At 39.6% G+C, this 228,108-nt stretch overlaps 5 protein-coding genes across 7 annotated transcripts; 1 reads left to right on the top strand and 4 right to left on the bottom strand.

The window, feature by feature from the left end:
• The first annotated feature begins 17,596 nt into the window (after positions 1-17,596).
• On the top strand, positions 17,597-25,560 carry HSP90AA1 (heat shock protein 90 alpha family class A member 1). Its single transcript, XM_051622222.1, has 11 exons — positions 17,597-17,744; positions 19,288-19,446; positions 19,544-19,910; positions 20,360-20,493; positions 20,983-21,291; positions 22,095-22,260; positions 22,524-22,714; positions 22,823-22,970; positions 23,686-23,954; positions 24,295-24,628; positions 24,814-25,560. The coding sequence occupies exons 2-11, from the start codon at positions 19,288-19,290 to the stop codon at positions 24,921-24,923; spliced, it is 2,187 nt and encodes a 728-aa protein (XP_051478182.1). The 5' UTR covers positions 17,597-17,744; the 3' UTR covers positions 24,924-25,560.
• LOC127385858 (serine/arginine repetitive matrix protein 1-like) lies at positions 18,253-18,810 on the bottom strand. Its single transcript, XM_051622035.1, has one exon. It carries the CDS (start codon positions 18,808-18,810, stop codon positions 18,253-18,255), a length of 558 nt encoding a protein of 185 aa, XP_051477995.1.
• A 13,103-nt stretch (positions 25,561-38,663) lies between the features above and the next one.
• DYNC1H1 (dynein cytoplasmic 1 heavy chain 1) lies at positions 38,664-83,710 on the bottom strand. Its single transcript, XM_051622609.1, has 78 exons — positions 83,401-83,710; positions 80,783-80,870; positions 80,020-80,193; positions 79,542-79,797; positions 78,465-78,651; positions 78,007-78,278; positions 77,670-77,897; positions 76,092-77,168; positions 75,626-75,805; positions 75,093-75,242; positions 74,698-74,844; positions 74,403-74,543; positions 74,086-74,262; positions 73,862-73,972; positions 73,659-73,778; positions 73,211-73,450; positions 72,529-72,684; positions 72,049-72,162; positions 71,324-71,434; positions 71,034-71,243; positions 70,503-70,649; positions 70,122-70,288; positions 69,271-69,444; positions 68,380-68,545; positions 68,113-68,301; positions 67,835-68,029; positions 66,871-67,153; positions 66,511-66,611; positions 64,165-64,324; positions 63,624-63,867; positions 63,259-63,442; positions 62,564-62,776; positions 62,144-62,382; positions 61,891-62,047; positions 61,465-61,692; positions 60,988-61,218; positions 60,730-60,870; positions 60,237-60,470; positions 59,551-59,757; positions 59,332-59,453; positions 58,796-58,961; positions 58,414-58,577; positions 58,006-58,135; positions 57,095-57,228; positions 56,716-56,830; positions 56,439-56,600; positions 56,148-56,362; positions 55,858-56,062; positions 55,566-55,739; positions 55,350-55,469; positions 55,103-55,223; positions 54,349-54,544; positions 53,592-53,709; positions 52,408-52,623; positions 51,647-51,859; positions 51,328-51,455; positions 50,751-50,904; positions 49,829-49,975; positions 49,597-49,747; positions 49,140-49,393; positions 48,842-48,976; positions 48,656-48,750; positions 48,387-48,561; positions 46,909-46,984; positions 45,607-45,767; positions 45,233-45,344; positions 45,091-45,151; positions 44,586-44,709; positions 44,192-44,305; positions 43,761-43,931; positions 43,335-43,552; positions 42,970-43,073; positions 42,363-42,574; positions 41,360-41,513; positions 40,428-40,570; positions 39,888-40,056; positions 39,415-39,542; positions 38,664-39,052 (listed from the first exon to the last, which is right to left on the bottom strand). The coding sequence occupies exons 1-78, from the start codon at positions 83,672-83,674 to the stop codon at positions 38,924-38,926; spliced, it is 13,959 nt and encodes a 4,652-aa protein (XP_051478569.1). The 5' UTR covers positions 83,675-83,710; the 3' UTR covers positions 38,664-38,923.
• Positions 83,711-88,084: 4,374 nt separating this feature from the next.
• On the bottom strand, positions 88,085-165,577 carry PPP2R5C (protein phosphatase 2 regulatory subunit B'gamma). 3 transcript variants are annotated; one of them, XM_051622582.1, is made up of 16 exons: positions 165,446-165,577; positions 163,741-163,806; positions 148,693-148,852; positions 115,578-115,777; positions 107,021-107,131; positions 106,336-106,428; positions 106,109-106,239; positions 103,617-103,676; positions 102,025-102,133; positions 101,478-101,531; positions 100,462-100,632; positions 99,885-100,012; positions 98,291-98,392; positions 96,160-96,232; positions 93,764-93,880; positions 88,085-90,992 (listed from the first exon to the last, which is right to left on the bottom strand). In XM_051622582.1, exons 1-16 carry the CDS (start codon positions 165,470-165,472, stop codon positions 90,861-90,863), a joined length of 1,734 nt encoding a protein of 577 aa, XP_051478542.1. In that variant the 5' UTR covers positions 165,473-165,577; the 3' UTR covers positions 88,085-90,860. The 3 variants fall into 3 exon arrangements, with proteins under 3 accessions (XP_051478542.1, XP_051478545.1, XP_051478543.1); XM_051622585.1 differs by lacking the exons at positions 148,693-148,852; positions 165,446-165,577 and having other exon boundaries at positions 163,741-163,761; XM_051622583.1 differs by lacking the exons at positions 148,693-148,852; positions 163,741-163,806; positions 165,446-165,577 and adding an exon at positions 136,165-136,362.
• Positions 165,578-223,108: 57,531 nt separating this feature from the next.
• On the bottom strand, positions 223,109-223,933 carry DIO3 (iodothyronine deiodinase 3). Its single transcript, XM_051622587.1, has one exon. It carries the CDS (start codon positions 223,931-223,933, stop codon positions 223,109-223,111), a length of 825 nt encoding a protein of 274 aa, XP_051478547.1.
• Between the last annotated feature and the right edge of the window lie 4,175 nt (positions 223,934-228,108).

Here is a 228,108-nt window from a genome sequence, read left to right as displayed (position 1 = left end):
AGAACAGCAAGAGATGCAAGGATCTCTAAACAATATTTAGAATAGAAAAGGATTTAACCCCCCCAAAAAAATGTCGCTCACAGCAGGCAGACTCAGTCTTGTTCATTACACACTGACAACATTGTATAGATCACTATGGGCACTAAAGCAGGAAACTTTGGTGGAGGGACTCTGGAAAATGCAAATTGTACTGAAACCACAGCAGGCCATTTGTCACTGATGGAATCAGTGTGATCCATAGAATAAACAAAGTTAAGAAGTAACTGGTTATCAGCAGTACATGATGGTGCAAAAAGCTGAAGAATTGGTGTAGTGTTTTAACATCTACCAAGAAATATCAATAAAAGCCAGTGAGAGATTCCACAGAGAAGTCAAGACAAATATTCATTTGAAAAACACAGCTGCAAGTCACAAGAACATCATTGTACAGCCCCATCAACAATACTCATCAAATACTTGGTTAAAGAATGGAAAAAAAGAGATTCCAGAGATAAGTCTTATGAAAAAAATTCTCTGTACCATTTGTAAATGCGTATGTAACCCAAGATGATAGTTCTGAAATGATCCCCTGAGAACACTCCTAGATGTGTTGTTTTGTGTGCACTGCACGGCCAATAAATAGAAGTCAGTCAGAATCACTGCTCTCTTGTGCCTTTACTTCTCACCAATGTTTTGGCAAATTGGAAAACAGACATAAGCCAAATTCACTAACATTAATAAAATAATGTGGTCCTTTGATTTATACTGGGCATAAATTGGTCCTGCAACTTTTCAGGATGTATTAATAGTACTTTTGCTGGCTGTGAGTGAACTGCAGCCTTACAACCTGTGTAATGCAAGTACACTTATTAACATGAATGCCACTTGTTACTTCCCGAAAAATGTCAAGGACAGATATTAGTGATGATTTTACCAGCTCTTCTGAGGGGAAAAAAAAAAAAAAAAAATTAAAAAGATGATGACTATACCCAGATTCCATCATGCAAACAGTTATCTATTCTAGCCTGCAGATTCTCAGGAAGGAATCAGGAGACCAGCTCTGGAGTGTCTTGTCAACTATAGCGGGTCTGTCAAGACTTCCTTGCAATTCTGATGCCAAAACCAATTTAATAATTTAGTGTGTGACTGGCTTAAGAGGCAAAAGAGTCAAATTTTAACATGTGTGTATGAATTACTAATAGAGGCAAACAGAGATAGGTAAGTAACACATCTGAGCTAGTGAAAAGATTGCTGCTGGTGAGAAGAATGGCATGCAAGTTGCATTTAATATGGAGAGAAGAAAATTAATTACAGAGTTGGAAATATGTTTCCAATGACCTACATGGAATTTAAAGTATGTCTAACTTGCTTTCATAATGAGAAAACATTGTTTATGGTATAGTTTCATAGCTTCTTATTTGCATTAAGAATATCTTCTTAACCATTACGTCCATTTAACACTAAATACATGAGATGATGCACCATGGTATGTGTTATAAAGTGAAAGGGTGTTATCAAGTAAGTTTCTGCTATGCTAGAATACATTGCATGTTGTTTGTACTCTCATCCCTTCTTAAGAGCTAGAGCACATGGAAACACACTGTTTGCATAGTTGAGGGCTTTAAATGACTTGAAATAGATGGATCTTTTTAAAAACAAACATTTGGATTGAAGACGGCAAGGTAAAATCAATCTGCTTGGCAGTCAGGATTGGATGACAGTGAACTCTGTTGTGTCTTTGGAAGACTTCATTTTGCTTTTTGCAATCAACTCTCCCTAAGTTGTCTCCTGAACAGACCATCTTACCTCCATAGTGAAGAGTGCTGTTCTTGTCAACAACATTTCTTATCTTGAAACCATAGCTGTCCTGGAAATTACATTCTCTGAAGATAAGACTGAGATAATTAATTTAATTTAAACTCCATGGAAAGCCAGAGAGATTGGTTTGATATGCCTACAAATAGCTTGTGTTTCTAAGATGTGCTACAGCATTTTGTACTTCTCAAAACTCCCTAAATGGGAACACATTCATACATATGGTACTGCTGTAATCCAGCTGAGGAATGACAAACCTGTCAATAAGTAAGGTCTGTTTGTTGGCCAGCAGCAGCAACTGAGCTTCTCACAAAACAGAAATTTCTAGACAGTGATGCTTATCACTGCTGCAGTGTGAGAATGGAGTGCCATCAAGATGGCCAAGAATACTCCTGAACCACAGTTGGCAAAAGACTCGCATTTTTGTAATTTAGGCAAGAAAAGATTTAGTATGGAAATGCTTCAAAATTATTTTATTTTCCATCACAATCTGCTACTTCAGGTGGTTTTAACTGGGAAGCTCGTGGTCATGGCACTATGATAATACATGGTTATTGGTGAGAGCAACAGTTAATTAACAGTCATCCATGCAATAAAAGTGGGAGTCGTTGTGTGATGTAAGACTCCCTAAGCAGAACAGGAAATAGGGAAAGCTGAAAAAAGTGTCCTTGGAAAGAACAGACTTTAATAGCCAAGGGAAGGGGCCATTACCAGCAGTAATCAGAGTAAGTAAGTTCTAAAAGATGAGCAGAATCGAGAACCTATGAACATTTTGCACTTAAGAGAGGTATTTGGATGGGTGTCTTAAGTTTATTGTAAATTCCTCAGTCTCCCCCGGGTCATCTACCTAACTGATGCCGAGATCCTTCTCTGTTGTTTTGGTGTATTTCTCCAAGAGGGCCTGAAAACTTATTAGCACATTCTACATTCTCTTACACCTTTCTCACAAGAGGCAATATTATCTCAAACATGTTGCAGAGAGCCTCAGAATATGAACAGCTATCTGCTTTCTATCCAGTCATAGCAGGAGATTCTCCATCAGTGTCACAAGTATAATTTCAGTTCCATGGCTGGGATGGCTGTCTCCAAATTGCATTAGATGAAGCATTGAAATTTTTGATAGATGATATTCTGATGGGACTTCTTGTGAGTTTTCCTCTAAGCTCACTGAAGCACAAGAGCTTTGGATACTGCATAGCACAGGCTGTTCATTCAGCACTAGTTGAATCTTTGCACATTTAAAGAAAGGAGGCTTATTTCTCTGAATTATGTGTCAGCTTCGTTATGGTCACGCTCACTATTTTTCTTTGCAAGGGCATAAGATAAGTTCACAAGTCTTTGCCATCCATCTGGTGTCCAGAATGTACTCATCTCTAGGAACTGGAAGACTGGTGAGTGGAACTGTATAACTGTCTAGACAAAAAATTCCAATACAATTTTTCCATCCAAGTAGGATAACTTTTTTTATTATAGGGATTTTGTAATCTACAAGACAAAGATGTTGGCTGAGCAGAATGGGAATTTATTGATATGATGCATATATTCTTATGTCATTATCACTTGTACCTTATAACTTAATCACACACAAAAATTTCATTCATCATAAAAAATTATCAGCACTCAGGCTTTCAGCAGCCTAAGTGCCTGTCTAACTGGAAGTTTGACTTCCTCCATGCCTAATGAGACTTGTTCAGTTTCTCTCTACTCTCTTTCTCTTGCTGAATATATAAAGCAAGTGATGGGATTACTAAAGAAAAATGTGGTTTGAAGATTACCTATGTAGAGTGATGTCGCAAGCCGGTACTGGGGGGCAAGTAGGTTATTGGGTCCCTGCTTTTCTGGTTTACCTGAAACTATCATCCTTATCCAGCTCAGACAATATTATGTTCTTATGTAACACATACTTATCAGGAATAATTTAATCAAGTATGCACAGTAGTGTGTCTTTCACCTCCATCTTTCTATGACCACGTGCTAGGTATAACATGATTTGTGTCATTTCCCAATAGCTGTTCAGTTGGTAGAGTTAAATGCCATCTGATATCTATCGATTCACTGGTATTTTTATTTTCCTAAATAGGTAATCAAATACAAGGTGAATACATACTAAATCTTAATGTATTTTCACCCCCTTTGACAGTAATAATGATAGAATTGCTTATTAAGGACATGATAGAATATAGAGAAGATCAGTCTGACAGCTTTCACAAGCTATTACTTTCAATTTTCAAATGCTAACTTCTTGATTCAGTGATTTGACACAGACAAGGTCATTTGAGAGATGCACTGGCATGCAGGGCTTTAATTTTATTTTTTTTAAATCAGCCAACTAAAATGTTACTACGATGTCTAAACATGTTCTGAGTCTCTACATTAAATTAACTGTGGGAGATGGACTTAGGAGACAGGATTGGTCTCTGTATCAATGTACCAGATGGAAGAGGGAAGGCTGTACACATTTATAAGCTTAAAATATTTTTTGCAACTTTTATTTGTATTTTTAACATAGAAAAAAGCATAATCTCTAGGAATTACAGACAAATTACACTCTTCTGTTTTTATATATGTGATTTTATAGTTATTTAGGGATTAAAAAAAAAAATTAAAATAAGCAAGCCTGATCCAACCTACAGATTTCCTGAGACAGCTATTGGTTTGTGGAGTGGGTGGTGAACAGTTGAATAGTCAAACATATAATTAATAGAAAATTATTGAAACGAAGTATCTGTTATAAAGAATGTATTCACTGAAGGTATTAACTTAAAAAAAAATAATTTAGAAGGTTAAAAATCCCATGCCATATGTAGAAATATAGATTGCTCTCTCTACCTATCTATATGTATTTGTTGGATATGACTTCTACAGAGGATATTTATATTTGCTGTATTAGCCCCATCTGGTGAATTCTAACAGCATTGCAAACTAGACAGACTCCATGCTGAGGTCGTGTGTCCCAGCTCAGACAGGTAGTGCGGCATGCACAAAGACCCAAATTCCTCTCTTTGCCCACTGTAGCAATAGCACAAGCATCAAGGAGGAATCCTTATCTGTATATTATTAACATAGTTCCTAAGCTTCTCTTTTTCTTTAATGGATTAATCCTACAAGTTAGGATACTACTATCTTAATTTGCACTCAGAAACATGAACAGTCCAGGAGCGTGCTTTAGCCACCCCCCCAATCACAAATGGAGAGATCTTCCATTTTTGTTCTTCTGTGCTGTGTGAGCTGAGGCCATGTGTGATGGGGTGGCATCAGCTACTCCTGTAGAAGGTTTAGCTCTAAGCTTCTTTCAGAGAGGGCTTTGGTCTTCTTTGTAATTGCAAAGGGATGTCACCCATCAATGAGCTCATTTCGGAGTAGCAGTTAGTGGACATGGTCATGGTCAAGCTGCTGTAGGTGGCCCTGCTTGAGCAGAGGGGTTGGATGAGATGACCTCCAGAGGTTCCTTCCAACCACAAATGTTCTATGATTCTGCAAGGTTAGCCTTAATATTATCATTTACATTTGTGCAATGTCAATATTGCACAATATGCCTCTATTTTGAGTAGGTATTTTACTTTTGTTCTGGAATAATAAATTATTATAAAAGCTCTTTCAAAATGCAGGATCAGGAACATAGTTTCTAAGCAACAAATGAGGAGGCTGCTTGCCTCTAATGTATTGGTTAGGAAATCCAGGCAGCCTTTGACACATGGTATGTCAGAATAACACACTCTCAGTACCTGCCTTGACTTGCTCCATGACTAAGGAGTCTTGTTCAGTTTCTCTCTACTCTCCTTCCCTTGCTGCATGTCTAAATCAGGTGAGGGGCTGTTTTTTTTCTTTTTTTTCTTTGTGGTTTTTTTTTTGTGTTTTGTTTTGTTTTTGGTTTTTTTTGTTTTTTTTAATTGTGGTTTGAAGGTTACCTAGAGTAAATTCTGCAGAAAGATGAGTGATGACAGTGATTCTTTTAGTGCCAGATTTAGCTGACAAAGATTAGATGCTCTGCTAAGGTGAGCTGAAATGTGGCTACAGTATGTTTCTTTCCATCATTTCCCCTTGGAAAATTCAAACATAATCTTGTAATAATCTTTCTAGTCAGTGCAAATTATAATTTATTCTGTTTCTTGTCTTCTCCCCTTCCCACAGCTGTGACAGGAGAGAACTCTGGGCAAAATAAAACCAGCTAGTAACAAGACACAGTCATGGTCTTTATTCCAAACAGGTGAATAAAGGGGGCTGTTTGAACATAAATAAGAACATTAAAGAGAAGCATATCTATATCCCTTCATTAAAATGCATTTCCTTGCAGTATTATTCTGACTTGAATGGATTGTGAGAAGGTCCATAATAATCCCATCATTATACTAAATAAACCAGTATCTCCCATTCTCCCAGAGAAATTTCAAGGTTATTCTTAATTACCTCAGAGATTTCATATATAGGTAGCATTTCAGTTAAAGGCCAGCAAGAATTTCCAGTCTTTATTATTTTGTCATAACCATAAAATGTAGACTCTGGGATGTCCCAGAATGTACATGGGAAAATAATTAGTGATAATAAATCAAATTTTGCAATTACTTTTCTTGCTTTATAATACAATCTAACGTCACTACATAAAAAAGCCTAATAAGTTCCTCTTGACTAAACAATTATTCATCCTATGCTATCTTCATCTTAAGCAAGAAATTAGAAATCAGAAAGAAGTGAAAATCCAAAGTATACACTGGAGTATTAATGATGTACCTGAAACAAAAATTATATTTATCTGGCCTTTTCTCTCAAGGCATATATCCAAAATAATGTATATACTTTTTCACTCAGCGTAAAAAGCCACATGCCACAGTCATGTGTGTGTATAAAATATACATGCAGTAAGTTTTCAGCTCTATTTATCCATATTAACAGTGAATTCGTGCAAACTGAAGATCAGCCCATGGATAAAGAGGAGACTCTTCCCTTCCAGGCTGAAATAGTTGTTCATTGACACTTTCTATTCCAGCAAGAAAACCTTTCTGAAGGAGCTGGTTTGCAATTCCTTGGTTGCAAGTAATCTAGCTATTAATGTGACTAGCCAGTTAATACTGCCTACGCTCATAGGTATATCCTGAGAATGCTCAAGCCTTCTGTTGTGGTCTGTAGACAAAATCAGACACAAGGCATTGACTGATCCAAACCAGCTGAGTCCTGGGAATGACTGACCTGACAAGCACAACTGCACTCCAACCATCACGGATTCAGGCACAGGATGACCAAAGGTGACCTCATTACTACTGTGAGGCGCAGCAGCAGAGCTTTAATAGAACCATTGCTTGTGCTGGTGTCTCCAGGAGTAGTCAGTGCTCACAAAGCAAAAAGGCAGTATGTATATCACCTTCAATTCAAGGCTCTCTGGCTGTCACTAATAACAATAAATGTTTGTGAATGGAATTCATTGTTCTCATCTTGTAGCTGGCTAATATCAAGAGAACATACTGCAGAACAGCAGTGGGAGCACCAGTGCATAATCTGATACAGAAACAGCTCTAACTTTAGCAGCATATTTGCCCTGGCTGGGTAATAACCATTGACTGAACTTCATATAACAAGAGAATATAGATGGTCCCACAGTACAACACCATTGCTGCAATGTATAACATTTAAAGAAAAAGGTCAAACTTACTGAATTTCTGCATTATAAACTCCCTCTTGCAGGTCACTGCTGTGCACTGTCTTGCTTCATCAGGGTTTTGAAAGTTGGGGGAATATACATTGAAATGGTATAATTGCTGTAATTGTTGTATTTGGTGGCACACAGAATAGATATAAAGCACCAGTTCATCAGGCAGTCAGTGATGATTAAAGATTTCTTATTACAGTTACTTTAACTCCTAATTTCAGATAAAGCTTGTTAGTTGGCCATTTGTGCTGCCACTAAAACTCTCAGATTTCATCCAAGGGGAAGGCTGTGGCTGTAGAACAGAGATTATCCTAAATCCAAAGGGAGACCAAAGAGAATATTTGGAAGGCAAATAAAATAAATTGTGAAGAAGAAGCATTCTCAATTTATCAGCTATCCAATTACACTCTTTGTAAGTGCTTTGAGATGCTAATAGTACATGCTTTGAAACACTAGCTGCATACCTAATGTCCTTGCATCATTTCCAGATGCTACTAGTACTTTACTAAGCTCTTTGTACTGCCAGCATTAACAAGGACTCTGCATTACATTGCATGGCAATTTCTTGGTTTATTTTCTTACTGATATCTTATGTAGGATAGAATTATACCACATATCAATTGCATCTAGATGCTGAGGTTCTCATTCACCAACCCAGTGGATGTCTTACAAAGCTAACATTTATGTTAGTGAATATAGGAAGACAGCTCATGCTTTTGTTAATATATGGACTACTTAACAATTAAAATGTTTGTAGCTGAAGATCCTAATTGTGCAGGTGAAGCAATAAACTCTGAATGTGTATTTTATATTTATGTATCCTAAAGTTGCACATTTGGGGCCAAAGAAATCTCCTGACATATTTAGATATGCTTCTGAAATAGGCCTGATTGGCACTGACTAATTATTTCTGCCTTTTAAGCCAGAATTATTAGGGCTCTAGTTCCAAAACTGAGAACAGATGAGCAGAAAACAACTTAGAAATATACTATGAATGCCAGGTGTACCAGTATTATTTAATGAACAAATGCAACAAAAGCGCAAAGGAGAGTTGGAAACACTTCCCATATGCCTATAATGATGTTTATTCTTTAAAAAATAGTGACATGCAGGGAAATCAATCAAAAATAAGATTCAATATTATAATAGGAATGTGAATGCAGAGGTTTCTAGAGAAAAGAATGGCCCACAGTAATTTGCTGTCTCAGACAACCAAGGAGAAAGAAGACAAGGCTTTGTGGTTATATTTGGTATAAATTCAGAAGTGTATTTCTGTCAGATGAAACAAACTTGGAAGAGCTCTACAGAACTACAGGGAAGAGAGAGATTCCAGTTTGAACAAATATTCTGTGGAAATACAATTTTAGAGAAGTCATTAGAAAGAGCAGCTATGCCCTGAGGAAGGAAAGCTGAAAAATCCTTTATTTTACTATCCCAGTCCTGCAGCTTAGTTTTGTAGTTCTACTAGGAAGGACAGCAAGGATAAGACACAGAAAATGCATTCTGTCATCAGGTTTTATAGCTTTATTTTATAATAAAAAACTTCTAGTTAGAGTGAACTTGCTGCTATTATTTTAAATACTAGACACTTAAAAAGTAACTTGACCTTGACAAAATAATTTCCCCATTCCAGGCATAACTAATCAAAATAAATTGAAGATGCAGATATCCTGGGCTGTCAGCATTTGAAACAGTTTTGTCAATCATGGGAGTCAATGCAACTCCCACCCAGCTGAAAGAGCCATTCTGGAGGGTTTTTCCTCTCTCTTGTTTTGTTTTGTCAATGATGAGAGAAAAAAAGGCAGAAATATCTCCTGGCAAGTATTAACCACCACCTCTCCAATTAAGAAACAACCTGATGACTTCTAGTAACTCTAGTCTGTCCTACTTTTATAATGTAGAGCAGCTGCATGATAATGACATACATATTAACCAGCTAAGAATACTCTAAGCTCAGCTGACTGCAAAGTAGGATTTCAGTATAAATAGCCTAGTTACTTCAGGAGATTTGCCTCAGTAGGGCAAGAAGCATCTCTTTGAAGGAGATAAAACCAAACTAAAACACCTGACTTTCCCTCTAATTCATGATGTCTGGTTACTGTAGCCTACAGATAGATTTATAAAAGATTAATCAAGTACTTATACAGCTCTTCACAAAATTTCTCAAGGTACCTACTCATAGTCAGCTTTAATCAGAATTATCTTACTGCTACTGTCCTTCAGCATTCTTTTGTGGAGAGAAAGCTGGGATTCAGAGCTCTCCTGTTTTGTGTGGGGTTTTTTCCCACAAGAAATTAATCTTTTGATCTGTCTGACACAGCAGGAAAATAAAATTTAACTGTGACTAAGGAGAGGGTTCATCATGGATAGCTGTGAAGCCTTAATCTGTGATTATCTGAAAGTACTCCATAATTTTAGAATTTTGTTTTTTCCTTAATGCTATCTAATAAAATGAAAGAACTTTCTGAAAAAAAACCCAGCAAAACATAACACAAAAACAAAACAAACATAAAAAACAACAAAAAAACCCCCACAAAACAAACAAACAAAGACAAGCTATCAGCTGTAAAGGGTCCACCCAGAACATGCAGACAGACTTAAACTAATTTCTTGCCTTTTTCTTACAAGTATAGAGTGCTAAAAAAAGACTATGTCCTATATTTTAAATACTAGAAAGAATCACCTTCACGGACATCTCTTTTAAATGCTAATAATCTCTCTTCCTGAAAAATGTGGGACCTGAACTTGCAGGTTTTAAAAATTCCTATGACTTCTAAAACCTTTGTTGAAATATGCTTTGTGATGAAATTTGAAACCTCTAGGCATGCAGCAGATCATAGTATAGTCCAGTGTGCACTGAATTCTGAATAGCTGACTTCATTTCTTCACAGATACTGCAGCAGAGCAGAATTATGAAGGTGACAAGAAAAACTGTAATAATAAAATTCTTCAAAGGTTTCCTTGACAATCATAAGGAAAGAAGACTTACAAGTTTTGTAAGCAATTTTCCAGAACATGAGGTCTTCTACCTGGACACCTCTGCCAAGGGGAGACTAGACTGCCAGGGCTGAAAAAATAGGTTGCTCCACATGGGAGGGTGAGCTGCGAGCCAAGGGCAAAAGAAGGCAGGCAGGGGCAGGGAACATACTGACAAGGGTCATAATCCCATGGTACCTGCATAAAATGAGAACTGGCCCAGTGATGTTTCAGTCTGTAGCTCAGTAAGGGCCACACAAAACTGTAATAATGAGGTAGGTCCAAGGACAAGACAAGAAGTCAGGTCAGAGAGGCAAGGCTAGGATCAGTGTAGTACAAGGCTGAACCCAGACACAACTACAGCACAGCTCAGGCAAGGAAAAAAGCCACTGGCCTGGGCTTTTCTTTGTTTCCAGGAACACTGCTTATTAAGAAGCAGATGCTTCAGAAGTGTTCCTGAAGTATGAAGGCCTTTTCAACAATTTCTCTACTGCAGAAGACACTAGAACAATTTGATCCCAATTATGTCTTCTTTATATCAAATAATATTTTTTTAATATAAAAATCTTCCTTATCCAAAAATATGTGATCTTTCCAGTACAGGTGACTGCATGAACTACTCTCACCATCTGCTTATCTGCTTAAAATCTAGGACTAGGATTTATCTTATTTAAAACAAATCCAAATTTATTTCCTATCAATTTTTCTGTCATGACCTGATTATCTAACTCAACTCTAAAATGGCATCTATATTCAGGAATTTGAAAAATACTGTTGCATCAAGAGTAAGTTAGTGAAGTTCAGAATACATACTTAAATGACTTAATTTCCAATCATATACAGATTCCTAGCTTTAACTGATTAATATTTAATTTTCCATTTTAGTATTTAGTTCTACTGTTTTGAAGGTGGCTTGAAGGATAGTTTTGTCATCAAATCTACCACACACACAAAATAAGGTATGTAAGAGCTCCATACATACCCATACCTGCTAGTAAATATGCAACAGCATTGATCTGTTGTATGTACTAAACCCAGAACCTTTACTGTTACACTGAATCCAATTCTTAGAATTTGAATATATACAGGGAAAAAGTATCAGGTTTATTTCCACAGTTGTTGATGCTGAGGCTCTGTTAAGTTATTTTTCTAGTGATGTAACTTCATTATCACTGGAATTTTTTAATGTCTTTATGGGAAGTCTAAGATTTTTGTCAGGAGGCTATTTGGTCAAACATCTTGGACTCTAAACAGCTTTTTATCCAAGCTCCTTCTCCTTCTGAATTAGAATATTTAAACTTATGTCTATAAATGGAAAAAAGGTCTTAGCTATTGCTAACAGAAGTTACAGCTGTCACCATATCTATTGCACTTCCTTCAAAGTTAACATTTATAACTATTCATTATGTGAGAGGCTTCTGATTGGCATGATATTCTACTGTCACTCTCCAAACCAAATAACGGTATGTGCTCTTTTACTGGTCCCATGCTAGACAAAGACAACACTCATGACAGCACTCATTGCAGCAAACAGGTCTGCAGTCATCTTGCAATGCTCTTAAAACAAAGAGCAGAACCGAATCCTACAAAGTAACATTTGTAACCGTGGAAAACAACGTCCTGTGTTGCTACATTTACATAGGCATAATTTTTGCTTTGTACATATAATTTCAGCTAAGAAGTGTATAATTATGCATTTATTCTGAGAAAGTGCAAATCATGATATAAGGTGTAGAAGTATAAAGACAGTATCCCTTGTTCCAGTCACAAGAGAATATCCAGATGAGGACCAATTTAAAATATCACATTGCAGTGCTTATAAACTTAACCTAATCTATTAATTTTGTAACAACCAGCATATAAAGTATCCTATGATAAGATTAAACAATTATTCCGGAGTCTTGTTAACATTCCATGAGTTCAGGCCTTTCCAGGCTCATTCTCTCAGCTTTTCAATGCAGCTGAGCTTTTATTATAAAAGATATTTGACATTTGTTAGTAGTGGAATCCCTTACTTTTGCTATAACAAATGCATTCTTGCTCAACAGTTTAAGTTCCTTCCGAATTCTTTCTGAGAGCCATGTCTCTGACAGTTATCACAGTCCCTGACACATCCTTCAAGAACCATAAACTCTTAGAAAAAAAGATGCCTAAATCCTGCCCTTGATCCATGCAATTATTGCTGCCACCTACAGGTCCAAAGTACAACTACATTTTCTGAGATCAATTTTGTTCCAAAGTACCTTTTTTTTTCACCGCAAAAAAATACTCCTTTTAAGTGACTATCGATCCTTTTTCTAGTATGAGCCACTTTTTTGTGACCTACAGATCTTAGGATCACTTTGTCTTCCAGTAAGACAGAAGAAAGCAAGAAACAAAACAGCCTGAGGAACAGTTTTAAGCATGCATGAAGCCTTGCTCAGGCAGAGATCCCCAGCTGGTTTACATTTAATTATGGTAACACGGACTTTACATGCATAATTCCATATGTTAAAGAAAACGAGACACATATTACCACATCTGTGCCCTCATGTCAGTCCTCTGAAATCTACCATTTAGGTAATTTCTGTTGCTGATGGTTTTTTTTCAAGTAAACCCTGAAGCACTGAGATAACATGACAAATCTGTGTCAGAACTCAAATAGAATTATTTTAAAAGCAATGTTATAAAGGCTTTAAGACTACAACACCAAGCACTCAAAAGTTAGAAATGGTGGAATTAGAATTCTCTATGCAAATGTAATTTAATTTCTTTGTGGCTTATAATTTTTTTTTCTAAAGTCTTATTTAGCAACACAGAAACTGCCTTTGATGCTATGAAGAATAAAACCCAGTTTTCCTGTATGTTATTTCAATGCTTTCAACACTGAGTAACTTTCTTCCAGCCACCTTACTTTGTTCTTTTTTAATTTTATAATTTTCACATACCAAGGACTTCTATGAAATTGTGTAATTAAAGACTCTATTACAATAAAAATGTATATGGGGCACAACTATGGGACTAATCCTTAGGATATTAGTAAAAGCAAGATCGAGGCCCACGCAGTTAGCACAGCAATGGAACTGGCTTCCTAGCATGTGTTTTTGGTACGAAACAGTTTCTGGTTAAAGTAGACCTGCTTTTTCAGCTTTTGATTAAAATCTGAATGTTCTGAAAGCAAAAGTTGCTCAGATTCTGACGAGAAAATGGCAAATCAACTACTTCCCTGGGCTTTGCATTTTGAATTAGAATTGAAAATTGTCTTCACTGTTTTTATTTTTGCATTTACAGTTTTGTTTGAAGTAATACATCTTAATAAATAGCACTTGCCCCATGTTATTTATTTTAATACTGTAAGATCAGGAAAAATTAAATCCCACTTAACCATCCCTCAGACACTGGCTACAAGAGTAGTTTAAAAAAATGGAAACATGTTTTTAGTCTAATTTCCTAAGGAAATTAAGCACATGCAATAATGTGGTGGTTGTCCCTCAGTCCCTCTCTAATAATGTTGACTTTTTCAACCAATTCAACCAAAGTTTAAAAAGTAATAGAGATCACAGAGATATTAAGGTCAAATCAATAGGTGGGCATCAGTGATGTGTGCTCTCATTGCCTATTCTGAAGGAAAGGCAGGGAGAATTCAGCTCTGTCCTCCCTGTTTGGCTGGGCTAACAGCCAGGCGGCCACAGCTAGCCGTTCAGCAGCAGCATGTACTGCTCCTCGCCCAGGCAGAGCGTGAAAGGAAGGCAGATGAAGGAGAGAGAGGTTTGGGACAAGGAGGAGAGGGGCTTGGGGCATCTGGGGGATATGGGAGGTAAAAAGTGTGTGTGAACATAGGACTTTAGCACATTAGGCACAATGAAGCACATTAGGTTTCAGCATTTCCCCATTAATAGAATTACTTGATAAAATATGGAAGTATAGTAGCCTTTTCGCTTAAAAAAATTGAACTGTTTTACTCAGATTGTCTCACAAAATTAACTCAGACAGAAACCAAGTCTGGAACCAGTCTTTTTGGCCTAAAACTGAAGCAACACAAAACTGGGATCAGTTAAAAGAGGGTAGCTATGGGAACAAAGTGCTACCTGCATGAGGCCTCACTGCACAAGAGAACAAAAAGAATACAGATTATTCACAAGTCATGAAGAAAATATTTGTTTTACACAGGCACACAGGAACCTGGGTTAGGCAGAGCTGGGAAAACTTAGATGGTTTGCTATGAGATTACTTTCTCCTTGTGCACCCATTGAGCAATGTTGTCAAAAGAAATGTCTGCTTTTGAAGACTGCTTTTGAAAGCTCAGTAACACCATCATAAAAGAGAATGGTATGACTGGTACATAAGACAGCATGAAGGCGTGCGATCCTGGAGACATATGCAAAACCTTCCATAGGCCTTCACATGCTTAAAATTACATACATCCCTGAGTCTGAACGACTGAATCCACATTAATCAAGAGATTAGGAGGTAAAATATTTTCCTAAGAAAAACATCTTGAATATTTAGATAAAAATGACACTCTTAACATTTTGGATGTCTCAAAAGGAGAGCACACAATTTTAGTAGGGTATTACTGGAAAAAAATGCTTAGACAGATTTCCATAAATTTTAATAGTGGAGTAGTTCTCTAAAATACAGAAGTTTAATTTAATGCAAATAAAAGTTAGAAAATATTTCAGTTAATAGAGCCTGAATGTAAGAGAGTTTCTGCCTAATAGGCACGTCCTATATAATTTATACTATACCAGAACTATTTTTTATCTAAGAAAAACATGAAAGCTACATAGCTATGCTTGGCTATAACTGCCACACTTTTACGAGGCTAGTGGTAAAAAGCCACTCAGCTGCTTTATGGAAGGAGGCAACCAAAGCAGCTGTAGGACCACTGAAATTATAGCCACTAAGCAAGGAAAGGAACGCATCATACTCGAGAAAGGATTTTGGTGCACATTATTTTGTAGAAAAGCATATGTGTGAAAGGAAAAGAAATTTATTGAGAAGCACCACAAATTCAGACTTGAAAATGATAGAGAAAACAAGCAGCCAGCAGGAGCACCAAAAGGGTGACCCAGACATAAGCACAGAACTTTCTAGGCTGAGCATTGGCTGAAATCCAGATTTCCAGTGGCTTAGAACTGTGAGCAAATAACCTCACCCACATCACTTGATTTCTCCTGTTTGCTGAGCAGCAGCTCATCTACACACCCTCCTTTGTTATTGTGGACACCACAATTAATTTTTCCTTCTAATTAAAACAACCAGCAGGACCCTATATTCTAGCCAACTGCTTGGGTCAGAGCTGTAACACGAGTATTTAGAAGGGCAGACTCCTGTAAGACATTGCACCAATGCAGATACTGATCCAGATACCGCAGAAACTGCAATGAATCAAGCAGTAATTTTAACTCCTTGATGGGTCCTACACGATGTTATACACGCTTAATGTATCTTCTCGTCAGACACTGAGAAGTACAGAAAACTCCCTGAAAGACATAATACTGCAACAAAATTAAGCCTGCAGGCCCAAATTCAATCTGATTTGCTTGCCTAGGTCAAACTGCAGGATAATAGGTGCTAAGAATGTTAAATTCAGCATGAAATCTTTGGTTAAATGCATTAATGGACATGCGTACTGTAATATCTAGTTCATGGGGCACGCTGCCCAGTGTAATTCAGGATGCTCAAGGGGGAGAACGGCATATAAAAATGGGATTCCCACAAGTCAGTCAGGTGTTTAACTAGGTAGAGCCAACAGAAAATACCAAAGAGTTGCGCCTGGGATGACTTTTTGCTACAGAAACAACATCCTTTTTATTCCTCAAATAAAGAAATAGCTGTTCTTTATAAACCAGGGAGATTTTCTAGATCTATGCTTACATTGTGTACAGTTGGAACATATAACTTGGTTTGGTACTTGTATCCCAAAAAAGTGGATCAGCTCCAAGGAGAAAGTTATAGAAGCCTGGAACACATGTGATGCGGATCATTCTCCCAAGGCATGGAGGACCTACATTTAGATCCCTGCTCCCAATCAGGTCGTTCGGGACATAAAACTAACTCCCCCGCTAAATGCAGTAATCAGAGCTGCTGGGTCTAATGCAACGTGTCCTTATCATATCAAAGTCCTCTGGCAAGATGTATAAACGCATCTACAAAGACAACCGTAGCCATGCCCTTTGCACATCCAGCGAGATTTCCCCCAGATTAGAAGGCAGAAAGCCACGTACAGGCTGGGAATCCCAGCAGCTCTCAGGCTTTGGACCATGAGCAAACTGACCAGCATTGGCATCTGTGCCGTGTCTACTATTAGCACTTAAATCCTCAAGTAACAGCATAGCTATGTAGGTCTTCTGAGCTTCTCGGGATTTGATCCCTTGACTCTTTTCATCCTGAACAAATACGCAGACAAACAGGCACGGGTTTGTTCAACTCGCAGCCTGGTACTTGCCGTGTGAGGAGCGATTCTGTTCTCCCCGATTCGGCGAAACGCTTCCCCACAGCATCCTTGGGCTGTGATTCATGCAGCAGGGCCTGGCAGCCCGGGCGCGTCCCGCCCGCCGAGCAGGGCGCCCGGCCCTCCCGCGGCCCGGCCCGAGGGGGAGGCAGAACCGCAGACACCTGCACGACCGGCCGGGGGGAGCCGCCCGGCGCGACCGACCGCCCGGGGCCGGCACAGCGCGGCCCGGCCGCGCAGCTGCACAGCGGGGACGTGGGCTGAGGAGAGCGAGACCGGCTCCCGCCCACCCCGGCTCCTGGCAGCAGGGCGGGGAGAGCCGGCGCCTTCCAGGCCCTTCTCAGCAGCCCGGCGGGACGGGGGGCAGGGCAGGCAGGGGGGCTGGGGGGGTTGGGGGGCCGGGGGGGGCAGCGGCGCCGGCCCCGCCTCGTTCTAGGACGTTCTGGGGGCGCGGGGCAGGGAATGACGTCACCTGCCGCTCGAGCAACACCCCCCCGACCACCACCCCCGGGCGGCCAATGCGCATGCGCCGCCCCGCCCGCCGCCGCCCCGCCTCCGCGGCCTGGCCGGCCGTTGGGGATAACGGGCGGCGCGCGCCCGCCCAGCCGCCGGCCCGCGCGCAGAACCCCGCCCCCTCCCGGCGCGGGCCGCCGAGGGGAGGGAGAGGGCGGCCGCGGCCGGCTGCTATTGGCTGCTGGAGGCCCCGCCCCCTCCCCCCGGCGCCCCCTCCCCCGCTCCTGTCAGTGAAGGTTCCCGATGGTTCTGGAAGGAGGCGGCGCCGGGCCTATATAAAGCGGGCGGGCGGCGCGGAGCGCGCACTAGGGGTGACGCAGCGGTGCGGGCGGAGAGCGTTCCGAGCTTCAGGGAGCCGAGCAGCAGCCCTTGCCCTCTGCAAAGGTGAGCAGCGGGGCGGGGGAGGGGGGCTGTGTCGGCAGCCGGGTATGCGCAAGGGTTGGGGGTTCTTCAGGAGAGCTCCCGTTGCCCAGTGCGGTGGGTGGGGGATGTGTCCGCGTGTTGGTGAGGGGAGAGGGCGAGGGGGGTGGCCCGGGAGCCGCGTGCTGGGGGACCTGCGTGTTCCCCTTCCCCCTTCAGCCCTTGTGAGAAGGGAAGTGGGCTCCGAGCGGTGCTGGGCAGGGCCAGAGGGGTGAGGTGCCGGGGTGTCTAAAGTCTGCCCACTTATTTTTTCCATTTTGGGATGTTACGGAGAGGGAGAAGCCGGCGGGCAGTTCCTGGGGGGAGAGGGGGGCTGTTTTTTCCGCTAACAGAGCGGGGGAAGGGAGGCGTGGGTGTCGGGTGGAGAAGGCCGTTTCTTGCCGGGGGTGGTAGTTGCGGGTCTAGCCCCCCGTAGCAGGGGTGCTGGCGGGACTTGGCTGCCTTGCGGAGGGGCAGCGAGGGAAACTCGGTCTCAATGAATGGGCGCCCGGCCACGGGCGCAAGATGGAGGGGCTGGCGGGCGGTGCCGACGGGGAGCGCGGCCAAGGCGAGCGAGGGAAGGGGCTGCGAGGCAGCGCGGGCTGTGCTCGGGGAAGGGGGCGGGAGAGGAAGGAGGGGGGTGCGCGGGGCGGGGGGGCGGTCGGGGAAGGCTCTGGCAGTTTCTAGAAGCTTTCCCGCTGCCGCCGCCGGCCTGCAGGGGGCGCCGCGCCCGGCCCGCGCTGCCCCGCCTGGCGGGGCGATGGCGGCGCCTCTGGCGGCACCGGGGGCCGGTGTGTCCCGCCGGGCTGGGCTTGCGGGTCGTGGCGTGGCACCGGGGCCGCTCCGTCCTGCGGCGGCTGGAGGGGGGGGCGGTCGGAGAGGATTTCTTGTTCGGTTTGGATCTGTTGCTCCTGAGCCTTGGCTCCTGCGGAGGGTGTCCTAGAGAGCAGATCGAATGCGGATATCTATGTAGGACAGAGTAACGAGCCCGCTTGGGCCGTGGTGATGCAGAAGTTCCAGTTGCGGGGGGTGTTTGTATTTGAAGAGTCATGTGAGCGAATTACGGGATGGACGTGAGAAAAGGAGAGTACTTGAAACAGAGCCCTTACTGTGGGAATCGGCTGCAGAGCGATGCGGCTGACCGCTCGGATTCCGGGCCAAGTTCTCAGTTGTATTTTTTTTTTCCTGCAATGTGTATTTGGTCTGTTCCGAGGGGGAGTAGGGATCATACCTCCATCTGTAAATGAATGGAGAGGAAAACTTAAGTTATCCCGAGTGGTACGAACCAAAGTGAACGTAAAGCAATTTTGTTGTTAAGGTTTTGTATTTAGTTTCCATATTTCTCAACGTTCCTGAATTGTTACTGGTAGGAAGTAAGGTTTGGGTTTGCTATTTTTTTGTGTATGTTCTTGTGGTAGTGTATTAGAAAACACAGACGTGTTTTTCTTTCGGAATGTCATTGTCACTGCTTGCAAATGAGTGTGCAGCAAGCTGCTCAGGACAAGGTTTCAGCTCCCTCTCTTTACAGATGCCGGAAGCTGTGCAAACTCAAGACCAACCAATGGAGGAGGAGGTGGAGACCTTTGCCTTCCAGGCTGAGATTGCTCAGTTGATGTCTCTGATCATCAACACTTTCTACTCCAACAAGGAAATCTTCTTGAGGGAGCTGATTTCCAATTCATCAGATGTAAGTACCTTAATTTCTATCTTGATTCTTGTTAGTGGGACTATGGATCTTTTTAAGAATAGTTGGTGAATATTAAAGCCTGCTTTTTCCATTGCAGGCTCTGGACAAGATAAGATATGAGAGTTTGACTGACCCAAGCAAGCTGGATTCTGGAAAAGACCTGAAAATTAACCTGATCCCAAACAAGCACGATCGTACTCTGACCATTGTGGATACAGGCATTGGGATGACCAAAGCTGACCTGGTCAACAACCTTGGTACTATTGCCAAGTCTGGCACCAAGGCTTTCATGGAGGCACTGCAGGCAGGGGCTGATATATCCATGATTGGTCAGTTCGGTGTTGGTTTCTACTCTGCTTACCTGGTTGCTGAAAAAGTGACAGTGATCACTAAGCACAATGATGATGAGCAGTATGCTTGGGAGTCATCAGCTGGAGGATCTTTCACTGTCAGACTTGATAACGGTGAGTATTAAATGTCTTTGTTTCAAAGCATGCTTTTGCAGATGTGGGGTTTTTTAACTACCTGATCTGTGTGCTGGAAAGGACACAACACAGACAAAATGGGGAGTCTGGTCAGGTGTCAGATGAAGCACAGGCACATCTGTCAGAGAGTGCCTGAGGGAATTGGTGTCTTCTATTGAAGACTGAGATTTCAAAGCTTACACGTGGAAACCTATAACAAAGCTTACACGTGGAAACACCTATAACGCTCTAGTTAATGAAAATGGCTTAAATGATTATTAGAAATACATACCTGGGTACAGCAAGCCTGAGGAAATCTCCAAAAGTCTGTTTCTGTACACAGAAACTTGAGTTTTCCCATTGTAAAGACATCACTGAATGCGTATCATAGAGTTAGTGAAAAGCCTAGTCTGCTCCTGCTCTAGTAAAACCAGTGAATTCCATTCCAGGTGAACCTTTGGGCCGTGGAACAAAAGTCATCCTGCATCTGAAAGAAGATCAAACTGAATACCTGGAAGAAAGGCGAATCAAAGAAATTGTGAAGAAGCATTCTCAGTTCATCGGCTATCCCATTACACTCTTTGTACGTACCTTGCTTGAGATACTATGTAATTGAGTATGGCCACCTTAAATGACTTTTTTGAAGTCTTAAGAGCAGTCCATGTGTATTTTGTTAATTAAAATTGTTACAGATGTTACATGGATGTAGCTATACTGAAATGCAGTTCTGTTAATTACAATCTTATTTTACAAAATCAAAATGTTTGTTTTACCAAGCTAGTAGTTAATCACGGTTCCCAAACCATTGAGTAAACTATCTACATCTTGATGTGTTATTGATAAAACAACTTTGTAGTCAGTGGACTGAAACTAAAAGCATTAGTTACTACATAATAACATGGAAACAAAATAACCACTTGTATCTTAGCACTCAGAATTTAATTCCTTACTTGAATGTGAGAGGAAAATTGAACACTATGTTCATGTACTTTGTGAGACTACAAGGGACACCTTAGGGCTGTTGATGGTAAAACTTCTGGGTATCAATTAAAACAATAATCTTTTTTTGTAGGTGGAGAAGGAACGTGATAAGGAGGTGAGTGATGACGAGGCTGAGGAAAAGGAAGAGGAAAAAGAAGAGAAGGAAGAAAAGACTGAAGATAAACCAGAGATTGAGGATGTTGGTTCTGATGAAGAAGAAGAGAAGAAGGATGGAGACAAGAAGAAGAAAAAGAAGATTAAGGAGAAGTACATTGATCAGGAAGAGCTCAACAAGACCAAGCCCATCTGGACCAGGAATCCAGATGACATAACCAATGAGGAATATGGAGAATTCTACAAAAGTCTAACTAATGACTGGGAAGACCACCTGGCAGTCAAAGTAAGTTCCTGTCTTCAGGCACAGTTACACTTGCCACTAAGTTGCTAAACATGCTACTGAGCTCTGATACATTCCTTCAGATCTTGCTGTGATAAGTTGCTTAGTATTTTGGAGTGATACTGTTTCAAACACATGTGAGGGTGACAAGGCTACAAGTTACTCAGGCTACTGTTAGGGCTGTGGGGTCTTCCTAAAAGGAGTGCAGGTGCTTTCCCAGTAAGTAGCTTTGTTAGAAGCACAGAATGGTTTTGGTTGTGAGGGTCCTTGAAGATCATCTAGTTCAACCTCCCTGTATGGACAGGGACATCACCTATTAGCCCAGGTTGCTCCAAGCCCCATCCAGCCTGGCCTTTGAACACTTCCAGGGATGGGGCATCCACACCTTCCCTGGGCAACCTGTTCCAACCTGTTTGGTTGTTACTGAATCTAATTAAAATGTATAATTCGATTTCAGATAAACGTAAATTCAGTTGCTTGGGTTTGTACCTTAGTTTTGAGTAGAAGGGATGGGTGAGAGGTAATTGTCCTTTTGTGGGAAGTGCCATAAAAATTCATGTGCTTTCCAAAGCCTGTTATGTAATAATACAGGAAACGATGTTTTCTGAATTGGACTGGTTGCCCGGTAACAACTGTACAGGTCTGGGATTTGTCTGGAGAAAGTGTGTTCTTCCTGGCCAGTGTCTTGGTTGCTGTGCTCTGCCTGAAGTCTCAGGATGGTTGCTGTTTGCCTTCTGCATTTGAAGAGCTCTTCAAATGAGAGTTGCAGAAGTTGACTAAAATGATACCATCCTGCTTTTTTTCAGCACTTCTCTGTGGAAGGGCAGCTGGAATTCAGAGCTCTCCTGTTTGTCCCACGGCGTGCACCCTTTGATCTGTTTGAAAACAGGAGGAAGAAGAACAACATCAAGCTGTATGTACGCAGAGTTTTCATCATGGACAACTGTGAGGAACTGATCCCTGAATACCTGAGTGAGTATATTTTTGAGGAAAATGTTACAGAGACTGCCAAGCAATTTTGTAGTTTCGCTTTACATCAGAAGAAACCCAAGAAGGGGGAGGCAGAGCTGATCAAGATTCAGCTGAGCAGTTTAAATTACTGCTTGATTTGTGTGGTCTAGAACTCTGTAGAAATTGAGTCATAGTTTTAAATGGGCAAAGCCACTTAAGTGATGACTGGTAAAGCTGTTATCTTTAAGACTTTACAATGCTAATTCTTGCTGAATCTCTTACAGATTTCATGAGAGGTGTGGTGGACTCTGAGGACTTACCTCTGAATATTTCTCGTGAAATGCTGCAGCAAAGCAAGATCCTGAAAGTGATCCGGAAGAACCTGGTGAAAAAGTGCTTAGAACTGTTCACTGAGCTGGCTGAAGACAAAGAGAATTACAAAAAGTTCTATGAGCAGTTCTCCAAGAACATCAAGGTTTGTTACTTCTGTTACGGATTTCTGTTTTGTCTACAATAGTAAGCTACCACAATTTTTAGTATTTATGTAAAGGCATTATTAAGTAGTTTCTTTTTTCTTATGCAGCTTGGTATACATGAAGACTCTCAGAACCGCAAGAAGCTCTCAGAATTGCTGAGGTACTACACATCTGCCTCTGGTGATGAAATGGTTTCCCTGAAGGACTATTGCACTCGGATGAAGGAGAACCAGAAACATGTCTACTACATTACCGGTGAGTTGGTAACAGAAGCTGCAAATGCTAGTGTATCTGTGGGGTTATTGTGAGGGAGGGATTAGAAAATGTAAGAGAACCATGGTGGGTTCTCTTGGTGAAGCTGGAAAAAAGTTAAGAAGGAGGTGCCATGCAGGACATGCCTGACAGACTTGTTACGGTAGTTAACATGTCTTTGAACAGCCGAATAGCTAGAGATCTGAAAGTGGTCCTTGCATACTAGTTTGCTTACTTACTTTCAAATGCATCACATGCACCTGCCCCCGCCACTAAGCCCAGGAGTTCTGTGCTTTGATAGCTTTGTGTTCCAGCTTTTAGCTAATGAATTCAGCCAGGATTATACGGATTTTTAAGACCTTATGCTCCAGCCATCTTAACTACTTGGGCATCAGATACAAAGGCTTTTTTCAAAAGGTAAATGCTGTACAGGGCTTATCTGCTCTCTTCCTTGGCAGGAATGAGAAATCTTACCTGGCATTCCAATAAATTTTACTGTGAAACCAGTGAAGCATCAGAAGCTGAGATGTCAGTTTAATAGACTTGAATCTATTCAGGCTAGTCTAGTCTTTGTAGTAGCTTATCACACCTCCTCTGTCTCTCCCTGCTATGGACATGAAGCATCACTATAAATGTTGAGTAGCTTCTTCAGAAAATAAGCTGCCATGTGACAGTTACAGGGCTCAGCCACCAGCTGTGGTGTTCTTGCTTTTTGCAGGTGAAACAAAGGATCAGGTGGCTAACTCTGCTTTTGTGGAGCGCCTTCGCAAACATGGCCTGGAAGTGATCTACATGATTGAGCCTATTGATGAATACTGTGTGCAGCAGCTGAAAGAATTTGAAGGCAAGACCCTAGTTTCTGTAACAAAAGAGGGTCTGGAGCTTCCAGAAGATGAGGAAGAGAAAAAGAAGCAGGAGGAGAAGAAAGCCAAGTTTGAAAACCTGTGCAAAATAATGAAAGACATCCTTGAAAAGAAAGTAGAAAAGGTAATTAATAGGAAGTGTTCGGTTCATCTATCTATATGTAACAAGTTTAATGATCTGAAAATAAGTTGTTGGGTAGGAGGGTCAGAGAACTATGTTACAGTTGCCTTTTCTGAAAGAGAGATGGTAATTCTGTAAGATAGAGGAGAGGTGTCTTTAGGTTGGTTGGTTTTAGTAAAGCTAAGGGGTTCTTTTAAGTGGGTATTGCAAATTCTTTGGCTCTATCTCATGAGCCTTAGGCTGCAGCAGGAGTTGAACCTTGGTTAAATCAGTTGGGATAGTAAATCTAATGTAGATGTTGAAATGTTGAATAACAAACTTGTGTTTATATGGCCTTTTCTAGGTGGTTGTGTCCAATCGTTTAGTCACTTCACCATGCTGTATTGTAACAAGTACATACGGCTGGACTGCCAATATGGAGAGGATCATGAAAGCACAGGCATTAAGAGACAACTCCACAATGGGATACATGGCAGCAAAGAAACATCTGGAGATTAATCCTGATCATTCCATCATTGAAACACTGAGGCAGAAAGCCGAGGCTGATAAGAATGACAAGTCTGTGAAGGATCTTGTCATCCTGCTGTATGAGACAGCGCTTCTGTCTTCTGGCTTCAGCTTAGAAGATCCTCAGACACATGCCAACCGCATCTACAGAATGATCAAACTTGGCCTGGGTAAGTGAGAAATCTGTCTCTAGTAAACTCGGTGTGGTGACAGGCTCTTGCAGGCAGGGTGCTGTTCACCTTGGTGCTGCTTTGTCCCTGTGAGAAGCGGGGAGCCCTCAGATCGGTTAAGTGCTAAGGAGAGTAAAGTTTTGAGTCCTGATACAGCATTAATGGGCTGTGTTTTTCCTGGGCAGGCATTGATGAAGATGATACTGCTGCAGAAGAAGCTAGTCCAGCAGTTACTGAGGAGATGCCACCTCTTGAAGGAGATGATGATACATCACGCATGGAGGAGGTGGATTAAAACAGTTTACAGGAACTCATGAATGTTTCCTTGGCTAATTCGAATAAGTTATATTTTGTATATTATGAATGTTACCTGCCAAAAAAAAAAATATCTTTTGACACTTTGTCTGCATTCCCTCTTTATATTTATTTTCAAAGATGTTATACCTTTATTTTTGTTACATTGCTTTTTCAGCTGATGTGAGATACAAATGCCATTGAGGGAATATTTTCTTTAACACTGTACAACCCTAAACAGGCAAGTAAGGAGTAGTTATTTCTGTCTGTATTAGCTGGTTGCAGGTGGCAGGGTTTTTGACTTATTCTTAATTGCCAGAAATGTGGGAAAGGTAACAAAGAAAGTGACATCAGGAGGTTGCAGTTTGTTTAGTGTTCTACAGCTCTTCAACTCTAAATATACCTAACATACAGTACCTAGTAACTAGGTATCTAGAAGAGCTGAAATATTTGGGAAGCTTTAACCCTTTTGCTCCTAACAAGGTCTTGATGTTTAAAGTTGTTTTTTATACTGTTTAAGGATTCTGGATTGCACTCTACCATAGAATAGAATCCACTGTAAATCTCTATTGTGACTTATGCAACTCTGCATGTGCAGTTCAAACCTAGAACTGTAAGAATAAAAGTGTTAAGAATGAGTAGTGTCACTGACTTGTCTGTTAACAATCGAGACAAAACCTGCTGTTTGGTTATTGCTTTGGATCAAGAGGTACTGGCTACTGAATCATAGAATCATTCAGGTTGGAAAAGACCCTTGTGATCTGAGTCCAACCATCATCCCTACTCTACAAAAGTTCTCCCCTAAGCCATATCCACCAACACCACATCCAGATGACCCTTAAAGACATCCAGGAATGGTGACTCAGCCACCCCCTGGGCAGCCTGTTCCAGTGTATAACCACTCCTGTGAAAAAACTTCCTAATGTCCAGTCTAAACCTCCCCTGTTGCAGCTTGAAGCCATTCCCTGTTGTTCTCCTGCTAATTACCTGTGAGAAGAGACCAGCACCAAACGCTTCAATGACCCTTCAGGTAGTTGTAGAGTCTGATGAGGTCTCCCCTCAGCCTAAAGAGGCCTGGCAAGTAGAGCTGGGCTCCTAATGCTGAGTCTGATGGTGGACATCATGCTGTGCTGAGATGTTCAGTTCTGCAGGTGAAGTTCCGTAGTCAGCAGTGTGTCCTAGGCTTGAAGGAGATTGGAGAAAGGAAATGCTTGGCAGCCTGCTCCAGCAAGCCTCCCCTGCAGCCAACTGCTGCAGAGGGGGTGTCCGTGCTTGTCTTTGGACAGATAACACTGGGTACTTGAAACAAGCTTGAGCTGAATGAGCTCAATTGAGAGGAGGAGGTGGGGGCAAGTTCTGAGCATCTTGCCCTCTGGCGAGTCACATCTGTTGGAGCTGTTTCCCAATATGAAATAATTTCCATATGACAAGTGGGCTTTGGATTTTTTTTAATATGAAAGGACAATGAGTTATGATTGCAGCAACATCTTGCAGGAACCTAGAAAATCTGCCTTATGCAAGGTAATTCAAAGTAGTTGCCCAAGTTCTGGATTCCCAAGGAAGCTGTGTGGGAAAGTGCTCTTCTGATGTGGAAAAAGTCCAGTTAATGCCCTAGTGCAGAGGTGGTGGCTGCACAGGGCAGATGTGCTGGCTGAGCAGCAGGCTGCCTGGCAGTTGTGCCAACTGGCATTTTTGCATGTCTGCTTGTTAAACTGGTGTGCTCATGTGTTTGCAAATCACTGCATTTTTTTTCCAAAATGAAGATAGGATTTGGTATAAAAATGAGAAACTGCTTGTGCTATAAAGATTGCTGACAGCCTGGTGTGCTTGGAGGCTTCTGGTTTTTCTCCACCTGAACTGAGTGGTCACACTGGATCTTGCCCAAAGGACACAACAAAAGTGGGTTTTGCTGTGGCACAGAGTGTGGAACTCCCCTTTTTTGGCTAGTTTTATACATTTTAGGGAGTAAGGACACTTAACCAGGAGCTTTCTTGGTGAGCTGTCCTAGTTCAGGGTCTTTGTTTTCCATGCTTTGTACTGTTGTAATGAGGTAAGTGTTGCAGCAGAGTTCAGAAGAGGCAGGGTGCCCTAATAACCACCTTTTTTCAGGGATCCTTCACCCTATGGTGAGGCCCATGGTACAGAACATAACGCTTGCCTCCTCTGTTCTAATTATAGCACCCTAGTCTTGTACCTAAGGATGTGGCTGAGGGGAAAGAAGCAGCCAAAATGCCTCATTCTTAAAGCCTCAAAGAAGGGGATGAGGACACCCTAGAGATGTTGCTATAAAATACTTCAGGACAGCATGAGCCTATCAGATCCACGGGTGACTCAAGAGCTGTATTTCAAGGCAAAATATTCAGAGTGTTCACAAACAAAACTTGGAAGTAAGAGCAAGCGTCCAGACAGTCTTCAGTGAAATCCTCTCCAAAGGCCAGCAGGGCTGCCTGGGTTATTGATACTCTGCTGCAGTGAGAGGTTCTGTTTCATTGGTGTTTTGAGAAAATGCACTCCCTTTCATCTTCCTGGCTAACTGTGATGTCCCAAAGGCAGATCAAAGAACACCAACAATACACCCACCTCTTGCAAATGGAGAAACAAAGTTTAGAAAGGGCTGAAGGGATTTTTTTCCAAGGTCAATGATTCGATGCATCAATACAGGAAGAAAAGAACTGAAGCTGTTTTTTCTAACCTCCTGTTCAGGTCTCCCAGTGATGCTGCCCTCACATGCAAGAGAAAACTCAGAATCTTAAAAAGTCCGTATGGTTTCTGTGCCACGTACTGTCCTTTATTTTGGATATGGTTCCTTGAGAGTATCTGGAACAGCTGCCTTTGAATATAGCACTTCTGTACTCACTGACTGGAAACACCAAGGCCATTTCTTTGTCTCCCACACTCTTCTGTTGTGCATTCTAGGGAGGAGACCTAATGAAGATAACGGGGTGTTGTTATGTGGAAGCAGCTGTGAGTACAGGAATGTAAAGGCTGCCTTCATTCTCTCTTGTTATTTTTGCGAAGAAATAACTACCATCTATTAACAATAATGGGTGGTGTGGCACTTTTTGAGGTGAGTTGTGGGATGAGGAGGCTGCAGCAGCAGTTACAGTTGGCCATGCTTCCTGTTGTACTGCACCTTCTCTACAAGTACATATGAAGTAAAGGATAAAGCCAATTTTTGTCCTGCAAAACAGCTATAAACTGCACTTTACTGTCTTTACTCACAGCTTGATTTTAGTAGGATTCTAAAAGATTTCCTGTACTGCTCATAGGCAGAAACACACAGCAGGAGATGAGACCTTGCAGTTTCTGCAGCATCTTGTTTCCAGCTTCCCATAGCACATTCAGGCTTGGCTGAAATGTTCTTGATTAGCATTTGGCAGTGGGTTCAACCAAATGGCTGCAGATCTCCATTCTCTCATCTGCCCCTGCTTCATCTGATGAACTTCCTTTGGATGAGTATCTTGTTTTGATTCTTCCCTGTTGCAGATTAAGTAAAACCCCCTTCACCACAACACACTGCAATCTTGCATTTTTTAAAAAGTGTTTCACATGTGAAAAAAATTGTTCCTCATGTCTCAACAGCACAAGTGATCCTGGTGTTGGGCTTTATTGCCAGACAGCAATTCCAGCACTACCTATGGATTAAAACAGAGATAGGCATCTCTGCTTGTTCTGGTCCTGCCTGAAGGTGCCCTGTGAACAATCTGTCTTGTCTTTGGCAGCTGCAGGGCACCACCAGCAGAAGCAGATGAGCCCCTACAGCCACAGGGTCACTGGGGACAGGTGGTGGCTGTCAGGAGACAGGGTGACACTGGTCTAAGAGGAAAACGAGAAAAAAAGCAGTAGAAAGTGTTGCCTGGGATCTTTGGGCAGGGTGGAAACCTGCTCTTATGGAAGGGCCCAGGGCTTTAAGGACAAAGCCTGATCTTGTTTCAACTTGGCCTTCAGAGATCAGGGGCTCATTTAGGATTTTTTTTCTTAAGAGTTCACCTTCTCCTGGCCCCATGAAGAAAAAGTAGTATTTGCTTGATTGCTTTGGTTTCAGCTTGCTTATCAGATCCCAGGCCACAGCCGGAGCACCCAGATGGCTGCAGAGCTGCACGTGGAATGCCAAAAGCCCCAGTTCATCCTGTACTTATTGCATTTCTTAGAGTGGGAGGCTTGGCTGGAATAAGATATCCCTGAATCAAACACTGCCTGCTGTGAATCAGGTCCATGTTCACGGCTCACAGCTACAATCTGCAGTGGAACAAAAATAATTTCCATTGGCTAAAAAATGGATTCAAGATTATTAATTGCTAATTCAAGATTAACATAAACTGACTCCTAAATCTGCTTCCAAAGGCAGCAGCCCTGGCTGCTCTGCAGGCCAGAAAAGCCTTGTGGCCCTTCCCTGATGGACACGTAACCTCAGGCAGCCTCTGCTCCAGATGTAGTGTCTTCTCTGCAAGAGCTGCTCTCTGATGGTCCCAGTCCCAGAGCTGTGAGGATTTGTTTTCATCTTGGACAAATTAATTTTCTACAGATTTTTCCTCCAGCACGTATCACAGCAGACAATCTAGTATGTTTTGCCTCTTTATGTAGAAATCAGATATATTTCAAAGGGGGGAGAAGATTATTATTTAAAAGAACAAAAGAGATGCATGTGTGATTTATTAGATGGGAAGGTACAAGGTGGAGGCTGAACTGATCTGCTGAGAGCGCTTGCCTGCTGGGGGCAGCCGCGGCAAGAGAAGGAGCAATGACACCTTCCAAAACCAGAGAAGTGTTACCTGTGTTCTTGTCTGGCCATGGAGCCTGGATCTGGGAAACTGGAGGCACCTGGGGCTGGCACAAGGTCTGTGCAGGGGCTTTTGCTGAGGGTGACAAGGAGAGCCAAGACACCAAGTACAATAAATGATTGCAATAAATGGCTCAAGAACATTTCTGTACCTCTGTAAGCCTCTGGCCGCCCTCCTTGCTCCCACTGCACCAGCCAGGTATGGCTGGAAGCTGCCCTGCCTTGGCCATGGCATCGGGGGTGCACTTTGCAAGGTGGAAACCCAAAGTCTACCTTGGAAAGCTGTTGTCAGGCTGTACCTTCACTTCCCCACCCCTGCTTGATGGGTGCTGGCAGAGGGTCCATTGTGCAAGCTTTGGCCTGGTCTCAACCTTAGAGTCACCATTTCATCTGCAATGCCTTGCAGACCAACAGCTCTCTAAAACCCCAGACACCAGGGCCTTGTTGCAAACATGTTGCCTGCAAAGCATCAGTAGTTAATTTTGAGCAGGTTTTTGCAGCAGAAATTACTCCAAGCCAGGTGTTTGGATTAAGGATGGTGATTGTACGCACTCATTCAACTCAGCTGGCACTGCAGGCACTAACACAGGGCTTCTTAGCTCCCACCTTGGTTGTGGGAGGTGCTGGGGGATTTTGGATGAGTTTTGGCTGCTCTGCTTTGATTTTTTTTTTTTTTAAGTGGTTAGAGAATCCAAAGAGGAGGAATCACCATCAGAGTGTTCCTGCCTGGGTAAACAAAGTAAGGAGATGGAAAAGGAGGTATGTGTGGTAGGCTGTAGGTCAGCTGGCAGCAGAAGTGGGGTGGAAGGATTGTGTGAGTTGCACCTAGTGCAGCTGCTGTCACTGACACCTCCTCAGGGACTTGCTCCTCTGCCTTTTCAGAGCAACAACCCACTGCTGGCTCCAGAGTGAGATCCTTGTTTTACTGAGGCTTTTACAGTAATCTCAAAATTAATCTTAAAGTCTTCTCTGTTGTGCCAGAAGGTGCAAGTCAGACAGGAAGGAACTAAGAGGAAAAAGAGACATTCAGTTTGAAGTAGAAATACTTAGTTCCTCATTTCCCTATAAAAAGGAGAAGGGGAATGTGGCCTTCAAAGGGTCAAATCACATCTACTTTGTGAAAAATGGGCCTGAGTTACAGTTCTCTGCTAAATATGGAAAAATACTATTCCTTGTATTTAAAAATATCAAATGTGTTGCTCCTCTTAACAAGTGATGGTGAGTAAATGTGATGATATCTAAGTTTTCCAAATTAAATGTGGTGGATTGTAAACAATCAAGAGAGATGCTTGATGGGCATCATGTGTCCAACCACAACTGTCCATCTAACAGTGGGCAGATTGTCTGCTGCAGCAAACAGCAGGAGGAAACACCTTGACTACCCTGGCTTTCTCTGGAGGTTCCATTTTTGGCTGCTGATTGTTCTCTCAGCCTGCAGGTTGCAGTAAGTTGGTGAGAGTGGAGGGGGCCGCTGCATCTCTGGCCATCAGGCCTTGCAAACCCAATGGCAGATGCACGTGCATGTGTGTGTATACGTGTGCTTTATCTACCTATACACCTGGGGAAAGGTAATGACTAGAGGACTCCAACTGATGTGCTATTTTGTGCATGAAACATGCTGTAGAACTCCACACAGTTGGCTCTGGTGAACCCATCCATTGTGAAGAGCAGCCTGCATCCTCCAGTAGCAGCACAAAGTGCTGTCATGGGGGCACTTTACTCTCTCCTTGCTTCACTCCAATCTTTTTTTAAAAGAGTGAAGGCTCCAGGTCGAGGGAGCTGAGGGGGCCTGTGTGAGCGCTGGGCTGGGGGTGGGGCAGCCGAGGCTCCAGCCTATAAAGCTGGAGGAGGGTGAGGGTGCTGGGGGCAGGATGGCTTCAGCTGAGAAGAGGCAGAGGAGGAGGCGTGGGGCTGGGCAGCCCATGGATGGTAGGGGGAGAAGGGAGCACCCTGTGAGCCCTGTTGGAGGATGGAAGCGTGTGGGGACTAAATGCCAGGGTGGGAGGGCTGGGGCAGAGGGCTGACTCACAGCAGGGCTTGGTATTTGACTCTCTCTTGCCTGGTTTAATGTTTTGAGCACAAATCCACCTCTGAGGGTTCAGAAAACTTGTAGTTACTTAAAACAAAAAAGGAAAAAAAATCTCCTTTATAAGCTTCTCTAAAAACAAACATATATATAAAAAACATATATATAAAACAAAAACATTTTTCTGATGCTACATGAAGGACCATTGAATCAAGTAATTGTTTTGGTAGAAGACAGTAGCTTTTTCTTTCTTTTAAAATAGAAGCTGCCTTTGCTTGAGAACTTAACACAGACTTTGATAAGGAATGACCAGCCTCTCTAACACAAAGGAGTTGCTGTGTTTGGGCAATTTATGAGAAGATTTTTCTCTAATGTGCTTTCCTACCCTCTGCCTGTTTTAGTAGATGCTCAGAAAATGAAGGATTCTGTTAAAAGCTCAGACTGCACAGAAAGACTGGCACGTAAATACATGGTAACTGCTTCCCAATTGCTGCTTTCTATTTCCCTATTAAAACATAATTTAGAAAGTGTTAGTTGCCTTGTCTGACAGTGCAGGAGCTGTGCTGGAAAAGAGTGCATGAAAAACACGTGTGAATGAGTTATTTGAAATGGTGTCACCTGCAAAGAAACGGAAAGGGAGGGAGGAAGCTGTTCCACTTCTGTGCTACCACCTGGGAATAGGGGGGCTGTTTGTCAGGTGTCTGTATTAAGAGCATGAGGAAAAAATGAGGGTGTAATTTTAGTCATTTATCTGCAGCTGAGTTTCTGAAATGCAGGCCCACTAAAAGCAAAGAAACAAAAAAAACCCCTCAGTGCAAATCAAACAGCATTTTAAAAAGTTATTTAGGGACCTAGAGTAACTGTTCCTAGCAAATACATGTCCTGGATAGCTTCCCATGGTTTGCTTTTTGATTTATTTTTTTTTTTTGGCAGGTGGGAGAGGGCAAAAACTTATATTTTTCCCTTATGACTAACTTGCACAACCCAACCAGCACAACATATGTGGGATATTTGCAAGGGCAAGCTTGCTTCAGATGGGAAAGCTTTAGAGCTACGTAGCATTTACAGTTTGCACTAGAACTTCAACCCAAAGCTGGGGTAATTTCTGCTTTGAGTAGCATTTCTTTCCCTTCCTCCTCTGCAGCAGAAGTGCATAGTGGAGTCAAGTACAGAGTCTGAGTCTGAATCCAGTGCAGAGGTAAGAACTGACTCTGAAGTATTTTGATGAAATTGGTGAGATTCCCTGATAGGTATCCAACTCTTCGTCGGTCTAAGAAGGGTCTAGGCATGGCTGTTGGGGTTGTTGGTTTTGTGACCATAGAAGAAATGGAGAAAAAAACCCCACACCAACAGCCCCAAACTCAACACTGTTCTGTCCTTCAGGGTCTTCCTTAAAGCAGTTATTAATTTTGGCAAAAAGTGATTCTGCAGGGATGAGGCAGGAAACTGTCAGTGTTTTAGGTAGGCAAAAGTAGCATAAGCACTTCTAACAAGTGCTAAAGCTGAGCTTGGTTGTTTCTGGTGGTTGACTTCCAGCAGGTCTGGTCAAGAGGGGTCTCTAGCTTCTAACTGTTCATTTGGGATGAGATGAAGAGAGCACCTCTGTTGCTGTGGCAGTGACTTAGGAACACTGTTAACTTCCTGAACCAGCGTGTATAACATTGGGGAAAAACAACCTGATTTTGGAGTGGAGAACTAAGTACTTAAATTTTGGCTTAAAGTCTTCAGAATTTCTGCTTGCTGTTAGTCCATGCAAATTACTGTGCTCTGTGGCCTACAGAAGCTGTCTGCCAGGAGCCTGCTACCACTTTACCTTCCAGAAAGCACAGTGGGAGGCTGGAGGTTTCCACAGGCTCCTTCTGAGAGAAACAAGGCTGGGGGTCCAGCTGTCTGGTGGGGCTCTGATGGCTGGGCTGGGTAGTAGAGGGGCTTGCAAAGGTGCTCTCACAGGAGGGGGCTGAAGCAGGTGCCAGGTCAGGACTGGGGGATTTGGGGGCTCTTTGGAGAAACAGAAACTGGTTTTCTTCATCACCCAGTACTACCCAGTGGCTTTGGAGGGATGTCCCTGTGTTCCTGAATTAGCATGAAGAACATTCAGTGGCAAATAGGCTTAGACTTCAGCTTCTGCACTCAAGCCTTCAGGTTCCTGTTGTGAGGAGTCCAGACTGGCCAAGCCCTGCTTTGCAGCAGCTGTGCTCAGACCTTCTCCTTCCCTGCTGAGAGCAGGCACAGCAGACTGGCTGATTGCTCTCTGAGCATGCTTCTTCTAAAGGAGCATTTTGTGTGACTGCTTTGTACCTGTGGTTTGCTTTTAAAAGGCAGTCTCCCTACCTTTTTTGTGTCTCTGTTAGTGTTAACAGACCCAGAGCACAATCACCATTTCAGAAGGATGCAATTCTCAAGTAGAAATTAATGAAGAAAGTTTTTTGTTCAGGTCTGGACAAGGCCATGTTTAACCTGGTGGGGAAATGAAGCCTGAAACCCGTGTTACAGCAGAGATATTGAGACTGCTTGAAAGGACTTGGTTTGACTGTGTGAGTTACAGAACTCTCCAAAGGGCAGCAAATTCATAATCCATTTAATAAGGACGAATTTCAGATCATCCCTATGTAGAAGAACAAAAAGGATCCTGAATGCGAGGAGAGCTCTCTAAATTCTAAATTTTATTATGTTAACTATGAATTAAATGTTGATTTAGTTTACTTTTCTGGTGTTAAGGTGTACAATTACTCTCCTTATAGCAGTATTTTAAGTGCAGGGAAACTTAGCACAGCTCTCTCAGTCTCTGTTTTAGGTTAACTGTACCAGGCTTTTAAAAGTTGGACTGAGGTACATTTTTTAGTCTCTTTTAGCATGGGGACAATCTGGATTCCTCTTCTCTATGAATGTTACTTACTTTGTTTTTACTTTGATCAGTAATTCATAGTAAAGAGTTTTATAAATCTATGTTAAATTTCCCTTAACAGGTTGTGCTCAGCCCACTTGCTGGAGGACTCAAGAAAGCAAAGGACTCCAGAGGATTGCAAGTAGGTTTGGCTATTAGGCAGCAGCCTTGTTCTCAGTCTAGCATCCAAAAATAAAAAATCTAGATGGGAATGTGTGGATAAACAGATTTCCATAGTAAGTCTGTGACTAATGTTTAAAGTGGCTTATATGCCCACTGTATACAGCCTCTTGTATTTTTTTGTATGGCCAAATAAGCACCCACCATATTCAGAGAGACCTCTACTTCAGTTTTTAGATCCTTATGATGGTGACTCAGAAGATGCACCCATTTCCTCTGACTGTAGCTCAAATTCTTTAAACAGTGTAACCAGGGGTGCATCATGGGTGAACAGTGCCTCAAAAGCAATGGCTTTGGAGGATACTGATACTTCAGAAGATGGAGATTCCTTCCCTAAACCTCCAGACTCACCAGAAGCAGAAGCTGGTGAAATTCAGACAGCAAGAGACTGTAAAACACCCCTGGGACATCCCAGCCCAGAGAAGGGTTTGACGGGAAGCCTGCTGCAATTGTCTGAACTGCCTAGAGCCACAGAAGCATCTACTTTCATGTGGCTGACACCTGATCACTCCTTCCTGATGAGTATTAACCCTTCAGCCTCTGCAGAGCTCCTTGCAAGCCCAGGTGACAGTGCTCCACAGCCCACACTGGCAGCTGACTCTGATGGCACAATGGCTGAACAGCCCCTAACTAAAAGAAAACAAGGGACTCCCATTCCAGATGCTGCTACTGAAAAACTGAGAAAAAAATTCCGTGCAACTTAATCTGAAGTATGAATAAATTGTTGGACAAACTGTTCTGAGGAGATTTCTTTTGCAGATGGTACCTGAACTGAAAAAGCTTAGAACAAACCAGCTCAAGCCTATTACAAATGCAGCTACATTTTTGTGTACTGTAAACTTTGAGATCCATGTGAAAAGATAGAATTGAATAAAGAAGTTTGTGTGGCAATTTAGGTGAAGACTAGCTCAGCCCACACAATCACAGCTAAGCTTTGGTGCCTCCTGAAGCATCAGCCCACCTCCTGTATCCAGTACCTTGAGGCACCTGCTCAGTTTCAGTGTCGTTTCACAAAAGTATTACAAGGGTTTGTTGAAAGAAGGAAGAGTGAGTGTGTGGCTGCAGTGAGTTTTCAATAGCTGTATCTTACCTTGCAGTTGCTTCGTGTCAGTGTTTGGCTCTTCATACCTCTTGATCAACTGTTTGAGAGGGAGGAAGCAGCTGCATGGTGAATAAACTTACAGGTTTGACTACAAACAGCTGGATTGCATTAAGTTGAACTGACTGCAACTAGAAGCAATCTAGCTTTTTAAAAAATTCAAACAGGAATATGTTGACTTGTGCCATAAATGTATCTTTTTCTATCTGTTTTGAACAATGTTTTTAGGTATATAGTCTCAGAATACATGCCAGTTTAGAAGTTAAAATGTGAAGTTGAACACACCAGCTGAAAGCTCTCTCCTTCCTTAGAGAGAACAATCACAAGCTGCAGCAGTGGTGCACAAAGGTAGGAGGCCAGTTGTCAGCAAAAACTGATCTCCCCTACCTGTATGGTAATCTCTCTTACCACCTTTTCAGTCAGGCTATTCCATTTATGTGGAAGGGGAACTTACTGTCTACAAAAAATGATGGATTGAAGTATGTTGGTACCAACTACTTCTGAAAGCATTAATTCTGTATGACTGGCAGATTTTTAATTTGTAGGTTCTTTCATACTTCCATGGAATGCCTCTCAAAATCCTATTTAACTTCTAGCCTGGCACCCTCTCACTAACAGCTGCTTATTTTACTAAAGGAACTTTGCTTTCATCCTTATCCCTGATCTGGACGTGCTGAGCTGGTTTTTTAATTGGCTTGGAAACTAAGTGGTTAGAACAGTAAGACTGAGAGGCCTTTGCCCTAAGACACAAGCTACTGTACTTGCCCTCTGACTTGCCCCAGTGGCAAATAACACTGCAGTTAACACTGTAGTTACTTGCAAAAACCCATTTTGAAACTATAACTTTGTATGTACTGCAACTAGGCCACAGATTTCTCTAGAATTAAGATCTGTAAAAAGCTTTAAAAATACAACACTGATACAGCCAGGTCCTTCAGCCCCATGTCAGGAAAGTCATATGCTTTTGAGTCCTATTTGTCTGTTGAACAGTCTTCAACCACTTCATCTGAAGCTAAATAAAACTGAACTACTAACCTTCAAACTGCAGCCAAGAACACCTGAACTAATCTGTAGAGGATTTCCCTTGAACCAGTTGTTTAACACAGCATACTGAAATAACCCGCTAGGAAGAAATACAGAAATAATCAGGAGAGAAATAAGTTAAAAGGTTAAGCCACGTGGACAGAGTATACTCAAGACATTCAATGTCTGCTTATTCAGTGTGAGAAGGCAACTGTGGAGAATTGAAAATGTACTTTTTGTTAATTTAGGCCTGAAGCAGAAGGTAACATATAAAGAGCTGAATACTTTGGGAAGCTCCAGCTGCCTCAAGCACACTTGGTGACTCTCTTGATCTCCTTATTAATACTTGGTAATAGGTGGAGCTGCTTTAAGTGAGGCTTTTTTATAGCAGCTGTAAGCTGGTACCACAGCTCAGGAGCTGAGCTATGCAGAAGAAGCAGTTGCTGAAAGAAAGGTGCAGTTCAGCTGAGCTGCTAACAGCTATAACTTGTACATATTTGGGCTAATACTTCACACTAGTATCCAGAGCACACTGCAAGCAGGAAGAGGTCTGCTTCCTTACTGTACAATGAATTTGACATGATCTTGGAGGCACGGACAGTGATGAGGTTCAGATACCGACATCCTGGTGCTGCAACAGAAAGCAGCTCCTAGAAGCTGAGGCAGAACAAGGACATTATGCTATAGCTAAAACTGATCTTGGATGATGCATGTAGCTCCCAGCTCTGTTTCTCGTAATTGGATATGAGAACTGCAAGCAGCAAAGATTCCACAATGCACAGGTCTGGGATTAATTCTTGCTAGAGTAATAAAGGAGCTAGGACAGTTAAAACTACACTATACAAATCAGATGGAGAGGGTAGGCAGCAAGAATTCTCTATTTTATTAACTAGTTGGCATCAGCTGAGACAAGTATGTCAGGCAGGCTGAGGTAACAATTTTTCTTGCTCAGACAGGCCTGTGCTGTAAAACCACTTCTCACAGAAAAAATATTACAAGAAAGTCACTGCTTCAGTGGGAGAAATCACTGTGAGGAAGGAGCTCCAGAGATTTCTCTTTTGAGACTGAAAACTATGCACCTGTACTCTTCATGTGCACCTTTGAACACCTGATGTAAGACACTGTTAGGACAGTTGTTCTGACAGGATGGTTAGAAGGGCAGAAATGCTTGGGCAGTGAATTCAGGATCTGAGAAAGCAAGCAAATACCAAACCACTACAGCAACCAAAACAATTAGCAGGAACTCTCAGCTCCCTTAACTTGGTAACATGAGTTGCTGAAATAATATTGTAACTCCTTGTTTAAGCATTTAATACTATCCTCTAGGGCTTAAGATACGGAACTAAAGGCTTATTTCACCATAAAAGCAGCTTAAGAAAGAGGATGCCCTGTGGTCAATAGAAAAGGAAAGTCTTGTTTAGGATACTCTAGCTTCTGAAAGCATCTCGGCAGTTGTGTAAACACAGATTGCTCCAAGCAAGAGCCAGTCCACTGCAAATAATTCATGCAAGGGCATCAGATGTTGCAGCAGATAACATCAGGCTTTGTGTCTTACTGCACTCAAGACTTAAATTCCAAGGTTCTTGTTACCAAAGGTTAGCTGAATGAGTTGCAGTGTCAGCTGTGTGAAGGTCAACAATAGGCTTGAATACGAACTTATAACTTGTTACTCTCTGAAAAGATCATGTGTAGTTTTTCCAGACAAAAAAAAAAAATCACCATAATAATTTCCAGAAGTAGCCTCAAAGGTCTTGCTATAGACTTTATTTCATATAATAGGATCCATCAAATATCACATCTACCAATAACCATCCAAAAAAATCTCATCCAATTTTCCTTCAAAGAAACACACCCTACCAGCTTCCACAATTCACTCCCCCTGTCTCTTTCTAGTCAACTTGACAAAAATCCATCTGACTACCTAACCTAAGTGGGTTAACAGAAGTACAGGTGAACACTACATAGAAGACTGACAGTTACTACAGCATTACAGGTCAAAAGAAATCTTTTCACTCCGTGCAGAGAACTGCAACACCACGTTCATAGAAGCTACGGGGATCCTCCTTGGTAGCTATTTCAAAGTCAACAGTGAAAATCAGATCAGCACGAGTGAAATTCAGATAAACTGGTAAGGTGACCTGGGGGAAAACACAAACAGAGAACAAGGGTTGTGTAAGGCAGCTGAAGAGCATAAGGAGCTTCTGTGATACTACATGGTATTTATGAGAAGGGTATTTAGTCTCAGATAATTCAATACCTAAAATATGAGGGGAGAAAAAAAAGCCCTAATCAATTCATCTAACACACAGCCTTCTTTATAGGTATAAATTCAAGTTTTGGCCTGAAGAGCATTAGTGTTTTTGGATGCCTCTCCTTTTTATCCAACTACAAAGGAAAAACTCAGTCAACAAGCTTCAGGAAAAATCCCAACAACCTAGGTATATCTAACTGTGAGAGTTGTGTTGTTGGTTTTTTAAAAATTATTTTTATCAATACTTACAACATTTGCTTTTTTATCAGCATTTGTCTGTTTGATCCAGCGAAGCTGCGTAATGGGCAGTACAGTTGAAATGGCATTTGAAAGGGACAACTTGTTGTTACTGCATGTAGCTCCCTGAAGTTTCAGGCCTGTAAATTGAAATACACTTTAGAATCCCAAAAGCATTCTACATCCAGACATTGCCTCCCTATGTATCATTCAAGGGCTAAGTCCACTGAATGAGAGCTAAGTATTTCATACTGCAAAATACAGGTTTCAGCAGATACACTATCCAGTACCACTTAAATATATACTGACCTGAGCCTTGAGATTTATTAGCATTTCTAGTACTTCTCTACTAATACCAAACTAAACAGAAAGCGTGTATTAACTTTTGCAATGATAGGATCTTTTGAATTTGACATAGCCCATTTTAGACCAGAAGCTTCTAAAAATATTTTAGAGTAAGGAGCTCTTCTTTCTGCTAAGTTTACCTGTGACTCCAAAGCTGCATGCATCCAGTACTGCATTCTGTGTAGTTGTAACATTGACCTCAAGACAGAGTTCTTCCAGGGACCAACTGTTTGCTTGGGCAACATACTGTCTTGTAGCAGTAATGTATGCCTCTGGCACAAACAGGCCACCAAGGCACACATGGATGTTCTATTTGAGGGGGAAACATTTAAAAAAAAAAAAAAAGTTACCAGATGCAGTATTTATTATTATAATAAGTATTACTTCAGCAATCTGTTGACATTAACATTTTCCTGCTGCTACTGGAACACTCTAACTGCTAAACTGCTTTTTAGTCTAAGGCTGTGTCTTCTGTCATTGTAAAATACTAAATTTCCCTTAGCCTGCTAAGCCTCACCATTTTGAGATCAGGAGACACTCAATAGTATTTACAAGCACATTTCAGAGAACATCAACTGAAGCTGTTTTGCCTGACAAATGATTTAGAAGCATTCATGTGAAGACTCCATGAAACAGTTGCACGGCTGCCCCAGTAACCTCTAGAAGTCAGCACAAGATACCTTTAGTTCTTTTGCTCCACCAGAAGCAGCTGCCTGGGAAATGTTCTGCAGCTGTTTAATGCGCTCACTGAAGTCAGACACCCACTGAATAACAGTCATACCAGCTGGCACCGTGTAATGAGACCAGCTACGAGGCAAAATACCTACAAATAACATGATTAGAATTAAGTTCTGTTTGCATACAAGTTAGAATTACACAATTCAGATGCTTCACTTTTTGTCCCAATAGTTATTTAAGACTTGGACCAGGATACCAGCCTCTATCACAAAAGGTCCTCAGTAAGTGACAGCACTTTCACAGATTACAAAGCAAATGGTCTCCAGGTTTCCTATTTATTTAAAATGCCATCCAGTTACGGAAAACTTTCAACAGTAACTAGAGTTACACAGTAACTGCAGTATATACTGCAGTAACTGAGCTTCAAATTTTTGTGAAGATTTGAGTTCTTCAGAAAAAATGGAAGAGGTCAACTACCTATGTGTTTCGAGGAAATGCTTTTGTTCAAAGCAGACACCAGATCTTGATGTATTCCTAGAAGCAGGATGTCTATGAAATTCCACATTTATATACAATTTTGAAATAAAAGTTTAGAGAACTTGAATATTTTCTAGGAGATTTTAATGGAGCAATATTACTCACTTTGTGGTTTGAATAACTGTGTTCCATCACAACTCAGAGACTGAAAGAATTTAATAAGGTTTCAGCTTGGAAATTAAGCTGCCAATATAAACAGTACAAAAATCCTTATATTAGCTACCTCAACTTGAGATCCAAAACCAAACCAGTCTGAATTTTATGCTTGACTCATATGGTAAAGTCAATCCCAATTTTCCTGCAACTTTTTTTTTAAGCTGCTGAGTGTAAGGGACTTATTTTCCAGAGTAAAATAAGTAAGGAGAGCACTGGGAGATGCTAATTTGAATGACCATACCTTTCACCAGTTCGTTTATAAGTGTACGCAAATAGTTGGTTTGTTTCTTTTTTCCTTCACACACTTGAACCACATCTGCAAGGTCCTGACGAACATCCTGAAGCAGCTTAGCTCCCATTTTCACCTCTCTCTCAAAGAACCGGAACAAAGGATCCTGGTTGTCAAAATATTTAAAGTAAGTTCCAGGTCAAAGCTCTTGCTGGAAAGCTGCTACAAAAAGCAACCCCAAAATCCTGGATGGACTGACCAGTGACTACAAGCAGTCACATGAAGATGCAGTCTATGGGGCAGAAAGTGACTGCAGAGACTGGTGACAACCCACTATCTCCTATCCTTTGGAGAAGCAAAAAAGTAAAAGTCTTAGTTGAACAATGAATACAGACTGCCTGCTGCAGCTCCTTCCAATCATCTCAGGCTATTTTTTATTAGCAACAAAAAGTTCTCACCTACTATCACAGAGTTACTCTTTAGAAGCAGTTAAGCACTCACAGACATAACTCAGCTGGGGAGCTTATTCCTGAGTTGTAGTTTAGAGTACTACTGTCCAGATCTCAGAAGTTTCCTCCAACCCTTGCAATTTCTGTTCTCAGTTAGCAGAAGCTGCTGCCCTATCTCCCCTCACTGACCATCACTGTATTTTAGATGAGATTACTGTGCACTGTCTGTAAAGGCAATATCGTAAGTAGCAGTCAGTGTGCTACAACAGGAAGCACTTTTTTTGTGCTACCAGATCACAGAGAAGCTTCAGAAGTGGTAACCTTGATAAATAGTTTGCTATAGTATTTCTTCAAATAACATCCAGAATATATAAACCAACTTTTAAGAGCATTTCAAGAAACCTGGTGGGGCACTACACAACTATAGCAGTCAGAATCACCATCAATCCAGGTTCCACTGTCCCCCCAACAGTTTAATTGGTACTTGCAAATCACAATGCACTTGTTCCAATGTACCAGAAGTTGGGCACTTCCTATGCCCATGTCAGCCAACACTTAGTTCTTACCTTAATGTTTTCCACAGTTCGCTTCAGGTGGTTTAGAGTTTGTGGGATGAGGTGAAGCCAGTTAGAGGCTGTGGTGTGCAGTGTTCTCATCCAGGCTGGGCGGCCATCTGATGTAGAATCGGTTCTTGTCTTCTTCTCAGTTTCTGCATAAGCCAGATCATCCTCATCCTCTAGCATCTGCATTTTCAGCATTTTACTGATCATGTCTATGCCTAAAAGAGAAGATATGTTGTTAGCCAGAGAAGCAGGGGCATAAAGACAAAAACCTTCTACTAGATGCAAGAACTAGGGCTTCTATTTTACTCTGGTCTACAGACCTAAGATACAGAACTGCCTATCCTTAGGTGGCTCCAGAGCTCCAAATAAAGCTTTCCAGAATAAAGATGGGAGCTTGTAATCTGGAAGGCTGAATGGTTAATTCACAAGCTTCTGGTCAGTTTTTTGACTGTTTATGTTTTACCTTGCAACATATTTTAGTGACCAACTATGCTGAGGAATGAGGGGAAAGTAATACATTCTTCAGCAGGATTTCTATTTCTCTTCTGCCTTTTCTTTAAAATGGTGGTCTGGTAATATATGCAAGACATTGTTACAGTTCTGATTTTACCTTGTGTTGTGAGAAGAACTTTCTCTGCATTGTTTGGCAGGCCCAGCCATGATGGTGTTTGTGTATCTGGCAGCATCTCAACCCACTGGACAAATTCTTCACGCCTGCAAGTCAGAGTTTTAATATTCATTAGAAGGCTTCTCCTGTTAGAATGGCAAGGTAATTCTTTGCTTGAGAGAGATGTTTAAACAGCTAAATTCCAGCACAGAGATAGAGTTTAGGGGTTTTATTTTGTTGTGGGTTGCTTGTTTGTTTTGTTGTTGTTTTGATGTTGTTTTTTCTGCTGTGGGTTTTCGTGCTGTTTTATTTTAATTTTAAAAAAGCAAAGTTGTACAATAGAGGCTAGAATAAGGAAAAAATGATACCTGATTCCATCTGGCATCTGAATATCTTTGTGTCCATCAACTTTGCAAGCTAGCTTGAATTCACTATCAAAACTTAAAGTAGTGAACAGACGTTCCAAGAAAGTGTTTAACAGGCGCTGATCAAATTCATTATCGATGCGACCCCCATAGATAGACTGTGCCATCAGTGTCTTTAATGCAGACCAGGGGATTTTATCAGGAGAGATGTTTTGGCGGCCCTGTCAATAAAATGTGATGTAATTAGCAGAAAACAATCCCTTCCACTTCTCCTTTGATAGAGGAATTACATTCAAGAACTTAAGATCAATTGACACTAGGTTATTTCAGCCTACTCATCTAACTTAGTGTTTCCAGCACAGACTGCCTCACTGAAGATCCTAAGCAATCTAGAGTACTACTTATACCTAAGTACACAAAACTACTTGCCTTTGCTGTATCATCCAGCCATGTATCTACTGTGTCACAAGCAGATCTCAGATCAGATTCTCCAAATTCATACTTCTTGGACCAACCCAATGGAGCATAGCGCAGACGCTCTTGGATAATGGCATGGAACCAGGCAAGGAGGAAATATAAACGAGCCCGCTCATTTGGAGACTGGGAAGTGGAGAGAAAAAAAATACATTAGCAAGTGAACAGATAATCAAAGCTTGCTAAAAGGCTAGAAAAGACCAGATTTAAATCTAGATTGCTATAAAAACATTCTACCAACAGAAGGAACAACTACAACTTTACTTCTGTGAGAACAAAACATTCTATCTACATCTTAGAAGCTTAAGTTTTACCATCTGTTTAAGGAAAGGTTTTAACACACACATTCTGACGCTTCCTTTCATCCACACAAGCCACAGCCTTACCTTGCACATTCTAGAAACTGGAATGCTACTGAAAGTCCTCAGCATGTTTGCCTTTACACCAGGAGGAGGTTCAAACACGAAGATTCTGCCAGCACGTAACAAATTCACTGGTACCTAGAAAAGATCAATAAATCCAACTCCTTTAGCCTTCATCAAACTAAATCCCTCATCTAATGCACATCTGAATTTGATTCAAAACCTCACTGTGAGCACACCCAATGAAATCCTGCCTTTCTTTGGGAGGCCAGGGGAAACAGCAAAAGGAATGGTATGAAGTTTTCAGCTACAACTAAGTTACCAGACACCAAGGCTAGTAACTACCCAGACAAGCACGTATTCTTCTTCTTTAATGCAGAAAGGCAGTAGTGAGAAAACCTTCTTAGATCAATGTTACCTTTGGATTTATCTCCATGGTAAGGAAGAGTCTGAAGCAAGCATGGGGTTGTAGGGAATGTAATTTCTTTTCTAGTTGCATAAGCCAGCCTGGAGCCAGATGAACATTCTTCAGCATTACCCATCTGTGAAGTTTTGAAAAAGTGCTTTTTAGTGTACAGCCTGTGGATGCTGGCTGCAATCACCTCAAAGAGCAACAGGATATGATATTAATGTTACAGATTTTCCCCCTTTAAAACCTGTCTTCTACAGATAATCAGTCACTGACTACTGTTAATGGGCTAACTTTCTGTTCTGCAGATAGCACTGACTTCTCCTGAAAATACTTAAATCGAACATCAGTTATGAATAGCTGTGGTATTCCAAACTTCAGTTCAAAAGACAGTCCTGTTTGTTTTTTTTAAAACCAGTTTTACCAATTTAGCCTATAGATTATTTCCTGCCTCCTCCTGCCCATTTTAGCTAGAATACTGCTTAGTGGAAGGCTAAAAGGAGATAGAACTTACCTTCCAGATTTCACAGCTGTATTTATTGCTTTATCTGCTTGATTAAACCCTTCAGCAGAACCTAAAAGACAGAAGGTTGCTAAAGCTCTCACTGCTAACAATTTCATTTATTCTTAGATGATGAAATATGCTGTATTCTTACCAATAGCGATAGAAGTAATCTGTGTATTCTGCTCAGCTGCAAGGTCTTCAACATGACCACTGGCATCATAACCAGGCACTGAGCACATCAGCACAGGGGTATTAGGCTTCACCTATTGTCCAAGAAATTTAAAAGGATACAAATCAGTCGCTTGAATACAAGAATACAGTGAGCTCAGTTTTGCTTCCCTGTGGCCAGTTAAAGACATTATGCTACTCCTAGTTTTACATAAACCAATTAATCTTCATAGCTCGGGGAGAAGGGCAAGTTGAAGAAATGGGCCTGTGGACTGCTTAACTCACCATGGAGCTCATGCAAGGTGGCACTAAGCATTACCTCAGGATTTTAGCCTTTCAAAAAACCAAACAGGTTACCTCTGTATCTACGATGTGTGTCAGATCTAAAGGCTGCTCCATGATGGACATGAAAGACTCTCCAAGATTTGTTGAAACAAAGGCATGTGCCATTGCCAACAAACGATCTGGACGGAAGGCCTGGATCAGAAGCAAGCGATGAATGGCCTGTCCAATAGGAGCTGAAAAGGAGAGACAGGATTAGATGGACAGGTAGGAATCCTCAACATCTTCCTCTTTCCAATTCTCTATTCAGGTTTTCCCACCTTCTTCTGAAAAACAGGTGTTTAGAGAGCTAATTATCGCTTTGAAAGATCTGTTGCAACTCATTAATGGAATGCTTATGTTCTGTTTTTACTTTGACAGTCAAAATAAACCACCTTCATCCAACTTGTCTTCTGCAACATTTTAATTACCTGCTCAAATGCTCATATTGTGAGCCCTTCAAAAGCCTATCTTGACAAGAGTCTACTGGTAAGTTACTGGTTTACAAAACCTACAGTCTAGAAGTATTGCCATGACGTGATTTTTAACTTCCAGGGACAAAAGATCTCTTCAGAGCTTCTGACCCATTCAATAATCTGCAGTTCTGCTAGATTCTGAAGTATTGCATGATTGTGTAGCATGGATAGGATAGATAACATAGAGCTGCTCAGTTAACAGTCAAGCAGCTTTATGGTAGCCAGTAAACACAAGCTGAGAATCGTTAATTTAGAAAGCGATTTATAGGAATTAGCCCTGAATGATCACAAAGGGCAAACACTTCCTAACATTACCTTACAGACCAGGGAGGAGCTGAAAGCCAACACTTATCCTTAAGTTCTAACTCTTAACAGATAAGCACTAACTAATGTAGCAAGAATTAAGATTCCTGCTTAGACACAACTGCAGGAGGAAGTATTCTAGCAGAGCAGCCCCGTCCTCAGAAAATCTGTCTCTTGGAGCTTTTTAGAGTATTGAGCTGCCTCCAGATTTGCAATGACCAAGGTTAATCCAAACTGTTATGCAATCTGATGAGACTGTGGAAGTATGTTTCATCCTCAGCTGAAGCCTGGTTCACAGGTTAAGGTGCAGGAACCAAGCGTAGTGAGTACTGCTTTAAGAGTTGTGGATGGCTTGTTTTCTTTTTTTAAACAAACAAACCAACTCACCCATCAGACTTTAGGTTCTTCCACAATCCCAACTTTATGACAGGGCCCAGACATTGCATTTAAAGTCCATATTAAAATTCTACTTCAGGATTGCTTTAAAATCATAGTAATTCTACTTTGATTAAAATCAGTATTGTAGGGTTGGTGTGGACAATAGTGCAATGTAACTTACTTGCAGGTTTTTCTTCAGTCCAAAGGTATGGTACAGTCTGCTCTGGTGAACTGCTATCCAGCCAGATACAGAATTGCTATATTGAAAGAAAATGCAAAAAAATTAAAACAGAATTTCATGGCACCAAAAATCTGCTGCAAGGTGCAGGTCCTGTTTACAGCGCAACAGAGATGATCAACCACAGCCTTAAAATCTAGAATTAATGCAATGCAGAAGTGTTCAGCTACACACCAACTTTCAACAGGAAACAGATTGCTAGGATATGGCTGAACTTGGGACACTCCAAGCTCTACTAGTTTTGGATTTGCAAACAAATCTTTAAAAATTCTAGTAAGTAGCTAAATGTTTAAACAATGAGATGCACAAGTTTGTAAGATCTTCCCCAGTTTATGCTCACATCTTATAATCTGTCTTCAGAATAAAAATTTAGATTGAGTACCAGATAAAGTATATTAACTTCTATCTATGAGAAATAAGACAGGACTAACATTGTTCAAGAGAAGCACTATTGTATTAATGAAATTAAGTAAGTCAAAGATTACACTTAGCCCCAAATGTTGTCCAAAACTCAACATAGTTTGGTCTTTTCCAAGGCTTCTAGATATAAATGGTTAGTGCGTTTCATATGCATCTTCTCCTGAGCAAGACTGCAATCTGACCAGCACACTTAGTATGTTTCTGACTTATTTTTCTTCAATTAATTTGTCCAAGTTCTGTTGTTTTTTTAAACAAAAAACCAATGTATAACTCAAATTATGCCTTCTTCATATAGGTCAAGTCATTTCACTGATATCCCCAAATTCTGCATTGCCTCCAGCACCTGATTCTACAGATCTCTACCAAGTCCCAAGCCCAAGTTAGACATTATTTTACCCCAGGCTGAAGTGTTTGAGGACAATTAGATGCAGTAAAGAGAATTCAAGTTTTAATATAAAAACCAGGTAGGATAACCACACAAGTGCTACTTAAGATATGGACATATTTTTGAACATAAGGTTTCACAGTCAGGACACAGATGTGTTCTTAGAACACTTAGGTCATGAAAAGGAGCAATGTGTTCAGCAGCTGAGCATTATCCAAATTTATTCCAATTAGTAACGGTCAAGAGCCCACCGTAACAATGTTACATACGTCTAGGGCTGCTCCTCTCTGTTGCATAATTATCACATAATAGTTATGTAGTAAAAAACATCTAGTATCACATTTTCTGCTACCAGAAGAACCAAAACTGACTGCAAAGTCAGATGAATGGTGAAGCTGCTTCCAAGGCTGGAAGATGAACAATGTTGGTATTTACAATTCAAATTTCATAGCCTGATTACAGATAAAGTAAGAATATTCATTTCCATGTTCCAGCTACTAGTAGTTCATCTCTAAGGCCTCCCCTTCTCATTCTAGGAGAGCTTACTTGTAAGCATGACATTCCTTAAGTTTTATCAGGTAGTTTAGTGCAGAAACAAACCCTAGCCAACACCTACCTCATCAGCTTGAACTTTTGAAACAAGGTCCTTAAATGCAGGAAGGCAGCTCAACCTCATCATTGCTTCTGTTTGCTCTACAGTCAAACCATTGATTTTTGGGAGGGATGCGGTGTTCAGTACAATCTCCTTTCCTCTCAAGAAATGCTGGAATTCTGCATCATATGTAGGCTCCCTAATGTTAAGGGAAAAATGAGACTTTAGCTAGATGTCTTCAAGACATCCCTCCCCTTTTTCAACTGAGGTGAAGCAAAAGAACAGATGTTTACCCAATAGTTCCTTTGAGTTTAATCCGGGCCAGCAACATAGCAAATGTTATATGATCTTGATGCAGCATGCCACGAGCCACCCTATTGAAGGCCACCTACCAACAAAACAGCGAAGTTAGCATAAGAAGCCTTGAACTCTTCTTCAAAATTATTAAAAATTTACATTTACTAATTAAAAAATTGAACCTGAAAGAGATCCTTTGTGATGATTGAGAGACGATGAGTATGGTCTGTAATTCCCTTCAGATTTGGGTTCTCATACAAGACGTTGTGATAGATGTCCAAGAAGAACTGCAGAGAGTACTGGTACAGGAAATGTATCTGAAAGAAAAAAGTTTGTTTTTTCTTTCTAGAGTTGTGCTGTTCACTATTCCTTGGCTTATGCCTACCAAACTGCAACAGAGGAGCCAGGGCTGGAATTGAGTAGTGACTATTTAGCTTTGAACAGAAAATATATGAAGCTTCTGGTAGGAAGAAATCCTACCTGTTTCAGTGACTCCATGGTAAAGTAGATACTGCTGCACGCTGTAGAAAGAGGCAAGTACTGCTGAGAAACAGTCTCCACTTCCTGCATGACAATATCAGTCTCTTCTACTTTTCTGGTGACCTCTGCTGCTTCCCTCTTCAGGTTCTCAAGAGTAGTAATGATGGTGTCATCATCCAGGATACGTCCCTTCACTTCATTAAGCGCTTGTAGTAGGGATTTTTCTAACTGACGCAAGCGCAGCTGAAATTCACCTTCATCACAAGAAAAGTTCAGTTACATATTGTACAGATATTAGTTTTTTAGAATTATATGCATTGTGTATACTTTGCCACTGAACATCCTGAAAGCAGGAGTTTCAACTATAAAGATATTCCACTGTGCATTTCTACAGCTACATTAAACCACTATATTTTTTTAGAACAGGAGGAAGTGGCTTTATTTTAGGCAAGCATACCCTGAAGCTTGAGGAGGTCAGAGCGTTTTTCATCAACATCTGGTCTTTCAGCTTTCAGGACTTCATTCAGACACTGGCTCTGTAAGCTGCTGCGAGTTACTGTGAAGTTCACAAATGTAACACGAGAGCAGAGGTCTGGCGGGAATTCAACCTATCACAAGAAACATGAAAAGCTTTCTCAGATCTCTGACAGACCATTTCTACAAACCAGGCAGCCTTTTGTTTTACTTACTGTTGGATCTCTGGTGGAGAGGAAGATAACGAAGGATGGGGACAAATCAATATCTTGGTCTCCTAGAGTAATCAGAACTCTGCCTCCAGTTCTCCGGACTTCACGATTCAAAACAGGATTCAGGACTGGATCATAGCTCTCCACATCCTAGAAGCAGGGATGTGTTAAGAGATTCTGTTTCTTGCAAGTGTCTCAAGCTAAAAATCCAGATCCAGCTGGGTCTTAAGGCTCCGGAAGCAATCAATTTGCATTTAGTTTTGAATATGAATCACATTTAGAATGTATTTCGACTTCGGATTTATAGCTGAGCTACATACAAGCACAGAGTTTAGGCTACTGCCATACAAAATCTCAGTAGGGGAGCATTATTAGTGTGCTGGTTCTAATGCAAATAAACCCTATTCTAAGCAGCACAAGCAACAGTTACTGATCTCATCTGTGAGATAATCTTTTGTTCTCCTATGTCCATACAAGAAAACAAGAAATATAACCACCTCCAGTGAAAGTCAGCTGTTCCTATGGTTGCCTATTTCTCTGTATTACTGAAACTTCTTGCTGCTCAGAACAGATTTAATTCTAGTTAGCTAGCCATATTAGCTACTATTAACCACTACTTGAAATAGCGTATGGGAACAATGGAACAGACAAGTTGCTAGTCATTTTATAGAGCGGAAGTAAAGAAAGATCATTTGAAAATAAAAGCATTCGATCTTACAATGGTGGAAAAAGGAAATACTTTATTTTGACTGTGTATCTCACTAATACTTTCTGGGGACTAACACCTCACACATCACTCAGTACTAGTTTACTTGTTAAATTATGGTTTGAAAATAAGTTGTTTGCATCTTACTAACAGAACAGCAGCAAATTGTCTAGTACACAGTGCAGAATTCAGTAATTTCTCCAGGATACTGCAACTAACCTGTACCAGAAGTGGGTTACCAAATCTCAAGGCACTTTCCAAGTTCTTCCTGAAAGCATCATCCAAGAAACTCGTACGAGTTATCTTACGGTCTTTATATTCATTCATGATGAACTCTGTAGCTTGCCCGGAAGGATCAATGATCAATGGATACCTAAGTTAGTAATAAACCACTTTAATTATTTGTATTTTGACTGCAGACAACATCTAAGCAGTTTTATGACTTTAGGTTGCATTATTAGTATCAACTCTAAAAGCCTGTATATTGAAGGTATAAGTTGGCCAAGTTCAGTGACTTTGTTCAGTTCAGTTTTGAAAGGTAAGTCTGTATCAGGACTACAAAACCAGCTTAATTTCAAGCCAACTTATCTTAACAGCTAAGCATAACAAAAAAGGCAAGCAAAGACGAATGAGAGTTTTCATGTTTACACATGGTTGAGAAGCTTTTACAAACACTGGAAGCTCTCACAACAGTCAAGCAGTGCTTTGAAAGAGTTAGCACGACTCTCTGATAGGTGCAAAGCCTTGCCTGCTGCAAGAATGCTGCTTTGAAATTCTACATCTTAGAATGAAATACCTATTAAACCGCTTGAGCATGATGGCATTTTCAGTGCACAGGTCATCTGCAGGCAGAGAACTTGCTTGCCAGCGAAGCCGCTCATCCGCATTGGAAAGGTACTCTGTCCTGGCAATGTCTGTACGGAACTGCAAGAAGAACATACAGTTAGTCTTGGACTAGAGATTCCCCAACTAGCTGGTGAAGATGTTTTGAGTAAATGCAGCTCTGCAAAGTATTCCTTTCCAATAGCTCAGTTCTTTGTTTAGCAATCTTAAAACGTCTTTTAACTGTTGCAGTAAATTGATTGATGGTTAACGTATCAGGACCATAACTTTACCTGGATATTTGCTTGCTGCAAGTGGTGAGACCATGTAGTGAACAGATTCTGACGCATCTGCTGATCAAAGTAGCCAGCATAGGCAATGAAAGCTCCTGAAAGTAAGCAGTCTCCTGCAATAGTGGACATCTGGTTCTTGAATGTTTCGCTTGTCTTCTCCCACCTTTCACGTTCTGCAGAAAGACTCTTCAGAAGAGCTGTGCTACGGTTTACCTAGAAATAAGCGGTGAAGTTGTCTATTCAGATGACAAATTGCTGCAGGATTAAATGTCTCTGGGGACACTTACATTGACTCAAGGCCTGAGTTGAATTTAAAAGCTAAGAAGGAAATTAAGTTTGTATTTCTTCACTTCAGTGTTAATTTATTATGTTGGTATTCAACTGTTACTTGGAAGAATTTAAAAGTGTGAGTGCTGGAATAATAGTGATGTGCTAGTAATTAGATCAAGTACACTGAGAAATGCTTCCCCCCTGCCAGCATCGAAGTCATTACAATCACATCCATGCCTGTTTCCAAAGGCTTTCCACTCAATTAAGCCTATGTGAACTGTTTCATTAATCCACTGGCAACATGAGCTGGTACTTCTATAAATCCCACCAGGTTGCAGTAGCTTAAGAAGTTTATGAGATGCAGGGATGAACCAAACAGCTCAGATGCACTGCACAGGGAAAGTAACGAAGCCCACAAGTTTGAAGAATGGTTCAACTTCCGACTGTTAAAGATTAAAGATTGCAAAGTTATTGATATATAAATGTCTTACTTTTGCTTCTACAGCAGCCAAGTCTGCCTTAATGGCTTGAGCCTCTGAAATCAGTACTGCATATTCTTCTTTGTAACGGGCAATACTGGCCTCAAGATCACGAATCATCTGCTCTACTTCATTTGCTTTCTGCTGGTTGTCTTTGGCATCATCCTCCAGCTTCTGCAGTTCATTGCGTAGAGGTTCCACTCTTTTCAACATATCAGCATAGTTCAGCTGCAAACAGTAAACAGGCCCTTTATACTTTCTAAAATGACACGTGTTAACAAGAACCACAGCATTCACAGATATAGCATGAACTGCATCTTTTCAAGCTTAGGTACTTAGCAACTGTGTAGAAGTTTATAGCTACAGAAACTTAGGCTTCTTTATGAATCACTAGGACTCTAGCTTAAGCCAAGCCCAGACACAAATGTAATTGCTTTTTGCAAGGCCCTTTTACTGCCCTATAGACTTGCCAGAAGTAATCTGAAAGCCTGAGATCACACTAAGTAGTGTACAGCACTGTTTTGTATAAATACTTGATTGGGTGTTTATGACAGTACTGAGCTAATCTGCCTTTCTTAGTAAAGAATTTAGTATAGCCAAGCCACAGAACAATTAGGATAGGATGTATTGGTAAGATCCGAGCTGAGCAATCTCTACACATCATGCCACTCATAGCAGGCACTGTTAACAAGTCAAGCATACTGCTTGTACTGAACACCAAAATGGCAAGTGAAATCATCCCTGGATATCTCAGTTCAGGGTCATCTTCCCCAAAGCCTATTCCTTAAGGAAACCAGTCAAGGATTTAAAAGTCTGCCTAAAAGACCTTAACACAGCTGCCTGTGAGTTTGCCCCACTCTGATGTAAGACAGTGACAGCATAACTTTTGTTACAAGGATTGCATTTTCCAGCTGAGAACTGCATTGCCCTGTAGAATGACACTACACACAGACAGAATCAGCTGTTGTGTACTTAAAAGTTTCTTGGTGCAAAAAGCATTATCACAACCAGCCACTAATTCTCTGAACAGTACTACAGAGCCTGGAAGCATTCATCTGAACCTTCTACCTCTTTGAAGCAAAATAGCCTGTAAGGTTTAGCTGTATAGAGCCAAATTCAAAGCCTTGAGACACTGTCATATGGTGTCAGGTTGACTCTTTCATCTTGCATTTGCTTTCCCACAGTACTGACTTTACCTGTGCAATTGCCCACTTCACCATGGGCCCACAGGCCAATGATGCTCTGTTTACAATTTCATAGTTGTAACTTGGATTTGACAGGTAGTTTTTCTTCATCTTCTCCCGGATGGCATCACTGCAAGGGAAAGGTTTTTAGAGATAGCATGAGCACATTGTATGTCAGCACAGAGGTAGCTCTTTATCTTCCTGTCTTCCACAGTCGACATGAACACCTCCTAGCAGTTTTGCTGACTGATATCTGAGAGGCTGAAATTAGTTCAAGATGTTGTTTCAGAAATCACACATTATGGGTGATAAAAAGGCATTTACGAGTATTACAAAATACATCACTCACCCATTGCTTAACTCTGCTCAGAAAAATTTGGGGTTTGAGGGGAATTCAGGAGATCCCTACTCTGACCTCCTGCTTAGATTCAGAGCCAGCTAGGAGGTCAGCATGGATAAAGCCTTCAGCTGCCTGGTCCATTACTGCTGCATAACTACTTTCAACTAATAATGTGGCTTTTGACAGCCACACACTGCTTTACAACTACACCTTGGAAGTTACCCAACAGCAGCTGTTTTGTCCCTTTTTGCATGAGACATCCATGCTTCAGTAATCTGCTTCCTGTATCACCTACACATTCACTACATGCAGGATTAAATTAGTCTCAAAAGTCGTCAATAGCTACTGAAGGAATTACACAGAGAAAAGACCAATTAAGAACTTCCATATCTCTGTGAATAGCTTATTCACATAAATAATTCACACTACCTGATTTCCTCAGCAGAGAAGTTAACAATGGTTGGAATGAAGTTCTCTCTCATGATGATGGAGCGTATTTGTTTCCAGTCAGTTGTACTTTCACCCAGCAGCAGACAGATGGACTCCAGTGCCAGCTTCACTGCTGCAGGTGGATTAGCCATAGAACGGACCTCTACCAGATGCTGTTTCTTTATTGACTTCACAGCTAAGGAGTGCCAGACAGGTGACAAGTGTGATTGGGAAGAAAACAGTTAGTGAAGGCCATGGAAGTACCTTGGATTAGTAAAAATGCTTAATCTCAAAAGGAATTTGAGATTGTTAGGGAAGCAGATACTAGGGGATAACATTCAGACTACTGCCATCACAAGATAAACTTTTCTGAATGTCAACTTGCCAACTATCCACAAGCAACTTACTCTGCTGCCTAGAAATGAATCACTTAAAGTTCTATTATAAGCAATGACTCCTCTATCCAGCTTGATTTTATGCTGTCTGTGCAGTAATAAGCCATCAGTGGTCTGATTATGAGGTTTCTTTATGAATATATAAATTGAATAACTTAACAGTTATTCAATTCAGTACAACAAACAGCACAAAAATCAGAGCTCAAAGATTAGGAATTCTTCAACACTGCTCAGCTCCATGTTAAGAGCTTACACTTTCACTAGGCAGGACCAACTCAAGACCGCACACAAATGCATTCCCACAGACTTCAGTTTTTGGATCCAATTCCATAGTGTGCTCTCTTCAGGTGCTAACATACCATTCTGGGCTTCAATGACAGCAGGTTCCACCTTGTCAAGATCTTCTTTCACACTCATCTGCTTGTCTGCAATGACCTCCTGCTGCTTGTGCAGCTGTTCCTGAATCTCCTGGCTCATGACCTAGGACGAAGTTTCACACACAAATTTGCTTTTTAGAAGTTGAACAAATTCCAGTACTTGCTCTACAGGCTCTGTTTGGAAAATAAAAATACGTACTATGCACAGAGATTTAAGAAAAATTTTTACCTTTTTCTTCTCAGCTTCCTGCTGATCTTTCACCATCTTTTTCAACTTGTCATTGGCTGCTGCATTCTTCACTTCCAGTTCCTGACTCTTTATTCTTAGATCGCGCCGCAATTCTTCCACCTGAGACAGATGGTAGGATGGGAGAATTCAGATTAAGGACAGGGATCAATTTAATTACTCCACTCTTATAAAGAGCAAAGTGTTAGAAATACATACCTGATCAACTGTTTCCTTGATTTTTCTAAGGCCAACATTCAAATGCATTTGCTGCTCCTCCAGTTCACTTCGTTTCTCATTGAACAAGTTTGCATAATGGTTGATGAAATCTAAATAGTGGCGTGGTGTTATTGCCATGGTTCTGCCTCCTCGTTTTGCCAGACGAGCATTAGCCTTTAGGAAAGGAGTTGTATATTATACATTGTTTTAAAATGTATTCTGACCACATTTTTTTAGGAAATTGGTGCATGATGCTGTGGCCTAAAGGTTGAGCAATGTACTAAAAACATACCTGATGGAGAGTCTGATGAACAAACACACAACTGTTAACAATAGCTTCTCTGTGCGATGGTGGTTGTGGTAGCTTATCATACACAACTGGCATGTAATCAGGCACAATGTAATTTGGTTTCTCAAGATCCATTTTGCTTGTGAACTCTTTGCCAACTTGGTACAATGCCTCAGTTGACCAGTCTCCAAACCAGTTCAAGACACACCTGAAACAACAAAGCATTTGTGAAGATTTCTCAAAAAGTACTGTTCTAACTGCACTTCTAACACGTTGGAATATACAGCAGTTACCTGTTGAAGAGTGCAGGAGAGGTAGCTGCTCTGTCCTTCAGTCCCTCAGAAGATGGATTCATAGTGAACACGACATGGAGATTGCGGATAACTTGGCTGGTGAACCATTTGTAGAGTTCTTCGTGTGAATCTAACATTAAACCTTCTTTCTGTGCTCCTTCTTTACACTGAGTCATGAGGGTAGCATATTCGTCTCCTTCAAAGAGACCAGGAACCTAATTCAAAAGATAGCTTTGTTGTAGACCACAGTTGTAAGAAGATGGTTACAGTATCTACTTAAAATCTTCTTACCTCTCCATTGGCTAGGAGAGTGTTCATTCTCTCCAGGAATCCAGAATCCAGTACATTTGACTCATCCATTATAAAAGCTATTTTTTCATTTTTACAGCCAGAACGTCTCAATACTGTCCTAAGGTCTTCATCAAAATCTTCACCTGTATACTTTCTGTGAACCTAGTAAAATTTAACATTGGTTAATTAACATTTTAAGGGGATTTTTTAGCAGTCAATATTTAAGAAGTGCAAGTTTTGACTAACAGCTTTTATAAAGAGAAACTAGCATGTCAACCTTAATTTGGTAGACGCTCAAACCGTTCATCCAGGCAACAAATCTTGAGAGAGTTGTTTTCCCTGCTCCACTGACTCCAATAAGCAGCAAGTGGCCCTGTGGCTGACGGAAGATCCTGCAGAAGTACATAATCAAGTATGTTTTAATCAAGTGTTATCAACTTACTGAAGCTTTTCCTTCAGTTTTAAAACTTCATGTTAGTATCAAAACCGACACATCTTTCCAGCTAGGAACCTGCTACCCGGAGGCAGAAATAGATAATGCATGGAAAACAATGGCATCATGCTCCCTACTTACTTAGTCTGTAATCAGGCTACTCTGTTTTAGAACAAGTTTCTAAATGCTGTTTATATGAGCAGGCACTGACATCTCCACTTACCGGTCAATTCTTAACACATGATCCAAGACTTCATTGAACAGAACAAGTGGTACATCCAGTTCTTCTTCATAGAAGACTTTAAGCCTAGCTTTCACATAGTCCCTTAATTCTTCTTGATCCACTGGAATATAATCCTAAAAGAATCAGTCAATACAGTAAGGAATTTAGATTAAGGGAATTTTGCTTGGCGATCAATTTATGAGCAGATGAAAGCAGAACTAGTTGAATACTTAATGCAGCAATCCCATACAAAAGCTAAAGAATACTGTACTCATTTTAACATGTGCAGGAACATGTCCACAGCTTAGAGTGCCACAGATACCAGCATGGTGTTTACATACCATTATCTACAGAACCTAAAATAAGTTGAGCCTGTGCTGCCAGTCACCAAAAAGGCTAGGGAGCAGCACGACAGACTTACTCCCTCTTAACCCCCTCATCTTATTTTAAACAGCCTTTTCTAGACTTTTGCTATTGGTTACAGGGACAGGTAGCAGGCTGGAATGACTTTTGCCTTGACCTAGTGGGATTTCTACAGATTGCCCGGCTAAATCAGTTCAGATTGCAAGGAACAGTCCACCATAAAATTTACAGTATCAGCATTGTTTAGGGGACACTGTCTTACCCAGAAGATTCCATAAGCAGTAACTCAGCAACTTTCTGGGAATGTCGTAAAGCTCTTGAGAAGTATTATTTAATATTGCCTTTATCTACTCTGTTAGATGTCACAGTACTATTATTAACATAACAGCTATTAACTTTGTGGCAGAGTGAACTTCACATAATCATAGCAGGAGCTTCTCAGAGATCAGTTCAAGTAACTGATGGGCACCAACTATCATGTTGATATAGTCCTAAGAATAGCATCACTCACTCCCAAACTATTTTTTTTTCATTATTATTATTTTTACCTTCGACAGCCAGTTGCTGTATAGGATAGGTCTGCTCATAGCTTTTTCTTTGTCAATATTGGGGAAGTGCTTCAGAGCAACCATATCAATGTTCTCATCAGTCCAACGTCTCTCCTCATCTTCTACAAGTCTGTATTAAGAAAAAAGTCAGTGACTACAAATTCTCTGTAACAGGAGGATACAGTCACATCACATGACAGTGCCACCACTAAAATACGTTTCTAACTTGCATAGATACAATTCCCAATAGTGTTAGGTTAAAGCAAAGATAAATATTCTCATTTGTATTGCAGCTATTTAACATAAAACACACTTCAGCTTGGTCTTCTAATGAAAGCTGGCAAGGAGTGGGGAAAATTCATTTTTGCACCCTTTTTGTTTTTTTGCCACTCATCCCGTTTATTTTACCTGTCTTGGAAGAGACGTAAGGCTTCGTGGGCCCAAATCCTGATAAGGCCTTCAACTGGTAAGGTTTCTAGTGGTCTCAATGCTTCGAATATACCTCTCACCCATCGAGTCATTTCACGAGGTGAATAGATGTAGTGTGGCTGTGTGTCTTGAGTGAATCTCTCCTAAAAACAAACTTAATTAGTTACTTCATCCCAAAGTTGCACCATATTTTTTTAGGCCTTAGCAACGCAAGATATTACTTTGCTAGTGTCATGGAGTGGCTTTCAGCAGAACTCAAGTAATTAGTTGAGTTCTTGTACACATATTAATACGTGAAAGGCAAACAATGTTTAAAAGGAAGACTTCTAATCAGAGTTTGGGGTTGTATTTAACACATTACCTGAGACATAGTGTAGAATTCCACCATAGCAGCAGTGAGAGGTTCTGCATATGTGCGAAGTGACGGAATCAGCCTCAGCATTGCACGATTGAACGTTCCATATATCTGAGTAAGTGAAGCTGGTCCAGGATAATCCACATAAACCACAGGAACATGTCGTAAAAATCTGAAATATTAGCATATTATGTAGTCCAGAAGTTCAAATTACAGTCTGTACTATTTTCATTATCTTTTGCCAAAATTAAGTAACTGCTCAATTAAAAATTATCAGCAGCAACTGCAGTTGGCTTGATTGCTCCTTAGTGACCCGGAACCAAAAGCATTCTGAAGTACCCACAGCATTTCAGACAGATAATTCAAGAAGTGAGCCCACTGGATGGCTGTCAGGATAAGAATCAATTAGGCTTTAGTTCAAAAGCAAGGAACACAATTTCAGCACAGCTGGTGTTAAACAAGTGTATTAAGAACAGATTTCGTAGTCAATGCTTCAAATTTGACTGCTATTCCGTTGCTATACAGTTTACTGCATACATTACCTATGTGAGAGAGGTTTTCTTCCAGGATCAGTAGGTGGATTACATGCACCAACAAACTGAATTCTCTCCAGTTTCACCCATGTCTGGTCTGATGTACGATAGAATCCTCCATGTTCCACCATCTGGGAAAAATAAAAACAGTATAACAAAAATCAGTGGAATATGACATTTCCCTGCAAAGAATCGTTATGGTATAGCTGATTACAAAGAAAGCCAAACCTGTCTGATGAAGGATATAACTCTCTGTGTGCCATATTTGTCCATATCTGGCAAGTTGATTTCATCACAGAACAGCACCAGCCACTTTCCTAACTGCACAGGAGCTAGCACTACTCCATTAGGTGTACGCCTGTACTCACAGTAGTGATCAAAAGTTTTTAGGAGGAGTTCTGGAGTAGTAGCACTAGAAAAGTTGAGTCCAACCACCTTAAAAAGGGAACAGTGAAAAGAAATAGTTAACATACACTAAATATGTATACTTTATACCTCCCACTGCAGGTTCTCCATTTACTATGCAGCAACACCTCCTGCTCAACATTGTACTTCGAACATTACAGCTTCATATAACTGTTTCTCCACCTAACTACACTGAAGGGTGGCAACTGTTCTTAAACATTACCACAGATTTTGAAATACGAAATGGAGGAATACTCCCATACTACTGACAGCAAAGGAAGGGGGTAGCTTTTAGGTTAAGGATCTTGAGACACAAATTTAGATTCTGCTCAACATAATTTTTATTTTTTGCTATGTATACACATGACTGACTAAGGTGGAGGTATCACTGAATTCTAGCTAGCAAATACTTTCCATGCTAAATCCAGACTGTTTTAATCTTTAAGGAAGTTAGAGACTCGGTAGGTACTCTGCAATTCACACATGCGTGCACACACACTCTTGTGTACCTCCATGTCAGGCAGAGCTCTGAGAGCACTGAAGAGGGTCATGGTCTTTCCAGATCCTGGTGGTCCACACAGTACTAGAGGTTTGTGTTCTGCCAGCCAAGTGTACAGCAATGCTTCATGGCGAACTGTATCTAGGGTTGGTACTACAACATCAGGAGCTGCAACTTTGTGTGTCTCAACTTCAATTTGAGGAACCTTGGATTGCCATGGCACCCATTCACCTGTAATGGACACCTAGGACCACAAAAACATGATCAGACAATTAGAACAGGAATATAGTTCAACCTTAGCTAACAGATTTTTTTTTAAACCACAGAATAGCTTGTGGCATCAATTTTGATGTGATTATTTAAACTGGCAGCTTATTCACTGAACTGTGAAGCTGTAAAATTTAAGATACTCCAGTGTTTTGTTTTCCAGTTTCATCTCCGAAGTCTAAAGCAAGCTTCTAAAAACACTAAAGAGCAACACCTCTAGCATAAGAAAGGTTTACCTCATAGTCAATTATAGGTATGTTTGGTGCAGTTGGCAGTGGCACAGTGGTGATTCTCCTAATGTATTCTCCCAGCTCTGCTCTCATTTTCAAACGACTGTCTCCAGAAAGAGACCAGAGTATTGCATAGACCAGGTACCTCTGCAAGAAGCAGCAAAAGGAGCTATTGGATTGTAGAATAAGGGAACAAAACTTAATGATCAATAAATTGAATCTATCTGCTGTACTGACTCGTCGCACACAGCATGTGGTATTTACCTGGATGTAACGCTCGAGCTGATCTATCTGCATTGGGAAGTCTGGATGATTGGCATTGTACTGGGCCACGTTGCGGCAAGCTTGGTGCAACATGGAGAAGAGAGAACCAAGACAGCGCAAGCGGGTGAGATCCATAATGTGCTCCAGCTTGAAAGCATGTTCAAGAGCTTTTGTCACCAGGCCGTTAGATGTGAAATAAGGCTGCATTATCGTTGCAGCATCTCTCTGAATCTGTTGGGGGAGACAAAACACTGCTCAAAGCCCTCGCTTCTCATTTGATTACCAGGCAGCAGGAGATAATTTAATGTTTGAAATGCTTAATATTTTAAATATTCTTTAAAAAGAAAACAAAACAAAAAGATGCAAAGAGGAAGTCAGCTTTTCTATGACAGGCTGTCATAAATCTGAGGTAACACTGTCCTACTTGTGATACAAATGCTCTTACTGTGTTGTCCCATAACATAATCTAAGTTATACCTGCAACATTGGGGATGCTGCTTCTTCTCCTTCATCTTCTTTACCCTTTCGCCTTCGCTGAGCTTCCTCCTCACCTTCATCCAGAGGAATGCTTCTTAGTCTGGCCAGGAAGTTATTGAATATCATGTCTGTACTGAGAACATCCTCACTGAACCAGACCATGCCACACCTTGACACAGTAGCCAGTGTGGCATATTTCAGATCCTGCACCTCAAACATGATACGCACCTAAAAACCAGAAATTTAGAACAAGAGTTTGTACTAAAAATAAATAACCAAGCAAAAGCAAATCTAAGAAATCTGCTACCCAAGATTAGTGTTACTCTGCTGGTGATGCGAAAGAGGGACAGCACTAGTCCTGATCAACGGAAAAGCAGCAAGTTCATAGGACAGCATGTAAACATAATGTAAAAAAAGCAACATTACATTTGGTGGAAGGCTGAGACGTTCTCCATTTGGCAGAGTCAGTAGTTTGTTGTCATCCAAAACAGAGTTTAAGTTCTCAACCCATTCAGGGTCTACATCACCATCAAAGATAATCCACTGACGTTTTTGTAGTTCACCTCTCACATTGTCTATGATTCTACATTAAAGAACAAAGAACATAGACTCAGTAAGACCTGAATATCCAGGACACAAACATACTAGCCATTTTTCATTTGTGGTATTAGAGACCTACTTTCTCAGAACGTGTGTGAACAAGCCATCTGTCCATTCTCTGGTGTTGGGATCCAAAGTGCCATAGAGGTGATCTTTGCTGATTGCTTTTGGATCTATAATATGAGCAACACCTTCCACACCCTCCAGCCGCTCAAGGGCTTTCAGAAGCACTCTCCAGGCCATGCTCTTCCCACTCCCAGAGGGACCAACCATCATCAATCCGTGATTTATCTGTGTAATCTGATACAGCTGAAGAACCTGTGACAGAAGAAGTGATGTACCAATTAAGTCTTAACTTCAGTAATCAATTTAAGCTTCTATGTATTGCTTGCTTAAGACAAGAAAAAAGAAAAGGCTTTCCACCTTTAATAATAAAAACCAAAGTTTAGTCTTATACATACATTAACTTCAATTTCACATTTTCAGTTTTACATTTTACCTTTTCAACCCACATGCCACCAACTTCTTCTCCATCACCATAGGTAAGGTACATTTCCTGACACACTTTCTTAAGCTCCTCTCTCAAGGCTGTCATCTCCCCACGATGATACTGTACTCCAGGGAATACATCAGAAAGGAGACTGAACAGCAATGGAATGTCTTCTGCAACCAGTTTTGGTACCATAGTTTCACACACACTTTGGATCAGGATCTGCAGAGAGAGTCATGTTTTGGTTAATATTTTTTATTAAGTTCACTTCACCAAATGTGTTTGACAAAGAATATTTCACTAAAGGCATCACTAAATACTTTACTGATGAAGCACTGGACCAGGGCTGTCCTGGAAAAAACAACCATTGAACTCTGAAACTATGCAATTAATTCCTATAGATTTTTTACTTAATACAACTGTAGTTTCTTATACCTCTTCACTATGCTTTTGGTATTAACTGCTAAGGAACTCAGCAGCAAATAAGCACCATGAATGCACCACCTAAACTCAAGTCTTCCACTATGATTCAGGGACTCCTCAGTCACGTTTAACTTGGTGCTATCGAATTACCAAGTTTTGTAACTAGCATTACTTTGCTTGCATGGCTAAACACTAGATGGCAAACACTGCAGGGTTGTTTGCTTTGTTTAGTGTACACACTGTACTTTGTCACAGAAGCAAACAGTTCATACACACATTACCTCTTGTTCTGGTAAGTTCTCTGCAATTTCTCCCTCATCAACAACTTCACCACGCTCTTCTTTCTCCCGCTTTATCTTCTGAATCCTCTCCCTCTTCACATTACCTGCACTAACCAGCACACTCTTCAGTGCTCTCAAGCCAAAATCATAGTGACTTTGGGAGGACAGCTGTTCATCACAAAGCCTAAGAAGCAAAGGAGACAAAGTATATTTTGAATCTCAATAGGAACCAACACAACACTCAGTAAATGTCATTGTTTACCTGAAATGATTGCTGCACAACACTCCTAGTGAGTGACAAAGAACGTTATAGCTTTGAACAATAATCTCTATTTTTGCTGAACAGAGCCAAACTTGTTACTTACTTGAAGAAGGGTACTATCTTATTGGCAAGGACTTCAGCTGTACGGAAACCTTGGGAGTACAACATGACCTGGGCAATCAACTGACGGTCTGGTTTTGTCATTGCCAAGCTACGGAACAACTTCTTCAAATTGTCAGGCAGATTTGATCTGCCTGCATAGCCAGGATTCATGGTGATAAAGATAGCCATGTCAGGGCTCACTTTGACTTGTTTGTTCAGCAGCTCACAAGTAATAGGTGTTGCAGCTGGAAAGAAGAGAGCATTTAGTTACACCTGAGTCAGTGATCAATCACCTTGAGAACACGAGTCACACTTTATTCAATTTTCATTTCCTACAGTAATGGATAGCAGGCCCTCTTGTACTGCAACTCCAGTACTCAAACACAAATTTAATTCATCTGGAAGTTAATTCAAGTGTTTAAGTTTTGATATAAAGTGGCTTCATCCTTGGATTGTTTGGTAGAAACACAACTGAACAATGAAACAGCATGAATGACATCAGAGATGCTGTACAACAATATTAGGAATGAACAATTACATACTCTTGTCATAGTTGGGGTTGGAATGCTCTCGCAAGGCTTCCTGGATGCACTGAACTTGCTGTGAAACTGCAGAGAGCATACGCTCCTCCAGCCTGTTGAACTCATCAAAGCAGCCCCATGCGCCCACTTGGCAAAGTCCCACAAAGATGCGTCCCATTGCCTGCATGGAGAGGGGAAAAGTCACTGAAGTTGCATGACCATTCTTGCCCACACACAGGCAAAAGAAGTAGAAAATAGCACTTGATGCAATGAGTCCAATGCAGGAAGGAGCTGTATTTGTATGAAGGTTGCCATCTTGGTAGTACTACAAGAGCCATAAAAGGGTTCTGACATTCAGATGCTCAGTGCTTCCTATCACCACACACTGTACTGCAGTGTGTTCACAAAACAGTCAAGGTAAGCCCACTGCATCTTCTCCTTACTGATTCCATTAATGTCAGGTGCAGTTCTAGTCTTTTATCACAGGGAGGATACTAGAATTACAGAATATTTCAAGAGCAAATTGGATGGCCAAGAGTACAGGCTGTAGAATAACCCTTAGGGTGAGATTCTGCAAAAGGCAACATGAGAGAATAAGATGAAGGTCCAAAAGGCACTGGTTTAGGACAGGTAGAAATCAACTGTTCACTGCTTGTTCCAGCACAAGAACTAAGGAATTGTTAAAAGCGACAAAAGAAGGTGCTCCTTCCTAAGTGTATGGTAATGCAGTGGAACTCTTTCGTAAAGAATGCTATAGAAGCAACTGTGTACATAAACTCAAGGGGAGAAATGAGCACTGGGAGAAAGACTCACTGCGGCATGAACAGAGTAACTCTTCAACTTGGGACCTCCTGATCCTCACGACTGTCAGAGATAAGAAGGTGGCCCAGGGCAAGGAAGAAAAATCTTGCACTGTCCCTGATCTTACTCCTCCCTAGGTGTCCTGGTTTGAGCCAGGATGAAGCCAATTTTCTCTTTACTGATTTTTTTTCCCTTCAGTAAGCTTTTTTATAACTAGTAGCAGAGTGTTTCAACTAAGACTGATAACAGCTAGAATGTTTTTCTAACTGCTGGGTCTTCAAGGTCACATCTTTACTCTGCTGGCTCAGACAATATGGGGAGATCTATGACCCCCCCGTAGGAGGCTGAGTTAGACAGACAGCAAAATTTGCCAGATATATTCCATTCCATATATTTATGTAAGCTCAGAGGAAGGTCAGAGATCACAGAAGACAACATCCTTCCTGCTTCTTCTTCCTTTTTCTTCCCTCCATGGCAGGCGATGAGGGAGGACTCTGTCCATCCATCACCGTCGATCCCCAGGCTGGAGCTCTCCTGACCCTCATCACTCTGCTCTCTCTGGCAGCTCCAGGATTTTTTGGGACTGTTCACAGCTAAGGAGATGCTGTGGGAGTTGCTGGGGGTGGAGGGAGGCAATAGGGGTTCTGTACATTTCCTGAACACATTTGTATATAACTGCATATAATTGTATACATTTTCTTTTATCATTGGTGTTTAATTAAAGCTGTGTAGTTTAGTTTTCAATCCAGCAAAGTCTCTCTTCTAATTCTCTCTCTCCTTCCCCACCTGGGTGGGAGGGGATTGAGAGCATTGTCATCAAAATGAGTCAAAGGGTTACAGTAGGTATTTTCTTACTGCCACCACCACAGGCCAAATGATGATTAAATGAACCCCTGGACTTTGCTGAACACAGCTGTACAGTAAAAAAAGATCACAGAATCATCAAGGCTGGAAAAGACCTTTAAGATCATCAAAGATGGACACTCTGCCAGAGTCTAGGAAGAATTGTGATTCTTTGTGTTATGTTGTTGTTTAAATCTACATACACATCTAACAGACATTTTTATTTTGATACATTTGGTGTGTTGACAGAAACCTATAGTCTAGTCCTCAGTTTGAAGATATCACCGATTTTTAAGTACCTGGATGAATTTTCTTAATTTTGTGTAATCCTTCATGGGCTAAGACAAATTCTAGTTATGTCACAAAGGGTAATTTGGTAATCATGCAACTACACCAGCAGTCCCACACTCTGATCTGTTCTCCATTAAACCAGTACTATCAGTGCAAACTAAAAAGGTTCAGTTATTTTCCTAAATACAGCCTTAAACTCTAGCTGCTTTAGAAGTACCCATTCTAAAAAAACAGAACACCTGCCCCAGCAACGTTCTGACTTTTGCTTTAGGCACTTTTTGAAACAGATCATTTGTATGATCCACAGTTCCACTCAGTTAAGACTTTTAGATAAATATCTTGAAAGCAAACACTACTGGCTGTTCTAGAGTTCTGAGGAGATTTCTAATGCTTGTTAGGAAGGACTACATTTCTTTTCATCAAACACCTTACCTGGAAGTCAAATGTTTCATCGCAGTTGAAAACCAACACAAAGCGTCCAAGCTGATGTCCAAGAGCCTTAACAGATTCTGTTTTACCAGTACCAGCAGGACCTATTTGTGAAGTGGGACAGACATGTTTCAGTGTTTATCATCTGAGGTATGTAATCTACCAGCACCCTGATTTTGATGGTCCCTGACAAGGGGGTTCAGTGAAACCTAACACTGCTACAACTTCCCCTAAAAGACTGCTTCGTTCTTCAATATCTTAGTTATAAATGTTCTTCACGTTTATATTAAAAAACATATATTAGAGAGGATACAAGTTTATATACTTGTCTTAAGTTTATACTGTCCTTTAATACAAACTTACCAAATGGTGATCCTCCGAGTCTTGCCTCCAGGGCTTGTGTCATTGTCAGGTAACAGCGGTCAGTAAGAGGAGTCTGTACTAACTTATCCTGAACACCAAGATACTCAAAACCATAGTTGAATTTGGCATTTGCCATCTGAATGGAGAGCTGCTGCAACACATCTGTCTGCTTTGGGTCAAAGTAGAACCGCATTTGGCTGAGCCACTCAAAGGATTTGGAATTGTCAATCTTGCTTTTGATCAGTGATCTTGTAACATCTCTCTGGTGCACCAACTCAGTGATCTGGAGAAGGAAGTAACTTCTTAGACTAGAGCAATATAAGCCATTGCTAATAAAGCCAGGAATCCTACAGCTTCTCAGATTAGCACAGTAAATTGCCATCACTTATAAGTCATGACCTACCAACATTCTCTAGCTTAAAATCTGTGGCTACAAAGACAGAACAATGTTGACTGCTCTTGTTAAGGCCTTTCCTAGTATTCAGCAAAGCACTCCAGTCCAGTTAGCACTACTGAACTAGATATTCCACTTGCCAGAACTATGAAGACAATTACTCTTCAATCAGACCAGATATTTTGCTCTAAAAATCTACGTAAGTCACCCAGGATGCTTTTAACTCCTCCTTCTGGTCCCATCCTTCTCTACAAACAAAAGCATGTAATCATTATAATAAGCAGCTTAATGAGATATTTTACATTTGTATTGAAAAATCAGTAACGTCCATATTTGAAAGAATTAACCTGAAGATCAATTCAGTCAGCTAGTCTATAATATGGTATCATGCATTAAGATGACTCGAGGGATAAGCTACCACCACATACAAAATCAGGCCTTGATGCAGCTGCTTGAAGTACATGAAACCCTTTCCTAGAGGAAAAGTAAGTCTTAGACTAATCAACTTTTTAAACATTTTTTAAAATCCTCATTTAGGAACCCAGAAGAGGAAAGGAGGTTTTTACTTACCAAGTGCTCCAGTTTTCTTCTGCGAAGAGGTGGTTGCTCCATCAGCACAGAGTCTGCCAGGACGTTGAGTGTGACCTCAACATTTGCTAGCACAGATTGGAGAGGACTGTTGTCTCCAGCTCCACCCATACCATTGAGGGCTGACTCGACATTCTCGGACCATGCAATCTGGGCTGACAGGACAACAAGCTGGGCCTATGTAACAAAAATCCTCATCAGACAGTGTTCCTCACTGAAGTAACCAAGCTACAGTATGCTTAAGTGTTCCATATTGATACCTGGTATTTGTCAATCCAAGAGATGTAGACTGCTGGATCAATTGAAGTTGCTTTTCCAAAGATTTCCACTTCAGTAACAGATTCTGCAAGCAATTTAGCCAGGGTCACTCTCATTTCTTTCTCCACAAGAGTGAGCCACTCATTTATCTTGGGATGTTCTGTGATGGAGACAGGTGTTTTGAACAGCACCTGCAAGAATTAGGTTTAAGTCAATCCATGTTCACTTATTTTCAGAATTTTTAAAAAACAGAAACACTGCAGTCATACCTCCTCTCCTTCACGTGAGGATATCCCAAGAACCACAGAATTATCTTCATTGAGAATAATGCTAGAAACGCCAGCAAACATCTTCTTGAAGTGCTTCTGCAGCTTAGCAACATTTTTGCTGTTTCCAATGATTTCAAGCAAGTCTTCATCACCAACAAAATAAAACCTAATAATTACACAAAATCAGATCTGTTATCAAAACTCCAGCTATCACTTTTAAATTCTTTACACTTCATAGATGGCCACTATATGGCCCTTCATTTCCCCAAAAACACAAGAGAGCATGAACCATAAATTTGCTAGAAGTTATACTGCAATTCTAAGATTAAGTCTCAGTTCATGTGGTCTGTTCCACAGAAAAGTGTGTACATGCTCTGTACTGTGGATCATTTTCTTTACCTATCCATCCCTGAAATACCCACAGTGCAGCCTAGGATTGAATTAAGTCTATTAGACAGGGATAATGCCCACTTAGTACCTCCCTTGTCCTTACTCATGCCAAGTGACAAACTGGCTGAGGACTACAAGTCAGTCAGAACCAATGACCTAAATACTGGATTGTGACAGTTTGGACACTGTCCCTCAACTGAATGCCAGAACTAAGCAGGTCAAAATAGTTTATAGAAATCAGCTGCAATGGTTCCTTAAGCAATGTCTGAATCCTACAATCCACCACAGATGGGCAAGTAAGGGAAGTTTTAGCCCCAATTCCTGCAAAGTAGCTGTATCTGAATTGTGCATTTAAACAACACAGACTTTAGTGGTTGTAACATCTTCTATATATATACACAATACGTTAAAAAAAAAAAAAGACCAAGGCTTTACACAACAGTACACCAAATCCCGCACAGAAGCATGAAATTACTTTGTCATCTAAAGTCAACTTCTTACCGAGGGAAAGAAGACCTCTCCCTTTCCAGGTATTCTCCCAGCGCCTTCTGTATCTTCCCAAGCAAGTCTGCCAGTCTCTCTAATGACCTCTGCACACCCTGAATGTTAAGAACATCCATCACAAGTGGAGATTTGGACACTTTTTTCATGAGTGCCAAAAACTCAGTGCTGATGCTGCAAGTAAAATAACAGAGCATATTAGTGCAAACTCAGTAACCAAAGGCCTGCATTACACCAAAGCTATTTGTCTCTAAACGACCACTGCCTTTTCAATTGCTGCTGCTGCCAAAAGGGATGCAAGGCTAAATTCCCAAAACAGCTCTACATCTACTTATCTGAAGTCCACAACAACAAAATCTAACTTGTTGTGTTCAATCTATCAATTCCACTGCTAAGGTCTACTTCATTTCCTGAAGAGATGCATAAATCTGATTATTTGATCTGACTGCAAGTGTGTGGAATGAATAAGGATGAACAGAACAACTTAAAGCACAGGTAGAAAATGAAGTTAGTAGGTTGACACTAAAGGCTGTGGCAACAGAAATCAACACGCTTTTTGCAGCCACGGTGCCAGAAAAATCCTTGATGTAGCTGACTGAAGCTAGCAAGAGAAACCACCTAGATCCCAATCATCTTAAAACTGTACATCAGCCTGTCTACCTGCACCTCTTGCCATATTCATCTGCTTGATGAAATTATGTCTACAGCAGGACTGTCATCCAGCTGGACCAGGTAAAATTACAGTTAGTATTTCAACTTAAAGAGTGCTACACTGAAGTAATGAAGCTGCAGGCCTGTCAACAGGGTACTCCAAAGGAAGTAAGAAAATAACAGAGTAATTAAAAAATTACCTCTGGAACCGCTGGGTCTCCACAGGCAGCAAGTGCTTGATGTCTGCACTACCTGTAAAGATACCCTCCAGGTAGACCCATCGCCTTTGGACATCTATCCAAACATCAAAGAGTGCCATGATACGGTTCAGCTTATCTTCCCAGCTAAGGGCATCTTCCTCAAACACCTAAAGTTAAAATGTTGCATTCATATTAGCTTCAATTGGATCAGGAGTTTGATTGCTCATAATTATTAGTGCAAACTGTTGAGAGTTACAAAGTATGCGTATAGAATTAATTGTCTGCCAACTTAAACAGTGAATATAGTCTCTGCTAACAACTATATAAACGAGAGGAAGGCAGAATTGCATGAAGAGTCTTTAGCTTTGTTCTCCGCTTTACCTTGTAGTATGGTGATAGTTTCATAGCAGACACGCTGTTAATGTGCTCTTTTACTTTGTTGAAAAGGTCATCCCACCCACGAATCAGACGACATTTGTTCTGGTAATTTACCAAGTCCAGTTCATAAGTGTTCCACACTTCTCTTATCTGAAGGAAAAAAAATTAAAAATTCAAGATACAACATCAATAATTTCTGCTTCCAGACAACTACAAAGTACAAATGTATTAGAGTAATCAGATTTTACTGTTTTTACTCAAGGATTCAGAGTATTCTGAGGTTACGTTCAGGTTTTTGTTTAAAATATTGAGAATATGATGCAGCTAGGTAAGGACTGCTTTTCCCAAATAACACAGAAGTTTCATCAGAGGATGCTTATACAGCTTTAAGCTGTTTCCCACAACAGTGTCCCATGGAGTCTCAGCACTTGTATCAACAGCTTAGGCTGACAAATTTTGTACACGAGTATAAGCTACCCAACAGCAAGGTTTTGATTTGCTGTTATGTGCTTACCTACAAGAGCTGATACTAACCTGTTTCAAGAACTCTTCCAAAGCCATCTCTCCCTGAGCCACAAGCAGCACATCTTTGACGATTGCTTCATTTCTCTGTAAATCCACATCCCAGATCTGACCCAGGGTCAATTCTGAGACAACCCAGTTAACATGAAGCCTTTTCATCAGCTGCTTCCAGTGACGATCTTTAAGTGCCTCAGATTTCAGTTCAATAACTAACATGTTTATCTACAGAAGACAAAAAAGCAAGTTACATCCTTGAACTTGAACTACAGAACACATGCATTTTAGAAATGAGTATAACTTACTTTCATGTAGCCCTTCAGAAGTCTCTGAACATACTCATAGGAGGCATACTGTCGCAGGCGGGCAGGGAAGTTCTTCAGTTGGTTCAGCAGACCATCCAAGTTCTGTCGAAGCTGTCAGTAACATACAAGCAATGAAATCATTCTCTGTAAGTGCTGGGCACATAGTTGTATGACTTTACAGTTTTCTCTATATTTTTACATAAACCTCTCTCTAATGAGATGTTATCTACAGTACAGCTCTTTGTGTGTTATGTGTATTTACATAAGATGTAGTTACTCTATAGCTAGGAATGTAATTTCACTGTCTGTTTAAGACTGATGAAATAGTATTGTCACAGCCAGCTCATGGCTATTGCTCTCTACCTCCTGTGCACTGAACTAAAACTGATGCTGTTCATCCAACCATGTCATGAAGTTTCCCTGCTGAGGTCCAACAGCCTATTTAAAAATAGCACACTTTCTTCTCTGTAGATGCAGTCAGTCCAATCTAGTTCGAAACCACTGGAATTGCCTAAGTCCCCTACAAAATTATTTAAGTTACAACACACCCTATGATTTTTTCCAGTATTACATGAGCAGAACCATGCCCACAGGATACTGAAAAAAGTACCTACACGCTGAAAACAATCTGAAACACAGAGAGCACAACTGCCTGAAGAAGTCAAATTCTTAATCTGAATATACTTGTGGTAATGACATTGTTTATGTATACAGAAGTGAAGTACCTTGCGAGGCTGTACTGAAACCCAGGGCTGTTCTTTCATTTGATCAATCTGCTCCCAGACCTTAGAGAGTTCAGACCAGACGCCTTTGAGATCTTGCAACTCTTCAAGGGCTACCTACAGTAAAGAAAGCAGAAAATATCAGCAGTGATTTCCAATTTCTTGTCATTAACGGGAGGAAGTTAAACAGAATACTATTAAAGTGTAAAAAACGTTCAGATAGCTTGCAAATTCAACAGAACTGCAAAAGCAAGTGATCCAGATGAGATCTTTGCACCTCAGGTCACATAATAGCTTCACAAGAATAAGGTGGTCAAGAAAGAGATCACAAATAATCCCTTCAGACTGAAACTGAATGAGTGTGGAGACTGTGGCTTGACACTAGTACATTGCAGGCTACAAGTCACTTTCTTAAGGGACAGCAAGGTGGAACTGAAACATTTTTATCTGAAACTGACTAGAAGTTGTATGGGCTGGTTGTACCTGGACACGCTCTTCACTGCCACTGAGTAGTCCTGTATCTGTTAGTTCCAGAGCTTCCTTGGCTTTGGCACATTTCTCACGATCATCCTTCAGCCTACCAAATTTTCCTTCATAAATGGTAAGAGCTTGAAGAGCCTCTTCTGGACGCAGGTTTCCCTAAAGTTTGCATGGGATACATTAATCAAAAAACCCTACAATCAAGCTGAATTTAAGTTAAAAGTAAGGACTAAATACTACATGTAGGTCTGTTTAATTATTTTTCTATTTCCCGTTTCCTGACAATAAGGCCACACAATAACACAGAATATGTCTCATCCCACTTTTATGTGCAGTTTTTAGTTTTTTACTAAGTATCACTTTGGGGGGGGGGGAACAAGCAAAAAAGCAGGTTGTTTCTGAATCCTCCTACACACGCCTCTGACATATTCCTCATTTCAGCCAAAGCTTTGTTAGCAACTGAAATCATCTTGCTTTTTGCACCTAGCAGTGGCCCACATTTTAAGGGTAATCTTTGCTCTGCCACCTCCCCAAGAAGACTTTTACAATCATCTAAAAGGAAAAACTGAAACCCCTTGAAAAACTGAAACCCCTTAAAAATAAATTGTCTGCTTCTTGTTGAATTCTTGTTGAATGCAGAGCACCTACCATATTTGTTGAACAATTACTATTCACCACTACTTACTGTTACAGGCTTTGTTTTCTCCCAGTCTGTTAGCAAGTCAGTTGTTCGGCTCTCCACTGCACGATCCTCTTGAACTATCTTCATCTGCAAATTTGCTACTTGTTGCTGAATGGCAGAATCTTTTCTACGCATGATATCATTAAAGGCACCCCATTCTCCTTCTATATTGTCAATGTACAGCCAAGAGGATGGAAATTGGAACCTTTGTTTCTCAAGCAGGCGCTGACCGTTGCGGTAAAGCTACAAGAGACAGTGTGCAAAAAGACAAAACTAGCTCAAATTGCAAGGCTAAATGCTCACACCATAACAAGTGCTAATTATAGTTTACAGGATTTCTTGGGTTATGAAGTTCAAATCTGTTTTCAAGAGAGCTTGAGTATCATGAAGCTGCATCTTAAGAGTTAAGTCTGACATTCTAGGAGTAAGAATCATTAGCATGACAACATACCTCAACTTGCTTTTCAAACTGCTTGATTTTGCGTTTCAGGGACTGCACGTATGTGATGAAAGTCACTGCATCTGAAGTGCTGGCAGTGTCCACTGAATGTTGCTCCAGTTCTTGACGAGACTGTTTGGAGCACAAATCAGTGTTTTAGAAGTCTAGAACAGTTGATCTGAAAGCGGAAAAACTGGACTTTGAACTTGTCTTACCTTAGAAATTTGTGAATGGAACTCTGTCATATTCTGACCAAGCATTTGGCCAAATTTGCTGAGCACTTCTTTGTGCCAGGAGTCATACTTCAAGTTCACCTTTGATTGTACCTACAATTGAATGAAGTTACATAATAGTAATTTGTCAGCCTTGCAATATTTTCTATTATCCACCCGTTCTAGAATTCATGCTTTTTTCACAAGCAGTAATTACAATTTCTTACCTTGCCATAGTCTATGACAACAGGTCCGAATTCCTTTCTGGTTTCTGCATTGTCAAATGTTCCTCTTGCCTTTCTTATCTGAACTAAAAGGGCTTGCCACTTATTCAGGTCTTCTCCAAGACGGTTGTATATGTTTTCAGCCTGCATATCCCACAGACACTGGTACTGCAGCCAAACCTAATGGAGGTATTTCACCATGTTCAGAACTTCTCCAGTATATTTCCAAAGACATGTGTCCCCTCACCCTCTCTCCAAAAAACTGAGAGAAGAGTCCACATTCATTTTAGCTGTAGTATTATGTGGTATCAGCCTCCTACCTTAACATACTGCTCCACTTCAGTCACAATTCCCATGACAGCAGAGTATGACTCCTCCAGAGCTGCAGGACCATCAGGCATCCTTGTCAACGCATTACGATAGAACTTCTCTTCCTCAGACAGCTCGTAATGCACTCCGACCTAAGAGCCATAATTATACATGTGATAGACACAAATTTCAAAGGCCCTCAAATTCAGACCTAGAGTAATACATTAAGATATCATCCACAATTAACTGTAAAGTGAAAGTAAATCCTCAGTAAGTAAGACTCAAATGCAATTTCATTACACTTACCTGGTATCTCTGACTTTGAATTCTTGGTAGAGACAGGATTACCATCTTCCAAGAAAACATTTCTTGATAAAGTTTGTATCTACACTCTTCAATTGGTGGATTCAAGTATATCACCTGGTTGGTTATTCTTAGTTCATGTACAATGTTCTGCAGAAACAGTAAACACACTCAAGTTTTACTGGCAGATACTACTACATTTAATCTAGAATTCTTGTCTACAAAAGGTAGCACACACTTTTGAAACATCAACTTGCACTTAAATGGGAGAAGGCAGGTATTCCTCCAAAACCAGATGCAGGAGAAATACTTAAATCCCATATAAGCCTCAGGTAAAATTCTTGCATAAAGAATTGACAATGAGGAAAACCAAACAGAAGACCCACAACAAAACTTACTTTGATCTTGGGTTCTCCACCGGGCTTATGGCTCACTTGAGGAGCATCTGTATCCATGTCAACTTCTGCTTTGTCATCTGCTTGTCCAAGAAGAACCTGGGTCCAGGCCCTCAATCCAGCTTGCAAACGAACACCCAGGATTCTTTCAATCTGAAGAAAGACAAAGACATGCTGGAGGAAAAAGCTGCATATTCACTGCATAAAGATCCCCACTCAATATATTCTGACACCAGGCATGCTACGGTGCCTGAAAGAACCACATGAGCCTTTACTAAGTCATTGAGGGGGTTTACGAGTTTTGGTAGATTTTGACTGGATATCAAATCAAAGCTTCTCCTGTCCTCATGGATTTCAATGGAATTAAACAATTTTAACTGCGCTGAAGTTGGTCTAGTGTCCAATAACCTGAAACGTAACAGGCAGAACCAAACAATACAAAGGCAATGAGTCTTTTCTACTGGCACAGTAGCAAAAACCTGCACCTGGTTAAAATGTTTCCCCCAGATGTATACTACTCCTTATCTCAAACCTACCTCCATGTCCAGCTTATTGACCCAGATAGGCAAATTTGAATATGAGTGAAGATTTAAGTCATCCACAGCTTTCTGAACCCTGTTCAAGATTTCAGAGAAAGTCTTGTGATCATACATGCATGTTTCCAACGATCTCACTTCTAGGTCTATCTTCTCTTCAATAATTAGCAGATCATCCACCTAAAATGGTTTAGGAAAAATGGGCTGTTTAGCTTGACACATTAGATGGAGGTAACAAAAGCTATGCAGCAATGAGTAGTCACTTCTCTAGTTGGATCCAGTAAGTCTAAGGGTTTTAGTAGCACTAAAATATCCATTCAGCTGGTCAATTTGTGCCTACTCAATCAGCTAGTTAACCAAAGAGCTACAGAACAGGTCCTCGGGTATCCAATTCCACTTTTGGTTAACTATACATTACTGAAGTATAAATGTAAAAAAACTGCAGAATTTGAAAGATAAAACAAACCTTTTCCTGGAAGCTGAAGACAGTCTCGGCTAAGCGCTGTACATATGGGTCAAGTTTGTATGATTCCCACACGAGAGCAATTCCTTCTGCAATCAAAGCCTGCACCTCTTTCTTCAAGCCAGCAACCAGAAGTGAGATCGTGTTACGCTCTTCGACTTTCTCACATGTCCGTTCATACGTACGCACACTCTCAATCAGAGAAATAGCAAATGGGTAGAGCTGGTTTGCTTGGTGAGCTTTGTTGACGATGGCTAGTGGAACACGGAAACCAAGCCACTTCAGGTTTCGGACCTCTTTTGAAAGTGTAATTATTTCTGGGAGGAAGTTGACTTTCAGTTTCAGGACATTTCCAGTTCGACCTCTAACTCGAGTGCTTTCAATGGTGAAAATGCGACCAGACACACCAAGATTGCGCTGCTGAACTTTTCTTGCCCAGTCATCAAAGATCTCCTGAGTGTTGAGCTTCATGCGAAAGCTATCTCCATCCTGCTTTAGCTTCTGACCTTCTACGTGGTTCTCCCAGCCTTTGCCAAGGACATCTTCCACACGCTTCATGTAAGCGGTGAGTTGTCTGTCAATCTGTTTTGCCCAAATTATAGACCCAGACACGGGAGGCAAGTCACGAACATGACTCATTTTACAAGCTTGACTCTGTGGATATTGTACTTTAAATTTGTCATGAAGAGACTCAATGTCATCTTTTACACGCTGGATCAGCTGTGTTTGGTATTCACGAATGGCACCACGAATGTGGGGTCTGACAAACAAGGCATTAAACCGGGAGAAGATTCTGAACATTTCATTAGCGTTCTTTGCTGTACCAAGCTGGTCTCTCAAACGGGCAGTTATTCTTGTTTCAACTCTATCAATTCTTTCATCATATCGTTTCATTGCTGCCTCCCAGGCTTCTGTACCTTCTTTGGAAACATCTAACCCATCTACTTCCTTAACATTCTCATAGGCAAGATTGACTTCTTCAATCGCATTAGCATCTGCAGCATCAAAAAGGACTTCTGCTACCTTCATATCCTGTGGTTCAGGTACCTCTCCTTGATTTTGCTGGGCAACAGCAGTTACCTGCATTAAAATCACAGTTCACTGAGTTGGATGTTTCAAAACTTACCTATAATAGCAAAGCACAATCTATTCTAACAAGCACTGTAAAACCCCTACAAGTTAGTACCAAATCCTTAACAACACAACTCAAATCTGAAACATGACCGAATGATTGTTAAGGAATGGGGTAACACAGTTACTTTACAAACTGCCATTATTGTGCAGCATAATCTCATTTCCCACTGTGGTTTAGCCAAGCTCAAGTATTTACACACTTATTAATCTCCTCTATGTTAAGTCTGGACTTGCTGTGTCTGTTAACATGAGCACAGTCATGTATTACATGAATAAAGTCAGAATTACAGCTAAGCCTATTAGCAAGGGTTCAAAACCAGACTGTTTCTGGATGCAGACAGCAAAACAATCTTACTTTAGTTTTGTGTTAGTAACTTTTTAAAGCAAAAGTAACACTACTGAAGAAGTCACACAGGTTTTCTGACTGATAACAACCAATAATATTACCTGAGGTCGCAAGACTCTGACAATGACTGCCCTCAGCTGCTCATGCTGACGCCTGAATTTCCTCATTTGATCAAGACGACCTTGGAGTTTCCTATGAGCAGGATTGATACGCCACACCATCTTCAGGTTCTCTTCCCTTTTTCTTTTCACAATATCTCTCAGCAGAACTTGTAGTTTCTCATACTCATCATCCCAGGTTTGGAAAACTTCAAAGCATGCAACCATTACCTGAAGAGAGTGTCAGAACAGGAACTTGAGCTCCCAAATGAAATCCTTCCATGAAATCACTATTCAATGCAAAAATACAACTCCCAGCACTACAAAGCCACAAACATACCTTTTCAAATTCTTCATAGGCAACATGCATTAGTTTTCTGGTTCCCAACACTTTAAGCAGCTGAGAGCTCAGATCTCTTGAAATAGCCTCCACTAAACGCAACGCCCTTTGAATTGGGTATTTCGTGTTTCTGATTTTTCTCAAATGGGTAAATATGGCAACAAGGGCCTGCCTTATTTTGTCCAGCTCAGTAGCAGACAGCAAGTCATTCAGTGGAAAGTCTTTCATCAGTGGATTATAGTCATTCACAGTTTCCAGAGCCTGTTTTAGACCTAAATACAATAGAAGAGATTTTGAACGTCACTTTTCATTAATCAAATCAGAGTAAGACAGTAGTTTTAACTAGAACAGGGTTACTCACTGAACAGTGTTGTTCTCTGTACCACAAGGTTCAAGTTTCCTAACAGGTTAAATTCTGTAGGACATTTGTGACAAATTCAATTGAACAGACATTTTACCTGTGTCTGTATCGAAGCTGACAGTTGCATGAAAACGTTTGCCATGTTTTAAAATATCCAGGGTCAGAAGAACTTCTGGACTTTCACGTTTCTCCTGAATGCGATACAGAGCCCGTTCCAAATTTAACCAGAAGCTTATCTCCTGTAATGCAGTGCCTGATGCAGGATCTCGATCTAGTTTGGTCACCTTGAAAGTAATAAAGAGAAGGGAGGGAGCATTAATTTACAGGTTTCAACTGCAAAAACTTGCTCTATTACTAAATATAATTGAAATATATAATATCTACTAGGTTTTAATATTCCAGTATTTGACAGCTTTGGCACTTATTCTGTGAGAAGTGTAGGAACTGCATCACAACAGGAGTTGAGGTTTAATTCCAGTGGCCTTAAAAGTTGGACTTAAGACCTTTGTGTTTTATCTTCAGCATAGCCTAAAAATGTCACCTTTCCACTTTCCTGATCAGTGTCTGTATTCTGGTTAATGACACATTACCCAGGCAAAAAAAACAACTGTTTTTTGCTCTGGAGTAATAAAAGGCACTGCTCTCCCATGAGCAACTGGTGTTTACTGAACAAGAAAAAACAGGGTAGTATTTGAGATGTTATTTCTGAGTGACAGCAGAAGAACAGCAGAGTTATTTTGAAAAGCAACAGTCAGGAGTACAACAGACTGCAGGATAGGACTGGAGCAACTGAAGTAGTTGTAGATGCACCTGGGGAAATAACCAAACCAACAAGACCTGTTTCTCTCAATCTGCTGCAAAGATTTGAAGAATAGGTACAAAATTCACAAGGTTACTGCCAGTTACTTGAGTGTATAACAACAGAGATAAGAGAGTTATGCTCTCAGTTACTTGCAGAACAATCAAGAATAGATTCTGAATTTAGACAAGGCTTAGTCTACTTTAAAAGCACTTAGTCTAATTTACACTAGCATCTCTGGTGACTCAGAAAACTGGTCTCAGATCTTCAGAGTATTGTTCATGGAACTGTATTTTACCATTTAAACTGAGAAGATAAGCAGTGCTATACAGAAGTTCTCATCACATACGTCTAGTACTTGGGGTTTTTTTCTACCTTTTGTATCTCTCTAATCCAGCGGTTGACTCCAGATTGTAGCTGATTGAGGAATAATGGATCCTCAGCCTTCTCACCAAAATCCGTAACCTTTGGTTTCTCTCCTCGTTCATAACACTGCTTGGCAACATTAGTAATAGTTGCATGAATTGGTAGACTAATCTCTGGAATTTCAATATTCTGCTGCAGATGCAAGAGGCCCATTTCAAGTTCCGCAATCTTTTTCTCAACTGAAGGAGCCATCTTATCTCCATCCCTGAAAAAGCACAGATATTTCTGTATAAGAAGCCAAACCAAAAAACATACACAACACATTTAAGCCATCTGAACTACCTCCCCAGAGTCAGCAACAGCATCCTCTGCAACCCTGTGCTTAAACAACTTCAAGTCACTTGCCTTGAATATTCACTGCTATTTTTTTCATTAAACACCTACTTCAATTAATTAGCAAAAAAGTGCAGCACTTATACTGAATTACCTGTCTGCTTTGCCAGATTCTCTGATATAGGACTTGAAAAAGGGAGCAACAGCATTGCTAATGAAAGAGTGTAATGTTTCATATGGAGAATCTTCACTGAGAGTGAGCACTCTCAGCTGGGAAGACACTGGTTTGTCGGCATCAATCACTGGTGTACGCTTAATGAACGCCAGGCTGCAGAAGACAGAAGAGAGTTACCAACTAAACATATGAAGCTTAAGTTACAGTTAGAATAGCTTTAACCTGACTGCAAGCTTAGGTCACAGGAGCCAAATGCTAACCTGCCTCACCATACTTCATAATCTTCCCTCTAGGAGACCTGAACAAAGTCTCCCAATAAATACATCTTTATACTTCAGCAATCAGCCAAAGTTAGCTATTGATTAGAACTCTGCAGTATGGGCACACATCTTGCTAAGCTTCACAGTCAAATATGGATTAAGGTAAGTGACAAATATCTAAGAGTCAGACATAACCAAAGATTATTGTTGCATATGTTACATTTGCATGTATGCCAAGTTAATAAGACTTTGTTTCTTTAACCTCAGAACTGGAAGTCCTAGGTTCATTTCTTTCAGCGTCATGACACACCCTTGTTTTATCAGAGCCTCCACCTAGGAAAGCTATTGCCCCACATGAGTAAAAAACACTGCATGAAGCACGAGGTAAACTGGGGGTAAATTTGTAGGTTAACTAGGTAAATATGCTTGTGTAAGTTTTCCATTCACAGGGTAGAAATGTCAGATGTCTTTTACTAACTCACCTGTTTGATTTTATTCCATAATGAATGTCAGTGCTGATACTGTAGGAAATGAACTCTTTTTCCTCTTCTCCTTCATCTCCCACATCCTCTGCACAAAACGTAAGAAAAATTTTATTTCCAAGGCATCTGCCACTCTTAACTATCTTTTGCTATAACAAACCCTTCATTTCTACAACAACTTATTATGCAAAATAGCTTAAAATAAATTTAGCTTTGCAATACCCCTCAATTTCAGAGTGAGTTAATTGTTTTTTAACACAAACCTATTTTAGGTTGCTATAAAAAAAAAAGCTGAAATATTCCAACAAGGAAATTATAACACACACTCTGCTTGTGAAGTGGAGATAAATCTTCTAAAATACAGAATGTGCACTTATTTGTAGATATGTTACTAGGATAACTACATTTAAGTGAGAACATTGAACAGTTGCTATTTTCTTATATAGGTTGCTTTGTATTTCCAGACTTTTTCTTTGAAAATGATTTAGAAATTAAGCCTCTGTACAAAGAACTCTGGACAAAACAAAAAACCAAGCCATGGGAAGTCATCAGGCATCACCACAGCCAATGTATCACAGATGATGTAATTGCTGGGGATGCAGGCAGTCATGCTGCAATGCAGTCATTCTGGTGCAGGAGGTTACTCGTTGTTGGGGGACACACTCTAGCTGGACACATTACAGTGGACTCTTGTCCTGCTCTGCTTTCATTTGGCCCTTCATAGGAGATAGATGCCTCAGGGTGTCACATCTGTGACTCTAGCACCAGAAGGCTGGTCACAGAAGAAGGCTGCAGACACCACAGGAACCTTTATGAAAGCTGCTGGAAGGCTGTGCAGCTAGCAATACCACAACAGCAGCAGCTTCCAGTACTCAGAAACATGGCTTCTGTTTGACTGTATTTGTAATCAATAATTTACTTTGTATTATCTAGTCCATGCACAAGTTTCAATAATAATACTGGTTTTAATAGTGCAGAGAAAACAAGATCTCCATATCCTGCTGGAAGTTCTGAATCTGTTACATTTGAAGACTGGCTGTCAGTCAGAAAATCCACTCTCCCCAAGTAACTGCTATTAAACCACAAGACACCGATGGAAATGCCTTCTGCCCACAGTAAACTAGTATTTAGCTTCTAAAACACATAATAAGTGTCTTGTTTTGGTTTTAGCTATACATATATAACAAGGTCTATGTGAATATTTATCTTTCATTATTTCCCACCTGAACTGAGGATAACCAACCTCATGACCCAGACATAAGAGAAATTTAGGAATCAGTTGCACAGCCAATGAACATCCAATGGATTTTTGTTAAATCTTGTTAAACACTGTTATCACAAATTCATAAAGACTGTTGTTCTTTTTATCCCCCTCTAGAAAATTCTACTGTTACCTCTGCTGAAAAAGAGGACTCAAACTTCAAAAGGGGAAGGAAGAGGATAATAAACTGAAATAGGTACAAGGCAGGATATTTTAAGCAACATCTTTAGTTCACAGTGAATAGACAGCAAGTAGAAGAACCTACTTCAAGTTTCCCTCAGTATACAGCAACTGCAGGACATATATCCAGTATCTTACACTATGGCTGCTGCCAAGTTTAATAATGCAATATGAAGTATGACTCTACTAAGATTTGATATATGTCTACAGGGACTGAACAAACAACACGCTAGGAGCAGAGATCCAGAATTTCAATATTAAAATCTTGCAAGCTCAGACTGGCAGGCATGTAGCCATATACAGACTGTAGGTCTTGTTTAATAGTAAAAGTCTGTGTTATTAATAAAGCATAGTCATATTTTTTTATTGTTCATTAGGCTGGATTCTGTGACAGTAAGTGCTTACTTAGCAAGAGATCTGTCATTTTTCGAAATGAGCAGTCACCAACAGCAGCATGTAAATAATGATGAGGTTTCTCAAGTCAAGAGTAGTATTTTATGAGGTTTACACCAGGCTTTGCTAACTAAATGAAGACAAGGTCTGTATCTTGATTTATGGACTTCGGAGTCTTGCTGATTAACCACGGAACAGCACTTTTTACAGGCTGATCCAGTTTGTTTTTTTCTTTTCTCCGGGCTTTTTGTGTGTGTTCTGCTTCAGACCGGTGATCTGCCTTGCCAAGAAAGAGGTCGTTCCCCCAGCAGAAGGGAGGCCGCGCTGGGCCCTGCCTCCATCCCACTGACAAAGCACTTTCCTTGCCGTTCCAAGCAGCACAGCCTGCAGGCCCCGCGCACGCAGCCCTGCAGCGCATCTGGCCCGAGACCGCCGAGCAGCGTCAGCTCCGGCCCCGCACCCGGAGAACAAAGAATGACGGGGGAGGCCAGGGCAGGCGGAGGCCGGGCCGGGGCAGCCGGCGAAGGACCCGCCCGCCGATGCAGGCCCTTGTGGCGGCGGCGGCCACCGCCCTCCCCTACCAGCGAGCCCCTCGCCTGCCTCTCCGCGGCTCCGCGGGCCGGGCCGCACCGCACCGCAGCAGCCCGGCGCTCCCCGGGCGGGCCGTGCGGGAGGCGGAGGCCCCGCAGCCCGCGCCCCTCCCACCCGCGGCAGGGCGGCTGCGGGCAGCGGCGGGAGCCGCCGCCATCTTGACAGGGCGGCGACCGGCCGGCTCTCGCCTCACCTTTGAGGGTGGAGCGCTCCACCAGCACCGTGTGGACCTGCGGGTCGGAGAGGAACTTGCGCATATGTTCCACGGCGCCCTTCTCCTCCAGCGCTGCCTCCAGCACCGCGGGGGCTTCGCCGCCATCCTCCAGCAGCAGCGGCACCAGCTTGCGCAGGTGCTTCTGCAGCACCGACACGTCGGCCACGTTCTGCACCGCCGAGCCCGACACCTCCATGCCGCCTTCCTCGCCGCCGGGGCCGCCGCCCCCGCCGCCGCCGCCGGAGTCAGACATGCCGAGGCAGGGACACCGGCAGCAGCTCCGCGCTCCGCCCGCCCAGCCGCCGCCCCGCCCGCCGCGCTGGAAGCCCCGCCCGGCCGCCGCGGGGCAGCCTGGGGAGGGCGGGCAGGCCCGGGGAGGGCGGGCAGCCCCGGGGAGGGCGGGCAGCCCCGGGGAGGGCGGGCAGCCCGGCCCGCCGGGTCGCGGGGGCGGCTCCTGGTGCCTCCAGACGGCGCGGCGGGGCTGCGGCCGCGGCTGCGCAGCTCCCTGCGGGAGAGGGCGGCGTCTCCCCGGCAGTGCGGCCGCTCCCCCGCACTTGAACGAGTGTTTTGAGGCTGGGAAGATTCTTCTGGAAGGAGAGGGCGGTAGCGAAGCGGCGAGGGAAAGGGAAAATCCCGCCCCGCGGCGCCGCTGGCGGCACAGCCCGGGGGGGGGTGGGTTCTGCTGCTGCCACCCCGTACCCTGGAAGATAAGTAGCCCCAGGGCCCATTTGTCCACATAAATAAAAATGTTTATTTCGTGAGAAAAATAAACCCGGAAGCCATAAGAACGTACAAATCACATCTTTCCGTGAAGAAAGCAGGCCGGCTTGTCACCCTCCGGGGCAGCTCAGACACGGCTGCTTGACCCTTTTACCTTGGGTGCTCTACACACCGGGCTCATCCCGCTGGCCCTGCTCTTCCAGTTTAATTCGACCAGCAGCCGAGACATTAATCTCAATCTTTTGTGAGACCTGTTTCCCAAAAGCAAAGGACATATAGAACACCGCAGCGAAAAGCGGACTTTTTCCTTCAGAATCTCCTTAAAGCTCTTCTACAGCTGCCAGATCCGAGCCTGCCACGTCCCAGTGTTTGTTTGACTGATCTCGGGTATTGGGTGAGTTTATCTCCCTGCTCAAACTAGTCCCCACCTTCCCCTGGCTCCTAGCTGGTATTTGAACATGCCTGGGAGAGGGGAGGTGGCAGGGAAATTTGGATTCATGTGGAGGTGGATAAGGGGCTGTCACCCCAACATTAAGAACAAGCAAACCATACAAAACTGCCTCCAAGCCCCACATGCCATTCCTCAGATCAATACACAAGCACATGCAGACGCAACCTCAGGCCTGGGATCTGTTCAGATTTACTGCACAAGAAATAAGGAAGCTGGGGTACGATATCCTGCCTGACAAAGGAAGTGTGGACCTGTAAACCACAAGTGTAACTAAGCATTAAATCAGGTATGTCCAGCTAGGATACTAGGTATCCAGAAAGCCCAGCCCACCTAAGGCTCCTAAGGGGGCTTCTGGAGTCCAGTTTAACTTCCAAAAGAAGAATGATTTCTTAAGTAACGGAAATCTCGAACTTTCTTGTCTGGAAGGAGAATGATCAGCAGCCAACTTTCAACCACAAGCATCAGACCTGATAGAGGTGATTCACTGAAAACCAGTCAAAACCATTGAATTTTCACCCCTCACCCCCCTTTCTCATTAGAAAGGTAGAATTTATTTTATTTTTTTTAAGAAAAATAGTGGTAAATACTCATCTGAATATTCTATTTACAGAATATAGTTACTGAGATAGTGCTTAATACAAAACTGACCCATTTGCATTTTCTAAAGTCTCATCTGCTCACACCCTATCATTCTTCTAAATACAAGTAATGTTTCAGGATTACATTTAATATGAGCTATCTTTGCTATGCTGGCAGAATTCCACTAAGGCTACCCTCTCTCTGGTCCTGCCTGCCTGCTTTCCAAGGGGGGGAGAATTATCTGCTTCTTACATGCCCATAATGTCAGTTCAGGCCAAGCATCCAAAAACACAGGTTAAATTAGCACCCTGGCCTTCTCAGGATGTTCATTAAAAGGGTGTTAAGCAACCTAGATACATCTCAAGTGTAACTTGGCATCTCTTAGGTCAAGCTGTATTTCAAAGTGCTCATTCTTCTAAAACAGCTGGCATGTGCTGCATCAAAATGTCACAGCATTTTTGTAACTTACAAAGCAAGATACAGGATTTTATTACTGCAAAATTGCTGCCAGGAGAAAATAAGTAAAGTAAAAGAGTAAAGAGAAGAAAGCAGGACATAGATAGGAAATAAGAAATTGAGTAATTATTTATATACATTGCTGCTGAACTGCAGAGAAATCAGGATAAAAAAATCCCCAAGTCTGTACGTTTTAAAACCATGCAACATGACTTTATGGTATAAAGAGCAAGTCTATGATTCTATAGTATTTGAATGCTAGGCTACCTGCAACTAAATGCCAACATATGAAAGACACTTTGTATTCCTTTAATAACCTCTGCTTTAACTGCTGTGCCAAAGGGGGCAAGAGGAAGACACTGCAAATTAAAGTGAAGCACAACAAAGCAAAGCCAGGATAAACAAGCTTGCTGCACAAGTTCTCATGTTCAGCTGCAACCTATGAAGAGAAAAGGCTTTAGCTTTCTCAGTCAGGACGAAAAGTAGTTTGCCAGTATCTACCTCTAGTTAATTCTGGATGTTCTTGGATACACAAGAAACCTGGCCCTTCTCACAGGTCTGTGAGAAGCCACTGAAACCAGCCAAACAAAAGGCAAGAGAGCCAATATGACACATTTCACCTATAATTTAACTATTTCAGAGAATTCGAATGAGAACTAGGACTTGTCAAGACCAACAAGATTTGCTCCTGGCAAATGCCATACAACATATGTGGAAAGAAAGTATTTTGTGTAAGTTATAAAAGAAGCAACAACAAAACAATTTCCCTCTATTTAATAATGATATTAGATTGAGACCAAAAACAAAGCAAAAAAACTAAATAAGCAACAGCCAGAGCACATCCCTTGCTTTCCCCTCTTTAATCCTCTTGCATCTCTAATTCTGCAGCCAGATTTCTAGAAAAATTTATATGGCAAGGCCTTCACGCTAGCATGAACCCTCTCAGTGTGGCCTTCTCTATAAAAAAAAGCCTAAAATAGCTTAAGGCAGATTATGTGAATACCTTCTCTCTCTTACAGCAAGAGTGGAAACCCCCTCCCCTCAGCACTATAGGGCTGATGCTTATGAAACTTCATTGTTCTTGTCCGTGCAGTCCTCCAGCTGGAGTGACTGCAGTCCCAGTATGACTGGGTTCAGAGACAGCAACTGCAGTCCTGCTGCTCTCAATTACCTGAGTAAGGAATAATGTATTATCTTCTTAAGCTCCACAGTAAATTCTCCCTTGGGTAATTTTTGATACAAAATTTTTAACTACATCAAAGTTCTATTTCAGAAGGTAAAGACAGCTCAAGCCAAGGCTCATCATAGAAAAAACTATAATCCAGGGAGACAGTGACATGGTAATTAGAATGGCATTTCTTAATTAGCTATAGGCAGAGTCTCCACAATCATTATGCACAGTAAGGACAAGATCCAAGAAGCAGAAAAGCTCAATTTTTAAGAAGAGCAGCCCACAATGGTATCCAGAATGGAACTTTGGGTAACATGGAATTGTAGCTATTTTCTGTTAAGCAAACAAACCAACTTCCAAACACAAGCACCTTGTGCTACTCTAGCACCTCCCTTTCCACTTCCAAAAAGCCAAACCAAGCAAGGAATGTCAAAAAAAGGTTGTTGGTCAAAGCCCTTGAGCTGAATTCCCTTACAGACAAAGGATTAAAGTTCACTTCCTGAACATGCTTGCAACTCAGTAAGGTATTTCTACATAAAAAAATGTCACTATTGTCAGTATTTTAAAACATTGTATTTTGAGAGGTGTTTGACCCTAACTTGGTCAAAGGAATGACTGAATGCTCACTTGTTTGGAGATCTAGTTTTGGATCAATGATTAAGCTTGGGAGCATATGGTGAGTTTACTCCTGAGCTCAGACAGGAAATAATTTCAGTGCACAAAGGTTTGATTTGTCACTCAAGTCTTATATTAACAAATTAAGTCAGTACTCACATACTGATCCCAGGCTCACAACCCACCCTATCCCCCCAACCCCACCACTTACTGGAAGTCAGCTTTACGTGAGGAATACCCTTAGTGCTTTTGAAGACTTCTATGGATTCCAAAGGGAAGACAATTCCTACTGCAGACCCAAGGTTTTTCCCACATCCTTGCCACCTGACCATGTATCACCACACCATAATCCCAGATTTTAGGGCTACTTTGCTCGAAGCCTGTCAGTACAAATGTGTTACAGGGAAAAATACCATGGTACAAAAGGTGTGTCTTTCACATTTGTTGATGGGAGAGTTACTAAATTATTTTCAGCACATACAGTTGTTCTAAAAGTTGTCTACTTTAAAATATCGGTTTAAAAAATTACTATTAGTGGCCTTTCCACAGATATTTTTTATACTTTTGTGAAACTTAGGAAATTTTAATTTGTATAGCTGGTTCTGCAAGCAACTATACTCTGAACACGCCCCCAAATGCCCTGTGCTAAATTTAGTTTCATGATGAGAAAGTAAAATTCACATGTTCTTTATTTGTCCATATAATACACCATTTTTTAAAGTTTTAAAATTAGATAAAAGCATATTAAATGGCAGGTGTATGAAGTTCTTCAGAAACAATGCCAGAACAAAAACTTGAATTACAAAATGTTAAAAAATATGTAGGTACATTTGAACTTAACATTCCACTAATGCATAATGTTACAGATACTGTCTAATGAAAAATAATTGTGCCACTTACCTATTTTTGCTGTTTCTAGGAACTTTTTATTCTGTACATAGGACGATTCTGTACAAAATATGAAGTCTACATTTTTATTACTTATTACCATAAAACAAGGTACAATGTATGTACAATATTAAAATGAAGCCATACTAAAGCCACACTAAAAAGACACTTGTAATATTACTTTTGACATTCCTGATGTACAGGTATAATTTTGAAAAACAAGGGAAGGTGTCAGACACAGAACTTTATGAAGAACAACAGTCACCAAAATTCTACTTAATTTTTTCTTTTTATTTTGCATGTATTTAGTTTTAGAATGGTTTAGTACAGGATTGTAAGAAGTATATAAATATTGATAATGAACATGCTAAACCATCAGTGGTGATAGATTTTGGAATATTGTCTAAGCAAATATTCAGTGGCCCAAACTTCAAATATGAATTTATGGTGAACTTTAACCCTGTAAGAATACCATAGTATTTCCCTTTTTGGTGAGTGTTTATCTTCAATAAAGAACAGAAATAAAATCTAGACAGTGAAAGATGTTCTTATACGTTGAGCATCACACAATCAATCAAACATTGATATACAGTTTTGTTTTTTTTCCCCTTGGGTAACATCATAATTCCTTTCAGCAACCTCTTGCACAAACATACGGAACACCCAAAATAAAAGGATAACTGATAATCTACCAGCTGAAGATGGAAGTTCAAACAATGGTATATCAAAATACATAGACATTGCTTTACACAATTAAAAAAGCACCCTTTTTCCCTCAAAAGGAGAAGGCATCTTTATACTGTTTTAATATAGTTTATCCTAATGGTAAAGGATATTCTTTTTCAAGTTTTACAGGAAATGTTTTCAGACACAGTGGACATTCCACTTAAAGGTTGGGTTGGTCTTTAGAATTAGTTGTTGTAAGCCAATATTTACCACCCATAATTTTCTTCCAATAGACAATGGAACAAATATTGGAAACTGAATGTTAAATGCAACCAACAAACAGCAGGCACTACATCTGCACAAGGTTACTATGAATGTCTGCTTTGCGCAATTATTTTTTAATGGATGCAGGAGACGTTATACTTCCTTAAAAAGTAAAACAAAACTGTTTTTAAAGAAGCCACGTTTTTACCTCTTTATGCATCAAGACATTACACATTAAGTTATATCATGTTACTGCCAGAGACAAAGGAAACTAGTCACCCATTTAGAATAGCAGAACACATTTCAAACAGCTTGTAAGCAGGATAAGTAAGTCAAAATACTGGCCACCCTGAGAGAAATCAAATATTGAAGACAAAGCACTATATTTTTAAAGAGATTTTCCTCCCGTGCTTTTCCATCTACAACAAAAAGCTCATTACATGCAAGTAATCTTGTGGAATATCTAGCAGCATTTGAAGATCATCAGCAACTCAGATGCATTTTCAGTTCACTTGTGAGGTGTATTTGCAGCACATGTGCTCTTTACAACAACAACAAAAAGTATTTTTACGGTAAAATCACTATCTCCTTAGCTCTTAGACTCATTTAAAAAAGCAGAATGGAATTCAAGGGTCTGTTCTTTTCCTTATTTTAATAAGCCTGTGATGTGTTTCCTGAAATGTTATGTTCACCTTTCAGATAAGAACTGATGCAACTGAAATCACACAATATCTGCCACAGAATATTGAACTCCTAGAGCCCAAGAAAAATGCTGAGTATTAAAAGCTCAGATAAGGGAGGAAACTGAATGAAAGAGTATTTTATTGACTTGAAAAAGCCTAAAATGAAATTTTATATTCAGTCTATTCCCAGTCATAATAAACAAATTTTCATTTTAGGAAGAATTCTTCCATCAGTTTGTATCTGGAATACTGGTGCCGTATTATACACTAAAGACTGTAAAATATGGCTTTAAATATACATAAAGTATTAGGACATGGAATATATAGATATATATCTTTATCCTAAGTAAAGGAGAAATAAATTTACAGAATTCTTAAAAAGGAATGATGATTGAGGATTGTCATGAAAGTTACCAGTTTGTAAGCCATGTTTTAGAATATGAAAGAAAATCTGTATTTTCAAAACTGCTGGTATATTACAAGAATGCAATAAGGTGGAAACAACTGCAAAGTTGTGAAATCCTAGAAAAAGTTTAGTACTTAAATTTGAAATAATTTTACTTTTGAAAACACACATTTGTCTTTAGTACCAACTATTGGTCATACACTTACTTAGATGGAAAAAGTTTACAGAATGCTTTTCTCAAATATGATTATAAAAACTTCATGTTATCAGCTAGCTGGTACTATGATAACACCTCCAGGAAATTGTGTCCACTTGATTATAGTCAACCCAATATTCTGCATGTGGAATTGGGTAATTTACCATTGTTTGAACTACTGATCTTGAGCTGCATACTCTAAGTTATTGCCTACAGAACTGGGTTGAAGAAAGCTTTGACTTTGTGTGTAACTGATTGGTATGGCACAAAAAAGTAAGTTCTACTGTAGAACTGAGTCCAGAAAAAAAAACTTTTCCTCCAAAATAATCTTTCACTGTAATAGTTTAATGCCCATCATGTGATATTAATTCATCAGCTCTGCAATGTGATTCCAAGGCTTTCATGGTATAGATATCCTGAGGCAGTTCTGACTTGCGTCGCACAAGAGGACGATCTTTTTTCTGATCTTTCTGTGCCTAGAAAAAAAACCAAGAGAACCATTAGTTTAGAAACTAGTTTAATTACTAAATAATTACTTTGAAATATTTCTTGTGTAGCAGTATGGGAAAAATGTATACTTTCTCCTCTTTACCCCACCAGTTACAGTTTCACATCTCAAATCCATTCTTCTGCTAAGAGGAAAACTTAGCAACAAGTACAAAATTCTAAGCTATGAGCAATCATGACATTGCTACTGTGATTATCACTTGATAACATTTTTTAAAAATAAAATTTTAATATAACAACTTATTTTTCATTTTGTATGTATCTACATGTAAGATAAATGCTTTCATGTATTTTTCATGCTTCTAATTACTTGCACTATTCATGATTGAACATTCAGGGTTCTGCTATATAGTTTTACTAACACTCTCTCAAAACCAGAGAGTATTCTACCAGACTATCTTTAAACTATATAATGATGTCTTTACAGAGTTCCTATGTCTGTCTTACCTACCTTAATTTGCCTGTTAGATCAATTATGTTTATTCATATTCTTCTATAAAGTAATTACAAAAAATTATTGGCTTTTACTTAGCCATTGATTTACTAGCACGTTCAAGAACTTAGCAAGTCATGGGGGGCAAATTTTATTGTAGCAAAGAGTATTCACTAAAAAGCACTCATATAGTCTGGTACAGTAAAAAAAATCCTGGTCTACTTAGTCATTCCAGCACCTACCTCATCAGTATGAGCGTTCTGCTAACCTCTGGCACAAGCTTTAGTTTCACTGAAACTGTAGATCTTTACACAGTTCCTCGCTTCTGAACAGTTATTGAAAAAATAAACTAAGCTGTTCTCTTGACCCCTTGTTTTAGCAAAAATTTCTGATGGTACTTAGCAAGGGATACGTAACTGCCTTTCAAAGCCTTCTCTCCAAAGCTGATGCAAGAACGCTACCTACCTTTCCTTCTGCAATGCCCTAATTCTTAATAAATCCTTTTCCTGTCTGGTGACCCAGACTTGCCAGTCCTCTTGCAAACTTTATACTTCTCAAAGATTTATTTAAGTTTTCCTAATAATTCCTGTTTCAAACCATTCTATTAGCTCTGATAGGATAGGATCTTTATCTTTGAAAAACAGGCTTATAAACCCTCTAATGATCTAATTTACTTCTTGTACACTTCTTGAGCAAGGAAAAGCAGGAAAGCATGCACTTGGAGAGATGCCTAAAGAACACTTGAACAGTTCCGACCCAAGTGGTAGAGTTCTATTTAGTTTACAATTTGTTTCTTTTACCTTAGCATTTTTAATCCCTATCCCTTCTGACACTGAGGGTAGGGGAAATCAAGCACATCCATAGAAATGTGACACACTCATTTCCCAGCTGGAATGCTATCAATGAAGCTGTATACAGCCCAAGCATTACAGCTCTTGAAGTTGAATTACTTGTAGAAAAGAAGGCAAGACCTAGGCAGAGTCGTTAGCTTTTGGTTTGGGCTGCATTACTGTTTGCACATACATAATAATGGCCCAAATCTGCAAACACTTCCAGCAGTTGGGGCTGGGAACTTTGTTCTTAACTGCCCGTCCCAATTGCTAGTATGTAGTCATACTTTAGTTCTACAAGAAAAGCATTCAATGTTAGAGCACCTGGACTTACAAGATACGAGTTTTAATTCCCTCTGGCCAGGATGGAAAATGAACAAAGGTCTCATGAAACTTGAGAAAACTGTTATGCACTATGAAACAGCACAGTAAGAGACTGCCAATACCATCAGCACATCTCCAAGATTAACAAATACTCATTTGGGGTTTTTTTTTCCACAATGGCCTTATATGTACTTTTCTTCACTAGAACTGGTTCTAGGCTCTGGAGCTAGTGAAAGGAGATCCCTCTCCCCATCACCTGGGCCTGGCTAAGCTATCCAAGGTCTGAAATAAGGCAGAGGTTTAGAAACTTTAATAAGCCCAGTGCTCCTCACTGGCTAGCTGGAAGCAGCATTCATTCCCATTCAGGGGAAAGTTACCCTCATCTGTTGCCCTGGATAGTAATGTAACTCAGCCATCAAGATTTACACGTAATGCACCGGGTTCCACTCCAAAGATAAGTGTTTAAAAACCAGGAATCACTGAGGATGTTTTGGAAGCACAGCAGCATTTCCTTTCATTTTGACCTTCATCCAGAATGCCACAGTGCAAATAATAAATAAAATACAATCTTGCATGTTAATGATACTGGAATTTTAAGAAAGTAATGTAGGAGGTTAGGCTCACCATATGCTTGTTTTTCTTAAATGTCTTGTTTGATGCACTGGGTCAAATTAACAGATTTCTCTCTGATCTCAACCAGTTTTTCAACTCCACAGGATTTCTCTGGTCTTAAACTTTGCTGCATGTAGAGATATTCATATAACTGATGTTCCTACCAGACATCTAAGTGATACTAGAACATTTCCTGGTACCTCTCCAATTTTCATAATCTCAAAGTTGAAATTTCAAGTGTCAAGATCCGAGCTCCACTCAACTGAAGTTAAACAAAGAATCAGCTAAAGGTGAAAGGACTAGAATGACTTCAAGAGTCCCTGCCTAGTAGTAGATTAATGAACATGACAGATGGACTGAGGAAGACTACCCATGAGTGGGCAAGAGAAATGCACACTTTATACATTGTTTCAAAACAGTAGGCTTTAGCCACTAAGAAGGCTCTGAATAACAAACAAAAATGTCATCACTGGAATCCAACTCTATTTTATACAAATTTTCCTTATGAAAAACCAGAACTGTTATCTTCACATGGCTTTACCTGACAAGCCTCTTCTTTCACTGTCTTCTTCAGCATCTGCAAATCTTCAATTAAAGGCCCATCTGTTTCCATTGCAACAGGACTGTTCAGCAAACTCGTGTCACTATACGTTGGGTACTAATAAAACGCAAAGTGTTAAAATAATCATTCTTAGTACTAATACCTAAACACTAAGAATGTATTTGAGCATTTGAATGATATGACTAGTTAACTGATATTAGCTTCAATATCTGATGCTTCCAGGTATCAGGTAACAAATTTTAAAATGGAACTCCATTACTTTCACTTGGCAGAAATGTCCTGTTGAAAAATACGGTCAGAATACAGAAACAGGCTCTGATTCTCTGAGGCTGAATTTTAAAATATTCAGATTTTGCCAGTGTTGAATGTCTACTTTGGCAATCATTTATGTGAAACATCATTAATGCATTTTTTAGTGATTTGTGAACAGTGTAGCAACCCAAACACAATGATTTTACTCTCTGGTGCAATTTTGTGTTGGAAGAGAAAATACACTGTTGTAGGGCCAAATACAGCTAATATATGTACATTTAAAATAATTTCAAAACACAATGTTAAGCTTTTCTGTATTGAGAAAGTAAAGCATCCATATAAATCATCTGGGAGTAAAAAAATATTGTAAAAACACTTGTATAGGATCTAAAGCTTACTGTACAGCAATCTAAATTTTTTAAATTGTATTTTAATTCAGATGAGGTGCACGTGCTCTTGAAATCAAAACTCATTTAGGAATACACTTTTTCATCATTTTTTCCTTAAATATTTTAGTATTTGAGTGTACCAATAACTTAATGCAGATGAGACAAAATACAAAAAACTGTCACCAAGGACTTAATGAATATAATTATCTAAAATCCTAATATGTGTTCTTGTGTCACATAGTCAATAGTAGCTCTGATCAAGAATTGTCATAAATTATACAAATGTAAAAGTTAATACAAATTCTAGGGAAAAAAAGCACCTGAAATGTCCATTGTACAGCCTGCCAAAAGCATTTATATCCTTAAGTCAATTCAGCAGAGCATTCAGTGTTCAAATCAGTAATTTTTATTTTAAATTGCTTCCAGTTACTAGCTCTCTTGAAGCACACTGTGCAGAACATACTGTATACAGCTTGTGTTAACTAATTCCAGAAAATGTACCCAGCTACCAAAAATTACTTGGGAAGGAAATTTACAATGTAGAGCTCTAAATTTTACTACTACAAGTCAATTCCCTTACTTAGCCAGATAGGTAATAGTTCTTCATTTGGTGACAGCAAATGACCATGTGTCTCAAGTACTCTTCAAGCAAGGCTTTTGTACGGCTAATCTGATTAAAGGAACATGTTGCCTCTGAAAATCAACTGCTGCTTTCACATGGACAGTTCTTTTTTGATTGCCAACTGACATACTGATTGATTTTAACAAATTTTATTTGAACAGTTCTGTAATGGTTCCCTGAGAAATGCTGCAAGAGGAAAAAAAATTATGAAATTCCTCCTTCTTAGAAAAAAAAGATTACTCCATACTTTGTTTTAAAAAAAGCACTGAGATAATAAAATGTCCCACTTTTGTCTATAGGGTACAGTTACTTCATCTTCCAGTTCTTTAAACTCAGCTAGATGATGTTGGAAAGATACAGTACAGTAAGCTTCTAGCTGCAGTACAGTAAAATTCTGCCTGCAAATTAATTGAAATGTTTGGGGATTTCTGCCAATAGCAGCAACCAGTATGACTGAGATAAAGGAAAACTGGCAGCATTCTCCAAGCAAAGTAAGGGGAAAAAAATAACAATCCAAGCCAAATCATCCCCTTCTACCATAATTTCTAAACAAAATCAATAGTCTTATGGAGCTTTTGTTTCTTTATCAACATTTCAGTATGTCTAGTAATGGCTGACAGGATGTTTAGTGCAGGTTCCCCAGAAGACCAGCCCAATGCAAGTATGAGAACAAATGCAGGAGACAAGAACATAGAATATTATTTTAATCCGTGTGACACAGAGGAAAACTGAGCAGTCATAACTCACAGTTTGCAGAAAGATCTCTTTTTGTAATATATTGTTTGCAAAACAGCTTTTCAAGAGAAACCAATTATGGCATCTCTATATTGTCCATAATTTTGCACAATAACTTTTCAAACGGCAATACAGTATATCTCCTATTATAAGAAAAGGAAAAAGTATTTCGTATCATACTTGTCAGATTTTTTTCTTTTAAATAATTACTTGCACAAGAGAAAGGTTACAAATTTTAAAAGCACTTTTATTGTATATCTTTCATAATACAATTAGTGAAATTGTTTTTTTCCGTGATCGGTCAGACCTGTCTCCTCCACTGATACTTAACAAAACTGAAGCATTTCAACATGAACATGTTAATCTTTTCTAAATACCTGGGGATTTGATTTGGCTAGATTTTCTATTTTAACCCATGCTTCTTCCCGTTCCTTCAATTTTAACTTCTCTCTGAAAAAAAAAAAAGTTTAAAAGCAAAAATAGCAAGAGAAGTTTGGTGAATCTTGCATCACAATCTGTATACTTTCTTAAACACAAAAAAATTAACTAGAAACATACAACAGAATAAATGATTTAGCTATGCCTGTTTCAGCGTATTGCCCAAAATGTCACTTACTGTTGACAGGACAATTTGCCTTTTATCAAATCCCTGTGATCTCAAAGCAACATTAAAGGGGGGGGGGAAATTACATTTTCTCATGAATGCAACAAACTGGCTGATATTAAGTTCATCTTTTGTAACTGCACATTGTTAAAAGGGTTACAATTAAAGCAGAAAATGTCTTGATCTATGTTGAAATGTGTTTGTGTTTTAAATTTTATTATTTAAATTCTATGTTAAAACTTAAGGAACTAATATATGACTATAAGAAAAGGCAGAGATTCTTACTGTTAGCTCAATGGCTTCAGGTAACAGTTTAAAGTGAAAGGCCCACAGAGATTTTGAATTGAACACTAACAGAGAAATACCCAACAAAAATACATTCATTCAAGGGAGTCAGAAACCAACATGAATGACATGGATGCTTCTTTTTTTAAAAAAATTGAAGCTTCTTAAACTACTCCTTGAAGACACTAGAATGAACAGCTGTCTTTGACAGTGGTAGAATTTAAAAGGGCCTTTAGCTTAAGAGGGCTCTCAGGCTTCAATGCATAGAGATGATCCAAACTTCAAAAAACCAGCAGTTACATTCTAAGATAGACACAATTTGCCTTCACTGATTAAGTTAGGGCTGGGGTGGAAGAACACTTTATCCACCCCCTTTTAAGTTCTTGTGTGTTGAGGGACCTGTTTTTGGGGAGCTGTGTGTGTTTTTTTGTTATTATGTCACTCAGCACTTGCCTGCTGTAGTTCACACTCAAAATGTCACAAAAAACCCCCATAAGCAAACAAAAACAGAAAAAGCCAACAACAATAAGTAAACAAATAGAGAAGAAAAGATTGCTTTCTCATTTAAAGGGATTCTACTTGTTTGCTATGAAGGAAACACAGTCTTTTTTAAAAAAGCAAATGCTCACATTGTTATCTATACACACACATCTTAAACTGATATACAAGCTCATTTTTACTTAAATTGTAAAAAGGAACTTCAAAACTTGGATAAATCAACATACATTAAGAATCTCTATTACTTCCAGTATACTGGTTTAAAATAGGTAATTTGAACCACTAATTGAACGAAACCCTGTTTACTTTGACATTAAAAAGAAAATTAAAATCTGGGTATTTTCTGTACCCACTTTCTAACTACATGCCCCAGCCTCTAAAAATGAGAGACTAACCATTAATATTTTTGACTTCTCAATCTCACTTTTGTAGGCTCTATAATATATTGAATATTAAAAAAAAAAAATATCTAAAATTGGAAACCAAGGAACTGAAGATTAAGTTACTTTATTATCATAAAAATCAGCTGCATTTTGGGCATAGACCAGAAACATTCTAGCTTTCAGTTCCCTGCTCTGTTCACTGGCCTATGAATAATAAACTCATAAGGAGTCTTCTGGCATGTAATATACAAATGCCCTGTATTACAAAAGAGTGACAACATTATCTCAGGTAATTTAAAAAAAAAAATGCACATGTGCTCACAGACAATGCCATGTGGAAAAATACTAGAAAAGTATACCAGGAAGAATCAAGTGACAAAATGAAATAAAATAGCACTGCGTAAATAAAGGATGCTAAAATAAACACAAGATGTAAACCAAGCTGTTTCACATCTCTTTTACACTGGGCTCCACTACTAGCAGCATCTGTCTCAGAAAATTTATTTTTAGAAGATGGTGACCCCCTGTAGTATGAGGTCAAACACTACATGAAGCAACCTGTTCTTAAGAAGATTTCACAGTTTATCTCTAACAAGAAGTTTCACCAAGTCGATTTGGGGACTGCTGGACTGTAATTAAATGGGCAACTTTCCACTAAGGACACAGTAGATTTTCAGAGCTAAAGCTCTCTGAGCAAATTATTCAAGAACAGACAGACACACTGACATGGAAACTTACTTCAGTTTTTCTGCTTTAAATTGCTGTGTGCAGTCATCAAACAGTTTTTGGTTCATCTCCATGAAGAGTTTCAGAGCATTGTATATCAAGCCATGTATAGTCCTATAAGTAAAATTTCTGGTTGAAACTGAGTACTTTAAACTTTGAAATATATTTTTTCTGGTCAACAGGAGCCTACATAACTGGAAAATGTCATCATTTTAGAATAAGTGGTAAAAAAAACAGTTAGTGGAAGTTTCAGCTTACCCTCAAAAGGGCTAATACAAGTACTCTTAAAGCAGTTTTCTCACACTTTTGATGCCTGAACTTAATTTTTAATACTATGTGTATCAATACAAGACTAGTTTTGAAATTTAGTAGCTAACACTAATCAAACTATTACAGTTATTACTGGTATCACAGAAAATGCAAATTGACATGAAAGATCTTGATATAAGTCACTTACTGGCAACTCATACATTTCAGAAAAAAAAAGTTAGTGATCAAAAGGAGCCTAGAAAAGACATCATTCATTTTGAAAACTGCCACACAGCAACAGTACTCACTTCAACACAATTATGCCAGGACTCTTTAGAAAAGCGTCAGAAAAGTTAAGTGGAAAACATGAAAAAAAATATTTTAAAATGTGCTTTATGAAGCACTTTCACAGAGTAATTTACAGTTCTATTTTGTAATCTATTGCTGATTGTGAAATCCAAAAGCATTACTTTGTATCATACATGAGTTACAAGCCAGAGAGCAGTTGTAGCGGGTAGCACTGCTTCTCCTCAGATTAAAATGAACGGATGGGCTTGAAAGGCAGAAAAATAAGCAACAGCAATCCACATTTACTAGGTCTAATTGCATCACTGAATCAAAAATGTATTAGCATATTATTGGTTAATGTTACTGGATGTAAGCACTAACAAATCACTTTATCTTTGATTTCTTTTCCTGAGTTTAGTGGAAGATGGATCATGTGTTCTTGGCCCATCAGCAGTCCTCAATTCATGGCCAGCACTAGACTGCCTGACATTCACCACCCCAGCAGTTGCACAACAGCTCAAACAAAGAGGCACTTTACAATGGAACAGCTGCAGAAAGGAGCTGACCAGGACTGTTTTCATGCGTAAGTGCTGTGTTATCGTGGAGAAACAAGTTTAAATAGTCGATGGAGGAAAAAAAAAAAAGAGAAAACAAGAAAAAAGGAAAGGAAAAAATGACCCAACTTACAACAAATTTCACTAGAATGCACAAGAAATGCAACTCGGCAAAGACATTAGAGATCAGAAGCCAAAGTTAGTCCTCAGAAATATCTGAACTAGAGATTAATGCCAAACTTGCTTCATATTAATATAAATACATGATGGATTAGATGCACTAGAACACTGTTTCTTGTTTAATGAGAAAAGGAAAAAAACTATCTTCCTCAACCCTTAGTATTTCCTAAAAATTCTGCCAACAGTAGTCTCTTCCTTATCCAGCAACTTTAATGTCACAGAATCAACAGCTCAGCACACTGCTCCACTAGCAACTCCCAGATCTGAACCACTTTCAAGCCTAGAACTAGACATGAGAAAAGTAGCAGAATGTTATTTTAAAAAGTGTTTCTTACTTGTTCCAATGTGTCTTTGAATTGCGGTACAAGGATGGAAACATGATGGGTAAAATCTTTGCTGCATTATCACTAATTAAACTCATAATGTATTCATTATTCCAGTAGTATAATGCTCGCTCTGCAACCTAAGACATGAAAAAAGGAACACTTACTCAGATAATATTTTAAAGAGCAAATAATGGAAACATTGCCTTTTCCTTGACAGGGACATGATTCAAACTCTAACTCTGGAACTCTGAAATTTGAGCAAAGAAGTATTTTACCAAATAAAGAGTGTTTGTAGAACTCTGTTGCAAGCAGTAAAATGCAACCAATATATTACTGAAAGAGTTCAGGTACTTCAGAAAACAGTGAGCTTTGAATTGAATCACCCAATACAAATGTACATACCACACTCTTGAAAAGAAACAATGAAGCTAACACGTGGATCTCTAAAATTTAGCACAGAATTTAAGATTTTTGAAGGTTTTTTTCAACAAATAAAATTCCTTACAGCGAATAATTTATGAAATCCCATTAACAAGTCTGCTTTATAAAAAAATATTGTATTATTGTACATTCAGTAAGTACTGACCTGAAAGTGTGGACTGGACACACATTTGGCTAGCTGTCTGAAAAGAGGCTCCATGACTTTTACAAATTCAGATGGTTCAATAACATCTAAAATTTCTTCTAGTTCATTTAAAAACATGACTTCTTTTGGACTGTGAGTCTTTGGCCAGTATTTCAGCAGTGCCATTACAACCTGTAGAGACAAGGTGAACATAAACTTAATGATAAACTGACTTTAACTTGCATTAAATTGTATTTCATTAACAAGTCTAGCATTTTAAACAGAACACAAAACACAGGTTTCTTGTCCTGTGTGTCAACAGTGATCAGATATGGTTTAGTGTCACAGAAATAACAGTTAATAGGCCTTAGAAAACAAGAGAGTTCTTGCTCAGCTGTGTACTTCAAGAACCCCAGTTCCCATTTTACAATGGAAATGGTTATAATCTAATAACATGCACTCTTGTTAGTAGCAACTGTTTCACTGATTGCTACTTAGCAATTAAACAGATTAGTTCATAGTTATTTAGCACTGGGGGTAATAAGGCAAAACACTATATACCTTTGAAAGTATTTATATGTGCAATTAAGTTCAGCCAGGCCAAAGTCTGGTTCTATGGTCCAAACTTGGTGGATGTGAACAGGATCTGACTCAAAAGCCTTGCAACAGTAGGTAGCTGTGTGCGCCAGAAATCTGTGGTCCATCCTAACACCCACCTCTCAGCTGAGCATAGTTCAGGCAAGATCATTTCTGACTAAACTGCTTCTGGATCAGTCATGCCATAGTCAGTCAGCCAGAAGAGAATAAGCAGAATAAAACCCTGGTTGTTTATAAGATGTTGGTTTCATTAATTTTGGACATTCCAACCAACCATTGAAAAAAACTTAATTTAACAGCTCAAAATGGCTAAATATTTGACTCATTCTAATAAAACCAATTACATATCAATATTTTGTTCCCAAAACCTCCTTTAACAGTCCATAGGTGAAAGGGGTATTAATATTCCAAAATATATAATAATCCCAAGATAAACTTACTGGTTCTGTAAGCGTGCTGTCCTTTTCTAAAAACTGAACTACACAGTATGCCAGCTACAGTAAAAGAAAAATATTTTTATTAATGCTCACCATGAAACTGAATACACTTTGAAATCACTTTTATAAGTGAATAACAGTACTAGATTTAAATAACAACACAACATTTTTTCTGTAATTTTACAAAAATTATTCAGCAGACGATTAACACAACAAAAGGGTAAATAGGTTTTACCAATTTTTCCCAACCATCCCAGGTCTGTCCTCACCTTTTCTGGGTTTTAATACACACAAACACATAATTTGATCTGTTTCTTTTTAGACCTACTACTTTGCATTTTAGCACACTTAATCTTTTCAAACTTAGGACTTAAAAAATAGTCTATTGCACTATTGTCCTCTAAAGTGCTTTCCACTTGCTAACATTTTGGTGTTCCACACCGATGTAGTAAGTACTTCCTATTTCTTAACCTGAGTTAGTTAAAAAAAATGCATTGAGCAGTCGTAACATTCTTTAAAACTAGTATGAAAAATACCAAACCAAACTGACCTGTGGGTGGTAGACACTGAGTGATTTCACTTTGTGCAATGGTAACAAAACCTTCAATAGGAATATTTTGTGCTCTTCTTTTAATGGTAAGGCAAATCCATTAATTATGCTGCCAGGGAAAGAAATTTTAAAACAAAAATCTGTAATTGTAACTAAGGTTGCACAACTGTAAAGGATATACCAAGATCCTTGTTTTCAGTGCTTTTTTTTTTTTTGGTCTACCAAAGAAAACGTACAAAATAAACACACACTGGAGGCTATTTCTTTTTTTATCCAGTTCTGCGAATATTACAAATTACTAGAATAGTCAAATCAATCCCTGCTCACCCCTCAACCAAGCCTTTCACAGGTCCCAAATTCTTCTTCCAAGCAACACATGACCATAACTACAATTCGGATTCTAACTTTCACTATGAACTATTCACTATCATCAAGGTGTTGTATTTATATTTTTTCCAGTTTCTTCAGTGAATTAAATAATGAAACAGAGACTGGATGTTGAAGAGATCAATCCAGTACAACAGACAAGTCAAAACATGACTTCCAATAAAATACTACAATTTCTGCAAGACCCTAGCATGAAATTAAATTCCTTTTTACTTCTGACAAGTCAAAACCCAGGAATCCCCCTAAAAACTGCTACTCATAAGAAGCTCTATGTCTGGGCAGGTATGTAGACCTAGAAAATTTTAAAACATCTTTCCAATGCAGCATCCTAGGCTGCATTAGAAACAGCATGACCAGCAGGTTGAGGGACATGATCCTTCACCTCTGCTCAGCCCTAGTGAGACACTTCTCAGCGGTGTCCAACAAAAGGGCAAGAGACAACAGGCACAAATTGAAACACAAGAAATTCCATTCAAACATAACAAAAAATCCTTTTTATTGTGAGCAGGGTCAAACATGGGAACCTGTTGCTCAGAGAGGCTGTGGGGTCTCTATCCCTGGAGACATCCAAAGCCTGACCAGACACAGCCCAAGCAACCTGATCTCACTGACCTGGTATTTTTATGTGCAAAGATACAGAAATACCATAAAGTAAACCTCACTAAGCTTTTAAGTGTGTCAGTGTATTGAAAAGCATCTTGCACATAGATTAATCATTTGATAAAAGCACACTAGTTTTGACTGGGCTATCAGCTTTAAGTTGTACATTTTAGTTTCAGGAGCTTACAGATGCATCACAGAAGTTTGCAAAATTATGAAATTAACAAAAGAAGGTTCTGGAATCTTCATATCCTTTGTTTACCCACTTTGCATTTAATGATGTTAGAATACTTTTTGAATAAATTTCAACTCATTACATGTTATTTGTAGTTGCTTTACAATTAGTATTAATTACAAGGATCCTAAGCTAGAAAATAAACTTAAAAATAAGATTTAAAAAACTGCCATGTCAAAACTTTTGTCATAGGTTCAAATTTTTGCTGTGTTTCTGTAATCTTAGACAAAACTTACTCTCTTCATTACAGCTTTGACATGACATGAAACTATTTTAATCTTGTCTCAAAGCAATCTACAATTTCCACCTTGATAGTTGAAGTCTACTCTGAAGGCCGAGTGAGTATAATTAAACAAAACCTACAACTTACCTTCCCAGTATTTCCAGTAATTCTGCTATGCCATTGTGATGTTCTGTTTCATAAATAAACCTAAATGAATGACAAGTTTTACTCAGTTGCTGCCAAAAAGAGATACAAATCTAACATGAAGCTCCCCATCTAACATTACAGGTAGCCTTGACCTCCCAGGTTTTAGTCACCCAGTAAAAAGAAAACAGAAATACACAGAGGAGAAAAAACTGTGTGGAAACATCAATCAATAGCACATCAAGCTGCGTTCAACCTTCACACTTGCTTGCTCTCTTCTCCCACTTTTAACAAAGCAGGATGCACTTGAGCTTTTTCCAGTACTCATATTAGATGCCATTTTAATAATACAAAACTGAACACAAACAAACAATGCTTTACATATTAAAATAACACAGCAGCATCTGGCATGATCAAATGCCATGACTCAACCTTCTGTAGTGCATGCAAGCACAAGGTGTTCAAACAGTTACTACTTATGGATCTTAAAAGCTTTTTGGCGTTACAGACTTCTGTGCATACAAAAGGCTCTGTAATAAACAGAGGACGTAAAACATTCCTCAATGTCCTCCTGATAGAGCACTGCAATTGACTAGGCAATCAGCTTTCCAATCTTCCCAGCTGCATGACTGTAAAATTTATTGAGAAAGTTCTATGCACAACTTCAGGCATTTTGCAAATAGCTGTAACATTTACACTTAGGAGAAATAATTCCACTAATCAGAAAACACTTTTTTATTTGAAAATTTGTCATAGACTGACATATTTACAGATGTTTTTAATCCAGAATATTTGTGATGACTGTTTTGTCTCCTTGAAGATCCTTTCCATATAATTCAGGACAATTCCAAGCAAAACTAAAAGCAGTGATACAAAAAGTGCTCGACTGACTTAAGAGGAATATAAAGCTTCAATAACTTTAAAAAAAATACATCAGAAAAAATAAGATTAATACACTATCAGGACTGGATTAATGCAATTTTGGTAGACCAAGTCCACACATTTCTTAGGTAACCACAGTAACAAACTGACAACTTGCAGGAAAAGAATAAGAAAAATAAACATTTTTATAAATTCTACACATACTTTAAGAGATTATCATGCACAATCCACTAATTCAAGACAGAACATAACACTAGTTTATTTGGATGTAAATGTTTCAACTTCTAGCTCCTAAATATTATATAACTAAGTGAGGTTTTCTTTTTAATTCTCCTCTTCCTTTCCTCCCAACTTGCAAGGGAAGGATAGTCTCTACAATGCAAATGATATAATCTCCCATCTACATTTTATATTTAAAATGTTTTAATACAAATTATTACAAACTTGATCTAGTGACCAGAACATTTTTTAGTCTTTCAAAAGCTTTGCACCAGAACTATCCATGTTGGAAAATTTTGCTTCCATTATCCCTGAAAGTACAGTGTGAGGGGTGGCAAATAAAAACACTGTTCAGAATTGCAATATAATAAATTGTGATGTTGCTGTACCATCTGGTTCAGGTATTTTACAAAATTATGCATTTTGGAATTAATTTAATTTTTAAAAAATCTATGTGTGGTGAAAAAAGTTTAAATCTTTGAAAGATACACTTTTGCTTTTCCTTAAGTTATACTGGCTCTTGATACATCCAGTCAAGAGAAGGGGTCTGCAAGATAGTGAAGGCTTCCTCATGATTTTAAAGTAGCCACTCTGTATCTCTTCTAAAGGTTTCCTTGTTACCACAGACAGGGATGATAAGCTCCCTCTACAGCTGGTACTGCTGGGTGCCATTCAGGAGCTGGCAATGACTATGTGGCAGCTTTTTGCTATTTTCTTAAAGGGGTAGTATCATGCAGTCATTTTGGGATGAAAACAGAAAAAAGGAAGGAGGATGAAGGAGTATAAAACAATTACTTCTAGAAGAGAGAAGTGTACTAAAACTATAACACTGAAAAAAAGGCAACATAATCTTGCATTTACACTTGATGTAATGGCAGGAGACACACGTTTCTAAAGACCTTTGGTAATAGAGTGGATTCATTGTTCATCTTTAGACTTTTTGCATCAGAGATAATAATAAAATTTATTCTATGGCAACTAAGAAAATACTTCACATGTCCTAAATAGTACGTCTCACTTTTGAGAAAAGAAAAAGCAGTAAATGTTTCTTTGCATGAATTCCAGATATCCCAGTCTTTCTATTTGAGCCCAACTTCTGCATTGCAAAGAACTACATTTTTTGAGGCACTACTGTAACACAAGTACTACTATCCAGTAATAAAAAAAAGCGCCTCACAGATGGAAGATACCAAACCACTTACTGAATCACATGCAAACTCAAATTTCAGCTGACAAAGTTACGCTGTGTGCACGACTAACCCAATTTAAATCTCCCAGACTGCTATTAATTATTTTTAGATGTAACAGTATTGGGTATAAACTTACTTAGAACTGGCAGTAGTTTTAGTTGTATACCTGATCACATGCACCATAATATAAAGATACGGACATACCTATAAAATATATTATTAATTTGTTTCCGGATGTAAGCTCTTAGGCCTAAGAATTTCCCATATATTCTGTGGAGAGTTGTTTTAAGAAAATCTCTTTCACGAGGATCTTCACTGTCAAAGAGCTCTAAAAGCTGCAAAGGGGAAAAGAAGAGATGCACTTTACTCAAATCTAATGCACTGTAAAATAATTTTAGAGCTTGAAGTTAAACATTATTTTTTTACCTCACCTGTAATACAAACTTCTGATCAATATATTTCTTAGCTATATTCGGTTGGAAATCCGGAGATTCTAAAAATCTTAAGAAAAATTCATAAACAAGCTGAAAAAAAAAACCAAAATAGTATTAGTCTTTTAAACAAGGAATCATTTAATACTTTATTACCAAAATTACAATCAGTTGTTCAGAACTTCACTACATTTTTATTTATATACCACACAGTAAAAGGTTTGGACTTGCTTTCCTGACAAAGTACAAGAACTTAAGGTTCTTTAAACTGCATTATAATTCTGCTGAGCTCCATCACTAGATTTTACTCAAATGACATACAGTAATCTAATATTCATCACGCCTAGAAGTACGTGTTTTGAAAAGTCTCTGTTCTCCTCTGTTTGTCACAGGACCTCTAAAAGCTAGAACAGTGCCAGAGTCAGATCAAAGCATTCATAGCCACAAACTGAAGTTCATTTAAAACCAAAGCAGTAACATCTGTACTGCAAGCAAGCCTTATCCTCCAATATACTATCCAATTTTTTTTTTTTTCAGAGATTACCAGTTTAAATTCAAGAAATATTTTAAACATTGAAGAGAAATGTAACTGACTTGAGATAAACACAACTAAACAATTTTGAGTCAATGAACAAGGACTTGAATTTAAAATTTTTTATAAGACTTCCTACTCTGTTTTAAATACCTGTAGATGAGGCCATGCAGCTTCTAAGGTTGGTTCATCTTCCTCTGGATCAAATTCTGCCCCCGTTGGATTGGAAGATGGTGGTAATGTTCGAAACATATTAACTGCAAACTGAAATTACATGTGCCTTTCAGAATTTTGAAACAAGCGAATGACTAAACAAAAATACTTTCAAGTTGGTTTTGACTGAGAACTCCTTACATGGAACTATTTTAATTAATATTTGCAAAACTACAAGCTATGAAAGTTTAAATAATAATGAAGTACATTCATTTTTCTTTAAAGACTTCTAACTTGCAGAACACTTTTCTCTCTAAAGCACGAACCTACTGTAAGGACACGTTTTATGAAGATAATGCACTGATCTCTTTACACACACACATGTTTTAAATGCTCAAGCAATTGTGTAAGAGGCTTTTACAGAAACTTTTTAATATATACACTTTACAAGGCACTGCAACAACCTGCAAAAATGGAAGTTAGAAGCAGAGATCCAGGACAATGGCTACCTTACCACTGCTCTCTGTAAAATGTTACCGGTTTCACACCGTGGGTACACACAAAAGGCAACACTTCAAAAGTAATTCCTCCCTCCCCTTCTTAGTGGTATTTGCCTTAAACCACATCCATCTACCCCAGATCAGGGAGGGCACCAAGTGGGAAGATCTGCACATCTCAATCCTCTCATCTTTCACTTATCTGAATTCTCAAACCCCTGAAAACCATTTAGCATCCTCATGGAAATGGAGCAGACTACAAAGACAAATTGCCTTTCAAGTTGTTGATAAATACACACAGAGAAACTATTTTTGTGTTTCCAAGTGCTCTCTAGACACATTCATACTGTGTATGAAAACAAAGCCGTACTCTTTACAAACCGCTTCAACACACAAGAGTTTCAAAGGACATACTAAGTACCTAATAAAAGACAAAAAACTCATTCATAGAATCCTAGAATATGCTGAGTTAGAAGAGATCCATCAGGATCATCAAGTCCAACTCCTGTCCCTGCATAGGGCACCCCAAGAATCATACCATGTGCCTGAAAGCATCATTCAAACACTTTTTGAACTCAGGCAGGCTGTCATATGGACAGAAAACCTTTCTACAAGGTCCTGTTGTAGGCAAAGAAACTTTATCAGTAAACATATGCAGCTTGAAATTAAAAAAAAATAATCAGAAATAACATTTCTATCAATTTACACAATGCATCTAACTGCAAACACAAAGTAAAACACATTTGTTGACTGAAATAAAAAATCTTACATGATTTTTGGGATGAATCCCGCATGCATTCTGAAGACTAACCTTACCTAGAATGGTACAAAGATTTAAAAGGCCTACAGCATCCTAAAGCTTTCACCTGAAAAGACAGCTAACAAAACCAGCTGGCTTCTCTATGTACACGAAAGGAACAACCAGCTAGCTAACTCAGATGGTTGCTTTCTCACACTCTGAGGAGTTAATGATTAAAACTTTACTGATTAAGTTGCAGGAAACAGGCTTCTGTGTGTGCCAGTAAGATACCCTGAAAAAGTCGTTTACCTGTATATGCAAGACAGCTACTGAAAAGAGACTAATTTCTCAATTCCACTTGTAATCCAGAATATTAGGTAGGGTAGACTCTGGTAGGAGACAAACAAATTGCCAAGCAAGTAGAAAAATGTTATCTATTTAGCCATGCAAGTGTACCCAATAGAGACTTTGTTGTTCTATTTTGTCTATTACTCATTATCAAGCCAGCACCAAGCAGTCTCAGGGTATTCTAGTATAGAAGAAAAAAAATAAAGATAAATTCAAATTAGTATATGGTCCCATACTGCCTTTGCTACTTCAAAACAATTCTCAGAGACAAACACCTCAGTCTCTCTCCAGCTTGAAGACATTGCAGAAACAATGAGAAGACTGACAAAAAAACCCATAGTGAGGTACTGTCCTAACACTTCATGTTTCAGTATATTAGGCCCCATAAAGAAATTCTCTTAAGAGTTATTCCTGCTTACAACAGTAAATTCTGCTTTCAAGTACACAGGAAATTTTATGCTTTATACAATTACTAAGATATTTTAAAGTAAATTTTGGCAGACATTTGCTCACAATGAGAATGGTGGCTATGGTGAATGGAGATGTACATCCTGCACAAAACTGTTACCAAAACAGCTGCAGCTGGCTGCATGTAGCTTCTGTGTAAGGCACACATATACCCCATTCCAAATATGTACTATAAGTGCTGGACATACACTGTTACTGATACTCTATTACTGCAACAGATTAGATGTGTCTTTTGCTAATACTTAAGCGAAAATCTAAGATTACATTTCCCAAGTCTGGCAAAGTAAGAGTCAACAGGAAAGAGAAGCTGATTTCCCAGAAAAAGGAAAATTCTGTGCAAAAGGCTACATCACCAGGAATAGCAGCAACTTTCAAAGACCCTTTTCAAGAAAGCCAATGCTCACCTCAGCAAACATGCCAGTACACAGCATCTCCAGGCCCAGATACAAAAAAATAGGTAAGTCCACTGGAACTTGCAATGTCGTATTTGAGGAAAAAAAAGAACTATTTTTCTACTCCAGTGTCTGAAAGGTTACTATGCTTTCAACAAGTATATACTACAGCCCAATTTAAGGCAAAACCCCTATAACCTACAAGTTTGAGTTTACTTAATAATGTAGCTAATCAGAATGCAAGGTCTACTCCAATATCACATGTAAAAATCTTTTATTTAGGCCACAATTTCAGTCTTTGTTACGCTCACATTTCATTGTAGACAATAATCACATGTGCCACACACACATTTGTCTTTTCTTCTCAGGTTTTATTGAGGTGGGTTTTTTGTTTGTTTGGAGGTTTTTTGGTAAGTTTTGTTGGTTTGGGGATTTTTGTCTTTTTGGTTTTGTTGTGCCTTTTTTTTTTTTTTTAATTGCAGCAAAGCTGTCCTGCTGATAATTTGAAGAAAGCTCTGAAAGATTAAGCTGTCTCAGTTTAAATATGCTACTTTACAGAGGAATGATTCCACCCATCTCTGGTGAGATTCTGGGAAGAGCAACAGAATGTCATGTTTCCCTCTTCACATTCTGACTTTTTCTTGTTAACACCACCATTCACAGTTTAAAATAATGCTGTGAATTACCTATTAACTGGCAGGGTTAAGGAGCATATGTATGTGCTGTCCTGCCATCTCACATCTGACAGATGGCAGAGCAGATAGTGGGAGGCAGTATCAAACTGCATCACCTAAATCTGCAAGAATTACATCATATTGCCATGAAGGAAAACTCATGCTTCATGGTCTGTTTTTCTTCAGAATATTCCTTCATTTCAGCAACTGAGATACAAGTCTGATACAGACCAAGACTGGTATACCAGAGTAATTACTATTTAGAATCATAGAATCACTAAGGTTGAAAAAGACCTTCCAGATCAAGTCCAACCATCAGCCCTACACCCCTGTGACCACTAAACCATCTCCTGAAGCACCACATCTACCTGTTTTTTTAACGCCTCCAGGGACAGTGACTCCACCACTTTCTTGGGCAGCCTGTTCCAATGTCTCACCATTCTTTCAGTGAAGAATTTTTCCCTACTATCCATTCTGAACTTCTTCTGGAGCAACTTGACCCCATTCCCTCTGGTCCTATCACTAGTCACTAGGGAGAAGAGGCCAACACCACCTCACTACAACCTCCTTTCATGTGGAGAGCAACGAGGTCCCCCCTCAGCCTGCTCTTCTCCAGGCTGAACAGCTCCAGCTCCCTCAGCCTCTCCTCATAAGACCTGTTCTCCAGACCCCTAATCAGCCTAGTTGCCCTTCTCTGCACCCTCTCCAGCACCTCAATGTCCTTCATATCCTGCGGTGCCCAAAACTTCACAGTGCTCGAGATGTGGCCTCACCAAGGCCAAATACAGTGGTAAGATCACCTCCCTGGTCCTGCTGGTCACACCATTCCTGATGCAGGCCAGGATGCCATTGGCCTTTTTGGCCACCAGGGCACACAGATGGCTCATGTTCAGCCAGTTGTCAATCTTTATGTTCCCCTTTTTAAAAACATGGACATCAAGTGACTAACAACCTCCAACCTCTTTTAAAAAAAATATGGTGAAAATGTACAATAATCAATGGTCTTCCAAGAAAATAAACCTAGGAAGGCTGGACCTGAAATTTAAAACTTGCTACCATTGTTAAGCGGATGGAAGAAGACTCAGCCTTTTCTAGATAACAGGCTCAGGCTCTCGCTATAAAGGAGAGGTCATGTGAAGTGTTTGGTATATTTTGTATTTTTTATTTTTGATAATATGAAATGCAAAAAGTTAAAACCTGAAACCAGAACAATTTGTTCCATGACCAGTGGAACCAAGAAAGCCCCATTTGGTCTATTTTGTGTTTTATACCTTTGACAAACAGAACACAAAACTGCCCAAATCAACATGCAGCATCTCTTGGTGAAGGCATAACCTTGAAGATCTCTTGTCTAGTAAACCACTGAAATTTAGGAAAACTGATGATAACTTAGTATCAGCGAGATATCTACCTGTCAAACAGGTGAGCTTTCTCCTAGTCTTTTGGCCAAACAGACAAGACACAAACTGCAAAGCTTAATTTCCTCTAAGGCCAAATTCCCACAGAAGTACTAAGTAAACACAGCATAACTTTAACACATGCCTTCCCCAGATCCCCCCCCCCCCCCAAGAGAATCCCACAACCCTCCCCAATTTGTTATATTTCAGTCTTTATGAAAACTGGGCTAGTGTGTCAAAATTATCTGTGCTGTTAGCACTGACAACACTTGACACCAAGGGACATAACTTACAAGGATGGGAGAACAGAAAAGGAAAAGCAAACAACTTGCATTTTTAATGCTTCAGAGAGATGTCTGCTGTAATAGCAGTTAGACACCCTGGTTTTGGTGGCCCATTTTGTGTAACACAGGAGAATATTTTCAGACAAATAAGCATCAGATACCATTACACATCCTCCCCTCTGCTGAGCAGCCTGAGTGAAGCCTGACATGAACAGTCCTGAATGTTAAGGTACAGGATCTGAAAGTCTGTGACTTCTCTATTCATGTGAATAACACCATCCCCATAGCTAAATAAAGCCACAAGTAGTAGACTTTTGTTCACAATAATATCTTATTCTAGATCAAAGACCCAAGTAAAAAAAAACAAAAACAAAAAAACCCCACACAAACAAAAAACCACACCCACAAAACTCTAAAAGAAAAAAATAATTTTAAAAAAATCAGCCTCCCATGTGTATAACTGGGCAATTCTTTTTGCATAATGCATGAAAAGTTGCAGTGAAAACTGCTTCAGTTGCTGAAAATACCCCGTTATAAAATTAAATCTGCTCCTCAACGTTATTAATTTTACAAGCAATATTAGCCCATATGCTTTACAAAAATGCTAATTCATCATCCACAATTACTATTTCAGCATCATCCCTTTAGAAATTATTCTGAGCACTACAGAAATAAGTAAGCCATATTTATTCAAGGTTTTGATCTCCTTCCTTCTCAGAACACTACAACCCTGGAGACCTCCACCTCCAGTACTACCCTAGCCTCCTCTCAGCTCTCTTCACTACCCCCCAGCTGGCTAGCCTTGGAAGTATTTGTATTGATGTTGACTTTCATAGTCCCACTTCAAACAGATACAATTCAGGTATTACCCGTCCTTTCCTGGGAAGGAAAGTGGCATTAATTTGGGTCTGTATTCTGTGCAGCTAGCAATTCTCAAAGTTCTAAAAAAACTAACACCCTACATGTCTGTGCTTCTGACAAACCTACATTTATCATTTACAAGAATAATTCAGACATGTGACTATGTGTCTTGCAGTTTTGAGAAGAGGTAAACTTCTGGTCTGAGGCTAATCAACTTTACTGTATTATACCTGAGACATAGAACTTGTTATACATGCGCTTAGGAAAAACATCTCCTTTCCTGTCACATCTTAAAAATGTAAAAGGAATTTGAGGGACATATCAGCTGGATCTTGAGGAAGAATAGGAATAAACTCTTGATTCACTCTGGAGAATACCATTAAATCAATTTTAGAAATTCATTTGAAAAGGAGACTGTTAACTTTAAAAAACTGAACTAAGACACTAGATGAATATATAGCTGAAAGACAAAATCTTATTATAAATTAGCCCAGGACACTTGAAGGAAAAAAAGAAGGATGAGGATGGAGTGGATTATGAAGAATACACAAGAAATTGATAAAGCAGATGCTCCTCTTGTCAGAAAGAACGACAATTTGAAGCAACTGAAAAGGAAAATATTGATGATGATGATGATTATTATTCACATAACTTGTGAAATTCATTGCCCTTAGTGTTTGGCTTAAATAATATGCTAAAAAATGAAAAGACTATACACACACACATATACATGCATGTATATCTATATATACTCATACATAAATGAGAAACCTCCAAATTGTGAGGATGAAACGAATGGCACAGAAAGGTCATAATTCCTATACCAATTCCACAAGCTTTCCAAATGAAAACCACCCTCAAATCCGAATCAAATTTTACTGAAAACACAATTCTTTATTAATATAATTCAATGGCAGTATCATCACACAACTTACCAATATCTCTTGGAAGAGTCTTAAAGTACACAAAGACATAAGATTTATTTTTCCTTAAAATTCACACAATCAACTTACAGCCACTACTACAACTTAGTAAAAGTACATCTACACATACATGCCTGAAAGAAAGAAGCTGATAATATTACTGCAGGAAGAATACAGTTGCTTCAAAACAGATGATCAAAAGCAAGCTGTTCCATAAAAGCAACCTGAAAATATTGCTAGGTCAATTTAACATCAAAATACTTGTCCAGGTGTACCCACTGACAGTGTCAACTGCAGTGCTGTTTAAGTCCCATGCAAGGAAACCCTGCATCCTTCAGAACCCTGCACATAAAACGCATTTTCAATTCTCCAAAAGAACTGTCAAATAGATGCTGTGTGCCCTCAGCAAAACACTTATGATTAAGACAGCAGCCAAATTCCACACCAAGATTTATTAAACTGATCAAAGTGCAAACTTTATTACCATTAGATGCATCTGAAAGTGAAGAAAGTACATATTCTCTTAAACCAAATGTATTCTGGTCATAAGTGTTTGAGGGAGGAAGATAAAGCAGGCTCATAAGGCAAAAGTTATGAAATTAAAACAGTTAAGACTTCTTATGCAAACACTAATGTCTGACATAGATATTTAAGAACCCATTGTGAACTGTATTTTACTGAAATGAAGTCTCATCAAGCTTATTCTCCTTCGTAACTGTCCCTTCACCAGTCAATTTCAAGTTTTCCAAAACAATCAGTTAGCAAATCCAGAGATAAAAGTAAGCTATCAAGACATGGGAAAAGCCATGATCACAGATCTCCTCATTAACCATTCTCAATGCTTTGTATACATGTTTGACATCTAGAGTTACACACAATACTCATATACTCAGAAGTTCTCATGAAAAAAAACTTCTGTAAAAATTTATGGCTGACTTTGAACAAGCAGTTTTCAGAATAAGCAACATCTTTCATACTATAAACCTTTAGAATCTTTGAAGAAGGTTCCAAGTCTCTGATTTGGCAGGAGGACTTCAAAATTTGACTGAGTTCACAGCTATGTTGAAGATGCACTGTTTTCTTATTCCCTCTGAAAATTCACCCCAAACTACAAAGTCTCAGGAAAAGTCATCGTGTCACACATGATCAGGAGTTTCTGGTAGGCTTAGTAGTAACTGTTTTAAAAGATGCTTTCTGTTCTCAGTACACTGCAGACAACAGCTACAGACCTCAACCCCCAACTACTACACCAGGCAACTCCTGTCTAGTCCCACAATGAGAGCTGAAAGACTCTCTTGCCATTTCACAGCTGTCTCCTCTCGAGTGGACATGGGCAAAACAGAAAGCTAAACCAGGTCTGTCTAGCTAGGATTCGGAGAGTAAGCAGGGAGAAACAACACAGATCTGAACATCTGCTTGTTCCAGAAGAACCCTTACCTGCCATTCTGTGTACTAAATAAGGTCTGACTCATTCTCACCTCTGAATACAGAATAAAATTGATCACTGGTACTGAATAGATTTAAATAAGATTAAATGTCAAACTTGCTCAGGTGGCTGTAATTCTAATCTTCTCAATTTTTTTCAAATGCTCAGTTTTACAATCTACATGTTTTTTTTAACAGCTAAATTATTTAACTTTCCTCCTTATTTTTATAACTACCCATTCAAAAAAAATTTGTGGGGAAAAAAGGCCACGCCCCCACCATTATTTTTAAAGACAAGATTCTATTTTTACCAATTTACACCATAACTGACTTCTGCTTCATATATATTGAGTTTCTGTCTCACAAAGAAGAGGAATCAACACTAGCAATGGGACTTTAAAGCACTGTTACAATACCATTTGGCAGATGTGTAAACAGAGTTGAAGTTTTTGAAGATTTCAGTAAGTTTTCTTAAGATAAATCAATACAGATGAAGAAGCAACAGTGAATCAAAAAATTCAAAATAGTTTTCATTATTAAATCACTTACCATATGTACTACTTCAGGGTAAATAGGTTCTGTTATCACATTGCGATTGTGTGTGATGTATTCTACCATTTCACTTAAAGCTGCTCGTTTTACTTCCTTCCACTTTAGGTCACTTAGTGGATCAGAAACAAAGTCAAAAAGTACACAACATTGTCGTAACTTCTGGATAAAAAGCTTTTCTTGATCAGCAGGAGGAACATCTGAAAAGTGAAAATAATTAGTTGTGAGTTATATTGTAGTAGCCTTTATTTTTCTCCCCGTTTGTATGTCCTAAAACACAAGCACGTGTTTATAAACACGTTTTTAAATGTTCATATGTTGACAAATTAAAATACCTCCTATGGTTAACATTTCAAAAGTTAGAGAACAGAAGTTATGCTTTTAAAATTCTACAGAGCTTTAGCCTTGATGCCACAAAATTCTCACTGTTCGCTTAAGTAATCTCATGAGCAGTTAAGATGACTGATGCATGTGAAATTACAGTATACGCAGCAAAAGATCCTTATACACAGAAAAATCTTTCAGGATCAGGACCTTAACTTTCAATACTTAGAAAATACTAAAGTAACTGGCCAGAGGTAAAGAAAGCAGTTCCGTATTTTGACGGCAGCAAAAGATTCATGCACAATTAAAATGGCAACGTAACTACAGCAGTAAGCTTAAGACAAGAAATGCAAACATACCACACAAAGTCTGCATAAATTAACACCATAACTCATTTTCTGTTTCTCCATAATGAGTTTTTTATTTTTAGGTATTAACTGCTAAGACATTAGTGGCACGTTAAAAAAAAGAGTAAGACTAGATTGCCTTGTAAACATTTCTGCCGTTTACTCCCACTTATTCCAGCTGATGGCTCATCCTTTTCCTTAGAGTATCATAAAATGCCAAAATTTCCTTAAACACAATCAGCACGAAGTACCACCAAACAATGGATTTCAAGTGGCACTACTGAATACACACACAAAACCTAAGACATGCACATGCAATAAATTGCACTTATAACAGATAACAACAGTCCAGTTGATAAGTTAAATATAATGAGCTGCCCTCCATTAAGTGCCTGACAAACTGCTCCTTAAGATAACGAAAGCTGGAGTAGTTCCTTCTTTCTCCAAGAGAAGTTGCTTTCAAAAGCACTTTTGTCACATTAAACCTGGAGGATGTACTGGTTTAAAGCAGCTGGCTTTTTTTTTTTTTTTTTTTTTTTAAGTTTTGTACCTTGAATTGCTCTGAAGATTGATTCCAGAAAAAAACAACACTGTAAAGTAATAGCCTTGAACAAGGTACAGAACAAAATGTAGCACACATGAAAGGAACTACAACCAGTTACAGACTTGTGTGTCACCAAGAGACCTCGGAGAGTAAAGACTTAAAGAACTAGAAAGAAGGTGCTTTATTACAAGTTTTCCTAAATAGAACAACTTTTCAGCAAATAAACAATAATTCCTGTCCAGTGTTGTGAACAAGCTGAGAGTACTTCAAGCCACACACACATTTTGTAACTGAATACAAATACTTTCGTCTGTTTGGATTAATAATTATAGCAAATAATAATTTCTCCTGGAAAAAGAGAGTATTTAGAGTAGTTTACATACTGAAAGCCAGCCAAATCTATGACCTCAAAATCTCAGAGTAAAAAGTCTCAGATCTACAAAGTGTTTGGGAGTTGTCACCTTTTCCCAATTAACTGTAAAATGGAAAGTCGTTCAACCTGAAGCATAACAACACATTTTTACTTAGGGATACTGTGCTATGAATGTGTAACTCCATGAAATCCAAAGCCTAAACAGAGGTTATAATCATACAAATAATGGACATACATTTACAGTGATTTTATAACACACTAATCTCAAAGGAAAGGAAGGATTAAAGCCATAATTACTAATAAACTCAGAATTTAAAGACTGGCAACTGAGACAAGAAACACCCTCACAAGGCAAGCCACCTCCCTCCTAATTTATTTTGATGTGGTTTAACTATTGTAAGCACCTCAGTCATCCTTGTTACTCTAGCAGAGAGAGGTATTCTTTAGAAATAACAGACTTTCAGTTTGTGTAAGGAACTGTGTTTTGTTTGTTTGGATTTTCCCACCCTTTCAGAGAGTTCATCAACAGATTTCAAGTGTCCAGACCTCAAATCTCTTGTTGTACTTGTCTGGAGTACTTGCCATCAAATCAAGATAATCCCTGCTTTTAAGGTTTGAAAATATGATTTCAGTACAAGAGAAAATAGAAGGTGGGTAAGAAGCTGAATTGAGCCAGACCAATTTTTGTGCAGAGAATGTACGCACATCTGCAGAGCAACTCTGAAATGCCCTGAAAAGTCACTGATATTCATCCAAATGCCCACAACTATCTGGCTACATTCTTTCAGTTAAGTGCATGGTGACTCCTACATCCCTTTCCACTTTGATTAAGCAATAATCCCAACATCCAATTGCTGAAGTTAACTGACATATGTCAAGAGACTGCCATTAGGTAAAAGTTTCCATAACTGTGCAATTGTGGTGCTCTCTTCCCAACGACCATGGAAAGGTCACAGTTATTCAGCCGAGACTCCTTACAATTATTCTAAAACTAACATTTGGCACTATCTACTTAGCAATGTCTAAAAAGCAAAACAAAATAAAAAAACATCTCCAACACCAAAACAAACAAAAAAACCTAAAAAGCAAATAAAAGCCCGGGACACCCCTGTCCCATTTGCTAGTCACTATTGATGTCAATTTTCACAGAATTTCTTTCTCAACAGTAGCACTACTGTAATCTTAAGACTCTTTATTCAATACAAACACCTTGATCAGTAATCACACTTTAAATGAGTACTGTTTCTGGTCTTACACTGGAGCAGGAGCATAGTTTTTCAGAATCACAAAGAATTTCTGTTTTATGTTTGGATTTGATGTCCAGCAATTCCTGACACTGGGTTGCACAAAGAGTGTAACGGCATATTTTATGCCTAAATCTGCATTGTTTATCCAACTGCCCTTTTTTTGTGAAATTGAAAAATACACTAGATAAGTCTCAAAGTAGTTACTATTGGTAGCAAGACAAGCCTCTGGGCCTGAGGCATCATCTTTTTGTTTTCTTTAGGTTTTTCAGAACTTCCATCCTTTCAATCCCAGGATAACTGTTAGATCAACTTAGAAAAGCAACCCAGAGAGGCAAGCTCTATCCCTTGTATTTTAACAGTACCGACACAAAAATAACTATTCATTTTAAAATTTTCAACATCATCTTAGACTGTGACCTCGCCACATGATCTTACTGATAAGTATGAAGTATGTTTCTTGCCACTGTGTAATTGATACCAGTCGTGTTTTAATTATCAGACTAACTATACTAGTATCTCACTCTCTGAAAAGCAGCACTTTCAGTCCACATTTCAGTTTGAAACAGCCAGGGAAAGACCAGATACTCAGCTACCAACTGCCTTAGCAGAACACAAGATGATTGGCTGCAAAACCTAAAATTTAAACAGTCAACTTTGTAGAAAACCTGATTCCTTTAAAGCTTCAGGTATGTCTTCAGCCATTCTTACTGCTAGTTAAAGGTAAATGAGCTCATTGTATATCAATTGTTCACACCACTAAGTGTCCTCCCTCCAACCCCGCTTGCTTCTCAGCCAGAATGTGGCATCTTTCTGCACCCAGGAAAGACTATACCAACCTGAGAAACCACCTTTTTTTTTTTTTTTTTAAGTACAGCATAGCTAAAGAGCTAAAATACAGTTATGTTCTAACAAATTCAGATTTTTCTGTCTTCATATTAAACAAATTTTGCCTGATTTAAGAAAACTAGAACAAGGAAAAGTAAAAACAAAAAATTGAAGTTCAGTGTTTTCCAATTTATGTGCCTGAACATACGTTCAGTATTACATAATACATTAATATTTTTGCATTGTAGGACTGTAGATCTTTTCTCTGGTTAACATTTATTTTATGTTCCTTCAAATACAAAAATTACATTTGTAGTTTTTCATTGCAATTGTGGCATCACAGGCCAGGCAGGGTAAGTAGGTGACCCAGAGAAGTCACACAGAACAGCTGCTTTCTAGTACAGACTGGAAATGAAATAAAGCTTGAAGTTTTAAGTTTTTCAGCCATGTCTTGACAGGAGGAACAGTTGATACAATTTCTACCACAAAACACAATTTGTGGTCAGTAAAACTCACTATGTTACATCATTTTGAAAGCAGAAAACAAGAGACATGGTCAATAGTTTGCAAAAACACATACAGGAGATAAAATGCATCACAACTGTCTGAGCACTTTCTTGTTCATATATAAAGACTCAGCAGAGGTACCAGTTTTGCTTGGTTGACAGCTCCCCATTTCATTAATAGAAAAAACAGGGTTTTTTTTTCTGTAAACTGTCAGACCCATTACTACCAGACTATGTGCACACACACCAGTAAAAGAAATTCCTTTCATTTTAAATGGGCAGCTAGACCTTCACATACAGAAACACAGAGGTTTAAGTTAAAGAATACACAGACCACCATATAGAAGAGAAAGATTATGTGCAGAACAAGGTCATAGCAAAGAAACCCTACAAATCGTGTGCTAAAAGTAACTGCTTCCTTAAGACACTGCTGTAGGGTAGAAGTCTGAGAAGGGAATGTGACTTCTGCTTACAAGTAGATGATCTCTCTTATGAAGTGTGTCTGCAAACCTACAGACAGACTAGGGTTTTTAACGATAAGGAAAAACAACATTTAACTGTGAACTAGGGTGCTACCCAGAACTTAGAGCATATTGAGAACATAGGCCCTTTCTGCTGGTCAAAAGCAAGTAGCAGCATATTTAAAATCATTATGTCCACTAGAAAAGCAAGCACATCAAAGCTTCAGTGAAACTTTGTAATTTGCACCATGTAGTTGTACTTCAACATGAGGAAATCTGTATCTTGCAATGTGTTTTCTTAGATGTTTCAGTTGATAGTGCCTTGGCAGCTTTTTTTCAAAGCATAATAAGCAGAATTCAGTATCTTGAGTAATAGAAATGGAAATCACTAAACATGAAGGCAGAGGGACTACAAAGCACTGGAAAAAGGACATGATCTGTTGAAACATGGATTTACCAGAATCAGCACTTGTTCCAGAACTAACAATCAAGTCCTTAAAAAGAACCTAAAACAATCACAGAAAATTAGAAAGGAGATTACAAAAGACTGTCTTACATTAGAAAAAATTCCATTCCCTCTTTTGAAATGGTTGAATTATAATCCTAATCCCAAGCAAGGAGTACTTTCCTGGGTTACATACATTTTTTTTATTGCATTTCTGTTATTTGACAGACTCATTACAGTTTTGTAATGGATACTTTGGGATTACATTCTCCCAGTTACCAGTGTTCTATCCCAATACCCAATACTGGAAATAATGGGGTGGTGCTGGGAGAAAATCTTCAAGCTCACAAACGGAAAAATTTAATTAAAGCTATTACCTCTAGCAGCACTTAAAAATAAACTTGAGCAATTCAAGAAAGTACTATAATTACATACAACATGCAACATATTTTATACTATAGCTAGCAACCCCAGGAGTTTGGCTGCAGATAATTCAAAGCAGGCAAGATATTGTTGTATGCATACACTGGACTAGAAAATACATAAAACATTCTGCTGTTTATATTGTTTCTTTTGGAACATTATTGATACTGTAGAACCCATTTATTTTGGCAAAGAAATGCCTAAAAGAAGAAAGATGACCACAGAAAACAAAGCCATTAAGAACACTCATGGAAAAACAAAAGTTCTTGTATTAGTCTTGAGTGAGTATGATATTTAAACATTTTAAGTGGCAGAGGAGAGGGACAAACTTCCGCTCTTCATCTCACTAACAAAGATAAAGGGATACACATGTAAGTGATGTGAAGCCCACAAAAGAATGCAGGCTTACTACAAAAGAACTCAGCTGTAAGTTTAAGGTCCCTCTCTAATTACCATCTATTATACCTGTAAACACTCCTACAGGTAGTTCTCAAAAGATTTTTTTTAACTTCACACATTTCCTGTCAGACATAGAACACTGAGGATTAGATGGACTTTCAGCCTGATCTACAAGAACAAAGCCCACAAATTCCAAACAACAAACAACTCCTGATCAATAATTAAAAATATTTTACTGGTACTTCGAGCTTCCACAAGGATTGGAAGAAAAGAACACTATTCCAAGCAGCTATTACCATAGTGAAGTTGTTTTGTACAAGACCATTTATACAGCGAGCTGAGAACGGTAGGTGGATGCACAAGTGAAATCTCAAGCAGGACTGGTAGAGTGGACTTAAAACTTCCAAATCACGACCCTTGTCTGAATCAGATGCCTTTATGCAGCACAACACTCGATAGCAGTCGAGGCATTCGGGAGGTGGTGGAAATGAGGACCAGATGAAATTACTGGCTATGTTCACTCCTTTGCTTTCAAGGAACTGAGCTGCTGCCAGAAATACCTTTTGGCTGTTCTTCAGATAACAGAAATTTGTAATTGGGGATTATGGATTGGAAATTTTCATTTCTCTGAAGGAACTGCACTGTTCCAAACTGCTGTTTCACATTCAGTAAAGACCTGAGAAAGACTGGCACCCAGAATATGAGAACTACTTCCCTATATACTGACAGAAAGTAAGGTTTAAAACAATGCTCAAAATCATACATATGTGGCACATTTTGTACTCAAAATTGAAAAGGAAGCTGCACTGTACTTTGTGTCAAGTAGTTCAAATTTGTGGACATTCAGGTACTCCAGTTGTTTTATTTAAAGAAGCTTTTTTTCCAGCAAACAAGTCCCAGTGAGCAATGAACATTCAAATTCTGTATTTTCAATAAAGCACTAACACTTTTATGCTGATCTGCAGACTGAATCTAACCATAACCCCACTTAAGATAAAAGCTCTTTTACCTGTGACAGCTTTTGTACAAAAACAGTTTTAATCATGATACAGAAGCAGGGAGGGAGCAAGATAATGGAATTCATTAAGTGAAAGTACACAACATTTAAAAGTTTTGCTTTATACATTAAAAAAAATCTCTTGGCTAAATGTTCATTCAAATGAGCAGCTTTTCATTGGATTATGAGTCTTTTAAAGCAGTATTTTCTTCCCTTTGATGGAAAACACATTAAGGGCTTTAGAATCAAATGAGCCATTATCAGACTAATTCAATGGTAATAAAAACAAAACAAAAAAGACCTCAAAACCAACCAACCAAAAAAACCACAGCCAATCCCGCCGCTTAAGAGAGCCTGAAAGGAATGAGAAGCCCGTGTTTGTCAGTCCTGAAGAGAAGCTCCAAATAGGTGATTCACACACTAATCCCCTCTGAAAGCTGCAGTCGTTGGAGAATGCAGTGCTGAGGGCTACTGCTGGTGGCAGCTCTCTCCTAACTACAAGATTACATTGTGGTTTTGTGGAGAAAGTAATGGCATTTAACTGTCAAACATTTAATATGGGAGATTTTAAGGACTGATAATGAAGTTTTAAAAAAAAAGCCTGTTGTATTTGGCATAATTTTAACAAACTAAACAACCTGAGGCACTGAAATTACTTCCAATAACACCTTTTCCAGCTGTACATCAGGAGTCTAATGATGATCAGCGATCAACATCATGAGTTGATCAACAGGAAATAATCCAGGCACCTAATTATCTAATTATTTTTCAGAAGTGGACCAAGACCACCCGACACCTGAGCTCCTGCTTTATAAGGAATTTTATCAAAGTCAACTTTCTTTGAATAAATATTAATTTTTTAAAATCCTTGGTAATATATTTGAAATAATATTTAAGAGAAATAAGGATTTTTAGACTATATTAAAATGTTTAACAATAGAAAAGTGAAAAGTGCTAACTGAATAAATACTTTAAAGGCAATGTACCATAAAGTCGAAAACAGGAATGCTTATACAGGAAATGACAAGTGAAACAAGCTGAAATGGGCTTGAGCTAATGAAATAAAATTTCCACCTGAAAATAAGGGAGAAAAATGACAGGGAGGATAATGAAATAGACAAAGGAAAAAAATCGTCCTACCAAGGGAAGGGAGAAACCAAACAAAGCAGCCTTTTGGCACACATACAGTTAATATGACGGCAAACCCAATTTTAAACACAAAGAAAGCCTCTTGCTAGAAAGCTGACAGAAAAATCTTGAATTTCCTAGCCCTTACAGTGTACCTGAATCCATTACCATAGCAGAAAACCAAACTTGTTGTGCAACATTTTAAATTGCATTTGAAAACTTTAGAATTGGTTTTAAATATGTGTAACAACATCTCTGAAAAAAAGGAAGCACTGCTGTGGTGAGATCAAACTTCAGTTAATTACAGAAAAAAATTCAAGTGCATGGTGACATTCAGAAGATTTATATTCAGTAAATTGAAGAAACTCATGAATGGCTGAATACATATTGCCACTTTGCACACTTGGTTGAAATAAGTATCTGCTAATCAAGCCTAACCATCTGCCATTAGCAGAAGTGCTGTTTCCTGAAACACACCCAAATTCCACACACCAACCCGTAATTCTAGTCAGATACTACTCATGAGTCTGAATAACTTGCCAATCAATGTTACCTGTCATGCATTTACGATAAATATAATTAAAAGAAAAATCATCCGCCAAAATGTAAAATAACTTGGTTACTCCCCAGAGTGTACCAGCCCTCTCCTCACTCCCTGTACACATGCTGAACACTCCAGGGATTACAGCTTGCTTTCTGTTAGATGCTTATGAATGATGAAGTAGGTGAATTTAACAATGTTGGCTTTGAAAGACAAGACATACTAGTTGATAAAGCATGAAGAAAAGCCCTCGATGGTTTTCTACAAACTCAATTATTTCACACCCTAATGGAACCTAAGCCAAATGCAAGAACTCCAGTTAAGTTATAAGCACAACTGGATGCATGTCCCAGTTTGTCTGAACATTTATTTTTAAATTAAAAGCTTACATAAAAACATGCCTTGATGGCAACACTAAACCAGGTTTCTGTGTTCTCCATTCTCTTCAAAACTAGAAGTAGGATGGGGAATATAGCAAGTCTTTTTGAGAAGTCTATTCATAGGGAGGGTTTTAACAATGCAGGTAACTCCTGAGATGCAAACCGAGGTCCTGAATAGCTAACTAACAACTAAAATCAGCCCAAATTGCCACAGAGCATTAAGAATTCCAGTAGTCATTACAAGATAAGCAAGTTTCACCAAATACCAACAGGATTTTTTGGTGGTTTTCTTGAGATCAATTTCTTAATCAATTTTAATAGTAAGTCCCACCCCCTGTGTATGGTTTGTTTGGAGGGTCTTGGAGGGGTGGGGAGGAGTGAAAGATGTGTTATTTCTTTATTATTCCATGAAAAACTCTGCTTTCCAATGTTGTGCATAGTTTACCTCGTTTTCTGGTATAAACAACACTTAGTCCCACATGCCTGTGAAATTTAGGCACCTCATGTGACATGACATAGACAAATAGAAATGGTGAATTAGGATAGCAACAATGTTTTGGGGAGGAAGAAAAAAGAAATTTATTTTAGAGCTAGGTCAGTAACTTGCTTAGCAGCCAAATATCATGTCAAATCCTAACAACAATTACTCCAAATGCTAACAGCAATTACCAGCAGTTCCCTGATAGGAAATAAAAACAACATCTCAGCAAAGAAAGTTCTAACTGAAATACAGTAGAAAGCCAACTATGCCCATTTCAAAACGTACTAAAACATGTGCTTTCAACATAATAATATTTTAAGATGATGAAAGATATAACATACCTGCACATTGTCAGGAATTAAGTGCTTAAGAATTTTTCATTTAACTAAAAAATAAAAATTCCTGTACAATCCAACATTATTTTCCTCATATCTGTCTGAAAACATGCACACTGCCTGCAAACAGATGTATTCAGTCTCTGCTTAATCTATTCTTTGGTCTCACAAAGGCATTCTAGTAAGAACAGAAACTGTACCAATTACCAACAGTGTCCCTGCTTAGCTGCCAGAAAAGCTGACATTTTGCTGGTAATTTGCATCAAACTCCCACCCCTCTCACACAGCTGAAAGAGCGGAGAATTTATGTAATACATGTAAATTGGAGCCTTCAATAAATTTGTAAATTGATAGGGCACAAATACAGTTTTATTAGCTATGAATCCAAGACTGACCCACTACTGCATGTCTGGAACCTCTGGACATAGAATCATAGAATGGTTAAGGTTGGAAGGGACCTTAAAAGATCATCAGCTTCCAACCTCCCTGCTATGAGCCTGGTCACACTAGACCAGGCTGCACAACGCCCCATCCAGCCTGGCCTTAAACACCTCCAGGGAGGGGGCTTCTACAACCTCCCTGGGCGACCTATTCCAGCACCCTACTACCCTCATGGTGAATAATTTCTTCCTGATGTCCAACCTAAATCTCCCCTCTTTCAGTTTCAAATCATTACCCCTTTGTGCACGTTTCCCAAAATACTGTTTTATTTACAATTTTCTAATTAAACAGAAGATTTAGATATAAAAGGAAAGCAATTTATTTTAATACATTAATGAGCTTTAAGATTCTTTATCCCTTACTCTGCATTAATAAATACTGAGTTTCCAGCAAGAGTAAGAAAAATTACACAGTGAATTATATGCTTAAAATTTTACTTCAGAGAGGATGTGTTTTCTGATTCGAAGGCAAGTGGGATCCTAATTTCCTACTGGGACAAGAACACCACAGTTTTTCTACTTCTAGAATTGGTTAGAAGAAAGATTCCAGTGTTAAGTTTAGTTACAGTTGATTTGGAAAATATTTTTTAAGAATATTATACCCAAAGGATAGACAACACACTTTTTCCTTAATTTTTTTATGCAATTTCAAGCTTTGATCAATTTTGTTCTAATTTTCATAGAATCACGGAATTCTTTAGGTTGGAAAAGACCTTTCAGATCATCAAGTCAAACATTTAACCTAGCACTGTCAAGTCCATCAATAAACCATGTCCCTAAGAACCACATCTACACGGCTTTTAAATACCTTAAGAGATGGTGATTCAACCACTTCCCTGCACAGCCTGCTCCAATGCTTGGCAACTCCTTCAGTAAAGAAATTTTTCCTAATATCCTAACTAAATTTTGCCTGGCACCACTTGAGGCCAATTCCTCTTGTCCTGTCACTTGTTACTCAAAGGGACTGACACCCACCTCACTAAAGCCTCCTTTCAGCTGTAAAGAGGATAAGGTCTCCTCTCAGAGAACCAGACAGAACAAACCCAGTTCCCTCAGCTGCTCCTCATACTTGTGCTCCAGACCCTTCACCAGCTTTCCTGCCCTTCTCTGGACATGCTCCAGCACATCAATGTCCTTCTTGTAATGGGGGGCCCAAAATTGAATGCAGGATTTGAGGTGCATTCTCACACATGTGAAGTACAGGGGGGCAATCACTGCCCTACTCCCGCTGGCCACACTATTCCTGATACAAGCCAGGAATATGATTCTGCGGGCTCAGGGAAGAAACACAACTGGTAACTTAAATCAAAAAATGCAAATTAAAAACTCACAAAAAATGAAAATGTTTCAACTGCTACAAACAAATCGAAAAGTTCCAAATTAATAATTTTACTTCATTTTTACATCTTTTACATTCTATACATAATTTTTACTTTGTATAACTTAAATATTTACTTCATAAAATCCCAATCCTTATCAGTAACAAGACCAAGTATGAAAATTTACATTAAATTGTTGCTTTCACTACTGACAACAATCCAGAGTCAGACCCCACCCCTAATTTTAACTGCATTTGACAAAGAAAACTGAAATGGCAAATTATAGCAGAAATGGTGTTGCATGATTTGTATATGCATTAAGTGGAATTAACTGAGTTGCAGATGTGGCTTTATAATACCATACTCTCAGAGCATCCTTTACCTCAGTTCTGTCACTTGAGACACAAGCACATGGGCAAGTACTGACCCTGTTAGGCTGTACTTTCACTGGTATAAGGTGTTTATCTTGGGCATAAAGGTTAGAACGTAAAAGCCACTGCCACTAGAGGAACACCTTGTCTGCATAAGATGTATATATTCCTTTACCTATTAAACGCAAGTGGCTCACTTCATCTGCATGGTCTACAATGCAGTTTCAGAAGCCAACAGCATTTCATAGCACATGGAGACAATTGGCTGCCTCTACAGAAGTTCAAATTAATTATTAAAGGCTTTGAAGAGAAATGGGCATAAAATTTTGTCTTAGAAACAGGTAACACTGAATTTTAATCTTAAAATCTATTTTGTTGCAACAATCATGAACCATAAGATTTTTCATGTATGAAAAAAAATAGAGGAAAACATGCATTTATGCTGATTTAATTCTGCTTCCTTGAAAGGGCATGCAAATTACACCATGAGTCAGTAAATGTAACTTAAAAATTCCAGCTGACTACCTTCCTGTAATTTCACGGAATTCTCAGCTCAACAGAAAGTCCCCTCCAGAGACATTTTACAGTCATATCCTTAGAGATTTTAAGCACAGCGTGAACACTGAACAGCCTCATTGCTTCCAGCAGCAGGACTTACACTCTTCACATGAGCAAAGGTTCTATACAAAGGTTAAAATAACCTGAAGAGGAGTTAACAGAGGACACTGAGTAAAAGCAGTAATGAGGTAAAATGATTACTCTGATACAAAGTGATGCACAGTAAGTGAAGAGTTAATATGCATGTCACCATGTTAAATTGCAGCAGGAGTGATAACTAAGCAACTCCTCTAAAACTGCTCTTGGTCAAGCATTGAAAACACTCCCCATGAGCTGCTTCAGTATATACCATTACCATATACCACTACTCTGGCTGTGTACTGTAGGTATGTCTGGCTGTCCTTTGGAAAAAATCTATCAAAACCATACAAAACACAGTAATAGTCACTGGTACCAGTATCAATCCTTTGACAATACAAACAATTGTCTAATGCAAGTTGATTAAACCTTCCAGTAAACATTTCACAGTCCTGTAGATGGGACAGCTCTAGGTTCACCAAGAATAGAACCACTATTTGTTCTTGAGGAAGATGGTCTTGTTCCTCCTTTTTGAAGCAACATTTTTAGAAATGATCAGTGGATGGGTTTCAAAGCTAATGAGTCACAGTACAACTGGTTAAGCAATGTTAAAGAGCAGCAGTGGCTGGGAACTTGCTATGAGGATATGAGAGACTTTTTGCAAGATGGATGACTATCAACTCAAGGAGTCAAGTTGAGAATCAGTGGAGACCGGGTGGCTTAGTGGGAAGGCACAGGTAGCAGTCCAAACACGCAGCTGCTTCTCAACCCTTCAGATTGTCAAATTATAATTGGTTCATATGGGAGAAAAGGGAAGAACAAGCATTTTTATCTCCTTTACATCTCATCTGAGGTTTATCTATTTGATCCAAAACCAACAACTATTACCCACAAGCAGAACAGAAGATGTGTGCTGGCCATAGGAAAACCCATTTATTGGATTATAAGGGATGAAAAAAAGTTTTGAAGGTCTCTTGTACAGGAATACTTCCACAAGAGTAAAAACAAACCTGCAATTTTACAAGTAGCTGTAATTTTTAAATTTAAATTCACTGAAAGAGAATTAGCACAATTCAGCACTGTGATAGAAGAATGTCTAAAGAAAATAATTATGATGTCAACTCAAAGTATCTTTTGTCCTAGGAAGATTTTACTCACGTCTCACAACAGAGTCACTGTGCCTTAAACGTTTACTAAATTTCAATGTGTTGAAGGATTAAAGGAAATTAATTCAAATAAACATACACGCTCAGACCAGTTGCATTTATCATCCTTAAAAATACCTGCTTCTGCAGAAAATTCAAGATGTGTATGAAGGTGAAGATTACCATTACACAGGAAGTACAGAAGGAATAAACCAGATTAATTTTCCACTGCAGTATACACTAATAGCAAAAAAGTAGCACGAAAGGTGACTTTCTGATATATTTTTTTTAGGTTTGCTTTCATAATCAGCATAGTTTCAGACTATAATAAAACATTATTCCCCAAAATACAAACTGAGTACATGTAAAGGAAATTATGTTTGACATTTATCAAGTTCTAAGAAAGTATTAGAAAATTGGTAAATGACAATAATTCCCGGATTTTTAGACTTTTAACATAATGTTTTCATAATGCAGGAAGACTACCAGAAACATGTTGTAAGGATCTGTGGTAGAAATGACACTGCTCAGCATTTTCATAAACACCACAGAAGATACGAACAGCGAGGTCATGCAGCTTGTTAATGCAGTATTCATTGCCAGTTTAAAGATAGTTAAAATGAGCTACAGAAATATCTCACAATACAGAGCAAATGAATTTAATCTATTAGATCTTCCCAAAAGCTTATAAACGTAAATAAATGTGGGTGAAATAGCTGTGTACATTTATGAGTTTACCTTATTAAAAATATACTTTGAAGAGTTGTAGATGTTCTGTAAAAAAGTACATACCTCCTACTTTTTTTTTTACTACTGCTGAGTTACTAACAGAATATTAAGAAATTAATAAAACATCCTATTAGTGTGCCACTATTTTTAACACAGTATGCAGCTCCAGTCATTCATTTTTAACAGCTTGTAAAAATATGGTAAGAATCACTTAAAACACTGTAACACCAAAAACTGAGAATTAACACAGAGGTAAAAGTATTACTAATAGGCATGCTGGCACCAAATATATTTAAAAGTCTGTGTTAGCAACCACGGGGCTGGAGGGGGAAGTTTACAGTAAGAATATTGCTCTTTGACTTAAAAAAAAGTACATTAAAATTGATACTGTAATATTTGTAAGCGACTGTTAGGCCAGTCATTTTTTGGTCCCACATGCAAAAAAAGAATGATAGAATCCTATAATAATTTCTACCAGAACAAATTGTGTCATTTCTGCTAGCCTGATCCCTAACTCAAAGGAGGACGATTAGGTAAACCCAGCTGCTCATGGCATTGTCAAGTCAAGTTTGAAGTATCTCCAAACACAGAGACTTCACAGCTCCTTTTGAAATCGTTTCAGTGTTTAACCACGGTTATGGTGAAAATTTTTTTTCCTTGTATACAACTGCAATCTCTTGTTACAACCCTTACTTCTCAATCACTGTGGACCTCTGAAAAGCGCCCTCTAAACCTTCCTATCAGTTAGTTTAAAATAAGATCTTTTCTCAGCCTTCCCTTAAGCCTAACAAATACAGTTCCTTCAGCCTCCTTTTGTACACCACGAGATTAATGGCTACTGTTCTGCATGCTAATTTTGATCTGTATTACTTCTGAAGTGTGAGCTTAGACCTCTTACCACTGAACCATAAAATAGATTGATTTTTTTTTTTTAAACTGCAAAGCAACAGTCTTCATGATTTTTAGCAAGCATGGTAAGACTGAAGTATCTTCAGCTCAATTATTTTTCAAGAAAAAGCAACACGTGTTGGGTTCTTTCTAAAATGAAAGTGTCAAGCTTTTCTCCGTTAAGAAATAAACCGCATACATCATGCTTAAGTGCAACATGTAGCTTACTTAAAAACTGCTTCTTATGTTTACACATTGTCAAAAGGGTCTTGACCTTTCATAGCCAAGTATGAAAATATAAAGGAAGTGGAAATGAACCTTTCAATAGCTAGATAGCACTTGCTTTAAGAACCTGACAGTAGCTCATGGTGATCAGGTAACCATTCAGCTGTAGATCAAAGGTGGCCCAAGCTCAGGGAAAACACCAAGGATGAGTGCTTGATGCTAGGTTAGTACCTAACCCAACAAAACAGTGATCTTCCCCCACACTTTGAAAAATATGCAAATGAAAAATATGCAAATGTCAATTTAAATACTCAGATATTTACATCAGAAAAACATTACCATTGACATCTTTAACCCTGAAGGAAAGCACTATGTGAAGATGGAATTTGATCTACCCTCCACGATCCCTTACTCAAGATTGATACATACAAGGAGCACACAGAAAGAATGGACAAAGTAACATTACTTATTTTCTTTGAAAAAGTCAAAGCATCTTTCAAAAAATCTAAAGCAATTTAAATAACAATGAAGTTGAATGTAAAAAACACCCTTGCTGCTCTGGAAAGCCGAGTATAAGGGTGGGCAGCAAGATATCTGAAACAGGTTACAGCCTACGGAAGCATCAGTTTGAGTTAACAGAGCATCAGGGTGTTCTCACTCTCCTTCCCACACAACTTTCAGTAGGTCTTGCAAAACATCTTGAAAATTATTTTTGAAAAGCACGAGCTGACATTACCAGTCCCAGTCTGTCATCAACTAAACCACTAAAGTAACTTCTATATTCTGCTAATTCTGCCATTGCAGATGAGATCAGTTTTACCTGTATTTTGTTTAAATATCTGGGTCTTGAGTTTGTAACAACACCGGCATTTGGGCTACTTCTACATTGATACACTGATAAAACAGATTGCTCTTAACAACACCGAACTGTATTCCTAAACAAAAAGGTGTGCCTTCCCCAATAAATAAACATGTATAGTCTGCCTACAACAGAATGAATTCTGTTTATTTTCTACCTGCAAATGCAATCTGTATTACAGCTACAGTTTTCAGCAAGACAACTCACAACAGTGAATATGAACTGGTAACTCTGAAGTCTAGTGACAAATGTTTACCATTTTCTAATCCATGCTGCTTTTACAGCTGCTTTCTTTGCTTAAAGTGCTGAGATGAAAATCAAAAGGTCCAGATTCCTTCCTCCAGGCCTCATCTCATTTATGTGGATCCTCCTGTCAGGGCACTGAATGCACTTTCATCACCCAAGGGGTTTAGCTGCCAGCAGGGCTCCATAAGGAGAAAGATGCATCTTGAAAACACCATTCAGTGCTCTGCTTCCCTCCTTGCTGTAAAAATACTAACTTTATAATGCCTAATAACCCTCTTCTCTGTGCTTAGTGTTATCTTCATAGTTAGTGACCTGCTTATGCCCAGAGATCCTAAAGGAGATTCTCATGCAGATATTCCATGACCAGTTGCTTTGGCTACACCATTTGTTTCACAGTCAGCTACCAGCTCAAGTCTCTACCCAGGACCACAAAGCACAGTAGTTATTCCATGGTCATAATGGCTGCTCAAACTGAAATTGGAATTTTCTTTGAAGCTATGGATTTTTCCAATACAAGGTGTTTTCAGTTTACTGTGATAACCAGTGACAAGCAGCTCAGTTGACCATTATGCACACTATCTTTGTACTCCAGAAAGATCAATGCAGCAGCAGCACAACTTGAATCTCCTGGAAAGCCTACTGCAGGTGGAATGACCAAGGGCTCACTACCCCAGCAGGCCAAACACTCACCGAGCCAGTGCTTTTGGCACAAGCAAATAGCATACAGTAATGGCTCCATGCCACTTGTATTCAGTGTGGATTACACTCTTTTGGTGCTTGGTATTTTCCAACAGCAGGTCCAAAGTCATCTTTTGCAGACTTATTTCTACACATTGGTCTTGAACAACAGCCAACAGCCTAGCTGTGCCAAAGGGCATAGTCTCACAACACCTGAATGGGGAAAGGAGAGCAGATGTACTGCCAGTGACAAGGGTCAGCCAACAGTTCAGTGGTTGCTGAACAAGTCCACAGTGAAGAGGCACACCAAGCCAGGTAGTCAACACATCAGGATCCAGACCAGTGAGGTACATGGCTGGACAACCACATAGCTGCAACCTAGCTGATGCAATAACTAAGGCCAAGGGCCTGAGGTTAAAGACAACTCCTGACTGAAAGACGAACCCCCGCAGGACTTCTCACTGTGCTTTCCACAGCAGTCTGACTTAAGGCTACATGACTGCACCATATCCAAGATGACTTTGAGCACTGAAAGCTAAACAAACTGCTGAAGGACAGCATAATTGGGCCTCTGACACCTCTTATCTTAAAAATAAATGCCTATGGTTCCTCCTTATTATTAGTGATGGTGCATATATCAGTGACAGCAACAGCAGTCAACAAAATTCTGACACCCTTATATCCTATTCACAAAACTCCTAATTTTTAAAAGCCACCTGTATCTACTTTTACAACTCTGTTGTTTTGACAAAGCTGTAAGTAGCCCAGACAATAAAGCTGTCTGCAGTTCAGAAGGAGGAGGAGGAAAGGGAGCAAGCTCCCATCCCATGCGAGGCCAGAAGATTTCCCCTTTATTCTGCAAACATTACATACTCCATCTTATCCAGGTACAGAAAGTGCTTTAGAATAAACTTGAAAAGCAGGATTTTCAAAGAAGTCCTGATAGCATAGTCCATTAGGCTGCACAGATTTTATTTTTTAAAAAAATAAGATTATGGCCAAGTATGGTAGCCACGATAGTTAGATAAAACACAATACACCATCTCAACATTTTAATTATCGATTTTATTAAGTTGGTGATAAAGCAGTATTTCTATTATAACAAAGCAGATCTACTAGGAACAACTGAGGGGCTTGTGTCCCTCTGATTTTGACACTGAAGTTTTAGCTCTTACAGCTGCAGACAGGAGTACTTCTACTAGAAATTTAAACACATACTGCAACAGATGATGTAAAACAGCAACCAAAAAGCAGCATGCATTGGGACAAACAGTAAACATTTGTCATTAGGCTTCAGAGTTACCAGTTCATTTGCACTGCTATTAATTTTGCATGTATTGCTCTCACAGGTTTCATTTTGGAGGCAGATAAGCACCAGTAACATCAGAGCAGCTAGTGAGATGGGGTACACACAAGAAAAACAAAGCAGCTTCTGTGTATATACATGTATGTAAGACATGCTTTTCCCTTCCCAGCATCAAGAAACTCCTCTGGGCTGTAATGCCAGAGACCCATCTAATTTCCTTTTGGGACAACACTACCACCTGAAAAATGCAAAACAATCTCCCAGTTATACCTTAATTGCTTACAAGTAAGTCCATTGTCATCACCTATTTAAAACAGCACAAAACCCCAAACCACAAAACCCCATAAACACTACTGCTGTATAATCCACTGCACAAAAAATTTAGGTCTTGGGAAAGTAAATTTCAGGACAGTTTTAAAATCTGTGTTTTCCGTAACTACGTATTTGATTGCAGCAACAACAGAGATAATAAATTCACTGAAAAGAAACTTGTTATCATACTGAGTCAAAGGATTATTAAGGTTCATCATTATAGCATTTCATCATTCTGATTCCAATCTTGGTTTGTTTCCCTGGCTTGCACCTTTAAAAGATGGTGCTTCTTCCCTTGCAAAAGGCAACACCTATCAGAGAATTACTGTGATCTGCAGAGAGTTAAAAGTGAAGGCCTGTCTACAGGTCAGGCAGTTGCACTTATATTCCCTTGACAACAAGCACCGTCCCTATTCTAACTGAAAGCAATTTTTTTGCATTTTCCCCCTCAAGTCACAGACCAAAATTAGAGTCTTCTAGAATACATCCAGTCCCACTTCAGACAGAGAAGGATATGGCTCTTTTAAAATGTAAAGAGAAATAACGATTTCTTTATGCATGAAGACAGTGTTACTGCTTAAAGGAGCAGGCTTCTGAACAGCTGGGTTTTTTTAAACTTTCAAAGCAATTTTTTTCTTCAGTGTACGGAAAATTCATGAAAAAAATACTCTTTCCAGTATCAACACCTAGCCTATGCCAGTGTAAAGTGAGAAGCAATGGTAATTTGAGAACGGTATCAGCTGTGTTTCTTGCATATAAATGCCATTGTTCGAGGTATGCTGATCCTAGCTAATACATGTTCAGCTTTCATAAAGTTCTAAACCAAAACCACCTTAAGGAAGACATTTAAAAAAAAAAAAAAAAAGGCTTTCGTTCGTTAACTGCCAGCTAAAAAAAGTGCACCCCCCCACAGCGATGCACAATTTTACGAACTGCAAAAATACAGAAGAAATACATGCTCGGTATTCTGTGACAGTGTCATACCTACACGTATTTTCCAAATTAATTATGTCGAATGTAAATTCGCAATGCATTTACTCTATAAACCGAAAAAGAACGTATTCCGTGAAGCTATTTACGATTCAAAATCGCACAAAGCGATAGGCACATTAACAGCTCGCTTCTTAAAGCCGAGCTGCATCTCTTCCAGGAAATGCTTTCTGAATACATAAAGGGTATTTTCATAATAAATGTCACATTTCTTCCCTCCTCCCCTCCCCTCCCCCCAACCAACAACACTCCTAATTCTTTTAAAGCTGCAGCGGGTTTTAAAGGATCTCTATCCGAACCAGTCACACAAAAAAGGCTTTGAAGCACACCAAACGCCTGCCCTTATTCTATAGGAACTGTATAGCGATAACTTGGCTCTTCCCTCCCCCCACTCAGTACCTTTCTGGGGTAGTGACTTCACATCCTTTGACATCAGCACAGCTTGGAAGGGGGATGGGAGAGTTACGGCAGAAAGCAGTAAAACCTGCTTTTAACTATGCATGCAATGCCTGCACGAATTCTTAAATCTTCCCAAAAAGCGCGTTTCGATCTCGCCCGACTTTATTACGGCGGCAACAAACCCAAAGGGCCCGGGTACAAAGGACTTCCAGCTCCCCTTATCTAGGCACCACAATAGCCTTTTATTAGCTCGTCAGAGGGTCGCGATTCACTCGCACAATAACTCACCTCTAATATGCAAAAGGGCCACGGGCTGGAACGGCCCATTGGAATTGGCTGCGTCAACCACCATCCTGCTGCCAGCTCTGTTACATGTCAACATCTAGGCTCCAGCAGGCAAGGCAACGTACTCCTTAAGGCAAGAAACCACCCTCCATTTTAGTGTTGGTGTTGTTTTGTTGGTTTGGTTTAAGGGGAAAAAAAAAAAAAAAAAAAAGGAGAAAGAGACAGAAACTGAGGCGCTCTGCAGCTGGAGGGAACTGGCTACTTAGTGATGTCATGGGGCGGGAGGAGCGCCATTGGCCAACGGCAGCAACTTCAAATGACACCGAGGAGGCCACGAATGAGCGCAGGCGGGCGCGGGGCTGTCCCCGCGCCGCCCCTCCCGCCGCAGCCCCCGCTCCCCGCCGCTCCGCCCGGTGCCCGCGCTTCGCTTGCGCCGGGGAACCGGCCCGGCGCCACGGGGACGGCCTGCCGTCTCCTTCATTTTATACCTAGAGAGTATCGCTGCGGTGATACACATTACGCACCTGCTAGAAAAATCGCTTCCCGCCCCCAAAAGCTTCAGCCTTTCCTTCAGTGCGGTTGCCAAGAATTAGCAAAAAAGCAGTTCAGCTTTACCACGGAAAAACAGGGTTATGAGGAGAAACGCCTACAAGTTTAGCTTTCAAGTGCCATATTAAAAGGTGGTTCGCAGTAAGAATTATTATTAGTAGTGATGTTTATGAACCTAAAACCTTATAAGCGTTCCCATCAAGTATTTTATGACTGGTTGCTAATATGTATTTTATTTAAAAATATATAGATAATGGCATTCAGGAAATTAAAAGCACGTTTCAATCTCATTTGACTGTTTCATTCCAACTATAAATGGACCTATCTTAAATTTAACTTAATGTTGTTAAACTTGGACAACGCAAAACTCATGTTCTCCTCTCTAGAAAGTTTTGTAATTATAAGTAATTTTTTAATAATTAAAAACTTCAAGACTGCATCACTGGGAACCAATATACATGTATTTAGAAAGAGTATTCCTACATAACCCCAGAAATACAAAAAAACCCAACAAAAACAACACAGCATAAAAAAATTAAACTTAAGTAATTTAACTAAAGGTATTTGGAACAAAACTGTGAGCAACCTTTTCTTCATCATAGAAGAGATCAACATTTATTTTTACAATGAGCTATTTGAAGGACTATTTTATCTCCAATGTACTGCAGCCTCTGGGAGTGATGGTCAGAGAAACAAGCCATTTTAAACTTGTGCCATCTCCTAATCTGTGCTTCTCTCCAAATACTATTTGCACCAGCATGTCACCCTTAAATCTGTAAAGTACTTGACCTATGACACTGTCCTAACTTACATCTGCTCAGAAAAAGGAGTACATAAAAAAAAGAGGAAGACACTTTTAAATTAGATAATTTACTGATGAAAATTTGGACCAAAACCAAAATTATAGGGCATATGCATACCCAGTTAGAAAAATTATATTGCACTACACTAATACACTGTCAAAGGTGAGTTAGGGCTGTACCGAGTATTATTTAAGTGGGTTAAGGAAAAAACTAGGATATAAAAAAGAGGAATATTACCCATAAGAGACATGAAGAAATCAATTGGGTTCACTGATTGCTGACAAGGCCAAATTTGAAACAGTACCTCTTGGATGTCAGAGTTGAAGAAGGATGTAAATCTGATGAGAAAGCCCAAAGATAATCTAGAAAATATCAGTTAAAAGAAATAAGGTTGCTCTGTTTGGTGTGGTTTTGTTGGTTGGTTGGCATTTTTTAATAGAAAGGACTAGACTGAGAATATCCAAGTATTTCAAAAAGTAATTATGGACATGGAGGAAATTAGTTTTTTTTTTCCTACATTCACCACAGACAGTAAATTCCTCCTACATCAAGGAAGATTAGGTTAGATACTAAATGAAATCCTCTTGCAAAAAGCAGAGTGAAACAAAATGAGAGACTTCAAACTTTCTCTCTAATAATTTAAAAAATGGTCAAACACAATGAATGGTGTAAATGTAGTTCATCTTGCTTTTGAGAACATCAAAATGGACCATGTTAAATTCTGATGCCTTTCTAAACCTTTTCCCTAAACCCAGAGATGCAAATCATTTGTCCTTCCACTCTAGGCAAAAATGGAGGAAGAATATCCTTGAAAATGTTAGGTTTTCTATCTATATATCCTTTGGGTGTACTTTACATGTGAAGTTGTGTGTAGTCTTATAAAACAAAGAGCTACTGTAGAGATATGCCTTTAACAAAATCAAGACCGACCTCAGAGTTTTATATAAGATCTTGATGGATGAAAGAGAAAGAAACTGAAGAACTGCTCAGATCATTTTTTCCAGTATTTTCATATGCAGAACTTTGTAAGCAAATTCTGTTTCTTTTTCCCCTGAAAGTACAATTAAACTGTCCTATAGTGATAAGGCACAGTACGAAGTTTGAAATTCCAGTTTATCTGATAACCACATCTTTAAGAGGCAGCTGCTCTCTCCTTCTCTCTGCTCTTATCTTTGTTTTAATGGTCAACTGCTGCTTCTGTCTCTTTGAAACTCCCTGCAAAGACTAAAATGGATATGAAGACTGCTGGTACAATGCCATACAACTTAACTACTATACTGGAACACAACAGAGCACAATTAAAGTGCTACTTTAGTCATTACAGTGTCATTTCCTATTGTATACAAAAGCATGGATTGAATAGTTGGAAGTTCATTAGCAAATTTTAGGTAACTGTCAACCCCTCTATACTGTTTTTTATTACAGTGAGTAAATGTGACATTTGCAGCACTATGAGTAGTACTTGCAGAACACTTAGTCACATTCAAGTAAGTTTTCTCTTGCAAGATACACATACCCTGTTAACATTTCCTCCTCTTCCTCTTTTGTGTTACATCTGAGGCCAGTACTTAGTGAACTACCATGAACTAGTTCAAACAGCCATAATTCAGTGTATTTCTGGTGTGCTTCTTACAGAACACAGAGAAGCTGAAGAACTTCAGACTTTCTAAGACCTTTTGCTCATTAACAAAATCTGGTATCTTCTCACCAGTCATACAGACTGAGAGGTATGTTCTTCTCAGAAGGTTTGTAAGACCTCCCTTTGTTTCAGCCTTAAAATATTTTATTTGCCACCAAAGGAAAATATTTACTTAGGTTGAATTATTTTGAGCAGCTTCATTTGGGAAAAAATTGCAAAGAAAATTAAGTTAGGATTTGATTTACTAATGGAAGGGGAAGAATATTAGTGCAAGTAGAATGGAGCCAATGAGTATCAATGAGAGAAGGAAGAGGTTACCTGAAAAATTTTTAAGACACTTCTGTCGCAAGAGAATCAAAACCTGTATTAACTTTGGCTACCCGTTTTTAGAATTAAATGAAAAAAATCACTCACGGTATAGCAAAACTGTAGCTATTACAGGTTTCCTCTGAACCCTCCTCTAATCCTCTTCTAACCCTGATTATGGGAATAAAGGAAAGTGGTACAAATTTTCAGGATATAATTAAATGTTACATCTAGAATCCAGCACTGCAGCTTGTGAATTCTCTTTACACTGGGAGGCTATGTAGCATTTCTTTCAAAACAAATTCTCCATTTGGCTTGTGATTTAGAAAACACCAACATCACCCCATGACCAACAACAAGTTCACCTGTCCAAAGTTTGCTTTTATTTCCATCCTGAATTAGCTACACAACTGATAGTGACAGAATCAACAACACAAACATAATTAAAATTGGATGGACTTCTATTTACATGAAGACATCTTGGACAAAGCTGGTTACCTCTCAGACTATATAAGTTTTCATTTCTGGATTGTGGGATGATAAATAAAGGCCTAATTTCACAACTGCTAAAGTTGCTCTTCCTCAGGGACCTTAAGCCAACCTAAATGCAGACTGCTTCAGTCCTGCCTCTACTCCCCTGTGCTTTATTTTGCTCTCATCTCCTTCAGTGGTCATCAGACCCACAGCTGAATTGCTTCAGTTCACTAATCCAACCAAAAACCCTTGATTGTCAGGTTGGTTTTCTGTTAACTTAAGACCATTCCATGGCAGCCTAAGGTGAGCTAAGTCTTCATAAGCTATAGCTGCAAGCCACCGTTCTGAGGTGTGCGTGCACAACCAACACAAATCGCTGTACCAGGGCTTGTGCAGCTGCATGGCTGAACCAGATTAGGAAACTAAGCAGAGCTAAAATGAGAAGGAAATGGGCAAGTCTGAGCCAGATTGATTCTATTATCTGGTAAACACCCACTCAAAAAAGGGACAGGGTAAACTACTCTCTTCTACTGGTAAGACCAATGCAATTTATTTGTTTCCCTTCCAATTATATAAGCAAAACTTAACATTCTTACAAATTAAGTCAGGCTATAGACAATAAGGGTCTTTTTGCAACCCTTCACAACTCAAGGACAATACATGTATTTCAGTGGAGAAAGGGCACCAGATACTATGCATTCTGGAGGAGAAAACAAAGCACTAGGAAGGATACTGAGCTTCTCCTACAAGCTTCTCACTCAGTTCCAAAGGCGAGTCACAGGAAATTCTTCAAGGAAACAGAGACAGTAAACACCACATTAATACCTAGCTATCAAAAAAAAAATACACTTGAGAAAAAAAAAAATCCTTACCCGCATAAATGAAACAGGTATGGACTATCATTTGGCTCCCTTAAAGAATTCCTAAGACTCGAAGCACAGCAAAAGGTAGTATTCTACCTTCCATGTTGAGAAATTGATGTTTACTCCTTCTAGTGCAGGAAGAACTGATTAGAAGTGGAACTGGCAAAGATCTGCCTCTGATTTGTGTGTCTCTCTGGATTTCCAAGTATTTGCATGGCCACTGTAGTGCACACAGACTCAACCGTGCCAAGTTTTCCTTCAGCCAATATTGTTTTGTAAGTGGGGGCAGGGGGAGAAATCAGAAAGTATCTGCTGATTTCAGAAAGCTGTACAACACAAAAATATCATTAGTTACCTTAAAAGAAATATATTTTAAGAATTGCATCTGGTACAAAAACGTTTTTCCCAGAGCAGACTGCAGAAGCTCATTTCAAGTTTCGGCACACTATTTTAACCAAGCCCAGGATAAAAGCTAACATGCACACCACTGAACTCACTCCTGTCTGTGGCCTTACTAGATAGGTCACACATTAAAAAATACATTTAAGAGTAAAAACTTGAGAGCGTGCTAGTCATCCAAACACTGACTTATGTATAAATATTGCATTCAATGTCTGATCAAATGAAGGGAGAAGTTTAGTGCAGCAGCAAAAATGTTTAGGCCTGATGATAATGAAGACCTGTACAATGGAACAAAACTATTTTTGTAAATAAGGTCATAATGAAAGACATTTTGAGAAAGCTCTAAATTCTGAAGAGACACGTTAGAATCTAGAAAGTAAGACAATACCACGTTTTAAATCCTATTTTTATGGATTCTATCCAACTTCAACAGAAACAAGTTTGGTAGGAAATGCTGTCAGTGACAGACGTAGAGCATTCTTCTAACACTTTCAGCTGCTGACTAATGAGTAGGTGTTTGATAGGGCAGTTGAAATGAAAAATGGCTCATTAATCCAAGCCTATGATTTCATGTAAAGCTACGTAATGAAAGAAAATTCACACACTCAAGTATTTAATCTCTATAACCTTTTTTTTTGGTAGCTACTCACTATCTCATGTTTCATAATCCTTAAAAACGTTATAGAATAATTCAGACTAGATAATTGCTGAATACCTTAATATTATTTTATAATAACTAAATATTAAAATATTTACTAATTTTATAAAATTTCATTAAGAAATTTATATGCTTACCACACATATTTTAATAACTCTTTTAAACACTTAAAAGAAATTCAAACACAGAAAAGTCTCTTTATGCAACACTATGATAATGTATTAAAGATCAAAGTTCAAAGACAAAGTTACTAAATTAACATGCCTAAGAAAGTCTGTCTCCACAGTTCTTTCACATGATACAATACATACACTCACTAGCACCTAACCATATTGATGTAGGACAGAGTAAGCTTCTGCAGTATTTTCCTTTATGGACTTTCTGTTTCAATAAATACTGGGCTTCCAAAAATACTACAAGAGCATGAATGAAGCCAGGACCAGAAGGACAGCACTTAGCATTCTGAGTTAGTCCAATATAGTTCATGTACAAGGGAGAAGAGCATCATCTGTTTCACAAAACTGTATTCATTGATGTTTTTGCATGAGAATTGATTTGTTTTGCCTTTTAAATGCATTACATCTTGGAGCAAATTATCTTTTATAGTAGCATTATCTTGTTTAACCTACCATCTTACTTGGCATAAAATACTTTTAGCTAGACAGTGATGCTACCACCTTGCAGCTGGACAAAATTCCTTAACTGCCATGCATGCACACAAGAAGTGTGATTGAACTGGAAAGGCCGAAGTACTGCATCTTTGTTCACATGATTTACAACTGGCAGGACTAGGTTTCTGTGATTAAAGAGACAAGCATCAAGATCTTCAGTCTCAGCAGCTCCTAAGAAAAGTGCTCCTCAAAACATTAAAGTAGTCCATTATCACTGTGATTCCCATAAATTCAATTATATTACATATATCCAGCCAGTCCCTTTTGCATCACAAAAATAGGTATTAGTTTTAATGAACAGGTAACATACTCTGTGGTTGATTAGTCTGCAGCAGAGAAAAACACTTTTTTTTTTTTTTAAACTTGATACCAGTTTTGCTTACTTTCCTATACTCTACAGTTAGAGAAACACACAACCTTCAATTTCTGGCTGCTTGAGAAATTCTCACTTTTTTCTCTTTCCTCATGGTTACAATGGTTTTATCAATGAAAACTGGTCCAATTTTTTTTTAAGTATCAGAATCTTAAACTTGAATCACCTCTTCTGCAATCTTGATTCATCAGACTTAGATACTGTACAGATGATGAAAACAGAGCTATCTCCTAGACAGCCATTTATGACTTGAAAACATTAGGAAAGCTTTAATAACGCTTGCCTTCCTATCAGAGTCCTGTATCACAGGGAGACAAGTTGAGACACCACCCTGATGTTCTCCTCTTGCACAGAACAGAATTTGGCATAGCTCTAAAGCCTCTGCTTGGAAAAAAACCAACAGAAAAAACCAACAAAAAAACCCACAAACCCCTATGCATTCCGCATGAAATGAGCTCAGAAAAATGGCACCCTTATGACCTGTCATATTCATGTCATATTCATTATTTCTTTTTTTTTTCCTTTTTTTTTTTTAATAGATGTAACTGATAGCATGATTTCAACATTGCAAGTACTAAGTCAGAAACAGACATCTCCACCAGAAGGTCAAAACTAGGGATCAGCAACATGCACAATAAGGTCTTCAGCAAAACGATACCAGAATCCGTTTAATCATACCACATGCAGTTTGTCTGCATTAAGAACACAGCACAGTAAAAATATATACACCTTTATAAGAATATTGTATCCGCATTTTTGAGATAAAAACAAACTCCAAGAGGTGAACAGTCATTCTGTAAATAAATGAGGAACTATATTTGAAAATAAAAGCTGAATTGCAATTGTCATCTTAAAGTTTACAGAAAATAATGTTTACTTTTATATAAAAAACAAAAAAATACACAAACAAATCCATGGCTGGCACTGCCATCATAGGAGTCCTCTGTAAGGCTGTAACAGGATTTCTATATAGCTTTAAAAAGACATATACAGAAATGCTACCAAAAAGCACATTTCTGAATCATGCCCAAATTTACATACGCATGACTAACATGTGCATGGGGAAATTGTGCAACACATCAGAGTATTACGGAGCACCAACTTTTTTTATTTTTTCAAATCTGATATTCTAGGACTGACAGAGAACATTCTCTTTCAATGAATATTACTTGCAGGTTAAAGTCAGATTTGTGACATAACTGTATTGACAATGTATAAAACCTTTTTTCCCAGTCAGGGCATCTAAGTATTTAACTATGCTAACTGCAACACTCTCGTACACATTGTAGGAATTCAAAACCACATCCTTACAAAATCTCACCACGTTGTACAAGAGTTACCTCTAAACACTGCACATTTACACAGGTTACTAAAATCAGCACATCCTTGCAAAATAATGTGTACAAATACAAGTACATTCACCTGTTTGTATTGTTAAAAATCCCTTGTAGCATGTAAACTAAATGTACATAAGGGGCAAGAAAGCATCTTGGAAATACATAGCGAGACTGCACCAAGGGGGGAAAAGACTGACAACACAGAATGGAAGTATTACTAAAATTATAAATTATTATTAATATAAATTCCCATGTTTTGTTAAGAAAGTCCCCATACCAAATGGTTGCAAGAAACATTCCAGAGAACATTCAGAAAACATGAAGTCTGATCTCCTAACGGTTTAGGATAATAAACTAAGCTTACAGAATTTACAAATGCTTGTTTGGTAAATTTTTCTTAATATGCATTTAAGAAAAAAAAAACAAGGCAGCTAAACCTGGAAGTGAATAAAGTTAATGCAATTAACTCATAAAAAAAAAAGAAAAAAAAAGTCTTCCTTTCCCTCAAAATGAAACCATGGCCTTTTTTTGTTTAAAATTTTAGAGATTTGATCTGCATTATAGTCTTTGGATACTAACTCCATGAGAGCTGGAGTGAAAATGTATTATTGCAACCGTAAAGCACACGAGCAACTAGCATGCAATTCCTAATGTATCAAGACACTCTCAAAACTGAACAAACACAGCTAGATCAGTAGCACATACATGTGGCATATTCAAACTCTAGACCTTTTTCCACTATATAATGTATTTGGCAGTCAGAAATTCACAGAGGTAACCTAGAATCAAGAACTAAAGTGAAGATGACCCACCAGCATCACCAGAAATAAATGCTAGCACACAAACTAAATCACAGACATTGTGCAATTATTTGCTAATTATCAATGAAAAAAAAATTCATAGTCTAACAATGAATTCAAGCTTCTTGCATAAAGTTGAAGTAAGCAGTTGCAAAGAACACAAAGTACTTCAGTGTGTCAGTAGTCAGGTACATACAAGCCTGAATATGGTACTTTAAAAATACATTTATTAAATATTCATATTGAACACTCATGCTGTTTACCTCACATTAATTTTGTAAAAAACGTCAATATATCCTAAGCCATTTTTTTAAGAAAGCTGAAACACCCTTTGCCATTTATATTTTATATAACCAAAGCATTAACCTGCAAGTTTTCAAATAATAATAACACAAAACACAGGTTTGAAGGTCAGGAAGGTTTTCTTCCCCTCAATAAAAAACTGGTAACAAAAATAAATTTTGTGAAACTGAAGTAACTGTACTACAAATATTAGCTAATGAGAACTGGACAGGCAGAAATGAATTAACTCAAGGTTGTTGGCACAGAACTTTCCTTTTTTTGTGATAATAGGTAAGACTTTTCAAACATTTGACACAGTTCTGATGGCACTTCTCCAGATGTACTTCAGGGTTGTCTGCAGGCAGACAAGCTAACTATTCTACCCAAACTAAATCAGGTTGCATTATTGTGCTGCAGGGAGCTTCAATGGCTTTCATCTTTGCTAATATATGGATCTTGATGCTCCACAAACCAATTGCATCACATATTTATCTTTTCTATGTTCATCTCTATTCTTAGAGGCTCTTAAGTCATAATTTATTTCCTTTTCTTTTTTTGCATTATTTAAGCTATCCTGCTCCTCCATTTCCTGAATAAACTGAGGGTGTATGATGTTAATCACAAGCTGCTCTGTTGAATATAAATCATAACACACCAATACCAGTCACCAGGGCAAACAGGCTGGTATTTCCAGAAGCCTATCACCAGCACTTCTGTGCAGTGCCCAAGAGAAAGTTCACAGTATGCCTGAAGACCAAAAATTGAGACTAATTCAGATTAAAAGGTAAAGTATTTCCAAAATAAAAAATCTTCATGAAAACCCACTTGAGCAGCTCCTCCTTTCCCTTCCCATTATTTCAAGTGATCTGCTGTCCTCAACTCCAGTCCTACGGCACAGAAGCAAGGCAGTCATTTAAGCAATAGCACAGGCCACTTTGGGGTTTACCAATTACAAACTTAAATAGGTCTAATACAGATCTTCTATAAGCAAAGACAGCCCCATTTTATGTGCTGTGTTTAAAATACAATCTCAAGTACATCACACTACATGGTACTCACCCCAACATCTATGATGAAAATACTCGGTCCACTACAGATAGAAGAGAGGTTTTGCAGGTACTGTAGCCATAGAAATATAGCCACATATTACAACCAACTGGAGTTTTGAAAGATGGAGGCTGGTTAAACACAGGTAACTTGAAGGAATGCTACATTCTTCACAGTGCTTCATATAAATCAAACCCACCTTCATAACCTCAGACCTTTAAATTACAGCGTGCCAGTTTGCTTTCACTCCTGTCCAGACACAGACACTAAACACACAGCTGTCTAAAAAGAAAGTTTCCCAGCTTCACTTGACCCACTGAATGCACATCAAGTCATGTATCTATACACACAATAGCAGAGCAGGGTGACCAGCCAAGAACATTCCCAGCAACCCTAATAGGTGAGGATTAAGTAATGAGTGAAAACGCGTAGTGAGCGCAGCAACCGTACAGACACCCGCTGTGATTCATGAGACCGGACATAGCTTTATGATTAAAGGTAGTAACTACTACCCATCACTAGATCAGCAATTGCATCACTGCTTCGTAACAAAGTTTGACCCTCGACAGCCTGGGGACACACATACAGCATCAGACATCCACTGAGATAATCTCAAGACAAACCATCTTTTCTTTCTTTTTACTGGAGTGGGGGGAGTGATGGCAGACTGAAAGGCAAATATAATGCACATGCACAATGCTTCTACCATTTCTTCACGTCTAGACAGGTTGCACCAAAAATGGTAGAACACCCTCATAACACACGATACAGGTTTTAGAACTTAGTCTTCCCCCCACCCAAGTCTAAGCAGGCACTCTTCTGCCCTTCACTACCCTAATAGTTTAAACTGCAGAGCCAAGGCGAAAACAGATCTCAAACTTCACCCCACCTGCTGTAAAATGGATTGCTTTCCCTCTCTTCCATCCACATTAATTTTTCTCAATTTTTCTTAATTTGTTCACTCCACTTCTAATTGAATGCTCAGTTCTAGTCTGCATAAGCTGACAGTCCCAGGCACTGCCAGAAACATACTATTTAAAATAGGACAAAATGCAGGTTCTAGACCAAGTAGCAAACATTTTTCTTTGTGGCTGAGGCTTTGAACAAAATGTTATGCCAATCAATGAGGTGGTATGCATAGCTGCTTACATATATACACACACACACACATATATATACACACACATATATATATATATACACACACACACACATATTAAAAAAACCCACAACACTACTTCAATTCAGTGTAATTTGCTTATGTCACACCCTGGATGTGACAGCTTGTTCATGAACCTACAATGTCAGTTTACAAGATAGGACATATACTCTCTGGTGCTAAATATTCTTATTTACAAATTTAATAAAATATATTGAAATTCACTAATAAGCAGCAGTTAAGTCTTGACAAATTTTAAGCAGCGCCTTACATATAGGCTGCTATACTAACATGATGGACAGTATTTCATGTTCTGTTTTGTCACATTGCCCACAACAGTACGACGCAACATACCGGCTATTTATTAGGCTTTCCCTACCAACCTTTATTACTGAAAAGCAGTATGCATCACACCAAAAAACAATATGTTTGGGGTTTTTTTAATGACCCTTCAGAGCAAATCAGTTGCTCATAAGCAATAGATTAGTACATCTGACCACACCTAGAAAATTCTACCCTAATACTACTACAAGGTAACATAAGCACATTATCCAAACACATACCTACACAGCAAACAGTATCTAAAATGAAGATAAAAGCCATATGAGTAAGAGAAGACACATCAGTTATCATACTTTCACCACAGACAGCAGTAAATATAATTCTAAAAGATCAAAAACCTTTAAAATTTACAAATAAAAAATTCCTATTTGCTAAAGATGCCACTACACTTGACCCATGCTCAAGAAAAACACACCAATAAATACTGTTAGACCAGGCCTTCAATGTCAAGAGATATTTTAGTACAAACAAAATAGGGTTTGAGCATGCTGCACTCTGGACAGATGACTGACTATTTTGCATAGAGTGCCCAAATGCTCTGCTCATATGTGAGAGGAGTGAATTCACTTTTACACGGATATTTCTGGGTTGGAGAAACTTAGATATTTTCTGTACAACACACTGGAAATCCTCATATAAGGAATGAAGGAAAAAAAAAACCCCAAGCAACTGTGTGCTTGAGCATGTGATTATGTGCCAGTTTGCACACGTATATAATTGATATATAAAGTATGCTGTCAGATACAAGAAGTATGATAGCTGAGATGCTTCTCTGTCTCATGCCCAAGATCTCCCGCAGAAGTCTTTCTCATTTAGAAAGACTTACCTTTTAAAGCTGGCAGTTTTTGAAGTTCCCTGTTATTGCTAACATTAAACCTTGAAGAACTCTGCCGCTTTTCCTTCTTCAGTACTGTCTGTGGTGCTGGTACTTTGATTTTAGATAGTTGTGCTGGGGGTGGAGTGCTGTTTGATTTTTTGTTTGACACCTGTTTAAAAAGAAATTAAATCAGTTAATTGCAGCTGAATTTAAGAGAGAAAAATCTTCTAAAAACCTATTTTTGTTACAGAAATAACATAAGCAAAGTAAGCGCTTCTCTATTCATCATCCTCTGAGTATACAGCTGTCTGTTCTTCTGCTCCCTCTGTTCAGTGTTCATTTCTGTAACACAGCTCTCATATAGATGGGAACAGATCACCTTGTTAAATGCACAACTCATTTTTTTAAAGTTACCAGCCAACTGAAAAGAAATTTTCAAAAAGTGTAGTTCCTCAGCTACTCTCACCTTATCCCTGAGAAGCCCAGACCTCCGAGCTGTTTGGCTGTCTAACTTCAGCTTCAAAGGGATCACAGGACCTTGTGTATTTACAGCAGGGTGAACCTTTCACTGCCTGTTTATACTCTGCCTCATTGCTACAGTCCTAAACTTGGCTTAGGACATTCAGGCTTTGATACACAGTTAAAGGAGCAGGTCTTATTATAGTAGTAGGTTCAGCAGTTTCTAACACATATATAAAGATTTGTAGCAGTTTATGGCCTACTCAGCACAAGTTGCTTTTACTCTAATAATCCTTCTCAGATTGTCACTGAAGCCCTGTATGTAGTAAATAACAAAAAAACCCAGAAAAATGGTTCCCACCTACAGGTTTCCAGGTTGCTATTATTTCCCAGACTACACCTGACAAGTGTTCTCTCTCAAGCTGAATAAAATACATCATTAACAAACGCCTGTCAGAACTTGAGATACTGCCTTTCTCATTCCTTTTTTTGAAGTAGGAAAAGCAGGTTTAACATAGGTGATAGTTAACTTTTTGCATATGAAGATATTTGTGACATTCTTTACAAGATTGATAAAACATCCAGGACTGACCTATGCTAAGAATATAAAAACAGCTGAGCAAGTATGGCAATTCACTTTACAGGACCTTAATTTTCTGTAAAAGCCTTTCAATCTTGCAAACTATTTTACACTGAAGCACAAATATTTGAAAATATATCTTAGCACTTATGTTTTTCAGGAAGTGCCCACATGATAAGAAAGAATCAGCTGGGAATGGTATTCAGAATGGAAACCAAGCTGCCACTTTGGCAGCGGTTTTGTTAAGGATAGTAGATACGGAAGCAGTGTTTCATTCCTGCATGAGATAACATCAATGGCATTTTCATAGGGATATGGCTAAATTAAGAGAACCCACTCCTCTTCTGAAAAGGTTTTCCAGAATAGCTTATTCATTAGCAATTTCCATATGGTTTGGGGGTTTACACATTCAGTACACATGGAAATGTTACCATATATCAATTTATCTACCTTTAGAATCTCTAAGACAGTAATTTTACTCAAATTTTGTATAGTAGCATAACTTGGGAGACAAACATATATGCTTCAATAATAGATTAACAATTGTGTTATATTATACACACAGTAATTAATTTATGGAAGATATGACTGAAAGCAACATTTAGTTGTCAATGAACATATCTGAGATTATAATTTTGTGAAATTAATATTATAAAAGCAAAAACCCTTTCAGCCTTGTAGAACAAATAACAAGACAGTTCACTGAATACCACAAGTCTTAAGTTATCAAAAATACTCCAGAACTTGTTTCAGTAAAAATGGCATACATCAGCAAGTTAAAAGCATTTATGTACAAGTATTACCTGTTACATTGCATTTTTCAGACTATTTCACCTTACAATCCTAAACAGTAAATGCTTAAAGATCTATTTTTTTCCTGAAATACAAGTGATCTGCAAGGTAAATTCTATCAATTAACTGAAGTTAAAAAAAAAACACAACACAACAAACCAAAACAACAAACATTTCAAATTAAATACAAAGATACTAAGCAGAAAGAAAAACAGCCCTAAAAATTAGGAAGCAATGATTACCATGTATTTAAAAATAAAAGCTAATTAAGATGCATTACAAGAACGCTTGAAGGAGCTGGGAATGCTTAGTTTGAGAAAGAGGAGGCTGAGGGGAGACCTCATCAGTCTCTACAACTACCTGATCCGTCATTGTAGAGGTTGGTGCTGATCTCTTCTCACAGGTAATTAGCAGCAGAACAAGAGGGAATGGCTTCAAGCCGCAACAGGGGAGGTTTAGACTGGACATTAGGAAAAGTTTTTTCACAGAAAGAGTGGTTAGACACTGGAATAGGCTGCCCAGGGAGGTGGTTGAGTCACCATCCCTGGGTGTGTTTGGATGTGGTGTTGGTGGATATGGTTTAGGGGAGAACTGTAGAGTAGGGATGACGGTTGGACTCTGTGATCACAAGGGTCTTTTCCAACCTGAATAGTTCTATGATTCTATAAACACTATTGCTGCACAGGATTCTATACTATCAGTGTTGTGCTTGACCCTAACGGTGTTTTTCTGAACTGGCCATCTTCCACTCCCACCCATTTTTTGTTCATTAGTTGGAACAGGAAAAGCTGCTTTCCTGTTTCCTCTATTCCCAAACAAATTCTGTATTTTGAATTAGCATGTGCTCACATGGGCCTGCACACATGCGCATGCTACGGAATCCTAAGGTAACACACACCTCAGGGAACCAAGTGTTCTAAATTGCAGATAAATTCTACGATTAGCCAAATGTGGTTATTTAAGAGTATGGGTAACATTTCTAATTAGAAATGTGAAAAGAAAGCATTTTTTGTTGCTATGACAGATTCCTATCTAGCAGTGATGACTCCAGCATAGTCGAAGCCCTGATCAACCATGATCATCCCTGCTTTTCAGGCATGCCTCACTCATTCAGACAGCACATAACAGAAAGCTGCCAAAACAGTTTCCAGTTCAATTTACTGAACATGAGAAAATATGAAAGGGACATTTACAACTTCATTTGCAAACTGTATGAGGGTCCAGTACATAATCAAACTAAATTGGCTAAGAGGTTGAGACCAAATACATAATCAGTGTAATTAGCCTGAGAAGTTTAACTTAATTTACTTGAGATGAGAACTGAAATCAAAGATCAAGCAGTCAGAATGGGTGGAGAGCAGTTAAGAGCCTTCAGTGCAGCTTTTTTGCCCTCTGCAGTAACTTCAAAGTAGTGTGAAAATCTCTGAACACTCCAGGAATCTTGAACTCTACCACAGAGCTCCCTCCTTTGCAGATCTTCATTTACTGCTCTGTTTTGGGGGTAGGAACAGGGACAGATTGTATCTGGCATATGGCCCACCAACATGGTAAATACATCCAGAGCATACTTGCAGGAGGTACACTCGTGGTGGTAGATTAGCACTTGGGACCAAGGCAGATTGTTCAAATCAAAACACTACCAGGAGAACAGTATTTCTCAGCTGATTTCAAGGCTGTATTGTTAACACCACCAGCTCAGCATGCCTTCTAACTGGACAACATTAGAAAAAACGCTTGTTACTACCACATAAAAGATATGGCTTGACAGAGCTACCCAGAGAGTCTGCAGTAGCTCTAGCTCATGCAAGTAGGACCAAGTCACTGGTAAGGAGCTTGTTATGGAATAACCAGCTCTTTAACATCAGTATTTTCAATCTACAGAGACTACGTGCAAACTATACAAAGCTTGGTATGGATGCTTAAGCATCTGGACTCATAAAAAGGGGCACTGATCCATAAACAACCCCGTTAAGCAGGGAAACAACATGTGTGTTTGGTACAATTTTGGACGGCAAACAGTTCTGAGGTTCTTGCTACTATGCCATTATTTATTGTTCACTAGTTTCACTGCCACAAGATTGTTGTTAGGGAGGAGCCTCTGGAGATACAGCTCATGGGGCTGAAGGCTTTGGCTGGTTTCACACAGAGCTCAATTTAGATTTGTATTGGTTTTCCTCAACAAAATCATTTGCCAGAATGATATCTGGATTGGCCTGCTGGAGTGATCTTTGCAGATGCCTTTCTAGCGACTATGTTTATTGTCATTAAAGATTGTCTTAGTGGTTGAGATATGCTGGATAGCTCAGTGGTAGTCTCAGGATAACTTACTATGTTTTTATTTGGTGAGATAGTAAGATTGGCATCTTAAAGCTTTGAGGATCCATGTTGTTATAACGATAAACAAAAAAATTAACTTTTCAACAGGGTGGTGATGACAAAGCTTATATATTTTAGGACACTGTAATCAGCACTCTCTGATTTATACTGTGGTACTTGTTTAGCAACTGTGATTTTGCATTTACATATAGCAATGCTACTGCTGGCTATTCTTGGTGTCTAACTATGGCGTTTCATTAGTGTTCTGTCAGAGACAACACGGAGATTGATGAATTGCATCAGTGACTGGGAAGTTCCCTATGAGCAGTGAAGGTCAACCTGGTTCTGTCCACTGGGGAGAGGTGCCCACAGCAAGTTTTAGTCACAGATCACTTTAGAAGACTGATCTACAACTTGCTGAAGCTCTTCCACCTTTCTTGTCAGTGTTTATTTTTTCACAACACAAAGAATTGCTTGTATTTCTTGTTAGCTGCTTACACACACACCTCGAATTTTATCTTCTAAAGAGTTGTATCATCACAGCTTTGTGCAACACACTTGACTTGCAACACATCAAACCAATCCTGACAATTGCCAAAGATACCTCAGCTCTGTGTACTGCATCCTTGATTTTCTTGCACTGTAATTTTACATTCACAGAATCACAGAACATTAAGGGTTGGAAGGCACCTCAAAAGGTCATCTAGTCCAAACCCCCCTGCCAGAGAAGGATCACATAGAGTAGGTCATGCAGGAACGTGTCCAGGTGGGTTTTGAAGGTCTCCAGAGAAGGACCCTCCACAACTCCTCTGGGCAGCCCATTCCAGTATTCTGTCACCTTCACAGTGAAAAAGTTTTTCCTTATGTTTACACAGAACCTCCTATGTTCCAACTTGCACCCATTGCCCCTTGTCCTATCACTGGACATCACTGAGAAGAGCCTGACCCCATCCTCCTGAAGAAGGACATTCATATTTAAGTATCAGTAGCACAAGGCTTGGTTTCCATTTGCTCCACCTGTTTTTTAACTAGTTTACTCCAGAAACAAGCTGACATTTGTTTCAGTCAGAGATCAGATCTGCAGCCTGATCTGTATTGGCAAAGATGACAGGGTGCCCAGGCTCAGACAGTAAGCAGGTTCATGCTGGTTTGCATTTGCTGAACTACCACCATGAGTGAACACCTGGTACTTCACAAACACAGGCAGCATAGCAGCATTTATTTCTCTATACATATTCTAGAATGAAACTTCAGAGAAACCAACATGTCCAGAAAAGTAAAATTTTGTTGCCTGAACCCACCAGTTAGCTAATTAATTATTGAAACCAGGTAGTGTCCTAAGTATTAATTCAAAATATGTATATAAATACAGAGATGAATAATCTGAGTAAATTATGGCCTGGCTTGAATTACTTTAGTACTTGATTTTCAACTGTAATTTCTCTTCAGCCTGAACCACTCTTACTTTCAAAAAACCTAACAAAAACTACTATTGTGCTTTATATATACACATATAAACACATATGTAAGGTTCTCTCATTTTAAGTAACACACAAGCACACAAACTCTTCACATTTGCTTTAAGCCCTAACTCCTATACTCTGCTGTACATTTTAATTGTATAAAGCTACTGATTAGCTAAGGCTATTGTACATAATGTGGCTTTACCAATAACCTCTGTATTCTTGCATTCCCTGATCCATTCATAATAGTTTCTCACTTCACATACTCATATTGAAATTTTTTTTGCTTCAAGCTCTGCCCCTCACTTTGGTATTTGTATTAGATGCGATGTAAGAGTTACAGCCCATGCATGACAAGATTCCTGGGCATTTTAGTAGTATAATAATAACCATGTCCACTTCTAAAAAACTGTTACACCAAATAATTTAACCTTTGGCCCTCAGAATGCTTTATTTTACACATCACTAGGAAAGTTCGCTTTTCAGTATTTCATACTGCTACACTAAGCAGTGATGAGAATGCATGTTAAATTATACTAACTACAAAGGTGTAGCAAGTGGTAATATTTAGCAGTGCAAAATCAGTATTTGTAGAGTCTGTGAACATACGGGTGGATTGAATGGCTACTTCATTTTTCTTATTATTTGTACTCTCTGTGGGATAACTATATAATTCTATATCACACACGTATTAAAGAATGTCTAAGTCCTCTCAAAGTTTATGGAGTCATAGGCCTTACCTCTTAAAAAAAAAGGATTAAGACTATTTGAAACAAAGGATGAAAATGACGTTTTCCGTTTACAAACTGCTGATACTAATTTTTTAAGACCACTTTGCTCCTTTTGATTAGAATAGCCTTTGCCTTCAGTGTGAAGGATTCAGAAAGTTTAAAAGCATGATCAGGAAGTAGAGGATATCAAGTACTAAAACAAACCACAAACCAAAGATCTCACACATCATATGTTACACAAGCATTTGTCAGCCTTGTGTAAGAACTAGAAGGGCATAAGATCCTGTTTTCAGAAGCATCTCCTTTTAGGTAACTAAATGCTTGTTTACAACAGTGTTTGGTGCATTTCTTTAATAAATTAAATTAGTTTTGAAAGCATAATATTGAAGTTACATAACAGACTGCTAAGGTAACCTCTGTTACTATTCGGTATTAAGATATATGTGCTTTGGATGCAGAAGGACATAGAAATTCCCAAAAGCAAAAGGCAAGATGTCTATAAAGGAAATGGGAAATTACAAAAGTTAAACAAAAAAATTGCATGGCTGTTTTAAGACTAACACATAGTACTTCCGAGTCAGCAAATACCACCTCATTTAGTACTAAGTTTTGGTTTAAATTCCTGTTTTGCTAATGTTAGAAGTAAAATCCCAAGCCAATAGCCTTAGAAATATTCAGAAAACAGAAGGTTTAGCACTGTCTATTTATACGCATTCTGCAGTTCATACCTGAGAGGACTAGTGTTCAAAACTTCAGATTTATTTCATAATATGAGTATCTCTTCTTCCAAACCAAAGATGACCAATTTCCAAAATGTTTTTTTCTATTTCATGGGACTACCTCATGAAAATACTGGCTGTTCTGTCTGTCAGTCGGTCTGGGATGTGCTACTGAATATATACTGAAGAAACAGCCAAGGTACAGCTAAACTTATTCTGTGCAGTATACGCCAGCCAAGCATAGCTTACTGATTCGGCCCAATGAAACCTTGGTTTGGGGATGCTTTACAACATGCTATCAGCCGTGCCTGATCCAGATGCCTATACAACTGGCATCAGAATGTTAGTATGATAGTAAGTATTACCAAAACCCCTTAAAGCACTGTTTTATGTTAAAAATAAATTAATACTTAAACTCAGGCATTAAGAGATAAATCCCATCTATGCTAGATATCCCTCTGTAAAAGACATCTGCTTCCATGAAACACAAATACAGAAGGATCTTATACCTCAAAGATGCTGAACTCAAGGCATCAAAAAAAGCTTTGCCACTGCGTAGAGACTACTCATTTATCAAAAGTAAGAGCTTAAAATGACAGTTGCTTTATACAAGTGACAGTAAATACATATACACTGAATCACATACACATACAAATTAGCATACTAAACAATTAAAATAGGATAATCTCAGCTGCTTGAAACAATGTTCTACAGCAAGAAGATATTTACAGAAACTATTTATGAGTAGTCCTAGTTCTAAAAGATGTGCACACGGGAAGGGGGGGGAACAAGCCCCGAACTTCTGTAAAGGTATTCTCCCCTTCTGACCTCCAAGCCTCAAGCTCCTCTGTTGCAGTCCCTAATGAGTTGCCTAACAAGTACTAAACTGTACTGGGACTTTCAAGTATAGCTTTAAAAATTCTGAAGTAGAAAAACCTACTAGCTAGACACTGTATTACAATCTCCATACATCACGTTCAAGATGGGAGGAATATAGGACTGTTGTCAGAGAATGTAGGGAGGCAACTAGGAAAGCTAAGGCCTCCTTGGAACTTAACCTTGCAAGTCGGGTTAAGGACAATAGAAAGGGCTTTTTCAAATCCATAGCCAACAAAACTAATACCAGAGGCAATATAGGCCCACTGCTGAATGAGGCGGGTGCCCTGGTGACAGAGGATTTAAAGAAGGCAGAGGTGCTGAATGCCTTCTTTGCCTCTGTCTTTACTCCTGCAGGCTTTCCCCATGAGCCCCAGTTTCATATAGCCCCGGTAGAAGTCAAGATAAAGGAGGAGTTTGCCCAGGTAGATGAGGATTGGGTTAGGGATCAGTTGCATAATCTGGACATCCATAAATCGATGGGTCCGGATGAAATGCATCCAAGGGTGCTGAGGGAGCTGGCAGAGGTCATTGCTAGTCCACTCTCCATCATCTTCGGTAAGTCGTGGGTAACAGGAGAGGTGCCTGAGGACTGGAGGATAGCAAACGTCACTCCAGTCTACAAGAAGGGCAAGAAGGAGGACCCGGGTAACTATAGACCGGTCAGCCTCACCTCCATCCCTGGAAAGGTGATGGAACAACTTGTCCTTGGCACTATCTCTAGACATATCAAGGAGATGGGGGTCATCAAGAGCAGTCAACATGGTTTTACCAAGGGTAAGTCATGTTTGACTAACCTCATAGCCTTCTATGAGGAAATTACTAGGTGGATAGATGATGGTAGAGCGGTGGATGTGGTCTATCTTGATTTCAGTAAAGCATATAACACCATCTCCCACAGCATCCTTGTAGATAAGTTGATCAAGTATGGGTTTGATGATCAGGCAGTGAGGTGGATCAAGAACTGGTTGAAAGGAAGAAGTCAGAGAGTTGTAGTCAATGGGGCAAAATCTAGTTGGAGGCCTGTGACTAGTGGAGTCCCTCAGCGGTCGGTACTGGGACCGGTGTTGTTCAACATCTTCATCAACGACCTGGATGAGGGTACAGAATGTACCCTCAGCAAGTTTGCTGGTGACACCAAGCTGGGAGGAGTGGCTGACACACCAGAAGGCTGTGCTGCCATTCAGAGAGACTTAGACAGGCTGGAGACTTGGGCGGGGAAAAACCTAATGAAGTTCAACAAGGGCAAGTGTAGAGTTTTGCATTTGGGGAAGAAAAATGCCATGCACCAGTACAGGTTGGGGGCTAACCTGCTGGAGAGCAGTGTAGGTGAAAGAGATCTGGGGGTCCTGGTAGACAGGAGGATGACCATGAGCCAGCAATGTGCCCTTGTGGCTAAGAAGGCCAATGGCATCCTGGGGTGCATTAGAAAGGGTGTGGTTAGTAGGTCAAGAGAGGTTCTCCTCCCCCTCTATTCTGCATTGGTGAGGCCGCATCTGGAGTATTGTGTCCAGTTCTGGGCCCCTCAGTTCAAGAAGGACAGGGAACTGCTGGAAAGAGTCCAGCGCAGAGCCACAAAGATGATGAAGGGAGTGGAACATCTCCCTTATGAGGAAAGGCTGAGAGAGCTGGGTCTCTTCTGTCTGGAGAAAAGGAGACTGAGGGGTGACCTCATCAATGTTTACAAATATGTAAGGGGTGAGTGTCAGGGAGATGGAGTTAAGCTTTTTTCAGTGATGACCAGTGATAGGACAAGGAGTAATAGATACAAATTGGAGCATAGGAGGTTCAAGGTGAATATCCGAAATTTTTTTTTTACTGTAAGAGTGACAGAGCACTGGAACAGGCTGCCCAGAGAGGTTGTGGAGTCTCCTTCTCTGGAGACATTCAAAACCCACCTGGACGCCTTCCTGTGTGATGTACTCTAGGTGACCCTGCTCTGGCGGGGAGGTTGGACTAGATGATCTTTCGAGGTCCCTTCCAACCCCTATGATTCTATGATTCTATAAGATAAGGTATGTTTGTTTCTCAGGGTTACCATAACAGGTACACCACCTTAAATAGCATCGTAATGAAAATCACAAACAGGAAACATGAGAAAAATAAGCAACAGAATACAGAAAATTCTCAATAACTTGCCACTACTGATCACAGGAACCTGTTAACATGAAAAAATGCTGAATTTATTACTTTTGTATGTTCCTAAGTTTTCCTTTTAACATTAAGATACTTCTGCATATGATCTCTACAAAGAAAACCACACAAACCATCACTGTTACTTCTACTCCCTATTCTTTATTAACTATTATTTTAAGGAAATAATATGTGCACATGTAATCAGGCATCAGTAAAAGAAGTAATGAGAATACTCATAGTCTTTCACCGTGTGCTGGCTAATACCGGAAAGCTGATCACAGAAGACTGGACAGCCACCTCTCACAAGGTTCTTTCAGACAGATGGAAAGCCTTACTTTTGCTGAAGTATCTTAAAGGTGGTCTATTAAAGAGAGATCTCTGTAATTCATTACCATTCCTGAAAAATATTACCACTATGTCAAAGAGCTTAAGAAATTAGCTTTTAAATAAAAAAGGCTTCACAAAGCAGGGAAGAAAAACGTCTGAAAACAAAGCCTGGCAAAACTACTGAACTGGAAGCAGTGCTTAGTAAACCTACTGAAGGCTGAAAGGCAGTGGCAGCACAGAAGCATGGATCGATACATAACATTTTTTGAAATTATTTTTTTAATTGGTTTCAACAGTGATTATAGTCTTACATTAGCAATACATACTGTCAATAAACCAAGCTATTTCTTCCATGGTAAGAAAACTGGCCAAGTAGTTTGTATTTTATTACATTTTGATTTGTCTGTATTAAAAAAAACCCACCACCTTTAAAGTATAAAGAACCAACCAGGACAGCATATGGAAACAATGAGAGAGACAAACACAAACAATGGGACATACAGACACACATGCACTTCTTAAATCACATTAGTCTTATGTTTGCTGTTCTGCATGGCGTAAGAACTTAAATAAAGAGTTATGATTTCTAGTCTCCTTGAAAGTCACCAAATCAATATTTTTTAAAAAAACAAAAGTAGTCTTCCCCTTCTACAGACTACTCAGCACCTAGATTCACAACCAGTCCATGTGCACCTACCACTGCCTTGGATGAAAGATTACCAGCTTCTACTAACCCTTCCAACCCCAAGCTGAACCACAACAGTGAATTGTTCAAGTGCTCCTAGATCATTTAAGTTAAGTTTTGGCACATATCCTCCCACAGGCAAGGCAGCCAGAAATAGGACTCTATAGGGCTAAAATTTTAACTTCCTTCCCTTGTGGTTGTATTTGAAAACTACTGCTAGAGTACTGTAAAAAACACTTGAATATTTTTAGACGTGTTAGATCTTTGCTAGAGAGAAAAAAAAGGTAATGGTTCACAACAATCATTAACTATTACCAAGACAACTCTTTCTAATGAAATTAGATGGATCTTAAGTTACTACTGCCTTAACTCAAATGAAGACCTCTGTGACAAAATAGAACTCTACAACAGAGCTTATCCGTGAGGCAAGTAACTTCTGCAGAGGCCAGTTGAGTCACAGGGAATATGTCCACAAGTTACAGAGTGCAGGCATACCCAAACCCCACACCCAGGCATTTTTTTCTTATTTGCGTGTGCTCTGAGTACAAGTTTTGGGCACTGGTAAACCCACACCCCAGGTATTCTACCAGAGTAGAGACACTACTACACAGAGGAAAACCAATATACAACAGATTAAATCTTTATTCACAACCTGAAGACATGAATATCCTGAACTAAAGTAAGAGATTATACTTAAAGGAATAGATTCAACTACTCTGGCAACTATTTAGCCTAATTCATTAATGTTTGCTAACAGGTTACAGTTAGATGGGAGCTTACTCGCATTAGGTCTTTTCTGAAGTGTTAAAAAAATGAGCAATATGTATAACTGGAAACTAGAATGATCACATTAGGGTATAGAACAACAAGGTACCATCACGTCATACACACTGTGCCATTCTGGCAGCTCCGTCAAAAAGGAGACCAGAACACAGAAACAGAGAAGGACAATCAAAGTAATGGAAGTCCTCTTACCTAGAAGAGATCAAGTAGGGCTTGGGAAAAGAAAAATCTATAGATGACAATATAAAATAGTCAATTAAATAATTAATAATATGAAAAAAAGTTTTATACTACACCTCAGTTAAGCAACCTTCTAAGCCACAAACAGGCTTAAAGAAAAGCATACCAGGATGGAAGACCATACTTCTACACTGCTTCTGAATCTCTCTTCTTGAGTGTCAGCTACTGACTGCACAACAAATACGAAGCAAGATGGACCCCTCTTCTTACATAGCATGGCTTTTTTGGTATTACATCAAGAAACCAAGGCACAGGTATTGCAAAAAGAATCATCTTGTATTCTTTCCCTTAAACATCTGCTTGGTGGGAATGCTAGGGAGAGGAAAATAGGCAAGATGGTCCTTGCATTCAAACACAACTAGAATGGGGTTCTTTTTAAACGAAGAGGCATTTACTTCAGTAGGACACCTGTGAGCTGTGGCTACTATTTAGTACTTCTGTACATGGCTTACTGCTGAAATCTTCAAACTGAGAAAAGCACCAGTTTAAGGCACTTTTACCCCCTTTTAGCGTGGTCATCCTGACCTGGTATACCAGGAATCATTTCAATCTCTTTTCAAATTTGCTATATAGCTTCACTCAACTGAAGTCTCATTTTCCTGACTGCAATACAGCAAAAACACTTGTTCTTTTTTATAAATATTAAGAACTGTTGTACTTTTTTTATCTACAGAAGTCCAAGCACTATTAATTTAATTAAGTGCTATAAAAGTATCTATAAAGCATTTGTGGGATGCTGCTGCTGCTTGTGTTGTCCCTGTTCCTTGAATAGCAGACAGTTTCTAGTCTTTACAAACTGTCATTTGCATTAAATTAATTTGCTTTAAAAATGTATGCACTAAATGAATCTTGAGAAAAAAGAATTAACTAAATGAGCATATTTCCAAATCCACTCATAGTCTGGAAGAGGATTTTTAAAAAGCCATGGTAAATCACATGTACAAAGACACATGAAGACAACTTTCTTTAAAGAAAATAAACACCTAAAGTGTATCAACAGTGAGTAAAGAAAAGAAACACCACCTAAAATGTATCAACAGTGTGTTCCAGAATATTTCAATATTTACTAATCTTCACTATGTTAACAAATAGCCTCCTTTCTGCTCATACAGTCAGCAGCTAGCATACACCACGATTACAGCCAGCTGCATTAGAATGCAAAGTCTACATTACTATTTGTGTGCACTTATTCTATTAATTAAGCTAATGAGTCAAGCATTCAGGTGTTCAAAATTGTATGGAGACTAAATAATGCCCACTGGGAATGGCAGTCATAGTGTATATGCCAGTCACATTCCTAGTCCTTCTCCCATTCTGCCCCTGCTCATTTATGACGATGTATCATAGATCACAGAAGTAAACTATACTTTTAATTGGGAATTCTACTTGGAAGGACAACTGAAAAATGCATGAACACTACAACATATTCTCCTATTCAAATTCATGTGTCTCATATTTTAAGCATAATTAAAAACAAACACAAAAAACCCCAACACAACAAACCTAGATCTGCAAACACAGAAATTACAAAGAAAACTGTATATACCTTTTCAGTTAACATTTAAAGCTCTTCACTAACTATGAGAGCTTTACACTATCCTGAAGTACCAAGAAGGAATAACAAAATTAGTTTTGGTCTCAGCAGCTGGTCATTCAGAAGCTTGAGAAAATAAGCGAACAACTGTACAGCAAAGTTGCTGATAATGACAAGCCTCACATTTGCACAGGAACTAGAGTTACAACCAAGAAGTAATACTCTTTCTAATGTCACAGCAATACACTGCAAAGACAGAATATATCACAATAAAGTACATCTATTTACACCATTTTAAACATCCACACTGATACCTTTCTTATTTCCATTCAAGAGCTTTCCCAGTAGCTAAGTTCTCTCCTAGTAGCTAGGTTCCCTCCACCAAAAATCAACCATTCTTTTTATCTATATTCACCAAAACACTTAAGTTTACGACTTTTAATGATCTTATCAATTTCCGACAGTAGAACATATCTTTACGCACAACAAACATCTGAGATCTCACTATAGTGCATCAGAAGGAGTATATTAAATATCCCCATCCATCTACCCACAACAGTAATTTCAGAGAGGGAAAAGCAGTAAGCCTGGATGAGTATTTTGTTCTCAAACATTATCTTTCAGTATTAAGACATGCAGTTTAGAGGCTGAAATATATAAGCTTTTCAGTGGAGCATTTTACATTCAGGCTGGTATGAACCTTGTAAAGAAAAATTTAGAATCCACCTAAACAGTGGACTTCCAAATAAAGTAAATCTATTAATTCTGAGTTTCTGGGTAAATATGGGAAAGAGAGTGAATAATGATTTAATAGACCCCTTTCAAGTCACTGCACCTTGCTGGTGGGCAAAACAGAGAGCAACGCAGAAGGGGAAAAAAAGTATCAGCATCAGCAATGGAATAATCAGTCAGAAATGGAACACTCTGTTATATACCTATAAAAAGAAACCCCACAGCAAAAGAACTGGCAACCTCTGATTAAACCTAAGGTCTCCTGAAAATATAACGGGCTACTGACGTTCAACTGACACAATGAACAGCTTGAGAGCATGAAGCTCTTGCAATGACAGAAACTGCAACAAGCAACTAGAAAACAAGTCCAAAACCTCTCAGAGTAAGACTAGAACATAAGACAGATGAATGCCTTATAACAAAAAGGAAACACGTAAACATTTAAGGCTGTAGCAAGCAATCATTTATTTATTCTAAATAAAATTAACTTTCTCATAAGCATTTTCTTCTAAGTCTTAAAAACACATTCTATCAAATACCAGGGCAGTAGTTGCACAACCACTTTCTTTACAACCACCTGTCATGTCAAAATTACAACAATCCAGAAAAACTTTAAGCACTCTTGAAGAGCTACGACAAATTTGCCCCCAAAAAACCAAACCTTCATATTTTAGTAATATTTACCTCATGTTCTTGGTTATCTTGTCCATCTTTGCCACTTTTTCCACTCTTGGCTGATTTTGCAGGTTCCTTTAAAAAAGTTTGCAGTCTCAGTTACTTTGGAAAGGAGATCTCGACAGATTTTCAACTCAAGAAATTAATGTTTTTTAGACACTAACTGAGAATATTAAAGTTGACATAATAAAAATAATACTGTTTCATTGGACAATCTTAGTGCTGAACTATCGGTCTCTACAAAGCTACCTTAAACATTTTTCATCTGCAGAAAGGTTTTGGAATTTTATTAATGCCTCAAAATTCACCCATTAAGATAAGTTTTCATATAGCTAAGCTAGAAGGAACAAAGAATGCAAGTGATTTGAACCATGTCTAAGAAGTCACCCTTGCCATCTTTGGGTTTTAGCTTCAGGAAAATTTATATTTAGTTTAGCTTTGTAACTAGCATCAGTGCAGTACACATTTTACACTCCATTATTTTGTCTGTTCTAGAAGCTAGAAGGTCTAGCATTAGAAGTAGGCCCACAACTCAGATTTCTCCCTGCCAGCATTGAATTTAACTTGCATCCTTCACTCACAGTGTATTTTTGAGATTTGTTCTTCTCAGAAAAAAAAAAGTAAATAAAAGTTTGAGTGCTTTTAATATAAAAAATGGCAAGGGTACTTAGAAAAAGTTAAACTAATCCTCACAAACCACAACACCCAACCTCCTTATGTTTAATGTTAAAATGATGGTGAAAAACTAAGAGACATGTAGAAGTCAACCAGAGAGAACAAGTTTAGAGGGAGAGCAGCTGGGATGAGGCAGACCATCTACCTCACTGCTTCTGACTTCCACTCATATGGCTAATTGCCTATCACACAAAAGAAAGTGCAATCTGGTTAACTTTCTGTTGTGCTTCGAAGTTTTCTGCAACCACCACTTGTGCAAGCCCCTTTCACGGCTGCCAAATCACTCTTGAGAGCGTCAGGGAAACTGAGGCAAAGCGAGGCCAAAGCTAGATCCTCTCCCACTGTCAGGAAAAGGAGGTGAAAAGGTTTTGCGTGGCTGTTAGTGCTCCTTGAGTGCTTATGGTGATGCCCAAAGCACAACTTCAACCGCAGCTAGAGCCACGCAGCACTGAAGCTTCCCCGGGACGGGGCCAGGCTGCGGGGACAGACACACCGCCCCTCGCCCCCCAGCCTCGCCGTCATGAAAAACACTCCTTGCACCCCCCACAACACACCCGGGCCAGCCCCGGAGTAAGTGACACCCCCTCCCAGCTCACCCTTCCGCCAGGCGCGACTGAGGACCCGGTTCCCATCCCCTCCCTCCAGCACTCCCCCGCACGCCAGAACCACGGCCTCCCCCCACATCCCTCCCTCCCTCCCGCTGCCCCCGCTCCGGCGGGGCGGGCCCCTGGGACCCGGTGCGAGGATGGCAGGACCCCCCGCTCCCCACCCATCCCGGCACCCCGCAGAGCAGGCCCCAGAGGGAGCTGCCCCCTGCCCAAAGCCCGGCTGCCGGGGCAGGAAAGGGGGCCGGCACGCAGCGGTGAGAGAAGGGGGCTGCCCCTCGCCCCGCCGGCCCCCGCAGCCGCCAGGCACCGCTCCCCGCCGCGCTCTGCCCCAGGCCCCTCCTCCCCGCGGGGCCTGCACCCCACAGCCTCCCCGCGGGGCCCGGGCACCCCTCACTCCCCCCCCCCCCTCTCCGCCGCCGCCACGGACTCACTTTCTCCTTCTTGTTTTTATTCGGCATGGCCGACCCCGCGCCAGCGGCCGGACAAGCGCAACCCCCGGCGGCCCCGCTCCGCTCCGCGCTGCGCCCGCCCCGCGCTGCCGCTGCCCCGGCCTCGGCGACGGCGGCGGCCTCGGCGCTGCCCCCGCCCCCTTCCTGCCCCGCCCGCGGCGCGGCGGCCGCTGCCTCCCCATTGGCTGCCCGCGTCACGTGAGCCGCGGCTCCCGCGGCGTCACCGGGGGGCGGGGCTCGCGGCCCTTCCCGCCCCCCCGCCCGTCCCGTCGCGCTCCCGAGCCGCGGGGCTGGGGCCGGGCCGGGCTCTTCCCGGGCTCTTCCCGGGCTCCTCCCGGGCTCCTCCCGCTCCGCCCGGGCTGCGGGACCGGCCCCGCGGCTCTAGCCACGCCTGCGGCTGCGACCCGCAGGCTAACCTGTTCCGCCCCCGCGCTGCAAGCCTGCTGCCTGCCGAGGAGGGAAGTGATGGGCGGCCTGGGATGCCCTCAGCGCCCCGGGCCTCCCGCAGGCTCTCTCAGTCGGTGTTCGCCCTGTGGGATGTCAGAGGCCCCCCCGAGCCGGGCTCCGCCGCTGTGGATGCAGAGGGAGGCGGGATGCAGGGTCCGGGAGCCTGTCGCTGGAGAGCGGCAAATGTTTGAGGAAGAAAAGCATTAAAACAATATAGGGCGTATCTGAAGCATGCTGGCCCTCTCGTACGAGTCCAGTGTGGTCATGGATAAGCAAAAGGTGAGCTGTGTGTAGCTGCAGCCTATTTTTATAATAGTATCTTTATCCCTTGCTTGTTTTTAAAAGCCTGGGTGCAGGTGCATTTGTTTTCATTATGCCCACCTGTAACAGAGATCATTTTTTTTCAAGGAAGTTGTGCTTCAGTCTCTCAAAGCCAGAATGCAAAAATCAGAGCAATCCTAGCCAAAAGAAAAAAGTTGCATAGACCTTGTCTGGAAATTTTACAAACTACGTTTCTCACATGACTAGATGATGCCCCAAATTACTGTTAGCTGAGGAAAAAGCAGAGGGAATATTAATCCTCAAAATAATGCTAAGATATAAAGCATTTAAAATTTAGATTGGACGTGCTGTTACTTCTAATTGTGCTGTGCTACTACAGGATAGAAAAATTACAGCATAATAATTACCCACATAAAAGTGAAATTGTTTTTGTTCCTTACCCACCCCAGGAGTAACAAAGCTAGCATCTGCAAGTATTTGTACTCTCATTTTTAGGAACTGGGATTTCTAATAACCACCTTAGTCTGATACAGTGATATTGAACATCAGTTTGTGTTCTTTATGTTTGAACACTTTGCTTTTGCTGTGGTGAAAGGACAAATAAAAATAATTCAGGCACTGCAAAGAAGTCTGACTATGGAGAGCTGCTTCCTCGTGCTTCAGTCCCCTTCTTTTCCTGGTTCTTAAGTGCAATAAAACAAATGATGTCTGCCTCTTATCCTTTCCCTAATCTTCTCTGGTTTGAGGATTTAGAAATGAGGTGCAGTTATCACTATTGTGCTTCTGTTAAGCACGACTTACTAATACGTGATATTCCTGACTAACAGAACAACGTGGATTCTGAACGTACTAAGAGTCAGGAAGGGAAACAAGTCTACCTCCACCTGTAGTTTGGAGTTTGATCAGTGTATGAAAGGGTTTGTACAGCTGAAGATAAACTTGAGATCTTCCATTTCTTTGTTAGATTTCAGTTTCGTAGAAGCTTAAACTACTCTTAATTCCCAGCTGTTGTGTGCTTATCTCCCTCCTCTGTGCTGCTGCTGGAACTGTGCAGCTCCATAAACCCGTTCATAGAATTGATCAGGTTGAAAACTCTCCTCTCAAAGTGATGTGTTTTTTGGTTTGGGATTTTTTGCCTTCAACTGGCACACCACCACCTGCTTCTGTAAACACTAGCATTGGCCAAAGGAAGGGAGTGGAAATATGTGGCGGGGGCGGGATGTGATCTCAACAGCCTAGATTTAGATCAGTTTAAGCAGCTTAATGAGTTTCTCATTGGCTCTTGGCCTCTTTTGTGCTTGCTAATGATCATAGTTTTTCCAAATAATGGAAAAACTCCATCAGTATTGTTATTAACCAAGTACTTCTGAATAGCAGCAACAAAAATTGCCTGTCCTTATTTTACTGTTTGTTGAGAAACCTTGGATCAACATGTCATACTAAATACAGGTTCAAAAGGTCGTACTGACTCAGTTAACATTTAGAAGGTTTTCTTTGTGAACACAGATGCAGAAACTCTTGAGAAAACCTGGCTCCCCCTCACGTCACTTGCTGGGGAAGGAGTCTTATTCACCAGTAACAGAAAGCAATTGTGTCTTTCAAGGCATGCTACATAATATGAAATAATCAGTGGGTGGAGCTGGTTTACAAGGAAAATAGTTCCATCTGTATGCTCTAGTGTCCTCATAAAATGTGGGAATAGTGACTTATAGTTCCATGTGGTGCTAAGATGAAATCTTATTTTTACTACAGTGGTACATCGCTGTGAGCCTAATAGGATTAACTATGTAAATAAGGTGATGTCACGTGAGTGTCAAAATTACTGTATTAATATTTGCATTAACTTCTGAACATGATTCATGCAAACTAGATCTTTTCAGAATTCAGAACAGATCCAGACTGATTAGGCTATCTCTCTGATTAATATAGCAAAAAACTAATGCATGTGGCATAGCTACCCATTTGCCCTTTTTTTTTACTGTATTAATTAAATTGTCTAAACTTGCAAAAGGTAAATAATCAAGTAATTTCAGTTCTTGTGTAAAACACCTGGAAAATATTTAATAGCTTGAAACTGGGCCAAGTGTCCAGCATGCCAACGGAAAGGGAATATTTACACATGTAGTACTTTTCAACTGTATTGGATAGTCTTTTTTCTTCTTTCTTTTTTTTGTTTTGTTTTGGTTTTGTTTGTTTGTTTGTTTTAATCTCAGTTTTACAGTGGCTGAGCAGTCATGCTGTGGCCTGAGTTTATTGAACAGAGGAATCACTGTCACTGTGATAGGGATAACACCTTCCATGCCCAGTTTAATGGTTTTGCTGCTTTCCGTGCAGTTTCTCTAGTTTAATTGGGTGATAGGCCAGTTCAGCCTGCTAAAATGGCAGAAAACTAACTGAGAAGAGATGACAGGAGACAACAAGACCTTTTGTGAGCAAGCTGTTTATTTGGCTTAGATGCACTTGTGGACAAAGATTGAGAAGCCACTGTCATCATTATGCTTAATTGTCAAAGATAGGCAGGCTCTTTCTCAAAACATTTATTGACTGAAGCAGATCTCTTCTGTTTTCTGGCACTCTGTGTCACATGTAGAGAGAGAACTGAAAACTGAAGCACCACTGGCTGTAAAGAGGCTGGAACAGATGGATTGAAATTTTAAACAATTTTTCCATGCTTGCACAGGCCAAACTACTAGTTAAGATAAATTTCCAGTCAGGAGTAGTGAAACTGCCAGATTATGTCTCTTTCCTTCCAGTAAGTAGTGAAAGCTCATGTTAAGCCCCTTTTTCACTAAGCTTCCAGAGGCTTCTTGGCAAAACCAGAAGTCAGCTGGTTTGTGACTCTTCTATCAGGGAGCAGCAGAAGTGGGCCTGTGGCATGAGAGAGAAAGTGCTGGGAGCAGAGCATGGCTACAGCAAAGGCAGGGCCTCTTGGACCAGGGTGCCATCCCAGTGGGGTCAGACTGGTGATAGTCACCAGTCTGAGACAAGGCAAGGTAACAAGTCAGGGTCCATTCAAGAAGTCCACTCAGGAACAACAGGAGACAGGGCTAAAGACCAGGGGTGGAGACAAGACTAGCTATAATGCAAGTCTGATCTTACAGGAGACAAGCCCAGAGAGATGACTACATATAACATAAGTCTAAGGCTCAGGAGGGAGATTGGAGCCAGAAACCAGGCTACCTACAATGTAAGCTTGAGGTCCACCTAGAAAGCTCAGTGAGTCAGACTGGAAGGTGACAGGGATGGATACAGATGTAACTCTGACAAAAGAGGCCAGGTTTGGATGCCCAGGCCAGAGCTTAAATGAAGCTCCTAGGCTGATTGAGGTGTTGTCGCATATAAGGTAACTGGCCTGATAGTAAATATTGTCAGTTGCTATTGTCCTTATTCGTTAACACATTGATTCTGGATTTCTGTTTGGGCCAACCTAATTTTAAATGAACAAGCAAAACTTCAATACTGAGCATGGAGAACTCATGCAGAATGTCACTGAGGCACTGTACTGATTTTGTCTGGTGTGGAGTTACATTTCTTCACAGTAGCTTGTATGGGGCTACTTACGTTTTCAATTTGTGATGAAACCAGCATTAATAACACAAGGTTGTTTTAGGTATTGCTGAGCAGTGCTTACACAACTTCAGGGCCTTTTCTGCTTCTCACTCCACCAGACCATGTGATGTTGCCTGAAGCAGTGAAGCTGGATGGAGGGGTGGGGAGGTTGGCTGGGGCTGCCGGTGCTTGGGAACTGACTGTGCACCAGTTGGCTGGTGGTGAGCAATTGTTTGAGGTTTTTTTGTATCACTTGTATTTCTCTATTTTTTTTCCCTCCTTTCCCTCCTTTGTGGTGGTTTGTTGTTGTTGTTGTGGGGTTAGGGGTTTTGTTTTGTTTGTTTGTTTTGTTTTTGTTTTCTTTTGTAGGGAATGAGTGGCTGGAAGGCAGTGTGGTGGAGAGCTGACCCAGGGGTTCTGGTTGATGGCAAACTGAATATGAGCCATCAGTGTGCCCTGGCAGCCAGGAGTGTCAACTGTGTCCTGGGGTGCATCAAGCACAGCATTGCCAGCCAGTCAAGGGAGGTGATTGTCCCACTCTGCACTAGTGCAGCCTCACGTGCAGTTTTGGGTGCCACAATATAAAAAGGACATCATCAAACTATTGGAGAGCATCCAAAGGAGAGCCGCGAGGATGGTGAAGGATCTGGATGGGATGACTTATGAGGAGCAGCTGAGGTCACTTGTATTGTTCAGGTTGGAGAAGAGGAGGCAGAGGGGTGACCTCATTGCAGTCCATGGCTTCATCACGAGGGGAAGAGATGGGGCAGGTACTGACCTCTTCACTCCTGTGACCAATGACAGGACTCAGGGAAATGGCAGAAAGCTGAATCAGGGGAGGTTTAGACTGGGTATCAGGAAAAGGTTTTTCACCCAGAGGGCGGTCGAGCACTAGAACAGGCTCCCCAGGGAAGTGGTCACAGCACCGAGCCTGCCTGAGTTCAAGAAGTGTTTGGATGATGTTCTCAGGCACATGGTATGACACAGGGACAGGAGTTGGACTCGATAATCCCGATGGGTTCCTTCCAACTGAGCATATTCTGTGATTCTGTGATTCTCTTATTAAACTGTCTTTATCTCAGCCTATGCCTACTGGCATCATTACTGAGATTCAATAATATTCTGGGCAAATTATATCTAATATCTGATGATAGTTAAAACATTATGTCTGTGACCACAGTTTGCACAGTGGTTATTAAGTATTAAAATGACCTACATGTGGGAGTTCAGATGATGGTCAAAGACAGACAAAATAGGCTGTTAAGCAGGACGAACCATTTGTCTTATCCAGAATGCCAATTCCTATGAAAAGTGCCTGCACTTGTGTTCTGGTACCCAAATTCCATGGAGATGGGAATTACAAAAATAGTAGAATTGAAACACTTTGCACAAATCATTTGATGTTTCTCTGCCTCAGTGCAGCAACTAAAAAGATCATGAAAGGAAGACTTTCCTGCATGTCATGTAGTTGAATCTGTCCAGGAAAATACACTCAAAGAGGTGCAACTCTGCTGTAACATACATGAAATTAGGGTATCTGTTTTCATGTTTCCATGAGTTCTTGTGGTTTTATTTTTTGTATTTGTAATGAGTTGAGAGATAATTTAAGATATGATATAATAATCTATTTAACATCTATTGGATGTGTCTAGCATTCAGAAGGTATAAGGAGCAGGTTTATTTTTGGTAGTTCATCTCTTTTTCATATCCAAATTGAGTATTATTATGGTGTGTTTTGGTGCAATTTTTAGAAGTCTTTGTCAGTTCCAAGTTTTTGCTTCATTAAGTGCAATGTTCCTATTCATGTACTATCATTCTCTCTTCCCACATGATATCAAAGGGAAGATTAATTTTTTATCAGATGAGGGGGACTAGTAATATAAAGGTGACTGCAACTAAAACGCCTACACTTTCATTTTTATCATATTTAAGTGGGTATTTATAGAATGAATGAAGAGATCCAATTAATTGTACCTCCTGTTGATGCCATACAAGATTTTCTTTCAACACTTCATACTTTTTTTCTGCCTCTTTTAGGATTTGTCATACCTAATATAGCTATATATTTTTATCTCAGTGTGGGAAGGGTTGCAAGACACATTCAGAAGACATACTCAGGACTTAACCCTGAAAGAACCATAAGTTTGTAGATGTGCAAAGGTCTGCTTCCGAGTATGCCCAGGTGTGTCTGCCTTCCCAGATGATGTATTTGCTGGATTTCTGATCTGCCTCAGGAGCAATCCATGCTTCCCAGTCAGGAAGTAAAGGGTACATTCCACCAGCATTGCTTTTGGCTTGCCCTCCCTAGGCCAGGTTGACTGCATCTAAACTGAGCAGTGGTTGAAGGGATCTTCTCGACTCCTTCAGGCCTCTCCACAGCCTACAGATTTGTGCTACACAGCACAAATACCACTCCTGTGCTGTGCTTGCATCCTGTGATCATGCCAGTTCTTACTGTGCACCCTAAGATCAATGAAGGTTGTTTTCAAGGATTGTTGCCTGGGGCTACACTGAAATCCCTAAGCATCAAGCTGTCCTACCACATCTCTCTTGGTAGTCAGGGTGATTCCTGCAGTCAAGATTCCCCTTTCTTCAAGAGCTGTGATAGTCTGGAATCCTCTGCCATACTGACTTCCTCTCAGGACCTGGAAGTCCCTCTTTGCATATGAGACATTTGAACAATTTTTAAAGGTTCTTTAGTAATTAATACCCCATTTTGTTTGTCCCATATAAAAAGATAAATACTTAGAGCATACCACTTACCTGCTTCTATAGCATGTTACCAAAGAGGCATCCTATGGGGTCATGCCAGGCAAAAGGCTTGCAAGGATCATGTTAAAGTATTAGACTAAGTGGAGGGAGGCTTCATACTCAAGCCGTTTCCTAGAGCTATCTAGCTACTACTGAGTGGCTTCTAGGTGTTGTCTGAGACAAAGCCTTGTTATTTTTCTTCAAAGGGTATTCCAGAAATAAACATGTGCACAGAATGAATGCTAATGAAGAGGACTTTCCAGGCAAAACAGGTGATTCAAACTGCTGGTATGGGTGCACTCAAAAACTCCTTATGTGTTATGTTGGGAGCCTTGGTCTGTAATTCAGCTGTAGATTCTACTGGATGGCAAAACTCCCAAGTCCATAATTCTAGATTCAGTTTTTCATCTTCAGAGTTACAAGAATTTGTCAGCTTTGGCAAACCAGAGTGTTTTTGCTTAGTCACATTTTAGAACGTATCAGCTCAATTTTAACAGAAAATTTTTAAAAAGTCAAATGCTCCAAAAGAATTTAGACTGAGCAATAAACGCTGGCAAAGTTGATAAGCATTTCAAACTAGAACCTTATAATAGGAAGTGTTAGGCAAACTTAACTACAGATTTCTCTTCCATCTGTATTTATATCTTGCTGTGTGCTGACTGTCTGGTATGCCTATACAGACTTTGCCCTAAAGTTGACTTTGTCTGCATCTTGTGTTCAGTATGTATTTTAAAAATTCTGCATAGGTATGAGTTGTATTTACATTTATATAATAATTTCTTAGGCATGTTAGGTTTTCTTTCGAAAGCTAGGCAGTTGAGTAAAACTCAGAGGCAATTACTAAGAAGTCAAGAAAAAGGTCTGTGACACAGATTTTTTTCCCTGCATACCTTTCATGAAAGCATGACACATAATCTTTATACTTGATGCATTGCCTTTGCAAAGAGGTTCAGGGTTTTTTTAACTTCATATTCTTTTTTGCTGTCCACAGTTTTTTCCTGTCCATGAAAACAGCATTTATTTATGTCAGCAGAGCTGACTGATTGCAGCTCTTCTTATAAAATTTAATTCCCACAAAACAACTCCTGTCTCCAACACGCTGTATGTCTCTGCTTTTGCTTTTATTGCTATCCTACATGTTTCTTTCCAACTTTATCAGAAGATTCTGTTCATATGTTTCTTGGCTGTTTAGAGAAGTGTTCCATATACCTGTAACATTGATTCAAGATTCTTGTGTTTTTTAATTTATGGAATAAATGCCCATGTTACTTCATGGGCTTCTTTGGTAGCAGAGAAAGAATTAGAAGGCATTTGGACTAAAGTTAACTGCTTTTCTATATAAATTGAAATGCAAAATCCCTTTTATTAGCATATAAAAGAAGCAGATTGGTAACCGCCTATCCATAATTCCCACGGCACTTTACATTTAAAGTTTCTTTCATATATGTAAAGAGCATAATGGTAATAAAGTAACTAAAGCATATAAATAAATGAGATAAGGTATGTAAAATATAAAACAGAAGGATTCTTTACATACATTTCTGTAGAAATTCTACTTCTTACCTCAAGTTAATTGGATTTTTGCAACTTACTCTACTAAGTTAGATTTGAATTTTTGTTCTCCTAAATATGTAAGGCACTTTAATAGTTATATGAAATGTTAGAAACCAGACTAACTAATAGTTGATTTTTTTTTTTCCAAGTTTACTTGTATTATGGAACCAGCCAGAGGTTTTAACTCAAGACCAAAGTATCATGGCTCTGTATATGAAATGCTAATAAGGAAATGTCACAGAAAGGTCTGGTTTTGCTATGCATTTCCGTGATGGTATGCTTCATAAAAAGCATTATTAAATTAAATGCTAAATTAGCTATATGCATAAGTTGTCAACTTGAAGCCAGAATGAGAGAAAAATGAGCAAAAGCTGTACAATTAAACCCAAAATTTACTGTGTGTACATTACTTATGAGATGCAAAGGCTGAGTAGTCATTCAGATGAGTGCACTCAGGCTTTCACTGTGCATTTCCGGGCTGCTCAGCTGTGCATAGGTCATGTGTCATTTGGTCTGAAGAGATAAAGTTCATATTTTATGATGTTGACCATTGTGTTCCTGTGCATGCTGTTTTCTGCAGAAGCTCATATAATATATCCAACTAGCCTAACAGGGTGTTGTAGGTTTGAGTGAACCTTGAATATCTGTGGTGCAGCACATATTCAAGAGCCTCTTAGCCAACTTTTAAATTATTCTGTAAATGTTACAGAAGAAGTGGATTTTTGAGAGGTGGTGAGTTCAGTTGCTCTGAGTTTCAAAGTCTTTCTATGGTCTAACATGAATTGCTACTAGTAAGCAATGATGGCTGACAAGAAGGTCTTAGAAAAAGCCTGGGGGAATACTGTGTGAGCTAAGCAAAGGACTGGGATTTGGAAGATCTGCATTCTATTCTTAATCTCACCACTGATTTGCAGTGTGATTTTGGCAAGTTAATACCTGTATCTGTTTCTTTTTCATGTCTTTTATGTCTCTTGCTTCTCTTTACGGCAATCGTGTCTACAGTGGCTAGAATAAGGAGGGAGGCACTTGACTGTGACTCTAATAACAGTGATAGCAAATAATATTAAATTCAAAGTCAGTTTCAATCATTATAGTGAATTATGATTGTAATGGGTTTGTATAGGTATACAGTGATATGGATTTAAGTTTTGTGTTCAGCCATCTTCACCCTAAAAGATTGAATCCTGCCAGAGAGCTGTCTCTAGCATCCATCTTCGTGTTCTGTGCTGAGCTGGAAGAAGTTAGACTTGAAGATAATATCCATGGATATCAAGGAAGTAACACAGTTGTATCTGTAACAATTCTGACTCAACGGCTCTTATAACTGATGGCTAAATGTCTGCTGCTCTATTACATGTATAATTCCCTTTCAAGCCTGATACATTTTCTGAAACATTCTCATTAAAAACACTTTCATATGATACTGACCTTGTGTTTGAAAATGACTGATTAATTATTTCTCAGATGCCTCTTACTAGGCTTACTCCACATATAGCTTGATGGCATTTTTATTTTCAAAGGAAAAGTGCTTTTGCATTATGACCAATTTTGCTGTCAGATTCCAGGTTATATAGGCAGCCTTTGGGTCTGGTTTGAAAGCCTACTAATTTCACTTGGGTTCGATGAAAATGTGTGATTCTGTTCAGTAAACATGAAAAAAACCTATAATAAATTAAAAGCTCATACAGACAATTGAACATGGTTAAGTTTTATTCAGAACAGTAGCTGCCAGCCTTCTCTAGGCTTCCTGCAAAACAGAATTACAACCACTTGATTTATATCAATTTATTAAAGCTTTTTTGACAATAAAGATATTTTTCCATCCTACTGTATATTTGTATCACTACTGAAAATTCTTGTGCCTTGAGTTTACAAAAGACACATCATGTCCTTCATGCCAAGCTTTGTGAAAGCAATAGTCTGCCACGTGAGTTTTTTTCTCAGGCTAGTTTGATTCTCTCTCTCTTTTTGTTGTTGTTGTTTTTGTTTAAGAATTAGTGTAGTCATAGAAAAATATACCTGATGGACTCTAATGGGAACTGACTGCTGAATAAGTGTAGTATTTGCTAACTCTATGGTCCCACTTGCACCTGGGTTTGAAACTTGTATTGAAAGGCTGAACCTTTAGACAGAAAAGGATAATCAGGTCTTCTGGCCTGTTCACCTCTGAGTTTAAAAACAGCGTGCCACCTTTGTTAAGATTGCACAGGAAAAGTTAGACTAAAACCAGGTATTACATATTTACTGTTGGATTACCTGTCAAATAGTAACTTTCAGTTACAATCAGCAGGCAGATCTGAAGCAGTTACTTTGAGATGAAAAGCTGTGTATCACATTACCAGTCACTTTAGCTGTTCAGTGTCCATCTGCTGGTTTGAAAAGAAAACATCATTAATAATTTATGCAAGGATTGTTCTCTAGCTTTTATGCTGCTATTAGTTCTTCCAGCATGAGCTATCTCAGCGTTATTTAGCTTCTGAGCTCTAACAGCTCTGTAGCAGCCATGGCAAGTTGCTTGGTATTTTCTGTTTAGGGGATAAAATTAATTAAAACATGTGACTGAAATTGTTCCATGAATATGAGGTTGATTTGTATAAGAATCTATACTACATTAATATGTTTTATCCCTGCTTCAAAATACTTTTGCAAAATAGTAAGTCTGAGTGAAAAAGAGTAACATATCATAGTTTGTTACAACTAACACATCGGTACTACTGATCTAGTACTTAGTAATATAAATCACTTAATGCTATGAAATGAGTTAAGCAGCATTTTGGCCTTACGGAGCTGAATGCTGGTAAAAATTGGTGCAGCTCTGTCAAAGTCAGTGGAAATGTCAATGCCAGAAAAATGACAAACAATATCTAAAGAATTTTCTTAGGTTTGGATAGTGTTTTAACATTTATACTTAACAGTTCCACCAGGCACAATAAAATTATTGCATTTGAATTTAAGCCATTCAAACCTGTAATTCAATTTTTAAATTGCTGAACAATATGATCTGAAAAGTCTTCAGAATTAAATCCAGCAGCCAAAACCAGACAGTATTAGCTGTTAAATTCTTAATGTCTTTAAAAGTCTTGTTCTCTGGAAGTATTGATCCATTTATTTATTTATTTATTTGTTTGTTTGTTTTCTGTAGAATAGGTTGTTTACAATTACACTGGGAAAGTAATTATGTGCCTGGGAACAAATGGTATGCAGGTGTAGTCCTTATCCAAGACATTTGAAAAATAAAAATTCTTTTCAATCTATGATTTATTTTATTTTTTTTTTTTTAATATCAGACAGTATCAATGACCAAAACACTCACAGGTTGGGCTGTTTATCTGGCATAGAGGTCTCTGCAGATTTCCTGCCTTTGTGGCTTCAAGATTGTATTACTGCAGTAGACAGGGATCAAGGAGCTATAGCTATGGCAACCAGTACCTGAGAGGTAACTGACAGCATGAATTACAGAATCTCTGAGGATTTGCTACAGACTGGCCTCCCTCCTGGCCTGATTGTTCATTCTTTTTTGCCCTTCAGTACCAGAATCAGCATCAAGGCCTTTTCTGGTCTAGTATTTATGCTATAAAAAACTCTCAAGAGTTTGTGTAGATAAACAGGTACAGATGGATCTCAAACTGGTTTAGGAAGAGATTTTTTTTTTTGCAGTCATACTTACTGTAATTCTTCAAGTGAGCCAAACTGAGTCTCATTTTTGCTGCTATCAGCATTGCTACATCTATTCTAGCAGTTTTACCAGCCTAGGAATCTCATTCAGAAGGGTATTTTTCACAACCCTGACTGACTTAGTGATTTAAGTAAATCCTGAAGTCAAACTCAACCTCAGATACAGCTTTTGTTTTAAAGATGAGGTGGGGAGTAAGGTGGGATGTGAAATATTCTTGGTTTTATTCTTTAGGTTATACAAAGAATGTCTGAATTAGGAAAGCCAGTTGCAGCCCTGACATTAAAAATTCAGGTCCTCCATAGTCACTGGCAGTCAGAGTACAGGTTTCATAGGTACCACAAAAGCCAAGAGGTTGAACAGTGAAATATAGAATAAAATAATTTCGGTTCTTGCTTTTCTTAATACCTCTGCAACTTTCTGATTAAATTTTAAGAAAAATTCAACTCATACTCCTGTTTGGTGTGTGAGTGGTCATGCTCCAGAACCTGAAATTCAGTTTGAGGTCTCCTTACCCAAACAAAAGCCAAAAAGAAAAGAAAAAAAAAAAAGACAAAAAAAAAATTAATGCTTGTTAAAAATATTTCATAGGTCAGAGTTTAATATCTCTCTTGACTATGTATTTGGACTACTTTTAATGAATGCTGTTAGCCATTTCTGTAAAGGTCATTTGCCATCGGTTATCTATTCACAGTTGCTTAATAATGTACATTTAAAAACAAAACTGTGTGCCTGGACACACACCCTCAACTGAGTATCTTCTTAGATATAATAATATTATGTAACAATAATAACAATTACTTAATTGAGCAATCTAGGACACATGTTCTGACATTACAACAGCTATTAAAATGCATATAAAAGTTTCAGAGAAAATGCAATTCATTTCTGAGAAAATTAGAACTTAAAACAAGTTTCAGCAGTCATAGGAAAAAAAAACCCTTGTCTGAATGAAGCACTTCGTAGTATAGATTTGATAGATTTTGATGGATTTCTTTAGATTGTGGAGATCTTAACGTGGAATGTTATTGTTAACTATCATCTCCAAATAGTAGACTGTAATGGTTGTTTATTAACATACGTTGCTACAAAAATCTACTTAAAGGAGAATAAAATACATTTTCAAAAATAACCACTGATTTTATCCTTCAAACGTAAGGTATAAAGAAGCAGTTCACAAGGAAGAATCCCTGTAAAATAGTATTGGAATTTGCTGGATTCAAAATAATTCAGATTCTCTGAATTTTAAATTAAGGTGACCTAATTAAATTTAATAAAGTTCTAATCCTAACTGAATTGAAATTACTCTATTTGGGAGACTCATATAATGCTTCAGTTGTGGAGTGGCAAAGCTGAAGAATTTGGTTTTCTGGTTTTGGTGCGTTTTTTGGGTTTTGTGTGTGTGTGTTTTTATTTTTCTTGTTGGTTTGTTTTGTTTTGCCTTTTCTCTTTAACTACTAGTTACTTTTTCTACTGTTTTCAGTACTATGAAAAAACTTTCAGAATTTTTTAGGAGAGTTCCCAAGATTCAGTCTTGTCTGATGTTAGTGAGGAACAGATAGCTGAGATTTTTCCATGAGAACATACAGAGAGTATGGTAAGTATGTGTTTATAATAATAAAAAAAAAATCCAAGAAAGATGACAGATTTTGTCTTATTTACTAATATCTTTTGTATATGAGATCTCTTTCCCTAAAATATTGTATTGCTATAACTAGTAATATGAGTGGACCAGTCTGATGCAGTACCATTATCCCAGGTTTTATGATTTTAGTAAGATTGTAAATGAGTAGAGATTTTTGTCTCACAACAATTTAGGATCAGAAAAAAGTTATAAATATGCAGGAAAGGTGGAATACGCATGAAGAGATAATCTGGGATAACCTATTGATCTTGTCAGTTTTTTTTTTCCTAACTAATCCCTGACAAACACATTTATATTCACCAAAAAACATTTGGTACAGAAAGTTTTACTGCCTTCTTAGTGGGTCTGTTGCTTGGCTTCCCATCCACTGCAGAATTATCATAATATATGTTCTAATTCTTCTTAGTGTAAGATTTAATTAATATTTCTTGTGCTTCTTCCAGTCTTCCTTCTAGTGGATACATAGAGCATTAGATTATCATCTTTTTACAACTACCTTTCATATATCAAGAGAATGATCTAGCCCTGCACTCTTCCAGATTTTTCACCTCTCACATAGGTCTCATTTTCTAAGCCACTTTTAGTAGTAGTTTTTTTCACTGGTTGATGCTCTTCTAGAAGTACTAACAATTGCTAAACCTATTGACTTTTTAAATTAAAGCAATGCAAAATAACTGAGTAAATACACACACTAATTTTTGTCATATTAGTGAGATAAACATGTATTGCTAACACATAATAGACATTAAGGAAAAATGCCCTAATTCTGAACAGTATAATGTTCAGTGTGTAAAGCACAGGTCTAAATGAGTTTATTATGTTCCACTGTAGATTTTAGGTGCAGAAAAATAATAATGTAAAATATGTTCTGGCCTTCTATTGAAGAAGAATGTTCACATCATCATCAGACTAAATTTAGATTTTATTCTTTTCCAGGAATTAGAATTCTAATTCTGAACTTGAAGAAACTTAGAGCTGTACTACATCAGACAGAGCTGTGGGGGATGACTGGAATAGTTTCTCTTCCTTTCCTCTCTTATTCCCAATGACAGCAATTTACTGTGGCTTTTTATTTGGTACAGCATACTCCTTAAACTTGTGGAAGTTTTTTTCTAGGTTCTGTCTGTGTGTTTTCATGGAAATCTGCAGCTGATTTATCTCTGCTTTGCCCAAGTGAAGGTATAAGCAGTGTGTCACAGGGGTTGTCATTGCCATACGTGGGTATACTTGATCTTGGCCTGATCTGGTTCCTAGTCCTCAATAGACTCTCAGTCAATTTTCAAGTCTGATCCCTGTAACTCTCACCAATAACCTCACTTTTAATCAAACAAATGAGATTATTTAAATACTACAATCATGTGGGAACATTCTAAAATAATTAAAACAAAGACACTTTGAATATCACAGAATGACACAGACTTTTCATCCAGACATGTTGAACCTTCTTCAAAAGCCTTCTGGGTCTACACCTGCATGTGGAGTCAATATTTTGGTAATTCATTTTTAGACTCAAAAAAAATTGAATTATTTCCATCTAATTATTACCAGCTACAGCAGAAATATATGGATTTTTAAGTGGAGAAGCACTTTTTATAGACTCTGATTACAAAGCAGTTTAATTCAAAGCAGTTTTGGTGCCACATGTTGATGGGGCAATGTATTCCTGCACTTTGTCTGTGCTGAGCACTACCTGCCCAATCATTGTAAGTCAGTTTAGAGAGCTACAATGGCAGAAAACTTGCTAAAGCATGTGCTGAAAGGATCAGTACAGAGCAAGGGAGAATGCAGGACAAGAGACTGGAGATCTGTCAGCAGCTAGTTATACAGACTGAAGTTGCATCACATTTCACAGACATCTCAGATAGATCATGTATTTCCAGCACCACTGTAATAAAATTAAAAATTAAATTAAAAATTAATTTATCTGCTATATATCAGACCACTGATATATGCTGTCTCCTTCCAAGAGATTCCCAGATAGCACACTCCACCTGGGGTAAATTCATTTCACTTACTTGAACAAAATTAGATTCATTTCACTTACTTGAACACAAATAGCATATTAAATATTATTACTAAATATAAACTAATAAGCAATTATGCCATGTGATTTTTTCTCTAATTTTTATTTTTAAAAAGGCTTCAGGGTTTGTCAGTTAAAAAGAATCCTAAATTGAAATATAACCGTTATATATATATAATATATATATATATAAATATATATATATTATTTTCTGGCTTTAGAAAACGAACAACTTGAACTTTACAGTACTTTAATGTACTTAATGGGGTTCATACCGATATGACAACACTATCCTCTAGTGGCAGCATGTGTTAACACAAGTCTCAATCTACATAAACAGGAATTGGTTTGTGTGTTGAAAGGATGATATGTTGGCCATATTATTATTTATAAATTCAGATTTTTGTTTTATGTAACATAATAAAAAATAACCAAATGCTGCAGACCATGTGATGATAATATAAGCTTCAACCACCAGCATCAGCTACACTGCGCGTGTTTTTATGTGACTATAAAGCAGTATATATATGATTTCTGGACATTTTCCAGACTATCAAACTTAGGTAATCCTGCTGTGGTAGATTTCTCATTGGTGTGTTGTTTAACACGCTAGGGTCACTAGTTCATTTTAGTCTACTCTTGGACTCTGGCATCAAAATCTGACTTTTCTGGTGAGAGTATCACTAGACGTTGGTATCCACAAGCACATAAAATATCCTTAATTTCTTTTTTCAGTTTGAAATTTCAAAAATCCAGTATGTAGCTTAAGGCAAAATAAGGAAGGGCAACAGTATTTATGCAGTATTCTTTTTCCTAGCATGCAAAGTGTATTGCAAAATATTTCCATTACATTTTTTTTCTCTGAGGTCTGCACTTAGACCAAAGGAGATATTTGGTCTGGAGAGTTCACAGGCAGAGAGAGAAAAGTCATTGTCTTTGTTCCACAGTCTCCTTAAGCAGTATTTGCTATAATGGTATAAATGGCGGTAGTAAACAACAGTGTAAAATTAGCTACAACTTAATGTTACTCACGGAACAATAATTAGTCTCTTGAATGAGAAAGCAACTATTTTTCAAGTGTTAATAAAAACTATCAGTAGTGTAAGTAGTGCCCCACTAAGGGTAAGATGTAACTGTGCAATCAACAGTGTTATTTAAAAAAATGTGAAGAATTCAAATGTTACTACGTTTGGAAGATATTATTCAGGGGCTTGTGGGGAGTTATGGAGCCTTTTTGCTTCTGTTTCATCAGTTTAATTGGAGTTCGCATTTCTAGTGAAAAAATACTACATAATGGCAGATAACAGCACTCTTTCATGAATTAACCATGTGTCCAGTCCACCAAAAAAGTAGCTAGAAATGTACATAGAAATGTAAATATGGAAAACACCCACAGGTTGTTGGCAGAATATGTTACCGATGTTTGAATGGCCAATGAAGAATGAATTGTCCTTTTCCTTTAGTTCTTCTCTGAATATTGAGCATTGTAAATGGGAAATGTGGAGGCTTCTCAGAATTTCTGCCTCTGCTGTGTATGTTCTGCACGTAAATTAAAAAAAGAAAAAAGAAAAATAATGTCAGGGAAAAATAACAGCCAGATATCCTGAGAGAAATACTTGTGAGCATCTGTGAAAGGGAACTGGATTTTAGTGACAGGCTTCAATCTTTCTGAAGACAGGCCATCACAGGTGAGCAAAATAATGCCTTTTATATCTTAAGCTGTATTAAAATAACCCTGTGATGTCGAAGGAGTGAAAAAACTTTGATCTTACCTCCATGTTCTCTTCAATAGGTTGGTACCACCAAGTTAATCTGTCTCTTGTTTCTACTTCCACTTAGCCGATTCTCTTGAACTCTGTGTTTCTAGATTTGGTGTATCTAGAACTAATAACTTTAAGGACATAAGAAGATGGAGTTCACTGTTATATGGATTATTATGTGTTTTACTGTTCTCATTGACCAAAAAAATAAAAATAAAATTGATGATATGTTACTGAAAAATGCATACTCACTTGTTGACTCTATCAGTGTTGTTTTTGGGTTTTTTTTGGTAGATATTGTTTTCTTGGTACATATTTTGCCCTGAAAAGGGAACCTTTTAAAATTTTCTTCAGAAAAATACTGTATTTATGTAGCAGGCAGTACGATTAAACAAATATTAATTATAATTTGCAGTTTCACTTGTTTCTAATTGCAAGAATGTTCCCTTACATACAAATACAGGAATTTAAGAATTATTCTGAAACATTTGGAAACATTATATTTGGCTATGATGCATTGCTGTCTAATGATTTATGGTTTAGGACTCCAGTGGAGTATTTTTCTCAGTGTTCTGTTGAAGTATAGAATAGATATTAGAAGAGCTCTGTAATATGTGCAGACTTCGTTATTTATTGTCATATTTTCAAATGGGGCTTGAGTGCTGGCTCTTCAGAACTGAATTAGGAGGACAAATAACACCAGAAGAATAGCCAAGCTCCTCTGCTGATCTATAGCACTGCTCATTTTAGGTATTCATTTAAAAGTTGAGCTGCATCCTCTTGTACACAAAAATAATACCATAATGGCAGAGTGTTCTCTTCCAATAGAAATCTGTAAAGAAGTACAGGAGATAAAATAATCAAATGTATTTCTCACAGGTCACTGAAGAGCTGTAATGTCTTGTGTGGATAATAGTTGCATACGGATGATGTAGAGAATGTGAACTTGAAATCCAGCATAGTCATACTCTATTTCCAGTAATAACCACATGAACCAGTCCCTGTTATGGTATAACAGCAGGTTGTATGCAATGATTAGAATATTAGATCTTTCATGTTGTGAATATGTCACTTTACAGATGGCTTCACCACATTCAATTCATTAGAGCAGGTGTTCTTCAGTGTTAATAAAGATATTGTCCTTCCCTGACTAAGGCAGCAGAGTCCTATTGCATTGGATAAGAAATTGCACAAGCAAAATGTCTTCATTTTTCTGGTGGTTGACTAAAAACATATGAAAAAAAATTAGATGACAAAAGAAACAAATCCATTGAAGAGATTGACTTCAATTGGCAGAGGCTGCTTTTTCACTACAATTTCAGCCATGCCAGTGGGAAGCATGCCTTCTCTTGCTCTCTGCTGATGCTATCCCATACATCTGGAAGCAATTAGTCTTAAAAAGGGCCCTGACATCTCAAGTTAGAAAAAGCAGACCAATAACATGTGGCAGAGCCATGATAGCAAACCTGAAAATTTGTCTTTAGTGATTTCAGTTGCAGTCATGTTAGATTTGACATGAACCTTTCAATATCAAGTCGCTCTTATGTGTATTTCTGCCTGAGCTAAATACCTGGGAAGAGTTAAGAGTTACTGTGTACAGCTCTGGAGCCCTCAGCACAGGAAAGACAGGGAGCTGTTGGAGAAGGTCCAGAGAGGGGCCATGAAGATGATCAAAGGGCTCCAGCACCTCTGCTATGAAGACAGGTTGAGGCAGTTGGGGCTGTTCAGCCTGGAGAAGAGAAGGCTCCGGGGAGACCTTATAGCACCTTCCAGTACCTGAAGGGGCTACAGAAAAGCTGGGGAGGGGCTTTTCACCAGAGAGGGCAGTGATAGGGCAAGGGGTAATGGTTTTAAACCAAAAGAGGGGAGATTTAGGTTAGACATCAGGAAGAAATTCACCATGAGGGTAGTAAGGTGCTGGAATAGATTGCCCAGGGATGTTACAGGAGCCCCGTCCCTGGAGGTGTTTAAGGCCAGGCTGGATGGGGCTTTGTGCAGCCTGGTCTAGTGTGGGGTGTTCCTGCTCATAGAAGGGAGGTTGGATCCTGATCATCTTTAAGGTCCCTTCCAACCTTAACCATTCTATGATTCTACTTTTTATTGTAAATTGAATAGACAGATCATACAAGTATGTGCTGAGAAATTATTTGAATTGGATAGGATGCATAAGAGCCTTAAAAAGTTTAAAAAGTAAAGTACAATGAAGTGTAGCTGTAAAGTATTCTTTAAAATGCAGAACTACAGAGAGGAGAATACTCTACTGAGTTAGAGTAGACTAAGAGTTGACTCTTAGTCAACCGATTAATCTTTCTAGAATAAAAGAGCCTTTTCATTTGCCATAACACAAAGTAAAAAATATTATGTTTTCTAAGAAAAGCTGGAGAGAATAAATTTTATAACTGAATACTGTATTTTCTATGGTGGATTATTTTTAATATCTATTAATTTGCTATAATTTTTGAAAATGAAACAGTTTTCACAGTACATCTTCATGTAATTTGTGAGGAAAAAAAACCCCATAGTTTTTTCACTTTGCAGTTATTTAAATAAATGTCCCTAAATATGATATAAATCAGAATTTGTCTTGTGAAAGGGACAGCTCCTTCTTGCATTCAACACAGACATAGGTTACAGGCTGGTATGTTCTGATGAAGTGATTTCAAATTCTATATGAGGAAAGAGAAATTGGCTGGTGATATTGAAAAAGAAGCTATGTCCTTCTCATTTTGTAAATGACATTGCATATTGTCAGTAGTATGAAATAACAAAACTAGTAGTTTGTTACCAAGTAGAACAGAAGGCCAGAACATGGCCACTTAAATTAAAAAAATTAGTAGTCCTGTTCACTGAATTGGGACTATGTAAGAGAATAAGTACTCACTGTGGTGAAAAAGAAAAATCATTCATAATCTGGCTCTGCAGCCATTTGCTATTAAACTTCATGCCTTATGTTTAAATTGAGAACCTTTAGAGGTGACAGGGGATTTTTTACTTCAGGTTGTAAGTTTCACAGTTTATAGGTGCATATTTCTTTACTGGCTTTCTCTGAAATAGACGTTGCCGACTACAGCTGGAAGGACATGGTACTAAAGGGATCATAGATCATAGAAGGGTTTGGATTGGAAGGGACCTTCAAAGATGATGCAGTCCAACCCCTCTGCATGGGCAGGAACACCTCCCACTAGACCAGGTTGCTCCAAGACCCATCTAATCTGGTCTTGAACACTTCCAGGGAGGGGCATCCACAACTTACCTGGGCAACTTGGGCCAGTGTCTCACCACCCTCACAGTAAAGCATTTCCTCCCAATATCTATCTAGTCAGTACATTGGTTTGGGATGGGACATTCTGTGTTTAAATTTTAATAAGTTATCATATAAAACAGATCTGAAAGAATAATAATAAAAAAAATTCTACATTAAGAAGGTCAAAAGTTGTGTAACAGAAGTACTACCAGACAGAGGAGTCACACAGCTCTTCCAGGGAGTACCTTTTTCTGTATTTGAGCAGCTCTCTTCTGGGAAAAAAGTACTACAAAAATTACTGGTAACAGAGTGTGACAGGGCTAGGACTAAGTGCTTTAAGAATAATAAGCTTTTTTAAAGCACAATAAGCATTTTCCTAAACCAAATAGTGCTGTAGTATTTTAGTAGTCCAAGACAATAGAAATTCCTACATTTTCTGTGTAATTATGTTGATACCTCTTTTCTTCAGGCCAGAATACCTATTCTTCATTGACATATCTTTAAAAAACAATAATTAAATTCTACTTTTTTTTTACAGTTTGAAAATATAAAGTTTTGTGTAGAGGAATTAACAATATTAGTCAAATGTTGTACCTTCAAAAACATTTATCTAAGTAATAATATTTTATAGTGTATGTTTGTTTTGTTGTTTAACTGGGTTCCAAAGCAAACACATTGATATTAGTATTTTTAACCAGATTTTAAAAAACCTCAAAGGATTCTACAGTCTAGCAATTCTTTCATTAAATATCTGTTGTTTATAATATTACTTTTCTAAGTAATTTGCGCCTCAAAATAAAGACATTAAGTAAATACTTGGAGGAGAATGTCATGCAGCAAGTTTGTTACTGATCACATTTTTTTGAGGAACAAAAAACTTAACTTCATAATGTCATTCTGCCTGTTAATCACAACACTCTTCAGCCTCTTTGTTACCTTCCAAACTGTTTCCTATGCCTGGACCTGCCTACTGTGAAATTATTTTACTCTCATAAGTGTCTCAGACTGTTTTCATGCCAAATAAATGTTTTTAGCACCTTACATTCTGTTCTTTAACAGTATCAAAGAGAGTGAGCTACTAAGCCAAATTCCCCTCAGGATTTGAGAATGTGACTCTCTAATCTTGTGTAAAGAGGCATTAACAACATTAGTCACAGTATTCTGCTTTTTACATATTCCTGACTAGTCCTTGATGTGGCCATCTCTGCACAAGCAGCATTCTCATTAACATTAACAGATTAATCAAATAATGAAAAAAAAACATAGGGGCTGTAGAACAGCATTCCTGTTACTTGTAGAAACAACATAATTTGTTTTTATTTACTAATGCGTGCAAGAGTTAGACAAAAAAACCCAAACAAACATTGGAATTGCAAATCACCAATATTTCATAGTAGGGGATGCCTGGGTAGAGACCAAGGGGAGGATTTTAGGCATTTGGGCTTTACTACTGTAAATAACCAAATTTGTTTGTAAGCACAGCCTGTTTAAGATTTTTATGAAAAAAAAACATTGAAATGATTATCCAGGACATGTAATGTTAGCAGACTGGTTTTTGTGGCTAAGGACCAGCAGGGAGATACTTAAAACTTTTGGATTAAAAATTCACTTTTACATCAGCCCCTGCAGCATTACAAAAAGGGAAACACTCAAACATTTACCCCAGGTATGATCCACATGGGGCCAGATGGAATTGTTTTGCTCATGTTCTGTGCTTGCTTCCCAGTTCATAGAATCACAGAATAATGGAATAGTTTGGGTTGGAAAGGACCTTAAAGATCATCTAGTTACTAACATAGACTGTAGGGATTAGTTATAGTGGGTTCCAGCCAGCTGGGAGTGATTTCTATAATCAGGGAATTCTATCTAGAGAGAGGTATCCAGTCTTTTTTTGATGTTGAAGCAAGGTAGTAAGAGCAGACTGGACAGCAAAATGTGATCCCAAAAGTATCTTAGAGTGGCTAACTTATTAAGGGAAATGTTTGATGGACTGTTTGTTCAATTCAGTTTTATCAGCAGAAGAAAACACCTGAATAATGAGTCCAAGATCTGGTTCTTACTGTGATTTATTTACCTTTTCATTCCTTGTTCTGTTATCTATGAATTTTGAGTAGATGTAGAATCAGACAGTTTTTAGACTATTAGTTACAACATATAATACAAAAAATACAGTAGGTGTGCTCTTACCTGTCCTGATAGCTGCTTTCTTCCCATAGGTACTAATGGACTTGTGGAAGGATGTGAAAACTCAATTCCAATTTTATTTACCTGGAAAGTAAACACAAAATTATTATACTCATGTAGACGGCAAAAAACTCTTGAGTTTTAAACAACCAATGTTTTTCAAAGGGAAGAAAACTTTCTTCCTTTCACCTGGTTCCTTGAAGTTAGAAATTTTCTGGTTACAAGCCAGTAATTAAAAATTCTGTACTGCTATTTTCACAATTCAGATTCACTTGAATAATCTTCCACTCTGACTCCACTACAACTTTGTGGGAAATTTATCAATTACTACCTTCATAGAAGAAATTTAAGGGATTAATAAGTTGAATATGCACATAGTTAAATGCAGTTTGATTGCTAAGAATAAAGTCCAAAATATTTGAAGTAGTATTTTCAAGCTCAGATGCTAAAATGTGGTTCCTAACACAGGCTCACAAAAATCAAATTGCTGACTATCTTCCAAAAAGTTCAAGTCACTTTTATTTTGTAATCTAAACATGCATTTAGGAATCCAGCTTTTGAGCACTAATGACTGATTTGCAGTAAATTTTAATAGTTCATTTGATGATATATAAATTAAGTCCAGAAGACTAATGAATCTGTGATTCTGTGAATTTTCTAAGTCCTCATAGCCACTAAATTTATAGACTATATTCTACTGTGCTGTTGGCTTCTGGAGGCAGATGTGTGCACCCTAAATGACTGTCAGAAGAAATCTGGGTGTCTATCATCCCTGTTTCCCCATTGATCTAATGCTGTCATTTGTGTTGAACAGGAACCTAAAGATATAGGCAGAAAGTTTTCAGTTTGGACAGTTTTTTAGTCTGACCAAAATCAGGGGAGCTGATGGTAAACTCTGCTTCACATTTTAGGATCACAAGCCATAGGAATTCAGTCCTATTACATTTGAAAATAGAGATCTCCTTACAGACTACAATAGAATAATATGTCATGGAAAAATTATGACTGTATTTATTGAAGAATTTTTCAATCTTGCAAATTTTACTGAAAATTTTATTTTCCTATTTTTCAGAATTGTCTTAGTTTCTAAAATTGATGGTATGGAATGTAGAAACTACATTTATTGACTTGGCTATATAGTCTGTATAGCACTTCAAGGAAAGATGACAGTAGGCATCAGTGGTTTTTTGACAGTATTTTTTGTTGCAGAGGAACATTGTTAGTAGAACTGGCAAAACGAAAGCTAAGCAAGTACAAGGGGGCAAATAAGGACAAAGGGCCACATCCTGCAAAGTGCTGAACATGTTTTGAGGCACTGACTGCTGTTAACTCTTGTTGATTCCTTCATGCAAGGAGGGTGGATTGAAAGAACGTGTGTATGTGCATGTGTGTGGAATCAAAGAACCTTATTTGAACCTGTCTTTGGGTTATAGCCAAGTACTTTAAGTCAAGACGATAGTCAGATGCTTGGGCTGTGAAGCTATTTAATGCAAAAGAAAAAAAAAGGAGTATAGCTGCTTTGGTTTTGATCTTGCTCATGTGATATAAGTTCCAATAGCTTCCGATCCTCCTGGCAGGTCCAAAGGCCCTCTCTAATTATATTTATATAAATGTTAATAACTTTTTCAGTATTATTAGCAATGGCAAGATTTGAACTCATTAAAGGTGGGAAATCGGTGGGATTAATTTGCTTCAGCTTTTATTTGCCAAGAGAGCATTTTCCCAGCATTATTCTTTCTCCATATATTTTCACTTTGTAATTGTGGATCAAAGCCTACTCAGCTTTGGTTGTATTAAATGAATCTTAATGAAATAGAAACTCAGAAAGGCATTTTCTGCCAAAAAATGTAACTGGAGAAGTCACGATTGAGTTCAGCTTATTAAATCTGTTTACTCAGTGTGCCTAAGTCTTTTTGGAATTTAAAAAAACCCACACAAAATATGGGTGCACTTGGGCAGTGGGACATGACAAGTTGTACGTTTTTAAAGAAGTAGTCCTGGGAAATATTTTTGAGAAACACTGACAGTACAGAACAATAAACAAGGCCTCATAAATGTATTGCCTGGAATAATGTGTGTCTCTATGAAATGAAAACTATCCAGTAATTGTGAGAAGTCGGAACTTTGAAGACTTGCTCTGTATGTTCATCTGAATATGAGAATTCCATCTGGCCCTGTATCCCATCTCTGAAAATTGCTGATATATTTGTGCTCTCAGAAGGTGGTATCAGATTTTTACACAAAACTACTGTGGTTCTCCTGAACTCTAATTGCTAATCTGCTTCAACTTGTAGTGTATTCATAAAATGGATATAAATGATTATGATAATTGTGAACATCCACTGTATTTGTATTATTTCCATATAAGTTCTTGACCTCATATAATTATTATCATTTAGAATATAAGATCAGCCACATGAAGTGAGAGCAAAGGTCCATCTACCTTAATATTGCCTCTCACCTGCTGTATGAGAATTTTGTTTGGTGAGCCTTATTGTTTGCAGAAGAACAAATAATGGATTATTTTTCTCTATTAACTGACTTAATTGCATTAATGACATTAGTCATATCAACATTAGGAATCTTTTGCATTCAGTCTGGATGTTTTTTAAGTGAAGCATCTTGGTGTGTTTTGTTTCTCTTTTGTGAAGCGGTTCCATACTTCTGTTTTGGTTTTTGTTTTTTTTTTTTTTTTATGGTCTTTCCATAGTTGCATAGAAGCTACAGTTTTTGAGAAACTAGAATTATAGCTTTGTAGGGTCTTTTGAGATGGGATTTCAGAACTGCATATTTTGTAGATGTTGGGAACATGGTAGGTTTACATTGTCTCAGAATGATTTCTGTCTGTTTCCTAGTAGTTTATGTTGTTTGCCTTTTTGAATCCTGTTGCATATTGAACTGCTATTTTCAAAGAATAATCCATAATGACTCGAAGACCACCTCTCACTATGGTAATCCTTAAGAGATCCTATTTTTATATGTCTTTGCCTTATGTATTATACTGCCTTTATTGATTTTATGCATCCATTATCCATTTTAAGAACGTTGGAACGACTATATTAGGTTAGACCAAAGGTTACTCTATGCCAGTTTCCTGTCTCCAACACTGGCTAAAATAAAATGCTGTTGGAGAAAAAATATTGGAACAGGGCAATCACGTATTGTTAGTTTGTCAGAATATTCTCCCCAGCTCCAGCAGTTCGCAGTTCAGGAAATTCCAGAGACAGAGATACTGTCTTTGTAGTTAATGAATTTTATTTCCTGTTGCGCAGTACAGTATGATTCTTCTACAAATGCTAGCAGTTCGTTTTAGATTTGACTGTCCTGACTAATTTTTGTCACCAATAATACTTCCTCCTATTTTGTCCGTATGCTGTTAGTTTTAACTGAAGTAATTAAGCCAATTAATGTTCATAAAGCTTTAAAGTTCATGTAGACCTTCAGCTAATTGATCATTCTGCTTTTTTGATCAGCTGAAATGTAGCTTATGTTTTTTTTCCAATCCTTTGTTAAATCCCAAACAGTTTAATTTCCTACTTTGGCACATTACTGGTTTTTTTTCACACAAGGTAGAAAACATTTATTTGAGGAAGAGATTAATGGAATTTGAGCCATCCTTTGACTGTTTAAGCCAAAGCATGCTGCTGCTGAAGCTGTAGAATTTAATGGTTAGTCCAAGTGCCTTCTGTACCAGCTGCAGCTCTTTAAGTAATTCACTATTTCTTGAGGAGATATGATTTGAATAGGGATAAAAGTGGGAAGAGCTGATAAGTGTTGCGATTTAAAATCACTTAAAATGCTTAACCATGTTCACACAGGTTTTTTGGCAAAACTACTATCATTAAGCAAATGGTCTTTGACTAAAGATCTGCCTGAATGTATGACAGTCTCTTGTCTAATGTTACATGCAGGATTAAATCCTGCATTACTGAAATTAATGAGAGTTTCTGCTTTGACCTTGTTTATAAGGAGCAGAACCTTGGACACCAAGGTGCAGCTGGACACATGGGTAGATAAAAAGTTATCTGGGGTGGGTTTTTGAGTGATTGAGTACAGAGATAAGAACTCTAACAGTATTTACATTTCCAATGCTATTTAAGAGCTGAATTCCTAACGTACATTGCACAGTTATAAGTGCAATAGTTTGTGCAACCAGAAAAAAAGTTGTATCATTATTCCTTTGAACAATTTAATATTTTAGGCATGGTATGTTGGTTGTGGCTTACAGAAAGAACAGACGTGCAGTTTACCTTGTGGGAAGAGGAATCAGCTGCAGTCATTTAGGCTTTTCTCCTGGTATTTCCCTATTATCCCATAATCTCTTTGATGAGGAACAGTCCCGAGTTTTATGTTCTCCCTTCTGAGTCTGGCACCTGCCCTAAATCTTTATTTATTTGAAGAAAGAGCCCCCCCCCCAAATGCCTTTCATATTTAGCACTGCTGTTTCCAGTTACTGCCTGATCAACTTTTTTAGACACTGTATTCTTTACCTCAAAGGTTATTGTTGCTGGGGAAAAAGGCTAAGTCCTACTTATGTCCTCAGGTCTTAACCAATATCTGTCCCTAAACCACAAGTTCTTGAAGTGGGCCCATGTTAGCTATTATGATGGGTTTGCTGTGGTCCGGGCATTCAAGATCCAAAATGTTGTCTTTGCAATATTAGTAGAGGTGTACTGGTGCTCTTTTCCTAGCTACTCAGCACATAGCATATAAGGAAGGTCTCTTGCTGAAAGGGAATGCTTTGCAGATTTTTTGGAAAGTATTGCCTTTTGCTTCTCCTGTACTGAGGATTTAGTCCAAAACTTCATTTCAGGTATGCAGAATGTGTGAAGGTTGTGTCCCATGATCAAGCTTACATGTGGGATATCTTGGTTTTCTCAACTAGGGCCATGTTTCTCAGGGGTTTTCTCTTTGCTCGTTGTTCAAGATGATAACACTGTGCAAAAGGCAGCTAGACTCTGAGGTTTTCTTATATGAGTTGAGAAGGCTTTTAAATTTTCATCCTCTCCTGAGCATCTACCAGAGCCAAACTTTCTTGTGTCATTTGGGTAAGCACATCAGCTAATTGTACAGGTGAGGTGTTCACAGTAGCATCAGGGATGTCATACTCCCTGGTCATCTGCTGTGTACCTTGGGAAAATGCTGGATGTTTGTGCAGTGCTTATCTCCTATAACATCAATTTGTTATCAGCTGTATCAGCTTTGGCAACATCCACAGAGCACTGCAGGACTGCATCCACATTGGCCCATTTACTGTTGCTTCCTGAATGTTTCTTACCTGGTGGCTCTTCTTGGATCTTTTGGATTGTTAAGGCTAAACTTGTTACCATCAGCACTATACACATTGTCCTGCCTGCATGATTCTACTTCCTGAAATCTCCACCTTAGTGCTTAAAATCTCTTCAGCTATCTGGGGCAGCAAGAGTGTAATTTGTTTGCTATTCAGGGTTCTAAACTAATTTGCTGGAAGGAATGGTGAGAAAATATATTTTTGTCTGATCATTAAAAGAAGAGCTAATGACAGGAAGCCTAAACTATCGATGTCAGCACCTAGTGGTATGTGTGTGTTTTACTCTAAAGATGTGTTCTTGAACTGGCTTACATGGATCAACCTCCTTTCTCACCAGTCTAAGTGGGCTTGGTTATTTCTCAACATCGTTGTAGTGCTGGCTGCTGAACTATTTGGCTTTCTTTTCTAGACATATCTTCAAACTGCTTGACAGGTTTCTTCTCTGTCTTCTTGTGTCCTAATACTTTCTTTTCTCTTCTTAATGGAGGACAGGTGTTCTCTCACGCATCACATCACCCCAAACTGGTTTTGATGTGGCAAACTAAGTTCCCACTCTATCGCATTACCTGTTCAACAGTGGTGATTTCCATAGCTTTAGGACATGCTATACTTGTTGAGAATTTGGTGTTCAACCATTTCTTCATTTTCATTTCCAGAATTAAATTCCATTCCACTGTCTTAAGAATTCTTAGATCAGTTCTGTTTGCCAGGAGTCTTCTGTTGCAAAACAATGTTTTGCTGGTTGCTAATATTAGATGGCCTGTGCCTCCACAGTCTTTGAAGACTGCAAGCCTTGGCAGTGTATCATTCATTTTAGGCCGCTGATTTATGTTTCCTCCCAGCCAGGGAACATGCAATAGATAAAAGATCACCTATTTTCTACATTTTGTACTCAGTTTTTGGGTGGAATATCTGGCTACTGAAGATTATTGAAATAACTGGCTAGCTAGGCATTCTGGCTTGGACATCCCTAGCAATCCAAGTACTCAAGAGAGGAAGTCAACTGACATTTCAGAATGAATAAACTATCTTTTATTAGAGTTAATTTATTACTGAAAGGGATAGATGGTAGTGACTAATGGTAATATTCTGTATGATAGTATTACTGTTAACCCTTAGGAAAGACCTAGTTCTTCAGTGCTCATGATGTTCTTGTCTTTTACATAATGGAATCTCTGTATAATGTCTCAGATCTAGGCAGTGCTCAGACATGCACAGAAGCTCCCTATCTAAGCCTCCGTAACTTTGCTGCATAACTACTGATTGCATTTTAATTTCATCACAATCTCAGGCTTTATGCAAACTTTAACTAGTTTTGGTGTTTTCTGGAGATCTAAACATTGTAAGGATATTTTTTCCAGACAATTCTTGTTTATGGAACATTGCAGCTATGGCCTTGATCCAGAGTATTTAGTTAGGATTTAATAAGGTGTCAGTATGAATTACAGAAGAAGCTTCTTTGGAAAGCTTTCCTAGAAGTATAATCGTTGGAAGAATGAACAATTCCAGTCTGCTTTGCCAAATAAATTTTAGTGTGTCTTGTAAACAAAGAAGACAATCATTGCATGTTTGGATGCCTGATATTTTTCTTTTACTGAATTACAGAATAGCAATATCTCTCCATTACTACACAAGTCTATGAGTTGTAGTGATAAACAGTTCATCAATTCTAGTATATTTATCAAACCACTGCTTTTAAAGATCAACATTGCTCCAAGAGTGAAACTGTGTATATAATGAAAAATCGGGAATGTGAAATTCTACGATGTAATAAAGCCTTCAGAACATATTGATACTCAGATTAAAACAGTGGAATGAAAAATCAAAATTTTTAATTTTAAGAATTAATCTATGATCATGAGCAGATGGAACTGGAAATACCAGATTGCTAACAGATAGGTAAGTTCACATTGCAAAAATACATCAGTATTTACCTCAGTATTTCCTGGGAAAAAATGTTGGCTTTTCTTTATTTACTCAAATCTTTAAAAATACTTTTCTGTATATAATTTCTATTATTTAGACTCTTGGTATTAAAATAATCCAAAATTCATTATACAATTTTGTTTTTCAGAGTCTGCTTTTCCATGGTGGAAAAAAAAAGAGTTTTATTTGCTATCTAGCTTCAATCAAAATTTGGCTAGAAGATTTTGTTAGTTTGTTTCTATTCCAGCTGTAGGAACATCCATGCTTTGGGGTAAATAGCAATGAGCCTTCTCACAGTTACTCAGAAGCTCTTTAGATAAACAGTAATTGTTTATGGTAGGCAGCAGCACAACTACAAACTCTTGATGTCAGAAATTCTTTTTTTAAGAGGCATTCAGTTTCTGCTTCATGGATTGATATCTCTTCTCCTGATAATATTTAACAATCACTAAAATATATGTCTACAACTGACATAGTAGGAAATTATATGAGAAGGAGCTATAGGAAGTGACATTAGGATCTGCACAGTGTGTTGGTAAGTAAGTAGCTAAATAGGGCTAGGATTTTGCCTCTGGTATTGCAGAAAGCAATAAAAAGCCCGTCGCTTAGGAAACATCAGCTGTGTCCATGAAGAGGTAGACCTTGAGCTGCAACTGGGAGTTATCATGGGGCTGCCAAAGGGAAAGAGAATAAAGTTCTGTTTAAGCTCTCTGCTAGTAAAAGAGTTGGTTTAAATCCCCGGTATGCTCACTGCCAATGGCCCCAGTGGACTGATACAACCACCACTGGAAAATCTCATGAAAATCTCGTTTTGTGCCTTTTGGCTGTGCCCTGTGCCTCATTAGTGGTGCATAATGAGATAGGGGCACTCTGCTGGGGTTGCACCATGGGGAACAAACTTCTCACTGCATTTTTCTTAAAGAACTGCAGGTGTCACTAAAAATCACGGAGTCCATTCTCTTGACGTGAGGAAGGTGGAGAAATCTGGGGAAACGGTGAAAAAGATTAATCCTTTTCCAGTTGCAGAGTGTGATAAGCCAATGTATCAGAAAACAAGGTTTGGATTTTTCTGTGTGTTTGATCTATGTCAGTGCTTTATGCATGTATGTCCTTAAAAAGTGCTAATTGTGGCTATAATTGGAGTTAGTAAGTTTTCCAAGTAGTCATTATGATAAGAACAGTCTAAAAGGTTCAATTTCCATCTGTTAACAGATCCATGGCTTGAATAGCAGACTGATTTCTTTTTCTTAGAATTGGCTTTGTTTTTCATATTACACTTGTTTGTCACTAGGATGAGTATGTGGAAGATAAATACACATCACTGTAAAATATTAAAAAATATTTTAAAATGCTGCTTCCTGAACAGTTATAGGACTTCTGATGGTCACCATTGCTAGTTCTTTCTCTTGATTCTCTAGTATTGAACATAACTTACTTAAGTGTTTTCTTTCCATAGCTCCTTTGCTTGGCTTTCCATGTGTTTTAGTGGCTCCTGCTTTCTTAGGTCGTCTCATAGGATGTAAGGATTTATCTGTTTAGTGAAAAGATACAGAAAATATCTTGATAAGCATATTTTAATAGATATGATACTGAACACTGTGGAGAATGAAGGACAGTCTTGCAATAGTTCTCCATGCACTCTGCATATTTTAGTTTCCTACCTTTCAATTTTGACATGAAGTAATGTGTTACATTTCATCCTTGCCCTGGAGACAAAATCCTGGGAGTATTTACAGTGAATGATCTGTCACAGTGTTAAACAGTGTTTCAAGAATATAATAAGACAATTACCTACGGATGATATTTTTTTCTAAAACAATAGAAAAGTGCAAACAAAATAGAGAAAGAGATAGACAAGCAGAGAGCTGCAGGCTGAATCTGAAAGGTCAGTGTGTCTCTCCTGCTCTACAATGTCATACAGTCTTGTTGGGCTAGGGACCATTGACCTTTGCCTCTAAATGGCCATTGAATGGTGGATTGTTTTAGAAAAGCTGTTTTTTTGGCATCAAGCTACTGCTCATTGCCCTAACTTTTTATTTCAGAACAAGCATAATTTGCATGCAGTGATGTGACTGCCATAGCCATTCCCAGAGTTGGAGGAAACACTGATAATTTACACACATGAAGAAGCAGTATGAGGGCTGACTTTGAAACTGATTTGAGGAAGCTTTGTGACAGCCATAGTGGAAAGTGCAATTACTTTTGTCAAAAATCCGTGGTAAATATGAATTAACATCTCACGAAATGTGTTAAAAAAATGTTTCACAGAATTTATTACTTTGCAGCTTTACATCCTGCTGTTAGTATAGCAGGTGCAAGGGTTTGATTTCAGAAATAATTTCTCTGCCTTGCTATCACTTTCTCAGGTGGTCTCTGGTAGCCTTTACTTGAAGACTCTATCTTAGGTAGTCCAGTAATGCATTTGAAAGGTTAATTCCATAGGCTGAGTTCAGCTTCTACAGGAAACAGCATTGATAACGAGAAGTGCACTTTTCCAATTGAATTTCCATTTTTCCAAAGTTCTCTATACCTTGTTTACACATCTTCAGCACATTTCTGAAGGACTAACACTTAGTAATTTTAATTTTTTCCCCAAAGAAATACTTCAATTTTCTCCAATCATTTGTATTGTTCCAAAGCAATAAAGTATGCTGCACATCTGCCTGTCTTTTTCTACCAGAAAAAGCTCTGCCCAGAGCTTTCCCACTTTGATTTTTCACTTCGTCTTTATTGGCTGAAAATCAAATGCATTCTTGTTTACTTTGGCAGGCTGTTGAAGGTTATGACAGCCTCTCCATTTTCTTTCTTTGTTACATTTACAGTAGTGATCAGAAACATGAGGCTCCCTTTATGTGTTTCTTTGCTAAGAATTACTATCAAACAGCACTTCAGGCATAACTGTTCTTGGCACCTACTGCCAAAATTTCATTAGCTGATGCCTGTGTCAAGTTATCACTTATAAATTTCAGTCTTCTCTTAAAATAGGTCTGTATCGTGCCTTTAGCCACATTTTCATTACCTGTCTTTGACACCTTTTCCTTTCAACTAAACATCTTTTCAAGATTAGTTGAACACAATATTCAGAGATTCATTGCACCATCAGTAACCTTTTCACAGTTCATATTGTTTTCCAGCATTTTTCTCTGCTGTATTAAATTCTCGGTTTGATAACTTTCTGGGGAAGTTGTGAGACTCAATTGTTTTCTAAAATACCTCAGTGGGTTTTGTATTGCACTCACTCTAGCTACATCATTTATATTTCTCAGATTTAGTATTTGTGCTAGTGTTTTGCACTGTCGTAATAATGAAACTGGACTGTGAGGGCTTTCTGTATCTAGTTCATTTCACTAATTGGTTCTTTATGATGAACAGCTTTTGGGTTTCTAGCACAGAAAAAGAATGAGCAAATTTCATATAGACAGGTTTGATGAAAATAGTATAACATGAGAAATATAATACACTATAGTCTACAAATATTAAAAAAAAATAAGTAAAAAGATCAAAGTAAATCAAGTAAAGTAAAAACCAATGTTCCTTGTACATTAATGCTTTTAATTGGTTGGTAACTAAATTTTGTTCTGTTCATGTAATAGCATTTGCAAGTACCAGGTTGTTTAAAAATTTGTTGTGCTCCTTGGAATATTGGAGAACTTTATATATGTGCTCATGTTTACATGAATAATACGCATAAGCAATTGTTACATTTTCATTTTATGTGAGAAATATTGATGCATATAATATATATAAGTAATTGAGACAAATTAAGACTTTGCAATTACCTCTTTGGATAAAATGTGCCACTGTATGTAGAAATACCACCTATAGTTAGTTACCTTTTACAAACCTGAATGAGCGGTGAGAGGACTTTTGTTGCACACGCATCAAATATTTTGTTAGCAGCTCCCCCACTTGCATCTGCATCCAGCACTAGAAGAATGGCATGTTGCCTTAAGAAAATACAAAGGAACAAATGAAGGGAAAAGTCATTATCTACCAGAATGAGAAAAAACACAGCATTAAAAAAAGATGTAAAAGAAATATTCAGTATTTCATAATGAACTGAAAATGAGATGGAAGCGAAACTGAAGAGAATAATAAAGCAGAAATGAAAACATACAGAATAATGTACATTGTGTTCAAAAACATATTGAAAAGCAGAAGTAACCTAATTAGTGATCAAAACTTGTAGATTTCTGCCACCAACTCATATCTCTGTGAGATGTTGGCCATCTTCCTATGAGAAGGCAAGGCTTTCAGAAAGCATGGAATTCTCACAGATGAAAAGAGACTTTAATGTTGGCACACAGATGCTCCATTGGCTTCTTAAGTTGTTGATCTAGAAAAATTTCTGATTTCAGTAGAAGAATATATGGTAGAGCTGCTGGCTGTGGAGCATCTCCACTTTCTCCTGCAAGAGAGATGACTTCAGGAGTCTGAGTTTTCTTGTGAATGCAGAGCTGTATGAGAGGGATTTTCTCTTTGAGCCTGCCAGGGAGAGGAAGAAGAACACGGTCAATTAGCCTGAAGTTCAGTGCCTTTAGTTTAGTATAGGGGATGGCAAGGATGTTTTCTTTGCATCACTTTTTGGTTGTGAAAAGCAGAGCCTTGGTTCTGCTCCTGAATATTTTTTATGTGTTTTGAAGTAATCTTAAAGAGATACAGAATTTGTGATCAGCAGTAATTCCCAAGTACTTTTTGTAAGTGCTCAGCATGCTGCCTTGCCCGCATTCAGCTTTACTGGCTAGCTTAATTTCGTGCCCTATTGCTATTAAACAGTCCCAAGTGTCATCCCAGAAATGGTTGCACTTCATTGAGATAAGGTCAGCTTTGACTATAAAGTCCTGTCCTGAGATATATTATGTGCCTGCAAATCCTGTTGACCTCACTGGATATATGAAATCTTGTGTAGAAGGCTGGAGGATAGCAGTTCATTTTTATAAACTCATAGCAATGTTTTTCTTTGAGTTGACTGCTGAACTACCCTGTAACACAGTTAATGGTCTAGAATTTTCCTTAGCAGTCTTGTCTTAGCTTATTCCAGAGCCAACATCTGTGTTCTTCCTTTAAATCCTCATTTGAGGGAAAGAGGCTCACTTGGCAGACAGAGTTACCGGGACAAATATAACTGGACCTCAGTGTAATTCCCTCATGGGCAGATGTGGACTGACATTTTTTGCTACTGCTTGTTGTTTGTTGGAAGGTAATCTCTTGCAAGGCCAGGTTGGGTATTGGTTAGATTGTAAAGCTTATAAACAGTTGAAAAAAGTAGAAATATATGAAGTCCGAAAAATGAAGAATCCATCATGAGTTTCCATCTGTGATTTTCCATTGGTTTGGGACATAACCATTTGATTTTGGCTTTGTACCCATGTTCATGTCAATAAATAAGATAGCTAAACCTCCAGGGAATTACTGTCTCTTAATCAAGCCCATCATTTAAGTGTGTACACAGAAGTAGGCCTAGAGACTGGAGCTCCTGCCAAAACCCCAGAAGCCAAAAAAGAATATCAAGATTTTAAAAAACATTCCTGTGAGACATTTACCAGTGTTTATGCAATTCTTAGTCCATCTCTTCCACTGCTGCTTTCTGTTGGTTGAGAGCATAAGGTGCTGTGTTTCTTGTAAATCAAGAGAAGCTTCTGTAGAAGCAAATAGGAGCAATGCCTTCTTTTCACCTTGATGTAATCTTAATCTTACAAACTTAATTTTCATCAAAGGATTCTCTTGGGTGCCCCTCTGGGCTTCAGCAGTCTGCAGAGTCCTAATTAAGCAAGGCTCCCATTTGGCTTTAATCTCACATTTCACTCTGTGAGTACCCCAGCATGTTTGGAGGGCCTGTGGACTTAAAGATTTTAAATCTTCTTATGAAATATGTTTGTTAGATGTGTGTAGTCTGAAATGTGTTTATTAGATGCACAGAGAATGTGCATATTTATATAAACGTTTAGTTTATCTAGAAACCTATACTATTTTATGTTCTTGCATTTACTTGTTGCTAAGAACTGTTCGGTCTCGTTTGTATGTTGTAAGAATACGTGCATGGTATTAGCACAAACCTAATGGGAGCATCCACTTCAAGGTCTGGATTTGCCAGGTATTTACTATCACATGGTCATTAGGTTTCAGACAGACTGTGTGTGTATTACATGCACATGCAAATATACTGTCAGTGGCAAGGACGTAACATTGAAAATCAGACCTTGAATCTTACCTTTTTTTTTTTGTATTTCCAGGTTTTCTCCACTTCCCTCAGTAATGTGAACAAACTTTGAAATTAAATTGTTGTCTTTGAATTTAAATATATTGCAGAAAATAGTAATTAGGTATGAGTCTTATTTTTTTAACTCTTATAATAATAAACTTCAACCTATAATTAACAGTGGCAAGGGCAAAACAAGAATAGCTCAAGAGTTAAACTGACCTGAAGTGCATTCTTATTACTGACTTCTATATCTTACACAAAAGAAAAAACTAACCAAACAAAGCTCAACAAACAATCCACACAATTGGTGCACAGATGGTACAGAGCAGAACCAGATTCCTCTGCAGAACTGCAAAGCTTTCATCCCATGCAGCTTCTACACTGGTACAGATTTTACCCACCCATCTGAGCTGTTAAGTTTTTGTGCATCGAGTGTGAGACTCAGAGATTTGGCTCCTGCATCGACACACCCCCACAGAGAGGGCTATGTCTTACATACTTTCCTAGCACAACACCAGAATCTTTCTCCTACTCCATGACCTGCTACACCAGCTGCAGGTGGCTGGCAGCTTCTCTCATCTTCTGCCTCCCTGTGCACTGGTCTGTCGAATGGGACAGTCTTTTGGGCTACATCTCCACCAGATCCTACTGAGGTGGCAGGCTCCCAGGAACCTGCTTACTGGCACATTTCCTGCAGCACAGAAACACTGGCCTCTTCTCCACCATAAGCCCCAGCACCCAGATATGTCTTCTGTACAGGACCAGTCTACAGTTTTGTCTTATTCATTGGAAAAGAAGAAACATGAGAGGGCTGTTCAGTTTGTAAATGAAGATATGCAAAACTACAGTCAATTTTGTTTGCCAAGGCTTGATGATTTGAAAAATTTGTTCGCATATTTCTTCCAGCCTGCTTCAAATATTCTGGAAAGTCATCTGCTTCTATAAACAGAATTTTGGTCCTCTGTTGTATCTGGATGAATGAGTCCTGTCTTACTCCTGTTAAAAGTCCTGTTTTAGTGGACTTCTGCTTTTGTGCTGATAATTCACTGAATTGTCATTATTTTTTACACACCAAAAAAAAAATTAATTTCTTGTTTCATAGCTGGTGTGGCTTGTTAAATTTTTGCTTATTTCAGGTCTGGCTTTGCCATATTTCACCAAGCCACCAAAGCTTGGTGGGAGATTTGTCCAAGTAAAAGCTCTAGGATTTGACTTGTATTATTTTGCTATGTGTTTGTGCTGTTACTGTCTTTCATTTGAATTGGAACATAGTTAATTATATTCTAGATTTAAAAAAACAACTTTTTTTTTTTATAAATAAAATATTTGTTTTACTATCCAAAGTCTGGAAACACCTTCAAAGAGGTGATTTTAGTATCTTATAATTTTCTGTACACCATAAATGGTTACTTGGAATGTTCTTCTAGTTGTCTGCCCTAAAAGGAAAAAAAAAATACTGACCAAAAGAATTTAAAGTGCTTAAGAGTTTTAACCACAAAGGATACACAGAGAGGTTAGAATGGCACATGGTGCTGAGCCTGTCAGATTCTTAAAATACCAACAATTTGGTGGTCTATAATCCTGTCACTCTTTTCATGTATCTGAAAAAAATGCTCAACATCCTCGTTAATTGAAACTAGAGCTTTCAGGCAAGATATTTGATTTTTCCAATATCAATGTTATAAAATCAAGGAGGATTTAGAGTAAGAGCACAGGGGTCTACTTTCTAAAAAAACCCAACCTACTGAAGTTTTATAAAAAGATTTTGCAAAGCAGTCTACTCAGAAATGTTCTCTTCTGTATCATGTTATCTGCAATTTCTCTTTCCCCATCTGTATTGTTGAGAAATTTTCTTTACAAGCTTTGTGATTTAAAATCCATGTGCTCTTTTTTCTTCTTACCCATGTGAATGAATCCTTTATTTGTGACTTTGTTCCATTGAAATATTTGCGATGTCCCAAAAGATCAGATCCAGAGAAAACCTAACAATTGGTCAGTAGAAGTTAGTGCTTGGGATTTCACAGGATTGAGCTCACTGAAAGAATTACAATCATGTTGAAGCATGATCTTCTATCAAAAGCCAATGAACTTTAAATGTGAAGTGGTCCAAAAAATATATGAAGCATAAGCATGAATGTTTCAAAATAAAATGTTTCCAAAGCTTTTTGTGAAGGGTCAGCCATGCAATTCAAAAAAAAAAAATTAAAAAAAAAATATCTTGTGTTAAAATCTAAGAACAGAAAGATTTTAAACTAGAAATAACGGTACTAAGTAGCACATAATCTAGAGTATGAAACCAAATACATTCTAGAATGAACTGGAACGTTATCATCTTTATTGTAATAATCTTATAATTATTTGCTCTGATACATTTATTCAGGGATGTCTTCACTCTTTTCTTATCTCTGCCTTACAAACAAAAAATATGTAGAGATGGTCTTGACCAATGAAACAGGAAATTGCAAAGCCTGATGAATCTTATTTGTTGAGCTATGCATGATTGGTGTTGGAGGTTGGGGTTTTGGATTTTTTAGTGGAGTTTTCCTCTCCTTAGCAGCAATAGTAATGACAGCAGGGAAGGCTCAAGCCGTTCTGAACTACAGTGTTTGTCAGGCTGCCACAGCTTTTTGATATAATCATGTTATTCTTTATGCAAATTAATCTTAGCTTCTTTCACTGAAAAAATGGAGACAGAATACATGCTTCTGTGGACAGAAGAATAGATGGGGGAAAAATACCTTTATCATTGTTTTTTGTTATTTTCCTGCTACATAGCATGTTCTTACAGATGTCCTTTTCCAGTTCTCAGCAATGAGATAGTAGGAAAATAATTACTGAAAACAGGTAGCTTGCAAGTTTACGGTGTGCGTGCTGAGCCTTTTTGGTCTTGAGAATAGGATAAGACCTTTGCTTTACTGAAGTTGTGTGTAGTCTTAGGAATTTTCTTAATCTGACAGCAGCAAGGTATGTAGAATGAAAGTGAGTGTCCTTCCATCAAAGAGGAAGAAGGACATCCTTGGTTTAGCAAAAGATATTAGTGTGTTGTGGGAAAGATGGAATCTTAAAAGGTTCTGTTTACCTTCATCACTAGAAGGACAAGGGGACCAAATGACAAATGTGACACTTGCTTCATATTGAAGTCTGACCATAAATTCCTGTATGCAAACTGTTTGTGCATTTCATCCTTGCACATACTGGCAGACTTGTTTCTGGGAGAATATGAGAAATTAGTGGTTTCTCAAATGAGACAATTGCCTTTGGTACTGTGTTTTCATTTGATGCTTGGCACATTGTGAATTCCATACAAAACAACCTGCCTGCACTGTGATGTGATATCCCCATGACTTCTGCTCCCTAACTGGATGGAAAAGGTTGTTTCCTTATCTCTCATATTCCGTCTTCGTTTCTAGACTAAAAAGATTTTAGAAAAGGTACAATCTTAGAATGACTTCAAGGAACAAAGGGAATAGAATCATAAACTCTTGTCAAGTATCATATATTACTCAAAGTCTCCTAAGTATTCTTTGATTTCCAGGTTTTCCAAACCTCTCTCTCCCAGATACTTTTTGAATGATGTTTTCCTTCAGCTTGCATTCTTCCAGAATGAATCTCATTTTGGGTGATATCCAAAGCTGATTGAGGTCAGAAAAATGTCTCCTTTTGACTTCAGTGGGCTTTGGATTTGTTCCCTTATTTCCTATATCCAGGAGCCAAATTCTGCACACCTTACTGTTTTAATGGGGATTTTGTATAAGCAAGGCAAGCAGTATTGGCTTCCATAGTCTGATATTTTCAGACTCCTTTGCATTGTACTTCACTCTTTTCACTAGAACTCATAGTGGTACAATATAGTTTACAAATGTAAGTGCTGCTTCTCTGTCACCATGGATAATGGAAACCTGAAGTAATACTGAGTGAACTCTGTTGTGTCTACTACCACCTCTTTCCAGACTTGATATATGTTCTTCCCTTACCTTTTGTTTCAGTCTTTTAATTGCTTTGCAGTTCATAGGATTTTGCCACTGTTTGGGAAAATGGGAATCATTTGTGGGTAATGTTTTGAAGGGCACTGTGATGAGATATGAAGTCACGTTGTTATATTCTACATATAATAACTTTTGCCCAGATTCAGGAAAGCACTTTGGCATGTGCTCAAGTCTATCCCTGTTAAGCAAAGCAAGTAGATTTTAAAATGTAATTGTCTAAGTGGGACTTTGGTCTTTGGTTCTGCTAGAACTCCTCAGGTTTCCACAAGAAAAGTGCTAATCCATATTTCTCCCTTTTGAATTTTTCCATTTCTCAGTACCTTCTCCTCTTGACATAACAATTTAATTGTCAGTTGTTCATAAATTGACTAGCAAATTCCTTTATGATCTGGGGATACATATGTCCTCCTTCTGTGTTTTTGTTTTTGTTTTTTTCCCCTACTGTTTTATTAAGTACTTGTTATAAATAAATATACCAGAAAGTATCTGCTGCTCTAGTTGTTCAGGCATCTTTTCCTTAGTTTTCTTGTTAAAGACTAATTTTAGAAAAATTATTTTTCTGTTTTTCATTTCACCTCTTTAATATTCTTTCAATTTGAGTAATATTTTATGGAATCATAAATCACAGAATGGTTAAGGTTGGAAGGGACCTCTGGAGGTCATCTGGTTCAATCCCGCTGCTCAAGCAGTTGCCCAGAACCATATCCAAGTGGCTTTCGAATATTTTGATGGATGGAGATTCCTTAGCCTTCCTGAGCAACCTTTGCCAGTGCTCAGCCACCCTCACAGTAAAAAAATATTTCCTGATGTTCAGATGGAAACTCCCATGTTTTAGTTTGTCCTCATTGCCTCTTGTCCTGTCACTGGCATGACTGAAAAGTGCCTTGTTTCATCTTCTATACACCTTCCTTCAAGTACTTATATACACAGAGCACATCTCCCTGAACCTTCTCTTCTCCAGGATGTATGCAGCCTTTCATTATATGAATTGCTCTTGTCCCTTAATCATTTTAGTGATTCTTTGCTGGACTCCTGCCAGTAGCTGTATATCTTGCTTGTACTGGGGAGCCCACGTGTGGCCTTACCAGGTGTGGCTGAGCAGAGGATCAAATTCCTTGACCTGCTCACAGCAATCCTCCTGATGCAGCCCAGGAAAACTTTGGCCTTCTTTGCAGCAAGGGCATGTTGCTGCTCATGCTCAGCTTGGTGTCCAACAGAACCCCAGGTTCTGATCTGCAAGCTGCTTTCCAATTGGTCTTCTTCCATTATTTATTGGTGCATGGTGTTATTTTAACACACTTTGATTTCATACTTAGCAGAGAGCGCATAAGGATGAAGACCAGCAGCTGAAGAAATCTAAAAAGGCACAGATAATTACCTAATACAACCTATTAATACACACAGACCGTTAGCTGGGCTCTATGTGGAATTACAGATTGGCCGAGCAGCTGGAGCCCTTCACTTCAGATCATGGTTCAGTGCTGTTATTACTACAGACTTTAAAACTGGCATAAATTCCTTTATTATAATTAGGTGAGTTTTTGCAGTATTTGGTAAAGAACGGGCTGGATGGTCATACTCAGAGTTGTGATCAACGGCTCGATGTTCAGATGGACACCAGTGACAAGTGGTGTTCCCCAAGGGCTGGTACTTGGACCAATGCTATTTAACATCTTTGTGGGTGAAATGGACAGTGGCATTGAGTGCACCCTCAGCAAGTTTGCTGACAAAACCAAGCTGTGTGGTGAGGTTGACATGCTGGAGGGATGGGATGCCATCCAGGGGGACCTTGAAAGGCTTGAGAAGTGGACTTGTGCAAACTGCACGAAGTTCAACAAGGTCAAGTACAAGGTTCTGCACCTGGGTCAGGGCAATCCCAAGCACAAATGCAGTCTGGGTGGAAAATGGATCAAAAACAGCCTTGAGGAGAAGGACCTGGGGGTGATGGTGGATGAGAAGTTCAAAATGAGCTGGAAATGTGCGCTTGCAGCCCAGAAAGCCAACTCAAAAGAGGCGTGGCCAGAAGGTCAAGGGAGGTGATTCTGCCCCTCTACTCAGCTCTCATGAAACCCCACCTGGAGTACTGTGTCCAGTTCTGGAGTCCCGAGCATAAGAAGGACCTGGAGCTCCTGGAGAGAGTCCAGAGGAGGGTCACAAAGATGACCTGAGTGCTGGAGCACTTATCTCATGAAGACAGGCTGAGAGACTTGAGGTTGTTCAGCCTGGAGAAGAGAAGGCTCTGGGGAGACCCTATAGTGCCCTTCCAGTAACTGCAGGGGGCCTGTAGGAAAGCTGGGGAGGGACTTCTTACAAGGGGTTGTAGTGAGAGGACAAGGGGGAATGGATTAAAACTGGAGGAGGGGAGATTTAGGTTAGACATTAGGAAGAAATTCTTTAGTATGAGGGTGCTAAGACACTGGCACAGGTTGCTCAGGAAAGTTGTGAAAGCCCCATCCCTGGAGATGTTCAAGGCCAGGTTGGATGGGTCTTGGAGCAATCTGGTCCAGTGGGAGGTGTTCCTGCACATTCAGGGAGGTTGAATCTAGATGATCTTTAAGGTCCCCTCCAACCCAAACCATTCTATGATTCTGTGATTCTCTGATTCCTCATCTTCCAGCACAATGTTTAGTTTCAGCCTAGGTGTGTCTGGACAGGACACTTCAGTTTTGTTTTTTTTTTTATATCCCCTACTCATACACAAGCCTCTTGCAGGATGTTTCAGGGAATGTTAATTAATGAGGACCTTCTCTGTACCCAGAAAATTTAATCTATGACAGACGCTGCTAGAAAGATGTTTCTACACAGCAGATGTAAATAATTCCTTAGAGGTAGTTCTTGAGGGGTTGTCAACTCATGGCATGGTATTGTCCATGGTAGTGGACAAGCAGATCTGATGAGGGAATCAACTTTCTTGTTTCTCTTTCTCAAACAAATTTGATACTTTGTAAAAGAAAGTCATGACAAGTGGGAACAGAAAGACAAATGGTTGAACATCTTCAGAAAAAAAAGATTCAATTTCATATGACTTCAGCTGATTTGAATTGTACTGTTTGACTAAAATAAATATATTCAGTTTAAACATCTGTAATTTTAAAAATATTGTAATGTGAAAACTGGAAGCTTTCTTTTCAAAAATGTCTGCTTGAAATATATCTACATTTTATAAGTGTTTTCCACTTGTTAAGAAAAGCTTAAATAAAATTTATTTTTTTTTTATGGAGGAGGGATTAAATGGAAATTACAGTTTTCTAGTGGAGAGCTGCTCAACACATTTTAGCACTTTGTGCACATCATTTAACTGAAATACCTGTTTTGTTCCCATGTGAGAGGAGAGTTATGTAGTTTATTTGCCTGGCAGAATATTAGGATAATTAATTTGTATTTACTAAGCACTGTAAAGACAGAAGCTCAATCCCTGAGTGGAATTATAAAAAATATTATGGTAACCTAAATTCCATCAGCTTTCAATGAAATTAAAAGGCACTATCAGGAATATTCTGAATCACTGATATGGCTTAATCAAAAGACATAGTTTAATTAAATAATTAAAATCTCTGTAGACTTTGGTGTCCAGAGTTACAGCAGGCTGACATTTTGTGCCAAATGTGTACACACCTTTTTTCCCAACATGGAAATGGCATTTAATTTCATCTGTCGCTTTACCATCTAGCCCTTTGGTATTGTGAGATGCTTCCATACTTTGCCTCAAACAACCTCAGGTTTTTCTGTCCTGAGTAATGTCATATCACCAGCAGAATGTATAGAGTTTCTGTTTACTCTGTAGTTGAAATTACTCCTGAGTGGACTGAACAGCCCAGATTCCAGCATAGCTCTTATAACCCCCTGCGAGTTACCTTCCGTCCTTCTGACAACCCACCATTGGTTCCTCCTTTTCTTTCCTAGGTTGGAAAAAGCTAATAAGGCACAAGAGTGCCTCTTGTGCCATGGTTGCTTCACTCTTTTAAAGGCCTGTGAATTTTCCAAAAGCTGTATGGAAATCCAGATTTTATCCACCCAAGTATAGAATTTCAGTGCTGCAGTTACCAGGTCATCTATTCACATGTTCCTCTAGACAAGCTGAATACATTTTTGAGACATGACTTCCATCTGCAAATCTGCATCGACTGTTGCCCAGTTACAATCTCTGTCACAGCTGTAACTCCCATCATATTGCTGTACTAGGGTGAACTTGCTTAAATATGCAGTCTTTGTCTTCTAAATGACTTGGATGCTTACCCTTTGATTACCCCAAGTATCATTTTTGCTTTTTCTGGTGGATGATACTGAAGGAACATTGTACAGATAAAGTAAGTAAGAGTGAACAAAATACCATTTAGTTTTGGGACTAAATCATCAGCATTGGGGAGTTCATTAAAGAATGCTTAACAAGATAGCCAAATCCTGGAAGCACATTTTGTGTAAGAAAAAAACCAAACAAAAAAATCCTTCAAGGTGAGTCAGTTCCTGAACCTGTGCATCTGTTTAGCTAACTAATTACGTATTATTTCCTATATGAGCTCACTGATACTGTTTTCTTTGTTTTGATTTTCAAATACAAGTGTAGGCAACTTTTGTAGAGTGTGGATTAATCGAGGCTTTGGCTTTCATTCAGCTATGTCTGGCATATGCAAATCTGAGATGTGTAATGAAAGAGTCTGGTTTAGAGACATGCACATTCACATCAGTATCACATTTCTCAATTTCAGAACAGTCTTAATTTTCAGAGCGTCATACTTTGTGTGTGCTAGATTTCCTTATTGTGTCAATTAGCTTTTCCTTCTGTAAAGCGCTGAGAAAAGTGTGTGTAAATTCAGATGAAAATTGCCTGTGCTCTTGACATTTTCTGCCACTGAAAACGTGGCAACTCAATTCTGATTTTCAGCTTGCTTTAAACTTAGAGAAATGGTGCAACTGCTGCCTGTTTCTAATTATTCCTGAAAAGCTAGTAAGAGGTGGTATGAAGGCCACTCAGGAGAATGATTCAGAGTAGTCTGGAAATTTTAGCTATTGATCTTTGACTTTGACTGATGACTTTCTCTTTGCTCAGCCTGACATGTGCTGCCCAGACCTAAGGTTGTTTCTCATGTCCAGTGCATCCTATATAGTCCAAGACACAAAAAAGCAGAGATAGGGGTTCAGAGAAGCTAATTCTAAGAATTTTCTTAGAATTAGTATAAGAGAACAGAAGGGGCTTTGAGAGGTGCTCTTTGGGTAACTATAGCTTTGGTGAAAAACTTAAATCTCTACAGCTGATCAATGACATCAGCAGCTAACAAAGGTCTTAGGGCATTGATGCTAGAGGCTTACAACTAAAGTTCAAAACTGGATATCTGTATTTAAATAGGCTCCTGAACCTATAATGATAATGAGTTTATAAACAGTTTGATGTTTAGCTGAGTCGTATCTCTCAGCCATTCACTGAGATTTGTGCGTATCTGCCACTGAGGTATAACAACTCTACTGACAGTAGGGAGACTAAATATGAGTTGAAAAGCTTATCATGAGGCAACTGTGCTAATATTTTGGCCCTGTTTCCTAGAAAATTACCCTTTTATTTTTAAACTCAAAAAAACTCCAGTGAGTATAGCAAATTTTAAACATAGTTACCTGGTAGTTACAGCATCCTTCAAAAGCTTAGGATTGGTACAATCAAGTACATGAAAAAATTGCCAGGATTTTGTGAAGATAAATAGAGCAGGAGCAAAATCCTACTAAAATGAAAGGCAAGTTTATTGCTTTTCCACATTTCTGGACATGAGGCAGTGAGACAGAAAAGCCCTATATGAGCTGGATGTAAAATGAGCAGTTTCAGTAGGATTGTGCTTTATTTTGTGTAGACAAATAAATCTGTGCATGTGTGTGTATCAAATCCCTCATCTAACTTTGATTCTTAAGGAGTCTTCATCACTCATAGCTTCCCAGCTGACTGCATTAATGCTACTATTTAATATGGATTCTTTTCTATTTCACTTAACACTGTTCTCGCCTTTTCTGAAGCAAATCTCACTCATCCTACCTCCATTTCTCAATGATGTGTTTATTTTCACAGTTCTCTCAACCATCTCTTGCACAGGCAAGTTTACTGACCATTTTTCAGTAACATTTGAGACCTAAGAATGTACTTTCTTCATATGATCAGCTGGTAATTTGAAATCTAGGTCTCTTCATCCTCTTATTTCCTGGCAGCTTTTTGTAAAGACTATCGTGGGGCAGCCCATCATCCTCGAATGCTTCATGCAAGAAGCTGATCTCTACAGAAGCTCAGATAACTGTTGTCTTTAGGGATCTTCTTTATTGAATGGTCATTGTCCAGTGTTATGTGCTTACCTTGAAGTATATTTATTCAGTGTGTCACATGAGTGTCTCCAGGGCAGATAACAGCAATTTGGGGAACTTGAGTCCTAAGCTGCAAATAACTCTTTTGTAATACAAGCTGCCTCATCTCTCATGCACAAGCAAAAGGAGATTGCATTGAAACATAGAATGAAAATGAACTGGTAACTTTGCCATAGCTTATTCATGTTTCTTTTTTTCTCATAGTTAAAATGGAAATATCTTTGAATAGTAGAATAAAGATTAAAGGTTTTTTTATTATCAGGGACAGTATTCAGAATTACATCTCCTAGAGGTACCCAGGTCCTCTGTTAAAAGGCTAGGCTTTTTTGGAAATCGCTGCAAGGAGGAGGCAGGAATTCTCCCCTTCCTATGTTCACTGTTGCACCAATGAATTCTATGCTGTCTCTGACATACCAGACACTTGGCATTGCTGGTGTTCAGATATGATGAATTATGGCTCAGATCTGATGTTTCTCTGTCAGTTTTCTGGTATAGCATATCCTTCTTTTATTAGAGGAGAAACCTTAATAAAACTCTTACATAAAGAAAGCTCTCAAATGGTCATATGCTTAATATCCCTCCATCCTTTTTACAGGAAGAAAAATGACTAAAACTTGAAGTCAGACTCTGGCATGCTTGAATACCATATGCCTGCGTTATTGAGAGACTGGAGCAGAGTATCTGGAGAAAGATGAGAGAGTGTGGGTGGCAATAGAAAAAACAACCACGACTGTAAGTTAGCAAGATAATATCCCTACTTTCTTCTGTGGGTCTCAAGAGTGATTAAAAAAACATTGGTGTTTTAAAAATATTGCTGAAGACTACAGTGTGACTCATAATGCTTCAGAGAATGGAATTCTTGGAAGTTTCACTGTAATGCCAGATTTTAGAACGGAGGGCAGCAGAGCTGCAGAGAAGTAACATGAGGATATGTTGACGGAGAAAGAACATCTCTGAGGAAATGCAGGCAAGAGAGAAAGAAAGGGAAGAGAATGAGCCTGGGGAGAGATGACAAGACAATTATTTATTCTGGGAACTTGTTGCTTGCACTGATGAGAATGTTTCTCTGCTTTTTGAGATTTTATTGGCCAGCATGCCTGCCTACACAATGCTTGGCCATATAAGCAGCAGGGGAAGATATGTAAACATGTTTACCAATCAGACAATGAAAACATGTACATGCAACTCTGAAAGTCCATCCTACAGCTGGCCTGAAACTTTTGAATTAAACTTTTTTTGGTTTTTTTTGGGTGTGGGTGTGGGTAAATTCCTGGTAAATTTAGCTATTTTATGAGTGAACATGTTGGCTAAAAGTAAATTTTCACTGGAAAGTTTTCTCCAGTCAGAATAGACATTCTGGTCATAATAAAATAAAGGAAGAATGACAATTATCTGGAATTAAATATTAGCCTCACAGTTATGGCATGCACTTGATTTTTTCGCTTGATACTGTAACATACATGTTTTATATTCTAAGTAAGTACCTTTGCTAGAAAAGTGAGCAGTCTTTCTCCCACCATTCCCCAGAAGTGCTCATAAGCACCTGTTCCCCTAAAGTTCCAAGAAAATGGTTTGTGTATTTCACAGGCTATGATATTGGCAGGAACATGGAAATTCCTGGTTCAGATTCATGAACATGGGCTGAACTTGTACCAGAACCTCCTCCTTTAAGTGAGTGTCCTAACTAACTGGCAGCTGAGGGATCATTGAATCATCACTATTACTTACAGGTGAAAAACATATTGTTGATAGTGGAAGCAGAAATACTGAAATCTAGGCACTTTTTTTTTTTTTTTGAGGGTTCTTATTGTCTAGTCTCTCCTATAAACTGTATCCTTTCTGCATTTGGTTACATAAAATACGTTGGTTCAGAGTGCTGAAAAAGTATTGCTGGCTTAAAGGTGGATAATGCTATACTGCTGCTGTCTGGATAGAAACTTCATGCACCTTTTAAACATTTAATGATTAGTCATCTAAAAATTCACATCTGAGAAATGTCATGACTTAGTATTTGGTACTTCCAAACTGAAAAAAAAAAAATCATATATCCAGTAGGGAAGCCAATATGACATGATTCGTATAAGTGATGGTTATATATCACAGTTAAATAAATACCCTAAGTGAGCAATTAGTTGATATGTTCCTGGCTGAAATTTGTTAGTGTAATTTGATGGATGAAGTGTGTGGATAAAGAATAGATTAACAGATCATAACCAGTTCATGAACAAATCATGAACAGGAAGAAAGACTACAGAGCAGGGAGTTTGAATAACATATTTTATTTCACTTGTATAACAGGAAAATGTAGATTTTTGAGCTGGCCAAAACTGAGAATTAAACTTTTTTTTTTTTTAATGTATTTCTCCTGGAAAATTAAATGTACTATGTTTAGAAATGAAACTTCTGAAATGAAAACGTGGTCTATGTGAGTATAGATTTTATGAGTTTTTACTTCTAGTGTTTTTATGTTTTAATGAATTCTTTTTGGAATAATTTTGTAGTTTTCGTGTGTATGACACATGGATTTTAGCCAGACTGAACTGGCAACTTGGGTGGATAAAACTTTCAATAATAAAACTGTCCAGCTTTCCTGGGCTTATGATCTACTGATTCCCTCATTTCCCAAAGAAGTGAACTGAGAAAAGTTTATCCATTATAGGATTAGTGCAACTAATTCGTTCTCATATTGTCTGTCATCTTGTAGATTTCAGAATATATGAACACAACTGGACTTCTGTGATCTCAGAGTCAGAAGTAAAATCTACAATTCATGGTGATAGTAGGTTCTCATATAAACAGAATCTTGGACAGAGTGAAAAGATGCACTGAAAATTCGGGTAAACACAACAAGACAATCTGCATCTCCTTGGTTTGTGTAGGAGATAGGTTGAAGCTGAGAAACATTTTCTGATGTGCCCTTTAATAGATGCACGACTCATCCAATCACTCAGGAGCTAATACTGCACTTTTCTGTTCTGTGCATAAAAAATGTCATGCCAAATGACTCTGAGTGGTATCCTTAATGATGAATTTACAGCCATCAGTAAAGAGCCTTCTTCGATTATCTGCATTAAAGCAGCAGTTGATTATAATCCCATCCAGCGATGCTTTTCCTTGGCCTTATGAAAAAGAGCAGCATACAAGGCAATCATACCCTTGGGTGTCTTTTGACTTACCCAAAAGTATGGCTTAAGTGTTGATTTCTTCTCCAAAAAAACCCAAAATCCATTTTACAATGATGACACATCCATTGCCTAAAAAACAAATGACATGGGAATTACAATGAATGCCGATTGCTCACCTGGCTTAAAAATAGTAGCAGGTTTCACAAACAACATTTAGCTGGGCATATCTGTCAACTGTCTGTGCTGTGCATGGGAAATAGACAACCAGTTCCCTCTTTTTGTCTTCCCACAGTTTGGGCCTTATCTCATGTGTCCATAATGCAGTGCTGCAGTCTCTATCAGAGACCCTATGTGCGTGATGGCTTCTTCCCCATCCTCTGGCCCATGAAACACTGTTAAACTGCATTGAGCAAGGAAAAGCTTGTTCTGGAAATGAGTTGTGAACCAGCGAGCATGTCCAGTAACTGGAAAGATAGTATAAAGTCTGATTTTCCTGTCTGTCATGTGCTTTTCTCAGGATTAGATTTATTAACAAAACAAAAGATTCCACAGTGGGTTCATAGTAACACAGAATATGTGGCAAAAGACAAAGAAGATCTCTCTAGCTTCCAGCAGTGTCTGGAGAAAGTGCCAATATGCATCCCTCTGGATAGCTTCCTATCCAGCTTTAGGAAACACAGGTGTATTTCTATAGTACATACCAATATGTTTCAATTCTACTGGTAAATCACTACTGAGTTTTCCAAACCGCTCACTCTGTTCATGACAATGTGGCTGCAGACTTTAAAGTTCAGTCAGTAAAAAAATTAAAAGCAAGATCAATGACATTTCTTCATCAATCTGCTCTTTTTTTCTTTCATCCTTTTTTTTTTTTTTTTTTTTACCCTCAATGGAGAATTTCTAGAAATTATTTCAGCTGGGTGAATCAAGTGAAGACATCTCATGGGAATAGGAGAGGTCTTGCAGGTCAGTTCTGGGGAATGGGTGTTACAAATTCTTTTCTTGCTTTTGCTTACCACACCTTTGCTCTTATCAGGTAGATAGAACTATTGACTTAGTTTGATGGCATGGGAGATTATTTAGCGTTGGAGATACGTAAGTCAGCTAAACATTAACTAAAAAAAAATGTATAGATCTGCATGAACATCACAAAAGAAGGAGCAGCATAATCATGCCAGTGGCATGCATTCTAGAGAAGGCAACAAACAGTTAAAAGAAGAAAAAAACAAAAATAAAATGAAATAGAGGAAACAAGACAACTGAGTTCCATCAAATATTTTCCATTTCCCCCAGAACTGTTCTTTATTCACTGACATACATGCAATGAATGTGTTCCACTTAGAGTGGTAAGAAGTGGAAATGAACTTTGTAATTTGCTTATGTTTTTTTGTATAATTATCACTTTTTGAAATAAATATTTCATTCTATAAAAATGCAGAACTCCCTGCCTCTTCCTTTCCAATGATCCAAAACTGCTTTGGACTAATTTTGATCTCTGTCTGCAACTGTATGCATGTGTCTGTGTGTTAGTAGCATAGCACGTTCTCTGTGTTCGTGTGCTGCAGATCCAGTTGTCCAGCCTTGCACCCTGTTGTGTCCTGATTTTCCATCACAAATGGTAAGTGATCAAATAGCTGTATTTTTTTTTCTTATGTTGAATTGTGGAACTACCACAATTTCATCAGCCCAGTCCCATAGTTTTCATAAGGGTCACCTCCTTTGTAACAATTCTTAAAAGTCATAATATGCAGTTTACATTTTATTTATCACTTAATAAAACACATTTTTTCATAAATGTATGTTTTAAAATTTATCCTTAAGTTATGTAATGATTTGTATTCTTAGAAACTAGTTCTTTGGCATTAATGATATCTTGGGCATAATTATGCTTATGAAGTTATACGAGCTTGGAGAAAGCTCTGAAACATGTTTCCACACAAACTTTTTCAAGTTTAAGATATTTGAAGTGAGGTTCAGTGCTGTGAGACCTCATTTAAATTCCACAGTGTGGCACATCAGTTACTGCAAAGGCTGTACATCCTGACTGACTCTTCAGGCAACAAAAACAAGACCTACTAAGGAAATGGGTGGGTCTAAGAAATAAAACCCTAAAAATCCCACCTGGCATGCCATGGAATCGATGTGGAAGTCTGGTCAAATACAGCCCGCTTGAGCACTGGTTGTTGTAGGAGTCTAAGAAGCTGAGAGGGAGAAGACAGACAGGAGAGAAAGAAAGCTTTGCCATGGTCCTTAACCTCATTGCTAGAGGTTTCAGTAACATTTAAATCTGTTTATTGTTGATTATAGTGCTTGTTATTGTATAATGGATAATGGGGTCCCCTTCTGCCAGGGACCATGTGCCTATTCATCCTTGAATATCTCCAGTAAGAACTGCAGCTCTTGAATGTTGTCTTATTAGACATTCAGGAATTGCTTCTGGGTCAGGATTGTTCTGAGCACTGGGAGAGTGCTATGTAGAAAGCTGAACTACCTTACCCCATCTGGCCATGTCCTAAAGGTCCTATTGAGATGGAGGATATTTTAAGTAATGTTAACAAGAAATGGAAAGAAATGCTTCCATGAGCAAAGTCAAGGAGAGGCTATTAACTTGGAAAAGAGAGAAAACATCAAATAACCCTGATCTTCTCTGTTTGATGGCCACAGGAACTGATGGACCAGACTGTGGGATCCTCACTTCTGTAAAAATACACTTTATACCCTGAGAAGACTCTTATACAAAACATATTAGCTTTAACCTTGTCTAGTAATGTATTTTCAGACAGGAAATATTGAATAATGCTTACTGTTCTAACTAGGATGTTTTTGGCTGTTGATTTTTAGTGCATTAACCACAGTAAACCCCTTCCAAAATCTCTGGAGAAGCAGATGGAAGGCCAAAAAGACAAAAAAAATACATGGAGTAGTCAATTAAGAGGAGGTCATAAATGAACCTCTTTTCAAGAGGCATCATCAGGAACTTGTCTGAAAAGGGGGATTTGCAAAGAAGGAAGCAGGTGTCAAATTCCTTTTGGCAGCTGGATGCCTAAAAGTGTTTAAAATGAAAAGCTACCTGATCTAAAAGCTCAAGATACCGAGAGGATGTGCCTTAACAAGTGGAAGGGAAGACATATCAATGGCGTTTATAACCCTCACTGTGTAGGGAGAGTGCAGAATGTTGAAACGTGCTGATGTGACTGGGTTCTGGCAGGATTTAGGATACTGGCACTCTCAGGGAGGATGAACTTGAGGATGATTTTTGAGCTCTGTATTCAAACATCTGCCTTCCACAGCATGCTGTAGAAAAATAGAGGGTTTGGGCCGTTAGAGAAGGAAGTGCAATAGCCCAGATTTTTATCATAATTACACCCAGGTGGTTCTGAAGTGACTACACCCGAGTCATTGAAGTTACACCAGTGCAAAACTTGTGTGAGAACGAAATCAAGCCTTTTGTTTTCTTGCATTTGTGTACCAAAAGAGCACTCTAACAGCTCTTAGTAAATAATAAATTAATAATGATATTATGATCTCCGTTATGGCTGGAAGAAGTACAGAAAAATTAGTGTCAGAGTAAGAATTTGCTTGCAAGATTCTTTGAATGTGTCATTTCTAGATTTGTACTGGACATAAAATGCTTTGCTAGACTGATTTTATTTTTTATTTCAAATATCAGAAATATCAAATGTAATCACTTTTTATGTGGTGAGCAAAACAAAACCTACAACTTATAGCTTATAGACGAAATGAGTAAGACCTACGTCCTGTTCATCATAAAACACCTTTAGATCCCCAACAGAAAGTAGTAAATGAAGATAACTCATGAAAGAAGCAATGAAAACAAGTGCTTTTTCTGTCTCCCTGCTGTAAAGCAAACAGTATTTTAGTAGTTGGTTTCGTTTGTGTTTCCCCATTTGTGCCTCAGAATACACCAGATTGCAACGTTACATCACATTTTTAATGACTGGAACCATGTCCTGAGATCCCCCTCTGACCACACCACAACTTCCTTCTCTCTTTTCCCCTCCCGGCCAGAGGACTGTGTGTAATTATGTTGAGGACATAATTCAATTAATTATTGACAGAACACGTAATCACCACTCAGATCTCTCTCTGATAAATCTCTTCGCTGCTCTCTGACTTCTGTTTGTCATGTACGAGGGAGGTGGAAAGGCAATAAAACTGTGTTTTAAAGATAGGACGCTTCTCAATATTCTCTTACCAGCCGGAGAGGTTTCTGACACTCCGGACTCTGGATGTGAAGCAAATTGTTCTTGTCTGTGCTAAACAAGTGTCCCCGAGAAAGCTCGCGGGATGGAGGCTTGTGCTTAATTTTCAGTGGAGGATATAATAGGAGCAGATAACTTTAATTTGAGCAAAGGACATTGGGCTTTCACAGCAAGTTTTTCTTTTGCTGGTAGTTAAAGTGATAAGTAAGAGCTCTGTGTTGGGTTTAAAGGAGGAACGTAGCTGACTTATTTAGGAAAAATAAAAAGTAAAAATAAAAAGAAGAATCCTGACCTCCCATAGCCTTTGACCAAAATCAGCCAGTAGCAGAAAGTAAAGACGAGGCTGCTGCTGCAACTGTTAAAGCCCAAGTAAGGGCAGTGATCGTTTCTGTCCGTATGACGGGAAAACGGCCGCCGGGTCGGGGTGGGGACGTGCCTGGGGGCTGCCCGTAACTTCGGATTACAACTAAAGCATGCCAAAAGCGCATAAGAAAGAGAGATAACGAGGTGAGAAAGGAAATAAAGGCTTTATTGTAAAGTACGGAAAACTAAGCTGTGGAAAAAAACTCCAAAAGACAGTAGGTAGAGGCTGCCCGGGCAACCTCGGCTAACCCGGTGCCGGGTGGGTGCTGCAGCGCCGGGCACCAGCCCTCGCCTTCACACGCCCCTGGGAGCCGAGCCCAGCGCTGGCGAGGGACCCGGCTCTGCACCGGGCTCCGCCGCCGCCCGCGCTGGGAGTCGCGGGGCGGTACCGGCCACACCGGGACTGTGGGCAGCGAGGCGTGGGGCAGCCAATGTCCTTCCCCTGAGGCTACCTGAGAAAGTCCTTTCCTGCTCCCTCCTGGGCCTTCTGGCTTGCAAGAGCTCTCCTGCCGTTGGTTTTTCACGGGGGACAGGGACAGACCCCGCGGGGACAGGGACAGGGCTGCGCCGGGGCTGGCGGGCAGCGGGGCAGTGGCGGGGGAGGAGCGGCTCCTTAACCTGGTGTCTGGAGCACGGTGTGGGAACCTGCCTCACCTCCTTCCCCCTCCTTCTGGATGTGCCAACATGACTTTTGTTCTGTCGGTGTCGGGAACTACGTTCAAGATGAGCGGGGCGTCGCCGTCCTTAGACAAGAGGCAGCCGAGTCTGCTGATGCTTGGGGGTCTGGGAGCAGGAAAGAGCTGCGTCGAGGGGAGGGAGACAAGGCTGATACGCCCATGCACTAGGCAAGAGGCAGGACGGTGGCTGGAAGCTGCCCAGACATTGATACTGGTACCGTTCCCGGGCGGGCGCTGCCCTGGGCGGGGCGGGGTGATGTCCCTGCCCTGCTGGAGCTGCCACAGAGGTGCACCCCCCCTCCCTTTCCTGTCCTGGGTTTCGCAGAGGGCTCTGTGCTTAAGCGTCCAACGCGCAGCAGAGGGAATCGAGCCCACCTGGGGCTCTCTGCCCGCCGCCCCAGCATCACGGGAGGTGTCCGAGCCGGGCGGAGCAGGCGCATCCCTGAGCCCGCTGCCGCGAGAGACCGGCCGGGCGTCTGCTTCTGGGGTCGGCGGAAAGGTGAAGTGCTGAAGGGCCAGCAGAGCAGGTTGCACACAAAGCGGCCACTTGAGCTTGATCTTTTGAAGCCTCAGCCGAAGTGGCCGGATTTCCAGGAGCGCTGCGCTCCCGCCGCTCTCGACGAAAGCAGGAGCTGCGGGGGCAAAGGGGAGTGAGGACCGGGGTCGGTGCAGCTGGTTTAGCTGTGAGAGACCTCCCGGTACTGCTTGTCTTGCGGGGTACTGGCGGGAGAGGTGACACGGACTGATCTAGACCGTGAATACTGAGAGATAGGGACATTGCGGAGACAGAGGAACATTGTCATGGACATGAAAGGGGCTGTAACGCCCTTACAAACAGCGTTCCGCAGGTTTAGCTTAGTCCTGCGGGCGCGACTCTGTTCCTCAGGTGCGGAGAGCTGCGTCCCTGGCTTTCCTTACCCTAGGGCGGAGCACCCCTCTCCAAAACTTGGGGGCTGAACAGCCCGAGCCTCTCTTCCGCTGCACTCAAGGACAAAGACGCGTTCATAGGCGTAACGGGAGGTGCTTAAAGACCCGCTGTTTCTGGCTGGATTTGCTCAGCTCCTGTGGAGGCTGCGGGATGCTCTTCATGCTCGTCTTCACCTGTCGGGATCCGGGGGAACAAGCTCCGGCACCCCGGCAACCTTTGAAACGCAGCTGCCAGCCCCCGGGGACGGGGGTGAGCCTAGCAGTGCCGGGCCGGGCGCTGCCCTCCTGCCCAAGCCCCGCTACCGGCCCCGCCTCCCCGCAGGTGCCGGTCGCTCTGCCCCCGGACGAGCTCCCGCACCGCCTGCATCCTTGGTGGGGCGGGTCTCCCGGCAAGGACGGCTTTCCCCGGCTTTTTTTTTTTTTTTTTTTTTTTTTTTTTTTTGCCGGGATTCACTTGCCTGCGCGGTGCCGGCCAGCTCTGCACCTTCGCCCTCCAGGGGCTCAGCCCCGGGCGCGGCTTGCCGGGGTCAGAGAGCGAGTGCACAGTCCTTCGGGACGGTCTTTAGGACCACCGATATAACTCCCTCCCCCGGGAGCCTCCGATGTTTGGATTTCCCCCTGGGGACGCCCAGTACCTTCCCTTCTCCTTCGGGTCGCGGGCAGTTCGCGCTCCTCCTGCAGCCGAGCGAGAGCCTGTCGCCGGGCGCGGCTGCCGCCCCCGAGCCCCCAGCAGCGCATCTTCTCCTGCCGCTTCGCCCTGCCCTCCTCGGCTGCGGGGAGGGGACCGCGAGGTAGGCAAAAGAGAAAGTGTGTGTAGCGGTGCGAACAGAGAGAGAGGCAGTCAAGGTTAGACGTGTATTTACTCAACCTTTATTATTTAAAAAAATTATTAAAAAAAAAAAAAGGTGAACGAACGTCTTACAAAACCCCCCCACATAAATAGGACATTCCGTTCAGCTCTGGCTATTGGCAGTTCTAGTACTTGACAACATCAGACGCGATTTCCTGGCATCAGAGAAACCCATTTCAAAATCGGTCATCACAAAGAAATACTAGAAATCCCAGTTAGCACTTGCTAGGCAGCACGGAGCACTTGTACACAACTTTTCAGACACACACCCGCGCACACACGCAGCTGGGAACAGATCCCGTAGGAAGAGAGCCTCCTTAAAAAATAGTAAACGCTTCTCAAAAAAAAAAAAAAAAAAAAAAAAAAAAAGAGAGAGAGAGAGAAAGGAGAGTTATTTACAAAACGCACATGGAAATACAGTATCGACAGAGCGTGGCTGGCAAATCAACATGATTTGAATAGAGAAAGGACTATGGCACATCTTGCTCGAAAGCACGCACAGCAGCCTCCTTCGAGTGTCCCCGGGAAGACAGCTCCTGCCATCCGCTTCGCGGTGCCTTCTCCCTCCCCACCTCTCCTCCCGCCCTCCCCTCGCCTCTCCACCCCTGCACTTCTTGCCAGGTCCTTTTTACACTTGGATGACCACCGTGCTGGGGCTCTGGAGCCGGGTTTTGTACTCGTTTAGCCAGCTCCTCAGCTCCGAGATCTTGTAGCCCTCTGGTCCTCTGCCTCCCTGGTACATCACCTTCTCCTCCTGAATGATGTAGAGCCTCTCGAAGTAGGCACCGTAGGCGGCGCTGGAAGCATTGTCCATGGTGTCCACGGCCAGGGGGCAATCGGGCGCCCCTTCCCTCATCAGCTGAGCTGCCCGCAGCCTGTCCTGGAGGCACTGGTGCTTGGGGATGTTGTAGGCTGCGTCCGAGCTGACCCAGCCGTCGGAGGGGTGTGCTTCTTCGATGTACACCAGCAGGAAGTCAGCAATGTCCACGAAGTGCGCGGCCAGGCGCTGGAAGGACCTCAGGCGGGCCATGAACGGGGGTCAGGTGCAGCTGCCGAAGTTGAGGATGAGAGGTCTCTTGCCGCGGGCGAAGTCAAGGATACGGAGCCTCTTCTGCCCGTCCAGCTGGATCACCTCGGGGTTGGGGGCTAAGGAGCCCACGTGCGCCGACTTGAAGAAGTCCAGCTTCTGACCGTGCCACACAGCTTTCAGCGACTCCAGCGTGAACATGCGGTTGGAGTCGGACACGCAGACCGGTGGGTCGTCGGGGGGCGGCCCCTCGCTGGCGCTGGCCGCCTCCTCCGCCGTGGGCATCATCAGCATCTTCTTCCTAATGCACAGAAAATCCAGGAGCCAGAGCATCACGGCGGTGAGCAGGAAGCGGGGGAAGAGGAGGATGCAGGCGGCCGCCTGGGTGAGCAGCTGCAAGGTGTGAACGCCAAGGGAGTGGAGCATCGCAGCGGCTTGTGCTGCAGGGCGCTGGCTGCCTAGGGGCCCCCACGCACCCTGCTTGCCGGGGTCTGTGCAGCACAGCTGAGATCCCGCTTCTCTTTAAGCCCATTTTATAGTCAGGGATTTAAATGAAAAGTGACTCCACCTCCGGCCAGAACCCGCCCCTCTGGAACTTGAGCCTGGGGATTACCTACCCCTCCACTCTAATGACCTAAAAATACACAGACAAAAGGGGAGAGAGCCCCGGCGGGAGCTGCGAGGGACGTGCAACGAAGCAGGGAGCAGGCGCTATCAGGCACCACCAGAGAGTCCGAGATAGGGCACCGCCGGGGTCCCCGGCGGCAGATAGCGGCAGGCGCTCACAAACAGCCCCGCCAAGGACAATGCAACAGGCTCAGCCCGACCCCGGCCCGCCCCGACCCCGGCTCGGCTCCGCACCGGCTGTGCGAGCGCGGGGCTGGCGCCGCGCCGGAGAGGCAGCGGGAGCGGGGGCCGGGGCCGTCCCGGCAGCGCCTGCAGGTGACAGGGACGGGCCGCCTGCACCGCCTCTCTCCCCGCGCCTCCTTCCCCTCCGCGCCCCGCCAGTCCACTCGCCCCCCGGGCACAGCCTCCGCCCCGCCACACGCCCCGGCGCCGCGGGGGCACCCAGGGCTCGAACCCGCGGATGCGGTGCTCCCGCATCATCCCGGCGCAGCGGCGGGACGAGAGGCGGCCGCTGCCCCGGCCCGCAGGCAGCCCCTGGCCCCGCGGCCGCTGGCCCGAGTCCCGGGGGCGGCGGGTCGCTGCGCGGGGGAGGGGGTGCCAGGTGGGCGCGGGCCGGCGGGCGCTGCCCCGCGGGGAGGAGGGGCGCGGGGCGGCGCAGCGGCCGCTAGGGGGAGCTGTTGCCCGAGGAGCCGCGGCGGCGGCAGCTGCGGCGGGGCTGAGCCGCGGGTCCTGCCCCCGGCCCGGGGCCTCCGCGCCCCCGCCGCCTTGCCCGGCGCCCGAGCCGGAGGGGGCGTCGCCCCGGCCGCCGTGTCCCCTCGGGTACGGATCAGCAGCTGCCCCCGAGGGCGCTCGGTAGTGAGGGTCACCCCGGGGTCGCAGGAGGCTGGGGCGGGCGGGCTGGCCGCGGGTGTGCGGCGGGGTGCGAAGGCGCGGCCGGGCCGCCCTGCGGTTGCGGTCTTCGACCGCGCTCGACGCCGGTTTCGTCAGGACGGCCTCTGCGTCTTCGGAGATCATCTCGCCCGGTCCCGGGGACGCAGCGGGGCCTGGGGGCGTCTGTCACCCGGGCTGCTCCTGCCCGCTCAGCCCTGCCCCTGCCCCGCAGAGCTGGGGCCAGGCCGGGGCTGCGGGGCTGCCCCGACGGGAGGGCGGCGGGCACAGTGGCGGGGGCAGGAGAGCGCTGCCTCTGCCGTGTGCCCCTGATCACCGGGGGTCCCGCTGCATCCAGGTGAGCTGTTGATCGGGGCAGACGGCTCTTTTACAGCCACCCAGGAGAAGCCAGTGATGTTTTTTTTCTGTCATCAAGTGAAGTGTAAACACAAGCTTCTCATGTGAGTAGGTCTAGCAAAGTTCTTACACAGATGACTGAAGTGTCACCTAGTGGGCATGGTCAGGTGGACCTATCTACTGTCCACAGAGTGGGCATGCAAGGACCCATTTTTGCTGGGGTGGGATGTGTATCAGTACTAAGGTGCTTGCAGATGCAGAACTGAGCACAGACTGGCCACCTTGTCACCCAGTCAGGAGGGATTTTATGGCCCGTAAGTGCCTTCTTGCTGGATTAGATGGAGACCTGTCCCAGAGGTACGGAGCTTAAATCTATCATAGTGTATAGACACAGCCCTAAACGAAATACACCAGCTCTGCTCACAGCCTTGCCACTCCTGTGATGCAGGGTTCCCAGCTAGCAATGTGCGCATCATTTCCTCACTAGCTTCTTCAGAAAGGGATATTGTCCAAAATGCTGAACACTGCCCTCTGCTACACAAATATGACTCATGCATCCCTGAGCTGCTGCTTCAGCTGCTGCTCACCCAGGTGCCTGCCACGCTGACTTTGGGGACACACGACCCAAGCATTCCATATGTGTATGGGTCCTGAGCTCCTCATGTAGTCTTTGGCTGCAGGTTCCTAGGGGATTTGCAACTCCCCCTGGTTTCAGCCTGCACTTCTCCGAATGTGTCTGTGCATGTCTCTGTGCCTCCTGTCTAACATCTGCAAAATGGAAAAATTAATGCTGAGCCCCCTCATGGGAGTCTAGGCGGCTTACTTCATTTTTATGTAACTTATTATGAGAACTCTGAATAAAAGGCAAAATTAAAATCTCATTTCATTTTTTCTTTATCTGGTTCCGAATAGGCTGTTTTAGAGCAATCTAATCAGGCGCCTGGTTTGCAGCCCCCTGGTGCATCGTCTTCAGTTGGTGTCAACCGCAAGTGAAGGGAACTCGGCATTTTAGCATCTGAATGGAAATGTATGCTCCAGTCCTCGTAAAACCATGTTCATACACTAGCCTGATTAATAACTTTTTTTTTGGCATTCTGTGGTGCCCATTCCAGGGAAAATTACTGAGTAGATATTTACTATATTGTCAAACTTATTTTGAAGTCTTCATGTGGGCCTCTCACCACCTCTCTGTGCAGTTATGCAATCCTGAAAACCACAAATTAAAGCCTCTAAACAGACGCAATAACAAGTTGTGGTAGCTCTGAAGAAACCCCCAGGAAAAAAAAAACTGATTTCTCAAAGCGACCTCTTCAAACTATGCTGACAGACAAAAGCCTGAGTAAACAGATGGGTTTGCAACCCTGAATATCAACAAACTTTGCTCTACTAGATCAGTGAGAGATAATCTGAGGTAAAAAATGTATTTGGTCATCTATAGTGTATTTGTAGCTGGATAGGGACTTTGGAAATGACTTTTTCTCCATTCACTGGAAACAGCTTTGCTTTGTTTTTATAGTTTGAAGGAAACTTTTGAATTGGGGCTTCCTATTCAGCTGTAGGTAGATCAGAGAAATGAAGGATTTTGCTTCCGTGGCCCACTGCTGCACTTTCCTGACAGGAAAATTGAAATATAAGGTGAGGCTGCTGTTCCATAGTGAAACGGTGGCTCTGTGTGGCTCTCCAAGCCAGGCACCAATGTGTTCTGTCGAAGTACAGTGCTCACATGTATACAAAACTCCATAGGAAAGGGTGGAATTCCTTCTGCAGCCCTTTGGTTTATGGGAGGTTTGAAGTGACGTGTCACTGCTGTTCTCACTTCTGTGCTATGCTGGAGGGTGTTCAAAATCATGTGTTCTCACCCCAGTAAACTCTCTCTCTCCTTCGCAAAGGTCATACCTCCCAATCGGATCTTGGATTATTTTTAGCTATCATAGAATCGTCTTGTTTGGAAGGGACCTTGAAGATCAAGTCCAACCATAACCTAAATCTCCCTACCATAATCTAATTTACCTGTTCAGTGCTTAAATCATGTTGCTAAGCACTGTATATTTCTTTTAAGGCATTCTTTCTAGGAATCCATATTGCTGCTACTAAAACTGTGGGAACTTGTGTCTTCCTGTGCACTGAGGAGTTCGTAGAATATGTCCTAAAATACAGGATTAACAGTGGCACATCTGGTTATGGGTGGTTTTTACTCTTGTGCATGTGGTCTGTGGTTCAGCAGTCACTAACTTAAGTATATATGTTTGTGTGTGTGTCCGCACGGGTGCACATACAGGGTTCACATTATTTCCTTTTTTGAGAACTTTATAGTTGTAGTTTTTCTTCATTTGATAAATGTAATTTATAACTCTTTGAAAGTTCTTCTCATAAACAGGAGCTAAAAAATAAATTCAGCAACTTATAAAAACAAAACCTCAAAAAGCCGAAATTAAAAACATCAGGCCTACTTTGATGTAGAGGATGTGTTGAAATGGTATATTTACATGTTTATTTTCTATTTTATAATTTCCTGCGCAAAGGCACGCAATACTTTCTGACAGGAAACTAAATGTGTTTTGGAAGAGTTCCACTTCTCATGTCATCTGAATTACATGTCGCTAATATGTTAGAACAGAACTTTATGTGAAGGAAATGAAAAAGCCTTCACTGAAGTTTGGATCTGGCCCTGAAATAAGAGTTGGTCAATTTTGTCTCATGTATGTGGCTACCCAGTGACTACAGAGAGGTGCAGTATCGCAGTGGTAAAT

This window comes from Apus apus, chromosome 5 (genome assembly GCF_020740795.1).
Source record: "Apus apus isolate bApuApu2 chromosome 5, bApuApu2.pri.cur, whole genome shotgun sequence".
NCBI lineage: Eukaryota > Metazoa > Chordata > Aves > Apodiformes > Apodidae > Apus > Apus apus.
Note: the sequence above shows the minus strand (reverse complement) of the source record. Positions and strands in the feature narration are given on the sequence as shown.

Coding starts and splice junctions, on each gene's coding strand:
- HSP90AA1 (XM_051622222.1), top strand. CDS start 19,288: ATGCCGGAAGCTGTGCAAACTCAAGACCAACCAATGGAGGAGGAGGTG. Junction 19,447..19,543: donor TGATTTCCAATTCATCAGAT/GTAAGTACCTTA, acceptor TTTCCATTGCAG/GCTCTGGACAAGATAAGATA. Junction 20,494..20,982: donor GCTATCCCATTACACTCTTT/GTACGTACCTTG, acceptor CTTTTTTTGTAG/GTGGAGAAGGAACGTGATAA.
- LOC127385858 (XM_051622035.1), bottom strand. CDS start 18,810: ATGACTCTTCAAATACAAACACCCCCCGCAACTGGAACTTCTGCATCA.
- DYNC1H1 (XM_051622609.1), bottom strand. CDS start 83,674: ATGTCTGACTCCGGCGGCGGCGGCGGGGGCGGCGGCCCCGGCGGCGAG. Junction 53,710..54,348: donor TTCTCTGCTGAGGAAATCAG/GTAGTGTGAATT, acceptor TTTCCCTTGCAG/TGATGCCATCCGGGAGAAGA. Junction 43,932..44,191: donor CAGTTTCTAGAATGTGCAAG/GTAAGGCTGTGG, acceptor TCCACTTCCCAG/TCTCCAAATGAGCGGGCTCG.
- PPP2R5C (XM_051622582.1), bottom strand. CDS start 165,472: ATGCCGAATAAAAACAAGAAGGAGAAA. Junction 163,807..165,445: donor ATAAAAACAAGAAGGAGAAA/GTGAGTCCGTGG, acceptor ACTTTTTTAAAG/GAACCTGCAAAATCAGCCAA. Junction 90,993..93,763: donor TGAAAGAAGAGGCTTGTCAG/GTAAAGCCATGT, acceptor TTTTTTTTCTAG/GCACAGAAAGATCAGAAAAA.